Source organism: Manis javanica, chromosome 7 (genome assembly GCF_040802235.1).
Source record: "Manis javanica isolate MJ-LG chromosome 7, MJ_LKY, whole genome shotgun sequence".
In the NCBI taxonomy this organism is placed as follows: domain Eukaryota; kingdom Metazoa; phylum Chordata; class Mammalia; order Pholidota; family Manidae; genus Manis; species Manis javanica.
In genome coordinates, this window is record NC_133162.1 from 1765233 (window position 1) to 2051651 (window position 286419).

Here is a 286419-nt window from a genome sequence, read left to right on the forward strand (position 1 = left end):
AATAAAATTGATGAGTCTCTAGCTAGATTTTTTTTATTGATGTACAGTTAATACACAATATTGTATTGGTTTCAGGTATACAACATGGTGGTTTGACAATTATGTACATTAAGAAATGCCCACCAGGATAAGTGTGGTCACCATCTGTTGCCAAACCAAGATACTCAATATTACTGACTATTCCCCAAGCTGTGCTTTTCATCCCCCTGACTTATTTATTTTATAATGGGAAGTTTATACCTGCTCATCCCCTTCACCTACTTTGCCCATCCTCACAACCCCTCCTCTAGAGCAACCACCAGTTTGTTCTGTATATTATGAGTTTTGTTTTATTTTTTGTTTTGTTTGTTCATTTGTTTTATTTTCATAGATTCCACATATAAATGAACTCGTATGGTGTTTCTATTTTTCTATAGCTAGACTTATTTTTAAAAACAGAAAAAATACAAATTGCTGATGCCGGAAGTGAAAGGGGTGCCATCACTATAGACCCTACGGGCAGTAATAGGGTAATAAGGCGTCAATAGAAACAACCGGATTCCAGTAAACATAAAAATGTAAACTTGGCAAAGTCTTTGAAAAACTACAAGACATCAAAAATGATACAAAATAAATACTCTAATTTAGTAATATAATTGAATTCACATTTAAAATCTAATCACAAAGGAAACTGCAGACCCGGATGCCTTTAATGGTGAATTCTATCAAATGTAGAAAAGACATAACACCAATACTACATGGGCTCCCTCAAAATCTGAGGAAGGGGGACACGTCCCAACTCATTTTTTAAAAAATACTACAAGAAAAGAAAGCTACAGATCAATATTCTTCATGAATACAGTTGTAAAAATCCTTAGCTAAATATTAGCAATTCAAATCAAGCAATATATAAAAGAATAATACAGTGTTATCAAGTGACGATTCTCCGATTGCAAGAATGATTTTATGTTAAAAAGCAATCAATTCAATTTACAATTTTAAAAGAATTTTTTATAAAAAGTGAACTCAATATAGGTGGAAAATGCATTTGACAAAACCCAACATTCACCCTTAGGGAACAATACCACAAACTGTGACCGGGAGGGAATTCCCTCACTCTGCTTGTGGGTGTCTAAAATGAACTTTGACCTTGTACTCTCTGACCTTGCTAAATTCATTCATAAATACTCCAATTTTGTTCTTTTAAAAATTATTTTGGCTCTTCTAGCTATTTTTAATTTTCATATGATCATACTATCTGGTTTCAAGATTTACAATGAAGTTACCTTAATCAAGAAAATGTGCAATTTGCATAAAGATAGATCAATAGATCAAATGAACAGAATATAATGTCAAGGTTATTTAGTGGAGAATAAATAGTCTCTTCAGAAGCCACTTCCAGAATAGCGATGACCTCTGGAAATCAACTACTCCATAAAAGTAATGAATTGTTAACATCAATTTTTTTTCAGGACTCTGTAAATTAACCATAGCCTTGCAACCGTCTCAGGAGCATTTATTCAAGAAAAATGGCTGTATCTTGGGATTGTATCCAAAACATAAATAACTCATGCAATTCAATAAGAAGATAAACACTCCAATAAAAAATGCAACAAGGGTTTGGACAGACACCTCAACAAAGAAAGCAGTATGTTATGTACACTGAATTATACACTTTAAGCCAGTGTGTTTCAGCCTAGGTACATTAAATCTTAGTGGAATTGATTTCAAATTTTAATATAGAAATCATGGCAAACTATTTGAGGAGACACTCAACAAAACAATATATATGAACGACCACAAAGCACAGGAAGAGATGCTCAATATCATTAATAATCATTGAAAGTCAATTAAGCCCTAGTGAGACTGGACTACATACACACTGGCATGGATAAAATGTTAAAATCACAATTCTAGGTGAATATGAGAAGCAACTAGAACCTTCTACATTTATGGGGAGATTAGATATGGTACAACCACTTTGGAAAACAGTTTGGCAATTTATTATAAAGTAAAATATGCATATACTTTCACATAAACAGAAATTCCATTCACATATTTACTAAAAAAGAAATAAAAGCGTATGTCCATATAATGTCTTGTACACAAATACTCATAAACATTTTACTCATTATGCCTCAACTGGAAACAATTAAAATGCCTATCAATGAATGAATTGCTAACCAGTTCCGGGTCTAATTACACGGCAGGATACTCCCTATTCGTGAAAGCGAACGTACTTCTGGTCCTCAAAAAAATATGTATGAATCCCAGAGACATTATGCTGAGCAAAAGAATCAAGAAACAAATGTATGAATATTGCAAAAGTGCTTTTATATGAAATTCTTGGACAGACAAAACTAATTAATAGGACACAGAGCTGGTCAGTGGCTGCGTGGAGCTTGGGAAGCGTCTTGTGGGATGGAGTTCAAATAGCACTTTTTGGGGTGATGGACATGTTCCGTATCTTGATTGTGGTGGTGGTCACATTGGTGTTTACATTTGTAAAGACATTTAATATGGATGCATTTTATTGCATATGATGTCCATCTCATAAAATTTAAGAGGTTAAAAAAACAAATAAAATAAACAATAATAATTAGTGTTTCCCTCCCTATAACCAATTCAGCTATACAAGAACTTTAACAGGAGAAATAGCACATGTGTCCCCAAATTCTTAGAGAACCTACCACCGTTTGGAGAGCAAGGCACGGCCCTGTGACCAAAGAGCTCCCCGGTCTCTGAGTGGATGAACCGCGGGGCAAACCTTTGCAGGAAGGTTTGTGAAGGACTGTGGCCCACATGGACCAGAGAAGTCATCGAATGAAAGATCACTTCCCCAGATGAGTGACAGGAATGGGACGGTCTTGAGACAGCCGACCACCCACAGCCCTGGTGCCAGAGCCTCAGAGGTGGCTTCTGTCTGCTGCCTTCCCAGCACAAAGCTGACCTTCCTTCTCAGGCCCTGCATGGCCAGGGCGATGGTCTCCTGAACTTCAGTTTTGTTCTGTGTATGAGATAACAATAACAGCCCAGTTGAGGTACCTGTGCAGACAGAGCATGAATGCCTGCAGTGCGCCAGGCACACAGAGCTCCAGGACGCTGCTCACAGACATGGAGCTGATGAGGGCTGGAATCAGGGTGCAAATGCTGGCATTGGCTACCGCATGCAGTGTAGTATCGTCCAAGAGAGCCTTCTCGTGTCTTGGGTAGTCGGACATTTGTGTGTGATTGTCCGCAAGTCTGCTCTGAAACCATTGGCACAGCTTATTAGAGATTTGTATTTTTTGCTAAGTATAAATTCTCACAGGATATTCCCCATGGTTGAGGTTGCTAGTTGTCATCCAAAGGCCTTTTTCTTTCCTACAGAGTAACAGAAATTTCAGCTGGGACACCTGTCCCCCATGAGTCCAAGCATGGCATTTTCCAGAACCCTTTGCAAACAGGTGAGGCCGTGTGGCTCTCAGTGGATGCAGGAGCCTTTGAGACCTTCCTTGCAGAGCAGCCGGTGCACCTGCTGGCTTCTCCTCTCTCTCCTCACCCTATTGTCCTATAGCTGGGGCTCCGTGTGGGACCAGGGTGGACACACCAGCAGGGCTGTGCCCAAAGTTGCTGGAAGCACAGCCCTGGCCCCGATGGCTGTCCTCAGCATGTCTATGTGTGAGAGAGAAAACCCCAAATTTTAGTGCTTAAGCAAAGTAGATAGATACTGATTTTTTTTTTTTTTTAGCTGAACCTAATCTCAACCACTGGTAGAGTAGTACATGCAACATTATTTCTTAGGATTATCTTAACTTTGAAGTCTTTGTATCATGTGCACCTACAAACAAAATCATCTGTCCTATGTGTAAATGGAGTGGGGACAGAGAAGAAAAGAAGGGGGACCCTCAGATGCCAGTACAGAATGTGAAATGGGGCTCAGGCAGGATTCTCCACCAGATGTGAAAAGAACTTGTGCCGTGTCCACGGGGCTCTAGCGACCACAGGACCGGCCCACATGCTCCTGATAAGAGGATGCAAAGTCTCTCCTGAAGGGAGTCATTGTACCCTGGCTTTGCTGTGTCATGAGAACGTTGTAAGGTTGGTAACGAGGGCATCTGTTCTGCTTCCCAGGGGGCCGCAGGGGCCACGATGCCTTGCGCGGCGTCAGTCAGAGAGCGGCCCAACCAGGATTTTAACTCTGGCCATCAGACGTGGATGCCCATGTTGTCCAGCACGCCCTGTGCCTTTGGAGCTCATCTGCTCACTGAGGATGCAGGGGTGGATGACACAGCAAAAAGGGCTGAGAAGGCTCAGTAGATAGACAGGCCACATCATCACAGAACCGTCAGGGTGTCAAGAGCAGGAGCGACAGAGTGAAAAGCAACCCGAGAAACAGGAGAAAACATTTGTGAATCACATATCTGATAATCGGCTAATATCCAGAATTACATATACAGAACTCTTGCAATTCAATGACAAATAAAACCATACCTGTTTAAAAAATGGATGAAAGACTAGAATAGACATTTCTCCAAAGAAGACATACAAATGGCCAATAAGCACCTGAAAGGATGTTCCACATCACCGAAGATCAGGGAAATACAAATCCAAACGTCAGTGAGGTGCCGCCCCACATGCCCTAGGCTGGCTGCTGTGGGAAAAACAACTGTCGGTGAGGATGTGGAGAAACCGTGGCCCTGCAGAGGCTGGTGGGATGAGAAACGGTGCAGCTTGTGTGCACAGCAAAAGGCAGTTCCTCAAAAATTAAAAATAGGTTGCCATTCGATTCAGCCATTCTACTTGTGGGTGTACACGCAAAGGAACTGAAAGCAGGTTCTCAAAGAGACATTTCCACTATGGATGCTCGGATAAACAAAATTCACAAGGGAATATCATTCCACCTGAGAAAGGACAGAGATTCTGACACCTGCTACAACCCGGAAGACATTATGGGAAATGGAATAAGCCACAAAGAGACAAATGCTGTATGGGTCCCCTTCCATGGGGACGGAGGATGGGCACGGCTGCACACGTGGGTCAGCGCAGTGTCACTGGGCTGTACGCTCCAATGTGTCTGAGATGGTGTTACGTTTGTGTATTTTACCTGTTATTTTAAAAATTAAAATTGTTTTTTGAATGAGTAGAGATAAACAGAAGCACTGGGCCTGGCATCTTCCCTGCGGAAACGTGCAGGAAGAATGGAACAGAGCCGCCAACTGAAGAAGAAATGAGGGGGAGCGGCGGCTCGCTTCCGAAGTAGAGAGACTCGTATGCACGAGGTGGGGCTGGTCGCCGAGTGCGCAGGAGAGTTGCAAAAATGGTACAGAACACAGGACTCGTAACATTTCCCTGTGTCTTTCATCCTGCCATCCACCCCCATAAAATATCCTAAATAACTTGCAGTGATCCGTGTACGTGTGTCCTCTGATACTGAGGCACACCCTCCCCCGCTTGGCAGTTTGTGAGAAACGATGGGACGTGTGTGGCTGATGGTGATCAATGCCTCGGGGAAAGTCCATTCTTGGTGCGAACTGCGATTCCCTCACAGGCGGAGGCAGAGCAGGTCTTGCTCGGCGCTGGCAGCGCGGCTGGGTGGATGAGTCTCCGTTTCTTCCCGCCTTCCCGCCGGAGCCCTGGATACTGTTGGGCTTTCAAAGTGCCCATCTGGGGACTACATATTGTGGCAACAGACTTGACTTTTGTTTGCTAGAAAGGATTCTGTGTGCAGACCAACAGATTAAAAGAGGAACAGTGCCATTCGATACTCTTTATTTATTGAGGGTATTTATTTATTTTTTAAAGAGATTTGCATCCTCTTGTTTATTTGTGTATCATACTTGGGGGTGGCAAGGGTGCATATTTAACAAGTGAATGGCATCACTAGCTGTATACTACATGTGTTTGTTGACAGCAGAAAACGGTTTTGTTCATTTGTCCATCCATCCACCCACCCACTCATCCTCTAATCCATCCTCTCGCCCATGCCTGTTATATGCCAAGCACTGCACTGGGTCCTGGAGAAATCCAAGGCCTTCCAGTCTGGAGAGAAACAAGCAAGGCTCTGATATTTCATGGACACCTGTGCCAATGCTATGTGCACACGGAAAAGATGTGTGCCCTGCCTGGAAGTGCCAGGTCCACAAAAATGTGACTTTGAGATGGACGTGAGAAAGGGAGGAAGCTTCTCACACATGGAACAGCACATTCCAGGAAAGGGCAGCAGACACCAAAACCAGACCAAAGATTCTGCTGGAAGCGGCTGGAGGGCAGCCCAGGGCCAGGTTGGCTGACTGGAGACATCTCCTTTAGGGTGCCCCCTGGGACCTTGCCCTGCAGGATGCCCCCTGGGACCTTGCCCTGCAAGATGCCCCCTGGGAACTTACACTGCAGGATGCCCCCTGGGACCTGGCCCTGCAGGATGCCCCCTGGGACCTGCCCTGTAGGATACCCTCTGGGACCTGCCCTGTAGGATGCCCCCTGGGACCTGCCCTGTAGGATACCCCCTGGGACCTGCCCTGTAGGATGCCCCCTGGGACCTGCCCTGTAGGATACCCCCTGGGACCTGCCCTGTAGGATGCCCCCTGGGAACTTACACTGCAGGATGCCCCCTGGGACCTTGCCCTGTAGGATGCCCCCTGGGACCTTGCCCTGCAGGATGCCCCCTGGGACCTGCCCTGTAGGATGCCCCCTGGGACCTTGCCCTGCAGGATGCCCCCTGGGACCTGCCCTGTAGGATGCCCCCTGGGACCTGCCCTGCAGGATGCCCCCTGGGACCTTGCCTTGCAGGATGCCCCTGGGACCTTGCCCTGTAGGATGCCCCCTGGGACCTTACCCTGCAGGATGGGACCTTGCCTGAAGGATGCTCCTTGGGAACTTACCCTGCAGGATGCCCCTGGGACCTTGCCCAGCTCTACCCCACTCCCCCTCATTGGGCAGCACCACCCTCTCTTTCTCCTCTGACGTTTCACCACAAGGGGTGCATAGCCCACGTGTGATGAGACGGTCCTCTGCTTGTCTATCTTCATTCAAACGACAATGTCTGCTTGTGCGGGAAAGTCTGTGCCATGGAAGAGGGAAAGAGGCAGACACTCCAGCCTGGGGAACCTGAGTGGAACACACCACTGCTTGCAAAGCCACTTTTCTGCTCTGTGACTTCCAGGGCAGGCTTGTGCCCACATGTGGCCACACAGCCTGCTTCTCCGTAGCGTATTCCTGAGAATCTCATCACCCTTCAGGAATTCTGTCCGGTTGCTTCCCTGGCTCAGTCTGCTGGGAGGAATCTGGGAAAACACACCATTCACACCAGAATGACTCGGCCCCAAAGCAACCTTCCGTGCGCAGCGCGGGGCTGTTCTGGCCACCAGTAGGCCAGCAGGCACAGCTCTGGGCTTGAAGGGGCGGGTGGCCGCGTCGCTCCTGGCCTTGGGAAGATGCTCCACCTTCGTGCGGGGGCCCTACCACACCCCACCCCTCCCGCTTCCGCTGGCCTGGGAAAACGGGCAGCTTGTACATCCTTTATTCATAGGCTCTTCATGCAGCCAGTTCCCCGGGGACCCCCAGCAGCATGAGTGATGTTATTTAAAAGCATTTTGCCACTTGATAGTAAAAGTGGAATTATTCTTGTAGGGCATCCCATCGGTCTTGAAAGATGGCTTTTTAATATTTTTTCCCATGGAAGGTCAAGTTGGAATGACACAGCGCGTGAGTGGCGTCCCGGGGGCCGGCGGCTGCCGGCTTCGTGCTCTTCCTTAGGGAGTGTGGGGGAGGGCTTCTGCTCTCGGGGTCACTCAGGAGGGGGGGCCCTTCCACTGCGGCAAGGACGCAGCCTGCCGGCCCCGGGGGTGGGGGCGCCCCGTGCAGCCCCAGGAGGACGGCGCTGCGCCTCCTGCAGAGACACCCTGCCCCAGTGGTCCCGGGGGAAATGAACAGGAACAGTGGGTGGCCCTGGCCGCAGCACAGGTCATGTGACTTCATGCACTTCAATTTTTGCTAAAATCAACCACGGGAAGATTTAGGGACCTGTCTGCTAACCTCCGCGGGGTGCTTCACCGGGTGGACATGGAGAGACGGTGCGTCGGTCGGGGAGCGAGGAAGCCACCTTTCTAAGAGGAGGTCGCCAAAGGGGCCAAGCGGCTCCAGGCCACGGGAGGGCGGCCGGTGCGCCGGAGAGCGGGGCGCCTGCTGGGCCGTACCCCAGACTCTCCCCAGGACGCCTCTGCCTTGGCTCTCTGGACGGTGGGGTGCACTGATGTGGCCCCAGGTTCTCCTTTTCTGCTCTTTCCTTGTTCTAGGAAGTCGGATCTCCCTGTGGGGTCGGGGGGTCCTCTTACGGGAGATCTGACAGCGCTGGGAGACATTTTCTGGTCTTCATGACTCAGAGGGTTGCTGTGGGTGTCCCCGGGGAGAGGCTAGAGCCGTCGCTGGACCTTCTGCAGTGGCCAGGACAGCCTCACGACAGACGATGATCCAGCCCAAGGGATTTTTTTAACACCTTTAACGGCTTCACTGAGATATGCAACACATTACCATTAAAAGTATGTATTTCAGTGCTTTTTTGATGTATTTACAGATAGGTACAACTCTCACTCGAGCCAACTTTAGAACGTTTCCATCATCTTAAGAACAGACTCCCGACCATTTGCTGCCATTCCCCCTCCCCACATCCCCCCGCCCTCAGGTAACCACCAACACAGGCATTTTCTGCCTCTCTGTATTTGCCTGTTGTGGACATTTCATAAAAACTGAATCATATGGTATGTCATCTCGTGTGTCTGGCTTCTTTCACTTAGAATAATATTTTCAGGGCTCATTCATGCTGTGGCGTGTGTCAGCACTTCGTTCCTTGTTATGGTTAATATTCCCTTGTATGGACGTGCCATGGCTTGTTTATCCATTTGCCAGCCAGAGGGCATTTGGGATGTTTCCACCTACCTAATTTTTGACAAAGGTGCAAAAGCAATTCAAGGGAAGAAAGGTGCTCTTGTCAACAAATGGTGCAGGAGCACCTGCAATCTATGGGCAAAATAAGCAAACATGAACCCTGGCCCAAGGTTTAATTATTCAAAAATTAATTCAAAATAAAGCATGGATTTCATGTAAAATATAAACCACAACATCTTTGGGAAGGAAAGAAAAGGAAAGGAGTAAATATTTGGTCCCTAGCATCAGGCAAAGAGTTCCTAGACTTAGCACCAAAGTATGACCCACAATAGGGAAAAAACAATTGATTTATCACAATTCAACTATTTTGCTCTATACAAGACCTTGGTAGGAGGATGAATAGGCAAGGCAAACACAGTGAAAACGTTTGCCAATCACCTAACAAGGGATTGCTACCAAAAATATATGAAAAATACTCAAAGCTCAAGATTCAAAACAAACCCATGAGAAGATGGGCAGAGATCTGAAGAGACATTTGACTGAAGAACATACACAGATGGCAAGCAAGTTGCATGAAAAAAAAGTGAAACACTATTACCAATGAGGGAAATGCAACTTAGAACCAGCAACTACACACCTATCAGAATGGCTGATTGTTTTTAAGTAACAACACTAAATGCTGGCAAGGATGAGGGGAAACTGGAATTCTCATACAGAAATGTAAGATGGTAAAGCCACTCTGGAAAATAATTTGATAGTTTCTTAAAAATTCTAAACTGTCACAGGACCCCAAAATTGCATTTCTGGACATTTATGTCCATGAAATGCAAACATGTGTATACAAAAAACTGTGCATGAATGTTTATGGGTGCTTTATTCATAATAACAAAAATGTGAAACAGTCCAGATGGCCTTCAATGGATAAATGGTTAAACAAATTGTGGTATATCCATACCATGAAATATTACCTTTTTTTGTTATGAAATAACAATAAAAAGAGCAAACTGTTGATACAGGAAGCAACCTGGATAAATCTCCAGGGAACCATACTTCCAGTCAGTTTCCACTCTCACGCCAACCTCCTTCCCAATTTCTATCACTCAGATTATGTTTTGCCTGGTCTCAGGTTTTGCAAAAACTGGAATTATTAAGTACATATTTTCTTAAGTTTTGCATCTTCCACTCAACAATGTTTTTGATATTAAGCAATGTTGTAGGTATGAGCAACTCGCAGTATTTTATTGCCCAGTAGTAATCCATTGTTTGAATATGTTGAAATTTGTTTTTCTACCTTGCTGTTGATGGATGTTTGGGATGTTTGCAAATTGGGGCTGTTATGACTAAATCTGTTCACAGTCCAAGCTTCATCGCAGACATATGTTTTCATACATCTCAGGCACGTAGCTCCGAGTGAAATTGTGGGCTATGTGACAAATACGAGTTTGACATTAGAAGAAACTAGCAAACAAACTTCTGGGGTAGTGATATCTGGGACATGAACATTTTCCTCTGCAACATAGGGGTTCTGATTATCCACGGCCCCAGGTACTTGGTGTGCCCAGCTTTGTTTGCTTATGTGTTAATTTTAGCTATCCTGGGAAGGTGTGAAATGGTACCTCCTTTGGGGTTTAAGTTGCATTTTTCCTGGTATTAACTATGTTTAGCAACTTTCAGAAGCACATTAAGATTCAGCTGGGACCAGCTTTTTGTATAGACATTTTGTGAAAAGTCCAGTCAAGTCTTTTCTTACTGGGTTGCTACTATTTCTGCTGCTGATGTGTAGAGTTCTTTATATATGCTGGACATTCCTTATATATTATTGATACTTTGTCAGATATCTGCTATGATTTTTTCTCCCAGTTTGTGGATTGCTTTTTCATTTTCCTAGTGGTGTCTTCTGAAGAGCAAAAGCTTCATGTTTTGATGGAAACTTGCTTATCCATTGTCTCTTTTGTATTTCATGCTTTCTGTGCCTTGAGAAATATTCATCTGCCTACCCTGAAGTTGGGAAGATTTTCAAACATGTTTTCCTCTAAAGCCTTAATCAGTTTGGCGTTTAATTTTAGTTTTATGATATGTCTTGCATTAAATCTCATATGCAGTATAAGGTAGGATTCCAAGCTATGCTGCACCATGTCTCAGACTTTTATATGAGACTTTGACTAGTAGTTCCAACACTTTGGTTGCAAAGACTTTTAAAAGATTTGTGACATCTTGGCTATTCTTTGCACTTGTACGTGTATTTTATAATTAGCATATCAAGTTCTATATAAAATACTTTTTATTATTTTGATTGCATTAAAACAACATAAAATTGGAAAGGACTGACAGCTTCAAAATACTGGGGTAGTGATATCTGGGACATGAACATTTTCCTGGTTGCATTTTTCCTGGTATTAACTATGTTTAGCAACTTTCAGAAGCACATTAAGATTCAGCTGGGACCAGCTTTTTGTATAGACATTTTGTGAAAAGTCCAGTCAAGTCTTTTCTTACTGGGTTGCTACTATTTCTGCTACTGATGTGTAGAGTTCTTTATATATGCTGGACATTCCTTATATATTATTGATACTTTGTCAGATATCTGCTATGATTTTTTCTCCCAGTTTGTGGATTGCTTTTTCATTTTCCTAGTGGTGTCTTCTGAAGAGCAAAAGCTCTGTGTATATGATCTATCCATTTTTCAGTCTTTTTTTAATGTTTCAACAAATCATACAATTTTATGATGAATCTTTTCTTCAATCTATAATGAATTTACATACTTTTTGTTTGATTACTCTGAAGGACCTCATCATATCTGTTACTATTTTAAATATTAAATGTTTTTTAATTATATGTTCTACTTGCATGTATTGTGGAAATGCAAATAACTTTAATATATTGATTTTGAAAAACTTTCCAAACTCTATTTTTATTCTTTTAGTATTTGCTCTAGAAATTCCAACATGCATTTTTAATTGGACAAAGTTAAATTTTAATAAGTATCTTTAGTTCTTTCCAGATTTACAGGCGACTTTTGTCCAGTATGTCAGTTCTAACTTAATTTTTGACTCCACCGAGCATTCCCTTACTATTGTCGTGTGTCAGGTCAAAGCAGGAGTGTATGTCCCACATTTCCTGCTTCCTCCGCGGGCGCCTCTGAGCTTCCTCTGGGATCATTTTCCTTCCTTCTCTGTAATCTCATTGCAGCTCCCCTCAGTGAGAGTTTGATGGAGTAAATGCTCTCCGTTTTTATTAGCATTCACAAATCTCTTTTTTTTTGCCCTTGCCTTTGTGTTCTGAAGATGTTGGGTGCTGTGTCCCATATTTATCAAAAAATGAACTTTGTTATCATCTTGTTTATTTCTTCCAAACACTTGCTGGTTTCTGTAGTCATCTGGCTCTTCTATCAGTTAATAAGAGATGTGTCAAAATCTCCTACAATGATCATTAATTGTCTACTTAAAAAATTTATATGAACATTTATTTTATGTATCTTTAGGTTGTGTTGTTAGAAACACACATGTTTGGAACTGTTATATTGTTCTTTGCTGACCTCCCTTATCATGCTTCTTGTCTTAAAGTGTTGTTTGTATCGGTGTACTAACCCAGTTTTCTTTTGGGTAGTGTTTGTATGTAGGGCTGCTCCTGGTGTTTGTGGGACCCTGGGCAGGTATTGTATGTGGGGCTCTGTCCATAGAAATAATCTTGCTTAAAGGAGTCTTAGAAGATGCACAGTCCATTTGAGGTATCCTGATTCATCCGTAAAGACTGAGGACAGGGGCATGCGTGCTGTTTTTTTTCTCCGATCAGCATCGATGAAGATTCCGGGTAGTTTTGAGATGCCATCTCTTCCTGGTCTGGGAACCTTGCTCGTTGTCAAAGGGCATCATTCCTGGCTGACGTCCTATCTCCCAGCGCAAGGAAAAGCAGCAGTGCTGCAGTGACTCGCTTTTGGAGCCCGTGTGCCTGGACCCAGGTGCGTCCTGGCCTCCTCCGCTGTGCGATGCCAGGCCCATGAGCCTCTCAGAGCTTGCCCCCTGCCTTCCTTGAGGGCCGCCACACATCCCAGTCTCCTGCAGAGCCTGCAGGAGTGTGCTTGGGATCTGCCACACTTCCCGAAACCGGGGACCTGTATGCCATAGACTCTGGGCAATGGGTGGCCATTGTGTCTCTGAAGGCGCCTCTCTCCTGTCTTCCCTTCTTCCTTCCATCACTCCCTGGAGCTCTAGCTGGACACACACCAGCCCTTGTCACTCTAACCCGTACTTCCTCCCTTCACGCTCGCACTGGCACGTCCTGACCCCTCGCAGGCACTTAGCTCTTTTGTTGTGTCCAATCTGCGTTTCAATCCATGCATTGCTTTAAATCTCAAACACTGTGTTCATTTCTAAAAGGTTTATTAAATCAGGCTACAAAGTCACCTAGTTGTTTCTTATAATCTCATTCTTTAGCTATGACTTTGGCACATTTAAAAAATAGTTTTAAAAGAGTGCACTAAGATAATTAAATTGTACTTAAATGTATCAAGTGCACATATTTTATATCCCATGCCTGGTCACTCCAGCACTGTCTGTCTTTTGGGCTCTGATCTCTCTGTTCTAATTTTCTTTGCAAGCCTCAGTCATGATGACTTTTTTCCTCCTGCGCTTCTTGCTCTGGGATCCGTCCCTTTGATCTTCTACAGCATATCTCTGGGGACTGGATTTACCACGTCTTCCTCCGGAGGTTTATGTTCCTTACTGCCAGGTGCCTGGGGCCACCTCCCATCAGGGACCACTTCAAACATTTTTTTATTTTTTTAATGTCTCACAGGTGGTATGAATCCCAAACCTGGGAGGACAGTCTGTGGTTATGAATTTTCAGGAGAGACATCCTCTTCCTGTTACCTAGAATCAGGTGCAGAAAGGGCAAGTGTTCTGACTGCCTCCTTTCGCAGGACGCCCTTCCTGGCCCACACGGAGGATGCCAGCTCCCTGGGATCCCCACTGCGCGCGGGCATCTCTGGGACCCTCCGCCTGCTCCCACAGCGGCAGCACCGGGAGGCGGGGGCGCTTCATCGCCGTGCGAGCAGGCGTCCCGAAATCACAGCTTTGCCTGATCGTGCCCCCGTTCGGGGTTTCCTGGTCATTTTGGCCTTGCAGGATGTCCGCTAACCATTCATTCATTCATTCATTCATTCATTCATTTGCTAATTCAGCCCTATATTTTTTAAAGTTGTAATCGTAATTCTTTTTTTTAATGTTTCATACGAGAAACATTCTTGAAGACACAGATTATAAGCACCTCAATCAGCAAGGGTGTCTATGAGCGCTGGTCCAGTACGTGTCTGGTTCTGAGAACATGTGCCATTTACGCCGGACACTCTGCGTGCAGAAGGAAGGGGGTGTGCCGACGATTTGAGTGCCCAGCCAGTGCCGTCGCCCTGAGGTGCCTGTCTGGCTGCCCATGAGGAGAGCCAGCAGGGAGCAGTGATGGAAGGATGCTGCATCCCCCAAGCACGAGGACAGCAGCTCTGGCAAGGGCCCGTGTGAAATCTGCAGCATCTGCTTGGGTGCTGGGCAGAAGCCACAACAACCACAGGGAGCCTTGGCCCAGCCTCCTCACAGCCAGCCTTCCTGGCACGGCAGACTGGCACTTCATGTGAACATTAACTACCACAAATTCAAATAGTCGCCCTGGCCAGAGAGGGAGAACTCGGGAGAGGAGAGGAGGAGAGAGGGAGGGCACCCCACAGCCACTCAGCTGGCCCCTGGGAGTGCACCTGTGTGCCAGCTGGGCTGGTGCTGGCAGGCCTGGCACCCAGCACCTGGGAGCCCCGTGGCACCCTGTCTTCTCCAGAGGTCATCCATTCATCCATCTGTAATCGGTCTCTGTCTTGCTGATAGAGGAGGATGCGCCAGACTGGGCACCAAGGAGTCAGGATCCTGGTCCCAGCACGGCCACTGGGGTACCTCGGGTGCCCAGGGCCTGCCCGGGGGACAGCAGGGACTCAGTAAGGAGCAGATGGCCTCTTGGGCTCTGCAGCCCCACCATTAGTGGGTGGGCTTGGGAATCCCGTGGGTGGTGCCTCGTGTCCCATGGAGCCGAGGCCATGGCAGCCTCCAGCTGGCCCCAGTGGGGACTCCGTTCTAGGGCACACAGATCCCTGTCTGGTGGGTGAGAGGAGCTGTCCTCTTAAAACGAAGGACCCTGGATCCCGGGGGCTTTACTGCCTTCCCTCTTTCAGGGTCATTTTATTGTATGCTTTCTGCCTTTCTTCTGTGCTAAGGAAGGTGTCCCTCTTGAAGCACCGAGGCCCCAGAGGGGTGGTACGCTGGGCCTGCCCTGTATGTGGTCTGTGGGCCCCAAGCGGTGGGCGGGCCCCGTGCCAGGTGCCCAGGAGGGGATGAAGCTCTGAGCAGCCTCACTCGCTGTGGCACAGAAAGGTGGCTGCCCAGGCAGGAAGCCGCGCTGACAGCACTGCCCCTGGGCTCCCCACACACTCTGTGTTTTCGGGTGGAGTTCAGGAAGTTCACACAGGCATGCTTTAATAGTCTGAATGTCTGTGCCCCCGAAAGTCACACACTGAAATCCTTCCCCACAATGTGATAGCATTTGGAGAGGAGGCATTTGGGGGTTGATTAGGTTTAGATGAGGTCATGAGAGTGGAGCCCCACGGTGGGATCAGCACCCTTATAAGAGCTCCAGAGAGCTTGCCTTCTGTCTGCTCTCTGCCAGTTGAGGGCACAACCAGCAGGTGGTTGGCTGTGAACCAGGAGGCAGGACCTCACCAGACACCAGACCTGCCGGGCCTGGCCTTGGACCCCAATGTTCCCAGCAGGAAGGCTGCCGTTCAAGAAGCCCCGTCTGGTTCTGCAGTAGCAGATGGGAGGGGTAGCACATGTGCAAGGTCACTGAGCTCCTGGGCTCTGGGCACTGCTCCAGGTGGCGGGGACGCAGCCCTGACCCAGGAGCAGCGAGCGTGCAACCAAGCAGAGAACACATGACTTTCCCCCCCTCGCCGACACGGCCACCCCCTGCCTCCACGTGGGGCTGCTGGCACGCATCCTCACTTCCACAAGAGCCTCACTAAGTTGATGACTTGCCTCTGGTTCCATTTGGGGAAACTGGGGCTTTGGGAGTGGCAGGACTTGTCCAGATCACACAGCCACCCAGGGTGCTTGGGGCCCAGACTAGGCACATGAGCTGCCCACTCAGTGTAGAACCATTTTCTTGGTCCACACCTCTCACAAATGGCCGCTGAGGTCCATGTCAGGAACGTGGCCAGAGGATATCTGGGAGGGACAGGATCTTTATGACCCACCTGAGCAGACTTGGAGGTCAGACCCTGGGGCATCTGGCTCCTGACTGCTCATGACATCTAGGGGGAAGGCTGTCGTGGGGGAAGTCGTGTCTCTGCTGGGCCATCCCCACCCTGCCTGGTTCCGGGTCAGCCCCAGGGGCTCACGGAGCAGACGTTACCGCAGGGAGATGGCCCGGCTCTCCGTCCCCGAGACCCTGTGGAAACCTCACTCCTGGGCCCCACAGATTCATGTCTGCCCGTCTATTTTACCATTCAGCTCCTTAAATAATCAAAACTTTTTCCCTATCTAAATCTGAACATGGAAAAAGGTCAGAAGTCAGATGCCCTAGAGATTGGCCCCAAAGCAAGTATATTTCAATGTATTTATTAATGAGTTGGACAAGTAAGAGAAAAGGTTAAGTGGCAGAATTTGCTGAGCGCACAGAATTATTTAAGTTAACGGCTCAGGGAAGGAAAAACACAGACCGTCTTCCATGACATTTTACTTCTTTCCTTGTCCTGAGAAGAGTTTATCAAGGCGAAAATATTAAGACGATCAGTGGTGTGGAGGGCTCGTTTACTCATCTCCTTGCTTTTTTCTGTTGAAATATAATTTACTGTAAAAGAGTAAGGAATTTGGATGTAAAGGGTTATGACTGCTGAACACAGAGTCGTCACACCTCAGGAATTTGTGCTGCCAGGCAAAATAAGAGGGGAGCTGCCCGGTCCAGACTTTCCTGAAATAAAGGGATGGGGAATGCATGGGAAGAGGAGACCATGTGCAGAGGCCAAGGATGGACACACCAGCCTGGCCTGAGCTCCACCACTGGCCCACCCTGCAGGCTGGACCCTGGCACTTAGACACTCCGAGTCACTGAGCAGCAAGCCTGCGTGGTGGGCAGCCCATCCGGGCCACCTCGGGGCTGCTGACGGGGGGGGGGGGGGGGGGGGGAGGGCGTGCCGTTCACCTTTAGAATTCCGGTCAGCTCAGGCGCAGGCTGGCAGGGGCTGAGCCACTGGGAATGGTCCGGACCATCTGCTCCGCAGGAGTCTTGTTCCAATGACTCTAGAGAAATGTGCTCTGGGCTCTCCCACAAATTCAGCCCCTGTACTTTGGAGTTTGTGCTAATTTGAACCTGGTTGGATTCTACCGTGTAGCTGGTGTACAGAAGAGACAGATGAGCCTGCAGAGAAAGATGAATGCTTTCAGCTTGCTAACCGCCAAGGCTTCTCCCTGCTTGGAGGCTGCACGACGGGGCTTCCCCTTGACCTCACATCACCTTGCGTTTTGGCTGTGCCCCCAAACGGTACCATTGTGTTAAAAATGCCCTTAATAGTCTGCATCTTGCCCAGTTCTGACTGAACTGCTTCTCCTGAATTGTTTCCAGTTAGCTGGTACGCTGTAACACGTTTCCCAGCCGCAGCCCCTCTTATGTGTGAGCATGTGGCTCAGCACAGTGTCATTAAGCTGAGTGACGACCCAGTGCACCTCTCCGCAGGGACACGGACAGTGTCCCTCTCCTCTATTGCCCTAGCTAAGAAATATGGGTAAAGAGCTCTCTCCGCCTGGTAGACCGGAGCAGGATTAACGCTGTGGCTTCGTCCGACAGGAGAGCGACATGCCTTGATGGAACAAAATAAAACTGTTCGTAAGTACAGATGTTTGTGTCCGAATACAGAGTTTGGGTGTTTTCTGGCTGGCAAGTCTCCTTAGCACACCTCAGGATGGCTTTCTGGCTCTTTCGGTCAGTCTCTGTAGGGAAAGTGCAAACGATTTCATGTCTTCAAACCCCACAAGTCATGCCGTCTGACGTGTGTGCCTTGGGCCAGGCAGATAAACCCCACAGCCGGCGAGAGTGCGCCTGGCCTGCGCCTTCTCTTCCTCTGTGTCCTAAATGCCCCATTAATCCCATCCTGACAAGCTTAAGGACCCCCACCCGTTTCCCAGCAGCTGGGGAAGTTGGACAGCAGAGGGACAGCAAAGGGCACAGGAGGGCTGGGGTCAGGAGGCCGGGCAGGGGCAGTAGGGACCCACACTGCCCGAAGCCTGTCCTGGGGGCACCCCCTGGTTCCTCAGCCCCGTCCTCTCTGCTGCCTGGGTCATCCTCAGTCTAAAGAGTAGAATGCGTGGAATGGGTGGTGGAGTCCAGGGGGACACGCCCCAGTCCTGGTCCCACCTGTGCTTATGGACCCGGAGCCCAGAGGACCTCTTTCACTCCTTGAACAGGGCCCGCTGCTCTTAATGACCACTTTAGCGAGGCCTGCAGCCCCAGATTCTGAGCTTCCTGAAGGAGCTCTGTATCCCTGCCATTCCCAGAGCCTGGTGCCCAGGCCACCTTGATGTGGACCTTAGGAGGTGACCCCCCTGCGTGGACACATCCTGGTGCCTGGCGTGTGACTTGGCAAACAGCCCGGCTGGCTCCCAGCCCCTCTCCTCTCCTCGGCTGGCCCCCTTTGCAGAACATAACCGGCAAAGCCTTTGCTGCCTCACTGTCTGTCGGTCCCACTATAGATCTTGTTCGCACCCAGTGGGGGCTCAGTAATGGGCGCCCATTGGCTCTGAGCTGGGCCTTCAATCTGCACCAGGAGTCTGGGCCCTTGTTGCTGTGGGATAGAAGGAGGAGCAGGTGGTTCCTGCCATCCAGGGCTCTCAAACGAGCTGAACCAAGAGGTGCACCTGTGCAGTGACCAGAGGTCAGTGTGGACCCTGGGCAGTGCCTCGGGGTGAGCAGAGGGTGGAGGTCCTGCAAGAGTAACCCAGCTCCCACCCACAGCCTCTGCCTTGTGCTGCATATCTAGGGAGATTGCCTGGGATGTCTGCTTTTACAATGCTCCCTCTTGCCTCACACACTCCAGTATCTGCAACATTTGATAAATGTTTCAGATGAATATATAGACAGATATACAGGTAGGTAAGTAGGTAGGTAGTTTTCATAACTACACAATGTGTATCTGGATAAAATGAAAGTTCCTGCGGCCAGGATTCTCACCTGGCCCTGGTTGACTAGCTCACTGCACACCTGTGGGCAATACATGGCTGTTGACTCTGTTATATAAAGAGCTCCATCCAGTGTTCTGGGCACCACACGGTGGCAGGGCTGCAAGGCTACAGGAGAGCAGAGCAGAGGCTGGAGTGGTGGCAGCGCTGAGGACAGAGGCCCAGAGGATGGCTGTGCGGGCAGAGGGTCCCAGAGGCAGAGACCGGCTTGCTGCATGCAGACTTGCTCTGAGTGGATGGGATTTTAGTGATTGACCTGCCACCTGGAAATAAAGTTGGGTATAACCTTTTCACCCCAAGAACGTTCTACTGTCATTCCTTTGGTCACACTGAATCCATAGTGAGCTTGCCCAGGGCTGAAACCCACTGGCAGGACAGTGTGACAGGCTGATGAGCAGGGTGCCTCCATTGTCCTGCAGTTGGGCACACAATTCCCATGTGGGGCACATGGACCCCGACTCCTACTGTCCTCAGTAAGGGGTTTGCTTGGCTATTGTGGGCTTCCTTAAGAATTTTTAATAATTAGTGGAAATACTCATGCTGTGAATTGAGTGAAAAAAAATTAGATTTGAAGCTATATATGGTACAAGGTGAATTAAAAATGTTATAAAGTGCTATTTAATACAAAATGCAACATTATACTATGCACTATGTATAATATACATACAATATATATTATTGTGTGATGTGGAAACAGAGATGAGTAGAAAAGACTGCGGAGGGGAGGTCACCAGAGAGTTCACCTTCCTTTTCTCTGAGTGGATTTGAATCATGCTTTTCTGTGTTTTCCAGATATTCTACAGTAACACATTTAATGTAAAAATGATAATAATACCCTTCTCACACAAGCATGCTCCTGCACATCCAGGGTGGCTTCCTGGCCACTGCCTGCCTCAGTTTACCCCTCTTAAGTCCCCATCATGTGACCCCATGTGACCCGAGCTAGTGGCTTGCCTTTCCCGCTGTGCACTCTCCTGGGGTGACCCACCTACAGCGCTGATGTCAGTGACACTGGACAGCTGTCTCTCTACCTTAGATACACATTCCAGTTGCGTATCTCCCCGAGACCTGGCTTCTGAGCTCCAGAGTGAAGTTCCCGGCTGTGACAGAGATCTTCCCAGGTGTCCCGGGAGGCTTCAAAGCTGGTGTGTGTGAGGTCAGCCTCTCCTGTCCACACTCCTCCTCTCTGGGAAGGGATGCCCAGCTGCACAGACCGCCAGGGGCAGCGGAACTCTGGCGACTACCCACACCCTCTCCTCCTCCACGGACACCGAGTCCGGTGCTGGACTGCCCACTCGTCCTGGACGTGCCGGTCTCCCGCTGGGATGGCTCGCTTTTGTGGCTTCCGTCCAGGGCTTCATCATGTCACAGCTGGGGAGTTTTTAGTAGGGAAGGACTGGGTCTGATCAGAAGGGCGTTTGCTTTGGGGAGGTGCTCAGGTAGCAGGGTGCTGTTTGGTGACAGCTCAATCCTCCACCTGTGTCCTATACCCCTGTGGCTTATTTTAACTCTGCATTTAATTTTTTCAATTTTCCTCTTTCCTGTTTGTATGGATTGTACTGCATTTTATTTAGAAAAACAGGGTAAAATACCTTCAAAGAAAAAAAAAAACCGGACTGCAAAATCTTATTTCATTTCAAAATCTTATTTCATCTTTCCCTAACACCCAACATTATTTTTTCCTGAAACATAATAAACAATTCAGAACTCATCAGCACATGTTGCTAGTCACATGTCTCCTCATGGTGTGGATCTCTTTCCTGCTTAGGGCTGTTTCACCTTAGCTGGAAATTTCTGCTGTTTTTGCCTGAATGATATGGACAAACGTAAGGTTATTTTTATTGGTTTGGTGAACTTGAGACTAGATTGTGTATCAAACATTTTCTAAAGAAAATTTCTCACTAATTTTTATAGGCAGATAAAGGGCCTGAGTGTAAGCTGTGCCAGCCACGTGCCCTGGGGTGCTGACGGGTAAGTAGACCTACTCACCAGCAGGAGAGGTCTGCCTGACACGGAGCCTCTACTCACAGATGGGTGGTCCCCTGATTCCCAGTTCCCAAGGAAAACAGGGTGCCCTGCTTTAGAGAGTTCTCTTAAGTATCCATTGGAATGAGAGGATCTAGGAGGCAGGCTTCTGCTATCCATGGGGTATAGGATTGTTCCGGGTTCATTGGCATGTGGGGAAACCTTCAGATGAACCCAACTGAAACAAGTGCCAGGAACAGGGAATCCACCCGTCTCCTGGGGCCAGTGTCAGGTCAGTTACTTAATTAGTGGAAATCACTCTGCCTTTGTGTTGTCCTCAGCGACATACCTAGGAATTAGTGCACAGCATGGTACAGAAAAGGGGTTCAAACATTGTAATCAATGAATGCAGTTAAGCCTGTGGCAGGAAATGGCAGAGGAGTCTGGGCTACTTTGAGGGTCTTCGTGTGACCTGCTCCTTGTGATTTCCTCCCTCTTGTTCAGAGTCAAGCAGGTGCCCAAGGCACCATGTGGTCAGGGCACTGGAAAGCCAGGTGGAGAGTAACTGCACCTGCTGACAGATGCTGACTTTACCGAAACACTCCAGGGGCAGTGCTGCGGGAATGGGGTGAGGCTCTTCCCCTAAGTGCCTGCTAAGCACCCACAAATCGTGGCTGAACCCTGTCTTCCCGGGAGTCAGGATATGAAGCACTTCATTTTGCTGGAAGCAGCATGCAAGCCAGGCCGTCACCAGTGGTACCCCATCCTGAGCCTCCAAATGATGGAGAAGGATGAATAGCTCTTATTCAAACAGGGGGCCCCTTGAAGGGCTCCACACTAGCCTGCCTAAAGATGCCTGTCCCACAGCTTTGTCTAGCTGTGACAGGATCAAGACACTCCACCACAGGTGTGTATGCACATTCATATATATGTGCGCGATTAAGGGCTTAAGTGGAACAGTATCAGGCTTCTAATCTCAGGGCTTTCTGATTTTAGGTGAGAAGAAAACAAAACCTTGCCAGTACTTTTGCATCAAAGAGAGAGAGAAACTTGCTAATTGAAAACTGGTTTTCATGGAGGACTGGCTGGAGAAGCCAGCTTATGTAAATTAGCATATGCCCAGATCTAAAAGGAATCACGCCAGGCCACGAGAAAATTAAGCAAATTGGAGAATGAGGAAACAGCCTTAGAAAGCAAGGTGAAGCCACTCCGGTGCTTTACTTCATCTCAGGATGGTGGTGGTGGAACAGTTCGAGGGGATGAGAGTGCTGTTTGGAGAGTCCTGGCAGTGGCCGTGGGCGTAGGGGGCAGAGGGCATGCTCTCGTGCCAGGTCAGGGTAGGTTTCTCCTGACCACCGCCCTTGAATGCCCGCATCATAACCACCCCATCCCCCAACCCTCTTCTGCTTTAGGCAGCTGGAAGCCGCTCACAAAATGCTCCTGAGAAGCCCTGATCTGGCCCTGCCAAGCGTGGTTGGGCTTCTCCTTCGCGCCCTACGGAGTTTATTAGCACAGCGCTTGCCAGGGATGGGCTGGGTCTCAGAGCTGCTGTTGTGGGCCCGGATCGCAAGGAGGAGACATGCGCCCTGGACTGGGTCCGCGGCAGGCGGGAGGTCGGCTGGAGCGGCTGGGACGCGCGCCGCCTGGCGGTGGCTGCCTGTGACCGGCGCAGAGCTCAGGGCGAGCGAGGGTCCTGGGAGGAGGGGTCCGTCCTTGGCCCCGGGAAGCTCAGGACGCACAGCAGAAGCCGCGCGCGGTGGGTAGAGAAGGAGCCCAGTTATGTGCCTGGGGGAATTCAGGACCAGTTCACAGTCCGACAACGGGGACATCCTGTGCAAAGGCCCGGAGGCGACCTGCCTGGTGCCTCGCACCCGAGCTAGTGGGGCGTCGGAGGGCCGCTGAGGGCTAGGGAAGTGTTTGGCAGAGAGAAATCTACCAGTCCCCTATGGCAGTCGGCGCCCGCCTGGCCTCCGGCCCTGCGCCCTTGACCCGGTTCAGCCAGGAAGGGGACGGACGGCCTGCGCTGTTCCCGCGAGGCGGTGGGACACGTCCGGCTCGGGCGCTTCCACCCCGGCCTCCGATCGCCGCCGCGCGTGGACCACGGCTCCGGGGCTGCCCGAGCGCCCTCCCCGCCGTGCGCACCCTCAGCGAGAGCCGGCGGCCTCCAGCGGACGCCGGGGAACCCGGGGACGCGATCAGGGGCGGGCTCCCCGCCGAGCGCGCCCGCAGCGCGGCGCCCCGCGTGCCCCCGCCCAGCCGGCTGCCGCGGGTTCGGGGGTCCAGGGGCGCGGGCGGGAGGCGGGGAGGGCGCTCCGGCGGGCCGGGCCGGGGGCGGCGGCGGCGGCGCGGGCGGCCGCGCTTAGGGGCGGGCGGGGGAGGGGCTCCCCGCGCGGGGCAGGGGCGGAGCGAGCGGCCGCGCCGCGCAACCAAGTGAGTTGGCTCCGGAGCCCGCGCCGCCGCCGGCCCGCACTCGGGCGCCGCCGCCCGCCTCCGCCGCCCGCGCGGGGATGTAGGATGCTGGTGGGCGCCAGGCTCCAGCGGCGGCGGCGGCAGCCGCAGCCCCGGCGGCGGCAGCCTCTGCTCTGGCCGATGAACGCAGACCCGCCGCCGCCGCCCTGGGTCTGGATGGTCCCCGGCCCGGCCGGGCTGCTCCGCCTGGGCGCCGGGGTCGCGCCCCCGCCCGTGCTGCTCGCCACGGCCCAGCCGCCGGCCGCGCCGCTGCTCCCGGGGCCGCCCGGCTGGCCCGCGCCCGGCGAGCCCCTGCTGCCGTGGGCGCCGCCGCCCTCTGCGCCAGACCACGCCGCCGCCGCGCACCACCACCGCGTGCTCAGCGGGCAGGTAACGCGTCCCGGCCGGCCGCGCGTCGGGGCCCCGGCTTCCCCGCCGGGCCGGCTCCCTCCCCGGGGTCCTCGGCTCCCTAGATCGCAGGGCAGCCTGGCAGCCACGCCTGGGCAACAAAGTTCACGCTCCGACGTCCCGCTCTGGCCCCCGGCAGCCCTCGCAGGCTTCCTCCCGGGCCCCGCGGGGCGGTGGAGGCCGCGCCCCCCGCGGGCGCTGCGAGGCCCGGGCGCCACGGGCCGGGCCGGGGTCGCTGTCCAGAGCGCGGTGCTGAAGCCCCGGGGCCGGCGCGGCGGCCGCGGCCCTGGCGGACTGATCGCAGGAAGTTAATACTTTTACAGTCTCTGCCAGACTTGAAAAGCAAGCTGGGGATCAATAGCTATTTCTGATTCTGATCTGGATGCTTTTTTTCCCCCCATTTGAAAATAGACTCAGGACAATGCTTAGGAGAATCCAAACCAAAGGGAGCCGGCAAGGAAATCCTCCTGTATTTAGTCCTGAGACGTGTTCCCGGTGACTCCCCGCCGCCTAGGTCAGCCCGAGCCCACCAAATTAGCTAATGCCATATTGCACTTTAGAAGAGTTTAGGGCTTAAAACCTGGAATTAAACAGGAGAAGTGACTGTATCTTTGATTAATGGTGCAACAGAGAGGCAGGCTGGTTTTGGCAAGATCCATTGTTTGCTATCTAACTATGCAGATATATTTAAATCAGGGAATAACATGTATTTTATTCCAAGGATTGTTCTCATTAGCATATTCAATGAGTGGTATGTTAGAATACACCATTTAATTAATTTAATTCCAATATTATATTATGAGTTTTTCTGAAAGATGTTATTAAACTCCTTCTAAATTGGCCTTTAGACTTAATGATACTTCACATATGCAGAGCTGGATATCGCATTTTGATGTGTGATGCAGTTCATATTAGGTTTTATTGAATAAACGTTGGTAGTTTCTTCAGGATTTTGAAGGGGTTGTTATGTCGCAATGCTACCACTAGAGGTATATAATGTCAAGGAACTGTATACATATATATATATATTTTCTGTACAGAAAACTGCATTTATTCTTGTGTAAATTTAAAAAGAAAAACAAAAAACTTAACCTTTTACATATTTTCGTGCTGCATATTTTTTCTTAAACAATAATATTTAGAACCAAAGGAACATGTACACACAGGAGGAAAATAAAAAAGTGCTTTTATAATTTTAAAACAAATATGTATTGAAGAATTCCACATCATTGATCAACGATCTTATTAGCTCACCCCTGATGCAGATTCAGTCGTCTTCATCAGGGAGAGGGCCTCCTCGATGGCGCCCCTGTCAGTGTGTGGTGTTCCATCCTGTGCGTTGAGACCTTCCGTGTGTGATAAGCTCCCTTACATTTTCTGTGCCTTGAAGTCTCTCTGCATTTGTGAGCCCTGGGAAACTTTGGGTCTTAACCTTGTGGCTAGTTTTATTTTGAAAATATTAGTTGTGTTTGTTTTTCAAATGATAAATATAATTAATGCAAAGTGTTGTACTGGAAGGAATATCATAAAATTTAGCTCTCTGCTTGCTTATGAAAAGAATTCAAGAATTATAAAAAGAATGCCCAGCAGTTCACCTTCCCACTGTGGTGTCTCATTCTCTCAGGACATAAACCCATTTCTTCATGTTATGGTTTTTGCTTAAGAGGTTCTTACTCAGTGTAGAAGTGCAGCCAGTACTGGTCATGCTTTGTGATGACTCAGATATGAAAACTTTTATGAATTTTTAAAATTTGTGAATATTTATGGTTTTTCTTGTCTGGGGAAAGATAATTTTTTTCATAATCAAATACATGCATTTTTAAATCCCCTCGTTAAAGCAGTTCTCCAGCATCTTTTAGTTCAAAGTGGCTGACAGATGCAGGCTGACTGATGAGCGTTCCCTTCCCTTCTCTCGGCTTCCAGTGGCTGTTCGGCGGCCATTCGCCACCTCTAGGACTGTGCTCCCCTTCCGCTGTGGAGTTGGTGCCCATTTTCCCACAGGTCTGCCCGTCTGCTCTTCTGCCTCCTGTTGGGAAAAGTTGGATAGACAAAAGGATACCTACTTGTAAGGTAAAATGCCAAGTAATTTAATTGGATAAATGGGCTTTTAATTGTTAAGTTGTTGGGCATTTCCATTACAATAGGACACACGTGTATTTTCTCTTTTCTAATTGCAATGGAGTGACCATCTAGGTCTAGAGAGAAACCTTTTCAGAATAAGATAGGTCTGTTCAAAAGCACCAGTAGATTGTGTATGAGGGGGGTCATTTTTATTTTAGCTTGAAATACTGGGATTCCATGGGCCAATAGAAAATTTCTGCTTCTGAATCAGAACCTACTTTAAAATTTTCAGTTTTTAAATCTGTAACCATTAATCAAAATCCAGCCTAAAACATTTTACAATTCTAGTATAAATTTTAAAAGCAATTTTTTCTTACTGTAATTGCTTTGCATGTTCATCTTGCTGATGGCTTATCTTGGCTTTTGAATTCAAATTTATTGACTATACTGCATTTGCTTGAAAATGAAAAGAAAGGAATTTGGAGGCTTGTTCTCCAGCACATTACTTACCTTATTGGGGTGGCTCTGTAGTCTTCAAACTGGCAGCTGGGCTGAATTAACCAAGTCAGTAGTTGAAGACCAGCCCAGGACATTGTAACTAGAAGAGAGGTTGGTTGGGGCCCTGTGGGCCTTTAAGTTTTAGAATGATGCTTCTATAGAGTCCCCACTTCCAGAATCCTCAACTTTTGATCAACGTAAGAGAAATACTTTACAATTGTGTTTAGCTGTTATCATGTGTCTTGTCTTCAATGTTATGCTTGCTTTATTTTTGGACACAGATCTTTTTAAATAATTCCTTTGCTGTGGACTCAACGTGGATATATCCTGAGGAATCAAGATTGTTCCACGGGCATGAAAAGCCTCATGTGTTGGCAAATCAAGTAGCTATGTCTCTGTCCAGACCAGCTCCTGCCTCCAGGCCTCTGCCCACGGTGGTGTTGGCACCTCAGCCGGTACCAGGTGAGTGCCCAAGCGGTTGCAACAGTGTGTTTGGCTTTCTTCTTCTTATTTTGCTTTTAGTCATAGGTTAGTTTGAGGTATGAAAATTTTATTTGTTGTTTTAATGAAACAGTTCTCTCAAGTTCTTAAGGTAAAATATAATTTCTTTTTATGCGTGTGATTACGTTTCTCGGAGAAATTGAGTCTTGGGTATCTCATTCACTGTGGCTTAAAGTATGGGATCTGTTTTAAGATGAAGACATGGCTGAGGAGATTTGCACAGAATCATATTTTTGGTGCTCTGTTTTTAGAATTAGACTAAACCTTCTGCTTATAGCTCTTAATAGGACACTAATTGATCAGGTAACTTGTGTTTTATAAACGTGGCTTGTGTAGGGTGAGCTGCGTGCCGCAAAGCTCCCAGGTCTGCAGGACACAGGCCCATGGAAGACTTTTGTAAATTTTGCCTTCACATTAGGGGTGATATTGGGATGGGCTATAAAAACATACAGTTTGGAAGATGGATTTTTTCTATCTTTGGAGTCTAGTGACCTAAAAGAACATATGTCCTGAAACAAACTCTCATGAAATAATCCTTGGATGAAAGATTATATAATAAGCCTATGTAGTAACAGGAGAATAAAATCATCTTATGAATTTTTAAATTGATTTTAAAAAATCACCTTAACATAGATCATATTATAAAAGCAAATGTTGTTTGTGCCAAAATTATCTTATAACACCTTCCATTATGGAATATTTTATGACTTAAGAATTATATTGTTTTCCTGCAGTTTCCTACCTACCAAGCTTGTCTCAAAACGTGTCTCTAAAATTCAGTAGAGACATGTTCCTGTGGATAATGTAGTGCTGGTTTAGAAGGTATATTTGTTTTCATCTCTCTTTACCTACCACCTTGTGTATTGTAATTTGCTATGGTTCTTGTTTAGTAAATAAGTCAGGAAGAACAACTCAACTGTCTGTGTTTTTCAGAGGTTTTAATGATTCTCGATTGGAAGTTGCCGTCTGTCCTTGTAATTGTGCATTTCTGAGTTACTAAAAATTGGAACGCCATACTTACACAAACACATCTACAAACAGTTCACACTAAGATGACCAGAGAGCATGCACTGCACAAGGACTCGTGACTTCAGGCGGCTCTTTTTGTACACGAAGGAAGAATATTTTAGGTACCTTATGCCTTGGCAACAACTGTCACCAAAATAATCAGAAAATTTACTTTAAAAAATAGTGAAATCAGTTCAATTGTTCCAACGAAATCATTGCATGGCCTTGACCCCCTCAGCTCATTCTTCTTGATTATCATAGAGACATTTTGCAGTAACCTTTTTAGAAAACATACTGTGAATGTGCGAAATATCTTTTTAGTTCAAGAAGCTTATGGTAACTTATCCTAGTTTTTCTATTGTGTTGATATTGTTTACTTACTATTATGTGGTAAATATTTCATACTTTACGCAAAGCATATTAGTGTTAATTTTATCCTTGACTTTTTAACTCATATGTTTTAAAGGACAAAATAAAATAGTAGTTCTTACTAATATGGTCAGTAACAGAATAGCTGTCCATTCTAACTTGCTCCACCATTTGTCAAATCTCTGCTTTTGTCTCCCTTGGATTTTTTTTTTTTTGATTTATGAACCACAAGAATATAACAGTTAAAGTTTTGCATATCTTTTGGGGACACTGTATGTGGCCCCATAGGTTAATTTAATAACCTTCAAAGGCATTTAAAGTCAAATGCTTTGTTTTGAGGTGGGAGCTTCTGAACTGCAGCATGAAAGTTCTGATTTTTTTATAAATTTCAGAATTCTTAGGAATTACAATTCTGGTATTAAAAGCTCTTTAGTTTAGGGGATTATTTATATGATACTAACTGCTTAACAGAGAACATTGGAGGGGATGCAATAAAAGTGTTTAGTACGGTAATTCCCAGGCAGCAAAAAACTAAGCTACATCATTTCAACTTTACTATAATTAATGAGAAATGTAACTTCATTAAAACATTTTACATGTAAATTTTCAAAGATACTGTTAAAAGCCATTAAAATCACTATTAAATTTATATCCTATTATAAATTGATAAATTTAAGTGTTATAATTTATATTGCATAGTATACACTTCTAAATATAAAATGTGTATGTTATATACAATATATAATACATGATGTACAAATATATAATTGATACCTTCAATTGATCACTCTTGTTATAAATTATTTTATTCAGAAGTAAATGGCCCCAGAATCATAGATACATTTTATCAATCTTTTGACTAATTGCGGAAGCATGGTTACAACTCCAGGAAAGCTGGAAGCGTGAGTCAAACTCTCTCATTTTAAGCAAACCCAGTGAACAAAACTTTGTTTTCTTGGATGATAATGTAATATTCATTCCTGAAGTAGTGTTTTTTAGGCAGTATTGTTTTAAAGACAATGGAAATATATACCATGAGCTCAAGTGCTGTGACACAAGGGAGCAGTTTTGTCTGAAAGCACGTTGTTCACGGACTGAGTCAGAGGTTGCCAAGGACAGAGAGACCCAGGCAGGTGAGCTCTGAGATGCATATTAGTATTGCATCACCCCTGAGCTATTGTTGATTTAAGAATTAACAACAACAGCTACTATCATATAATGTTAGTACAGCTTGAATGAATTTAGATAAGTAATCTAAAACTTAACTGATAAATGTTTTATTAAAACATTATAAAGGATTTAACTTTATTTTTGATATATACTAGATTCAGTGTTGAGAATAATGACAATAAGGTTGATAATAATGTTGACAGTAAAGGTGTTCATCTGCCATTGTATGTAGATTTGAAAAAATGTCTTTTGACTACTTTCAGTTAGTGTCATATTCTTGGCCTCACTCATTAGATAAGCCAGTGTTGCTCACGTCCTCTGTGGGCCTGGGACAGGAGTCAGGGCCATGCAGGGCATCATTCGGGGTCAGGCTTCAGCGGGGACTGTGCGAGTCCACAGATAAGCACACAGCACTGTGATCATGTGCTCTCTGCAGGCATCCAAGGAGAGTCGTAGGAGGGGGTCACCAGGGAAGGACCCTTGGAACACGTCACCAGGGCTGAGCAGAACTTTGCTAGGGCAGGAAAAGGGGAATGGAATTCCAAGCAAAGACGACAGAATGTTTAAAGACACAAACATCGGAGAAATGTTGTTCCACCAGGTAACCACAAGTGGCTGAGTAAGGCTCGGCTACAGAAGTAGATGTGGGTGGCCCAGGCTCGGGGCACCTCTTCATGAAGCGGGAGTCCCACTGTTGCACTGGGCTGGTGTTGCGAGTCAGTCCAGGCTTTTTCCAGAGTGTAGTGAGATTTTCCGTCATTTCTTAGCTTGGGACCCACGGTTTGTTCAGGAAAGTGGATTCATCCTTAGGGAACCAGGCAGCCACAGAGAAGGCAGAGGCTTCTCACTCCAACATGATTCCAAGCTTACAAAAATATGCAACATTACCACTGCACTGGAAACTAAAGTCTCCAATGAATAATTCAGTGGCTTTTTAAGGAATTACCCCCTGATTACAGTGTGAATCAGTTGAACTGAGAAATAAGCCAGGACTCATTCATTCCCAAACCTCAGAAGTTGATTGGGGCCAGACTGTAGGAGAGCGAGGCAGCCTGTGGCTACTGTGGGTGCTCCTTCCTTTAGGAACTTATCTGCCCCGAGGACAGGAGCCTTGCTTTACCCTTCCATGTGGTGCTGGGAGTCCTTCTCCTTCCTCGGAAGGAAAAGAGGTTGCATTGCACCTTAGGGTATAGGGCTCATCACAACTAGAGGAGGAGACAGGGTCAGGATGGAAGTGGTGCTCGCTTAGGAGTCTCTGTACCCAAATTCTAAAAATAAGAGTAGCAGAGACCTTTAAGCTACTCAGAAATAAAACTACTTAAACTCAGAGTATCAAGCAAGGGGAGGAGAAAATTAATTCCTCCTCTATCTAGGAAAGACACATGAAATAATAGTTTGCTGGAACGTGGAGATTTGTCTAAAAGTTGTGTATATCACATTGCCGTTCTACTTAAGATCAAAAGCCTTGTTGGAAAAAAAGAGCTGGCTGTGCCTCACTCATTCAAAGATAGTTACAGGGAGAGAGAGAAAATGGAGGGTGAGGTGGGGGACCTGAAAATATTCTACTTTATAATAGATTCATTCACTCAAAAGATGCAGAACAAAAGAGCTGGAAAAGGCTTTTGCACAGGAGGTTGTAAACATCTTAGGTAAATTAAGTTTGGTTTACTTAATAAGAAAAAAAGAGCTTCATTGCAAAGCAGTAAAAGATCGAAGGGCATTGGGCGAAGTGCAAAGTAATGTAGAAAGGTTGAAGAAATGAGAAAAGAATGTAAGGAAACATAAAAACGGGCAATTAAAATCACTGAAGAGAAGAAAATATTCTGAATCTAATGGTAGAAGACAACAAAAAAATGCTTAAGCACATATGGGAAACAAGGGGAGATGAGAATAAAGAGAAGTGATAGGTAGAAGAGAAGACAAGCAATGATTCTATACTTGCCCTCCTTAAAAGTCGCATGGAGGGCACCAAAGGTTTAATGCAGCAACACCGGATGTTCTGTCACTCTTGCTGCTGAATTTTTGGGTTGGGAGAGGTGCTACCTGGAGGAGCCAGAAGGGGCCATTGCTTCAGATCTCTCCACAGTATGACATGTGGTTATTACTGATGGGGAAAACCTTAGAGGATAATGAGGAAAAACACCTGTGATCAAAGAAACGTATGCCTATCAAAAAAGTCATCCACTTGCATAAGCAAGGAAAAGACCTTAAATAAACAATGGACAAACCGTCACATCTTATGTTTTCACCCCAGATGTTATTTTGATTGAAGTAATGTTGTTATTACTCTATCACTCTATTTTATCTTTCTTATCAGTTTTGCCTTATCTTTTGTTATAGGCTCAGGTCAGTTGTTTAAAGGCACAGTCTCTGCCTTTGCCTTTGAAAAATGTAGTTTACCGTATTTATATTTGGTTGTGCTCACAATGATCCTATTTCCCAAACAATTACCACTAAGCCCTTAAAAAACAGATTTGAGTTTTGTTTCCTCTAATTTTCAAGTCATGACAACACTATCACCTTAGAATCATTTTATAGAATATGAGAAATTTGGGACAAGCTTATATCATAAAAATTTATGCTTTTCTCTTTAATTTTCTCCATTAATTGAGAAATTAATTTAAAGCAAGAACCAAAAATGTGAAGTCAGGTTTCAAGTATCCATAATTATCAACAATTCTTATCAGTCACACAGGATATATGTGAACATTTATTAATTCGCTTACAGGAATGAGAGAAAAATTCTACATAATTTTTTTGATGGAGAAGGGATTGTAATAATAATTATACCTGAATATGTAAACTCAAAATGTGCTGTTAAAATTGGGAAGAGAAGAAATGAGAAAGACGAGGGTACAAATTCTCAAAATCCCTTGAATTTGTTCAAAGAAACACTGGGAAATTTTTACACTCAAAGCCCAGATAATAACATTATCTAAGACTGAGTCTGGGGGTGAGGGCCATCCTGCCCAGGAGGCCAGTCTAGCAAGTACGGGGGAAGGCAGCACCATCTGCCACTGATGCAGGCAGAGCATGGAGAGGGACCCTTTCTGTGGTGCAGGAATATAGGAGTGGCTGAAAGCTGAGGGAAGGGAGCACAAATATTAAGAAAAGCTGTCAGACACCATGAAACTTAGTGTAAGCAAAAGGGATTGCTAGAGGATTTCAAAAATGGTGGGACAACAGTGGTAACAAAATTCAAATCCAGGTCAACTCCTTGGTACACTGATGCACCTGGCTCACTGACACCTAACAGGAGAAAGGGTGAGCCCATTTCCAGAAGTAAATCCTGTTTACCTCATTCTCGATTATTGTACTCATGATGTCTGGCATTCAATAAAAAGTTACAAGACATACAAACAAAGCCAGAGTGATAAACCATTGTTAAGAGATAAAGTAAGCAATGGAACCAGATCCTAAGATGACACACATATTGAAACTATGAGACACAGGCTTTGAAATAACTATGATACTATGTTAATGAGTCTATCAGAAAAGGAGGGCAACATGCATGAACAGAGAATCTTACCACACATATGGAAAATAGAGTCAAACTGAAGTACTAGGGAAAAACATGGTATAAGAAATGAAGAATTACTGTGATGGACTCATGAGATGTGATATAGCTGAGGAAAGAATAAGTGAACTTAAACATAGGTCAATGTAAACTACTATAATTGTAATACAAAGAGAAAATGTGAAAAAAATAGTTCCCTTTTCCAGAGCTATGAGATAATAGCAGATGGTCTAACATGCATATAACAAATCTCATGAGGAAAAAAAACATGGCAGAAAAAAAAATTTGAAGAGGTAATGATCAACAGTGGCCAAAAAATAATGAAAGTTATCAAAACATGGGTCCAAGGGACTCAGCAATCCCCAAGACTGAAACCTGGACAAATCATTTTCAAATTTCTGATTCAAAGATTAAGAGCATCTTGAAACTAGAGAATTCTTAAAGACACATTACACAGACAGGAACAAATATTAAATTTACAGCACTTTCATTGCCAGAATCTATAAAAGCCAAAAGGCAACAAAGTGACACACTTAAAGGACTGAAAGAAAAATCTCTCAGTCAAGAAATTTATACCAAGCAAAAACAATTTTCAAAACCTAAAGAGATAAGATTTTCCTCAAGGAAATTAAAGCTGAAAAGGATTCATTGGTCGTAGACTGACAGCTCAAGAAATTATAAAGAAGCTTATGTAGAAGTACTGTAATAACAGAATTTACATCTACACAGAGAAATAAAAAATGTAGAAATGGAATGAATACATTAAGGTAAAATACATTTTTTCATTGTTTTTAATTATTCCATCAGATGCTAACTGTATAAAGAAGAAACTATATAAGTTGTGCATTTAACCTTTGTAATATAATTTATATATGATTTATTAGCTTACATATAATTACTGAATTTATAAATAATTTATGTAGCTTATATGTAAGCTATGTAATTTGTGCATTTATCATATGTAAAATCAAAATATATGTTAACGATCGCAAAGGATGAAAGTGGGAAACTGAAGCATAGAAGGTTAGTATGCTGTACATTGAGATATGACGTTTGAAGGAGAGCTCTGATGAATTAAAATATATATTATAAAGTGTAGGCTAAGCACTTAAAATTATAAAAGAAGTCATAACTAATAAAAATTATGGAGATAAAATTGGAATTATGAAAATAACCTGAAAGCAGGCAGAAGAAGAAAAGTATCAAATAACAGAACAAATATTTAAAAAATAATAACTGAAAGATGACAGACTTAAATACAAGGGTGTAAACTACCTAATTAAAAGGCAGAATTTTCAGATTTTCATCCTCAAATATAAAATATCCACAAGAAACTCTTTTTTAATATAAAGACATAGAGTAGTAAAAAGTAAAAACATGCTACATCTTTTATAGCATGGAAATACAAATCAGAAGGCTAGAGTGGCTGTATTAATATTAAGCAAATAGGAATTCAGAAGAAGAAATAGTATCAAGGATAAAAAGGGACATTATATCACTAAAATACATAATTAAGAACATGCCAAGTAGGCACAACAATTGTAAATGTCACCATGTAATAAAAGAGCTTCAGTGTACAGGAGACAAAATGGACTGACTGAACAAAGAAATGGACACACTTGCACTTGAAGATTTCAGCATTCATCTTTCTGTCATTTATAGAGCAGAAAGGCAGAATATCAGGACTTAAAGAATTTACAGAATATTATCCACCAACTTGATTAGATTGACATTTATACAATACTGCCTGATACTTTTTGTGTGCATATGGGACATTCACCAATACAGACCATATTCTAGGCATTAAAACAAGTCAAAAAATTTTAAGTAAAATATAACAATTTGTTATCTGGCCACAATATAATTAAGTTAGAAATTACTAACAGAAAAAAATCCAGAAAATCTCCAAATATCTGGAAATAAAACAAATAATTCCCCAGTAATACATAGATCAAGGAGGAAATGACAGAGGAAACTGGAAAATATTTTGAATTGAAAGAAAATGAAAATATTAAAAAATTTTTATGAGACAAAGCTAAGGTAGTGTTTAGACAGAAATTTACAGCATTAAAATGCCTATGTTAATAAAGAAGAGATTTCCAATGAAGTATTGGCAAACTGAATTCAACAACAAATAAAGAGATCATACATCATGATCAAGTGGGATTTATCCCTGGAATGCAAGGATGGTTCAACGTATACAAATCAATGTGATACATCACATTAATAAATGAAAGAAAAAATCACATGATAATCTCAATAGATGCAGAAAAAGTATTTGACAAAATATAACATCCTTTCATGATACAAATCCTCAACAAATTGAGTGTAGAAGGAATATATTTCAGCATAACAAAGGCCATATGGAACAACCCACAGCTAACAGCACACTCAGTGTTGCAAGGTTGAAAAGATAAGAGCAAAAATCAATGAAACTAAAACAGAAAAATACAAAGAAAATCAATGAATAAGAAAGCTTTTTTTTTTTAAATAATCAATACAATTGAAAAACCCCTGACTATGGAGAATGAGAGAAAAAAGAAAGACAATACAGATGATTGATGTGTGGAATGAGTAAAAGGGCATCACCATGGGTATTAACATAAAAATGTGCTAGTGATGACAGAGTTCTTGTTCATGGAGTTGAAGAATGAGCTTTGCAAACACTCAAGGTAGGAGAGCAAGGTACAGGCTTTTATTTAGAGATAAAGTGAGAGGACAGAGCTCCCGGCTCAGGCCAGGAGGGGACAAGAGAGTCTGGGATGGTGTGTTGTCTAGGGGTTTTATGCATGGTTGAAGATTTTCAGGAATGGGGGCGAAGGGCTAGGGGTGCAGAGTTGTTGAGTTGTCCCTGAATGCTCATTTTTGATGAGTAACAAGAAATTTGCTGCTCTGATTCTTTCTCAGGATAGCAGTTCCCCTCTGGGAGCATGTCAGTTAAGACTGCCTGCCCTGCCCAAGTTGAGCTGCATTGTTGCCTGTTTACTAAAGTGTGTTAAGAATCTTACTTCTTAACTTCTTGGACTGTTTATAGTTGGGCTTGCTTACTAAATTAGTCTTTTTCCTAGGTTGCAGATTACTTGATTAGGATCAGAGAAGGCAACACAGCACATAGACACAGTTAAATAAGCTGGGCCTTTTAGTAGGCTAAGGTAGATTTAACAGTGTCACGATCTAAATTGATGCAGTGAAGTCGCGGGTTATGTTGAGACATTTCTCTTTATCTGTAGAACACTTAAACATCGCGGACCAAGTTGCTCCTGGCCTTTTGAGCTTTAACTGATTTCACTGAAGATGACTGTATTCCTAGTCTGTTATTTTTACCCTAGAGAATTAGTGTGACTCTGACTTTGCATAATGCTTAACACAGAGTTTCAGTAGGGACTTCTTTGCACATTGTTACATTGTTCTGACCGTAATTATCTTGCTTTGCTTTTTCTCCGGAGGAGGCCCTCACCCTACTCCGACTACACCCACGGTCCCTGTCTCATTAGGAGAGTATTATAAACCACTTCACAACAATGAATTTAATAGCTTAGGTGAAATAAGTTCTTTGTAAGTCACAAGCTACTTGTACTCACTCAAGAAGAAATAGAAATACCACTATATCTATTAAAACATTGAATTCATAATTTCATTCCTTTCCCCAGAGAACACTTCAGGCCCAGACCGCTTCACTGGAATTCTATCAGACATTTAAGAAAGAAAGAATGGCAAATTTAAGTAAACTTGTTTGGGAATAAAAGGAATGACATTTCCCAAGTTGTTGTTATTTTTTGAGATCAGCATCCTCTGATATAAAAACGAAATAGATATTGCACAGAGAGACAATTATAGACCAATACACTCCATAAACATAGATGCAAAAATCCTCAAAATAATACTTGCAATGTATAAAATTGATAATACATCTTGATCAAGTGGGAATTTTTCTAGGAACGTAGTGCTGGTTCAACATGAGCAAATCAATGCGTTCGCTTTATCAAAAGAACAAAGAAGAGCAATACAATCACTTCAGTAGATGCAGGAAGCACACACGTCAGACTCAGCATCCATTCAGGGTGAAAACCAACCAACTACCCCCAAGTCAGCCAGGAATCAGGCCACGCTTCCTCAGACCGACAAAGGGCAGCTTAGGGAGAGCAGCAGCTAACGTATTTCGTTGTGAATGCCTGGTGTTTTCTCTCGAAGATTCAGAAGAGGCAAGGGTTTGTATTCTCACTGTGCAGAACTGTGCTGCAAGTTCTAACCAGTGCATAAAGCAAAAAGAAAAAAAGAACAAAGATCATACAGATTGGAAAGGAAGAAACACACAGTCTCCACAGGCAGACAAAATGATTGGCACTCAGACCGTGTCAGAGAGCCCGCCAGCAGCTACAGTCCCACTGTCATTTTGACACGTTTGCAGGATTCCAGGCCAACGTGAACTTCAGCTGTATCCCTGACTCAGTGATGGTAAGGTGTCAGTTCTCTCCAGATCGATGTATAAAGTCCACGTAATCCCGAATAAAGTCCCCGATTCATAGGAATTGACAACCGAGTCTCTGGTCGGTATGGAAAGCCAAGGGCGGGAAGGTGGCCCCCAGGGCTCTGAGACATAAAAACGAGTGTGTGGGACACATACTTAGCTGATGAATGCTTATAATAAAGCTGTGAGAATGAGGGCTTTGTGGAATTGACAAAAGCATAAAAACAAAGATCCACAGATCACACAGTGATGGACCTTTCTGAAATAGACACATACATTTATAGTCAGTTGGCTTTCGATAAAGGCGCAAAGGCGTGTGATACAGAAAAGCTTGCCTTCCCAAGAAATGGTTTTGGAACAACTGAACACCATCTTTAAATAAACAAACAAAGCTGGACGAACACCTTATAAACAAAATTAAATAGATCATAGACCCAATTATAAAATTCCAAACCATAGAATTTCTGAAAGAAAGCATGGAAGAAAGTTCTGTGTCGGCCACGTGGCACTAACAGAATGAAGACAGGGGAACTGTGTCTACTTGTCCTGCGGAGATGCTTGATGTATTTCTTTAACGGCCGTCACACCCGGAGAGGAGCAGAGCCCCGCCTTCAGCTGGAAGACCTTGGGCAGAAGCTTCTCTTTTCCTTCTTGTGTGGATTCCTGGGGTCCCCCACCGTGGTGGCACCACTCTCCGTGAGAACCAGAGTCTCTGCAGAGCACCTGTCTGAGCACTTTGGGCTGTCACCTGTGCTGGTGTTGGGTGGCAGGGGAGCAGTAGGATGTAATCATCACCCCCAGTCAAGGCTCAGCCCAGCTTACCAGGAGGCAAAGTGATGACCTCTCAGCTGACCCTCTGCCTCAGCTCTCAGCCTGGGTTTCTGGAATAAAAGGATAAACAGATGAATCTTTCAGGATCCCCAATTTTACTTGGAGCGCTGGGGGAGATGCTCTGCTTTTATATCATGGAAAAACAGATATTTTAGCAAAAGATGCAGATGCATGTGGCTCGTAGAGATAGCAGGAAGCCCCCAGGGGCCTTTCAGGCCTGAGGAGGCCAGTCTAGGGCCTGTGCTTCACCCAGCTAGTACGCTCATGCTGCCGTCCAGTTGCACAGAAAACTGGGTGGAAATGCAACAAGTGCTATGAATTGTGCCATCTGGAAGAAGTCAGAACAGTACTTGCATGTGAGAAACATTTCTCCAAAGCCATCTCCCGTCAGTGGTTTAAAGTTCGGTGATGTCACAGCACACACTCTGATGCTGGTCTGCCTGGGTTCAGATGACCCCCACACTTGCTAGCTGTGTGACCTTGGAACATTGTTTAACCTCTCTGTGCCTCAGTTTTCCTATCTGAATTGGCATTATTTCAAGAATTAAATGCATTTATTTTGTAATATTAGCCATTGACATAAATGGCTAAAGTCCCCATGGCATCTTCGATGACAGCACTGTTCCTTTGGGTAGATATTCCCACATGATGGGTGTCCCGACAGGACGGAGGAGGGGATGGTGTATTCTTGAAAATGATCGTGTGAGCCAGCTACCCCTTCTGAGAGCTGATAAGTAACCCCTCTGATAGCAGCTGTCCCTTTATATTTTCTCTGTGTGCAGACTGGACTTCAAGCCTCCATTTGTATGAACATTGGTTGTGTTCCTAGACCCAGTGGTAAATTATTCAGATATCAATTAAAATTGAGAGACTGCCTAGATAATGAAAAAAATTAAATGAGATTTGTGTTTCCCAATATAACTCGTATCGTTTAAAGAACCAGGAATTTATTATCACTTTCTCACTGAATTTATAGGTGACATTCCCACAGAGTAATGTATTAATGTGTTGGGAAATGAGAGTTGTATGTTACAGATATGATGCTAAATCATTGTATTAGTGCTGAGATAATACTAAGAAAACAGCTAGGAAGTCTCAGAATTCCATGATAACTGTGGGCTTGAAATCTAAGTTAGACACGATTCCCTTTCTTCTTCTTGGAAGTTTCCAGAAGCTGGTACCTATTCCAGAGCAACAGTCTCCATGGGAAATAGAATGCAAACCATGTATGGAATTTGAAGTTTGTAGTACTCATATTTTTAAAAGTATATTGAACAGGTGAAATTAATTTTAGTAATTTCTTTTATTTAGCTGAATTTGATGTAAAAATTATTAATGAGATATTTGCTTTCACCTTTTTGTGTTGTCTTTGAAATCGAGTGTGTGTTTTACACTCACAGCGCATCTCAAAGCAGAGCAGCTACATTTCAAGTGCTCAATTGCCACACGTGGCTAGTGTCTCCTGTACAGGGCAGGGAGTGTGGGAAGATAATAACCACGTATTTTTTGTGAAGATGTCAAAAATCTATTTGTGAGTACACTTAGAGTGATTACTCAATAAGCTATTAGGATAGTATTTCACTTAATGCCCATTTCTGTGAACACCTTGAATTTAAATATGGTCTTTCTATGTCTATGATCTTATAAAAATAAAGATATATTTTTTCCAACATCTAAAATGTTTAAAAGGTATAAGCTTGTATGGTGTTTATATGCACAAATGGTTTACCCCTTAACACATTTCATTTTTCCCAGTTTAATATTCATCTGTATTTGTTAGATACAGAAAATTTGGAAACTATCGAAATGTAGAAGGAAGAAAAAAAAAGCCACCCACTACAGTAAATATTCACAGTGTCAGTGTATCGGTGCATTCCCATGCATGGGAAAGATTGTAACTAGTTTTATATTTTACTCTGACTTAATATTTTAATATATGTTTCTCTATGATAGTATAAGTTAGTAAATATCATTTTAATTGAGTCTTAAAAATTCAGCTAAAGAATCAGAGTTTACTCAACATAAATACACCAGAGGAAACTATTTCCAGATTTTCACTGTGCATAAATGCTTTTTAGGCATTTGGCCTCATTTCTTTACAACAGCTTTCAAGACATCTTACAAACCTCTTACTCCAAGTTGCTGAAGTCTTTCACTTACTTTGAAGGACACAAGACTGCCTTGGAAGAACTACACAGTGTTGATGCTCAGGAAAAGGATTTGTCTCTTCCTTTCCATTCTTGGGCTTTTAAATTTTACTTTTTAGCACTTTAGCTTTATCCTGGGCTGTCTAGAACTTTCAGCTCAATATCTGATGTAATAATGATAGTAGACAGGCACTCTGAGCAGCTCCCACTGTAAAGGGGATGCTTCTAATACTGTCAGTCAACAATGATATGCATTATTGAGTTTATTAAGGACGACTTATCAAGCTTAGGAAAGTTCCTTCCATCCCTAGTTTGCCAGTGATTATTTTTGTTATCATAACTCAGAGATGAAATCCTCTCAATGTTTTTTCTTTTTTCTAGTAAGATAATCCAGTTTTCTTCTTTTAATCTATTATTGTAGTGTATGATACTTTAAAATGTCATGTAAAATAATTTGCACTCCTTGGTGAGTTGCTGTTGCATGCCCAGCACTCTGCTCTGTGAGGTCATGGCCTGTGCCCCCGTGTGGCATTGGCCTGCCGTTCTCTCTTCTCTTACTCGACACATCTGGTGTTAGTGTGAATGGTGTGCTGACTTCATAGCGTAAATTCAGAAGTAACCCCTTCTTTTTTAATTCATTGCAAGAGTTTTACAATATTTGAATGGGGTACTCCTTAAAAAATAATTTGTAGGACTTGTCTGTTAAAATAGGATCTGTGGGGAGAATTGTAACTACTGATTTAATCCATTTGTTATATGACTATTCATGCTTTCTATTTCTTATTCCTGGTAGATTGATGAGCTATGTATATTTTTTTAGAACTCATACTTACATTTAAGTTTTCAAACTTAATTTTGCATGTACAGTTTTTCATGGTATTTAGTTATCTTTTTAATATCCTATGTTAGCATTCTCATTTTAATGTATAATATTGCTTATTTAAACTTCGTTATTTTAAAACATTTACTTCGACTTTTTTAGAGATTTTCCCCATTCTATTAGAGTTTCAAAGAAACCACTTTTGCCCTTGAAAAATACTTTTCTACAGGTATTTTCAGACTTGCTGAATTCTGTTCTTACCTCTATTTTCTTCCCTCTACTTTGGAGTTATTCATATATTTTTCTTTTCTTAAATTCTTAAGTTGTATATTGCAGGTTATCTTTCTGTCCTCTTTTCTAATGAAAGGTTTAAGGCTATATCTCTCTACATACCATTTTCACTGCTTCCCATAAATTTGTAAATGTAGTAATTTTGTTACCATACACTTTTGTGTTTTTAAAATTTTCATTATAATTTGGTTTGTCATAGGAATTTTTAAAGATTTTTTTCTGTTCACTTCTAATTCATGAGGATTTATAATTTTCTTTTTGTTACTCATTTATAATTGAAGTGAACTCTGGTCAAATATGTGGTCTATATAACAACAACTCTTTTGAAACTTGTGAGATTTGCTTTATGGCCTGGCAAATTACTAGTTTTCACAAATGTCCCATTTATTAAGGTTGATAAGAATATGTATCTGGTAATGTTGGATGCCAGGTTCTGTCAATGTGCATCTGAATAGACATGATAATTATGTTGTTTAATTATACTTTTTCTTTTGGAAATAGTTGAGAAAGACATGGTTAAATCTTGTACCAGGCTGGTGGATTTCTTAAATTCTAGTTCTATCAATTTTAACACTTTCACTAAGTTCATTCATCATCTCAAGTTACCATATTTTCATGGTGATTTTGCCTTTTCTCCATTATATAGTCATTTCATTACTGTCTCCATGCTGACAGCGCTTTGCTTCTCAGAGCCTTGTTGCTCACCACGGTTTTCACAATAGTGTAATAAGATTGCACTGCTTTTTTCTCTTGCCTATGTCTGTCCACATGTCTGTTGTTCAACTTTTCTGTGTGTCCTTACAATTTAAGGGCGTCTTTTCTAGGCATTAAATAGCTGTATTTTTCCCTACTAGCAATCTGTGATTTCAGTGGTCAGGCCATTTACATCTATTATGAATATTCATCTCGTAGGACTTACCTCTCCCCTCTTGGTTTAGTATTACTCTTTCTCTCAATATCTGGTCTCATATCTGGTCCTCTTTACTGTTAATTTAATTTTTTTGTTCATTTTAAAGTTCTATTTTCTTCTGTCATTTGAAATGTATACACTCTGTTTCTATTTAAAAATACCCTGAAAAATGTCATACCGTGACTAGTTCACTTAAAAAGTCCCAAGTTTAGAGGAAAAGAGCCCTGGCTGTCTCACTCACTGCTGGATTCGCAGGGCCTGGTGGAGGGTCCTGACGCTGACGCTTGGCAAACACTAAGCAGGAGTCAATATCACATCAATAGCAGATACAGATGGAGCGCTGCCAGGTGCCATCCTGGTGTATGTGCTGGGGATAGAATGGTAGACAGAACGTGAAAACTCTTCTTTCTTGGGTCTTCTGGTCCAGTTTATTTCGTGAATGTTTTAGTGTATCATTTATATTAAAAGATTAAAATACTCTGATTGGAAAGTTTACAGGTAGGGGGAATGAGTCTTTATGGTGCGACACCCAAGGCCACTTTCACTGGCTTCTGTAATGAAGAATCAGTTGTCTTCTGTTTATTTGGTATTACCAAGACTACGAATTAAGAAAAACAAAAAACTCTGTCAGGAATCCTAAAAAAAATAACATGTGCTCCTAAAGCTCTCACCAGATCGTGGATGTATTTCCTATAATTACATTGTTGAATTCATGCAAATGTGATTTCAATTGGAATTCTGAGAAACTTGAAAGCTTGAGATCTGAATGGCTATGTGTTACGTGTGCTTTGGAGGGGCGGACATGCCGGTGAACCCTTGTAAGCGGCTCTGTGGAAGAGGGGGCTTTCATTTGTGTTGCAGGTGGTAAACAGCGACAGACCAGGGGCTGGGGACCTGGACGTCCTTTTTAAGGAACAGAATAGAAACCTCACCAAGAGGAGTTAGGGACAGAGGCGTGGGAGGGATTGCATGAATGAATGCCCGGAGGTTAAGCCCCAGTGGTTTCCAGTCATCTGCCTTTGGAAAGGAAAGAAACGTGTTTCCCAGAGAAGGTGCCTGTGTTTCTCTGGTCATGATGGCTGATGGTCTCGAGTTTTACTTGCAGCTTCCTGTTCCTCTGGCATCAGTACAAATGCTTTTTATATAAACAATACATTATTCACTCCTTTAAGGAAGATAAGTATTCATTTCAGGTAGCATTATCTTCAATACAGTGGGTTTTTAAAATTGGAAATGAACCTTGAATCTCTTCTGATCTAATTAGCCTGTTTGCATTCATTCCTCACGGCAGGAGACAGACCTGCCTTGCAGACTACTTATGCAGGGGCTGGGGGTGGGGGCCTCAACAGGCCCTTGCACATAATGGACGCTCCAGAAAAGGCACTGACTCGGTGAGGGAAGAGCCAACGCAACCGAGGACGCAGGGAGTGGGGTTTTGCAGTTTGCCACAGAAGGGAAGTTAGTGACTGGTGGTGGCCGACTCGTGCCTTTGGGATCAGAGAAAGAGGCAGATATTGATGCAGGCTTGGATAGGAGGAGAGGAATCGCACAGATAGATGACCACACGGCTTTTGTACATGAAGTGTGATTTGCTCCAAAGGTCCAGGCCAGAAAACCGAGAAGAGTAAGGATGGGGCTGCAAGGTTTGCTTGGATTCTGTGGGTGGCAAGACCTCTCTCCTTTTTGCTGGTGGGGTGGAAAGACAAGGCCCAGGAGGCCTGATTCAAGGCGCCTCTGGTGGCGGGGCTCCCCACGCCTGCCCTGAGCCTGTCACAGGCACCTCTCCAAGGCTGCCCGCGGAATCCGTGCCTTGCAGCCAGAGCAGGTGGCTGTGTGAGTGTGTGCACTTGCAAACATATCCTCCTGGGTTCGGGGTTGTGCAGTCAGAGTTCCCGCGCCTGAGTTCTTGGGGACCACCAGGTGCTGGGGGGCAGAGAGGACCTGGGTGGCCATGGCCACGCCTTGCGTCCTGCAGCCTGGCTGCCCTGGCCCCGACTGCAGCATCCGGGAAGGTCCCCCAGCACTTGCTTCCTGAGCCTTGGCGAGTGACTGATGGGCCCACACATGGAGCAAAGTCCAAAGTTCACGATGCCCTCCTGGCCCCACCCCCACCCCACCGCACCCCCCATCCTGGCGGCAAGCCATCCGCCGCTGCCTTCAGCTCTCTGCTGAGACGTGACCTCAGAGGCTGGCCCCGGCCCCTGCCGTGGGAGAGTGCCCGCGTTTGCCCCCTTCTCTGTGCTGGCGCCTGCCCACTCTGTAAGCCCGTCTGTCCACCACTCCTCGGGACCGAGGCCCCGGGCCAGGGCCGTCTGCTCCTGAGCACAGCCCACACTTGGCAGGAGCTCAGGATACCCGCTGAGTGAGGGGGGGCCTGCACTTAGTTGCCAGCAAGCGGAGAGTGGCCCTTGTATGTGGCACAGGCCACCCCCTCACCTGCTTGCAGGAGGCTTTCCAGCAGTTCCTCTGTGGAGCTGTGGTGACCTGGGACTGCTGTCACGGCTCTGGGGTGGGCATCCACTGCCACATAAACCCCTTAGGGTTCAGGGGCTAGGGATCAAAATGAACCAAAATCTCCCTCCTATTATCCATTGTTTTCCATTGTCTCTGTAATGGGTCTGGGGATTTAAGCCCCTTTTGTCCTCAGTGGCCCATGCGTGGGGTGCAGGGCTGACTGGGGTGTGGTCCAGGCCCCCGGCCAGGCCTGTGTGCGAGAGGACGCCCCTGGGTCCTGCAGCTCCTGTACCGTCAAGGATGTGACTCTCCCTGGTCCCCGCCATGCCTGCGCTCCGTACAGTGGGCGCTCGTCCGCCTTAGGTTATCGGATCCACACGGACAGGCACAACGGTGCCATGGCCTGCCATAGCTGAACGTGATTTGGTCACCATGCTTCAGCAGCAGCTACATGTGATGAGAACATTTCTCTGAAAATTTCTTTCTTAAAGATTTTCATTCTTAAGCACCTGAGCATTCACTGGAGGAGGTAAGGAACCCTGGCCAGGGGCTGTTTCCTGGGAAAGCACGTGGGTTCAGAGGAGTGAAGTCGTCAGTGTGGACACGTCGATCCGGTGTGACCCCTTAAGCCCCCTCTGCTGCCCTGCACTGTCCTGCAGTTCACCTGGGGAGATTTGGGGACAGACCCAGCCTGGCAGCTGGTGCAGGGACAGGCGTGTTTGGTGTCTCCATTATGAGGCATTCGATCATCTTAATTTCATAGTGAGGATGGGCACAGCAAGGCAGAACATTCTTAGACATCGTCATTGGTTGATGACATTGCTGTCTAAATGTGTCTCTGAGAGAGAGACATAGGCTGAGAATGATTTCCTGTGCTTTATTACTGCCATAGGTTCTTGTGAGACAGGTAAGAGGTGAGCATGAATCATGTGTGCATCGAGCATAATGAAGTGGTTCCAGAACAGCTGCCTGGAGATTAGCAGCACAGTTCTGCTGAGCATGTCGCAGAGCCCCTTCACGCGACTTGTGTTGCTGAGGAAGCAAATAGGATTTTGTACTGTTTTCAAGGTCAGTGAAACCTCAGGCTGCCTCTTAGGGTGCCTCTCACAGCTTTTATAGGATAAGCACTTTATTTTAAGGCAAAAGGTTAGTCTTTTGCCAACACTGTTGCATCTGTAGAAAAAGACACTCCCTTTAGGGACAACTGTGCAATAGGACAGGCGTGGCTGGGTCCCCATGGGGAGCCCCACTCAAGAGAACGCTCAGAAGTTGAAGAATATTCATGGATGCATCAAGCCCACTAAGCAACTTACAGGATGGATCCTTCCTGGAAGGAAGGAGACAAATGTCCAGGAGCTGCCCAGTTGACACGGGTCTGTTCAGCACCCACTGTGTGCACAGGACCTAAGCATGTCCTGCTGTCAAGGAGTTTACAGGTGTGTAAGGTGGCGGTAGCTCCGGCTCAGGTGTCCTGGTGGGAAGTGAGTCCAGCAGAGGCAAGGGGCTCTTCTGAGCCAGCGCTCAGGTGCGGTGGGTGGCATGCATGCGCACTGCCACAGCCCACTCCCCATCCGGCACCTGAGCCCAGGGCCGCTGCCCTCCGTGCAGAAGCTGGCTTCTGTAGCTGGCTCGGCTGAGGGTGCTCAGGAGAAGTCATCATCAAACCGTCTGCTGTTTATCAGTGAAGTTGCTGTTTTGCTCCGTCTATTCCCTTCCTTCCCGGACTCAGTTCATTATGGCAATCAGGATATTTAGATTACCTGGTATTAGCAGCAATTTGTTCTTTGGGGTAGTGTAATTAATCTCTAGTTTTAATAAAATGAATATTCAAATTATGTATACCTAGTTACATGAAATAATAAAAATAACAATATATTAGTGTTTCTAAGCTGATGCACAAAGCTAAGTGCATCCGCCACCCTCTTAGCATTAAGTAATTGTCACATCCCCCACTGGGGCGCCGAGGTGGGGGAACTGATTCCACTCTCCTGTGCAGCACGTGCCAATCCCGGGTGGCCGCCCGGAGATCAAGTTCAGACTTCTGTCCAAATGGGGGCTGTGCTCATTCACGTCATGGTGGCGGGGCCCAGTGAACAGCTTGGGCTCACATCCTCAGGTGTCCCTGGTGGGGACCCACAGGCAAAGCACGCCTTTGGCTCTGTAGGTCTGTGGGAGAACGTCAGAGGGTCCCTGGAGCTGTGAGAAGGAGCTGGATCAACCCTGGCCGGGGTCAATGCCAGGAGCACCCTTCATCATAGTGTCTGGACAATAACTTGGAGGGATCGTCAATCACAGGGTGGGGGCAGGGCACCACTAAGAGGTCTCAGGTCTGTACCCACAGCCCCTGAGCCTGCCCAGCCCCACCCAAATAACAATTAAGGATGGGGTCCTAGGAGTACAGAAGGGCTCTGTGGTTCCCACACTCATCACAGATGCTTAGTGGCCATACAAAGGGATGAATGCCACCTGGCTCTGACTTAAAGCCTTTGGAAAGGCAGATGGGAGATGGGATATAGCAGGGGGTTGGCAGGGGTCCTTGGGGCCTGGGAGAGACTCCGTGTGACTTGAAATGTGTGTAGTTGTGGACGAAGTTAGCTTGAAATGAGTCAAATTACAGCAGTGCCTGGTGTCGGGAAGAGCTAGTTCCTAGCAAAGCCTTCGCTGAAAGGCAGGACTTGGTCCTGTTGGCAGAGGGCTTCTGTGCACAGAAGATCATGCCTGGACATCAGCAAACTCAAGGAAGGGACCCTGTGGACACAGTGCAAGGGTGTGTACAGGAAAGTCACCTTCCCAGTGCCATACAGAGGGGACGGAGAAATAAGCAGAGCATGTGGGAAGGGTGCTGGGCCAGCTCGCCACCAGCAAGCGTCGTCCCTGTGGGCAGCCCCTCCCTCGGCGTGCAGCCACACTGCCTCAGAGCCCGGACACAGAGAAGACAGATGTGGGGGCTCCCTGAGCAGCTGCAATGCAGAGGGACCCAGTCACGGAACAGGTAACTTGGCAAGTGAGGGCGACTGTCCGACCCATCTTACAGGCTTGCTTCATGGGCCCATGGCAGACTTTAACCATCCCCAGGATCCGATGCCTTTTTCAGAAAACAGCCAGAACTTACAGATACCAAGGAAAGCAAACAAAAGCGAAAGGCCACCTATTTCAGCAGTGGTTGAAAAACACATTCAGGAATTTTCTGTGGCTCATTCTTTAGATGCACAGACACACAAAACCTGTCACTAGTCTTCCTAAAAGGGATGGGTTGAATTCAGGTGAATTTCCCTATTCCTGGGAGCAGTGCATCAAGGCACCGGCGCACAGCGCTGTCAGGACAGGAGGGAAAAACAGCTCTGCTCTGGATGCTGGTCCCTGCAGGGCTGAGCCCACTGATTCTGGAGCCGAATGAATGCAGGGTGCCCACCTGTGGGTCCTCTGCCCTCTGCATGTCAAACCACATGTGCCCACTGCAGCCCCAGACCCGCCTTGCCGTGGAAGCACAGCACATGTGCCTCCTGCCTGAAGTCACCGCTCTGATCCAACAGCCGTTTTTGCAGAATACATTGCCAGTTGGAAGATACGTTGCCTGAAGGATTCCCACCATAGCGGAAACTGTTTGCTAAATATACACAATAAACTAATGATTGTTTATTCTTTAGAATGTGTGGCTCAGCACAGAGAACACAACAGCTGGTGTTTGCCAGGTGAGGGTCCTCCTCAGCAGAAGCCCTACCAGCATCCTGGGGTTTACTCGACACCCCGTGCCTCCTCTAAGGCCAAAGGGCTGGCCCTCTGCATTCTCACAGACACAACACTCCAAGGCCTTGGCCCTGTTCTTTGGTGATGACACAGAAGTTACATGTGGAGCATTTAACCCTTCTGCAGCCCACTGAGCCTTACAATTCCCAGCTTGGTACTTAGGGACACCCTGATGCCAGAGCGGTCCCTGCAGCAGAGCATCCGCGGCAGAGGCCAGGGGCTGCACCATGTGAGGGCCCCTCCAGCACTGCCCCCCCCAGCTTGCCTCTGCAGAGCAAAGGCTCTGACAGACCCCCTGGGTCGGGAGCTGGCTCTCCCAGCACCTGCCTGGTGGGGAAGAGAAAACCCCTGAGGGGCAAGAAGCCATAGCGCTGTGGGCCCTGGAGCGGCCCCCTGAGCCTGCCCAGGGCTGGGTTCCCATGCTCAGTAGTGCCAGTTCTTGCACCGCCAGCCTCCCCTCCCGCCCCTCCCCTCTGCTGGATTCTGGGAAAAGCAGGCAGCAGCTGGCTGGATTCCAGTTTGAGGGGAGGTTCTGGGCTGGGCGGTGCTGACAGCTAGGGGGCCTGGGAACAGAGCAGCTCGCGGGAGGCTGCCTGCCTGCCCTCCGGGTTGCTGAGAGTGAGTCTTAGTTAAGTCCTTGTGTCAGCTGTGCCCATTGGCCTCCTGTGGGTATGGGCTCAGCGTGGGCTCTGGCCGTGCAAAGGAGAAAGTCCTCCAGACACTCCAGTCCTCTTGGGGTCTTGGACAAGAGGTCCAGCACCAGCTCTGTGGGGGCCACCTGGCTGAGGGGTCTGCGGCCTCTGTCCTCCGGGGCCTGTGAGAAGGGTCTGAGCTCTAATTGAGTCCTGCTGTCTTTGGCCACAAACAGGGACACTGGAAGTTCCCCTTCACATGGCTGTGGGGGTTGCTCAGGATGAGCGCCCACAAAGCTCTTTTGCAAGTCTGGCTGCTGGAGATGGCGACACGTCACGAGGCAGCTCAGGGGTGAGAGCGTGGCAGGCCTGGCGTTTCCCCAGCAGCAGCGGGCCTGTGCTCTCTCCTCGGGCCTTCTGCAAGGGAAGCCCATGACTAATTACTGTTTTGTAAAACTGATTTTTTAAGTAACTCTTACGGCGTAGCATTTCTGGCTTACCTCCTAGCAGTCTTTGGCTGGACCTCTGATCCCACTGCCTGTCTATTCCATTGAGGGGTTCTCAGCAGTCCCCTGGGGAGAGCAACTTACGATGATTATTTATCAGTCCAGCCCATTTGCTGAGTGCCTGCTCCTCTTCTGGACTGGGCTCCAGAGGTGTCCCCCGGGAGAGCAGCTGGCACCCCCTGGCCACACTGGCTCCATGCACCTCTGGGCCGCCTGTCCTGCAGATCTTTATCAGTTGACAGGTGTCTGCTTTCCCATCCCCTTCCCAGTGCCAAGCTGTGCACAGTTTGGCATGTGGAGATGCCTGGTAGGTGCCTGAGCAAACGGTGCCGGGAAGGGACTTGGGGGAAGCACCACCTCCTGCCGTGACTCCCCGGGCTTTACGGTCGTGAGCCCGTCAGTAACAGTGCCTGTGCGCCAGCCCCCCAGCACTCACGTGTGCTCTTGGTGCGCTGGACGTTTGGAGCAAGGTTCTGCACACACATCAGGTATCTGGGTCAGACGTTGACACCCAGGGCCCCTCCCGGAGGCCGGGGGCCAGTGGCATCCTTGCCCTGAGAAGGCCTGGGCTCTTCCCGTCTCATCCAGCAGTTATGACAATGATTTTGTTAGTGTTGGTTACTACCTTTCTATGTCCACTGATACTATTCATTCAACTTTGTGAGCTAACTGGAGGGAGCTGCATTTTTATACGTAACCAAATGAATTCAAAGCAGGTTAAAAACTCTCTCTCCAAGTTTTTTTGGTTTTTTTTTTCCCAAGAGGCAGGTAAGCTTTATTCATGTATTTTTCTTTTCAGTTGACACATCATTTTTTCCCAGCTTTACTGAGAAATAATCGACAGACGTCACTGTGTGAGCGTGAGGCACACAGCGTCGTGGTTTCTTGTGCACATGCTGTGGAGTGATGGCCATGGTAGCTTCAGCTCGCACCCGTCTTCTCACTTAGATGCAATGGAAAGAAAAGGAGAGGCCCTCATGATGAGAACTGTTGGCGTCTCTGCTCACCAGCTGTCCTGTGTCTCACGGCAGTGTCAGCTCCAGTCCTCCTGTCGGGCCGTCCATCCCCAGTGCCTCCTTACTTATCCCATAACTGAAGGCTGCCCTTGTACCCCCCTTCCTCCTCTCCCCCTGCACCACCTCTGCCTCTGGTCACCAGAAGTCTAAGCTCTTTTTTCACCAATTTGTTTGTTCAGAGTCCACGTCCAAGTAAGATCCTACAGTACCCGTCTTACTTCACTGAGCATAATGCCTTCAAGGCCTGCCCGTTGGTCACAAATGCCAGTTCCCCACATGTTGTGGCTGAGTAATATTCCACTGTGCAGATGCACCGCATCTTCTGTACCCATTCATCCATCTGTGGGCACGGGCTGTTCCCAGGCGGTGGCTATTGTAAATAATGTTGCTCTGAAGGTGGGGGTGCAGGTATCTTTTCCAGTTAGTGTTTTCTTTACCTCTGGATAGATCCCCAGAAGTGGGATTGCTGGATCATATTGCAGTTCTATGTTTAATTTTTTGAAGATCCCCCGGACTGTCTTCCACTGTGGCTGCCCCAGGTGTAACCCCACCAGCAGTGTCCAGGCTCCCTTTCCCCCACAGCCTCATGGCATCGATTACCTCCCCTCCTTTTGATGACGGCCGTGCTGACCGCAGTGCGGTGGTATCTCACTGTGGTTCGGATATGCGTGTCTGATGGTCAGTGATGCTGAGGGCATCTCCTTCTGTACCTGTTGGCCTTTCATGTATCTTCTTTAGAAAATTGTTTATTCAGGTTCTTTGCCCATTTTTAATATAATTTTATTTTTTGCTAGGGACTTGTACAAGTTCTTTATATATCTTGGAATATTTACCCCTTATCAGATAAATGGTTTTTAAATATTTTTTCCCCTTCTGTAGGCTGTCTTTTCGTTTTGTGGATGGTTCATTTTTCTGGTTAGAAGCAGCAGTAGTCTTAGCCTATGATCCAGCAATCACACTCCTTGGTATTTACCCAAATGAATTGAGAACTCACTTCCAAACAGAATATGGAACATATGTTTATAGCTGTTTTATTCCAACCGCCAAAACCTGAAACTGCAAACTGCAAACTTTAGTCAATAAGAATGTGTCTGTGCTGTTTCATCGACAGTGACAAATGCAGCTCACCAACGCCAAGGGGTGATGAGAGAGGAAACGGGGTGCAGAATATACAGGATTGCTCTGTATTTTCTGCTCAGTTTTTCTGTAAACCTGAAGTTGCTCTACAAAAAATACCTAATTTTTAAAATCTGTCTATGCCCACAATAGAGAATTTGGAAAACAAGGAAAGACAGAAACAGAGAGAGACTAAATAGAATCAGGCAGAGCTCAGCCTGCCCCCCTCCTCCGCGTCCAGCAGAGCAGCCAGGACGAGCGCCTTAAAGCAAGTCAGAGCGGGTCCCTCTGCTCCACAGGCTGCGTGCGGGCCTCACTCAGAGGACGAGGCCCAGTCATCATCACTTGGCCCTCCTGACCTCCTTGCAGCTTCTGGAACATGCGGGGAGGCCTTTACACTTCCTTTCCCTGCCCCTGGCCCACCATGCCCTGCGTGACTCCCCTCCTTGCCTCCCAGGGGCTGTCACCTGACAACCCCGGTTAAGGCGGAAACCCACCTGCTAATTCTCAGTCCCCTTTTCCTGCTTTGCTTTTCTGCCATTAACCTGTAGCATCGAGCAAAGCCCCAGGAAGGGTGTGCACCGTGAGCCTTCCCTACCTGGGAGGGGTGGTCCCCGAGGGCCGCCTCCGTCTGTCTGACTCACTGCTCTGCCCCAGGAGCTGCAGTGTTCTTTGCATCCAGTCAGCCAAACACAGATCTGTTCACTGAATGACCATATCGTGTGGAAGTAAAGTGATTTTGTCATCTGCTTTATTTACTGAACATACTGGGAGCCATTCCCAACAGCCCTGAGCGTCCTTCCTGGATGAGTCTACTGGCTGTTTAACATCTCATTAAGTGGGCGCACTTGTTTATACACCCATGTGCCTTTTGCTGATAATTCTAGTTTCTCACTATAAGCCTTTATGTGCGGGCATTAGGCATGCGGCTGAATTATAGGAAGGGCAATGCCAGATCAAAAGTTGTGAGTTATATTAAGGTTTTTAAAACATATTTCCAAATTACTCTCCAGAACTGGAAAAACTTGACTTGCCCCATCACTGTAAGCTGGTAGCTACAAAATATTTCTTAGAAATCACAATTATTGGAGGAACTGAGGAGTCCATTAAAAAAAAAAACCTTTAAAGAAAAGGTGCAGACAGAAGCAAGCTTTCAAGTTCTTCAATGACAATGCTGAGAAAGACCAGCTGGGCTCCACGCCAGGGGCCTGCCTTCTCCCGGAAGTGTCCAGGCCGGGACGGGTGCCAGGATAGTCCCGTGGAGCGGCTGGCGAGGTGGCCGGCCACATCCTCTGGAAACCTTTCTCCACTTTGACCCGCAGCTGCCCCCTCCTCTGAGGCCACCTCCCACATCTTTCATGGGCCTGTCCCCGGCCACTGCCAGCTCTTGCTCTGAGTCATTGTTCACTGGTCACCATCATGTCTGAGTGTGTATCACATGTGCACCACAGCAGGTTCCTTCTCTTTGAGGCACTTACATCCCCTGCTGATGGTAAGCTCTGTGACTTCCTGGAATCTGTGACCCACATGGCAGTGTGGGTGTGCTGCATGCACAACCAGCATTCTGGCCATTTGAGAGCTCATCACACTTCCCCTGGGAGAGCAGCACACAGCCTGGGCCTCCAAGGAAGGAGGTCGACACCACTCATTTCCTGGGTGCGTGTAGGCTGCATCGCGAGGTGGCACCTGTCCCTATGAACACTGGTGTCCCCGTGCTGACCTTCCTGTCCCCCTTCTACAGGTGGTCGCCACAACAGCCTTAAGCCCATCAGCGGTAGCCCTGCCTTCGCCATCGCTGCAGCCGCTGCCACCGTGGTCTCCGTGGACCCTGAGCGACTGGGGGGCCCATCACCCTCCAGCGTGCAGCCTTGCCACTTCCTGACGTTGGCGCCCATCAAATTACCCCTGCGGACCACCTCCTTCCCTGGTAAGCACAGAGCATGGGCTCCCAAAGCCTTGCGCCAGCTGTTCCAGAACCCACCACACGCCCATGAGGCGAGAACCAGGCCACCTCGGGTTCTCAGGACCTGGATCCGTGGGAGGGGGAGGGGGCGTCGAGCCTGGCCGTGGGGGCATTCAGTAGGCGGTGTACAGGTTGCCTCATTTTCAGGTGGCACAAATGGGCCTTTGTTCCATTGGACAGTTTTGTTAAGTCACCCCAGACACTTTCTGCTGTAAAGCTAGGTTTAAATTTCTGTTTGGAGAAATAAGACTTCCCTTTACGAGCTCCTTAGCAGGAGTGATACAATACCAATAGGGAAAGGACACCAGAAGTCTGTCGAGTTCTTATGCAGAACATGGAAGAAGGCAAAGATTCCATGCAAGAGCATAGTTAATATCTAAGTTAATAAAACACAGAAAACACAGTGCTGACACTGGCATGGAGCTCTCCCTGAGCCATCCACGTGGGCTTGCCAGCTGGGCCCATTCTGAACACCCAGGGTGGGTTTTGCGGAAGTGGGTGGCCCCACCACCGTGGTGGGGCCTCTGTGGAAGCCCCCAAAGCCTGTGGCTTGGTACAGAGCCCCGGAGCTCTTTGTGCCCTTGATGCAGGGTGTGTCCTCTTATCCTGCAATGTCCTCAGGTGGACGCTCGGTGCCCTGAGCGGTGCCAGGATGCGTGATGAGGCATTTGGGGGAGACGGAGGTCCTGGGTCCCACACTGCTGCAGCCCTGGTGTCCACGTGGGCTCACGTGTTTGGCCACACGTGTGTATCTGTGAACCGTAACCAGCTTGCCACGTGTGGTGTAAGTTTAGGCCCTCCCCTTAAATGTAGCAAAGGCCACATTGATTGGATGACACCTGATAATCTCACATCTTGTGAACAAGCACTTTGACTTCAGTTTTAGTTTTTCATGTGATACAATAAGACTGGGATAGAAATTCTGTGGACTTTTCTACAGTTAATACTAGAATGCTAATTTTGGTATTAATATCATTAATTGCTAGGTTATTAGTAATAGGAAACACCGCTAGGTTATGAGATACATGCACATGCAAGTCTGTGGTAGAAAAAAATAACCTTTTTCTTTACTTTCCAGTTTGGGGAGCGTTTTTGTTGTGCTGACCTTGTTTCTGGCAAATCTAATGTGGTCTTTGAACCTGGGCCTGGGTTTCCGTGTTTCTCTATTGGGTTGATGAATTAGCTGGTCACTAGAACATGATATTCTCAAGAACAAAATCTTATTTCTATTTCAGCATGTTAGTGAGCATGCATTTAGGGTGTGATGGGGAAATAAATAAAAGACATAAATGGTCTCTTGTGTAGAACATAATTAACAGCTGTGTCGAGATTTTTGTTAAAACCCATCAGTCCATTGGCATTTATTAAGGATGACTTACTGTTTTCTGAGAAAATTAATCTCATAAAGGACCCAAACCTGTGTACCCCAGGGGTGACTTCGCATTCTATGTCTCTTACATGATTTATAAGGGGACATCATCATTGACTGTCTTTCTATGTTTGCATTTTGTAAGACCCTATAATCAAATTTGCTATAATGTGCACTCAGGAAAGGTAGGCATCAATGTTATCTGCCTTAGAATTAACTGTGGAAATGGGCTGTCAAAAGATGAAGGGGCAGAATTCAATAGATGGCTTCTAAACGCCTTTATAGGGTTGGCACTGATACATTTGGTCCGAAAACCCCATTCTGCAGCAGCGGGACCAGGCTGAGGTTGAAATAAAGGCAGGGGCTCAGTGTGCACGGGGGCCCCGCCTGGGGGTGCCTTTCGCCCCTTTGGCTCATCCTGGGCATGGGGTGGTGGAGTGGGTCTCCCTGCTGCCCCTGGTGAGTGGGGTCTGTGGGAGACATGTCCACCTAGTCCTGTAGTCCTGCTGTCTCCTGAGGATCTCAGCAGGAGGTGTTTCAGTGGGACTGGCCACACTCATGATGTGGACACGTATGGAATTGCCCTTGAGTACTTCCTGCAAAGGCTTGAAGGTAGAGTTTGCTGTCGGCTGATTTCCTGCCCCTCTCAGCGGCCCCAGAGAAGGAGAATCAGGGATGAGCGTTCTCAGTGGAGGCCCAGGTGGCCTGCTAATTCCTTGCACCCCTTAGAACAGGTGGCCTGAGCAGGCGCAGGGACAGAAGGAGGATGAAGCACCTGGCAGGGCCGAGGGGGGCAGGGGCAGGGGAGAGCCCACAGCACTGTCGGCGAGACAGACGCCGTGGCCGGGGCAGTGCGCCTCTCTGGGAAGCATCCTCCACGTTCAGACTGGGTTTGGGATTTATCTACAGATGAACCATCCTGTTTTATTCGGAAGATAGTATTTCCATTTTAGATAAAGGAGCTAGACTATTTGTACCCTTGGAATTGTCATAAAAGCAGATGACCTTGGAAGCTCCACAAGGGTCAGGCTCATGGTTCCCAGCTGGGGCGGTTTCTCCTGCTTCCCTGATGCTGGCAGCGTGGGCTGCTGAGGTGGGCTGGCGAGGGCCATGGGGGGCCGCTGGAGGATGACGGGGGGCCCTCCTGTCCTTCTTCAAGCGGGTTGCAGCAAATGCAGTTTGCCCCATTTCCACTGTACCTTGGAATCTTAGAGCTTCATGTCAAAGAAGGAACATGCTCAGAGGAAAATGTGTCTTGTGTCCTACTCGTTTCACAATTTGTAAGGAGAATGGGAGGTTTTTCAGGGAGAGCGGAAGACAGGCAGAGGGTTTGTGTGAGGAGCAGCCCACTTCCTGGCCTCTCGGGGCCGAGTCCTCCTGACCTGCCTCGGCCCCCTGTTCTCAAGCTTTCCGCCTCCACCAGGCGTGGGCACCCACATGTGGGGGGATAGAAACACAGCACACCTTGGTCCCTATTTGATGGAATAAACGAAAGGGTCCTTTTTAGGAAGGAGGCTAGTTATTTTTAAACCTCTGCCCAGCATTTTGTAAGCATTCAAATGGAAGAGGTAAAACATGAGTGATAGGCATGGTCTCTAGTAGAGCAAATGACTACTGAACACAACTATTAAAAACTACCATCTGCCTTGGAGACCGTTTACCACCTGTTCTTGTGCTTCCAGGACTATTTCATGGTTTAAATTTAACGTTTTGTCCTGCCGCAGAACAGCTATGAAGTGACTTGCTTTTGTCTAGCAGGAGCTCAGCAGCCAAGCCGCCTAACAAGGCAGCACCGTCCGCAGCCAGAACCGTGCCGGGCACCTTTCCTGTGCCTGCTGGCTCACCGCTTCAGCGAACCTGGCGGATGCTGAAACATTGTAGAGTGATAACCCAGCCATTTAGGGTTGAAACTTCTTTTTTCATCCAGGAATTGTTTCCTCCTCCACTACAGTCGAAAACGTTGTAACACATACTAACATTTTAGAGATTTCCAGAGACAGAAAATATCCTAACACTGTGACCCCAAAGTGCCTGAGACTCCGCCCGCCTCTGTGAGACAGCCAGATGTGTCTCTACTGGAGCGACTGAGCTGCTCTCAGGAGAAAAATTAGTGGATTTAAGCAAAGAAAGACTTTGCTGCCCATAAGTGAACTCTTATTAAGGATTGATGCTGCAGGCCGTCCAGTTGGCACTACACTGAGGTATGCAGGGTGCAGTTTTCTAAATGCCAGTTCCACTGCTAGAATCCAAAAGGGTCTGCCAGCGGCTGCCCCCACTGTGAATCCTTCCGGTAAGCAAACACGTCCAGAAGACGTCCCCTGCGCCCCGATCTTCCCTCTGGGTGTGAGTCACAGTGCAGTTTGTTTTCCCCAGAGGCATCCCTGCTGCCTCCCCTCTGCCCAGGTCCCAGCCCCATGCACAGCCTCACAGCTGCTCCGGGGGAAATGCGGGTGCTCTCACTCCCACCCTGAGCCACAGGAGGTGCCATCCCCCATTTGCTTGCTGCTGGAGAGAAAATGGCGATGCTCCTGAGCCACTCAACACAGAAGAGCTAAAGGTGCAGAACGGAGAAAGGCCAGGTGCTCATACCTTGTCTTGCACTGTGCACACCCAGGCTTACCTTTGAATAGAGTGGGGAGCCCGGTATCACCATGTACCAAATGTGGGCTGGGCATGATTGGCTAGCCAAGCACAAGGGAGGCGCCATCCCACTTGGAGAGGAGAAAGGGGGCCTCAGGGCAGTGCAGGGAGGGCAGAGCCTCCAGCCAGGGAGGCCTGTGGCCCAGGAGGCAGAGGCAAAGAGCTCAAGCCAGAGACCTTTGTTGTCTTCTAGAGGAGAGCCCGCAGGGTGGTGCAGGCCCACCATGCCCACCTGGGGAAGCTGTCTGCTCTCACCTCTGCTCAGCTTGGCAGGCAGTGCTGCAGGATATATAGGAAGTCTTTCCTGCTCTGGTTCTGTCCTGGGCAGCCCGTTGTCTCCTTCTGGGCCTCCTTGCAGGGCAGTGGGAAGGGATGTCCGCATGGCACAGGGCCCGAGGAAGTACCTGGGCGAGCCCACCTGGAGGGCCTCCTGCCATCTCAGCCCTGCACCTTAGAGCCCAGCTCCTTGTGCTGGACTCGACTCCCCAGCTGTCCATGTCAGGAACACGCCTCCATGGACAGCTTCTGAGTCTTTGTGTTTCTTGAGTGAGGCTGATATGCACTTACCATCACTGAGTCAAACCCTAGCAGTGTAACGCTAACCGTTAGCCATTTTGCAGCCTGTAGTTGGGCTGCTGTGCAGCCACCACCACCATCTAGTTCCAGAACAGTTTCATCGCCCAGAAGAGCCCAGGCCCCAGCACCTGCTCCTCAGGCCCTGCCGCTGGCCGTGCCCCACTCCCGGACAGCCTCCAGTCTGTTTTCTGTCTCTACGGACTTGCGCGTCTGATGTTTCGCACACATGGAGTCAGAAAAACATGCTAGCTTGTCCTGGCCTCAGAGAGCAAGTCAAACACTCTCTTTTATCTCTTCTTCTGGAATGATCTGGGTCTCGAAGGACGGGCAGAATCTTCCAAGAATCCATTGTGTTTTGTATTTTCTTATTTGTTGGAAGATCTTGGAGTAACAATTTAATATTTTTTCTAACCACATGATTATCTAAGTTTTATTTTCCTGAGTCAATTTTGGAAAATTTCTTCTTTCTAGGAACTTGTCCATCTCTTCTAAATGTTCACATTCACTAACGTAAAGATTAATGTAAAGATTTCCATAGGCTTCTCTTGCTGTTTAAATTTGTGTCGCCCCTGCGTAGATGTAGAATGATGCTAGTGTGATGCCCTTCTGTCCTCCGGGCGCCCCCAGCCAGTCTGCACTTCTGTCCTCTGGGCGCCCGATGCCGTCTCCCCGCCTCACCTGGCTGGGCCTGTTGAAGACAGAGGCTTTCCCTCATTCTTGTTTTCTCTCCACGGCTTCGCACAGACTCACCCAGAGGTTCTGAGCACATTGGGTGGAAGGAAGGGGAGGAAAGAGGCTGGCTCTGCGGTGGGCTGTGGCAGGGGAGGCATCACACAAGGTGGGGATGGGGCCCAGCCTCGTTCACGAAGGGGAGGAGACACTGGGGCAGGTGGCCTGTTGTGAGGTCAAAGGGCTGGAGACTGTGGCCCTGAGATGGGGACTGAGGTTAGTCAGGACCTGGGGAGATGCAGGAGGTCCCGGGAGCTCAGGCTGCGTCTGTGACTGCGGGCTCACATGGTGGGGAGCCCTGTGCTGGGGTCCCGCGTCATCGGTGTGTGTCAGGGTGGGAGCAGGGTGTGCCTTCCCCCCCTGCCGCCCATCACTCCGGGTGTGAGGGGAGCTGCCAAACGGACCCCCAGCATCGGGGAGAATGCACCAAAGGTTACCTCTGCTTCAAGCAGACTTGATGTGGATTCAATGCTGCTATGACGACAGAGTTATAGTATTTTTTTTCAGTAGTTCTAAGTTCAATAGTTCTACTTTGGGGGACAAAATAACTGATGTCTGAATGCCACCTTACAGTCCAAGGACTCAAACGCCCTGAGACAGAGCCTGGGGTTCTGTAGGTCTCTGGTTCTGTCAGTCTCTCCCTATCTGTGCCTGTCTGTCTGTCTGTCTGTCTCACTCACACACACACCCAACCTCCGAGCAGCGGCTGTAGGGGCCGGGCACTCAGCTGCGTGGCCATCCTGGGTGCTGCCTGCTCACCCCATGTGGGTCTTCACCTTCCTATTGTCCCCCACTTTGCCCTCATTCAACTCATGCTCCAGCCCTGACTTTTGATCCCACTTAGAGCAATAAATGCAGCCACAGTATCAAAACAGCTTTGGGGACAACTTGGATTGTCCCTTTACAGCTATGACAAAGTCCTGGTGACAGTGGCCTGATGTCCAGCCATTGGTGAACCATGGGTATCTTTTCTGGCTGTTGATTTTCTTCTATTGTATCATTCATAGATTTTCTCTAATTTTTAAAGTGATACATGCTCACTCAGAACTCTTAGGAAAAACTGAGAGGCATAAATGGGGGCATTAAAATTGCACATAACGGCTCCACGTCTGAAACCCTTTCAAGTGCTCCCTTTAGCAGGACTGTGCAGAGCCTTCCTGCTCAAGGCCACGCTGGGCTTGGGCACTTGCTGTCCCATTTGCTTCTTCACAGTCACTGACCACCCGGCTGCTGGGGGAGGCCCTGCCCTGACCGCAGGATTGGTGGTTTCGGTGGCCTGTCTCTGCAGGGTCACAAGGGGCCCCGAGGGCTCTGCCACATTCCCATTGGGTGTGGGTAGGGTGTTCTTGTTAGCCTCTCTGCTGACACAGCTGGGCCCCCCGGCCATGTTACCCCCATGGTCACCACATTGCTCTGTTCTGTGCTGTGAACCGAGGCAGCTCCCACCATAGCTGTGCCCATGCCAGGTGTGCATTCTGGGCCCTTGGGCAGCTGCTTCCCGCAAACAGCTGTCTTCTCGGGAAGAAGCTCAGGGTCCGCGCTCTGTTCTCAGGCCTTCGTGTGCCGGCTGGTGGGTCCCGCTCCCCAGCGATGATCTGTGAAGGAGGCAGATGTAGCTTTCACCGCCCACCCTAATGCAGCCACCAGTGTGAGCGTGAGGGTGCTTTCGGGAAGGCAGTGCAGAGCAGACCAAGATGGCTAGCGGGAGTTAATGCTTGTGCTTTTGACCGGGCATGCACAGAGTCTGGGAATTTACACAAGTGGGTTGAGGCTTTCCAAGAAAAAAATGAAATTATAATAGTAACAAGAGCAGAACATGTTTTTTTGTGCTGGATAGGATGGCTCTTGTCCAGGGAACCTCCAGACACTGGGCTCTAAGTGGGAGCCAGAGTGGGGCCAGCTCCCAGAGTCACTGAAGTCCCGGCGCTGCATGCACTGGAGCCAGCCTCCCAGGGGTCCTGTCCCCCTTCACTTTCTTAATTGGGATGTCGTGCCTGTGAAAATGGCAGGGACGACCTGCTCCCATTTGCTTGAGGGCCCTCCAGCACCACGGAGTGAGAGTAAATCTGAATTTTCTCTAATCAATTATTTTGTTCTATCCCCAACTTGATAATCAACCAGCCACCCAACTTTTCCTGAGCACCTACTGAATTCCCAGCACCAGGCTAGGTTCCGAGTATTCAGGAGTGAGCAGAAGACGTGGGGCCTCTTCCCTCAGGGTACTGAGGGACGGCCTCTGTGGACCAGGTCAGCTCCCCTCCATCTGCTCCTTCGCTGCTGGTCAGTCCTGCCAAGAGCCGGCCCCGGGCAGACCAGCTGGAGGGCTGTCTCAGGTTGGGCACTCAGAGGCAGATGCTGAGGTGGGGCTCGGTGTGAGCAGGGGTAGAGGAGCAGGGCATCATGGGAGGAGCAGCTCCTATGGGGCGTGCTCCCATGGCAAGGGGGTCCAGCCCTGCTAGGGACTGAGGTCTAGCACATTCTTCAGAGTTCCACTCAAGGATCAAAGAGGCCGGTTCTTTTCCATAGACTCTCGCCTGTGTTTGGTTGAGGGCGGCTCCTGGAGGCTCCGATTTCTTGGCATTCCTGCCTGCCCCACACCTGGGCTGAGACCACCCTCTTGGGACAGCTCCAAGGCAGAGAAGGTCTCTGTGGCCCACGAGGGGGGCCCTGGAGTGCACGGGAAGGTGAGTGCTGGGAGCGGGGCAGGGCACCGGGAGCAATGTGCATGCCCTGAGGGCCACGCTAGGATGATGTCATTAAGAGCGGACAAAGCACGGTTTGAATTGTGACCTGCAGCCCTAGAGGTTGTGATAAGGCCAGGGCATGCAGTGTAGCCCGTGTTCACACAAGGGCCCTTCTGAAACAGCAGCTCTGCAAAAGGAACAGGCTTGGTATGCAGTGAATTGAGACCTTGGCGGGGGAAGTCCAGCCTTCTTCGGGCCCCCCAGGCTTTGCTTGCCCTTGGATCAACCCCCTCACTGGGTGAGCTGGCCGTGGTGCTGGCCAGGCAGCACAGGACCAGGGTATGACTGTAGATGACAGCGATGCTGGGACCAAGATGCTGCAATGGGGAGTTGTCCCTTCACAGCTGCTCGGCCCACCAGACCACCCAGCACATGGTGGGCATTTAGCGGGTCTCTACTGAGCAGTGAGACAGCCTGTGGATGTAGGAATGAGACACCAGGACCACAGTAAAAGGGCTCTGGGGAGGTCCAGGAGCCAGGCCCAGAGAGGATCCGGGTGTGGGGGTAGCCAGGCATAGCCCTTGGGCCAGAAAACTCATGGTGACATCAAGGCTCATGGCAGAAAGGGGCCTCACGCAAGGGTCCAGTTCTAAAAGGTGCTGGGAACCTCAGTCACTGCAGGTGTCTCTCTGGAGTTGCTTTGCTCGGTGGTGAAATGAGACACCAGGGTGAGGTCTCCCCATCTCTAATGAGCGTGAGTCCACAAGCAGGGTCCACGTGAGCAGGGATGCAGGAGCTAGACAGCCCCCCGTTTGGGGTGGACCGCGGCCAAGACCGCCAGCTGCAGCCTCCAGCGGACACTCCCATGGCTTTGTTCTTGCCTGTGGGGTATTTGTAATACATGTACATAAAGGTCTAGTGCGTCTGTGTTAGGCGTGTTTACTTTGTTTGGGACACTCAAGCAGGCAAGGTGCCATCATAATGCGGGTGGGGAGCTGGAGGCTTGGATTGTGTGGGTGGTGGTGGGGTCTGGGGGGGGTTCCAATTTGGATCTGACCGGAATGTTCACTCAGCAGGCTTGTCAGCAGAATGTTTATGGGTGTGAGAGACAGATTCAAAGCGGGCATCAAAGATTCGTCCTGAGCAACTGAGTGAATGGAAACGCCACTCACCCGATGGGGGTCCCTGAGCAGCACAGACTGCGGGGGCACATCAGGAGTTTTCTCCAACCCTGCCCCTTCCTAGAGCATCTCTCTGTTTCTCTCTTTCCTTAATCAACATTCCTCAAAATAAGTTGCCCATGCTTGCTGGTTTCAATTCCTTTCCTCCTGTTTTCTTTTGAACTGGGTCCAAGTGGGCTGGGCTCCTTTACTCCACTGAGTGGCTCTTACTGAGATGGCCAACAACCTCCACCTCCTGCATCCTGACAGTACATCGCCGTCCCGGTTACTGACCTCGCAGCAGCATTTGACAGAGCTGATCACTTTTCCCTGAAACATCTCTGTTCCATTTGCCTCCAGATGGCCACACGTACGTACCTGGCTAACCCCTCCTTCCTGGATGCACCTGCTCCATCCCAACGCTCTTCCTGTCCCCTGCCCCCACCTCCAACAACCTTTTCAAATACCGAGCTGTCCTGGGCCCAGTCCTCAGTCCCCTCTGTCCTGATCCGCACTCCGCTTCTCCAGTACAACTGCCCGAGCTGACTGAACTTCTGCTAAACTCATCCAGTCTCATGGCTAGATTAACACCCCTATATTGTTGCTCCCAAATTTCTGTCCTCACCCAGGCCACTCCTCCAGTTCCTAATGTGCGTGTCCAAACGTCTATGTGACATTCCCAGTTGTATTGCACTGAACAGATCCCAGAGTGAGCCTGAATGGACTTACAATTTTATCAGTTAAGCTATCATTTTTACTGTGCTCATTCTTCTCAAGGCAGCATCTGGGGTAGAAAAACAAGTCAGAAGGGTATCTGAAGGATGGGGGATATGTTATGGACATGTTATGGGATATGTTATGGCAGGAGGGCCACTGTGGCTGTCGAGGCCTCCTTCTGTTTCAGTTTCACAGGCATGAGGATGCGTCCTTGCTCCTGGGAGAGGATGAGAGTGGAGCCTGTGTTTACTTTGGACTGCAGTTTGCGTTAGTTAAGTGTATGCAGCTGTCACAGTTCGTGTGTGGTATAACTGAAGTTTGTTAAAGGTTTGTTTTACCTGTAAAGATATATATGCAAGATAAGTTAATCAATGAACGAAGCCTCTGCACAGAGAATTCTCCAAAGGACGCATACAAATGGCCAACAAGCACATGAAAAGATGCTCAATGTCCTTAGTCATCAGGAAATGCAAATCAGACCCACGAGATGCCACTTCATGCCTGCTAGGTGGCTGAAATGAAAGAGACGGACAATGACAAGCACTGGTGAAAATGTGGAGAAACTGGAACCTCAAAAGCCGCGGCTGGGAGTGGAAAATGGGGCAGCCCTGTGGAAAGTGGCCCGGCAGTTCCTCGAGTAACGCAGGACTCAGAAATTCCACTTCTGGGTGTGCACCCGGGAGAAATGAAGACGCCGGGCACAGCGCTTGCGCACAAACGTTCACAGCGGTGTTGTTTTCAAGGGCCCCAGAGTGGAAGACGCCCGACATCCATCAGCCAATGAGCGGGAACCCCGAGCGCTGCGTATCTGCGGGTTTGCCGCAGTGGACGTCAGCGGCAGAGTAAGTGCGCACGCCACGCACGCCACGCACGCGCGCTCTGCACGCAGCACGCCACGCACGCGGCACGCCGCCCCCGCCGGCCGCCCGGCTCGCCGCAGTTGGTTGGGCTCTGCCCGCGCGGTGCCCGGAGGAGCCCGCGGGTTGCGGGAAGCACGCGGTGTGAGACTGCAGGTCTGCGAGCCGCCCGGCACAGGCAAGTCCCTGGGGACGGGGGTGGAGGGTGTGTGGGGCCGAGCGTGGGTGCGTGGGAGGAAAGGGAGGGCGAGCCGCTGGCACGGGGTTTCTTTTGGGGGTGAGAATATTCCGAATCAGCTGTGGTGATGGTTGCCCGAGGCTGTGACTGGCAAGAACGGCCGACTTGTTCAGGTCACATGGGTGGATGTTAGGCCATTGAATTATGTCCTAATAAAGCCGTTGTGGGAAAACAAATGCATGCCTGGCACGAGTTCACTTCCAGCCCACACCTCCTGGGCACACTCCGGACTGCTCTGGATTAAAGTGACGGGGAGGGGGTGGGGGAGTCCCTTGGGGTCCCGGCAGCAAAACTCCCCTCCTGACGGGCAGCAGGGGCATGACAGATCCGCCGATTTCAGTATGTTTTCAAATCGTTTTCACCTTTTCCTGGTAGATTTGTGTGACTGTGGCTGTCGTCACGCCAAGGCTGGGGCTGTTCATGCAGAGACCCGGGCCCTCCGAGGTGCGGTCTCCGGGGCTGCTCTGCTGCATTGGTCTGGCCATCGTGAGGTGCCAGCCCCTCCCAGGATCAGGCAGAGGGCTCCCTGGGCAGCAGGGTGGCGGGATGGGGGGCTCAGGATGCAGCTCTGTGGGTCTGCTGGGTGGGGTGCCAGCGGGGCTTCCCGCTGGTGCAGCTCCAGGCTGGGGGTCGGGAGGAGGAGGATGCTGTGTCTGTCGGAGGTGTCTGTTCTGGGCGGTAACACGGGGCAGGGACTGTGGCAGCACTTTTTCTCCTAGCCCGTCTCTTGGAAGGAATCATTCCCCCGTAAAGGTGAAACCAGGAATGCTACGGAGGGGCCCTTTTCATAACAGAGCATCTGTCACCTGGGCTTAATGTGTGTGCCCGTACACCAGGAAGTGCTTGGTACCTCTGTGCCTGCATTGCTTTCCCAGTGGCATGTACAGCCGTTTTAGTGCTTTCATGCTTGTTTACGGGCGCTGTTTTAAAATCCTGTCCTCGCAGGTGTAACACGGGAGGTGCACTGTGTTCTACATTTGTTTTTACTTAAGCGGTCAGGCGAAGCCCTCAGAAGGTGCCTCACACGTGAGGGAAGAGTTGAGGCAGGCTTTGCCTTGAGAGGGTGGCCTGAGGCTCCACACTTGCTGTTTGTTCCCCTCTGTGATCCGGAAAGCTGTTCCTTCTTGGGTCCTATAGCCGACTTCCTAGCTGGTGCATGCGCCTTCCCAGGGTGCGGCCATGGCGCTGGGCAGACACTCACTAGCTCACATCCCCTAGAAAACAAACTCCGCTTAACCAGGTCGAGTCCCACAACCAGAGAGAAGCTCCCGCCAAGACAGTTGGGGTCGTCCATTCCCAGTCGCCGCTTTGAGCTGGCCGACCCTGACAGGGCACCTCCAGGCATGGCGCTGCTGGCGCCAGGTCCCTGTGGGGCCTGGAAATGAGCCATCTCTCCGTCCATGGGCTGCATGTGGCTGACCCTGATGGCTGCAGGGAAGAGGAGCCCAAGATGCTCTGGGATGCTTCACGCCCCTGTCCCTGAGCCCCTCCCGGGCGGGCAGGCCCGAGCATCCCCATCCTCTGGGAGCTTGCAGCTCTGGGCCCATGGCCGTGGCTGTGCGTGGGAAGCCTCACGCTCATGAACCGTGTTTCCTGGAGCATGAGCCAGGACGAGGAGGCCTCTCAGCCTTCTCATTCTGTGGGAGGCCTCCAGGGCCCAGAGGACCTGGTGCCCTTACCCAGAATTCATGACCTTTCTGCCGTTCAGGCAGTGCTGGCCCTGGCGCATATCAGTGTCAGGGTGAGTGGGTGGTTTAGGGAGCCTGGGGCCAGGATGCCTTTTTTGGGGCAGGGGGGGGAATGGCCTTGAAAAGCAGGTTTGGGAGCAGGGAAGGGACCAGGCCTGTGGGTGTTTGGATACAGAGTACTGATGACTCAGACCCGGGATGTGGAACTAGGGGTGCCAACAAGATGGTGGCCCACCTGCCCTCCATGCTCAGAGCAGACAGTGCACTGGGGCGGGGAGGAGGCATCTCACCCCAGGGGCCCCACCAGGGGCAGAAGGTGTGCCCCAGTGTCTCCTCTGGGCCGAGGCCCTGCCTTTGCTACAATTTCTGCTGTATCCCCAGGTGGTCCCCGACTTGTGGCACAGGCAGGCATAGACCGCCATGTGGAGGGCCCCTCTGCAGGGGTGGTGGTGCGGGAGGAGGGGAGGGGAGCCTCAGACCGTGGGCCAGCATTTTATTGGAACATAGGATGTCACTATTAGCCAGAGTGGGTCAGTCCAGCTGCTTTGGAAGGCCCCTCCTCTGGTCTGGGCTGTCACCATTGAAGGTTGCTGGGGAAACCGGGTCTGAAAGGCACATGGCTTTCTGGGGAGGGTCATGAGCAGCTAGCTGCCTTTGCCCCCACGTGGGGAGAGCCGCGCCTTCAGTGGGGAGACAGTGCCTGGAAGGAAGCCGCTGCACTTGACAAGTGGAATTACTGTAGGCACTTAGGAGGCTAAAGCCAATGTAAACCCCCCACAGTTTTTAAAAAAATTTATTATTTTAAACCTATTAGCAAGTTACAATGTCGGCTGTTATTTCCAAAAATAATTAATCGCAGACGAACTCAAAGAATTCCGAGGAGGTTAAGCTGGCAGCGCTGCCTAACGGATTAAATGCTGTAATTAATGTCACTCCAGCATTCGCCCTGCACTTGACTCTGCAATTACGTTTTGCTGACACTTTTCCAGTGTGTGGTGGGTCATGGCGCCCGGCTCCACACACCAGAGGCAGGCATGCCGTGGGGCTCCCTCAGGAGCCCGAGGGCCTCCTGGCCCCTCAGCCACGCCCATCAGTCACCTGGAAGTTCTGAGGCTTTGATGGGGAAGATGCCGCTGAAGTCGGGCTCATTTCCAGTCAGTGTAGCTGAGACCCCTGTGGTTGACAGTGGGCCACCAGTGTGAGGTGCCAGCCCCTGCCAGGATTAGGCAGAGGGCTCCCTGGGCTTTCCCAGGTCCATCACCTGCCCTGGGTGGAGTTTCTCTCCTGCTCCCCCCATCAGCACAGCCCTCTGTGCCCCGAGGTCATGCCTGTTCCCAGACTTGCCACACCTCTCCTGCTCCGTGTGCCACTCCCCAAGCCCAGAGTGTCTCGGCAGGAAGGCACCTGTGCCCACCTGTGTCCATGGGAAGGGAGATGGGCCGGGGCTGCTGTGATTCCCTCCACCCAGGGGACAAGTGAGCATGGAGACTGGGCAGCTGCCAAGCGGGGCTGGGCACACCTGGGCCCGTATATCATGGCCCTGGGGAAGTCACCCCGGTGACTGGGTCCAGAGGGAATGCACGTTCAGATTTTGCCGAGGTTTCAATGGCCATCAGCTGAAGAAAGTGCTCCCCACCCGTCATCTTTGCCAGAGCCTATTGAGGACAGCCAGGCACGTTCTGGAGGCTGAAGTCCTGGTTGTGGCTGGTAGGGGCACCTCATGCGTGAGCTGGCTGCCGTCTACCGTTAGCCAAATTTTAACATACTACCCCTGCCTGCACTTAGTGAATTTTGGGGACACTGCATTTCTGCCTTAAATAGTCTCTTCAGGCTATGAAGCATGCCCCAAGCCACCTCCCACTTTGCACAGTTAACCCCCAGGGCCACTCGCTCTGAACTTAAACCTCCCTTGCTCATGGACATGTGTCTTGAACCCCCACATAAAGCTTGTGCCTGTTATGTAATGCCCCTGGCACCTCTGATCTGGCATGTCCCATGGCTCTAACTTCACACCTTTTCACATTTGCTTTTATTCATGTGCCAGGACACATGGGGACACAAGATGAAGAGTGACAGCCCCCTTCCCCGGGACCTGGTGCCGCCAGCCCAGAGCAGCCCCTTTGCACGGCTGCTCCTTTATTCTGTGGTTTGTGCTCCTGTTGGCTCACTCTCCCATGGACTGGACTTTATCAGTTTTAGACAGTGGCTATTACATCATATGAAACGTGAAGGTTACTTACGGCTCCAGAATGGAGAAGTGAGCTGCTGCTTACTAAGGAAACATCCCAGCGTGTGGTGGCTCAGAAGAACGACCATCTGTTTAACTCGGGCTAATTCAGGGCTAGCAATTCGGGCTGGGTTCAGGCAGGTTGTGGTTCTGCTGGTACAACTCTCTTAAACTGTGCTGATTTTCTGTGTTTTAGACTCAACAAAAGCCACACTCATGTGTTCAGCTCTCTCCCTTTCCAGTACGGCAGTTACAGGGTTTGGCTTCCATAGGACACACATCTGCGAGATTTCTCGGGAGCCTCTTGCCCCGCTGTTCCTGGGCCCCACCCCGAGCGCCTCAGGGGTCTTCCCGACGGACTTGTTTCCCTGGGTCTCTGGCCCAGGCTTCACCTCGCCTGGAGCCTGACCTCCCAGCGGGAGCCTGAGGACCACGAGCACTTCTCTTCCTCTTCCCGACCCAGCCAGGCTCGGCGCCCCTGGTTCCTCCTGCAGATGGAGTGGCTCCCCAGCTTACCTGGCTCCCCGGGCATCTCATCGCGGCTGAGGCTTCTGGGGCGCACAGCTTTCCGCCTGGAAGCCATGCCCCGAGCCCCAGGCCCTTGATGGCGTCCCCGCCTTGCAGGCCACCACAGGCTGTCCTGTTGCTGGTCATCTCACCACAGCCAGGTGGGGTCCAGCTTCCGCGCTCTGACTGTTCCTTCCTGAGCTCGCTGCCACACTTCTTAGCGTTTTGCTTCGGCATCACTTTCTGTACCAATTTCTGCTGCCACATGGCAAACTGCCCCAAGACTCTGGCCTACATCAGTCGCTACCTGTGTGGCTGTAAGGCTGAAGGCCTACACTGGGGATGGCTCAGTCAGGCAGCTCCGGTTGTTCCCGGCTCTGTCCCTCATCATCACTGGCAGCTGTCCCTTGGCCTTGTGGTTGACAGGCCTGGGTGGCATCCATCACATGCCTGATAGTTGGTAGGCTTTTCCCAGGAAGGTTACTGGCCGCCGGCCCTCCTCACTGAGACCATGTGTCTCACGTAGGGGTCGTGGGACTCTGGGGGCAGCGGGAGGGCAGACGTTGGCACAGCGCAGCTTTCGAGTGTCCATTCAAGGCGCGTGGGCAGCTGTCCCGTAGGTCAGCGCAGGTCTCCTGGTTGTACTGGGGCTCGTGTGGTATGGACGTCAGAGGGCAGGCGTGCAGGGAGGGTGAGTGGTCAGAGGCTTTCTGCCACAGCCACTTGAAGAATTTAGTTCACATACGCAACCCCACACAATGGTATTTACATCATTTCAGATGTTATGAACTATATACTCTTCAAATAAGTTGTAATTTAATGAAAGCACTTTAATCTCTAATTCTTCTTCCATAAAATAGTGAATTTCTTCCCTAAAATGGTGACTCTCTTTTTTTTTTTGTAACAGGAGGGTTGTTAGCATCAGTATTTCCCCCTTCATCTTCCCTGGTCCTAACCTCTGTCAGCTCTGCTTTTACATCAGGGGGATTAATAATTACATTCTGTCCTATAGGCACCCACAAGATTTTCCAGCTTTGTTCATAGACTGGTCCTACAAGTTAATAAGCAAGTAATATAAGTGAATAAAATTTCAGTATTATAATTGACTAGATGCTGGTGCCTGGAGAGTCCCCACCCCTAGGCTAATGCTTTAGCATCCAAGTCAAGAGATGCCTTTACTCGTCTCCAGTTGCTTAGAAATCGCACCAGATGAGCTCATGACTCTTGTGCATGCTCTGTTTGGTTACTGCCATTTCTCATCTCATGTAGGCTGCTTCCCTTACATACTGCCAGTGTCTTTTTCAAATTCCTCACTGTACTTTTCTGTGCCGTTCCTCTGCGCCTTCCTGGGGCCCTTTCGTCCTTGCAGCATCCTTTTTTCTGATACATTCGCTCTTGGCATTTCCCTCCAGGCGGAGATGCTGAAACCCCATGCCATCACTCGGCTGGCTTGGAGCCACCAGCCCTTGAATTTAGTGTCTTCTCCTCTCCTGGCTCACAACTGCACTTTCCCAGAGCATATCCTAAAATGATGCCCCAGTGAAAAATGTTTCTGATTTCTTTGATGTTTGAAGCTCTTATTTGCCTTCAAATGTGATTGATAGGTTGTCACACTCTACAGTGTTTGCTTGAATTGTTTTTCCCTTGTGATTTGAAAGAAATTGCTCTGTTATCTTCCAAGTCTGAGCTCCCAACAGGAAAGACGTATTTGGGTTTGTGCAACTTCAGAGGCAACCTGTGCTTGCATTTTGGGAAAACACATGGCAATGCTATCTCAATTTGCTCTGATGTTCAGGGATTTTCTAATGATGCCTAAACACTTGAAAATACTAATTCTGTGGAAAATACTAGGAGCCTCTTCAATGCAAAAATTTATGTCCTTTATTTTGGGGAATGTTCTCCTGTTTATACCAACGCATGCACATATTCACCATGTGCTGTTCATACATAGTCTGTCTTCTGTGTGTTACATGTAGCAGCACAGTGTGCTGTCATGCCTGTGGTGTAACGCGGAGCACAGAGCACACAGTGTGACAAAGGGCATCCCGTGTAGCTCTCCCCCAGGGCCGCATCATCCCTCGTCTCTCATGCTCATTTTCTGTCTCTGACTTTTTGCACGCTGACTTTTTGCACGTTCTGGAGACCACCTTATCTTTGTTTTCCAAACATACTGAACTTCTACAAACCTCTGCTAGCGCCCTGCAGAGCCCCTCCTTGCTCTTCTGCAGCCGCTTGCCGTATTCCATTCTTGGCTCCTGGACTCTGCCCACACCTGCTGAGGGCTCCGGTCACCTTAGTCTGTCTTTCCTTGCTGCTGGCCTCCTCACTCAGGCCTCCCCTGCTCGGCCACTCACTCCTTGTTAAGGGGGTGTGGGCGTGAGTAGTGTGGGCTTGGCGGCCCAGGGCAGGGCCAGAGCCTCTGGGTTCAGCGCATGACCCTGAGGGGCCCGGGCTCCTCTGCCCCCTCATATCACTGCCACTCCCCTCTGCTGCTCACCGTCCTGAGACCCGGGGACACGTCCCTCTGGTAGAGCCTCCCCGCAGCCCCTGCCTCTCCCTGGCTCTCAGTCCGCATTCAGGTGCTCCTGGGGTAGGGGCAGCAGAGCACCTTCTCCAAGGCCTTGAGGCCTGCAGCCAGTTGTTCCTTGAGGAAGTTTTATCAGTGTCCCTCCCCTGAGACTGAACGCCATCTGGGGTGGGGTCTGGCTTGCACTCGCTGTCACATCCCCAGACCTCTCACTGGGCCTGGCTCAGGAATACGCGTGCATGCACTCAGCAGACACTTACTGAGCGCTTACTGGGAGCCGGGGAGGGTGCCAAGTGAGAGCTGGTCAGTGTGTAGGGGAGCCAGAGTCCCTGCTCTCAAGAAGCTGGCAGGTCAGCAAGGGGGGGCAGGTGGTAAACACAACAAGTCAGCCCCATAAATGCATGAGGTGAGTGAATGGCTGGGAAGCATCGGAGTAGGAGGAACATCCTTAATCCCTGCGTGGGTAGCAGAGCTCCTGGGACCAGAGGGAGGACACAGGTGTCTGGCACCGTCCGGGCCCGCCTGCCAGGTGGCTGCTCCATGTGCATGGCCCATGCTCACTCCTGGGTGTGGCAAGGGACTGTGTCAGGGTGGGAATGTGTTCCTGGAGCAAGGCCACGAGTCAGCACACAGAACTGGAGACATGGGATGGCAGGGCGTTGTGGGACTTCCAGGGACAGGACACCTCCCGGTGTAGGGCCACGTCCATCACGGGCAGAGCAGCGAGAGTGGTCCAGGTGAGGGCTCTTTCCCACCCCCACGTACCATTTCCTGGTGTTGCCGGGCAGCTGGTCTGGGAGGTCTCTCACTGCCGCCAGGAGAAACCTCGGCCTGGGCGGGGGAGGTTCCTGGCCCTGAATGGGGAGCAGGTGGGAGGAGTGCAGGTGAGGAAGGAGGTCATTAAAGCGGCAGCGGGCACGGAAGCTGAAGTGGGACAGGGGGCGAAGACCTGTGCTGAAGTTTAGGAAATAGATGGAAATAACGAAGTACTGAGACGCTCACTGCTGGGAAAGTGCGGAGACGGAACACGGTAAGTTGAGCAGTGAAAAAGCTTTATTTTAAGGTACGCACTTCAAGAAAGAAAAAGTGCAGGTGTCCTCAGAGAGGAGACATGCTGAAAGGCTGGGGGGGGTTCCCTCTTTTAAGGATTTTTCAGGATTGTGACAAAGGGCCGAGGGTAGAGACGTGAAGCGCTCATTTCCAGAGACAGCATGTCTCCTCCCCTCTATTATCAGTCCTCCAGGTAATTCTAAAAATTAACACACAAAATTGGTTGGTTCTTCCCACCCTGCCCCCAAAGTAGGTTGAGTTATTGTTTGTTTACTAAAGATTATGTGAGGAACCTTACTCCCTAACTTCCTGGTTTTTCAAATGGAATGTTAGCCTTAAGATGGAATCTTTCCTGTTCTTAGTGTACTGTTTATAACTTGGCATTTTGGAAAATTAATCATGATGATTGTCTCCTGTCCCTGACACCACCTGATCTCTGCCATCTTTGGGATGGCTGTCCTCTGTATTCTGGGAAGCTTTATGAAGACCCCCCTCATTCTGGGGGCCCATGAGGAGCCCATGGGGGTCTTGGCCCTGATCCGAGGCTGATTCGGGGTCTCTAGATCAGGAAGAGACCCCAGGGCCCCTAAGCAGGAACCTGGATGGAAAGTCATATGGCAAGAATCCTGCAGTCACTGCCCACTGTGCCTGGCATTGAGGCCCTCAAGGTCAGGCCTGTACAGACCGCTCTGCTTGTGCCACTCTGCTGACCTCACATCATTTCTTCCTCAGTCTGTTGGGCTCTGAATAGCCGATGGGTTTGGCAGTCCCTGCAAATAGAGGTCATTGAGTGCCGTGTTTGGGGAGGATGTCTGATTATTGCCCAACTTGTTCCCAGTATTTGACTACTTGTCAAAATCTGCAAAAAGCTTTCTTTCGAGGTAATAAACAAACAGATAGCAAGGGAATGTATTCTTTGTTTGACGTGCCTTTATTTTAAGAAGATAAGCTGTATGTTGACATTTAATTCTCATTTTTATTCTGGGTGTTGCATAAGTATTTTCTGCAGCAGGCCCTTCCTATCTGCATATCTTTTGTTCCCATATCAGCAAACAATTTATGGATTTTTTTTTTAATGTCTGATAAGAGTTGCCTCCAAGTGAAGGCGTGGAGTTACACGTCAAACAGACAACTGCAGGTGTGGCTTCTGTTTCTGGGTCCTGCACTGTGCCCTGGCTTTGTGGGACTCGGCAGCCCTTACTGGGCTGTCCTTTGGTGAAAGTGCTTTGCTCAGTACACAGCAGATGGAAAAGTACCTGTGCTACTTGAGGCTTTAGCTCTTCTGTTCAGAGGGTGCATATTTGGTGAACAGGGGAGTCTGGGGAGCAGCTGGCACGCGCGGGTTTCCCCAGGGATGCCTCGTGACCAGGAATGGTGCCTCACCCGCTCCACATGCTGTCCCCCGGCTGCAGAGGGGCCTCAGGCCCGGCAGTGCTGCGCCAGGCTGCAGCCGGCCCCTCCTTCCTGTCAGCCCAGCCCTCCCGCTGGATAGCAAGAGCCTCGGACCATCTGGGGCGGCCTCCAGCCCTTCCAGAGCAAGCTTTACAGCCTCCCTGGGGTGTGCTGCCAATCAGGGCTCTTATTCCCTTGGCTGGTGCTGATGAAGTGTCCGTTCCTATTTCACACAGCATCTTGAGTGCCTCGGATGAACACCAGTTATTGAACACGGAGAAAAGCTCCAAGTAGGAGCACAGCTAACTTCCAGAAAGCCTCCATCTTGGGAGAGACTTTCATCCTTTATTTCACTGTGGCCACCCAAGAAAGAAAGCCCTGCTTGCTGCTCACCCACCGTCACTGGGGCTGTCCTGTGTGGACACAGCCTGGAAGCTGGCTCCTCAGTGGGCTTCGGGTAGTGGCTGAAGACAGCCCCTGCCCCGGAGGTGCACTCCTCCAGAATCCTGCCCTGCTCCGTGAGACCTTTCCCGTGAAAGCTTTTTATTTTCCACAGAAATGTTTCAAAGTCTCAGATCTAGAGGGATAACAATCATTATTTGTATGTTGGTGTCAGTTCTTCAGTGAGATGACCCTGCAAACTGGGACAGGGTGCTAGACCTGAGTCCCCAGGGTCAGTCATGGGCAGAGCCAGGCAGACCCCACGTGGGGCAGGAAGGGGCTGTGGCAGGGGGAGGGACCGAGGCTGGGAGGGTGGCAGGGAATCGGGCTGTGTCACTGATGGTTCCTTGAGTTGCCAAATGCCAAAAGAGTACTCTGATGAAAATAAAGCAATTTATTACACCATTCTTGAGTTAGGAATGCTGTAAATTAGGGCTGTGGGAGTGGGAGGCTTGTATAAAATACTCTGACTCCAAAATCCATAAAATAAAGAGTGCTGTGGACATATACAGATTGGGTTTCAGTAAATTTGGTAGGAGACCTTTCACACTTGCACACTGTCGGGTGTTAGTAGGCAGAGGAGAAGCAATCTGACCAGGTGAACAATGGAACTGACAGCTTCCTGCTCAGTTGACTCCTCGATCAAGCAGAGAGGTGTGTGCAGCTGTCCAAGTTACTGAGTGTGGAGAGCGCACATCGTGGCCACGAGGAATCACCTGGGCCACATTCTTCTCCAGACCTGCATGAAGTCGCTGGCATGTGTGTGTGTGTCTCAAGGCAAATCCATGAAATGGCCCTAACCCAGCGCCTCTTGCTTTATGGTTGTGAAGTATTTCTGCCCCTGGCGCTCCTCCTGTCTCTGAGTTTTCTCTGTATTGATGTGCCAGAGCCCCGCAGTTCTCCACTTGGCAGGCAGTCTCAGCCAAGCCAGGAGCAGCTCTTCTGGAAAACTTGAAGACCTTTCAAAAGTACTATATAAAATAGTGAAACTTTATGGGAGTCCCTCAAGTTGTCTACCTGCAATTTTATTTAATCTGGTACAAGGCAACTAAATATTAAATTAGTAGATGCACTAATTTAATATGCTTTGACTTATTTATTCACTTATCTCAATAAAAATTCATTAAGTACATACTGTATGCAAGGAACTGTTTTTTGTAATTGGAAAGCCTTGAGGAACATAAAAATCTCTATCTTTGGGGGGTTGTACACACTAGCAGGAGAAGCGAGCAATAAACAGAAGTTGTGGGATGTGAGCTGGAAGGTGATCAGCGTGATGGTGAGCAGCACAGCAGGCGAGGGCGGGAGGCGCGGCTGCAGAGGGGGCCGCCCTAGTGTCCGCTGGGCGAGGACGACCTTCTGGGCACAGCTGGAAGGAGGTTAGGGGTTCAGCTCGGGCTGTCTGGGGCAATATGGCCACAGAGGGGAGGGCCAATATGCAGACCCCAGTCAGGAGTCAGTCCTACACACTCAGAGGCCGGGGGCTACAGACGGTGGTGGGAAGGGGCCAGGCGCACAGCGGGGGCCTGGGCCAGGGAGGAATTTCCGAGACTGGTTTGTACTGCAATCGACATGGGGTTCCTTCAGAGTTTGGAGCAAAGAAGAGCCACTTCCTGTGGTTAGAAAGTGCCACTCTGACTGCTGAGAATGAGCCATCCACAGGGGCAAATGAAGCAAATGCCCGTATGAAATTTATAGGAACAGTGGCTTCTGAGTCCCATCAAGCCAGAGGGTTAGGTGACTGTTGGTTTGTGCCAGGAGCCTGTCTCCCTCATCTGCACTCTCCCTCAGGGTGTGGGCTCCCCGCAGATTCTGGTTAGAGGTGCGTTTGCCTCTGTTCAGGGTCCTCAGTCCTGGGTGGCCAACAGCTGTGCTCCAAGGTGGGCAGGGAGCTCATCAAAAGGTTTACAGCTTTTCGGCCAGTGGGGATGGCCATGATGAAAAAATGTAGCATGTTTTAGCTACAAACATGCTAACTGCTACCAAGTGGTGACTGAATGTGGGTCGCACCTTCAAGGCACTTCTGTGCATACGGTGACCCCCTGGCACTGTGACTCCATGTGCTCCACCTTCATTGCAAGGTTGCTTTTAATGAAATTGTTTGACCAAATAGTAGTACTGACCAACTCACGGAGAATCTTTGTGGTTTTTCTGGTTGGAAGCCGTCGGTTAGACTGAGGTGTGTGGTCCTCGTATGTGCAGGCACTGAGGGCCACTCCCTGCAGGGTATGGATAGAAAAACTCAGGTTGTCGTATAAGCAGGATGTTTTAAAAAGCTGTGGTTAGAACACAGTGTCTTGGGAGATGGGGAGTGACAGTCTCCTGGGATCCAGGATGTAACCAGGCACAGTGGTGACTCACCATGGGTGAGGCTCAGTGCTGCGAAGGGCCTCTTTCTCGCTCATACCGAGGGACACTGTGTCGCAATTGCACTCTATTTTCTGTGGTTCAGAAAAGCATTTTCTAGGGACACATTTGATACTTTAAGTAATAGATGAATGCATTTTCATTTTATAAGATTCATAGAGAACAGAGGTACTTAGAGCCACACAGGGCACTTGACCAGAAGCACCCCCTTAGCTTCACCATTTGCCCTTGGTGGCCCCTCCTGGACCTTCCAGACCTTATCCTGTGCCACAGACATTTACAAGTCTACCTGGTTGGCTTGCATAGACAGTAGAGTATGAACGTTATTCTGCAAGTAGATTTTTTAAAAAGCTGTGGTTAGAACACTTAGCATGAGGTCTACCCTCCAACGCGTTTCTAAGTGTAGGATGCAGTGCCGTTAGTTGTAGGCACTGTTGTGCAGCAGGGTTCTAGAGCTCATTCTCCTGTATCCTATTTTATATCCATTGAGCAGCTCCTTATTGCTGCACCTGCAACCCCTGACAACCAGCATTCTCCTCTCTGCTTCTGTGAATCTGATGAGAACAGACGCCTCACGTAAGTGGACTCCTGAAGTATCTGCCCTTCAGTGACCGGCTCACCCACGAGGCCTGGAGTGCCCCAGGCTGACCCATGTTGTCGCATGTGGCAGGGTTCCCTTCTTTTTTAAGGATGAATATCCATTGTGTTATATACCACGTTGTCTCAATCCAATCATCCACCAATGGACATTTAGACTGTTTCCGCATCTTGGCTCTTGTTACCAGTAATGAACATAGGAGGGAGCATGTCCCTTCCAGATCCTGATTTCAGTTCTCTTGGCTATATACCCAGAAGTGGGATTTCTGGGTAATGAGGTAATTTTACTTTTCACTTTTTGAGAAACCTCTATACTCTTTTTACATAGTGGCTGTACCATATTAAATTCCTACCAACAGGGTACAGGTGTTCTAATTTCCTGTCCTTGCCAACACTTGTTATACTTGTTTTTTTTGGTAATACTCATCCTCATAACAAGTATGAGATGGTATCTCATGGTTTTATTTTCCCTAATGATCAGCGATACGGAACATCTTATCATACGTAGGTTGGCCATTTGTATGTCTTCTTGGAGAAATGTCTGTTCAAGTCCTTTGCCTATTTTTAAAATTAGGCCAGTTATTTGTTTGTTTAGCTATTGAGTTATAGGAGTTTCTTAACATATTTTGGATATTAACCTCTTATAAGATATGTAATTTGCAAATATCTTCTCCTATTCCATAGGTTGCCTTTGTGTTCTGTTGATGGTTTCCTTTGCTGTGCAGAAGCTCTTCAGTGGGATGTGGTCTCACTTATCTATTTATGCTTTTGTTGCTTGTGCTTTTGGTGTCATATCCATGAAAGCATTGCCAAGACTAATCTCAATAAGGTTTTTCCCTATGTTTTCTTCTAGTCCTTCTATGGTTTTGAGTCTTGGCATTTAAATCCTTAGTTCACTTACAGCTGATTTTTGTGTATGATGTAAGATAAGGGTCTCATTTCACTTTTTGTGGATATCGAGTTTTCCCAATACTTTCTGTTGGAGGGACCACACTGAAAACTGTAAAACATTGATGAAACAATTAAAGAAGTCATAAATAAATGGAAATATATCTTATGAGCATGGATTGGAAGACTTATGTTGTTAGGATGTCCATACTACCCAAAGTAATCTATATATCAATGTTGTCCCTGTCAAAAACCCAATGACATTTTTTACAGAAATAGAAAAAAATACTCAAACTTACATAGGGCCACAAAAGACCCCTAATAACCAAGGCAATCTTGAGAAAGAACAAAGCTGGAGGCATCAGCTTCCTGTTTCAAAATATACTACAAAGCTGCAGTAATTGAAACAGTATGGTCCTGGCAGGAGACAGACTGTAGACCAATGGAAGGGGATCTAGAGCCCAGAATAACCTCACATGCACAGTCACCTGATCTTCAGCAAGGGAGCCGTGACTTCACAATGGGGAGGGATACTCTTTTCAACAATGACTTTCTTTACCATATTCATTTTTATTGGACGGTTTTCTACCTCACTACATACAGGTCTCCCTCATTATGTTAAAGCACACCAGAACATTCCATAACGATGGACTGCCATCGTTTCCTTAATTGCTTGCCTGTCAATATTGTTTTTAGCTTTTTATCATTACACGTAATGAACACATTTCTTTGTGCTCACTTGCATTATCTAAGTTCTAGAAATGGTATTATATTAGGCCAAAAATTAGGCATTTAAAAAGTTTTTAAAACATATAGATTTCTAGTATAGTCTCCTCCTACCTTTTCTGAGGCCAAATATCCACCTGTCAGTCATGGCCCTGTCGCTGATGTTCTCTTAGGAAACAAGCCTATTTGCTCACTCTGTAGGGGGAAACTGCAGTTGGCCTGGGGCTTTTGGTAGGTGCTGATTATAGGATTTAATTGACCTTGGCCCCCCCGCAGTGACCCTCCTGCCGGTGTGGGAGCCCACCTGTAGCATCTTGCTGGACGTCAGGCTGCTCCCGGCGCTGGCACTGATGGGAGGTCACCAGCTCATAAAGCAGTTTGCTTCCCCGTGTAGGACTGTGCACACACCCCAGAAGGCACGCTTCTCAGTGACGTTCTGCCAAGGGTGGTCGCTTTTTGCCCTTTAGACCAAGAAAGAATGAGCGCGCACTTTCTCCTGTGTGACGAGCCTGTGGCTTATCTCAGGTCAGCCCTCCGACCCCCTGGAGTCAGCCTGCTGTCAGTCAGCCTGCTGCCAACCAGGAGCCACTAGCTGCCTCTAAACATTCCCATACAGGGTTTAATAATTTTGCTGTATATAGCCTTTATGTTTCATTCTGCTATTCAACAGTTTGGTGTGCCTACCAGCTAGTGATGAATTACAAAAATATTTGTCATCATGATCATTCCTGAAATTATGTGAGTAAAATTAGTTTATCTTACTAGGAAGTGCATTTCTAACAGTTCACTTAAGAGGTACCTTGGGTCTCTTAGCTGCTCTGGACTGGGATTGACTGGAGCAGAAGTCATCGGAACAAACATACTTACAATCTGTTTCCAAGAAGTTTTAAAGAATTAAGTGTTTTCTTAAATGTTTAATGAAAATTAAAATGACAGATTCTCTTTCCACTGCAATACATATTTTATAGTTTCAAAATTAATGTTTTAATATGGCATTAAAATGGATTATAAAGTTACATATGGAAAACAGTGCTAATGAAGGAAAACATCTCGAGAGAAAGGACTAGTAAATTGTAGAAATGAAAGAATCACAAAAAACACAGAAATTTGAATGCATAATCTTAGAAGTTCTCTATGTATGTGTGTATGTGTATGTAGTAAACATTTGTCATACACACGTATATATGAACACTATATATTAAACACTAGCTTTTATTTATAAAAATACAATGCTATGAATAAAGGGGTGGAGAAAGAAATATGAGTTGATAAAAATACAGAATAAGTGTAACTTTGTTAATCAAGAAATGTGAATTATAACAATGAAATGTCAATGTTTTCCCACATAATTTCCTCCCTTCTTCCTTCCTCTCCCAGGTCTGTCTTGTGCGCTGGGGGAAGGCGTCTGTGTGAGGGTGCTGGGAGGGGAGGGGGTTACGGACACCCTCTTAGCAGAGCTGGCTGTTCATATTCTCCTGGGGATGCTGCGCGCTCAGAACACGATAGCTTTACTCTTGGGAATTTACACACTGCAGTTTTGAAGAGAAAGAACTATTCTAAAACTTTTTTCAGGATTCATCAGCCTCTCTTCCTCATTTTCTGTGTGAGTGTGAACAGAAATGGGCTATGTAGCAAAAGCACTTGATGCCTAGTTGCTTGCACGGGCCTCCTCAAGGCCTCTTCTCTGAGGGCCTTGCCTGCCCGCACTAGTGTCAGGCGTGCAAGGGTGTCAGGTGTGTTCTCCCAGTGGTGCTGTGGGACAAACAGGGCTGTGCTAGCAGGCAGCGGTGGGCCTCATTGGTCCTCCACCCAGGGCAGCTGCCCATCCGGGCCAGGCTCCTCCCAGTTTGCGGCCTCGGCTGTCGGTTAGCAGGGCCTGGATGGCCCGGTATGGAATGAAGGCCTTTCGGCAGCCGTGTTCTGTGGGGATGGCAGAGGTATGAGAGGGAGCACAACGTACCCCTGGTGGATCACGCCAGCTTATATGCCGTCGACCCCTGGCCACACAGCTGAGAGTGGACAGGGGGCAGGACCCACTGGGGGCCAAATTCTGAGCCCATCTCTTAAGGGGCCAAGGACGTTTGCTAACAGACAGTGCGGGCTGAACAAGGGAGGCTGCACGTCTGGCACACAGCAGGCATTTGGAATCCGTCACCATGACCAAACCGTTTCTCTTCATTTGCTGATGACATAGTTCTCTCGCCACAGATTGGGGCCGACCTGAGGAGCAGCTGAACTGACCGGTGGCTCATTGCTGTTCAGAACCGGTTCACGTCAGCCACACTAAACTCAGAGCTGTGCTCCATTGAGGCATGACCCCGCCAAGGGCTGCCACTTGGCATGTGGTGGTGCCTTGCCTGCTCACTTATCTTGGCCTGGTAGGCCCAGGAGGCCGCAGCTCACCTCCATATCTGATGGTCACGCTGAGCACGGTCCTCAGCATGACCTCGGCTGCACCTGCTTATGTGACTTTGAGGCAGGCACTTTAGGGCCTACTGGTGCGCATCCCCAGGTGACGGAAGAGCTCTGTTCTGCCCTGCGCACAGCCCCCACAGCAGCCCCTCCATGGTGGCAGGGGCACATTGGTTCCTTGAGGAATGACTGCCATGTGCCTGCTGGGTGCTGCCTTCCTGAGGCTGGTGAAGGCCTGGGGTCTCTCCCAGCAGTGCATGGTCTCCAGGCCTTGAGCTGCTCTGGGAGCTCCAGCTGTGACTGGGCTCTTGAGGTGGCTGGGCTTTGAGGGCAGCTGCAGTCCAGTGGACATGCTGATGACTGCTCCCTCCAAACTCTGCAGCACACCGGTGGCATGTCCTGGGCTGCATGCCCACAGCTCTCATCTTGCTCCAGGCATGAAGGGCTTAGCTGAGATGTAATTCACCACAGCCTCTTCCTCTGACGGGGGTCCACCAGGATCATCAGTTGGCAGTGTATTTCCAAGTCTTTTGCCAAATGGTTGCTTTCATGGCGTTCCTCCATCGGCTAGAGATTTGCTGCAGGTGAGAACTGCCCAGATCCCAAGGCAGCAGGTGAGAGAGGAGGTGGTCAGGGGCCTGACCCGGGTTGGTCTTGAGGTCGGGCAGGTGGCAGGGACGTAAAACAATGAAAGTGACACATGCTTATGTACTGAGCAGCAGAAATGTGCGTGGATAGAACATGAAAATGCGTCTGTATCCAGCCTGAACTCTCCCTGCGAGCTCTCCTGGTAAGGGCGTGGTGTGTTCTGGGCTTTCCTCCTTCCATTGATATGAACACATGCCACACACGCTCTCTCTCACACACGCGTGCACATGTGTGCACACACGTGTAAACACGTGCATGCATATGCTCTTGCCTTGCCTGCTCACTTATCTTGGCCTGGTAGGCCCAGGAGGCCGCAGCTCACCTCCATATCTGATGGTCACGCTGAGCACGGTCCTCAGCATGACCTCGGCTGCACCTGCTTATGTGACTTTGAGGCAGGCACTTTAGGGCCTACTGGTGCGCATCCCCACCAGTATTCCTACAAAAAAGAGCCTATTTTTTGTATGTCTGGTGTCCAGGTGTTCGTGGATGCCGTTGTCTCTGTTACTCCTCTCCTATGATTGATTACCTTGTAGCTATAATAAATGTGTTTATTAATTATTTATTCATGTCTGAACTAATGGCCTTGGGAATACTCCCAGGCCAAGAGCTGAACACATCTCAGGCCGCCTGCACACTGGGGACCTGGGATGCGAGGTCCTGTCCTTCAGGACCTGAGGTGGCTGTGCTGTGAATGGGCTGCAGGAGTGCAGCCTGGGGAGACGCTCTTATTACCGTGTGCATGACGCCCAGGTGTTTAGTTGGGCAGGTGTCGTCCCCTGGTGATGCTGGTGTCACTTTTATTATTGAGTGACTGTGGCTGCACCTACAGCTGGGCGTAGCTGATGGTTCCCAGTATGGCATCAGCGGGGCAGAGTGGTCCGGGAGCAGATAAGGGCACCCCCCCACCCAGAATAATCGTTGGTCAGATATCTGGACACCTCGTGGTCCAGTCAAGTCGACATAATAAAATTAACTATGAAATATGTAGACATGAAACTCGTAGTGTAGAAACTGCATAGTTATGTAAGAAAAGTCTTGTTGTCTTTGTAAAATGCTTTATGAAAGTATCTTTAAGTAGCAAAACTCCCAGGTGGTTTTAATAGGCTTGTCATCGTGGTTGCTAAACATGTGTGAACATGTGATGAAAGCAGGTGTGCCGGCCCTGACCCCCACAGGAGCTGGCCTCGCTGTGCAGTGCGGCAAGGGAGATGTGAGCCCTCAACCTCAGCCTTGCGAGCAGCTAGCACTTTAGGGCCAGCGCAATGCCTGCGGCCAGCAGTGGTCGGCAAAGTGTACATGTGAATCTGTGAGCATTGGGCAGCCACATCGGCCCATGGGGGGCATTTGTCTCCTGGCTGGGGCATGTCTCACGGCACATGTTCTCCTGGGGGTGCGACTTGCTGGAGCTGGAGCTGAGCACACGCTAGGGCAGCTGAGTCTGCCCTCTGACAGTGCTCACACTGGCGTGTGGCGAGGCGGTTTGCTGCGTTGAGGCGGTGAGAGCGGACCACCTGTGACTTGTGCTTCAGAGAAACTTCAGGGCTCAGGCCGTGTCATCCTTTGTAGGGAAGGCAGAAAACAGGTGACCTGTCCTCATAAAATGTAATGACCCAAAGGGAGTGGAAACCAGTAAAATGTAATCAGGTTCTTCCAAACTAGATTGGCACTCAGTTCTGGAGGTTATTTATGCCATCCTGTTGTGCTTGATCATTGACTTTCTATGAAGAATATTCCTGTATATCCTGGGTCATGCTGGGATTTCCTTCACCCCCTACAACCGGAAGCCGATGTGTGCCAGTCAACAGCTCGCGGTCAGTCTGGCCCAGGCTCCTGAGTGGCTGCTGCCCAGTGCGTGTGCTCGAGCAGGCAGTCTGGCAGTAGGACGTGAGGGTGGGAAGTGTCTGTGCCACTGACTGCCAGGCTGTTCTTGAAGAGCTTGACACTGTACGTGAGAGTATTTAACTCCCCCATCCATGCATTTGGAAAGAAAGAAAGCATCTGAATGGCATTCTGAAGGAAGTACCAGCCCCACGGGCTCAGCCTCTCAGTGTAGGTCTGGCCTCAGGCCGGGCCTCGTAACACGACAACCCAGAAGTTAAACTAGGAATAGAGACTTGCGGGGCTGTTGAGAAGTTGCTGCTCTGCACACGGAGGCATAAGGCAATAGTCCAGGTGCTATGGGATGCTACTAAGGGGGCAGAAGATGGTTGGGGACTGGGTGAGAGCAGGGGTGGCCGAGGCAGGAGGGGAGGGTGGTAGTCAGGCTTGGGGCCGGAGTGGGTTGGGATGGGGTGAATTTACAGGAGGAACAGTCCCGAGGAATGCGGGAGGGGAGGTCTCCACCTGACCCGTCTGAATTGTTTCGGATGTTGCCTTTAAAGGTAACCATGCTCAAATTAAAATTTAAATGCTACTCAGATGCCATGAGAAGAATTTCCCTTTTCTGTTTCAAAAATGAAAAATGAACATTTTGCATAAGTGACCGATGACTCTGCGGTAATCTATTTTGCAACGAGCCCAGTTTGTTCTCAGACTGAGAGCTCACGCCCGTGACCTTGTGCACTCACGCCTGGAACGGGCAAAGCAGTGGGACAGCCGGCTAGGCTGACAGGAAGCCTCCCGCCGGCGTGCTAGCTTGGCCGAGCTGCGGGTCGGCTGCTTGAGCACCGTGACCTCTGGGGCGCAGACGCGCACAAGCACTTCCGTTCTTCCCTTCCGAGCCTGTTTCCCGCCTCAGCTTTGCATCAGCTGTGTGGGGTAGGGTCGGGCGGAGTGGGGGCGAGCCCGGGACCAGGGGAGTCCCGAGGCCAGCATGTTGTGACCTCTGCCCACACCTTGTGGCCTACGAGGTACGTCGAGCTCTCCTAGCTTGCCAGCTCTGAGCCCAGCCGGGAGCATGAGAAGTGGGGGTGGTCTTTCCCAGGACCACCAGTACAGGCGCAGAGGTAGAGCGCTCTGTGGGGACAGGCACTGGGTTGGGCTTAGAGCAGCCGTTGCATTTCCGTCCTGGTGGTGAGCCTGTTATGGGAAGGCTCCATTCCCAAGGCTGGTGGCCACACCACTGACAGTTCGGAGAGCAGGCCTCCAGACCGGGCGTTGCTCTCTCATGGGGCCTGTGAGGGCAAAGCGCCAGGCCGCTTCCTGGCATTGCAGCAGTGAAGAAGCCAGAGGCAGGGCTACACCTGGGAGAGCAGGTGAGCAGCCGGGAGGCGGGTGAGGGGCAGGCGCATCCTTCCCGCCCAGAGCACACCTCGTCTTGCACAGTGGCCTCCCACTAGCTCCCAGGGCTGACAGGCCAGCAGGTGGAAGAACTCCCTGCATTCGGATTTTTGTTTTGTGTCTCTGCGTTTCCGCTGAAGCAGGAAACCTCATTTCCCTCCAAGTTTTATACAAACGTTGAAGTACAGCATTTTCTGTGTCCATCTGCCACTGGGCAAGAGCAGGCAGGATTCCTCTTTGTTCAGAGGAACCTAGTGTTCGTTGCCTGTGCTTTTAAACTTATAAACTGTAATCATTTTTGATTACATGTATTTGCTATGCGACTTATTCACCTTGAATGCCTGGAAATTGAATTTGTGGCGTGTGCTCCCTCCCTTTCACGCCAGCCGCCCCACTGATCACGTCTCACACCCTTTGGTCGTCGGCCCAGCCGGTCCCCTGGCTGCTGCCCCTCGATGCTGATTTTCACGGCTGTAGCCCAGGTTTTAGGTTTTTGAAGGAAAACTTGACAACCCAACCATCTCTGGATTTTCTCCCGTTCTAGACAGGTGGTCCCCTGTGTCTGACCCACTGGAATTCTGCAGTGCCGAGATGGGGGGCAGCTTAGGTGTTGGGGAATCACATCTGGGGTCCAGCGCGGCTGCCCTGCACTGCGTGCGCCCCAGCAGCATGGCAGTGACACACAGGCTCTCGGGGCCCCGTCGGCAACCCGAATGAGCAGAAGGGCCCAGACTCGTGCTTGTAAAGTACAGAGTGACGTGGGTTGTTATGATCATGGGCCACATTGGTGTCATCATCTCCAATAATTCTAAGATGTGTTCTGCATTATTACTGCATTCAGAATTCCTAAAGTCGAGATGCTTTAATTGGAGTAGAAGATGTGTTTTTATCAAGATCTGAACTTGCTGGAAGTTGCTATTTTCTGGTTGTTTCCACAGGTTATTGGTGTTAGGTTTTATCTGGCAGAGGTGGGAGCGGGGACGCAGGGATGGAGAGGCCTTGGGGCTCTGGGCGGTGCCCGGTGTTCTAAGGTGTGGTCTCCACTTGCCCCCCGTGGGCCCCTTGAGGTGGGCATTGATTCATGTCATGAACCCTGTAGCTGGGAGCTCCAGTGCCCCGGCCAGAGGCGCTCAGCCAAGCCCTGCCCTGAGGGTGGAGGCCATCCCGGTGGACTGCTTGCCAGCACGCACCCAGCTGAGCACCCGATGGCAGGTGGCGAGCATCCTGTACACCTGGGCTGTGTGGTGAGGAAGGCAAAGTGCTACCTTCCGGTATCTGAGAGGTCTGGGAAGACAGGATGAATAGCTCCCATAGCGGGCCCGTCCTGATGGGGTAGGGTGGCACCCTGGGACCACAGAGGCTGGAGAGGGCAGGAGGCATGGGAGAGCCCCGAGCACGGGCCCTTGAAACAGGTGGGCAAGGCAAGGGTGTTCTCGGGGACACAGGGTGCAGGGGCTTTGGGGAGACACATTCTGAGCGGTGAGAGGGGACCTACGAGGCTGGATGGGTCAGTGGGGCAGGGGTCTCCATGGGGTCTGGACACTGGCATCCGGGAACGTGGGCCGGCATTTCTGAGAGCCCAGCCTTAGCCAGGATGATGTGTTTAAGTGGGAAGGACCGTGGATTCCAGAGAGAAGGAGGCTGTCAGTCTGGGAACATCCTCTGTGATGGCAGGTGTCCGGCGTGAAGCCTGGGGGTGGGGGTGGGGTGAGGGGGCACCCTCACCTCCATGGTGACACAAGGAGGAGGGTTAGAAGAGGACGCCCAGGAGAGGTGCCATGCCCGCGCCCGGAATCAGGACCGTCACCTGGCTGGAGACAGCAGGCCTTGGGGAGCAGTGGATGCGGAGGACAGGCTTGGAGGGGCTCAGGGTGGGGGGCAGGAAGCAGGTTGACCCAGGGCATCAAGGGTGACCTGAGAGCCGAAAACAGAGGTGCGGGCCGACGTGTCCTAGAAGCTGCTTCCCCATGTGGGCCGAGCCCGGCATCCCCACGTGCTGAAGGCCATGGGGACCGAGCCGAGAAGGGCCTTGCCATCTGACTGTGAGCCCCCCAGCTGGTTTGCCCAGGAGTCAGTCAAGTGGTACCTGGGCCCCACCTGGCTCAAAACAAAGCGTGTTGAGTGCGTGAGTGCCCATGTGTGCCCTTGAGGGTGTGAGTGTATGCACACCTTATTTTGTTTCATTTTTGTAGCTGTGGGCTTTTAAGGTAAAAAGCAGTGGAATAAGTTTATAATCTGGGGAACGAGCCAGCAGTCAGAAAGACATCGAGGACTCAGGGAAGTGTGGATTTGAAGGGGTATTTGCCTAAATCACAACGGGGTGCCGCTTCGCCCTCCCTGGAGCTGAGCCCAAGCCCATCTGCAGTGACTGAAGGAGCCGTGGTGACGAAACCCCGCGGGGCAGGAGGCAGACGGTCCAGGAACTCTCATTTTATCCACAGCAGACAAATGCCACTTGGGGACAGTTTTGAAGCATTTGTCAGATTTGGGGCACTTGGGTGCCTGAGGGTGCATCGGTGACACATTGTTGATGAATTACCGTATTTGGCACTAACAGCAGCAGGCTGCAGGGGATGCCATCCTGACGGCCTGGAACCTGTGAGGCGGCCTCTCTTGACTGTGTGATGTTCCACAGCTGGCACACCGAGGACGGCCATTCCCACCTGCTGTGTGGTTGAGTGCAGACCAGCCCGGAGAACTGGAGGATTGGGTGTGTTCTGCATCCTCTGTGTCTGGGTTTAGTGACCCCTGAGTCACAGCAGGGGGACTTAGCCAGCCTTGAAAAATGGGACCAAAGAAGCTCTTTGTGAGAGAACTGTTCAAGAATAGCACATGTAATTTTCACCCGTGTTCGGCATATTTTTTAAATGTATCACGTCAAGTGTGACATCCGTGTTGCCCGCCTTTAGGGTTTTCTCATTTGGAGACATGCGCCTTGGTGAGAGCACGCCATCTTCTGTGGTCCGCCCTTTCCTTGCGTGGAGGAGGTGGGTCTGGGGAGACCATGCTGTGTCTTTCTCTGCCTCTCCCACCTTCTCTGGGGGGCTTCTTGGGGCACCTCTTGGCATTTGTTAACACAGCTGCAGCTGCCCCAAGTGTGAGCTCCCTGGGCACTGCCTGTGTGGCACAGGTGTTTCTCACCACCTTGCCACCACTAATGCTGAATGCAGGGTCTCATTCCAGTCGGGGCCCTGGTAACGTCTGTGGTTAATGCACTGGCGCGGCACTTCAGAAAAGGGCAGAGAGCCAAGCATGTCTGGACAGGGCTGGTGGGAACTGCACGGGGCCAGTGGGGAGACGGGAGGCCGAGGGTCCTCTCTCCAGAAAGGCCCTTTGGGCAGGATGTCTGTGCGTCAGAACAACGGGGTCCCCTGAGCCCCCGTCTAGCCTGCTCTTGTCACCTGGCACCCATGCCCCCATCAGGGCTGGGTTTCCTGTCTAAGGCCCCTCCAGCCAGAGGCCCCCTACCCACAGCCAGCAGGGAGGGGGCTGCCCCCTCCTCGGATCAGAGCAGGAAACGCTCCCCAGTTACCCCCATGGCCTGCAGGGAAATGGAGAGGGGGCAGACCCTTGAGGGGATTGTCTTGCGGACCGCACGGCAAGTCCCCATGCAGCACCCCCCGACCCATGCCCACCAGGCAGGGGCCGAGGGCACGGGCTGCAGGGCAGGGTGTACCTCAACAGTGGGCTCTAATTCCACCCCCCTGCTCTGTACATGGCACTGGTTTATCCTGACAACGCTGATCCAAATGGCTTTTCATGGAATGAATGAGAGCTTCAGGCCGTGTGTCCCATGGCCGTAGGGCGCCGGTGCGTTGTGACGCCCAGGGCCTGATCCCCTCCGCGATGGATGCTCCAGTGGGCTTTGTGCCCCAGCACACAAGAAGGAGGCTCCTGAGGGGAGGGGGCTAGCTGGGAAAGTTCTCCTGGGGGAGGGGGTCAGCGGAGCTGTGAGGAAGTCGCCCCAGGGACCTGAGTGCACACAGCGCCCCGCAGAGCTTAGGGTTGAGGCCTCGGCTGCAGAGGGCCAAGGGTCACTCAGCCTTCCACCTGCCGCTTGCTGAGCCCAGCTCCCTGCAGGGCACAGGCCCGTACCGGGGAGAGAGAAGTGCGCACACGGCCCAACGTGCATGCGCTCTGCTGCTGGCCAGGGGCTCCTGGGTGAGGAATCAGCCGACAAGCACACGTGTTTGCCTGCCCTGAGAGTGGCGTCTGACAGTGGCCATGGTCGCCCCAGAATGTGGCTGGAGCTCTGGGTGGGAAGGAGGCCGGGCGACACCAGGGAAGGTGGCATCAAAGTTAGGGTCTGCAGGATGGACCAAACCTGGCTAAGGGGACAGAGCTTTTGGGGTGAGGCAGGTTGAGCTGCCCTGGAGGAAGCCCCCAGTTAGGGCTGCGCTGCAGCATAGATGGCCAGGCCTGGGGCGGGCAGGCGGGTCCAGCCACCATGGACTTCGTGGACATGGGACAGGGTTCAGAGGTGTCCTCGCACTTCAGGACCAGCACGGACAGGCGCGAGATGGGCGAGGAGCTGGTTACAGCTGCCTGGGGACGAATGCCACTGGCCTGGGCTAAGGCATGGAGGGTGCAGGGGACCAGAGGGTGCATTGACCCATTTGGTGTCTGGAGGAGGGCTCTGGGGACACTCCCATGCCTCTGCCTGGGTGGGAGGGTCCGGCCATGGTGGGGCAGTGATAGTGTCTGCAGTCTCTGTTGCGCGGAGTGGGGAGGGTGCCCCTGTGGTCTGTTCCCAAGTCAGGAGCGGGACTGCTGCTCTCCTGTGAGACAATTGATGCGGGCGGCTCATGGCCTCGGCAGCTTTGACCCAAACCTCCTTCCCCACTCGAGTCACATCTCCGTAAGGAGCCCACGTGGCTGACCTGGCTGGCCATGGGCCTTCACCCAGCTCTGGGCTGACAGCCAGGCTGGCGGACACATGGATGTCTGGGTGGGTGGGTGGGAGGATGGGGGACGGTGGGTCAGTGGGCGGGAGGGTCCCTGGGACAACCATGCAGTCAGGCTAGAAATGGGAGAAAGAAGGTAGAGGGAGTGGGGCCTGGAGCGCGCAGAGCAGGCTGCCGGCAGGACGGGTAGAGCAGTGGTGAGGGGCAGGTGCGGAGCTCACCTTGTCTGGGCCCATGAATTGTTTCCGGGTCAACACTTGTAACAAATAACTAATCTCAGCCAAACCTCCATTTGTCCTGGCCATGAACATGAAGGAGGCGTTCCATTCAGTGTGAGGTTCTTTCTCCTTGACCTTCTGCCTAGAAAGGCCCCATGAGATGGGGAGCTTGTGGAAGCCCCTAGGCTGGCTGGGGGTCCTTGCCTCCAGCAACCTCCCCCTGTGCCTTTAGACTGCACCTTCCTGACGCTGCATCTTGCCATTTGGCAGGACTGGTGTGGGGCCATCCGTCCCCTGGCTCAGCCAGAGATTTCCTGAAATCCACATCTGCCGTGACTGCTGAGGGCCCCCCCACAGCTGACTGCAAAGCCCCCTGCTGCTTCCTCAGTGCCTGGGCACTGTGGGCATGGAGGAGATGCCATAGCAGGCTCCAGACGGCCCCCAGCTTGGGCCCACCCTTCCCGCCGATGCTCCAGCTGCGAATGGAGCATGGGATTGGGTGGGACTGCAGGCTGTTCCCTGCTTGACCGGCAACCTCCTGGGCCCACAGAGGGCAGAGGCGCCACCCGTGGGGCTGCTCAGCGGGGTCACTGAAGCCCGGGGTCCTGCTTCTGCTTCTCGGTCCAGCGCACGCCACCTCTGCATCTTTCCTCTGGGTACTTACCGCTCTGAGCCTTGGGCACCTGTCTCCAAAGGCTGAGGGCAGCATCCTCTCTGCAGGTGAGTGGTGAGGCCAGTGATGATCTGAGGAGGGCACTCAAAACACACGTGACCGTCAGCACACACAGGCAGGCAGGTCACCTCAAGAGTGAGGCCCCTGCGTGGCAGGAGCTCCCTGTCTGCAGCCGTATGGAGCAGCGAGCCCAGCACACAGGCAGGTGTACTGAGACACACGTGTGCGTGCGCGCACACACCCACCACGCACATGTACACAGGGCACACCCACCCGCCGCACACACACATGGAACAGTAAGGCCTAATCTAATGCCACCTTTTCATATGAAGCCACCTTTTCCAAGTGGGAGAAGCAGGCATTCAGAGCCTTCGGCAAAGCTTTCTGCGGGTCTGCTGAAGCCCCTCCTGGGTGCCTGCCCCTCCCAGCGGGGGCCGAGAGAGCGGGCCTTTCCAGCCCGTTGCCGCACTCCGTGTCGAGACCTTAGGCCTGGGGGACCACTGGACCAGCGTAAGGCACCGGCCAGAGGGTGTGGAGGCTGCCTAGCGCTGGCGGCACCTGTTGCTCTCACTGGAAGGGAGTCTGTGTGTTCCTAATCTTAAGCTTCTTCCTCTTGGAGCAACTCAGGTAACTTACTCCTGAAAGCTTGTCAAGGCCACTCTAACCCCTCCCCACATTCATACAATTGCGTTTCATTTTCTAGTGCCAGATGGTTTATTTAGCTGGTCACTCTTAATTTCCAGTGCTTCTGGGCTACATCAGGCCACAGAGGACGTGTGTCTGTCTGCAAAGGACAGCACAGGTGTTTAGAAGTTATTAGGGTACATCCAGAAGGCAGAACACACTAGCACGCTTGCTTTGCCCAAGTGTGCCCTGACACTGGCAGTCCTGCCAGCTGGGGGATTCCTAGGGGGCTTCCACATATTCCCAATGCCATTCCACCTTCCTGCCTATAAACAGGCAGTCAGCAGTGTGGGGACCAGGGGTGCTGTGTCTGCCAGGGCTCCGCATGCTGCCGGGCACGTGTGCGCACCACATGCTACTGCCCACAGTGGCATTAGGAGCACAGAATGGGCTTCAGGTTTCCCAGGATTCATCTTTGGAAATTTTATAAAAGGAGACATATGTGACATGTGATGATTAAGAAAGAAATATATTCTCAGAATGTACTCTAGAAAACCCATTGATGTTTATAAACCAGTGAAAACAGCTATAGTGGAAATTATGCCAATATTGATAAATAGATGCAATTATATATGTCTTTCCCACTATCTAAGGCTCATGAAAATGTCATAGGGCTCTGTCTGCCAGGGCTTGGGCAATGCCTCTCCCCATACCTGGTGCTTATGAGTAGCAAGGGACGGAGGGGATTCCCTATGGGCAGGTGCCTGATGTCCTGGCCTGGGCTGTCCTGACCAGAGCCCTCCAGGGGCAGGAAACGAGGGGTCACAGACTCCAGGGTACCACCTGTCTCCAGGAGGGCTGATGTGCCGTAGAACCACCTTAAAGTCTCCACACCCAGCCCCATGTCCTTGTGCGATGGCAGCTTGTCTTCGTGTGCTGCTTGGTACCCAGACAGGAAGTGGGTTCTAGATGGCATGTTGACTTTGTCTGCTGACGCCTTGACATTCCACACTCAGTGCCAGAAACCCACAGGTTGAGAAGTGTTTGTATCTTAATGGAAGGCAGAGACAATTACAAAGGCGAATTAAGTTTATGAATGCTGTCAGATCTGGACTTATTCAGAGTTTTCAAATGTAAGCTGCAGGTAACATGCAATGACATGGCACCTCCCAAACCAGAGAGGGCACCAGGATCTTTGCAGGGTATGGACACCGGGCTGCCCTCCCCTCCAGTGTGAGGCTGGACAGCTAGTGGGATTGCATGCTGTTTCCTCTTGCGGTTGTGTTTGTGTGTTGTAAACAGCATTTCTAGCAATTTCAATTATCTGTCAGATGTACTGGTGCTCTCTGGTACAACACTCATAGAACCTTTGTAGAAATACAAACAAGTCATGTACTGTTGAAACAAGGGAAATCGGTGCACCCAGGCATGCACTTGGGGAGCCACGAAGGGAGGGGGGCGTCTGCAAGAAGGAACGGCGAGTGGGGAAGAGGCAGCCTTCTCCACTCACCCAGCCAGCCTTGGCACCCCGCTCTGCTGAGGGTCACGCCTTGCAGGGCACGCACTGTTTCATCCTTGAATTAAAAAGCCAGCCATCGCCTGGGGTCAGCTTGGAGCCCAACTCGGTCTGGGGGTGCCATCCGCTTTTCACCTGGCTTTGCCGTGTGGCCACTGTCCTGGTCTCTGGACACGTGCCTGGCAGGGAGACTGGATGTGAGGGTTCTGTGCAGGACGCTGCAGCCCCAGGCGATGTCTGGGGTGCAGACTGCAGCGGACTGCAGGCCGGCCTCTGTCTCCTTAGCCGCCAGCCACAGTCTCTGGGAGAGAGCACCTTCCTCTTCCAGCTGTGGGGCAGTGAGGGGGGCACTTCCCTTCCGTGACTGTTGGGAGGATTTGAGATGCATGTTGCTCACCTCCCATGACTGGCCCGGGGTTGACATGAAATATGTCTTTTTATGGACACCATCATTTCTTGCCTGCATGGTCAGTGGAGGGAAAATCCAACGTCTTGGGCTGATTGCTGTGCCCCTTTCCTGTCTTCATTTCCCGTTCTGTTCCTGCTGGCCCCTGTTGGAGCCCCAGTAAAGGGGAGGGGACTTTGCCCCGGCCCCCTCTTCTGTCGTCTCGCGTCTGACCCTCTTGTGACTTCACGCATCTCCTCGGGCTTTGTATGGTCAGGACTGTTGTCCTGTTCTCCATATTCAGGGAAGGCGGAGTGAGCAGGAGCTGACCCGCTGATGGCACCTGGCTGGGTTCGGCCAGCGTGAAGCTGCCAAATTTACTTAAAGTGAATTGATTCTGTTCCCGTCCACATCTTCCATCAAGGCTGGTGCAGGGACAGAGCCGCCTGTTCTCTTGTCCTGCCACTGTGGCCTGTCAGGTTCTGAGTCTGTGCGAGGCCAGGCAGCACTCCGTCGAGCAGAGACCATGGCTGGCTCTCAGTCGCAGGCAGAGCTCGGCCCAGACTCCTGCTTCTGACCCTGGCAGATGGCTGTTGCTCTTTGAGCTCTACTTCAGTCTCTGTTTTTCTTGGGCATGCAGTTTTGCCATGGAAAGTACTTTTGCATTTCTTTGCAACATACTTAGCTTGTCCTTATCTGAGTGTAGTTTCTGCACTTCTGACCCGTGAGAGATTCCAGTGAATCCTCAGCCCATGGCCACCCTATTCCTTCACTTCTTCAGTTCTCGTCTCCACAGCCCCTCTCTGCCCATGGCTGATGCGCCCACCGGCCAGGCCCCTCCGAGCCTGTGTGTCCTCCGGGTGCCCCTCACAGCCCCTCACCTGACCCGCAAGGGGCTTGCCCGCCCCCATGCCCCAGGGCTCCTCCTGGTCGGACTCCTCATCTCCTTCATAGATGGAGACCCTCTGAAGAGCTGTGGACTTATGCTTTTACCATTTATGTTTGTTACATTTTAATCAAACTGGATTGCAGTTGAAATTCCCATTAATGTTTAATATGCATTTTAAGGTAATTTTCTGTCAGCAGTTGATCCCTCTATCCAGTGGTAAGTTCCCAGTTTAAAATACAGCTTAAAAACAGTCTTATCTGAGTAGCATTCATTCCTGGCTCCCCGTGGGTGATGTGGACGCAGTCCGGGAACCATGGGGATGCAGGGTGGCGGAGAACCCAGGCTGCCTTGCCGTCTAGAAGTTTCCAAATGATCAGAAGTTGTTAGCAGGTCAGGTACTTTTTAAATAAAGTAACACCAACTAGGAAAGATGTCATGAGGATGTGCCGCGCTTAGGGGTGGGGAGTCCTGGCTTAGGGGGGACGCTGGAAGGCGCTGGCCTGTCTGAATCGCCGCTTGGCTCACTCAGCAGCAGATCTTGGGCAAGCCGCTCAGCTATGAGTTGGGATAATCACCACGCTTACCTACAGGGCTGCCATGGCAGTTCTGTGAGATGCTCGGCAAGGGCTTGGGGGTGTGCTGGCACAGAGTGGACACCCACTTGGCACCCACACCATCTTCTAGCCTTTCCAGGGTTTCCAGATCCTTCTGTCGGCGGAGCTGAAGCCTGCCCCACACCCCCACTAGTGTTTGGCCCTTCCTGGAGCCAAAGCGGTGGGAGGCTTGGTGGGAGACTTGCATGAGGGAGGCTCTGGCTTTCCGTCCCAACATTCGCTGTTGTGCAGGTATAGACATGTTGGCCATGGTGGTAAGCCTGAGATAAGCAGCCTGGAAAGAGGGGCCTTGACTGGGAGGAGGGCACCTCTATACCGGAAGCTGGAGGCCAAGGTGTGAAGCGTGCTGTAGGCTGGCCATGCAGGGAACCGAGATGCCCCAGGTCAGCCCGATCCAGGCAGGGGGAAACGTATGGACGGCTGTAGGCCTGATCACATGGTGGGCAGCCAGCTGGTAGGGCTGGGTCAGTTAGCTTCCCATGGGAGTTCAGGCCCAGCTGGCCTCAGATGCAAGTCCCGCCCCTGCCCCTGGGCCCAGGCACCCCCACCCACCCCAGCCCTCACCCCTGAGCAGTGGCAGGAAGCTGGTGGGTCTCCAGGGAGCTGGGACTCGCATAGGACCCCCGGATCCGCGGTCAGCGGGGCCATCGTGCTGTGCTGGGCTGGGTCTGTTGTACATGAAAGGCGGCTCCGTGTCCTGTCCTCCGGCCCCTCCGCTGGGTTCAGTGGAGTCCGTGCCTCTGCACGGCTGCAGGCCATCCACGCTGCAGGACCAGCGCGCTGCTGGTAAGGCACACCGGGCCCTGGGAACCCGCCTCTCCCTGAGTTGCAGGCCTCCCGCTGGGCAGTGTTGTGTTTCCTTGTCCTCTTATCCCCAGGGCAGGAGCTGAGCTCACACACGTAGCCCCAAGCTGCTGCTGAGGCTGATTCCCACATTCTTGGGTAGATTGTCATTTCAGTTAGGCTGTTGTTCAGCAAACCAGCAGAGGGCCGGACACAGACTCCTGCCCACTCAGGGCTTACCTGGGCCAGGCGCCCCTCTCCTGCTCTGCATGCGCCAGCCCGCTGAGCCTTCAGGCAGCTGGAGGCAGCTCTGGCCATTGTCCCGTCCCATAGGTGGGCACCCCAGCCCAGCTGGCCGCCGGCCGGATGTCGGCCCGTGGAGCTGGAGTATGGGCGGGCTGCAGGGCTCCCACAGGCCGAACTCTCAGCTGCTCTCTGATAATTTACTAAGAATATGAAAACAAAGTCATGTTTAACACCTGATGGGAGCTTACAAATACCTGGTTCTAGTGAAGAATGATTTTATGATGTGAGCTATTTGTTCCAGTTATATCTGGTTTCTGTTTGAATTTGAGTAGAAATGTCTAATAAGTGGGTCACCTGGATTTCAAGCCCGCCCAGGGTCTTGGGTGCCAGAGACGGTGCAACCACTGAAGGGGCCCCACCTCGCCTCTGGGGGCCACGCCGGTCCTCAGCGCTGTGGACACCCCCTCATTGCAGCCACTGATTGAGGCCAGTTAGGGAATGGCTCTCTGGGCTGCTGTCTTGCCAATGGGTTTCAGCCCCCGGCAAGTTCGCTTTGGGTTCAGTGTGACCAAAGGAATTGATGCCGGGGTTCTTGTTTGCGGAGTCAAAGAAGGCGGGAGAGCCAGGGACGCATTTATTGAGAGATGCAGTGAGAGGACAGACAGAGCTCTCGGCTCGCGCCAGGAGGGGACGAGAGAGCCCGCAGTGGTGCGTTGTCTAAGAGTTTTATAGGCAGCTGAGGATTTTTGGGAACAAGATAAAAGGTTTAGGGGTGTGGACTTGTTAAGTGGTCCCTGAATATTAAAAATTAACTTAACACAAGAAATTTACTGCTTTGATTTCTCTCTGGGATACTGGCGTCTTGGTCTGGGAGCAGATCAAAAGGCCGCCTGCCCAGCCCCCAAGGTGGGCTGAGGTATTGTCTGTTTGCTAAAGAGTAAGTTAAGAATCTTACTTCTTAAACTTCCTGGATGTTAAAATGCAATCTTATCTTTAAGGTGGACTCATTCCTGCCTTTTACTGTGTTGTTTACGGCTGGGTCTGCTGCTAAAATAGTTGCCCAACTTGCAACATCACCTCATCAGGTCTGAAGGAGGAAAGACAGCACATAGGCCTGGGCCTTTTAGCATGTTAAAGTGAATCTTACACATGATTACAAATGATTAGCATAATAAAACATGTGCCACTCTTCTTTATCTGGCGAGTATTAACTGATCTCACTGAAGAATGACCCTAGAGCTTCATGTTTAACACAGTTTTGGTAGGGGGTTTCCTTGCATGTAGTTACACTGCTCTGACTGCAGATATCCTGCCTTGCTTCTCCCCAAGGCCCTCACCCTACTCTAAGTCCATGGCCCTGTCTCAAAATGACAGTAGAACATTCTTATGGTGAAAGGGTTTATTACCCGGCTTGTTCTCCCCGTGGTAGGTTGAGCACTGGGCAGAGCTCTCTATATAGTGCATTTATAGCCTATTGCCTACACGTGTGGAAGCAGTAGCCTAGCAACAAGCCAGTTACATCTTCAAGTGGTTTAAGTTCAGTGAGGATCCCGGCCATAGGAACCCCAACTTCCCCACACTTCATCCCTCCAGGATTCTCGCCTTACAATCTACATGCTCTCAATCTTCCACAGTCTTCCCTGTGCGAGAAAGCTGGAGCACTGTAACCAGATTCCACAGTGTCAACAGAGGGTAACAACAACTTAGAGATAATAGCAAAAATTGAGATACAACAAGATTTTGAGAAAAAATTATAATAATCCGTAAGCCAGAGGAGGTTCCCAGTACACAAAGACCTTAGGGGCAGTAAGACACATGTTTTAATGACACCAACATAGGCGAATCTTGTCCGTCAGGTAGGATGCATACAAGAGAGTGGTCCTGGGATAGGCCTGTAGCAGGAAGGGGGTCCCATCCAGGTCTAGTATACCATACTTTTACTTCTTTCCCCATGGGGGTTACTGAAGGGTCTATATATAGTGCTACTGGAGGTGCAGGCACTGACTGTAATGATAAAACAAAACTCCCCGGTAAGATGCTCCTACCTTCTGGCTGTTCAGGATATACTGCTGTGATATTTGGGGGCCACTCTGCTGTTAATCCAGGAATACACAGGAGGCCAGCTTCCAGGCCTTGTCCCCAAGGTGCCAGGAGAGCCAGCCATCGTTGGTCCATGTGTCGAAAGGTCCAAGGCCGCGTCCACGCAATGGAGTCTCTGGGGTTCAGTGCAGCTGGTGCTGGCAGCAGGATGTTATTCTGGTGGCTGAACCTCGGCTTCAGTGATCCTTCCTTGGTTTGTACTTGCAGTTTATAGGGAGGCAGCCACATGTGTTAACAAGTCTACGGGGCTCAGGGCTCCCTTTTGGGGTCTCTCATTCACATGCCATAGCACAGTCCATAAGTGGACTGACCATCCCCGCAGACTATTGGTATCCAACTTTTGTCCAGATTTTAACAAGCCATTGAGCCCCTCTGTCATGCCGGCTGCGGTGGGATCGTATGACACATGAAACATCCATTTGATTCCCAACTGTTGCACGTATTCTTGCAGTGCATGTCCAGTAAAATGTGTTCCCAGATCACTGTCAATTACCTGTGGTTGGCCATAGGTGGCAAAGATACTCCAGGCCTCTTGGTCGTCTGCTGGTCTGAATAACGGGTAGGAAAAGCAACCAGAAGTCCAGTAGCTGTGCCCATGCAAGTCATGACATACTGATATCCTTCTGATATAGGCAGAGGCCCAGTATAGTCTATCTGCCACCTGATGAGGGGTATAAGCCCCTTAGCTATTGCCCCATGTTGCTGTGGAACTCGGTGTAAGTCCCTTTTGGAGCACACGACACACTCCTGCTGGGCTCTACTAACTTCTTCGAAGGTCAAAGGCAAGCCCCACCGACAGGCTACAGCCCGCATTGTCTTTTGCCCCGCATGCAACAAATGCTGATGTAACCATTGAGCTACATCAGAGGCAGGCTTTCCTTCTAACCAATGTATCTGGGCCAGTTCATCTGCTTCTTCACTTTCTGGGGCTGCCAGTGGCAAATCACGTGTCACGTGGTATAATGTAATCATTTGAGTCTGCTCACAGGCCCATAAGCCTTGCCACAATTCTTGCCTCCAAAGGGGTTGGTGACCAACCAGCCAGTTGGCATGGTACCAAGTTGGTAGCCACAGGGTCAAGCCCCGATAGACAGCCCAGCTGTCGGTGCAGACAACTACAGGGGAGGCTCCTGGCTGGTCACAAGCCACACGGCCCACAGCTCTGCCCACTGGCTGCTCTTCCCCTCCCCATCCTCCATCCATATCGTCTCAGTCTTAGGATGGAAGGCTACGGCCCTCCACTTTGGGGTCTGCCCACGGCTGGAGCCGTCTGTGTACCATGCAGCTTCGGGTCTAGGGGCTCTTCCCTCCCGATAGGGACTCTCTGCTGCTAATGGTTCAAAAGCAAGTCCTTCCTGCTTTTCACTAGTATATGTCACCGGCCCCAACAAGTGCTGGAGTTCTTCACTCAAGGGCCTACTAGAAAGGGCACTACACTGCTGTAGGTAAGCACCCCACTTGGCCAGTGTGGGTATTTGTGCCACACCACTCCTTGGCTTTTGGGTCCAGTCTCGTACCCATCCCAAGATGGGATAGATGTTTATTACCTTTATCAGGGCCATTTCAGTGATGGGTTCTGTAGCCAGCAAGGCATGATACATGGCAGCTAGTTGTTTTTCTGTCAAAGTCTATCATATTTCTGCCCCTTTTCAGAGTTGTGACCAGAATCCAATAGGTTGGTGAGTTTGTTCAAGCTGCTGCCAGAGACCCCAGCCTTAACCGTCTTCAGTCACGTGAACATCCAGCTCACAGGGCCTTGATGGGTCTGTCACACTCAGGGCCTGCACAGCCTTGACTGCCCGTTTTGCTGTAGTAAAGGCAGATGCACATGTCTCATCCCAGTCCCACCTGATGCCCTTTCGTACCAACCGGTATAAGGGCTTCAGAATTTGTGCCAAGTGTGGGGTAAACACTCTCCAGTAGCATAGAAGATCCAGAAATTCCTGTAGAAATGTTATAGTTGTAGGGATAGGAAAGGCCTGGACTTTATCTATAACTGCTTCTGGTATAACTTTGGTCTTACCCGACCAGACGACCCTCAAGAATTTGACAGACAAACCAGGTCCCTGAACCTTGATACTGTTTACAGCCCGTCCTTTCTCCTGTAGATGTTGCAGCAGTCTAGGTGCTGCACCTTCTAGATCTGAAAGAGAATCGAACATGAGCATGACATCAGTATAATGGTACAGCCACACTGTTGGTGGTTTCTCCCATGTAGCCAAGTCCTGGGCAATGAGTCCATGACAGATGGTGGGGCTGTGGAGGGATCCCTGTGGGAGGGCGGTTAAAGTCCATTGCCGTCCTTCCCACCTGAAGGCAAACTGTTCCTGACTTTCCTGCTCAATGTCAATGGGAAAGCAGGCATTAGCAAGATCTGCCACATAATGGTACGTTCCTAGTTTGTGGCTGAGGGCATCCATCACGTCTGCAGTAAAGGGGACAGCAATATTCATAGTGGGGGGTATGACTTTATTCAATTCTCTGTAGTCCATGGTCATACACAGGAGCCATCTCACTTTTTTACTGGCTTTTTTACACAGGGGAATTGGAAGGACTATGGGTGGGCTTTATAGTACCCCCCTTTTCCAGTTCTAGGGTTTCTCCAGTATCTTTATGCCCTCCAGGCAGTTTGTATTGTTTGGTATTAGTCACCCGCTGGGGCACAGGCAAAGCTATGGGCAGGTGCCTAGCATGTCCCCTCAGCACTGCCTTCACCACACGTACTCTCAGTCTGAACTCACCTGCAGTGGTCTGCAGCCATAGACCCTGCAGGGTATCAATCCCCAAAATATACTCAGGGATTGGAGATATATACACAATATACTCTTTTGGGGGTGGATGCCCTATTCCCAAAGGGATTTGGGCTTGTTTCACTCTGATAGCCTTCCTCCCGTATCCATCTATGATAGTGGGGGTCCCACAGCCCCTGTGTCCACTAGAGCCAGGACACATTGTATGTTCACAGGGGACCAATGGATAGCTATTTCAACATGTGACCTCCGGTCCCCCCTCCAGTCCCTCCAGGCAGGTGCCTCGACCTTCCCCTCAGTCAAACTGTGTTCCCCAGTCGTCTTCCTGTGTGGGCTCGAGTGAGGTTGGCTCTCCAGCAGGAAGTCTTGCAAACACACATAGCTCTAATAAGATCCTATTTGGCTTCCCATCTAATTTCTTTCCATCTGCTCCTGCCCATATTAAATCAACCCACATCTGGGTCCTCATAACCTTCACGGGGCCCTTTAAATTCTTCTTGTGAGTAGCAGAGCTCATTTCTTTCCATGTTCTTATTGCTTCAACCTCTCCTAAGTCTGCTGCTGTCTATGTCACCTTGCTTTTGGGATGTCCTAAGTGAGGGGTAAAAAGGGCCACTAGAGACCCAAAGAGGGATGTGGGAGCCATTGGAAGCACAATATTTCTCATCCCTGTAGTGAAAGTCTCTTCATCTGTGCCATGATTCTCTGGACTATCGATGGCATCTCTCATGCCTAGCACTTGTAACACCTGTGGAGCCCAGCATATGTCTGCCATCTAGCAGGAGAGGATGGCAGGTCACCCTGATCGGGCCGCACAGTGGGAGGTGCAGCCATGAGCCAGTTGAGAATGAAGTGATTTCCTGGGGTCTGTTGTGTACTTTGTAACTGCTGCCTCAAGGCGGGCCGAACCATCTGGGAAGCCCCTCTGTCTGGCAAGCAGAACAAAAATACAGGGCCCCTTACAGGCTAAGGGACTTCTTATGGCCAGGCTTTTGGTGGGCTTTTAGAGGGGAGGAGTCAGGGGAAAGGTGGGCTTGTGGCCTGCTGGCGGGTCCTCTGGAGAACGCTTGTAGCCTCAGTAAGATGAAACCTAGATCTCTGAGATGGCAGGTGGGCTTTTTCAAAAAGGTGGTCCTCCTGCCCGGGCTCTGTCACTTTTGGTAGAGGGTGCCCCAGGGGTACATGCGGCCTGTCTCAGGACGAGTCCCCTGAGCCTGCACCAACAGCCTGCTTTAAGCCATTCTAATTACTCAGCCTTAGCTCTTCTCATCTCTTGTAAAATGAACTTTGTTTGCATCTGTGGTTGCTCATAGCATTCCCAAGTTAATTGGTTGTTTTATTAGCCACTGGTAAATAGGCCTAATTTGGTAGTTCCAGGTGTAATTAAGAATCTTGGAACAGCAGACTTGTGTATGTGTAAACTAGAGGGTGCCTGAGACCCCTTGAGGAACCGTCTACACGCATTTGATGAACCACCTGGAACTCCGGCTCTTTTGTTCACCGTTCACTTGGGAGGCTGAATTTAATTATGAGCTCATTAGGTAAGGCCGCATAATTCTGATCCTGCAGATGCCTGGTCTAAATGAATGACATTTCCCATCATGCACTGGGGTACTGACTGTCAGGTCATGGATGTGGACACTGGGAAGGACCTTTCAGTCTCTCTCATTAAGACCTTACAAAAGGAACGGCATGGGTCTGGGGATCCTGGGGGAGGTGGCGCCTTCCTGCCCAGTTTCTGAGTCTGCATGAAGGTGGTGTCGGCAGGCAGAGAGGGAACGAGACGCAGACACAGGCTGAGCTGGCCCTGACTGCACCTTTGTGCATTCCCCGGGGATGAGGTGGCTGGTCCCTCGGCCTCCCACCTGAGAGGTTAGGATGGTGTGCCTGCAGGGCGCAGCCACATCCCTGAGCATTTGGGCCTCATGTCTGTGCACTTTGCTGGGCAGAGGAGGACGCCGACAGTTACAGTCAGCTGGGAGGTTTCAGCTGTGGGGTACCCACCAGCATCATCTGGAAATGGGATTCTCCCTGGGCCAGCTCACAGTGCAGAGCTGCTCCCTGGTGTCATCTAGGTTTCCTTTGTGAAACTTCATATCCCGTCCAAGAACAGTGACAGCGTGACCAGTCCCTCCCACCCACCTTGGGGCAGGCAGGGTTTAAACACTCATCCAGCTCTCCTCGCAGCCTGTATTGCCTGAGAGTTCAGCCCCGGGCAAGTTCACTATGGATTCAGTGAGACCAAGAGATGACAGTGGAACATTCCTGGGGCTAAAGGGTTTGTGCCCTGCTTTACTCTCCAGGCGGCAGGCCGAGCACCAGAATCCCGCCTGCGTCCAGCGGTCTGCAGGTCCATCCTCCTCCCCCTTTCCTCCCCCCAGAGCCCTGGGCAGAGCTCTCTATGTGGTGGCTCAGCCAGTAACAGCTCATAGCCTGCGGGTGTGGGAGCAGGAGCCTGGCAGCAGCCCAGTTCCATCATCAAGTGCTTTAGGGTCAGCTGAGGATCCTGGCCGCAGGAACCTCCGTCTTCCCCACACAGCCCAACCGAGAAAGTGCTGTTAGGTGTTGATCATGATTCCTTCCAGACGAGGAGCTGAGGTGCAGAGAGATTGTGGTTCTGCAGCCATGCAGCCAGAGGGGCAGAGCAGCTCCTCTCTGGGGCCCCTCCCCGCCATGCTTCCCAGAGAGCATAGGCTCTCGGAATGCATGTGTGCCGTTGTGTTTGTGTGCTTGTCTGCCCAGAACCTCAGGGGTGCCGTGTTCTCTCAGCCACCGCTGCTCCGTAGCCTGGGGAAGAGGTAAGGGGAGGGTGAGGGATGGCTGTGTGCCTTCCCAGCAGCAGCAGGAGGAAGGGTTCACCTGGGACAAAGTCCGTGGACCTGTCTGCTCATGCACAGCCCCTGTGCAATGCCTCCCTGTCGCAGGAGTGGCTGCTGTGCCAGCCCTGAGTGGTCAGGGGGTGGCTGTGGTCCAGTGGCTGGGATGTGGGCCTCCCACTCTTCTTTGGGTGGAGCCCATGCTCAAGGTGAGGCCGCATCCTGCAGGCACCCCCCTCTGCCGTGTAGTCAGCTCTGAGTGTTAATAAGCACAGTGTATGCATGAAAGATGCCATTCACAGTATTTTTGGCAAATTTCCTCCTTTGGATGAAACTCAGGCCACAGCCTGGCTTTGCTCTCACTTGTCCTGGAGATAATGAATGAAGACATCACTGCGCAGTGGGGTGTGACTTGTCACAGCAGTTTACAAGATGTAAGAGGCCCTAACTGATCCAGCACCTGAGTTCTGTGCTTTTGAACTTCTCACCACCCAGGGATCCCCCATTATTCTACACCCCCTACACCTTGGACCCCTCTTTCAGAGGGTTTTGCAGTGTCACCTGCATTGAAGTCATTCCCCGTTCCCAAGCTGAGCTGGGCATGTGCCCGTCTGATTTGAACCAGAACGTCATTTTCACTGCTGAGCTGTCAGCTGAAGGCTGGCACCCAGGCTCCTTGCAGATGAGGCCAGGCTGTCTGGAACACAGGAGACAGGCCATGAGTGTCTTACCAGCCCTGGCGCCACCCTGGAGTGCACAAGACGCTGGGCAGCAGGGCCGATCAGCACTCCCAGCAGCCCTGGTGACACTGAGTTGAGGGGCCATTGGCAAGTCATAGCTGGCTCAGATTCCCCAAGAGTGGATTTTAACAGTTCTGTATCACTTTCATATTAGCTAATCTTTTCCTAAAAATGTTTCCCTTGGCTGCTGTCCTGACAGGTCATGGTGGAGGTGTCTGCCTCCCAGCCGTCTGCATGTTCCCTGTGTATGGAGTTCATAGGTGAGCAGGTGGAGTCTGGGGAGAGAGATACCCGGGGCTCGCTGGAGGGGGGAGGGGAAAGAAGGTGATGAGGAGAGAGAGACAGAGAGAGAGACACACAGAGAGAGAGACACACACAGAGAGAGAGAGAGACAGTGAGAGAGAGAGAGAGAGACCCGAGGCTGGCACAGTGGGTGCTCATGGGAGCCTGCCTTCTGTGTTGCCCAGGCCGCCATCCCCCACAGGCTGTGCACAGGGCTGGCCTCCAGGTCCTCCAGGCCCCTGATGGCCCTGACTCCTTGGCTGGGGCCTACCTGGGTCTGCTTCCACTTGCCTTCCCTTCTCTGGCCCTTGAATCCTCCCTGACTCTGTGGCTCCATGCTCAGTCCCTGGCCCCGGGGAACCACAGGGACCACCACATTGAGTGTGGTGGTCACACACACGTGGCAGAGCTCAGGGAGCCCTGGGAGACTCAGAGGAGAAGCAGGGGGAGGTAGGCAGGCACCTAGCGCCGGCTCTGCTCACCTGGCTCGTTCCCTTAGGGAAGTAGCCACTGTCTGGTGGGCTGTGACGCCTCTGGCTCGTTCCGGGATGCAGCAACATAGAGTGAGAGCTGAGGGTGCCCAGGAGTGGGACCTGGGTGGGAGTCGGGCCACAGGTGAGCGGGGGGCTGGGGGCGGCAGCCTCACTGTCCCAGGAATCGGGGCTGGCGCTAGAATAGAGACAGCTGGCCCAGAGACGGGGAGGATGGAAGCGTCAGCACTGGACAGCGCCAGGCCCCACGTAAGCGGTTTAGGGCTGAGAAGCTGTCGTCCTGGAGTCAGGTGTCCAACTTTATGTAACAGAATTTGTCTGATTTTAGCAAAGTTACATTGCCTCTCTATAGCTTGGTTTCTTCACTGCAGAAAGTGGATAGTTACAGTGCAGAGGGTAGATGGAAAAATGACATGAAACCGTGCGATGTGCCTGATGCAGGGCCTTGTAGAGTAAGGCGCCAAAGGTGTTTGTAGTTGTGGTAAGAATGGTGCTGGTGATGGTGGTGGTGGGTGAAATGTGGCCATGGTGGTGCAGTGTGGACAGCAGTGTCCCCAGCACAGCATGGATCCACACCAGGAAGAGAACTGTGGTAGGAAGCCCTCCACTATCCCTGGGGCACCGTGGGTGGGTAAAACATGGCTGCATGTTTAGTGCCTAGTCCCACCCCAGCCTCGCCAGACCCTGTCCTGACTTGGGGCATCCAGTCTAATCGCAGTCCTACTGCTGGGAGCTGAGAACCCAGGCTGGCCCTGGCCGCCCCAGGCTGGCCTGTTCTTGCACTTTGGGGTGGAGGGCTCTGGTACCTCTGGCAGGGAGGGCCAGGCCACACTGGGCTCCACTCCCCGGACAGCCTGTCTCCCCGTCTGCCCCCTTGACCCTTTGCTGCTGTCCCCAGAGCACAGATGCATCTGCCGCAGGCAGCGTCCTAGAGCCAGCATTCGGCAGGTCCCCAAGTGTGTCTGTCAGAAGGGGAGATTGAACAAACCATCTCTAGATGTTTTATTTTGATTAAAACATAAAAGTGCATGGCAGCTCCTTGTGGAAATTATAAATCTTCACTGGAGGAAAATGAGAAAATAGGAAACGATGTGAAGTAATGACTTGGTGTTTCAGTGGTTCGCCGTGCCTACTTGACTTTACATGAGAAACTGTGTTTTGTGGCTCCCAAATTAATTTTTGGAAGATGAGTTATTGACTGCAGATATAATTTATTACTAATAAGCAAAATATGTTTGTAATCTGGGCCTGACGGAGTAGTTAGCAGAGCCGGAAAAGGAAGAAGGAGGTGGAAGGGAGGGAAGGGAGGGCGCCCCAGTGGGGGGAGAGAAGAGGAGGGCGAGCCCCCCAGCGCAGGCCCTCGAGGCTCCTCCTGATGTGGACTTCCATCCTGCAACGCTCTGCAAGCCCAAGTGTGCTGAGTGCTCTTAGCTCGCAGTCCTCAGAGCTAAAGATCAGGCCAAACTACACCATTTGTAGGCGGCAGAGCCCAGACGCCCGCCAGTCGTGTTTTCCCAGGACGGTCGATGCCTCCCTCCAGCCCTCCCCTGGCTGCGGCCCACTGAGTCATGGCCATCTGGCTGTCTCCCTGCTGGAGAGCACTCAGGGAGGCCGTGGCCACAGGCCCCTGGTCACAGCCAGCCCCAGCCCGAGGCAGAGGACAGGCTCTCAGCCCGGCTTGGGGGGCAGTGGGGGTGGGGGCAGGCGGCGAGAGGCCTGCGGAGCCAGGACAGGGCTGGCGGGTGGCGGGGGTCCTCTTCTACTAAATGCACCTCAGGACAGCTCCTAATGGTTTTGAAATTATGGCAATAGTGGGAGAGAAAGATGGAGAAGGAGAGAGGGAGAGGCCGCGTTCAAGTGCTCAAACACCTACAGCATCATCCTGAAATTCAGGTCAGGCCTTTTTCCAGGCAACCTTTATCCGCTGATGTTCCTCGCTTAGCCAAAGATACACGTTTGAAAACCAGGGAAAGGAAAGTATCTTCCAGATGTTTGAGTTCTCAGTTTTGTTAGTATTGATTGGCCCAGTGACATTATGGTGCCTTCATTATACAGTCTAATCGATGCCCACAGTACTTGTAGGCGTGAGATCTGTTTGTAATCTTGCTGTTCGGGGTATCGTTGTAAAGGCTCTGATGCATTAAACAATAATGTTTAGAAAGCATTTATCTTTAAAAATTAATATTAAAAACTATGTTTTCTTTTAGCTTAAATTACTTAAATACTTATATTTCTTAGGTAATTACAAAATGGTTTATTTCATAATTTATTACAATGAGTAAGTAATTACAAACTGTAATTATGGTTAAGCTCTTCTATGGCATTGGTCACTATGGTGGGAGACAGACGGGGCCTTTGGCAGCCAGAACCTCAGGGTCAGAGTGGCTGCTTGGGGAAGGTTGTCCGGCTGCACAATGGCCAGGGTATGTATTTTATATATAAGTACCTTTATCTAGAACATTTACATCTGTGGTAATACAATTATTTTACTAGTCATGCCCTGTGCATATGAGATGTCTCGTTCCTCAGAGTTTATATAGTGATTCCCTAATGCTTTTTAAACAAACTCTTGTTTTCAATCATAATTAGAGGCTGCAAGCATTTGTCTTACTGTTGTGCTCGGCCTCTGTAAACTTAGCTCAAGTTCCACTTAAATGGTTCCAGGTTTTCCAGGTTTTCACACTTGCTGAGGCTGGGCTGAGAAAGAACGCTTTCCTAAAGGCAGAATGGGCTTCTTCTCCTGCCTTGCGATGGCCGGGCAGGAAACAGGTCACAGCGTCTGTGCCTCAGCCTGGCTCATGTTGGGCTGTGACTGGGCCTCTGTCCAGAGTGAGGAAAGGATGCCATGTGTGCCACTGAGAACTCTTGGCAGCTGTGGGGCCACGTCCCCTGTAGGCCCACTGCCTGGTGGGGGCTCACCTCTTTGGGGCTTGTGTCTGGGCATATCTGCCCCAGAGGCCGTGGAGGAGGGCCAGCCTTGCAGACCCTCCCGGGCATGATAGGGTGGCTCAGGCAGAAGGCCTTTCCAATGGAAGTAATCTGGAGGTCCCTCACTGAGGAGGGGTGCTGGGCTTGGGTGTCCCTCTTTGATGAGGGGTATTGGATGTGGGGACCCCTGTGGAGGAGGGGTCCCAGGTTGGGCCTCAGAGGAGATCAGAGGCGGCTGATGGTCAGTCCTGCCCTCTCTCGGACTTTGGGCTCCTGTCTCCTGGGGTGCCCATTGAGCTAGGTGGAGCTGGCCCACACTAGGGGTGGCCCTAGTGTCCCTGGGTCATTGAAATCATGCCAGGAATTTAATTTGTGAAATGGCTGAGTGACCACATGCGGAGGCCCCTGCTGTGAAGGCATCACTCCTCGTGTCCTGCCTGGAGGCTCAGCCCAGCACAGGGGCTCCATACGGGCATCAGGGGGTCAGGAGGCTGAAGCAGGAGCAGCAGAGCTGAGGCCGGAACCCTTGTCAAGGACTCTGAGGGAGACCGGGCGGGCTGGCAAGCAGCCTGAGGTCTGGATCCCAGGGGCTCTGGGCTGTGGGGCTTCCCAGGTGTCCGGTCTCTGGCTCTGGGGCAACTGTGGGCAGGGGCGATAGCAGCCGCTGTGAGAGGCTGGGTAAGGAGGTGGTCGGACGTGTAGACACCGGATTGGCTGGTGTGCACATGGCAGCCAGCGGACACCAGGAGAGGCAGCGCTGTGGCTGGTGGGTTGGCCCTATGATTAATGACAGGGGATGAACCAATGGAATCTAAGTAACACAGAACCCAGGAACACGGCTGGAGTGGCAGGGAGGTGAGCTCAGGCCCTCTGGGCTTCCCAGCGGCCCCACCTCCAACATCTGGCCCTGGGGCTCTCCTTTGGGGATGGCATGTCCCCGTGGCTGGCACTGCTTTCCTTCCAACACTGCCCAGTGTCCCAAACCCCAAGTGGGACAGTGGTGCAGAGCCCAGCAGAGCCGGGAGGTCGGGGCGGGACTCTGGCTGCTGGGCCACAGAGTCCTGGTGGAGGACGCTCACCCAGGCTGCTCTTCCTGCCATGGGAGCACTGCCAGCACAGGGCAGGGACGCCCTTTCCCAGGTCCCACGGCCCTTTTCTCCATTTGGGTTTTGTGCATCAGCGTTCCTAAGCCTGAGGCGCCTCTGTGGACCTCTAGTGGGAGCCAGGCCGGAACGAAGCCACCACGACCTCTGTGCTCATGCTGAAGATGCTCTAGGACGTGAGCCGGTCTCCTGGTGATGGAAGTGAGCTTGGCCCTGTACCCCCACCCCTCTGGTAGCCTTTGGGCAGCATGGCCTCGGCGACAGACCCCTTTCCACAAGGCCAGCACCAAAAGGTCAAGCAGCCCCCTGCCAGTTTGGAGCCAATTTGGAAAGCACAATGACATTACCATAGCTGCAACATAGAACTTGCCTCTGGAGAACTGGCACTGCCCTGCCTGGAGCCAGAGGTTAAGTGGGTCCCTAGTGTTGGGACCAGAAGGTGGAAGCCCCCTATGGGTAAACATGCCCCTGCCAACGGCCAGCATATGTGGCATGCCACTCCCATTTGCAAGCTGGGACAAAGCATACCTCCCGGAAAATTCCTGGGCCAGGTTTGAGTTTGGGCACTGATGGCGGTGCTGATGGGATGCCAGCACGGAGGCCTCGCTGGACTTAGAACAGGCTGGAGTTTGGAAGACCCTCTGCTCCCTGGGAGGGAACTGACCTCCCCAAACCCTTTCCTCCTGCCCCTTTGCTTGGCCACAAGGAAAACCTCGACCTTTCTGGGTACACCCAGCCCTCTGCCCATGTTCTTAATCCTCCATAGAGTGAACCCGGTCTCCCTCCAGGCCTGGCTGAGCTCAGCTTTGCCCTCCAGCCCCATGATGCTCTGGTTCTCATCACAGTCACTTGGGGACATGGCTGCTTCTCCCCTCCCACCCTGTCCACTAGCGGTGAGCTCAGGGATTGATTGAGGGGGGTCCCTGCCAAGTGGGTTTGGCATCTATCCCCTGGGCTCAGTCGGCCTCTGCAGATGCTGCCTTTTCTTGTGGCCGCCCGGCTCAGGAGCTGCCCTTCTCGCCGATGGCTTGTGGCTCCCCTTCGTGCCTCTCCAGGTCGACTGGGGCCCTGCAGCTGACTCCTGTCCTTCCTGGCCATCTGAGGGCCTGGAGGCGGTGCTGGAGCTCCCCAAGGCTGCCTGCCACCCCAGTGCCTGTGCCCAGGTGCACTGCGGCAGCGGCCCCCTGGAGGGCCCTCCGCTGCTCCTCGCCACCATCAGACTACTTGGTTGTCGGCCGAGGGATCATTGCTCCTGGTCACCAGCCTGGGCGGTTCTGGTGGGGACCCCTCAGCTTCCCTTGTGAGGATGCGCTTTGCTGACCCAGGCCAGACACCCAGGTCGGTGAGTCAGCTGGTGCCCAGGGCTTTGTTCCAGTGCTCTGTACTTTATATTCTAGAAAGCAGAGCCACCAGGCCAGGTCTCCAGATGGGAAGCTCAAGGGCCATGAGTGTTTGCAGCATCGGTCTCTGCCCCCTGCGGACCCTGGGAGGGTGGGGCACCGCAGCCCTCCGTCATCAGCCACATCTGGAGTATGCGCTCCCGGGCCCCTGTGTGCTCCAGCCGACTTGTGCACCATCTAGAAACTATCTCCGCAGCGTGGAGCCCGTAGGACCTGTGTGGACCTTACAAGGCCCACCTCTGGAAGCAGTTGCACAAGGCAGGCCACGGAAAGTGGTGCCGCAGCGGCCAGAGCTGCTTGGGAGGAGGTGGTTTTTCCCAAACAGAAGTTCAGCTCCTAAAGAGTTTCAGTGTGAGAGACAGCGGGATGAGGCGGAGAGGTCCCCAGGGAGGACTTACATCCAGGGCAGTGTCGTGGAAGGCACCGTTTCCAGAATCTAACTCCTCCCTTTTTCTCTCACTTTTTGATTTTATTGCCATTTTTTTTGACATTAGGAGGAATTGGAAACCAGTTTAGATTTCATAGCTTCACATTTTAGAAGTGAGAAGCCACAGGATGTGTCTAATTTATGCTGCACGGTGAGATCTTCCTTCCCATTCTAATTAGGCAGCATGCCCCTAAAGAGCTCTTTTGGGATGAAAGGATAAAGTAGAAGGATGAACATTTCCCTTCCCTTTTTAGGGGGACCGCTCATCAGGCACAGAAGGCAATATACCAGGTAAGATGCGGCTGGATGGTGAGAGAGGTTATGGAATGAGCCGTTTCATGCAACTCACCTGTGTGCCCAGGGTGGCCCAGAAAGAGTACCCAGAAAGGGCAGGGTGCAGCCAGTGGCCTCTGAGTGGATCACGGCTGCGGACAGGGCTGCGGCCTCAGCCTGTGGACATGACCCTGGGCTTGGAGTCCAGCCTGATTGAATCCCTTCCTCCCCCGCGGAGAAAGCCAGGAGGTGGGGGAGAGATTGTATCTGTTTTCCTGTGAACCCCTGATGGCTTCGGTTTGTACCAGCTTGAAAGCAGGAGCCATACTTTGTAGCATGTTCTTAAAATAAATCTATCTCAGAAGTATGCTGGGTGGAAGTATCCCCTCAAAATTCACATCTGCCTGGAACATGTGACTTGATTTGGAACTAGGGTCTTTGTAGGTATAATTAGTGAAGGGTGCGTAGGTTAGAGAAGAGTCCCTCGTCACGGATCGGGGGTGTCCTCCAAGGACAGCAGAGGACACAGACGCAGGGGGCAAAGCCATGCAATGGCAGGGCAGTGCTGGGGTGCTGTGGCCAGCTGGCGGTGCCAGAGGCCACCTGCAGCCCCCAGGAGCCAGGAGAGGCAGGCAGTTCCTCCCCTGCAGTGTCCGGGGAAGCACTGCTCAGCTGACACCTTGATTTAGGATTCCTGGCCTCCAGGACCATGAGGATAAATTTGTGTGGCTTTGAGTCAGTTTGTGGTAATTTATTCTGGCAACCCCAGGACGCTAGTACAAAAAGCAAAGTGAGTTGTCTTGGAAATATGGGGGAGGGGGTATGTATGAGGTATATGACACAGCACAGGACGTCACGACCACTGCTGTCGGGCCCTCCTATCTACTACACTCCCCCTCTGTGTGGCTTGGTCCCCAACCCCCCGCAGACCCTCTGCTGTCCTGGCTCTCACAGGGCTGAGCCCAGCCCACCCACTGACATTGGGTTCAGGCAGCCAAGGGTCAAAAGAAAAAGACCCTACATGGTGTCCTCTCCCCTGAGGGACGTCTTCTGCTCTGAAAGCAGATTTCCCTCATCGCCTCATGGCTTTGTGGGTTTTCTGTAGCCACCAGAGGAAGGAGGACAGATGTTCTTTGATTCAGGGACATATGCATTTGGTCTGCCCAGGCACCCCCCCGTGCTGCATATGGTGGCTGCCAGCTCAGCTAGAAGGCATTTGATGGAGCTCTGCCCTATAGAAGGATCCTGACAGGTGCTGTCTGGTCCCTGGGGGATCTAATCTTCTTGAGCCCCGTTTCCCAGCTGTGCGTATGGACGGTGAGAAGAGGGACTTGCCAGAGTTTTCAGAGCCTGCAGACACTGTGTCCCGGGCAAGACCAGCATTCTCTCCTGGGCGCTCCCCACCCTGGCTGCCTGCTTCACTCCCTTCCGGGCGGAGTCAGTCCACTTGCACAGGCCGCTGGGAAGGAGGAGCTTTCATAGAATTAGGGGGAGCAGGCCGCCCACTCAGGCTGATCCTGCTCCTCCCAGCCGCCCCCCGGGACAGAGGGACCCCGAGACACCTGCAGCCCAAGCACCTTTATTGAAGGCCTGGCAGCAGCCTGGACAGCCTGTGATGGTGCAACATCCTTCGCTGTGAGCACGGCCTCACGGAGAAGCCCATGTGGGCTGAACACGCTTAGCTACTTGACGCCCCCTGGCTACAGGCTTCTCGCTCCACCCCACTTACTCTGCGGCTCTTGGTGGCAGCTCGCCCAAAGGTAGGAGGACCCAATTAAAATGACCATATTTAAGAACAAACATTATAATTAATCGTCTCCTGAAAAAATACCCTCTTTATTGCTGGGCGAGCTGGCAGCCCACAGCGATGGGCCTCCTGCCCCTTAAAGCGACACTGAGGTGCGAGAGCACTCTGACGACGCCCAGTACCCTCATCCTGGTAGTTCAAGGAGAACCCCTTAAGGACCTGATGAGGGGTCCCCAAAGGGTTACTGGGGGGGCCAAGATCTGGGAGCCCTGATGGCCGGGGCTCCTGGCAGGTGCAGCCCGACATAGCAGCCCCTTTGGTCTGTGCCCTCCTGCACATCCCCAACTCAGCTGCACTGCAGCAGACACCCCGGCTGTCCACTCAGGGTTTATCACCCCTGGAGGTGTGGGGTCATGGCAGCGAAGTGGCTGCCGAGACAGGACTGTGTTTCCCTGTAGCCCGGAGGCAAGGTGGTCCAGTGGGTGGCACACGAGCAGACATGATGGGTGCTGCAGCCCAGCATGTGGTCAGGAGGACGTGCCTCTCCAGCGCTCACCACTGCTGCCCCCTGAGTGCAGCCAGCTGGAACCCAGGATGGCAGGACCCCAGAGAGGAAGGAGCTGGTTCTCAAACCACTGCCGTGGACCCTCGTAGTTCCTGCACGAGGCATGGAGCACCTCCACACCGGAGCAGGTCAGCCCACCGGAGTGTGGCTGTGCTCACAGGCCCCACACGTGCTGTCCTTAAAGTGGGGTCATCTTGGCTTGGGGCCAGTTTAGATTTCCTACGGGAAATGGTGTGTCCTTTGAGTCCTTGTCTGTCATCAGCCTCACTAAACACTCCCTCGGTCCCCTGACTGAGCTGGTCGTCCTGTGGTGACACAGAGAACGTAAAGGAGGTGGCCACCTGGCGTGAGGCTCTTGGGAAGCGCTCCACTGTCCAGGCCTGTGCTCGGGGCTCAGCACTGTCCCAGCACAGTCACTGCTCCACAGATGCCATCGCCACAGCTATCCAGAGCTCCTCGAGGGCTGCTGCTCATGGTGGCTCTTGAATTGACAAGCGGAGCTAGCAGCTCTGTGTGACACGTCAGGGCTGTTAGGCCAGCGTGGCTGCCCCACCTCCCGCCCACTGTGACCTGGAGGGAGCCTCTTCATGCCTGACTTCCACGCAGGGTGACGCTGGTGAACATAAGCCACAGGCATTCGAGACCGAGCTGTGTGCCCCTGTAGACCAGACACTTCATTCTCCAAGTGTTTATTTTTTGTAATTAAACTGTGAAATATGAATATATGCTATTTAAAAGATAGAAACAGTTTAGTACATAGGATCTACCGCTTCTCAACCCTATTCTCCAAGGAAATTTCACGTAGCAGTGTGATGTGATAAAGAGATGATTTCCAATGCATACATGTGCTCATAATGATGCAGAGGGTGCATTTGACTTTTTAACTTTGTGGGGTCATATTGTGAGTATTTCCGACTTCTTTACTTAGCAGCATACCTGGGAGACCAGAATGTGGTGATGTGGACAGGATTTCCAGCCTTGACTTTTCTCAGCAGTGTCCGTGGTGTGGGCATGAATGTATTTATTTGCTGTTGAACACAGGCTGTTTCCAGATCTCCCAGTCCCTAGTGAGTGTTTATCTACACACTTCTTCATGACAGTAAAGGGTCACACACAGATGGTGATAACATGATTTGGTACAATGTTTCTGGAAATACATGGGTTAATATAAATCATGATTCTTAAATTCTCCCTATCTTCAACCCAGCAGTTCCAGTCATGGTGTCCAATCCTAAGATGCCATCAGAGATCCGCTGTGCTGCGGCCCTGCAGACGGGCTGACGGTGGATGTGAGGCAAGGGACTGGATGTCCTTGGATTGCAAACGCGTGGTATCAGCTGAAAGCTTAGAGCATCGTTACAGGCCCACACAAAGGAGGGCATGACAGATCCCACAGAATATAGTTTAAAATAGGGAAATTAAAATTTAAATGTGTAAGTGCCAACAGCAGGGGCTGAGTAAATTGGAGTCTACTTTAAAAATCATGCTTATAAAGAGCTTCTGGTAGCATGGAGACCATGTATGATAAAACATTAAGTGAAGCAGCAATCTGGCTTTTCAGCAGTGGGTTTACAGAGACGTGAATGAAGCTGAAGCCCAGAGGCCCCTCGCCTTCAGGCTCCTTCCAAGACCCTGGTGAGCTCTGGGCATGGGGCTCACCGTTCAGACGATCGTGTGTGTGTGTAAAATCTGCAGAGGGGTGGACTGTGACCCATGAAGGCCACTGTGTGTGCCTCCCATCCGTGTCTCGCCGCGGCCGCCCCCTGCTGGGGTGGGGGTTCACGGGCACGCAGAATCCAGCCGGGCAAGCGCAGTTGGGGCTTGTTTAGTTCAGCAAGCACAGTGGGGCGCTTCTCCCTGCCCCCTTCCAGCAAGGAGAGGCAGTTGTGCCAGGGGGCATGACTATCACGTTGCCTCCCTCTGCTCACGGCCCATGTCATGAAATGAAGACGTGGGGCCAGAGGTGCTGTCCTGCAGCCCCGGCACCGGGAGAGCATGGGGGTGGGTGCTGGTCACCTGGGGACCAGCCTGGAAGCTGCTGGGGGGCAAATTCTTCCAGTCATTGGGTGTGTGAAACTGTAAGACGGATTCATTGCACAACAGCTAGTCAGACCCGAGTTCTCTCCCGTCCGAACACACTGCATCCACAGCACATATGATGACAGCGCGGCATGCGTGGCTGTGGCTTCCTGTGGTGATCCCGCAGGGCCACAGCCTGGTTCGCCGAAGTGCCTCTACCGCCGGGAGAGACCACGGCAGTGCCACACCCAGCGAGCGCGTGTGCAGACATCGTCGGGTGTGGCAGCTGGAAACACACAGAGCGGTCAGCAGCACCCCAGGAAAGCTGCAGCCTCTACCTGTGCTGTGAGCCATGCCCTGATGGCACTGAGTCCTCACACCCACAGGTGTGCGACGGGCAGCCGCCCAAAAATGTAGGAGCAGAAAAGGGCTTGAGAGAGAGGGGAGGCCACTGATGTGAACGCTGCATCATTCTTTTTCTGGGTTTTGTGATATTTGAAATTCTGTCTCAGTTTTCAGAATACATGCAGTTTCTTTCCTCATTCTGAGTTAAGGTTCACATTTGTGTCTAATTTCATTTTCGTGTTTTTCGGTCACTCTTCCTCATGAGGGTCCCTCGACTGTGTCAGCCCAGGTGTGGCGCTCGGCTGTCAGGCAGCCCTCTGCCCCAGCCCGTCGCAGTCGGGCAGACGAGGACCTAGGTGAGATGCCGCCTCGGCTTCACAGCCGTAGGCTCCAGGACCAGGCTTTGGAAATTTCTTTTCTGCCTCCCTTTGCATTTTATTCCCTCACAGACCTGCAGGTTGCCTCATTTAGGTCAGAGGGCACGGAGTCAGGTCCCTGACAGGCACCGCAGTGAGAAGTGCCTGTCCAGAAAGGGGCAGAGGTGAGGGGGAGTCTACCAGCTCGGCTGTGCCTCCTGTCGGCAGCCCCTCCTCTTGTGCTCCCCTGGAGCGGCCCCTCTTTTGCTGCCAGGTCCCCAGTCCTTCCTCCCTCTCTTTAGGACCAGGTCAGGGCCCCCTCTAAGTACCCCATTCCCTAAAAAGTTCTTTCTGTTCTCTTCATGGTGCTCGTATCAACAAATCCACCAGGAGGTGAATGGCTGCTAGCCTGCGGTAGTAGTCGACCCCTTACGCTTTTTGTGTTTAGAATGTTTATTGATTCCACTCAATTGCTTGATGGTGCCCTGCCTCTAAGTCTGTGGGGGTGAAAGCTCGGGACCTTCAGGAGCCTGGTCCTTCCCAGCCAGAAGCGCGGAGGTGACCCCTGCACACCCCAGCTGTCTCCAGGGAACCCACGGTCCCAGGTGTGGGCCCTCCAACCCAGGGCTTCCCAGGTAGGGCTTGTCATCCTCCTTGGAGGGGTGCATGCTTGCCCCCTCTGCAGTCACAGAGGATGATGCACAAACCCAGCCACTGCCTCTGGCTCAAGGAAGACAGTGATGGTAAGAGGCTTTGAGGGGTTGGTGACCAGAGGGTGCTCCCCCCCTAGGCTTCAGATGGCACAGGGCCTGTAAAGTCCCACTTCCTCTGGCTGAAGGCAGATCCCCACCTGCTATGGCAGATGGACACACTTTATACAGTGAGTGGAAATCACTTTTTCTCTAACACGGGACACCACGGCTGGGTGAGGGATGTAGCCCCCAAACGAGCGTCCAGTGGCTGGGCCATCGGGGCTGGAACCGCTGCACCCCAGGGATCCACCCGGGACTGGTCATGGACTTTGTTTATTATTAATTCATATTGTATCCTGAGCATCTCATCAATTTCGTCACATCCATTAATTTTATCCATTATTTTCCCCTTCATGTTTTCATCCCCTGCAATGTATGTGCCAGGAATGTTGGCACTTCACCAGTTGCTACCCCCATGGGGTGACAAAAATAGGGCATGCCTGGTGGTCAGAGTGGCAGTCTGCCAGTATGCCTTCATGCATGCTCCCTGAGTGCCAGTGTGCCAGGCTCTGGGGATGGGCTTGTGCCACGTGATGTGGTTCTCCAGGAAGCCCCTGGTGCTGAGACCATAGCCCAGGCAGGTGTGTCGCAGGAGCTGGAGAGCAGGGGGACAACGGAGGCATCCCGGGCTGAGAGAGGAGCCGAGCTGGCAGGGGGGCACGTGCGGGACTTGGCCTGGCGGGGGGAGCTGTCAGGACGGCCCTGGAGAGAGTGTCTAGAAAAAAGCCAGCATTCCCAGAAGGAATTCCTGGCATTAACCAACCTTGAAAATCAGGGATTTCCTTTTTTCAATTTCAGTTTGATTTCATGGTGAGGGGGCCTTTCCCGTCCCTGAGCCAAGATGTGTGTCCGAAGACAAGAGCGGACCGGCTGTGACTCGGGCTTACTGGTCACAACTCCGGGTCCTGGGCGTGTTTGCAAATGTGACAGATGAAAGTAGTCACCTCTGCTCCCTGTGTTTGCCAGAGCAAGTCCCAGGCGTGTTGGAACCTGAAACAGCCTGGGCCTTGGGACAAGGGCAGAGCCTGCAGACACCAGGGGTCGGCTCTCCAGGGTCCTGCCGCTGCCAGGGACCCCAGTAAGCAGACGGCGGAAACGTTGGAGGGTTGGACTTAGTAACACAGGTTATCAGCAGCAAATTTTACTGTCAGTTTCCATGTTTCCATTGTTCTTTGATCTGTGTGCACATACACATGCAGAAACATGGTCAACATGTAAATGTGTGCATGTATGTCCAGGCATAGACTCAAATCCCTACAGGCGCTTGGTGTATGATAAAGAAGGTATATCAAATCAAGGAGTAAAATGGATTTTTAGGGTGACAGTGTTGAGGAAAGAGGGAAGCCACCTGGTGAAATAGGGAGGTGTACCCATGCTCACACCTCGTCCTGGATAAAGTCCACAGTGACATGGGAAACGGAGCCGTGATGCTTCTGGGCGAACTCGGGGAGAGTTGTGAGGTACTTTCGGGGTGAGCTCTAAAAGAAGGGTGGAATTGACCCCTTACAAATACAAATTTGGGCATAGAAACCTTGATCACAATGCAGATCACAAGGACAGTAGCGTGTTGCCTGCCGTCCTCACCTAGCCAGAGGGGCCCTGGAAGGCCCGAAATTCCGGATCCAGAAGGAAAGTGAGCAAAGGCCGGAGTGTGTGGCTTCTGGGGGAGGGGACACAGCGCAGTTTTTTTCCGTCTGGGGAAAGGTGCTCTGATGTGACCATGATGAGTAATGTATTTGCCTTCTCCACACGTGGGCTCCAGCGGCAGGGAGCTCCATCTTGTGAACTTGTCCAGGCTGGTAACAGTGCCTGGCGCATAGTAGGTTCTTCATAAGCATTCCTTGAATGGAGGGACAAGTGGTGATGTGACCACTAAGACACACATTTTCACCTCTCAGTTTGGCACAGGCCAAGCTTGGTGCCTCACTGTGGGCCAGGATGCAGGAAGCCAGGCACCCCACGTCGAGAGGCGTGTTCAGTAATTAAAATAAAAAGAGGGGTTAGTTTGGCAGCATTACCACAGTCACAAAGATGCGCTGCCGCTGACCCAGCCACACCCCCATCGGTAGCCCCTTCCGGGGAGCCCCCTGGGCGCTGAGGGAACACGTGCAGGACTGCCTGCTGCAGGAGGTCCTGTAACAGCAAAAGCCCAGGAAAGCATCTGTGTCCACCCGTACTGGAGAGGGGCTTTTACAGAAGTACTGGTCACCCATACAGTGGATATTGTGAGTCATTAAAAAGGACGATGCGTTCTCTCTTTACCTGGATTTCAAAGACATATTATTAGATTTTTTTAAAAGGCACAAAGCAAATATATACTGTAGTTATTTTGTGTACAGAAAAATAGAAAGCATAGGTACTCATATATGTACCCATATTGCATAAAATATCAAAGGAATTCACAGAAGACAGTGGTACATTCATTAATCCCAAGGGGAGTCGTGTTTAGATTTGTGGAAGGAGTGTCTAAGAGTGGGGAGAAATGTTTGGCATTATATCCATCTGTATTTTTAAAAATTTGCTATTTTATCTATTAACAATAGCTGTATTATCTATTAACATTTAAATTGATGTAAAAAGAAATGTGTGGAGGCATGGCTCACATTTATGTTTAACTTAACATATGCAAAAAATACAAAACTATTGAAGCATTTATGTGAAAGTCTTTTAAATTTTCTATAACTGTCCTGAATTAATGTTAATTATGTGCCCATTATGAATGCAGGATTAATTGAAATATAGAAATACAGCTTTGTTTTTGCAAGACTTATTGGACGTTGGGGCTCTGTGCACGTAAAATTGTTTTTGTGTGTATTTGCCTTACATCTCAGTTCATTTCTGTCTGACCGTGGCCTGTGTATTTCCAGGGTGGATAAAGTAATTGTGCAGGCAAGAGGGATCTTTTATCTCCCTGTAAAAACTTTGAAACCCATTTTCTAGGTGCTCTGCCTGGAAGCCAGCAGTACACACTCATTTTTATTGTGTTCCATTGTATCAGGCAGTACTTTGATTCCCACTATTCCAACTCATAAACCTTGCCGTCGATGAAACTAATTGCATCAGAAACGGGCAGGGAACTTCACAAGCATTCACAACACATAAATAACACCACCAATTAAATGCCAGGACAGCGAAGCCCTCCATCTTCTTGTCAAAAGCCATGTGCTCGTGGCTGTAATTGCACCAGAGGCAGGCGATGGTGTGTCGGCCTGGCACCCACTTCCGAGTGTTCTGGGGACAGAATGAAGCAGAAGCTGTCTTTCAGGAGGGAAAGAGCATCTTAGGGTTCAGAGCGTGCATTTAACTCACTACCAAACCGATCCCATCCCTGTAGGAGAGGAAGTCGGGAAGCGGCGGGATCGGGGTTGTGGGAGCACTTAGTGCTGCGCAGGGTGCCCTGCTCCCAGGAGATGAGCTGATCCTTTCCTCCTGTTTGCCTGTTCACCCAGAGCGTCAGGACCGAGCACTTTGTGGGGGCACTCTGCGTGGGGGTCCCTCCCTCTTCAGGGCTGTTGTGTGGCTGGTGGGTAGTGGGGAGGCCTGCAGGACTGTGGGAAATTCAGGGCCTACTGGGGAGCAAGGAGGCGCCACTGCTTACGAAGAGCAGATGGTTTCAGCTTGGGTTTCCCACTGTGGTCTTAAGGCCCAAGGGCAAGAGAGACTGGCAGCTGCGTCCTTGCAGACCTGCCCTGCTAAAAGCGCAGGGCAGGAATAGAGTGGACCAGGATGGGTCAGTCCTGAACAAGGCCACCGGCTTGAGCGTCGGCAGAGCAGAGCACCAGCCTGGGTGCTCCTTTTGGGCTCCTTAATGAAGGGAGGGCCCGGGGAGCTCTGGACCAGCTGGGACCTGGGCTCGGGTCGCACGGTGCTAGCCAACACCAGCCATTCATGCAATCACTCCTGGGTTCTTCAGACCCTCCTGCAGTGGGAGCTGGGTGGGAGGGAGGGTGAGGGTGGCATTGACCGAGTCCCTTCTATCGCCAAGGGCACTGTCTTCTGTGTCTTCTGTGTCTGGAGACTGTCCTCCGTCTGGCCTTCGGCCTGTGCTTCTCTGTCGCCCCTGGAGCCATGGGTCAGCTCTGGCGGACTTGCCTGGTTGCAGCTGGCCAGAGCGGAGTGTTGGAGGGCAGTGAGGGGAGGACCACTGTAGGTGCAGGAGAGCTCACCGAGAGCTTGGTGGTGTGGCTGAGAGATCAGAGAGCAAGGCGCTGCGCCCCCAGATGCGGCTCTCATCCCCAGCCTCTGACTTTTCAAAGCCGTTGCATTGACACCACCTTGTGTTAGGCTGGCAGCCATTCCATGGGATAAACAGAGGCATCATCTTTACCCCTGTGAGACTGATGAGGAAAAGCAAAACCAGCTAGCAAGTAACAGAAGTGCTGAGGGTGGCTTAGTGGTGTGTGCATCGCCCAGTGCAGAGTGGCAGACCCGGTCTAGAACCTTCCACACCACAGCCCTTCTGCCCGTCATCAAACCAGTGCATGAGGACAGGGGTCTTCCTATCAGCCACACATAGTCGTTGCAGCCTGTCTTTATCCTTACGTGGGAAAGTCCACTTTCTTTTCCTTTTTGGAACTTTCTGGATCAATGCTCATTCCTGGAGCTCCAAAGTGTCTCCTTGAGGTGTCCACCCCTCTCTAGCCATGGAACCTGAAGCCCATGTGTCTGGAGCCTCAGAAATCCTCCCCTGTCGTTCTTGGTTCCTCTGAGCTTCCTGTTAGTTGGAGATTAAACTTCCTTGATTAATTCTCTCGGTGTTTCTTACCTTTTCTCGTTATTGCTGGGGTGAAATTCACATACCATAAAGCTAACCATCTTAGAATGAACAATTCAGCAGTATTTAGTGAGTTCTCAGTGCACTAAGAAAAGCCCTGCTGCTGTTCATCAGTCACTCCCTGTTCCTCCGCAGCCCCACGCCACCGCCAGTCTGTCGTGTCTCAGGGTTTACCTAAGCCGGATATACCACGTAAATGAAATCATGTAATAGGGGACCTTTGGGTCTCGCTTCTTTCCCTTACATACTGTTTTCAAGGTTCGTCCGTGTTGGAGCAGGTATCAGTACTTCATTCTTAGTTATGGCTGACTAGTGTTCCATCATGTGTGTATACCACATTTTGTTTATCCAACCACCACCGATAGACATCTGTGATGTTTCCACCTTTTGGTTATTACGAATAGCGCTGCTCTATTTGCCTGCACATTTTTATTGAGTACCTATTTTCCATTCTTTGAATAATACTTTTGAGTGGAATCACTAGGTCTTATGTTAATTCTGTATTTAACTTTTTGAGGAGCCACCAAACCATTTTCCACAGTAGCTGCACCATTTTACATTCCCACCAGCATTCCAGTTTCTCCACATCCTTGCCAACACTTATTTCCTGTTTTCTCTTTTATTGAAACCATCCTACTGGCATGAAGTGATCTCTAGTTGTGGCTTTGGTGTGATACCACCAAATGGAAAGTGAGGTCACTGAGCACTAAGTGTGGCTGATAGGAAAACCCCTGTCTTCATGCATATGGTTTGGTGACGGGATAAGGGCTGTGGTGCAGAAGGTGCTAGACCGGGTCCGCCACTCTGCACTGGGCACATCGCATGCAGCACTGAGCCACCCTCAGCATTTCTGTCGCTTGCTGTTTGGTTTTGCTTCTCCTCATCAGCCTCACAGGGGTAAAGACCTCTGTACCCCATGGAATGGCTGCTGGCCTAACACAAGGTGGTGTCATTTTCCCTGGTAACCAATGACGTTGAACATTTCTCCATTTACTTGTTGGCCATTTGTGTGTCTTCTTTGGAGAAATGCCTATTCAAGTCCTCTGCTCACCTTTTAATTGGGTTGTTTGTCTTTTTCTTGTTCATTTGTAAGAGTTCTTCATACATTCTGGAGACTGAACCCTGATCAGACACATGATCTGGAAATGTTTTCTCTCATCTTAGGTCATCTCTTCATTTTCTTGATGTTGCTTATTAAATGCCCAGAAGTTGTTAATTTTAGTGAAGTGCAGTATATTTTCTTTTGTTGCTCATGCTTTTGGCATCATATTTAAGAATCCACTGCCAAATCTGAGGTCATATCTCCCTCTTTTTAAAACTATATTACAGTCTTCTTTATTTAGAGGTATTTGATATTGTCTTTCAAGACTGTATTCATTTTTGTTTTTTTTTTTCTATTTGGATTACATATAGGTATAAATTAGGAAGAAAGAGTTGAGAAATATAAAAACATAAGTATGTATAAATATAATAGGGATATATATTTTTTCCTACAGCTTATTTTTGTTAACTAGTTGTTATTTTTTGGTAGTGCTTGTTCTTGTTTCACGGATATAGTGCCTTTGTAAACCCCCTTGAGGACACTATGTAGGACATGGACAGCCCCTGGCTGGAATGTTTTGTGCCTTCTTCCCTGTTATGTGAGGCCCGCTGTCACTCACTGACCCGTGTCCCCCATTTGACCTTGTTCTCTCCTTCTGTGGACTTGCTCAGGCACCTGGCAGGCCTGGACTGCCCATTCCCACTGTAGATCAGGCGGTGGGAGAGGAAGCTCTGACTGGTCTCTGTGTTTCCATGCAGAGCCTCAGAGACAGATTTTATCTGAGGTTGGATGCCCTGGGAACTAGCCATCCCACTGGTAGTGGGATCCTTAAATGACTGGCATGAGGGTTTTGCTCTGGAAAGGAAACCCCACACCAGCTGCCTTGGCTCCAGCCAAAAATAGTGACCAGCTTTGTGTTCATTGGCTGATTGGTTCCTCCCTTGTTTGATTGCTTTGCACATGGGAGGGGGAGATTGACAAGGCCACTATGTCTTCTAGTAGATAGCTGTTCATTCATTTGTGTATACATTCAGTCAGCCATCCAACATTCATTAAGCATCTATGTTGTGTCAGTCACACAGTTGATTTAAAGTAGATTTACAGCTGAAAAGGCATGGTTTCTGTTTTCAGGGAGCTCTCAGATATGAAATGAGTCATTTAAATGTGATAAGCTAGAATGGAAATATGAATAACGTGATCAAACACAGAGGACAATGAGGTCTCATCTCTGTGCAGCAGTCTGTGGGCAGCCTCTGCAGAGGAAGGGGGCATTGGCCATCTGTGTGAAGGGGAAGGACTTCGTCAGGCAGAAATAGAAGCCAATTCTAGGAGATAGAACTCCCCAGTGCAGAGAGACAAAGGAACAGAGAGTGTGGTGAGCTGGATAGAAGAGCCCACAGCTCAGCTGGACCAGATGCAGAGAGAAAGAACGGTCCACAAGGTGGGGAAGTGACTTTGGCCAAAAGGCTTAGTTGATCCCCGTTGGATGCCACTGCCTATGTAGGCCCATGATGGACAAAATGCTGAAGACATGGCTCTTGCCTCCAAGGAGTTCATCTGCCCAAAAGGAGAGAGGCACCAGCCAAAAATTTCGGTACCATCTGTAGAGAAGTGAGATACGGACAGGTGGAGGGCAGAGAGAGGGTACTCTGTCCGATGCGGAGAGTCATGGGCAGCGCCCCCGAGGGCATGAACCTGGGCTCCGTTTGAGGGAAGGGTGGGAGGCTGTTCCACGCAGGGCAGGTCCATAAAACCACCTCATGTGCTTGTTCTGGGGAGGGCGGCAGGGTTCAGGTGGTGGAGACCCCGAGGAGGAGGGGATGGGGTCGGTTCTGTCCTGCAGAGGGAGAGGCGGCACTGAAGGGCGTGAGGTCCGATTTCAGATTTGCAGTAGAAGTACTGGCTTATGGACCAGAAGTTCTGATTCCAGAGGGGACCCATGTGGTAATCAGCCTAATAGAACTGGGAAAAGGTGTTCCAGGACAAGAACCTTCATTTGAGTATTTATGAAATAAGGGTCTCTTAACCAGATGCTTCATGGAAAGTGTAGGATTGATTATCTTTAATTTTTCGTATCTTTCAAAGAAATTCAGGTTCCTTGGAAAACTAACCCAAAGCAAGCCTCCATCTCCAGTAGTAACAACCAGAGTACACAGAACACAGCTGCGTGGGGTGTCCTCGCCCTCCCTGTTTGAGAAAACGCGCCCGCCCTTACCATAAAAATGCATCCTGGTGTGCCGGGAAGGGCTGGCCTGCCTATGGCCTCAGAAGCGGGGTCGTTCTTTCTGGGGATGGGCCGTCTACTTTGATGCCAAACCAAATTGGATTGTGTGGGCTGGCATCCCAAACCAACACGTGAGCCGAGCACTGTTTTTTTTATCCCTTAGCGCACAGACCGGCAGCACCAAGCCTGTGTTTATTAAAGGTCATGATTGCCTTAAACCAATTAAAGCCATTTGTGTCCAGTGACTAGAGTAACCTCTCTTCGGAAAATGAAGAAAATAACTGAAAGAAGTTGGTTTAGAAAAAAAAAGTCTGAGTTAATTCCATCAGTCAAGATGAAAAAGAAGCTTACGATTAATTACATCTAAATGTAAAAGTCCACAAGGTGAGGACTGCATTTTCATATAGATTAGTCTGCAAAAAGTCGGAGCTAGAGAAAACTAACCTACTGATGCCACAGGGCAGGCACACGTCAGTCAAACACACACGGGTTGGTGTAGTTCTTTTAATCATGACTGTAAGAAACACAAGTACATGCATTGGGCATACACCCTGGTAAGTATCTGTTCATTTAAATCATGTAAATGGGTCCAGTTAGGATGAATTTATTACACAACGTGATTTATATCTAAGGGAATTTTTAATAACAGATGCTTATTCCTTTTAAATAATATCCCTAATGAGGCCCTACTGGTGCTAGGCCCCCAGCCGGGTGTAGGCGACAGAAAGACCCCAAACGAGGCTCCGGGCGTCTTGCATCTCTAGGCTGGTAACTCCCTGAATGTGCGTTTCCCTCTTTGCTTTACAAGGACAGACAATACAAGCTGCATTTTTTAAGAGGCACGAGAAAAATCTTGAGGCTTTTTTCTCCTGTGTTACTTGCATGGGAGACTCTGGGACCTGTGATGGGGTTTCGAATGCTCATCAGGGCGACTCAGTTTGGAGCATGGAAGCACACACATGTGCACAGAGGTGCCCTCAGATTCACTGCGGGTCGGACGGTTTTGACCTCTGCGTCCTCATGTGCAGCTGCATTTTAACGTGAGCAGTGATGCTTGAGAGGAACGAGTGGTCTTTCCCAAATATATCTGAAAGGAACTGTCAAATGTTTCCCTTACAATTTTCATGATAGAACAATTCCTACTACAATTTTTAGAAGACCCGGCTAGGTGAGCACCTGCATTTGGCAAAGGAAATCACTGGACCCGGGGGAGCCGAGTTTGCACATGTAGGAAGGGAAGCACAGGGAGCCCTTCTGCTCCTGACCCACTTCTGCCCCATCCTGGGCAGACCCCGCACAGCGGATGAGGCCACGGGGTGGTTTTGCCCCCATACCTGCTGGAATCCCCTGGCGTGGGCATCTGCCTTGGCAGACGCTGTATGCAGCGCTGTAAGCTGGGCGTCTTGTCCATGGCCGGAATCTCCATGTGCTGTGCCCATGTCCCTCCAGGAGTTGTCTGTGGAAACCCGCCTCAGTGTGATAGTGTCTGAGCCTTCGGGAGGCAGTTAGGTGTAGATGAGGTCCTGCGGGTGGCCCTGTGATGGGATGGGATCGGTGCCCCCACACTGAGAGGCACCCGAGTTCCCTCTCTGCTGCGCGGCTGCAGAAGACCCAGGAAGGGGGCTGTCGCCAGAGCCCCATGTGCCGGCACCTTGGTGTGGCACTTCGAGCCTCTGGCATCGTGAGGAACAGATGCTGCTGTGTAAGCCGCCTGGGCTCTCCTGCGGCAGCCTGAGCAGGGCAGCTGTTTCTCTCTTGTTCGGTTGGGAACGTCCAAACTGTGGCAAGCGCTTGTCCCAGCAGGAGAGGAAACCTGTCCCTGCTTCCTTTGAGCTGCTTTGGCTGGTATGATAATTAAGTTGACATAAGACAGATTAACAGGAGAAAAACATTTAATTTCATTCATACTGGAGCCCACAAAGACAGGACAGGCTCCGGCCAGCTGCGGAGTGGAGGCTTACGTGTCATCCTGAGCTCAGGAGACCTGGGGTTTCAAAGGGGAGGAAGACGCTTCTTGGAAAGGTGGGAAGAGTAGAGGTTTGGTAAAGAAATGTTTGCTGTGCTGTGTGGAGAAGTCCTTCTTACTAAAAAGACACTCTTCCTGACACAGGCTCCCTGCTTAAATTCTTTGGGGGTGATTAAGGGGGAGGGAAAACGTCTGCTTGAGTCTGTTGGGCCTTAATCATCTTACCCTGAAAATAGGCACATTCAGGGGCAGCCTACCCAAACCCCATCTTCCCCACACATCAAGGTGGTAAGTGGCCGAGCTGGGTTTTGATGCCCAGGCCTGTCTGATCCAAACCGCAGCCTCTGTGCTGAACCCCACGGGGTGGAGGCCATTGTCCCACCACCCCTGATGCCTCGTCTTCCAGACCAGGTGAAGGGAGAAGGCTGGTCCCTAAGGGAGCCCCTAAAGTTCCCAGGCCGTGGGCTCCACTCTGGGAAGTCCTGCCTGGCCGGAGAGCTGAGAGCATGTCCCCACCAGAAGGACCTAGGTGGTGGTGGGGGATCCCCGACTCTGGGCTGCTGGTTCAGTTCCATGCAGGCAGTGTCGGGGGGAGGCTGTGCCCTTCCTGGCCTGCACCCCAGGGTCCCATCATGAGTCACAGGAATGCTGCCCACGGGGACTCCTGAATACCGGAGACCCAGGCACACAACTGCCTTCAGGGCGGTGGGTGCCCCTCAACCGCGATCGCCCTTCCAGGCACAGGGGGCCCCTGCGCCTCCTTCTACATCACACACGCTTTAGTGTGGAATCCCGCTTTTAAAAAAATGTCCTAGTTGATAAAGTTTAATGATATAATTTGGAGTGTGAATATGCTTAATCATGTGTTTCTCTTCCATGTATAACTGAAAGGTACTTTGAGGATGTTTTAAAATCTGAAGCTATGGGTACTCATACTAAGATATCTAGTGTTAAACAGTGTTTGAACTCCAAGACAGCAACTGAATTTTAGCATTGTCAGTGCACCTAAGAATATTACAGGCCCATCTGGAGATTCCTTTTCTTCTGTGAAATAACAACAGTAACTGTAGATGGTGGTCTTGAAAAAAATCTCTAGTCTGAAAATAAAATGTCACTTTTATTATATATATAAACACCCTATAATATACTATATATGCGGTGTATGTATATCATGCATGACAGTAACATCTCATATGACATTTTTCCAGTTTCTGCTGTTCCCTGTAATTTCCAGACAGGGAACATGGGGGCGACTGGTCTTAGCTGGCCCTGAATGCCCTTGGCTTCTGTCTCTGGTCCCAACTTCCAGGACCTGTCCCTGGCACATGGGGTCAGAGGTCGCGGAGAGCTCAGCTCTGCGCCACAGCACCTGGTGTTCCCCGTCTCCGTGTGGCACTCCTGTCCCCTGGCCCCAGCCCCTTCCCATTCTGTGGGGTCTCGGTTGAATGTCCCGCGGCCTCTCCGCATACCCACTGTGCGTGCGAGTCGCCTCCCGGCTGCAGAGGGCCTGTCTGTCCTCACCCAGACACGGCGTGGCCTGGCCCCTCACTGCCCGCGAGACTGAAGCCCACGCTGGCCTCAGACGCACCTTCCTGTTCCCTCTGGTCCTGTTGCGTCTCGCACGGGCTCGGAGGAGGGCGGTGCTTGGCAGATACTTTTGAACAAAAAATGAAGAATCGGTTGTAGCCTCTTGTCTTTGGGGAGGACTGTCGTCACCAGGCACAGGGCCAAGAATGCAGGTTTTCCGAACCTGCTGGTCCCTGCCTGTCGCCGGGCCGGAAGCAGCTGCCGGGGAGCCAAGGTGCGTGGGCCTCAAGTCCCCCCAGAAGGACGGCGCAGCTGGCGATTGACAGAGACAGTCAGCAATGCGTGCAAAGTTTCTGTGACGTGAAGCCTTATTTCAGGTTCTGTGTTCTTGATATTGATGACAGATGAACAAAATTTTCATGAATGTCAACACCAAAATCAAATAAGTTGTGGCCCTTTGGAGTGTACAGGGGAGTTCTGTCTGCTGATTCTGTTATTTGACTTGATAGAAGAGATGGCTGTCAAGTGGGAACCTGATCATGGAGCTGGGGGCCTGTGAACTGAGGGGGACGCTTCAGGCGGGTCTTGGTGTCCAGGACACAGTGTGGGCAGGTGCAGAGGCTGCCTGTGCCGTGAGCTTTCCCCAGAGTCCCTCAGTGCCCCCAGATGAAGGTGCCTGTGCACCGGGGGTCCTGCCCCAGGGGTTAAGGAGTCCGCCTTCTCAAGTAAGGCCCCGAAGCCCATCAGCCTTTAGGTGGCTCTTTTCCTGCCCTCTGACGACCACTCTGATGTCATGAGATGCTCATTATCACATTTATTGAAGCCAGCTGATGGGAACAGGAGACCATCCAACTGCATTACCCTTTTTCAGAACCACTTCAGGGGCCCAGGCCAACCAGCTTCCCCATTCCTGCATCTTCCTAGGAAAAACTCCGCTGAGCTGCTGGGACCCTCTCCCCAGCCACCACCCTGTTTTAAATTCATAATCCTCCTAAAGGAAGACGGTGGTTCATGGTGCAAAGCCCAAGCAGCTTCCTCAGGAGCCTCCTCTGGGGAGACACCAGCTACCAGGCAGAGTTTTCAGGGGCCCAAGGACAGACCAACCCCTCATGCAAGGTCTGCACCCGGGGCAGAGGCTCAGGCTGAGAGCTCCTAGGGCTTTGCACTTGACCCTGCCAAGTAAGACCCCCAGTCCTCGTGACTTCAGGCTGTTGTGGAAGCAGCTGTTAAAGCCATGAGGGGGTACAGGCAGAGGGCTGGGTGGCTAGCTTTTGGGGGTACAAGCATCATTAAAGACTAAAAAGAATGGGTGTGTGTGTCCTGAAGTCAGAGTTTACATAGGTCATGTAGGCTGGCATCAGTGTGGAATTATGTTCCCAGAGCTTTCCCTGCAGCCATTCACCTGTCTGTTGCCTGACGTTTGCCCAGAGCCCCAGGAGCAAATGCCAGCTGTGGCCTCAGAGGGTTTGCAGAAAGCTGGGGCTGCGCACACCCTGCTCCCTGACATGGCACAGAAGTGACGGTCTGAGCCAGAGGAGATGACAAAGTGCCTTTGGTCTCAGAAGAGGGTGGCCTACCACTGGGTGAGAGAAGATGACACGCTTTGGGGCAGTTGTCAAAGATGCTGTCCGTGTTTTGAAAGCAGTGCTAGTATATATAGTTTTGATAATAGAGACTTCATTTTTATGTCACCTTTAGGAAACTTCACAATACTGACATTTTGCGTGTTCAGTTTTACTTATGTATTTCAGCTTTTAGTCCATTCTTTGCTGAAATGTGTGGACCAGAGAGTGAACTGAGCAGTGGCTCTGTGGGCAGCGACCTTATCTTCTCTGACTGCCAAGAGACCATCATCATAGCACTGGTGTCTGTGTTGCGGGGGGAGGAGCCACGTCCTGCCCCCCTCCTGGTGGGTGGGCACTGGAGCCCCTGATGCCAGCTTGAGTCACCAGGGTAACTGCCATGACAAGCTGGGCCAGGACTCCCACAACAGCCAGGTTGGTGAGACAAGCATGAGCGCTGAGCCCCGAGCAGGGTGGTGGGCTTGCTCTGCCACGCTCGCTGCCCTGGGAGGCGGCTGCTGCCTAGGTGACAGCGTGGGCCTGGGAGATGGAGGCAAGCTTGCTGGAAAAGAAGGAATGCTGCGTTTTTGCAGCTCATTCTGCCCAAGCCAGAGGGCAGCGTCCTGAATGATGGTCTGCGCGTTTATAGGCTCTCTCTCCCTCCTCCCTGCCTGTCTCCACCTCCACCCACACCTCCGTGTCCATCTCCATCTCCATCTGTGTGCCTCCCTTTTCCTGGTCCAGGATTGAGGGGAAGTTCTACCTAGTTCACCACACAACAGTGCTCAGAATAGTTCACATTTCTTGTGGGAACTGTGTCTCTTTTGCCTTTAATGCCCCTACTTTTGGATAGTAATTAAAACTTGGACATATTTTTTGAAATTGCATGGTACTCATCTGTAGCTCATTCATTCATTCATTGGACATGTTTCCTGAGATCAGACAGATGGACTGGGGAGCCGGCCCTACTGATGACCCTAGACACATGCCCTGCATAGTGGCCGACTCCTCTGGGCACGGCCCAGGGTGGGCCGCGGTGCCCTGATGACTTTGGAGCAGCTCCTGGGCAGGGCAGTGCTGGAGCCAGGTTCCAGCAGACCCAGACTGCCTACTGCACTGGACGCCACATCAGGCAGGGCAGCACTGTGTCCTCTTCTCTGCGTCTGCGGAGAAGGAGGGGTGGGCACCGTTGCCATGGTGCTCAGACCCCACTGCGCGCCACATGATTTCCTGCATCTCCACCCTGATGCTGTCACTCCTCAGAAGCCAGTCTTTGTCTCTTCATCAAAGAACTGGAGAGCTTCACTTCTAGAGCCATCCAGGAACATGAGCCATCATCTCCACAGGCCATCTGTCCAATGGTGACATCAGATCCCTGTGAAGTCAAACAGGACAGCTGCATGATCAGAGGATCTTGCATGGGACGGGGGATGGAGACACGCTCATGTGGTGTAGGCACCTGGTGGGGTGGAGTGGCTTTGTAGGCATGGAGCCGTGTTACGGGTGGGGCCACACTTTGGGGTGGGTGAGCCTAGTACAGAGCTGTGACTTGTGAAGGAGGCCGAGCCCACGTCCCCTAATATGAGTGCTCTAAAACTCTTTGTACCTGCAAGGAGAAATCCAGCATGTTACAAATGGGCAGAAAATGAATTTTCTCTGCATCTTGGCAACTCTGTGAAACCACTACCCATGAGACATTCAAGAGGACTTGGGAATAAATGCTTTGCCGTTTATGTGGAAATCATCCTCAGTTATAGTGGGTTCACAAAGGCCTTAGATCTCACTGGCCAGCCTAGCAGGAGGTGGGTGAGGGCTGAGGGCAAGGCGGGCCTGAGCTTCAGGATCTGGTTCTGGAGCCCCAGGCCCCATCACGGGACCCTTGTGACCTCAGACCCCCTGCGACACACGAGGTCCTGGCCCCAGATGCTCTGCTGGCCCACTGGGCAGGGCTGGAAAATGTGGACACCACTGCCAGGCGATCATCTTGTCTTCTGAAGCCCATGAGGGCCTCCTGAGAAAATGGGCAAAGGCCGCTGCCGCCAGGATTCCTGCCTTTCTTGCTTGTTTGATCTAATGTGGTTCTCAGCTGATGACAGGCAGCTCTGTAACTGGGTGGGGGGTGGGAGTGGCTGCGTCCTGTAACTGGGGGGGGGGGGGGTGGCGGCTCTGTTCTGTAACTATGGGGGTGGGGGTAGGGGGTGGCTCCGTCCTGTACCTGGGGGGCAGGAGGGAGGCTGCATCCTGTACCTGGGGCGGGGGGGGGGGGTGGTGGTGGTTGCATGCTGTAACTTGGAGGGGGGTGGGGAGGGTGACTCCACCCTGTAACTGGATGGGGGAGGGGACAGCTCTTTCCTGTAACTGTAGAGGGGGGCAACTCTGTCCTGTAACGGGGGATGGGGGGTGGGGAGCCGCTCTGTCCTGTACCTGGGGCTGGGGGTGGGGTGGGGGTGGGGGGCGGCTCCGCCCTGTACCTGCTGGGGTGGTCCATCATCGCCCCCTGCAGCCGGAGGTCACAGTCCCAGGTGTCTGGTTACTTGGGCTCGCAGCCTTGCATTCCCGGCTGTGTCAGCCACTGCCTGGTAACGTGCAGGGAGACCCCAGCCTCCGGGTCCCCTGGTGAGAGGAGGGGATGGGAGAACCTAATCCCAGTGGCTGCCCACCTCTGCTGCCTCCGTGCCAGGCCGTCTTACTGCCTGGTTTCCCTGTATCTGGGGGAAGTCTGCACCAGGAAGGGAGGTTTTTTAGGATTTGCCTCCCCCTCCCCCCGCAGGCCTTGAGCTGGGCATCGAGCACCCAGGGCAGCTGTTCAGCATTGCCCGTTTTCTGCAGAATCCTCACCAGCAGGACCTTGTGGGTGGTGGTGAGCTGTCACAGGGTGGCTGTGGAGTCTGAGCTCCCGGGAGGACGACTTGAAGGAAAGCGATTAAAGGCACATCCTTCCTGGCTGCAGCCGCGCCTCCCGAGCACTGCCGGCTCAAGGCCTCCTTGCCCAGGGTTCTCCTGTCCCCTTGTCTCCGGCTGCAGGCCCTGCATCTCTCCTGCTTCTGTCGGTTCCCTGGGCCGGCAGCTCCTGTTCACTTACTGCTTGGCTGGCTGTGGATCTGGACTCCGGCCACTTTCCAAGGGACCACGTCTCCTTGTTGATCTCTAGTTCTGTCCGGCGAGGCCGACTGCGAAGGTCAGTGTCCTCTCCAAGCCTCGCTCGGAGTCCTGCACAAGGCCCAAGTGCGTCATCTTTATTATCTTAAACATACATTGCATTTCCCCCTTATTTTATTATCAAATCTTTCAAGCAATCCAGCGCTGCTTAAAGTGACAAATAATTCCAGCCCTGCCTAGTGGTTTATTTTGTAGCCTAGGAAGCGCCCCACCTTGTCTTCTTCTTACGTGTGCAGTGAGGTGATTGTTCCTGCTTTTCCTGAGCATCAGAATCATTTTACAATGGTGCTTATGGGGAGACAGTATGTGAGATTAAAATACATTTATTATTCTCCTCAAGACATTTCTGTAAGTGGAGGATACATTATTTGTTCTTGGAGGAGGTGGAAACATGTATATATGGAAATGGAGCCACAAGATTGTGGCAAGCACAGAAAATGGAGCCCCTGACACCTGGGGGTGCCCTCTACCACCCACATGTCCCACATGCGCCACTCCAGGAAGGATGGTCACTGGGGAGAGACATCTGTTTTCAGGCATGGTTCTCCTGCAGTGACCTGTCGAGCTGGTCTCACTGTTTCCATCTGGCTGGCTGAGGGCAGTGTGCACATGTCCGGTGGTCCATAACAGCCAGAGAACTCAAGTTGTCCCTGCTCGCCTCCAACCTCACAGGCACCCCGGGAAGTCATTGTCGGGGCCATGTAGTAGGTGCTGTGGCTCAGGCTCCCTTCAGTTCACAAGGAGGTTTCCCACCTAATTACAAATTCATAGGAGCAGGTTCGTCCCAAAGGAACAATCCATCAGAAGTTCCTGTTGTCTTCCAGAACAGACGAGGCTAAGCATCTGTGGATAAAGTGAAGGTTCCTGTGCCCGGGATTCTCACCTGGCCCTGGTTGACTAGCTCACTACACAGGTGTGGGCAATACATCATTAATGACTATATAAAAGAGCTCCACCCGGTGCTCTGGGCGACCCATGGCTGCACGGCTGCAGGAGAGCAGAGGCTGGAGTGGTGGCAGCGCCAAGGACAGGGACTGAGAGGCCTGGAGGCCGAGACGGGCTTGCTGCGTGCGGACTCGCTCTGAGTGGGCGAGACTCTCGTGCCTCACCTGCCACCATGGGAGTAAACTTGGGAATGACCCTTTCACCCCACTAATATCCTGCTGTCATTTCTTTGGTCACATTGAATCCATAGTGAGCTTGTCCGGGGCTGACACCCACTGGCAGGACAGCATCTCTCTTCAGCTCTCCTCCGCGGGGCTGATCCATTTCCAGTTAGACCTTCCTCCCAACAGCAAATGAGAAGGCACCCTCACGGCTCTCCTGGACCGCTGCCTTCTCTTTCCCTGGGATATACCCCAGTTCCAGGTGGCCTGTTAACTTTCAGAATCCCAGGCCTGGAAGAAACTTAGGAGCCTATTTTGTTGTATAAATGAGGAAACCAAGAACAAGAAAGGCCAGTATTTATTGCATTAAAATTAGATTGACTGTCAGAATCACCCTTTGAATTAGGAGATGTGGACATACTTCTCATGACTTTTTGATGAGTTGGGCAGTTTCAACTTGTCTGCAGTTCTTCATTTTAATAATTTAAAAACAATTTGTTGAATGTTTAAAAAAAAACACCTCCTGGTACTTTATTCAATATAAGTAGCCTTTGCTAAAGCTAGGGTGCATGATTCCTGCAAGACCTTGCTGTCCCTGGCTGTCCCTTGCTGTTGTATTCAGCTGTCTTTGATCTGTGCCCTGATACCAGATAATGAAAGATACCTTTGAATCTCCATGTTTCCGGGACTCTAAGGGAACAGGTGGCTTAGATTTGAACTAACGACCAAGAAGAAATGTGCCGGGAAGCTGGCCAGGGACCTAACCTCTGATTGGTAGGAACAAGCCAACCTCTCGTCTTTCAGGGATGGACACAAGGTGGATTGATTGCTAAGCTGTAAGAGCCAAGTCTTGCCAACAGAAGGTGCGTGGTTTTCTTTCCCCACTTCTTTTGAGGGGATAAGTTATCACCTCTGTTCACCTTCTGAGGGCTTTTGCTGTGTATCTCCCTGGTCACCCTCGCCAATTCCTGCAGCATTTTGAGAGAAGCAGCTACCCAGCTGCCCACATCACTCTCCCCCAGTAAGTAAATGCACGTCCGCTGGGGACGCAGATGCGGCGATTTTCCACCCAGATGCCTTTCCTCCTTCCAGACTTCTCTGAGACTATTCCAGCCCCCCCAGTCGCTCAGCCCTGCCAGGGGGGAATCAAACCAAGGCCCTTTGAGAGCACTTCAGATCGCAGAGTCGGACTTGATCAATAGATGAATTACACTGAAAGATGATGCCATTCTGCCTTTCTCAGAGGTGGATGTAGATCACAAGTGGCCAGAAGTGCTTAGCGCCGGTAGTCTTATAACTTGTTGATTCTCCTCCATAAACTAGTTCTCTTTGATACTCAAGGGAATATTTTACAACAACATCATTGGAGTTTGTGGAGAGGCCCAAAGCAAAGAGCACTTAAGCACATCAGAGTGGCCCCCAGAAGTGGTCCACAGACAGCCATAGAGTAAGCACTTCCGTGGCCGAACGGCTGAGAGACGGACCCCCAGACAGGAGCCAGAGCCGAAGGTGCACCCGCACGGCCACCCCCCGCCAAGGTGGCTGCAGGGCGGGTGCCAGCTGGCGAGGAGTCTGTGTAGGGCGCCAGGCACAGACTCTTGTCAGAGGTTCTGCGGGAGGCACATCTGTGCTGAGGCGCTTCAGCGTGATCATTGGAAGCATCTCGAAGCACACAAGCAATGCAAAGCCATTTATCTCAAAGCCAGATTTGAAGGGCTAGTTTTTACAAAGATCAACTGCTTACCATTAAAGATTTTAATATGTTTTCTCAAGATAACAAGGGAATAACACTCTGCTCTCATTTGATAGTAACTGTGAGCACGCGGCTTGCTGCAGTTTTCCTAACACATTTTTTTAACAACCAATGTTATTTGCACACGCTGAGCAGAGGGCAGTTCGCATTTCTGTCAGTGGTTGCTGAGTATTTTGCATGGAGCCACTGTGCTGAAATGGGGTTTTTTCATGTGGAGGCACAGCACAGCCTCGCTCTTTCCCTGTACAGCCCACTGAGCCCCAGATGGGACCTGCGCTAAACAGCTTTAGCTCACATGTGCACAGGAAAAGCCATCCGGGCATTTTTAGCCACATGATGCGTCTTAGTTCAGTACTTAAATATGTGGAGTGCAGGGTCATAACCAAAATGTCCAATTTTGTTCAAAGTTGAAATTTTTCTGCCCCCTTTCCCTGGGCCTGCTCTGGGCTCAGTCTCTACAGGGAGACAGAGAGGGCGGTCTTGGTGCACTTTCATTCTCTGGCCTTCCCCCTCCTTCAGCAGGGGAACAGGGACCCACCAAGGCCCTGCCTGGCAGCTCTGGGACCCTCCCTCACTGCAGTCCCCAGACGGAGGTGGCTGCTGTAGTGGCCTCTGCAGACACCCACCTCTGTCTCCTTCGGGGTCCCCATGACACCTTGGCCCTGAGGCCCACACATCCCTCTGGGTGTCCTGCTGCCCACACAGACTTCATGCCAAGCCTGCTCCAAGCACTGTGGCCTCTCCGCATCTTTCTCCCAGGGTGGCAGCTGGGAGAAGGGCTGGTGGCCCCGGGGCCGCTTCCCAGATGCCCCCTGGGCGGACCTGCTCCCGTCCCCCACATTTTTGGTGGGGGGCTGGATCTCTGGGCTGGGTGAAGCCGGGCAGAGCTCCTCGGGTCCAGCACCCTGTTACTCACATGGGCTCCCTGGGATGCATGGCCTCGGGGCAGAGCCACTGAAAGTCTGTCACTGGCCCCATCTCTCACTTGCTGTTGGTTTGTTTCACCAGGGGAAGAAAATGCCATTACTGAGGCTACTGGGTGTTCGGACCATGGGGTCTCCACCTCACAGAGGGTCTCTGTGGAGTAAAGGGGAGTGAGCATGGTCAGGGGTGGCTTTGATGCTGATGTCACTGAGCTGGGCGTTGTTAACTGGGGACAGGCTCCCAGGTAGCACGAGACACCGAGGGCAGTGGTCATGTGTTCTCAGGAGAGCCCGCACGGGACACCTGGTGACCGAGCCACATGGCCACTTCTCCATCTGTTCGAGCAGTGCTTCTGTTTCTCCTTGTGTCATGAGGCAAAGGGCCGTTTTCCTAGATCATTTCCTGCTACAAGCTGCTCTCTGACAGGGCTGCACTGACCGCTAACCCAGCGTGCAGGGTGAGAAATGCCAGTGGGTGGACGGTCCTACATGGACCAGTGCAGAGAACTTGGGGTCTGCTTTTTACTCTTGCCAAGAAATGGGCTCTGAGAGCAGTTCTCTCAGGGCTCTAGGGACGTGGTCGCAGCTGCTCAGCTCAGCGCCGTGAGCAGTGGTAGAATGTCGTGTGCCCTGGAGGTCAGAATTTGGCTTTATGACTTGGGCTTGGTTATACAGTTCAGTGAAAAGTTGATGGCCTGTCCCCTGGCTGATCTGGAAATAGACCTGCATCTGGCCTGGCCAGGCCCCAGGCATGTCTCTCAGTGGTGGTCTACACTGGCTGGCCTTGGGGGCAGGGACCATGCTTGGTCTGTGCCATCAGCCTGAACTAAGGGCTCCTCCAACTGCCTGGAGCCGGCAGACCAGGATGCCCTTGAGAGTGACAGGGAGTGGCCAGTGCACCCCACTGTGGTCACAGCAACCTCTGTCCATCTATCCATGCACATGACAGATGTAGGGGAGGGGTGGAAGCTGGTGGCCATGCCCTTCTGCCTCATGCAGGCACAGCACCTGTGAGGATGGCATGCCTGGTCCCCAAGGTGGTGCTCCCCTGTCAAGTGCAGTTGTTGACCAGGCATCTCCGAGTGAGGTGCATCCCCACGGGGCCTCTGAGGTGGGCTGCCCTGTGGGCTCGACCCAGCTCTGCAGCCACAGGGTTCCAGCTGCAGGTACACACACACATGTAAAGCTGTACTAATCGCTCCCCCTTCCTCCCTTCCGCTTGGAAGGATCTACCCCAGGGCCTTCCTAAACTGCCAGGCAGATGGGACCCCCGGGTCAAGCAGTTCTGCTTTCTTTCAGAGGGTCCTGACCTTCACGCCTGAGACCAATTCCAGGGTGAATCTCCCTGTTTGTCAGGCTGGTGTGTAGTTAGATTGCTTAAGGCTTCTTTTCATTCTTTGTAGTAAGACTGGTGAATCTTGCTGTCTTTCACTGCACCTGTTTACTATTTGAACGTTTGAGAGCAATGTGGACATTTTAAAATGTGGACCTGAGCTTTGTTTGCCTATCAGGAATCCACATTTCTGACATTCCACCTCCCTCCTCCCAAACAGCCACCTTCCCAAATGCTGCCTAGACTGGCCCATGGCAAAGCCAGCGCCCACTTTAGTGGTGAGTGACCAGTGGAAACCGAAGGTCTCATCAGCTTGGACCCCAGCTGTCCCCCTGTCAGGATCAGGGCCAAGGGTGGCCCATCACGGCCACCAGCCATCGAAGCCCAAGGACACCTGGTTCTGCTGGCCCATGTGCTTGTCAGAAAGTCTGGGTCCCATCACCCACAGCCCCGTGGCCTGGCCCACGAGGCATGGCCACTGGTGCTGTGGATGCCGCTGTGCTCAGTCATGGAGGGCTGGCCAGGGGAGGCCTGTCACTGGAGGGACTTTGTCATGAGACCACAGTCAGCGAGCTTGACACAGCCTTTCCTCAGCTGCACAGCTCGTGCCAGACACTCGAATTTTCAAGGCCACTTTTTGTCCTTGTTTACATTTTTCCAAACTGATGTGACAAATGGAGTGCTAATGACAACTGTTTTGGTCCAACAGATAAAAGCAGAGAGCGTAGCCGAGCGCCCTGCCCTCCATCCCTGATGTTACACGCGGAGAGGAAGAGCCCGGCCGGGGCTGGAGAAGACAAGGTCGGTCCGGCACTCGCAGCCTGTGTTTTAAAGATGCGAAACCCCAGGTTGGGAGGACTAGGAGCCCCCGTGACCCTTGCAGCCATTTCCCATGCGGCTCCTTGGTAGCCCTTTGTGGTCCGTTCTGTGAAACACCCCAGTCTGGCAAGGTGGTTGCAGACCACTGGGAAGAAGGTGTCAGGGGCCTTGATCAGCACAGCCAGCCTTCCCTTGGGCTCTGTCCAGAGGCACGTGGGTGGTGACCCTGGCCCCCACACTTGAGAAGGACAGAGTGCACGCAGGGCAGCCAGGCTGCAGGCAGACCCCCCGAGGCAAGGCCAGCCCCTCATGGGGATTTCTCCACCATGCCTAGGCTTTTTCCTAACGCCTTCTAATCTGAGGCTCTTCTCTGCCTGTTTGCCAAATGGCATTTTAAGGACCAACCATTAATGTTTGGCACACTTACCTACTATGAATAACCCAAGGGCGTAGCTTTTATTGCTACATTTGAAAGTCCCAAGGACCCTTAATCTGCTCTGATCTGCAGGCCTCGGGTGGGCGGCCCAGTGCCCCGTTGGCGCTCCCCTCACCTCACTCCCGTGCGTCTGCAGAATGCCACGTGCCCACTGGTTTTTGTACCAGCCTCCATCAGCCACAGTCCCCAGGGCCCTCAGGGGTGGGTCGCCCTCTTCCTCACCATTGCTGAATGCGTACAGACGACACACGACTGTGCAAATTGAGCTTGTGCTCATGGATGCAGTATTTCTCTGTAAGGGATTCACACCCGCGCCAGAATCACAGTTATTAAACAGATTCTTTTGAGTGCCTCAGCCACTTTCTTCATCACTGAACTCCGTGAGTCTAATTCACTTTTATTACTTTAGCGTGAAAGGGAAGCTTTATGCCATGATTAGCCATTTTTACCGCCAACAGGAAATCATAAGCTGCGTGTGCCACATGGAGATGACACTGGTAATTAGCCGCAGAGAAACCCAGCCCCGCCAACTTAAATGTCGGTCCCCATCACAGGTCCCGTCCTGCCGTATCTACTTGAGTAATTAGCTGGGGTGATCTGTTCCTCGCAGGCCCCTCGTTGGGTATCTGTTGTTCAATTAGCTTTGTAATGAAAACCTCCCTCATTTTTCTAATTGGATTAGTAATATAAACTCTGGTCTCAGTATTTTTTAGTACAACTGTTTCCCAATACTCCATTATGCTAATTATTTATCCTGACCTTTTATTCACACAGGAAGGAAATTTTCTAATTCCCAGAAATTCTAAAACAGATTATTCTTAAACTTAATAACTTATGGATGATTATATATAAATTACATAGCATTTACTTAATGTAATTATCTGTCACAGAGAAGACGGGCCTCAGGAAAACCCCCGTAAAACTGCACCATGAGCCCGCGTGAATGAGGTGACCCCTTACTTCCCGCAGGACCATCTGCTGGTCGCCAGGTGCGGCCCCCACCTGCGCTCACGCAGGACCACACAGGGACCATCCCAGCTGAGGGCGTCCACGCCAGGGCACCTCCTCTCCCTCTGGGCCCTGCATTCCTGACAGCACAGCCCTGCCGGAGCCTCGGCTCGTGGAATGGCGGGGTCACAGGCAGCCACCTGCGGTTGGTAACAGTCTCACCAGAGCACAGCATTTCTTCTTAGGGGATTTATTTCCCCCTCAGCTCTTCCAGACTCCTGGGGTTCTTTTAGCCTTTGTTGGGGTATTGTTTCCAGAGCTCCTGTGATTCAGGATGTCCCTTCCTAACCACTCTGAAATGGCACAGCAGACATGAGTACCAGCCCCCGGGGGCCACGGGGGTGGGGCAGGGGCTTCGGCCGCCTGCTGCGTCCTTGTGTGGCTGACTGAGTCCGGTGCTCCTGCCACGTGTAGGAGCATTGACTCATTCGGTCCTGATTATTCAAAGGAATGGTTAACTATTCACACCTACATACCCCATAAAGTACTGGCATCAGTGATGGTGGAAATGGAGAGGCTAACGTTCAGGATGACATTTTAGTGAATCTCACGCTTTAATTGCACCTGACGGTCCCAGCTCAGTGCCTGGTTGCTGCTTGGAAAATGCATGGGTATCATTTCATCTCACCTGACTTTCTGAGAGAAAGAGTGCAGCGTTATGTTAGTCTAAGTGAGGGAAACCACAGAACCAGCAGGCAGAGGGAAAGTGAATGTTCCTCACAACTCGAATTCACTGGGTTTTATTTCTTTCTTGTAGCTGCTCTGAAGTTGAGATGACACTTTTGTAAAAATTCCTTGTGATTTTGCTGTTCTGCCTGTAGGAATTCGGTGCTGTTTTCTGTCCGTCTAACAAAGTGCTGACGTCTGATAGACACGATGCAGCTAAATAAGCTTGCCTGGATCTTGGGTCTGAGCTCATGCTGGCACTGGCGGTGCCCACATTTTCTAATTGAAAGCAGTTCGTTGTTTCTCTTGGAATTCTGTCCGTCATGAACAAGAATCAAGTGTCCCAGCCACAGATTTTTTTCTTTTTAATTTTAGAGACCAAATCTTCATTTCTTCTGGGTGATGGAATACTACAACATCCTTCATTTTCTAAACAGAGACCCACGGTGATTCTCAAGCCCGACTGTGCGGAGAATCACCTGCGCTCCGTGAGCAGCCGCAGGATTCTGCCCCCAGCTAGATGCTCCGCAGGGGGCTCTGCCCTGAGGCAGCCAGACGCGGCTAGGTCAGCGCCCATCACTTCCTGCTGCCTTCAAGGGCCTGGGGTGAGCCAGCTCCAGTTGCACCCGGGCCCCGCACAGCTTCAAGGTGCTCCACCCCAAAGCGGTGTTCCGGTGGCACAGGGCCTCCAGCCACTAGGTCAGCTCATTTCTCGAGATGAATCCAATGGGATTTCCCGCTGAGAGTTGCAGCATCTGGAAACAGTCTCTTGGCTGGCGCTGCGCTCTGTGTGTTGCCAAAGAAGATAGGTTAACCAGTCTGCGATAGTTAGGGGGCGCCTCTGTGTGAGCTCCTCGGCACAGCGTGCTGTCCCGTAGTTCTGTGTCCTTGGCATGACCACTCAGGCCCTGTGCTTGCTGTGCTGAGCAGGTCAAAACCGCCCGGCTGCTGCAGGTGGGTCTGTCTGCAGGAGGTTGCTATCCTGTCCTTGGTTGCCTGTAACTGGAGAGGAGGGTTTACATTTTTTAAAAAGTGCTCTCCTCTGCTTTCTGTTGAAAGGACCCTCCATCGATACTTGTGGCAGGAGAGAGCAGTGCAGCCAAAGGCAACAGACCGGTGGCCTCTACGCCTGTGCCTGGATCCCCCTGGTAAGAAGCCCAAGGACCGTGAGCCAGGACAGCCGGCCTTGTCTTGTCCCCGCATTTGCTCACTGTTGCCAAATGCATGCTCCTTAGGTAATACTGTGTTTTAAAAACTAATTTGCAACTTGTGGCAGATATAGTTCTATACCATTGTCACATTCTGCAGAAAGAAAAGTACCATTTAAGTGATAAGTTATCTGCTCCAGTACATTTGCGAATATGTATTAAAGCAATGCTGTTGTGTATATGTCGGTGGAGGACGGTGTCTGAAGAAAATGTAGTTTGCCTGAAGCCTCAGAGGACTTTCTCCCCCTGCTCCGAGGAAATGGTAACTAGATGGCTCTTAATTACCGACGCTCTGGACCCTCTCCTCTCGCCCAATGAGGATTCTCCATCTGTGAGTGAGCCGTATGCACCGTGCCCCCCATGAGGGAGCACAGACTTTGCTTTTTTAAAGACATCCATCTGTAATGGAGTAATTTGGAGGCAGAATAAAAAGGTTATTATAGTAAAAATGAGTTTTAAAACCTGAAGATCAGAGTGCAGGTTACGGCTGGGAGGAACAGCTCATTTCCACACGGAAACAGCAGCTGCCGGCACCCGCTTCACGCGCCATGTGGGTAGGACAGCAGCCTCCCCTGGTGTCCCTGGCGACTGGTGCCCACCCTGGCCAGGCCTCGGAGCTCCTTTCAGCACCCTCACCTCCCCGGGACTGGGGTGGGTGTGCGAGAAGAGAAACCTGTGATGGCGGGTCCCCCTGGGGCCAGCCCTGCACCCAGGGGGTGCCTTGCCAGCAGGAGCCCGTGCAGGGGCAGCAGGCTACTTGGGAATAAATGATGCTCCCATTACTCGGCAGAGTCCATGGGTGTTAAGAGCCTGGTGCCCGGAATCAAATGGGGGGCAAAGGTCGAGTGCATGTTTTTTATCCTGCCACAGTGCTGCTGGGGTCTTCTAGATCCAGACTCTCTCAGATATGTTTTTAAGGCAGTTTTCTATGCCACAGTGTGTCTGGGGGATCAGGATAAATTCAGCTCGGGTGTGTGGCCCTGTCATCCTGCGTTAGCCGCCCTGCCCTCGAGGGACTATATAGGTAGAAGACACGACCTTGAGCACTAGAATGTTCTAATTGTGGAAGCTGTTATTTCCTTCCCTAATAACACCCAGTTAGGATGCAAAATGCAGAAGGCTAAATGGACGCAGGAAAGCACGGTGTCCCCCGGCTGCTGCTACGGCTCCCAGTGTGGGCCCTTTGCTGACAAATTAGTGCGAGCCCGGGCCTCCGGCCCCAGTGGAGGCTGAGCAGCAGCCTGCTCCCAGCGTCTTCTCTCGGACTCGGGGCAGGGTGGGGAAGGCGGACCCTTGGGAGCCCCAGTGGGGCCGCAGGAGGACAGGGGACGCCTGCACTGCCCGGTCCAGTCCATCCCATGGGGTGCGCCTGCTGAGTCGCGTGCGGCATCTCCCAGGTGACTGACCTGCCCTCGCTCCCCGTTCCTGCCTTGCTGACTCAGGGCCAAGTGAAGGAGAGGTTCTGGCTTGCTGGGCCCCTGTTGGGCTGGAGCCATGAGTGCTGAGAGACCCCCACTCCCCCATAGAGGCTGAGTTCGCCCTTCCCGAAGAGCAGAAGGGGTGCCCTGGCCTTGCAGTGAAGGGGGCGCCTCCAGGCCCCAGCTGCTCCGGGACCTCACCCTCTGACCGAGAAGTGACCCCACGTGCGGCGGCTCTGGCGTCCTCATTAGTCCCGGCACGGCGTAAGGGAACCTCGGCAGCCATGCGCCGTGCTGCCCTGCAGCCTGCCACCAGGAAGAGCTCCTCTGTTGTGCTGAGCCAGGCCTTTCCCACTGCCCCGACTCACAGCCCCCACCACTGGGCCTTTCCTGGGCTAGGCAGCAGCCTTTACTCAGAGCCCTGCGGGTTCTCGGGGAGACGAGGGGCAGGGACCCACAGCAGGTGCAGGAAGGCCAGACCCACTGGCCCACGCCCTGCCGGGCAGCACCCTTGAACCAGGCGGGTGGTGCCTTGGCGAGGCAGGTGAAGTTGCAGGGCGTGGCTGCCTCACCTCCAAGCAGGGGTCAGTGGGGAGGCCCTCTCCCTGGAAGGGCAGTGGGAGGCAGCAGAGTGACGGGGGGCGGGGTGACCCGGGGGGGCCTGTGGGTCCCACGGGCCCTGTCACTGCCGTGGCGACAGCGGAAGGGCCGGGAGGCCAGGGGCTTGGGCTCTTTCAGAGTGAGCCTCTGCTTCCCGCGGCCAAGCGCCTGGGGCTCCTGTCCCAGTTTGGGAGTCTGTTCTTGCTCTTCCCGGGTGGTGTGCCGCTTGCCACGCAGCCGCAGGCCCCGGCCGCCTCGGGAGCGGGCCCGCGGGAGGGAAGGTGCGGGCCCAGGCTTCCAGCCTCCAGGACTCAGCCTGACCTCACAGCGACACTCTCGCGAGGGAACAGGCTCTCTCGTGGTTCTGGCGATTCCACGCAGGCGGGGCGGCCAACCTGCCGGGCTCCCGAAGGCTCGGGAAGGACCCTCTTGGTCATCGCAGGGCTGTGGGGCAGCTGGCATCACAGCGAGGGGGAAGCACCGTGCTTTGGGGTCTACTCACAACCTGTGAACCGGAAAAGAAAGTGTGCTCACTCCTGAGTGCTTCATTGCGGTGCTATTTTTACTAAACCAGAGCTGAGAAATGGCAGGTTTGGTGGACAGCAGGTTAAGCTGAGGCCCCAAATTGTGGACGTGGAGTTGTGAGGACGACACTGGCTTTCACGGGGGGGGGAAGGCCGGCCCCTTAGAAAATACTCTGGAGGGTGAGATGGGAAAGTATGAGGTGGTTCCGAAGTGATGAGAGAGGAAGATGCTTCCCCTTGTTCTCGGCAGGCGCTGTTCTGAGCGGGCAGCTGGGTGACGCACGAGGGATGTGAAAGCCGGCAAGGAGTGCCCTTAATCATTCTTAACTGTGTGGTGCTCCCTGCTGTTCTGATAGCCAAGAGATGGGCAGATGTACACCTCCTAGAAAACGTCATGTCCCACTAAGCACTTCAGAAATGCAGAACGAAGGCCTCGACAGCGACTGAGCCAGAGAGAGAGCCGCCTGCTTCTGTGCTCGCAGCTGCATCGGCCCGGCCAGCGGTGGGGCTTCAGAGCCCGGGGGGCACTCAAGGGCAGCTCTGCTCACAGAGCCGTCCAGCCCGCTGCACTGCAAGTTTGAAGGGTGCGATCATCTGAGGCACCACATTTTAGGAAGAAAAGGGAAGTGAAGACTAGGTATGGACCTACATAAAAAGGGATGCCTTATCCACCTCTAACTGGAAGGCTGAGCATGTATGTGGCTTAGCTTAGTTCAGTGTTATTTGAACTATTTTTTCAAATCTTCTCCTGTTTTCAGTGATGTTAATACAAGAAGAGCAGAGCTTAGTCTCTTTTGGAATGTGTGTTTCTCTTCCAACTCCTCTTTCTTCTTTATAGGTTTTGACTTTTGAGTGAAATGGGAATTTTGGGAAAGTTAAACTGGTGTGTTATTAAGAAGTAATTAAAATGCTTTTCCTTGAAGATGGGAGAAAACATTGAAAGTAAGTGTTAAAAAAAAGCTTCAAGTCAGTGAGCTTCTGGCTTAAATGGCAATAAATGGCAGTACCAATGATTAATTAACATTTTTAGATTCTTTCAAAGGCTGTAGACTTCCAAATGATTAACTATTTTTGTGAAGTCAAAAAAATGAACATTGGTTTCAAATAACATCATTTTCTAAAAAAATCAAGATTGATGTAGTACAGGTTTTAGGTCAGTGGTATTAATAGCAAAACCCCAGTCTTCTTTTAAAATGACTTCAGAAGAGGTAAAGTGTGCATTAAGAAAACAGGAGAAATGCCATGTCAGTCAGAAAGCTGACGCCTTCTGATTGCTGTTCTTACTACAGGAAGGAAAGGGGTAACAGTTACCCATTATCAGAGTGACCTGGTGAGCTCATGATGTTAGTGAATGATTTGTGTCGTCATGGAGCAGCCAGTGGCTGACTTTACACCCCTGCCTTAGAGGTAGGAAGGTGGCCATAGATAAATCAAGCCAATAAGAAGTGTGCTTTTGTAGAGCCGTTGTACGTGCTAAGCATGGGGGACAAGCCTTTGAACAGTGTATTCGTGTTTCAAGATCCCAGGTACGCTCTTTGGTCTTCTTGCTTTTATGTTAAAAAAACATGTCTTTACTGACTTTGTTCAGTGTTATTTGAACTATTTGTCACCTATTGATGACATCTCCATGATTAATTTCTTAGGTGTCATATTTTGAGATAGGTTCTCTAGGTGTTTCTAACTATGGATATGGCTATGCCTGGCTTTAGAAGAATTAGTATCAAAAATATGTTATTCTGGGATCAAGTTAGATGAAGTTGTTTGCAGAGAAAGGAAGATCCCCCAAACATCATGCATATGGGTGACATTTGACAAGAGATGTTTGACATGGGTTTCTAAGAGATGCTGCACGGGTCACATCGGAGCACGTCTGCTTTCGCCTGCCATTTCCTCACACACAGTTGCATTGTGCCCACTGAACTTCTAGCACACCCTCAGAATACGTGCCACTGAAAAGCCAGATGTCACTCTGTTCCCTTGGCACTTGAGTCTTTCACTATTTTAAAGAAGGGACAGGTGAGACATTACTTGTTGGGGAGGGTCCCTAATGTTCAATTAAATGTCAGAGGGGCTCGGTCAAGGCGGCAGTGGGTGTTTGCATGATGAAGTGCCGCCTACAACCACCTGGGAGCCCAAGACAGCGATGGGCTTCCGGGAGCCGCTGTTGCCCTGGCTTATGCTGGGCAGGTTGGTGACTCGGGCCACCTTCGTCTGGGCGGGGAAACCAGCGGGCAGGGCTTGGCTGCAAGGGAGGCCCGTGTGTGGTTTAAGCTGCAGCCCCAGTGGATGAAACAGACAGGAGCTGCACTCTGATCTCCAGGGACCGACTTTCCTGGCAGCTGGCCGCCGTGGTCCACACGGACTCGCCTCGAAGCTTTGTTCTCTGGAGACAGCCTGGGGTCCTGGGCTGTCTTCTGATGCTGGGGACAGGCTTTCTGTGGTCTGTGTCTTCTTCCTGCCAGGCTGGAGCCCCCAGCACGTGCCCATATGGCCTGGCATTTCTGTGCTGTTCGTTTGAAAATGGGAAAGGCGATTACGTGCAGTAACTGAGGACTGATAGGTAAAATCTTTCAAGAGTTATGCAAGGAAGCTGAAGTGATGGTCTTCGGGAACACAGACGCGTAGACACAGGTGTCCTTGAATCTTGGCCGTCAGCGGCACTGCCCACGTCGGGGGAGCGCAGCTGAGACGCAGTGGAAGACAGCTGCCTCCCCACTGTTACTCTTTCTCCCTGCCATCGGCACGTGGCACTCGCACAGGAGGAGGACGGGGGGCCGCTTCTCCCCTCAGCAGCACAACAGAGTGAATGGTGCTGAGCTTTGCTTTGAGGGTTCTAGGGGCCACGCACCTCGGCTGTCCTGACTTTGCTAGGCAGCACCCACACTTCCCAGCATCTAGGGGAGCTGCTCTGCAGATGGCATGTCACTGTCACCGGCCTGAGACGGAGATGGCAAGACCCCAGTCCCAGAGCGGAGAGCTGTGAAACCACACGAGGCATCCCCAGGGCGGGGCCTGCTGCCCCTCCCTGGGGTCCAGGCAGAGCGTCTGGTCCTCGCGTCTTCCTCACTAAGCGGTGGTGGGCGCTCTGGCAAGAGCTTGTGGACCGAGGACAGGCTTGGGGGTGTGCAGAAAATACACCTGCTCTCGGGACTCCGTGGCAGCCTGACTTCACTCTGACGCCAGGTACCGAGCCCCCACATGGAGCGGTCCTGCAGCACCTGCCGGGTGCCCTGCTTACCTGGAGATGGTTCAGACCCAAAGGTGACTGGCTCAGTCCCACGAGATCGCTCCCGCTTCAGACCTTAATCAGAAACCCCGGCTGTTACCCATGCTTCTGACCTACCGGCCAAAGAGGTTCCCATGGCCCCTACTTGGGTTTAATTCATTTAGTGGAGCTACTCACAAACTCAGGAAAACTGTTTACTTACTGGAGCGCTTATTATAAAAGGATATCATAAAAGGATATGGCTTCAGAACAGCCAGTCAAAAGACGCGTAGGGCAGGGTGTGGGGAAGGGGCCGGAGCGTCCATGCCCTCTCCGGGCGCAGTGCTCTCTCCGAAGCCCCGCGTGCTGACCGGTCCAGAGGCGCTCTGGACCTCCTTGGGTTTCTGTGGAGGCTTCATCGCACGGGTGTAACTGATTAAACCTTTGGCCCTTGGATCAATTCAGCTTCCAGCTTCTCTCTCCTCCCCGGAGCTCAGGGGGCAGGACCGGAAGTCCAGCCCTCTCACCACTCACTGGTCAGCCCCCCGGGCAGCTGGCCCCTGCCCTGAGGGGCTCTCCCACGGTCGGCTTGTCCACGTGAGTGAGGCGCGGCGGAAGGGCCCTGTGAGGTGACGGGCTCCCCTGCACCTTTCTCTCTCTCCTCCCATCCCTCAGGAGATGCCGAGGGTTTGAGGAGCTCTGTGCGAGGAGTAGGCACGAGACCCAGTTCCTGCTGCTCATTATGAACCCCATGTGACAAGGGGGAGGCCGAAGGGAGGCCCCGCTCTCCCCACCCTTTGTGGCCCCACAGCCCCTCACACAGCTGCCCTGTAGACACACCAGCGCTACTGGGTCCTGTCCGGGCAGCTCCTTCCTGGACACGGGTGCAAAGAGGGAGCTGAGGGAGGGAGCAGAGGGCGCAGATGCTGCCTCCTCAGTTCTGAGACCTCGGCCCTCGGGATGCACCCAGCGAGCAGCAGCCTTGTCCTCTGTGGGGCACAAAAACAGGTGGAGAGAGGAACCCAAAGTGTGTGGGGCGGGAGGAGGGCAAGGCAGGCACCCCTCTCCCTGCGGGCTGAGCGGCGCTTGGAGAGAGCGGCAGAGGCGTCCTGCACCCCTTGAGCTTACAAATGCTGGGGCTTGCTACTTGAGGGCGGCTGCGGCAACCCTTCTGTACGAGAGTAGCACAAGCCCAATTTTCATTTGACAAGATCCCGATCTTCATCTATTAGGGCTGCTGAGTTCGGATGTTCTGCACCAGACTTAAATAATGCTGATGCACTAATTATATCCTCAGGGACCTGAGGACAGTTAAAGCGAAGGAAAGTGGCAGCCGTCCAGAAGTGACACAGCAATTCAAGAAGGGGAGCGTTTACATGTGACTTAAAGTGTGCATAAAATGATACATAAAATTAATTTTGCATGTTACCACTCACTCCGTCTAGTTGAAACCAACTGTAACAAGTGGATAGGCAGATTTCTCCTGGTGAATCACATTTATTTACCCTGCCACTATCTGTTTGGTTCAATTCTACACGTGTCCCCCCTGCACAGGAATGGGGCTCTTTGCAGCCTGGATGGAAATGTGTACCCTGGCGCTCCTCTGGTAATAATCCCCTGTCGAGTCCAAAATGAGCTCCGCTTTCCCCTTCCTTTGGGAGCTCTGCAGTCGGCATGAGGGAGTCCCTACCATCTGGGGCTGCTCAGGGCCTGGGTGTCTCGACGTTAGGGTGTCACGTGGGCGCCTCCAGCCCAGTGCTGGGAGCTTAGGGTCAGTGTCACCAAAGAGGCACATTCACAACAGAGACTGACCAGGGGTTGGGGGAGGATTGGGCCAAATAAATCCTTGGATGTAAAGCCTCGTTCTAAAGTTAGCAACAATGCTTAGAGTCAGAGAGGAAAACTGCTCAGGAATTTAGTGAAAAACTGACCTGTGTCCACCTGATGAGGACCCCCCGGGGCTTCTCTGCATGCGGCCTCTGGGGGGCATGTCTTCTAGCATCTTAGTATATCTGCCCCCTCTGGGGGAGCAGAGGGAGCATAGCAAGGCCTCCGGATGCCAGGCTAGCAGCCTCCGCAGAGGCTCGTGGGAGAAGCAAGCTCCTTGAGCTCATCTGTGGTCAAGGGTTGTTTGGTTTTCTTTGGGAAATTAGGACACTGGGAGGAATTCAGGTGTGCTCTCAGGTGCTGCCAGGGCCACCCTAACCTGGGCAGTCCCCTCCTCCCTCCAGCAGAGGAGGCCTGTGCTCACTGTCTCTCTCACCATCCAGCTTGGCCTGGAGGGTGCTTCAGCATCCCGACCTCTCTGCTGCACAGCTGCCCATACACCACCTGCCCAGACCCACCTGCTTGGCCCTATCTGCCCAGAACCGCTGGCCTGCCTTCAGCCCAGTGTCAGGTCAATATGAGGTCTGTGGGTGGCAGCCTGGGGCCCAGAGTTGAAGTCCCGCCTCTCCTAAACCCTGCAGTACCACACAACAGGGCCCTGGCTTGTCCCAAGCTGAGCGGTGTGTATCTTCACTCACCTATTTTCAGCTGCTTCTTACTCCCACATCTCTGGCCCTTCCACTGACCAGAACCTTCTCAGGACCCAGCACCCTGCCCCAGGTTCTTAGGAAAACTAATGATTCCTGTAAACCACCTAGCAGCCGGTCTGCTCCAGAGTAGGACAGCCTCCCAGAGCGAGATGGGGGGTCCTTGGCTGAGCTGAGCTGGTCCGACTTCATGCCTCTGGGGCTGACCCAGAGCTGTCTCCGCTCTGTCTCTGCACCACAGCCACCTTGCATCTGCGTCTCTGAGGCTGCCAGCTTCTTAATAATTCTCCCATGAAATACTGTGTCTGCTGTGGGATGAATTTACACGCCCCAGGACATTTCCACATCGGTGGGTGACTTAACTGCCTGCTTCTCTGTGAGCTCTGAGCATTGTTGCCGCTGTGACAGTGTCTGTTTGGTGAGATCAGGTCCTGGCTTTGAAATTCCCAAGTGCAGGTCTTTTAGGGAAGAGGGAGACAGTGGGAACAGGTGGTCCCGGCACAGACACCACCAGCCGCCTCGACTGCTGGACAGTGTCTGGGAAAACTCCCCTTTGGGACTTCTGATCAGCTTCCCGGAAGCAGTGCCCACAGCAGGGATCCAGATCCTGTGAGTTACTAAGGAGTGAATTCCAGGAGGGGAGCGGCAGCAGTAGGGCAGGTGCCCTCTCAGCTGGAGCTGAGCCTTGTGGTGGCTGGGACCGTGACCCATCCCACCCTCCTCACCCCAAGTCAGGCAGGTCGGGGCTGCAGGCTGCCCCCGGTGAGACAGTGACTGGCTGAGCATGATTGGCTGGAGCAGGTGTGCCCAGGGCAGCCACGCCCGGGGAGCTGGGGTGGGTGCACCTGCTGGTGAGGGCGGTCCATGGGAAGGCACCGCAGGGGCTGTGATGGGGGCCAGCACCGCACGGGGAAATCAGGATGGAGAAGAGACGCGAATGAAACTCAGAGGGACTAACGAGATCATCTGGGACCGCACCCTAGTCCCCCCATCTTCCTTTAAAATGAGGCCCTGGTTTCCTGGGCAACGGGTTCACTGCTGAAGGCCCTGCATAGGCAGGGAGGCCAGTCTCCAGGCCCCTGCACACCCAGCTGGCTTCCTCCCTTCATGCTTCCAGAGGAGGGGACATCGGGCAGCGCAGGGGGGATGCTGCAGGTGGCTGTGCCATCCCAGATCACGGTGGTGGGGCGGGGGGCCTGGGCAGCACGATTTCCTGCCTGGGAAGCTGTTGGCCCATCAGCAGCCGACCAACCTGTGTGCGCACACAGCCGGACGGCAGGAGTCTGCTCAGGACCTGCTTCCCCTGCACTGCTAGTGGTCAGCTGCCTCTTCTCTGACATACACCGCAGCCCTGGTCCGTCAGAGCCGGAAGCAGAGCCTGCCTTCCTGACAGGAGCCATCCCCCACTCCCAGCCCCCCAGGGGCAAGGCCCGCTGAGTGGGTGCTGAGAATAAGTGCCAAGTGTTGCCAGGGAGCCATCCTCATACAGACCAGGAAGCTCTCTATCCCAGAGCCATGGGTAGGAGGGAGGGGCCGGGTCTTCTGGAGGGGCTTGGGGTCCCTGCTGACCCGGATTCTGTCAGGAGGCCTCATGCAGTGCAGAGCTGCGCATGATTTACAGCAGGACGCAATTACCTTCAGCTTTGTACTCAGTAAAATTCCTCGTGCCAGCCGAGCCTGGCTCTGTAAGAGCACGCAGCCTCCTGCCAGGCTCACCGAGGCTAGGCATCTCCTGCCTGGGCTCACTAGGGGCAGGGAAGGGGCCAACCGTTGTGCCAGGTTGCCAGTCTTCCCCTGTACTCCCTGGGCAGCCCCCTGCTGTCCTGCCTCTCACACATGCCTTGCTTCTATTTCTGTGAGGCATGGGGGATGCTAGAGGAAAGATTTCCATTCCAGCTCCACCTGCACAGGGATGGAGCTGAGGCCACTAAGCATGAGGGCAAGCTCTCAAGGTCACTTGAAGGCCAGGGGGCAGATCTAGCCCTGGAGAGGATGTCCTCCAAGAGGGAAGGTCACAGTCCTCTTCCACCTGTGATGAGCAGGCCAGCAGCGGCCAATGCCCAGGGGCCCAGTGCTCGGGGTGTGGGTCGCGGCTGGCTGGATGCTGGGTCCTCATGCTGCCACCCAGGACTGGAAGAGACAGGGTGAACCCCACTGACTACCCAGACGCAGAGCTTCGGCTCTGCAAAGTGACCGTCTCATGGTCTTGGAAGCCAGGAGTCCCACAGGGACCTCACCGGACTGAAATCCAGGTGTGGGCAGGGCTGCACCCCTTCTGAGGCTCGGAGAGTCTCCTCAACTCTGGGACTCTGGCGCTTGGAGAGGCGCCTGTGTTCCGCGACTCCCTTGGCTCCGAGGCTGGCGGTGCACCCCCTTCCAGCCCCTCTGCCTCTCCGGGCCCCGTGTGTGTGCGTGTGTGTGGTCACTGCTTCTGTCTGAACTTCTGCCCTGATTCTGACCCTCTTGCCACCCTCTTCCTGTTCTTAGGACGCTCGTGATCACAGGGGACCTGCAGAGGCAATCCAGGAAAATCCCATCTTAAGATATTAGCTGACTCGTTTGTAAAGGCCCCTCTGCCATATAAGGTCACAAATTCACAGGTTCCGAGGATTAAGATGTGGACATTTTTAAGGGACATCATTCTGCTGACCACCCCCATGAGCCTGGCCTGGCCAGGGTAGTAAATCTGAAGACCGTCTCAATGTCATTTCTGGGATGGGTCCTGGTCCACCCAGAATTCTCAGAACATGGGGTTCAGCCCCCAAGCCCTTTGCGTGGCCTGTGGGGAGTGGCGCGCTGGGTGGAGTGGGGAATTTGCGGGCAGGAGTGATTATCCCTGTGCAAAGCAGAGTGACCTGTGCTGGCCGGGACCCATCCTGGAGACCGACAGCCTGTGTGTCTGGCTATCAGGGCCAGGGCAGGGTCCAGCAGGTGCACTCCGGCCTGGTCAGAGGTCCTCCCCCGAGAAGAGCCGGTACCCAGCGGGTTCCAGCACGATCAGGCTTTCTGGCTGTTCCCCTGGCACCTGAGGAGCCCCAGGAGGCCCCGGGGCTGTCAGGGCCTCGGAAGCTGCCGCGGGAGGCGGAGGGCCGGGCGGGCGAGAGTCCTGGCCTGGGGGAGGCGTCCGGGCCTCGGTGCCCGCACGCGACTCATGCTTCGCGCAAGCTCAGTGCCCGCCTGGCGGCCTTGATCGGCTGTGCTCTCTGGGGCGCTGTGTGGCCAGGCGTACAGTCTGCGCGCGTCTCCACGCCGCTGAGCCCTGACGCCCTTGGAGGGGTCTTTTCCTTCCTCCTTTTGCTTTTCTTTTCTTCACTCATCAATCTTTTCTCTGTTCTGATAAACTTCCATGGATAAAGGCTCTTACGATTGCATGTCATGCCTTTCAGAGACATGAGGTTCCTACATACGAAGCCACCAAGCTGAATTCTTTTGCTCTTCTCTAAATGAACCGGGGCGCAGGGGTCGGCCTGGCTCACCAGAGCTGCCAGTCAGTGTCTCTGCTGCTGGGGAGCAGCGCGCCGCGGAGCAGGCCCCCTCCAGGGCTGTGGAGCCCCCACCACCAGGGCGCTGCTCATCCGGGCACGTGTGCTGAGGGCCCCGCTCCCGGGCACTGGCCCCTGATGGGCCCCTGGGCACACAGGGTCTGAGGGACTGAAGCCCATGCGGTGTTCCAGGGGGGCTATGACCTCTTCTCACCCTGCCAAGCTGTGTGCTTTGCTGAACTTTGGTGTCCTTTTTGGCAAAAAGACGGCCAAGATATTATCTGCCTGTTAATCAGATGACAATAAATGATAAAGATCTGTAAAGTATCCTAAAAAGTCAGACATGGTCATTATTATTTATACTTCACATAAATAACCTTTGCAAACATGCAGATTTCAGTCACGAAAGGCTTTTTGAGTGAGGGCACACGCCAACTAGTTTTTTAACTAAATGTGTTTGAAGGTAACTCAGATGAGTTTCTCAACTCAAACAGGTGTGTTGTCTGGACGGGCGATGACCGGGTTTTCTTCTTCAACCCGACGATGCAGCTGTCTGTCTGGGAGAAGCCCATGGACCTGAAAAACCGCGGGGACCTCAACAGGATCCTGGAAGACCCGCCCCACAAACGCAAGCTGCAGGCATCACCAAGGAGTAAGAGCTCTGCTCTTTGCATCCTCTAAGTGTTCAAGCTCCATATTCCTAAGGAGTGTGAAAAGAAAGCATGTTTTTACTGGTTATGGTGGCAATTGACTTAAGGATTGCATTCACTATTTCAGAATTTAGTAATTAGGTTTCTGTGGCATTTTCAGCAGAGACATCGATCCTTCCAAGGGTCACCTCTGGCCTTCCTCCCCGTTGCGTTAAGTCGTTAGCTCAGGGAAAGCCTCGCATGCCTTCTCGGAATTCCCTGCCCAGCATCGTCATCGCCCAGCAGTTACTTTTGGTTCCAAATGCCTAATGAACTTCCCTTGAGAGACCAGATCCGCACGAACCAGGTGCGTCTCCTGTCCCACTTGGCACATCCGTTTTAGAGCTTTGGAGGACATCCATCCATTGTTCACTTGAGTAGATGCTTGAATTCGAGGCGACCCACGCGTGACGCCAGAGAGGGCTCTGAGCCATGGAGGGATGGGGCGCTCAGCAGGGACGCAGCTGTTCTCACGACGCCTATAAATCATACTTCCCCAGAGTCAGGCCAGAGGGTTTTTTTTGCAGAAAGGATTCTTTCTGATTAGGGGTAATACACTTTTTATTAGCTCCCTGAATCCTGTGGGGTGAACAGTGGTGGCCACGCTGGGGAAACAAGATCAGGAGCTCTCTCGGCGTGAGATGCATGTGCTCGGCCGGAAGCCCAGGAAACGGAATCTTGGCCCCTTCAGAGGGAGTCTTTCTTTTATTTTTATGGGGTGTTTTATTGGGTTTGCAGTGATATTTCTGATTCCATGTCATGTAGGGCCATCAGAAGACAACAGCGACTGTGCTTTAGTGGGATCCACAGGCATCTGACCAGAGGGTCAGAACATGGCATTGCACGTTTTCTTGACATATTTAGCAGTGCTAAGAGACATGGAAAACATGTTCTTGCAAAACTGATAGTAGTTTTTTAAGATTGAGAGATGACATGTTTGATATGTTTATTTCACTTAGGCTAACAGGGATATTCTCCAGAGAGCTTGAATCCACTGAAACTTGGAAGAGAAAAGAGATCTTGGCCCATACCGGACTGAATCTAAGCGTGTGGCTACACTCGGGCACAGGGAGGGCCGGGGCTGTGATTTTGTGTCCTCTGATTGAAAGGCGTCCCTTGTTAACGGGTATTTTGGGTGCTGCAAGGAGGCTTGAAAATGCCTGTCTCCCACGGTCCCCACCCGTGGACAGGAAAGGTGCCCAGTGTCGTGAGGACAATGGACCTTGTGAGAAACATCACTGCACGGCTTATCACAGCAGCAATTTTATCTGATTAGTAAAAGGTAAAGGATGCAGAGCCCTTGTTCCTTTCTTCCCCTTGGCTCTCCCATAGGTAACTGGGTGCTGCTGCTTTCCTTTTTCCCCCAGAGCACGGGTAGGAATGAGAAAGAAAGGGCCTCATTAGCACTCAGGTATGGTTGCCCTCGTGTTTCTCTCACTTGGACCAAAGCAAGCGAGATGGAAGATAAACAGAGAGGTGTCCGCGCAAGTCCCCGCTGAGCCGTCTGTCAGTTCCAGGCTTGTGCGGAGTGTAGCTGAAGGACAGGACTGAAGATGAACTGAGGGATGGGAAACATTCCAATAGTTCGTTTGAGCAAAGACTGGTTGGACTTTGCAGTGAAGTGGTTAAGGGTGCTCTGCTGCTGGGAGCCAGGGAAGACGTACTGAGAAGGTGTGCAAGCAAAGAAAGCAATTACTTGACTGGCTACAGCTTAGCTGGCTGGCTGTGATTGGTTGTCCTGAGTGTTTCGATTGGTTGCATAACCTTGAGGTATTTCCTGGCTTCAGTTTCTGTCCGCTTACCTGGAGCTGCAGGGCATTAGAGCACCTCCATCCACTACTTCCTTGTGGAATTAATTCAGCAACAGGGATCTGAATTAACTGGGTCATAGATCAGTATTCCATTTCGGTCCCTGATCGTGAATCTCATTTCATCCTTAAAAGGTAAAGAATTGAGCCTTAAACCTAAAAAACACAACCAGAAGTATTTGAAGACTTTAGCTTTAATATATCCAAGTGTCTCATTCTCCATCAGTGCAGCATGGCAGCCCTAACTGCCCTGCCTGGGCAGACATGTGATGATAAAATTACAAGCAGTCACAGAACAAGTTTTAACCTGCTTTCTGTTACAAAAAGAGGGGGGGATTTTCTTAAACCCATATTTTAAAGACCTGAATTTTAAAGATACGCAGATGACCTCCTTTTCCCATCCCCTGTTGCAGGGTGGAGCGGACGTTTAGTGCATTGCTCCTCGTTTCCCAGAGCTGCCCACCTGAATTGTTCTGTTTATAGCAGAAGAACTGGGACCAGGATGTTTCTGGAAGATTAATTAGAGATTAGTGGGCAGAGTTGATGATGTCCAGCCATCAGCAAGTGGCATTTTCCCTGGCCTCTCATCTATCATGATTCATTGAATGATATGACCCTAATTATTTTAAGAACTAGCTCTAGAGAGATTGTTCTTGGTGGAGAATTTTGTTTTTTACATTTTGTTCACCTATGAGTCATAAAGGATTTGAATATATTAATACCTGTTTCCAGTCTGAAATGGAGCGATTAAGCATTCTAGTGGATAGCCATTATTTTTTAAGAGGCAAACAAAATAAATGAATTTTGTAAAATAGCTGCCACATTTAACTGTTAGGTTTAGAGGTGTGTGTGTGTGTGTGTGTGTGTGTGTGTGTGTGTGTCTATATGTCCATGCGGTGCATGTGCATGTGTGTACGTGCATGTAGTATCTGTGTGTCTATATGTCCATGTGGTGTATGTGCATGTGTGTCTGTACGTGCATGTAGTATCTGTGTGTGTGTGTTTGCATGTCTGCCTGTGTCTGTGTTGGAGTCAGGGTGCAGGAGTGGAGGTGCAGCCGATAGCATCAGGCAGCTCTGGGGGGCAGGAGTCAGAACTGCCAGAAGTGCTGAGCCACTCATCACTCAGCAGATAAGGAAAAGTCCCGTTTTCAATTCTGTCAGCACTGCTGAGAGACTCAGACGAAGGCCTGAATGATTTCCTAATTACCTTGCAGCGCGTCCAGGTTTGTTACGGCTCTAGCAGCTATGCTATTAGCTGAGAATAAATGCCTGTTGAACTGCAGTGACTGAGAAGCGCCAGCCTCACCCCCGCCGCTGCTCACTGGCTGTTCCGGGCCCCCCGAGCTCCTTTCAGCCCACACTCACATGTGTTCCTCACACCCAGCAGACGCCAGGTCCTTTCATGCAGCCACTGTAGCACCGAGGTCCTGCCTTCCGGCAACTGGGCAGAGACCTCCTCGCAGCCAGGCTGTCGCAGCAGCTGCTCCCTTGGGGAGCCCTGTGCCTGCAGGACAGTGGTGCCTCCTGTGGGAAGTGACAGTGGTGAGGTGATGAGATGGGCCTGCGGGCGGGTGAGGGTAAGGGAGGCAGGGGACAGATGGGGAAGGAACCCCGGCCTCTCCTGCCTTGTGGTCTCCATGGCGCCTCCCAAGGCCAAGGACAAGCAGCCTGGGGTGGGGGAGGTAAGAAGGCAGAGGGGGCGTCCTGGGGACCCGGGGAAATCGGGGAGTATGCAGAATGCTCACCACAGCCCCTGAGGTAGGTGCTGCCTGTGTGAGTTGCTTGTGACAAATTATCACAGTTACCACAAATCTATGACAACTCGTTTGTTGTCAGTCAGTCCGGAGGTCGGCTGGCCAGACGCTGTCTGCCTGGGCCTGGTGGAGCTGGGGGCTGGGTCCGCCCTGGAGGCTCTGGGGAAGGAGCTGCTTCCCCACCTCGTCCAGCGTCCAGAGGCTGCCCGGCTGCCCGGGCTCTGCCCTGCTCTTTCTGCAAACCCAGCCACAAAGCGTCTGCTCACCGCTCTCCTGCTTCCCCCTGCGCTTTCAGGGGTCCTGGGCCCACAGAGACCCATGATGCCCTCCCCAGTTAGGGGCCAGCTGGCCAGCAGCCTGCGCCACGCGGCCTCACACAGCCCCGGGGCCTCTCTGGGGGACGTTATTCTGCAACCCACTGTGCACCCATTTTACAAGAGGGAACTAAAGAAAGGAGACTCATTAACTTGCCCAAGGCCATGCTTCTGTCAAGTGGGGGGACCGGGATTTGCTCCCCTGTGGGTCGGACTCCAGAGCAGAGGCGGGGCGGCCTCGCCGGGCCTCCTGGGAGCTGTGAGCATCCAACAGGAATCAGTTCCTGGAGAGCGTGTCCTCACTGGTGCCTGACGCAGTACAGTCAGGGGCAGGCAGCCACGCACTTTGACCTCTTTTGTCCCCACCCTGTAATAGGCACGGCATGAAGTTCCCTTGGCTTCCATTGCTCTGTAAATATTTTCATCATTTATATTCAAGACCATTATCAATATCACTGTACATTAATGATGACGTTCATCTCACCAAGTAGGGCATAAAGCCCCCATGAGTAAACACAGCTGTGACTCATGAAAGGGTAGCTTCCCCAAGCTCTGTTTGCCCAGGGGCTGAGTACACAGATGCCCAGGTCACAATGGGACCAGGTGGCCAGGCACTCAGCAGGGTTGTTTTCCAAAATGGGGTGGGCACCATCTGTCCAGAGACTCAGGCTGAGGAGAGGCCCTTCCTAGGCAGAGTTCCCCTGCCTGGCTCTCTGGGACGGATCCTGGCCTCCCCTGACCCTGTGTCCCATGTCCGAGCACCACCTGGCGGCCCGGCCTGCATCTCCTCTTGGCACACTTGTCTCCTAAGCTGCCCCTTCGCACTCTATAACATGACCCCACATGAGACAGGTGAGGGCAGGCAGGTCTTCTTCCAGGGCATCCCTTACCACCCATCCCAGGAAGCAGGGTGCCTGTTGAGCACTTGTGGGATTGGCCGGGCAGCTCTGCTGGGGAGGAGGGAGCAGGTGTGCGGGCCCTGGGTGGCTCTACGATGCTCTGTGGCAGTCAGTTTACAGTGGCCTCCCTGGGAGCCTGGGCACCCTTCGGGGGTGTTTTGTGTTGCTCATTACTCCCAATTTGTGACTCAGAAAACTGATCTTAAACAGAGCAAACAACTTTAAAGTGAATGGCCTGTCTGCTGCATATCTCATGGTTTCTGCAAGCACAGAGATTGCTGTTTGCATGGCACATTATAGAGGTCAGATCCGAGGTGGAGGCTGCCGCCGGGTGCTTAGCTCTGACCAAGCAGAGCTGGCGGCCTGCTGAGGGCTGCGTTTTGTGCCAGCACCACAGTTCCGTGGCAGGGTCTGGGTGGCCCAGCCGGCCTCTGCCCCTGGATGATTTTTGCCCAGGGATCTCCTGCAGAGCACATGGGGCTCTCTGTGCAGTTCCTAAGACCTGAGGATGGCTTGGCTCACACTGCCCCAGTGGACAGACGCCCTGCAACTGACTAAGGACTTGAGGAGCCCTGGTGAAGCATGTTTCCCAGCTCGCTGTGTTAGTAGACACTGAAGTCAGAGAACTCCGCTCTTCCCAGAGGCAGCCTCCGCCTAGCCTTCTGAAAGCGCCTTCCCAGGCCGGCTCCCCGCTGTGCAGTTTAGGGTCACCAGGTTGGAGGGGTGTCTTGGAGAGGCTCTGATGTCTTGTTCTAGCGAGTAGCTTGCACCTTCTGTGCGGGATGAAAGTCTCTTGCCCCGCCCTGGTTCTTCTCAGCCAGATGTTTGCAGACACCCTGAACTTTCAGATGATCTCAGGCCATCCGGTTTGCACGCATCCCCACAAAGCTCATGTTAAGCATGTTGCTCCCAGAGAAGCAGAGGGCAGAGGTGGAAAATGGGATGGGAGAATCTGAGTGCCCATTAGCAAGACCCCCTGGGAGAGGAGCAGGACCTCTTCCCCTGGACACCAGCACTGCCTTACGGTGACATCACGGTATCACAGTGGGCGTGCTGCTGTCCTCGGGCGCCTCTGCCTTCTGCCTCAGGACTCAGGTGCGTGCCACATCCCATGGTCTCCTCTGAACGCAAACACCTTCCCCACCAAACTCCACTCCCCAACTTCTCCAGCAAGTTTTGCCCAGAGAGTGCACCTTCCCTTCATAAGAGGGCTGCACGTAGTAGGTCCAACTGCTTCAATCAGGCAGACAGACATTTGGTTCACAGACAGACACAGACCTTAAACTAGCTGCCCACCTGCCCTGCTGCCTTGCTTTGTAATATATACATGCCTTTCCTGGCAAGTGTGTGAAACAACACCTTTTGGAGACTTGCAGCTTTTGTGTGTGTCCGAAGGTAGGTAGGTCGATAAAACACCTGAGGAGCTGAAGTGCCGCACTTCTGTCCTGCGCCTGCTCGTGCACACCCGGGCTAGCTTTCCATCCTGGCGTGTGCTGAGCCTCTCACGGTCTCTCTCTCTCTCTCTCTCTGGCTTGGCTACACCGTGACTTCATGAGATCCTTCCTGTCCGGAACTTCAAGGTCATTTGTTTGTTCGTGCTAACACATGTGATGCGACAAGAACGTCTTTGTACACATATGTTTATGTTAGGAGTGCCTTGACAATTGTTTCTATTGTGTAAACTCATATTATTGGAACTACCTGTTCAAAAGGTACACATTTTAAATTTCTCTCTAAAAAGATTGACTAGTTTACCCTCATAAGCACCACAGATTATCAAAATTTTATTTTTTAAACATTCTTTTAATTTTGGGTGAAATCAAACATTTTCCCAAGTTGGATGGCCATTTGTTTTGTTTCGGATTCCTGCAAAGTGCTATAAGTATTTCTGTCTTTCTTACTGAATTCCATGGACTCTTGTAAGTGAAGGATGTCACATGTTGGCCATAGCATGAGTCCAGCATTTCTCTCAGTGTTCCGATTCATTTTTTCCATACAACAAATTGATCTTGATTTTTTTTTCTCTTAGTAAAATATACAGAACATGAAATTTGACATTTTAACCATTTTCAGTGCACAATTCAGTGGCATTAAGTGCCTTCACAATGATGTACGACCTTCACCGCTATTTCCAATACTTTGCATCACCCCCGAGAGAGACTCTGTGGGCGCTGCCAACTCCATGGGACCCCCCCTGCCCCTGCCCTGCCTCCCACCTCTGTGGGCCTCCTCCCGATGCTGGAGGGAGGCAGCTGTGGGTCTCCCTTCGCTGAATGGCTGCAGGGCTGTGCATTCTAGTGGCACATGGTCCCATGCACAGGCTTCCTTCCTTCTCAGAGATGAGTGACATCCCATTGTGTGGATGGGCCGCAGTTGGTCATATTATTGATGCACACTTTGGTCACCTCCACTTTTTGGCTATTTTTACGAATGCCAGCATACAGGGACCTGTTTGAGTCCATTTAAATTATTTTGTGTGTGTGCCTAGGAGTAGAATTTCTGTCTCATGTGGTAATTCTGTGTTAGGCTCTTTGAGGAGGGGCCAAGCCTTTTCCACAGCAGCCACACCATGTTCCCCCCAACCCCACCCGCCGTGCAGAGGGCTCCACACCCTCCGCGGTGCCTGTGCTTCCCCAGGATCATCGTAGCTGCCACCGCAGTGTCTGCGCCGGCACCGCCTCGCGGGCTTTGTTTCCATTCCCCTGGTGACTCAGGTGCTGAGCGCCTTTCATGCCCTTTTGGCTGTTTGTGTGTCTTCTGTGGAGAAATGTTCATTCAAGTCCTTTGCCCCAATTTTAACAGGGTTGTTTTTGCTTCAGTTGTTGCACAGTAGGAGTTTTATATGTATTCTGGATACTAACCCTGAACAGATATGGGATTTTCAAATATTTTTACCTTCTGTGTTTTTCACTCTATTGATAGTATCCTTTGATGCGGAGAAGTTTTTAATTTTTACGAAGTCCAATTAATCTGGGATTTTTTTCCTTTTATTGCCTGCATGTTTAGTGTCATAATTAAGATGCCACGCCCAAGGCCAGCGTCAGGAAGATTACCCCTGTGTTTCTGCCTCAGAGTTTTAGCTCTGAAGTGTAGCTGCGCCCCGCATTTTGAGTTAATTGTTGTGGGCTTCCTCAGTGATGGTTACTGTCAAATTCCTTTTTTCTTGCGAAATGGGCAAACTCTCCTATTGCTTCGTAATTTTCTTGTTGAAAACTGAATTTTCTGAGTATTTCAACATTATAATAATGATTCTCGCTCCAAAGGGATTCCTGATTCCTGCTTGTTGAGGACTGGAGCCACCCCTTGTGACTTTCTCAAACTAATTTTAAAAGTGTGTGTACCTCGTCGCGCATGGCCACTGAGGTCTGTGTCCCGTCACCCGTCGTGGGTGAGGAAGCAGCCACTCCCTGCAGCTGTCTGTCCCCTGGCTGCTCTGAGCGCCGGCAGCCTTCCTGAGTTCCGAGACAGTGGATTCCCCTCCCTGTCCCGCTCAGGGGTTGTTGTGGTGTTGGGACTGACCCTGAGGGCCCCCTCCCTCTTCCACCATTTTGCCTGATGGTCCTCTGGATTCACATTATTAAAGGCAGTTAAATTTGTAAATATTTCCTTTATGGCTTCTGAATTTTGTATCTTGATTAGGAAGGCAATATGCATGATGAGATTATTCAAAAACAAACAAAAATGTATTTTAAAAAACCTATTTATAATAGAATGAACTAATTTTTTTTTAATCATTATTATTTTTCACACCTACCCTTGAGTTCCCTGCTCTGTGCTCTGGGGGACGCGGGAAGGGTCCTTCTTTCGGTGCCTTGGTTGTACGTCTACTGCTCCGTGTCACACCCCCATCTTCTCTGCCTAAAAGACAAGCAGGTGACAAACAGCCCACTTCTACCCACGTAGCTTGGGCATCAGCCCTTCAGCACGCTGGTGAGGATCACGCCTGGGGAGACTTCTCACAGCCCGAGGTGCGGGCAGGAAGGGGGACAGCTGGTGTGCGGGAGCCGAAGCAGAGCCTGTGTGCGGAGGAGTGGGGACCAGGGGGCCCTGACAGCAAGTCCCTTACTCTCACGGAGAGGGATGCCGGTGGGCGTGGAGGCAGAACGGCCAGCGCTGATCCAGGCCGCTCGTGCTGAGCAGGGTGCCTGTGAGACCTGGGGTGGAGAGGCCGGGAGGTGGGGAGGCAGGCAGGGGACGGCAGTGCGCCTTCTAGGGTGACCAGCACAGAAGGGACGTTGGCACTCTGCAGGGGCATGCGTGGGAAGAGTGGGGAGTGCAGATGAACCCCACTCCCACATCAGCTCGGCAGTCACACACGGTCTTTTCTCAAGACATCTGGTTCTGCCTCTGGGGATATTTGGCAATTTCTGGAGACATCTGTGGTGTCACAGCTGTAACGGGGCTCTGCTCAGGGCGTCTGGTGGGTGGAGAGGAGGGAGGTGGTGGGCAGGACAGCCCGCAGACAGCCCACCCGTCCTCAGTGTCCCAGTGGAGGCAGCCTGTCCCAGAGCCCCGACAGCTGGCCGGCTCCTCGGTCTTCCTCTGGGGCATCCTAGACCTCCCCTCCCCCTGCGCACCCTAAGGCATTCCTGATGGGGCTGGTCTCTGTGCCTCTTCCCACACATGGCGGGCATGCCAAGGGCATGGGGGCTGGCTGGCCTGCTCCCGGTCTGGCTCAGGAGGCCTCGATGCCCCTGCTGGTGTGCTGGACAGGCCGTGCTGGGAGGATGAGGCTGTGAGAGCCAGGGTGAAGGGGTCCGGGGCCAGCCGGGACCTTCCGGCCTCTGACCACCTCAGAGCCCAGGCCCCGCTCCTCCCCCACACGGCATGTGATCGTGAGGAAGAGGTTTCCAGGTGGGGTGGACGTGGTGGGGGACACAGGGTGAGAACAGGCGAGAAGGCCACTGCAGGCTTGGGCGCGTTGAGGCTGCCAGGACCGAAGCGATGATGCTCCAAAGCCGGCTTTCTAGCCACTTCTCCACTTTCCATTTCAGAGACAAAAGTGAGACACCAAAGCACCTTTTTACTTTCTCGTTCCAAAGGTTTTTCAAACATTTACAGGGCCGACCTCTTCAGGACAGAAGGGGGGCCTGTCTTCAAGGTGAATTTGGCATTTTGAAGTAGACGTGGTCGCTGTGAGTGTGGGCTGTGTGCAGGGGACATGGGGGTACCTGGTCTTTCGTTTCGCACACACGAGTGCAGAGGCGGGTGTGAAGTAGGGGGCTGGCCCTGGGCCTGGCTTCCGGGTGGAGGGGGTCAGGTGACGGCCGCCTTTGGTTCCCCACCCTCCAGCCCCCTGGAAGACCTGGCAGCTTCTGAAGGGACAGTGGCTAGCTGTGGCTTCTCTGCCCAAAAGAAAATCAGATTTCTCTCCTGCCAAAACATAAAAGGAGTGAACCAAGAGAAAGCCGGGTGTACGGTTTGGTATCATCTCTCAGGGCATCTGTGTCCTTAGTCTCCAGATGAGGCTGCTTGCAACCGAGTGCTTGCTGCTGGCGTTCCAAAGCGGCGAGCGTTGACTCTCCAACATGCTAACTCCATCTTCTTTCAGCTGAGCTCAGCGATGGATCAAGTTCTGAAGACGGCAGGGGGGACCAAACCATGAAAACCAAGAGGAATAGGTAGGTGGCGATGTCCTGTCCTCACGCGTTTTCCCTGGTGGGCAACTGGGCGGGGTAGAAGGAAAGGGGATTGTTTTGACTATTCACTGAGCAAATAGCTGGTTCAACCCCTGAACAGAGGATGGGAGGGAGGTCTTGGGCTCCCGCTTGTGACTGCTCTGCGTGCCTGCGTCTCAGTAGGCAGGTGTCTCAGTGGCTCTGGGTGCCTCTGACACTGGACAGAGTGCACCCTCGTGACCCTGGCCCCCGCAGCCCTGCAGAGCTGACAGAGCCTGGCAGTCACCGGGTTGTGCTGCACGGAATAAGCAGGTGGGCTTGTGGTCTGCAGCTCCAGATGGGAGTTCCAGTTCTGTCCTTGCTTTGTGACTTTGGGCAGAGTAACTCAACCCTGACCTCACCTTCTCACCTGCCAAAGAAATTGCAGAAGTTTCCCCTTGCAGCTGGAGTAAAAACTGAATGGGATGGGGCGGATGCAAAGCTCTCTACCACAAGTGCTTGTCACCCACCGTCTGGCTATGGCTGGCTGCACGCCTGGATGGGAAGCCCACCCTTTCATCCCAGCCAGCGAACGACTCCCTCCCGTTTGGCACCCCCACCCCTCTCACAGGCCTGCTCTGTGGTCCCTGTCTTCCTCAGTTCTACACAAGGGCACCTCGTGGGTCTGTGTCAAAGCTCCCCGGAAGGGGAGGCGGGAGGCGGGACGTGGCTGGCAGGGGAGGGTTGGGGGAGCTGCCCAGGCTGCTACCTGAACTCGGGTGGTGCCCAACGTCCCGGCAGAACCAGCCTCACCCAGGTGGGCAGTGACTCCCTCCTGTGCCAGCTGCCCCTTACTGGTGCCTCTGTGGGACACCTGGGCCTGCAGCACGCATGGTCAAGAAGGTGTGCTTGTTCCCCTAAGCCGACGGGCCCTGGAGGAAGGGAGGCTTTGCAGTGATGAATGTTCCCAGTGATGCAGGAGCTGCCGTGGTGCTCAGAGCCTGTGTCCATGCCTCCCCTGCAGCCCTCACCGCATGACTCCCGGCAGTGGGAGGGGTGAAGGGGCGAGGTGGGGAGCAAGGGCCTGGCCAGTAAGTGCCTGACAGCGGGGGTCAGAGTGGGCCCCCATCTCTGGCAGCTGCCAGAGAGCCACAGACCTGCGGGGCTGGCACCGGGCGGCTCCTTGTCTTGTCATTTTAACACCTTTGGGGCTTTCCCGTGATGCAGTCCCTCAAGAGGTTATTTTGCTCACCAGGCATATTTGCTCAGCGGCAAATATTCTCTTTAGGGAGTCACTTTGGGGCATCAGAGGACACTGGGCGGGGCCACCGAGGGCGGACGCGGAGTGCCACCGGTGGAGGGCTCAGGTCCTGGGTGCCGGGAAAGGGATGAAGTGGTGCCTCTCCATTCTTATGTTCCCACCGTGGAGGTCAGCTAAGCCCATCTCTGTTGGTCCCCAGATACATACAAACTTAAAAGGCAGACAGGCTTCCTGAGGAAGGAGAAGAAATGGAAATCTAGCCAGGATGTGGTGAATTTTGGATTTGTGTGGGAGGAAAACCTCGAGGGGATACAGAGCAGCTGGGACATCTGCCCACCTCGGCCCATTTCATTTGCTTTCCTGTGGGACCAGCCTTGAATTCTGAACAGTTGGCGTTTAAGGAACGTCAACACATTAATTTCGTTTTTAATCACCTGAATGACTTTCATGACTGAACACTAATGTGGGAACAGACATGGAGGTTTTGCACGACGCTGCTAGCGTTTTGGCGATTGTACGTTTCCAATCCCTTCCCACCCTGCAGATGCCGTGTGCAGGGAAGGCTCTGCACCCCGGGCATCCCTCCACATTCCGGCACAGCTGTCATGCGTGGCCCCATTCTCCCGCTGGGGTCCGGGAGGAGAGTGCCTCAGATGGACTGTGTAGCTGGACTCAGGGTCTAAAATACTCCCCCAGTCCTGCTCAGTCATTTGTGAGCCAGTTTACATACTCTGGGCCTGTTCTGTGTGAAAGCCCTACCCTGAGCAGGCCCTGAGCTCCGCCCAGACTCGTCTGCGGCACCCACCACATGTCCCTGGCGCAAGCGATGCCCCCAGGCTGGTCAGACCGCCAGCAGCATCTTGGCGTTTTTGTCTGTCTTTGGGAAGGCCACTGTCAGTAAGCCCAAGGGCTCCTTGAGGTCCTAACTGCTTCTGTGAACTTTTATTTAGTGGACTTTTATTTAGTGGATTCTGACTTACCTAGTAAGAGAGCAGGCCTCTGAGAACATGCTGAAATCAGTCCATTTTGACCTACATTTTTTATGTAAATAATTTTTCTTCATCAAGAAGCTGTTAAAATCTTCCTGTGATCAGCAGCAGCCATATTAATCCATTTAAGAAATAAGGGAATATTTGTGATATTGCTCCCCACTTCTCCCATTTCTTATGTATTTTGCACATTTTTACACAGATGGGATTAAATCAGTTGTGCAAATTGTTCAGGTCTGTAGGAAGACGAATATGTCATAGTGACACGTTTTTAGATTACTAAATATTTTTAATGACCTGGTGAGTGTGGTCTCAAATAGCTTGTTATTTAGTATTTAATGGAATGCTTTTGTGTGTGATGCATGACCACATGTCTTTCCTGAGACCAGAAATTGGCAGTTTGCTGTACCCGTTTGTGTGACGCCGATTCTGCCAGTTCCTGATGTGTAAGGCTTTTATAGCTTAGACCTGCTTTTCCAATGTGCTATTTTAAGAATGTAAGATTGATTTCAAATGACTGAATTGAATTATTTTAAGGATTCAGCAGAAGTGTGTGTGCTATTTCGTTTAAAAAATCAGAATGACATTGTCCACAAAACACATCAGAGAAGGTGCTGCTGGTGTGTGCCTTCCAGCTCCTTCACAAGGTGCCCGCTTTTGCCAGTGGAAAAGCCTAGGATTCCTGTAACTGAACGGCTTTCGCAGCAGGAATGAGTAAAATTGCTCTGCTGCGTTTTCGGTTATCAATGGCCTCACAGCTTTGGACATGTTCATGTTTCCGTGATATTTGGTATACATTTCTTGTACTGTGGGTGACCCAAAGAAATCTCTTGGCTTGGAATATTGTTTATTTATAAGTTTACAGATTTAGGGACTACCCAATTGATGGCTTTGAATGTAAGTTATATATAAAGGTGACCTTGTACCCTAAAACCTTAATGCCAAGCAGAGTGTTTCTGGGGCATGTTCAGCTTTGGCTGGAGACCCAAGAGCTTAGAATCAGCAACCAGTGCCCTTTGGGTCATTTTTCTGCTTTCCCCAGACACGCCCTGCATCATTCTCCTGGCGGTAAATGGAGGCGGCCAACACACATCCAGGGCATGCTCCTGGCACAGCCTGGGGCTCTCAGGACTCCGGGGTCACTGAGGAGGGCGCACTCATCCCTGCCCTGTACATACATGGCTCGGAGGTGCCTTCTGCAGAGCCATGAGGCAGTGATCTGTCTACGTGCCCTCTGCACCCCACCAGGGCAACCTAGGGCAGGGAGCACCCATCTGGAGCCAGGGAAGACCACCACCATCCAAAAGACAAAACAGAAAACCAATTTAATGCCTGGAGGCTTTGCAGCCGCTACCCCAGAGGCTGTCCCCAGGCCAAGGCCTCCCCTGGACAGAGCCGGCTGTGGACGAGGGAAGGAGACTCTCCTCACAGTCAGAAAGCCATGGGCCCCGGTGCCAAGGCCAACCAGGGGCAGTGAGTGCGTGTGGCAAGTAGCAGCCAGCACGCCCTGCCACTGTCCCACATGGAATATGGGAGGGACTCCTTTTTAGAATCCCCCAAAATTGGCTATGGGGAAAGAAAAAGAGCATCGCTTTTTGAAAGTGCTATAAAGGAGTGCTGTAGAGTATAGGGGCTCTGACTTGAGGTCGCCCTCAACTCCCATCTTTGATTTGTCCCTAGATAGCGAGGAAACAGGCTGCAGTCCAGGGTCAGGCTCCGCCTCTCCTCGGGGCTCCATTGGCAAGGACGGCACATCGCCTCATGGTCTCTGATATGCCTGAAAACCAAACTATTAACATCTGCACATCTTTGAGGTCATTCTTTGCACGTGATTCCTGTTGTGGCTGCTCAGCAGGTTTTCTGCAGAGGCCTGTCGTTTTGTAAATGGTCCTGGGTCTGGGCCGTATGCTGTCAGGGCCCCTATAGGATGCCTGGTGGCACCTGCCTGTGAGGAGGCTGGTGCACGGGCACCAGTGTGTCATGGGCTCCGCCTGTCTTTGACACTGAAATCTGGATACGCCTGGACATTGATTTTCTCTTCAAAAAGGATTACAAACATGTTTCCTGAGGGGAGACCAGAAATGGGCATTCCTAAGGAGACCCACACGTCCCCCCAAGCTGCCCGCAGGCATGGCGGGCACTGTCTGTGAGTCTGGGTGAGCGGGCAGGGTCAGTCCCCAGCTGCCATGAAGTTCTCACTCCTGCTGAAATCCGGCCTCTGGGAGGCCAGCCTAGACTTGGTCCTGGGGCGCTTGGCCTCAGCGTTTTCCCCACTGGTTTCTTTTTCGACCGTTCAGCCGGTTACTTCACTCCATTTTTGGTAAACATGTGGCACTCAGCTGCCGCTTCACACAGCCAGTGCGAGGGGGCTGGCAGGCAGCCCTGGGGGCCTCTGTGCTGGCAGCAGGCGTGTGAACTCTGAGCTGAAACCACGATGTCCAAGGTGGGTCTGTCCCCCCTGCATGAGGGGAGGGGCCTGTTGCAGAATCTTCTGGCATGAGAGGCCCTTTAATGCAGTGGTTTGTGGGGAGCCTGGGGACCATCTCAGCTCCAAAGGACCATGTGCACCTCCCTCCCATCAGGGGCTGAAAACCAAACTATTAACATCTGTGCCCTGCCTGTGCTCTGAAGAAGTGAAAGCCAAACTCTCCTCAGAGATGGTCTTTGGTGTCAAAATGCAGTTTTACTTCCAACTCTTCTTTGAAACTCTGACTTGGGTTTAACCCTTTTAGAGGGAACCGGAGAGTTTCCCCTCTGCAGAGCCCTTTCCTTCCCACTGACAGTGGGCCCAAGGAGGCTGCCCTTTGGAGAGTCCTCACCCCAGCGCCTCCCCAGCTGCAGCGACGGACCCTCAGTAACCTGGAGGTGGCAACTCAAACTGCAGAGCCCTGGGTCAGGGCAGCTTTCCAAGGAGGAATGTGCTTTCTGAGTCTCCAGACTTCTGTGCAGGTCCGCCTGAGAGCAAATGAGGTGGACAGTGTGCGCCCACTGGCGGGGCCTGCCTGCCCCTGTGCAGAGAGCAGCCCTGTCCTCTGCAATCTTCCATTTATTCACGTTAGTCTTTCTTTATTCATGATTATCATTTGCCAGAGGTTTGATGCATGTCACCCTGGGAGACAGGGAGACATAGCTGAGTGGGCAGCACATCTCACACCGACCCACCACCGCCTTCAGCAGACTCATTCTCGAGACGTGGGCTCCCCCTGTAGCCCCTCGGAGGTGTGTGTGTCAGCACTCGGGATCGCCTGTCTCCCAAGGAGAAGACCGTGCCTGGGAGAACTAACGGTCAACGCTGGTCAGTCTCTTCACTCCTCGTAAAGAAAGCTCGGCTTGAACCAGGAGGTGGACAGAGTTCCAGGGACCGAAGGGTGACATCTGCGTCTACAGTGATGGGGGGACAGAGGTGCTTGTGCTGAAGAGGAGGGACCAGGGCAGAGATTTGCTGTCTGGACGGGGGAAGCCCATGGGAACGGGTTGCGGAGGGAAAAGCGAAGTCCTAAGTTCCAAGTTGGGATGAATTCCAGGAAGCGAGAAGTCCTACCAGGATAGGAGGGAAGACAGCATTCATGGCCCCGACTGCGTGCCTCCAGCTGTCACAGTGCTGAGAAAGTCCCCGCCAGTGAAAAGGACCCTGTATTCCACCAAAGCCATAGTTCGTTTACCTGCTGTTAACTTCCTAATGTAAGAAAGCTCAGTGTAAAACTGGCACCGCATGCTTAGCCCCTGGCACGTTGCCCGGCTCTAGCGGTTAGCTCAAGGCCACAACCATCCATCTCTGGCCCGTGCCCCAACCCGCACTCAGATTATTTTGAAACAGACCCCAAATATCCCAGAAAATTCATTTGTAAATATTTCAGGATACATGACTAAAATATTAGGATTTAAAAAAATAACCACACATACCACACCAAAAAAAAGTTATTTTTGTTTAATTATTGTTTAATTTATTCCTTGATGTTATCAAATAGCCTCCCAGACATTGTTCCAATTTCCTGTTTTAGTACGGTCTATTTCCTCTTACAATTTTATTTTTCAAATTGCTGTCCACATTCAGTTGGCATACTCTGTGAAATGTTATTTCAGTCTATGGATTTCTCTTCTCCCATCCCAGGTTCTTTTTTCACTTGTTTTTTTAAAAAAGTCAGAATCTCCTCCCAAAGTCTGGCTGTGTGTCATGGAGTCCTGTGGTGTCCGGAATCCTCTGCCTCTGTCCCCTGTGCTCCTGTAAATCCTCAGTCCCATCGACAGGTTGCGTCCCATTCAGGTTTCGCTTGGCATTTTGGCAAGAAAACTTCACAGTGGGTTTGCATCCCTGCCAGGGAGAGGCATATCGTGTCTCGTCTTGTCTTGTGATATGAGCAGGTGATTTGCTTAGACCCATTACTTTTCTTTAAGCACTCTTAAATGCTAACATTTTAATTCTATTATTCTATTTGCATTTATTAGCTTGACTACTTCTGTAAAGAGAAACGTCCTCCGAGACTGTTTGGTTCCCTGGAGGTACAGGTCAAGCAGAAAACACAGGGCCTGCAACCTGATTCTTTCCCTTTCACACTGATTCTCAAAATGATGTGTCAGTTCTCTAGGATTTTCCAAAGATGATGCCTTCCTTAAATTCCTGGATTTAAACATCGTGGATGTGTTTTGGTCCTTTTCAGGCCAAGCGTGTATGTGGTCTTGGGTAAAGCGTGGTTAACTATCCCGGGTATGAGGTGTACCTTTTCAAAATATAGGTGAACATCTTTTTTTATGTAAGGATATTTTCCTTGAATTATTTTGTAGTATTTATTCCATTTCATCGCGTCGTGTCCCCGGGCCGGCCCTCTGCCCCCTGCGGCGCCCTTCCCTTACGCCTCCCTTTATGCCCTCCCCGCTGCCCTTTGATTTCTCCTCCTCCTCCCGCCTTCTCTTAGCCTTCAGGTGTGATCTGTATTATTCTGTTCACGTTTGCCCACTTCTGGGTTTATTTCTCATTTCTAAAGTTTTTTTCCTGGGTTTCCAATTTCCTGGATCACTCAGATGTCTTCTCTAATCTTTCTTTGGCCCAACATCCTTTTACCCTTCTTGAATTTGTTCGGATATACACGGTTACTTGTAGCATGTGACATTTTCTTTGAAAGCTTTAGCTCATTTTCAAGTAGTGGGTTAACGTTTTCATCAGAATCTCAGGCTGTCCTTTGCTCGCTGTAGGGGACCCTTACTCTGTGCACTGTTCCCATCATTCTGATGGACTGTGCATGGGATTCAGCTGTGACCGTCTTCTGTAGTTTGAGTTTAAATGATGTGCTGATAAGGGTGGTGGCCCAGTGTGGCCCCTGGCTTCTTGGCTCCACTATAGCTCATGGGCCCAGCCACCCGCCTGTGTAACCCCTGGGCCACCTTGACTCCTCTGATGTTTGGAGCCCAGAAGGCCTGTTCAGCTTCAGCAGACGCCCACAGCCAGCCTGCTCAGAAGCTGTGCCCGGCGGCGGCCACCTCTCAGCCCAGGCTTCCCGGGCTCAGGGCCCTGGCACATGCCCCAGCTGTGTCTCTGCTTCCTCGGGTGGTTGCCGCTGCCCCAGGGGCCCACTGGTACCCGCGGGCTGCCTGTAGGCATTCACAGCATGAGTTCTTAGAGACGCACCCCTTTTAGCCTGCGAAGACCGGGCTTTGTGCTCTGTTAGCCTAGCAGCTCCGTCTGCTTCTGTGTGAGGATTTGGGGAGACTAAGAAACTTACCTCAGCCTTTGGTTTTTTTAACATCATGAGGTTGGTTTTGCCTCAAGTCAGAATGTCTTATGTCCTAAGATGCATGTGACTGAGCCAGACCTTTCCTCCATGTCCCCTGAAGTGGCACCTGGAGCAGCAAGTAGAGGCAGCTGGGTGGTTTGGGTTCCGGGTTAGGATACAAGTGACTCGGCAGCGTCTGTGAGCCGCATGGGGCCGCAGGGCCACCCCAGCCAGGTCCTCACTCCCTTGCACACTCGGGACTGTGCACAGGGTGACCTCACGAACACAGCTGGGGAGCTGCCTGCAGAGAGCGGTGCAACTAGCTGCTGGCACGGCTGCCGGCTCCCCTGACGCTCTGTGGGCAATGGGACCCACTGGGAGGCAGCCCGCGTGCACACAGATGGGACTGCATCGTTACCGGTATGGAAATACAGGTGCTCAGGGGCCACCTGAGTGCTGGAGTTGCTTCACACCCGGCCAAGGTGAGGCAGCACCTCCCGGAGCTGTGGCGTGAGGCGGGTGCTCCCGTGCGTGCTGCCCTTTCACAGCCACGATGGGCTCCTTCTGGAAACTTCCAGAGTCCGAGCTCCGGGCCCACTGAGTGCCACGATGGCCCAGATGAGGCCATCACTGTTCACAGCAAATCAGCTTTCAGCAGGTACATCACTGCTGAAGGAACGGTGGCCTCCTGTGATGCCAGGGTGGCCCTCTGTGCCACCAGGGTGGCCTCTGGCCTGACAGATAAATCTGCAGCTGGCAGACCCTTCAATCCCTCCAAAGGCCCTGCTAGCTAGGCCACCAGCATGGTCCAAGGTCCAGGACAGTGTATTCCTGACCCCACGGTCCAGCTGCTTCCTGTTCTGTCCCTTCCACCCAGACAGTTCCTGGCACATAGCTGGCATGCCATGACTGTGGGGACAGAAAGGAAGGATGAATGTGATCACCCTGCCACAGAGGGGTTCTGCACGGCCCAGTGGAGCTGCAGGTGGCTTTGGTAATCTCCAGGCCCTCTCCTTGGCAGGTGGCTTCAGAGGGCAGTTTCAGGGCAAAACTAGCAGGGATAAGGAGGGCAGGGCAGCAGCGGGCATGAGGAGGTGGGCCAGGTGGTCAGCGGTCAGTCAGGGCGAGGGAGCAGCAAGGCCAGGGGACGGGCAGCCGAGATTCCAGGGCTCAGGTCCCGCTCTTCCGGGCAGACATCACAGCCCTTCCCGTCCTGCAGCCGCGTCTCTGCACACTGGGCTGCGGTGCTGCTGCATCAGGCGGGGGGCAGCTGTTCCTACACGTCCCCGTGGCTCCTTGGCCTCTCCTGCTTGGGGCCAGTGCCAAGGCCCCGCAGCCGGCATCCTGCCCGTGGCTGTGACTCCATCTTGGGTAGGCCACCGCAGGAGAAGGGCAGTGCTTGGCCCTTGGGCCCCCGGGACATGGTGGACGGGCCCATCTGACAGCAGCCAGAGGCACCCTTCTGTACTGTAGTGTTGATGCTAAAAACCAGAGTATACAGATCTTTCAAAGTCGGCCTCATCTGATGACCATTTGTTACAAACATAAGAAAGAATGTCTGAGGCCCCACCAGACAGAGAGTCACAGAAACTTTGATTTTTGATTTTTGCAGAATTTCATATTGTGTCTAACACTCGTGTTATGGGCTGGCAGTATTCTGATGACGAATCCCAGAGGAAAGAACAGGTTTTCCCAATCCACTAAATTGAATGAAAGGTGAAACATCACCCAACCAATCAGAGAGGGCTAGAACCCAGCCTGGTGAGAGTTGCTGTGGATGGTCAGAACGTGTCTCCAGGGAAATCACGAGGAGCAAATACAACCACAAAACCTACGTCAGCCAACATTTATTCACTGCCTCACGGGCCCCAAGCACACTGCTTGGGACCAGCAATGACAAGCCCCGACACTGCCCTGGGGACCAACCCGGAGCAGGCTCAGAAGTGGCTCTGACAGAAGCGCCTGCCCGCCGCAGGGACACTGCTCTGTGAGCACGTGGGAGGAAACAGCTCCATCCCACAGTGTGGGCCCATCCCCCAGGAGGATGGCCAGGTGGCCATATGACCAGATAGGAGCCCACCTGGGGCTTGGGAGTGGACAAGGGCCATGACGGGGAAGTGTGGAGACACAGAGGTGTGACAGCGATGATGCGTAGGCGGAAGATGGAGACCTGGTGATGCACGTGGTCCTTCTCCCAGGACTGTCCCTGCAGGAAGGGCTGTGTCCCGAAGACCCGGCTGACCGTGGCCTGGGGCTACCAGCCCATGGGCCTGGCCTGGACTGCTGGGCATGCCGGCCCTACAGTGTTGCCTATACAGAGAGATGCAGGTGACACCCAGCGCGGGTGGTGGGCTAATGGAGACATGTCCTGAGATTTCTGTGCACGAGTTAAATGTGAATGTTCCAGAAAAAGACCTGCCATCCTGGGCATGTGGGAGTGTGAAGCAGGTGACAGTGCCTCTGGGGTTGGGCGGGAAATGCGGTCCTGCACTCCCCCCAGGAGCCTCAGCCTCCTGATTTGCAGCCCAGCACCCACTGCCTCTCATACTGACAAAATCTGGGGACAGTCCTGGGGGACGTGGCACTCTTCCAGTGAGGATGGATCTTGTTAGGGGCTTAATTGTGACCCCCTGAAACCCACATGTTGAAGTCCTAGCCCCCAGAACCTCAGAAAGGGACCTTACATTCATTGAGATGAGGTGGTGAGGTGGGCCCTGCTCCATCCAGTAGGACTGGTGTCCTCGTAGGGGGAGTTTGGACACAGGCGTGCACACGGAGACCCCCACGGGAAGAGGAAGGTGAGGTCTGGGTGATGTGTCCACAGCCAGGGAAACCAAAGCTGGCTGTGAGCCCCCAGCAGCTGGGGCAGACGCCTGGACAGCTTCTCCCTCGTAGCCTCGAAGGAACCCACCCTGCTGACGCCAGAAACTGAGACGCCCTGGAGCACTGGCTCGCATGCTGGGTCTGTGGCCTAGAGTCGGAGGGCACAGCTCCGCACCTGGCGCATGAAAGGCTCGTGGACGAGGGGGCATGGCTGCGACTTTCTGATGTCCGAGTCTGTGTGACCTTGGACAGGGACCTGGCCTCTCGGGTCACAAGGAAGGTGAATAACAAACTCCTGGAGGTTAGTGAGAATTGGATCTGAGAAGTGTCGCCCTGCATCCATCAGCTCTGGCGATGGTTCCCCAGGCGCTGCCCTGCTGGCCGCACCCAGGAGCCCACGAGGAGCGTGGGAGGACCTGTGGGGTGGCCAGCCTGCAGTGGGCACCGGGGAGGCCTGCAGTGGGCACTGGGGACGGTGGCCTGAGCTGCATCTGTGAAGATGGGAGGGAGGCTCCCCACTCCATAGACATACCTCCCGTCTCCCCAGAGTCTGGCAGCGCGATCCCCTGACTGCAGCCTAGAAATAAGTCCGAGGTCAAGCTCCCCAGCGGGATGCCGCCGCAGCACAGCAACAGACTCCGGTTGCCGTCGCCCTGGAAGGCCCACTGAGGGCACACTACCCTTTCGCAGTTGCTGCACGTGTCACCATACCCTTCCCTGCAGGCATATCTGTCCCCTCATGCCCACCTGGGACAGTGATTCCCTTTGAAAACACATCAAGGAAATAGGCACTCAGGAGCCGTTTCATGTCCAGGAAAACATTTCTGAAGCATGTTTAGGAAGACGTGGGCCAGTGGGCCTCAGCTCCGTGGGGTCCTGACAGTAAGTCGCCATGTGCTCCAGACGGGCCCAGTGCGGGTTCCCCAGGAGTACAGCCGAGGGCTGTCCCTGGACCCCGTGTCTTGGGGAGCCCAGGCCAAGGGGACAGAGAGCTGAGTAATGAGTCTGGGGTCCGGGCAGCAGGAACCACTCTGAGCCCTCTCTGACCCCCGTTCTGCTGGAGTGACCAGCCGTGTCCCTCTCTTGGCCCAGGAGACTCCGGGGACCTGCCCTCTCATTCTCTGTGCTCCAGCCACACCAGCTTCTTTGTGAGGCTCTGGAACATTCTAGAGGCTCCCCACTCAGGGCCTCCACACGGCAGAGCCCTGGGCCTGCAATGCTCTTCTCCGAGATCTGCCTGGCTTCCCGCTCCCCTCTGGGGCTGGTGGGTGTGGCGCTGAGTGGTCACTGGGCACCGGCAGTCTGGCATAAAGAGAGATGCTGTCCGCACTGCCCTCCACCTGGAAGCAGACCACAGGGCAGCAGGGAGAGAGCAGTGGGTTCAAACAAAGCCGAAGTCACTCAGCCGTTCTACGGCGCGGCGCAGCCTCAGAAGCCACCTGAGCCTGCCAGCAGCAGGGGCCCCAGGTGGTGGCCGTGGCTTGTGCAGACAGACTCTGCGGGAGGCAGGCTGGGCTGCCAGGGCATCTCTGCCATCCCCAGCGTGGGAGAGGGTGGCGGCGGCAGCAGGGCCGGGCGGTGGGACCGGCAGAGGCGGCGGCCTTTGGCATTTCCTGCAGGGCATTGTCCTGATGGCGGAGCCTGGTTATGGAATCATAGGCCCTGCAAACGTGGGGCGCGGAGCTAGCAAGTTGGTGGCAGAATCAGGATGTTTAACTGTTTCACCAGGACTGAGTGAGGAGCGTGTTTACATCGCCGGCCATGGCTCTTTGAGGTATTTCAGCATCACTGTGTCCAGACTAGGTATTTTCCCAAACAGCGTCCAGAGAGCTTCCACAGTAGCCCACCCTCCTCACCTGGAGGCTCAGGAGCATGGTGAGCCCCGGGCATCACACTTGGTTTCCTCCCCAGACCCAGGAGCTCGCTCACGGCCGGCATTTCTGTGCACAAGCTGGGGCCCCCATGGCTGCCCTCGCCCCGCCCAGCCTGGGTCAGTGTTGATTTCTCTTCCCTCTTCTGTTCTGCATTCAGGAAATGGTCAAACCAAATGTCCTCTTTCCTGCCGAGCCTCTCAAGTGACAGTGTTCGGAGGGAGGAGGGACAGAGGGAGGAGCAGCCCCAGGGCCGGTTGTCACCCTGAGGGCCTCAGCAAGGCGCCCACACGCAGACACAGCGGGCCTGCATCTGCCCGGGCCGAGGGTCAGGCCTTGACCCATCAGCTCCACAGCCTGATCCCCCGTCTGGGTGGGAATGGGGACGCACTTGTGTGCTGAGACGCGAGTCAGTGGGCAGGTGCCTGGACTTGCTCAGACCCCCGTGCAGTGTGCACACTAGGAAGCGTACGTCACGTACCCTCCTTCCCTCTCCCCCCTCCCCCCTCCTCCCCTCTCCCTCCTACCCCCACCCACTCCCCCTTCTGCCCCCACCCACCAGTAGAAAGCACTTTGCTTTGAATTGAACAGGCTGCTGCCCTGTGGTTGTAATTTCTTTGCGGGGTGACTGTTCCAACCTCAGAATGGCCCCACTGAGAGGCTCGGGAGTGGGGCAGGGGCGGGTCTGCTGAGTCCGAGGGGGGCCCCTGGACACACAGCAGATGTGCAAAGTCCAGTTCCTGAGCCGCCTCAGCCCCAGATAAAATAGTTTGTCACCCATAAAGGGGAACAAGGACCAGACTTGCTGTTAAATCCAGTTCTGTCTGGGCATTGAGTGCATTTGACCAGATAAGCTGCTGCCCGGTGCACATGGGCAACACCAGAAACTCACTGACATGGGATGGACACACGCATGTGATTAGTGGGTCCACTGGACAAGCTCAGAGCAGCCAGAGGGCTGAGGCAAGAGGCAGATGGGGGAAGAGCCCTGGGGAGCGGATGGCCACCATACTGTCTCCAAAAGGTGGGGGATGGGAGGCAGGGAGTTGGCCCTTGGGGTGAAGAGACCCCAGTTCCATGGTTCCAGGCTTGGGGGCGCCTTCCCTGAGGTACCGGCTGGACAAGACCCAGGCCCTTTGAGCCTGTGCACTTGACCTGGAAAACTAGCCAAGGCAGGGCGGTGCCCTGGTGAGGCCGCTGTGCAGCGGACTGGTTCCAGGCGAGAGGCCTTTCCTCGTGGCCAGCAAGGCCGGGGCCCCAGTCACCATGCGCTTGGGTAGCTGCCTCTCTGCCTTGATGTAATTTAAGCCCTAGCTAATTTTATTAAAAGTTTTAGTGCCCACTTTTCTGTAAAAGGAACCAAAATCATTCAGCCATAAGAATATTTGCTTTTGACCAATTCTAATTGAGCTTAGAGCTGCCCAGTCTGGAAGGTATCCAGTGGTTCCGAGCAAAATATTTTGTTGAATGAACTATCGTCATTGAGTTCGCACCATTCCTATTAATCTTATTTCCAGTTACAATACAAGGCTTGTTTCCACACTTCTATTTTTAAGTAATGAAAATTTATTACAAAGGAATCCTAATTATACCCTTTGGAATACAATACAATTGCAAATCCACTGGTAATTTTCTTTTTTAAAAATTCCACATAATCACATGGAAGCAAAGTAGGTTCTCCTGAAATAGTCGGTCTATAAATAAGATTCCCTAGTGGGCTGAGCGAACATCGTTTTTTCTTTGCACATTTATTCAGGCTGGATCAATCCATGCTACAATCCCGGTGAGTGACAGACCTTGTCAGACACAGAGCATCGTTATTCCCAGCACGTGCCCAGAATGGTAATGAACATATTCCACAGACGCTGACAGAGAAGCCACGCCCTTGGCTGGTATCGGGGCAGGGCCTGGCCTCAGCCTGGCCACCGAGTGGGCGACCTTGACTTGTGTGCCTCTTCCTTCCCAGGTGTGGAGTTGTGCAGACGTGCCCCGTCATTCTGGGCACTTGAGGGTATTTAACAGCATCCCTGCCTCTACTCCTCGCCGTGGCCCCTCTCCAGGGGGTCGACCACAGGCGTCTTCAGACACTGCCAGGTGGCCCCCAGGAGCGGTCACCCTGCGTGCCAGCTCTGTGCTAGAGCTGTGTCAGAAAGCCAGGAAGTGTAACGGCGGGGGCAACTTAGCCACCCAGCTCCTAGGCTGAGGCTGGTTTCGCAAAGAAGCGGAGCAGCGCCGTGCTTTTTAAGTGCATTTCGCTGCTGTTCTTGCCTTCAGGGACTTAGGGTGCTGCCCAGTCCATGGGGGCCACTCGGTCCCAGCACTCCCCAGCAGACCTTTCTTCACAATTGGAGGCCCAACCTGAACTAAGTGCCATCAGCAATCGAAGCTTGTCTTAAACCACAGTCTGACGATGGGCTGACTTGCACCCGTCACTGTTACAGCCCCTGGTGGGGGGCCTGGGGATGGGCAGGGCCAGGCTCGGGCAAGGCCCCGCCGGGGGTTCTGTGCTGCAGGCCCATGTAGGTCCAGTCTGCGTGTCCGGGCCGAGAACAGCTGCCTCAGAGGGGACAGGAGTGGCGCCCCCTTTTCCCAGGGAGGCCAGGTTGGGGAGGGTGGGGGCGGCATGAGGGTAACCGTCTGCTTTTGGCCAAATGCTTTCTTTAGCAGCAATCGTCGAGAGATTTCAGAAGGAGGTTTCCAGGCTCTTCTGGAATAAGGTTTAGAGCCACAAAGAGGTTAAATAAAATAATGCAAGGTGACAAACTGGTTTAACAACGGTGGGCCTCCCCTCCGTGCAGCCCGGCGACCTGGCAGAGGGGCGTCTCTATGGTTCCCCAGGCAGGTGCCCAGCATAGCCACCGGGCTCCCTGCGCACCGAGCTCAGCTTAGCCCCAGGACAGAGTTTTCTGTACCCTGAGCACTGCATGCTTCCTGTAAACTGTCTTCCATGCATTTGTCTGAAACAAAAGCTTCTCTTAAATAAAATGAAAAAGTAAAAACAGAACCAGGTATGAGCACCTATCATTTATCCAAACAAAAAGGCTTTGCTCCTTTACGTTGAGTGACAACCACAACTGGCCAGTGAAACAGGGGCTCTCGGCTTCCTTCCCAGTGGGCCTCACACCCGCCCACCGCTACCTCCTCCTCGGCCAGTGCCCTTCTGCTTGGGGCTTCAGTCTCCATTCTGCCCCAAACGCAGCAAAGCAGTTTGCACCCCAAGAGCAAAAACCTCCACCCTCGCTGGGCTGACTGCACAGGTCTTAGTCTGTCCACAGAGAATGTCTGCTTCTTCAAGGGGACCCTGGAGGGCTTTTAAAGGTTGCGGGGAAATGCAGGTGGTCTGAGGAAGCATTTAACTGTGTCCTCTGCTCCACAGGACGGAGGGCCGCACCAGTCCTGGGCTGGAAGAGGCAGGGAGAGAGGACCAAGGCACCAAGTTGCTGCCGCCCCAGATCCTCCTGCCCCTGGAGGAGCGGGTGACCCACTTCCGAGACATGCTCCTGGAGAGAGGGGTAAGGGCCTGCGGGGGTGGGGGGGGATGGCTGTCCTGGAGGCCTTGCTGAGGCCATGGACCAGCCTGCGGGGAACTCAGGGCCAAATGATTGGAGGCCAGAGCGCCATGACAGGGAGGGGAAAGGAGGCCGTGACGGGGGCGCAGGAGGCGAGCAGGCATGGGTGTCCTGGAAGGACCGTCGTGGAGCATGTTGTTGACATTCCTCCTGGAGCTCAGCCAGGTTTGGGGCCCTCGCCTTCCAGGGGGACGTCCGTCTGGCTGTCGGATTCAACCAGGGGGTTCCACACTGGTAGATGAGTTCAACTATTTTTAATAAAATCAGGATGCCTTAATTGTAGTTGGCTTTCGAACTTCACTTTGAATCTAGGGGAGAAACAACACAATGTTGGAATTGAGCCTCCTTCCAATGTCTCTGTTTCCTGCTCCGGCCTTGGGGTCTGACACAGCAGCTGAGCCCAGTTGGGTTTCCTCACAAAATAAGACCGAAAGCAGGGCAGTAATGGAGCCTGCATGCGGTGGGAACTGTAAAGAGCTCTGTAAACGGTACCTCACAGGCAGATGCCGCGGCTCCCGCGCTGCCTCGGGGCCAGCCCTCCCCAGCAGCCGCACTGGGCTGGGAAGAGGGCACGGGGCCCCTCCCCGCGGGGCTCCTGACTGGGCTGGGGTGCTGGCCTGCGGCAGGTGAGGCCCGGAGCAGAGGGAGAGCTGGGATAGCCCAGCTCTTAAGCTCTGTTCCCAGGAAGATGACCCCTGCCCAGCTGGCCCCTCGGAGACCGCTCTTCCTGCACAGAATGAATTTTAATGCACACACAGTTTTATCTGTGTAGCTCCTCAGTCAAACCTAAACTACAGCCCTTGGCCACAGGAGACCAGACCGGGAAGAGGACGTGTGGACCCCGAGCTGCAGGCTGATGCGCTAGGCCTTAAGTAGCACATGTGCCAAGTAACATGAGGGCCTCTTGGCCTGCAGGCTCGTCCCCAGTGTCGCCGCCGGTCTCCACCTCTGCGGCCACCCTGCCCTGACTCTCCTGCCACCCTGGCCCCCGCCCACATGTGAGGCCACATGACTGTTCTGTGTCCCTTCCACGTTGTCTGGATCACCGTGCAAGGTCACAGCTCCTGGAGGGCCTCCTGACGCTCCCATGGGGGCCCTGACCTGGCCCGTGCTGACCCCCAAGGAGCCTGAAGAGCCCGCGACGAAGGGACCGTCTGAGCAGCTGCAGCTGCTTCCCCTTCCCCCGCCCGCGGCGCCACAGGCGCTTCCAGGACGGGTCTTGAGGCGTCGTTCACAGGATGGCGATAGAGCAGAGTCTGCCCCCTGCAGGGTCGCCAGGAATGGAATCATGTCCTGGGGAAACCCATGGGGCCGGGCACCCTGATGGACATGCAGGAGGTGCCCCGACCTCACCTCTCACGAGAGGCCCGGCCGGTCTGTTCGGCTGCGTCACCGGGGAGAGGGGTGGCCCATCTTCCCTGAGGCGTGATGGCATTACGAACACCTGGGATATTTCAGCCATATCCAGCTCATCTCACTGATGTCTACATCTTCCATCTCTGTTTTGGGAACCCGCGGGGCCCAGTTTACCAGCACGGCCTTACACTACCCTGGGATACTGGCCCAGGTTTATGTGGTCTCTTGAAGTTATCCCAGTGGCCTGGGTGAACAGTCTCACTAATGGGATTTTCAGTGCATTTTTGCCTCATTGGGGTGAGGGATTCCACTCAGTCTGTGATTCTTAAATTCTCATGTGTGGGAACTGGAGAAAGTACATGGAAATGTGAAGCGCCAGCCCCAGTGTCCTGTGTTTGCCTTGGAAGAATCTGGGGTGAAGCCAGAACCCCTGTCTTTTGAGGGTTTCAGAAGAAGCCCACACCCAGCTCTGAACAGAGGCCAGACTGGATTTACTGCTGGTGTCATAAAGCAATGCTAGCATTTATAACTTTTTGACTTTATAAAATATGCCAGCAGATCTTATAAGTTACTCATGCTCAAGAGAATTTAATGGCTAAGCCCATAAGATTTCCAGTTGCTTAACAATGAGGCACAGAAAGGTCACTTTTTTCATGGACTGAGTGATTAATAAGGCTTTTTATTGCGTTTGTTCAGTGCTTCAGTGCGGAAATTCATGTACTTAGGGAGCCATGTGGCTCAGTCCTGTGGATTTCTGGTAGCCGAGGAAGGGCCGGTTCAGGGTTTGCTGTGGGAGTTATGGATGGGGAAGGACCTTCAGTTTTGTGGTCTGTGGGAAGAAAGTGATGGCTCCTGGAAGGTTTGTGCTTCTATTTTATTTTACTGTGCAAACCACTACAGAGCTTTCTGTTGACTTCAGTCTACAGAGGGGCAATTTTAATTGGACAGCAGACTGCAGTGCGATTGCCCGTCAGGTGATGCGCTAGAGGCCTCCCACTGAGAACCCGTGCCTTCGGAAGTGGGAACGGCTCTCCCGGGCTGGGGAAGGAGGACCTTCAGAGACCACTAGGTCTTGACTCAGGGACCCCGAGGTCTACACCTGCCATCCTCTCAGGATCCCTGTGGGTGGCCCTCAGCCAGGTTCCCGGCAGTGGGCGGCCCCGGGACTCTGGCTGATGCTGTGGGGTCAGTCTGGGGTTCGGGCATGACTGTGTCAGAATGAGGGGCTTAGGGACAATGCGCCCGTGCTAGCCCAGCCTCAGCCTCCACTGTGCCCAGGCGGGGCCCACTATGAGGTCACTGGCATTAAGACGGTACGAATGCAGCAGAGGCTCCTTGCCAGTGTCTTCCTCCAAGTGGGGCAGTGGGGGTGCCTCCCCACAAGGGCGGGGGCAGCCGGCTGGTGCCCCACTTCTGAGGACCCCCCAGAAGATTACTCCTTGAGCCTGTTTCTTGGCAATATAAAGGGCATTACATCTCTAGAGTGGAGAGTGGGCAGCCTGTGCCGAGGGTGGAGTGTCACCATGGCCACATTACTCTCTGTCCCATATGACTGATCTCATGTAGAGGTTCTGCTGGCTTAAAGGAACAACCGCCCAGCTCTGGAGGGGTCTGGCAGGGAGCCGTGGCAGCCGTGATGCTAAGAGCAGCTCCCCTCTGACGCCCACAAGCAAGGGGGTTCCTCGGCCCCACCCGACAGGGCAGGCTCAGTGCAGAGGGACTGTGGGGACGGGGGCTTGGGCCCTGATGAGAGGCGGTGCACACAATTGATTGTGGCTGTGGTTTGGCGTGCTTCCTGGGGGCAGCCCTGTCTCCCGTGCCAGGCTGTGCCCACGTGTTCCACATGCTCCGTCCAGCCTCTGCTCTAACCTCTGTCCTGGGCACCACGCCCAGGCTGCCACCCCTCTTTGAACTTCAAGGGCCATTAGCATGGGTCTCAGGAGATACGACATCTGTTCGATCGTTTGTAGATGACAGTCAGGTACAGGGGGCTTATCTTGTCTGATACACAGATGGTCAGTTCCTGTGGGCAGGACTGATATAATACTAATTTTTTTTAAGTTTATTTTATACATCTAAAACTTGAGAAATTCTCAAACACTTGTAGAGTCAGTTACATGATAACCTCGTGCCAGAGCTGTCCCTGTGGGTGTGCATGTGTCCCTGGAGCTGGACAGGTGCCCATCCAGCTGGGCCGCATTGCAGCCACACAGCCTTCATACCTGCCTAATGCTCCTGTGGCTGAGTGTCCACCCTCGGGATCCTCCCCAGAGACCCCCATCTCCAGCTCCCGCGAGGGAGCCACACTCAGCATCCTCTCAGTCCCTGGGTGGGGCCTGGGTCCTCCTGCCCAGTAACACAGCTCAGGGATGGTAGGAAAGGGCTTTGGTTTATATTATTGAAGGTAGAAACCATCCATTTAAAAATTCCATATGCTATGATGTACCAGGACAAGCATGTGTTTGTCAAAATAGTGTCTCTGCCAGGAATACTTTTAGTGTGTTGGAAAATAAGCTCGTGAGTGGGGTTTTGGTTTTGTGAGCAGCAGTGAGCCCCCCTCCCCTGTGCCCCCCGAGCGGTCCCCCTGACACGCACAGCATGCCTGACCCACCTCCCAGAGCTCTCAAGACCCAGGTCCCCTGGTGCACCGTGCACCGCCTGCACGTCCACTCTGTCTTTCCTGTCTCTCCTGCCTCCTCACAGGCTTCTTCTCCCAGCCAGGCTGAACCCCTGCAGTTCACAGTCCCCCAGAGCTCGGGACCCGGCCTTCGTACCAGACAGCCGCCCCCAGAACGTCCTCCCAGCCCTGTCGCTGGCCTGATGAACAGTCCTGTCCCAGGGCATGCAGTGCTCCGGAAGCCTCTCCCCCTGCTGGGGCAGGTGCCGCCGTCCTGTGGCCCCTCAGTGTCTCGGCATGTCCCTGGTACAGTGCTAATGTCACTTAGAATCTGCTCTCCCCTAGACCGTGGGCTTTAAGACATAGTCAATATTCGGTCAATGCTTTTAAATGGATAAAGTGCTCTTGAAATGATGTAAACTGTCCCTGGCTGTCGGCTGAGAGGCTGGAAGCAGCCACACCCTGGTAGCCATGAGCAGAGCCAGCACCCAGACGGCGGCTTCTGCTTCTGTGCCCCGGCCCAGGGAGGCAGGCTGCTGGGAGAAGGGGCTGATTCTGGGGCTGGGGCAGGGGGTGCACAAGATGAGCCAGGAGCACCTTGAAGTGGCAGAAAGTAAGGAAGTGCCCATAAACCCGGAAGGAGGGAGGCTGCAGAGACCCGGGAGCTGCCGGAAGCCTCCCGCTGGCCGGAGCGGGGCCGGCCGAGCAGGCAAAACAGAGCTGCGGAGGGTCATGGCCAGAGGATGACATGAATGTCCCCGAGGCCACGGCAGTACTACAAGTGACTGAACCAAAGGGTACATGTGGAGAACGGAGGAGTATCCCTCCCAGGAGAGTTCCAGACCACGCGTGGGGATGCTCCCCTGCCGGCAGGGGCAGGGTGACCCCGGGAGGGCGGGCTGCACAGCGACTTCCCTCCCAGGAGACGGCGTGGAGAAGGGGGGAGAAGGAGACGTGCAGAGGAAAGGCCTGGCGGCCGTGGCCTCAGCAGGTGATCGAGGTCCACACCCAGAGTCCTGGGCCACGGCGGAAGTGTGGACGTGGGTCTAAGTGCGGAGGGCATCTGCTCTGTGTTCTTCCTCCAGACCCACAGCCCAGTCTGACCCTGGGACAAACCGAGACAGCCAAGTGTGGGCATCTTTCAGACCCCCGAGCAGCCCTGCTCAAAGCCGTTGGGGTCCTGGCAGCAGGGAGAGCCCGGGACACTCCCAGCCCAGAGGATCCTGGGGAGGCGGGAGACTAAACCTCCCGTGGCCTCCTGGGTGGGCTCCTAGGGCAGAAAAGACAATCAGGTGTAAACTAAAGAAATCTGAATAAAGTGTGGTCTTTGTCAGTGATCACCTGAAGTCCAGCCTACCTGCTGAGGTAGGACGCTAACGACGGGGGAAAATGGGCAGGGCTTTGTGGTGACGTGTGATATTCCTGTAGTCTTTCCGTGAATCTGCTGCTGTTGTGAAGGGAGAGAGTTTGTTTTTAAAAAATGACCTACCTGAAAAAGGTTTAAATGTTGATTAAAAATCAACCAAGGTGTGGTAAATTCAGAGTATTTGTAAGAAATGGCCCCGTTGTGGCCTGCGGCATTCTGAAAACTTTTAGAAATACCATTTCTCCTTTGAGATGTGACATTCCCGAATACCGCAGCCCCACAGGTGTGACTGGGGCTCCAGATCCGAGGCATGTGGCCCTGGAAGATGCCCAGGGAAGAAACAGTGTCATGAGTGTAGAAGTTTAATTTTCTAATGCCCTAAGTACCGATTTACCTAGCAAGTATGACTTGTCTAACGCTTTTACACAACGCTCCGTCACTGAACCCGCACCACCACATGCTGTGCTCTCGCCGCTGATCATTTCTGCACGACCCCGGGCTCTGCATTACGTGCTGAAGTGACTCTGTTGAATATCTTTCTTCAGGTGTCAGCGTTTTCTACCTGGGAGAAAGAATTACATAAAATCGTGTTTGATCCCCGCTATCTCCTGCTAAACTCTGAGGAACGGAAGCAGGTAACATGGGCGAGGGGCGCTGGTGACACAGAGGCCAAGTGCCGCCTGGTCCTGTCAGCAGACAGCCGCCTGTCGTGGTCACTGTCTGCGGGGAAGGGTCGTGGGTGGAGGCATCTCACGTGTGAGCCTGCAAACCAAGGCCGTCCTCGTTACTGCGGTCCACTGGCCAGCCGGTCCTTACCTGGAAGACAGACACATTCGAAGATGAAAATGCAAATTCGGAGACTGTTGACCACATCCCGGCTGACTGTGTGAAAAGGACCCGATAGTGAAATAGAGGAGGGTTCCTGGAGCAATGACAGCATGAGTAAAGGATGGAAGTTCCAGAAAGCAGGTCCCCAGAAAGAAATACTGGGGGCCTTGAAAAAATCGTGCTGTGGCTCGTTTGCAAATCAGGTCATGGAGGCGACACTATTTCCCTAGTTAAACAGGCAGAGGTAGGGTCATGCTGGGCTGCCTGGCCAGGGGAGGCACTGGTGATGTGGGGCATCTGCCTGCCTTGCCCAGCAGGGACAGGCTGTCCCGGGAGCACGTGCCAGGAGGGCCTAAGATAAGTCCCGGAGGGTCCGGATCGTCAATCCCACCCTCTGTCATTTGGGGTGCAGAAATGATGCCCCTGGGAAATGTGTCATCAAGAGCCTCAGAAGCCAGAAGAACTGTGCCAGAGACAGGACCCCGGGCCCAAGGGCCTGCATGTGCCCACTTGGTCCCTCAGACAGCAGAGCCTGGGAAGCCTGGCGAGGAGGGTGGAAGGTGAGATGTGATTTTCAATCCGGCACGAGCTCACAAAGGTCCTTTAAGAACATGCCAAGATGGCTCAGTGACACACCAACCCAGCAGGGCCTCCGTCGTGTGGACCCCTGTCCGTTTCCATGCCACTGGCTGGTGAGGTCTGAGGTGGCATGGGGTCCTAGATCTGGGCACATTAGATTAAAGAGCTTGGACCTTTCAAGAACCTAGAATTAATGATCTTTTTGTTGCCTGACAGCTGAGTTGCATTTTCCAGAAAGAAACACATGAAAGTATGTGAAATTTGGTAACAGTGGCTCTAAAAAAAAAAAGGCACAGCAGAGTAAGATGAGTCTGGCCAATGCCTGTTTGTCTGTTGCTGGGGAACCTGTAGACCTCATCCCTGGCGATACCTCACCCTTGTTGCCATATGGAATCAGTGAGTCCAGCTAGTCAGCTATGAAAACACATGCTGAGGGGCCTGCTTATTGTTGTCACAGAGCCCCTCCCTGCTGCGGAGTTGGCGAGCTGGCCGTGCCCCCTCGGGGCGAGAGCACCTGCAGACTGTGCCCCCGGCCCACCAGTCGCGGTCTGCACCGCGCTCTCACCGGGGCACAGGTGCCGTCACAGGCGATGGCCCCTGTAGAGGAAGTTGAAGAAGTAGGACCCTCCCACCCTCAAGGACGAAGCCAATGACGTGGTGCTTGAGCCCCATCTCGGGGTGACTGGAGACACAGGGGCTCGGCTTGCAGGCTGGAGTGAATGGCTCCCTGGTGTCTGGGGCATGGTCGTGGGCCCAGGGTGCACCCATGGGAGCTCGGAGTGCCCTCCCTCTGCCACCAAGGTCAGGGGGCAGGCACTGGGGTGGGGGGCCGTGCCCTCCACACACAGATCCGACTGGGACGTCAGTGCCCATAAGGAGCCCACTGTCTGGGGAAAGCCTTAAACCTCCGCACGGAGCCACCAGGGGCAAATGGAGGCCTGTCCTTCCAGGTGGCAGCTTGGCCCCGAGCCTGACAAGGAAGAGCCAGAAGCCCCTCAGCATCATCCCAGGGCAGGGACAGAATCTGGGCACCAGCCAGCAAGCACAGTCCTGCCCACAAACAGTCGAGGGAGCAAACTCCCGCAGGATGTGGGTGGGACCTGCTGCCGTGCTCTCACCAGGAAAGCTAGGCTCCTGGTGTGCAGATGGCTGCGGCCCCCTGACTGGGGGCTGCGAAGGAGAGGGGAAGAGCCTCAGCTGGGGGTCAGGGAACCCGAATTAGGCCCGTTGCTATGGCAACACACGATGCTTCTTTCATTTCACTAGAGCCGTGAGGAGATCATGGGCAGTGGTAACAGGTCATGTCCCACTTTACATAAAACTGGTGTAATTCATTAAAGAGAGGGGACATCCTGCTACATCAAACTATGACGACATAAAGCAGCGGAGCAGGGAGAGGAAGAGAAGAATAAGGTCAGATGGGTAAACGGTTCTGGGCACACAGAGAAGCAGATCTTGCTCATGAGCTCCGACCCCAGAGCAGCCAGGGTTTCCGTCAGATTTAAAATTAATAGAACAAAAACTCTGACTAATGATGGAGCTGCATGCTTTATTTGGACAATAACTCCGCACTCACCTTTTTTATTAAATTATAAGACAGCTGGAGAGCTTGCATTACCATTTGCCTTGAAGGTGAAATAAGCCAGTCTTACTCTTACTTGAATCCCTGTGCGTGAGTTCTCCGTTTAGGTCCTAGTCGTGAGTATTTCGCTCCACCGCTGAGTCTTCAGGAGGCAAGTAGCATTTTGTATTTAATCCTGTAAAGACTTGCTGTTGCCAGAACGGATTCTAAACGGGTCTCAGGGAGAAGCACATCTGCAGCAGGGCGGGGATGGAGGCTCTCCCCGGCCCGTCTGCACGTGCCCACCTCCCAGAATGGCCGTGGCAGGAATGCAGGAGACCCCCGGGGTCATATTGTAGTATTTGCATCGGCCACTGATCGGGTGGGTGCAGGATTGCTATTTATGGCCTTACAGGGTCACGTGAGAGTGGGGGTCATTGATCTTTTTTTAATGCTTGTATGCACACCTAACTTATCTCCCATTTATTTTCTTTTACATGTTGAGGCTTGGATAGCTTAGGAACAAAACAGCTGTCTCTGCCTCCTTTTTGCTTTCATCCATAAATGATGATTTTCTGATATTAGAAAGATGATCAGTCTTAGTCTAACCAAGAGGGGGTCATTCTGTGGACTGCTGCAGAGAGGCTGCCCGGTGTGGTTGTCATGCCAGCTGCCAGTTCCTCAGGGAAACCACCCTGGTGCTGGGGCTGGATCTGCCCTCCAGACAACATCCACATGCCTTAGACTAAGGAAGGGGGTTTCCTGTTGGGTTAATCGTTGGCGGTGCCTGAGGGTCAGGTCTCCTTGTTTGTGTTCCCACCTGGATGCTCCATGACACCCCCCCCCCAGGGGAGGCTTGCCCTGGTTGCACCCCAGCCCCCAGGGAAACTGGACCACCACATTCGCAGTAGAGCTTCCCAGAGTGCAGTGTATGAAGTCAGGGAGGCTGGGCTGATTTTCTTTGCAGAAGTTGAAGTCAGTTTTGGAGACTTGAATGCCGTAGGAATTGACCAGAGCAAATCGCACACCCTCGTGCATCACTGGCCCTCCCCGCGGTGATGTGGGCCTCGGCTGGTCAGTGCACGGCTCTCAGCACCGCCTCTGGATGTCCCAGACACGGAACAAGCAGCACGGGAGGCACCGCGTCCACCCATCGGCTTCTACGGTGCCCCTGGGAGGGGTCTCAGATGGGGACCGTGTTTTGGACCCTGCCGTGGTGCCTGTGCACAGAGGAGCTCGTAGGAGACCGTTTTTGTGGCCACTCGGCTTCCTGGAGAGAGCCCAGTAAGGGCCAGTGCTTGGGGTTCCGGCAGCCCCCATAGCTCTGCCTCGGGGACCCCTGAGCTGTTGCGCCATCACACGAGGCTCCATCTCTCACGTGCTTTTCTTTTATGTGTGTTTTTTAAGATATTTGAGCAGTTTGTCAAGACCAGGATAAAAGAAGAGTACAAGGAGAGGAGAAGGAAACTGCTGCTAGCCAAAGAAGAGTTCAGGAAACTTCTAGAGGAATCCAAGGTGTCACCCAGGTATGGACAGACACTCTTCAGGCTAGAAGTTTACCACCTCCTGAAAGAGGGCTTGGAGTCAGCTTTGGTTAGACCCTGTGGCCTGACATGCCACACGCATCAGAAGAGTCCTCGCCAAGGCCCGCGGGAAGGAGGCCGGCCACTCCCTGTTGTCAGGCAGTGAGCCTCCCGCCGCCTCCTCTCTCGTCCAGCGTAGGGTGCTGTCTGCTGACCAGACATGCCACAGTCATTCCTTTTTTCCACCCCTCATGATTTCCAAAATGCCATCAGCCCTAACGCCCTGGCCTAACTGATCAGTAGGTGAGCCCTCGTGAGATGGCGTCGAATCTCCGATCTAACGATCACAGAGTAAGAATACAAACAAACTAGACCAACCACAGCAACAGCGAAGTAAGCCCCGCCCGTGCCCGAGTGCAGACGCCTTAGCACGCGGTCCACCACCAGGCAAGCGGGCCAGGCGAGTTTGGCTGCCAGTCCCAGCTGGAATGATCAGGCATGATTTCCGTGAGGTGGAACGAGCTAATAGGAAAGTAGACATTAGAAATTAGAAAAATATGTAAGCTTAACTCTTCTTTAACATTAGTTTTGATTGACATATACTACTTTCAGAATTACAAAATCATAACTCTTAAAAGTAAAAAAAGATAGATTTTGATGTATTTTTACTTTGAGTGGGATATTATTTTTGAATGGACATGTATGCACTATTTCTAATGATAAGGTAGGTATTTATGCATGTGATAAATACATAAATATATTTGTTCAAATGAACATTAATCGATGTTTGCTTTCTATGAAGACATAGGCTTCCATATTTTGATCAATAACTGGTTCATTCACTTGGTCAGTAATTGGATAATGTAATGGTTATGTGGTCCTTATAAACCTAATTATTTAAAGGACAGATACTTTCTGAATGGGAACAACAGTATACGTGCGTTATCCCCCTCACAAAATGTAAGCTAACCTAGAAAAGCAAGTGTATGTGTGACGATCTGTAAGCTGTGATTCTCCGTGGTTAAAGCGGCCGTCACGGGGACACTGGGTGCCAGCCACGTCCCCCCGTGTTCCCCACAAGGCGGCCCTGCAAGGGAGGAGGTCCCCCCCGCAGCCCAGGCCCTAGGCTGAGGCACGGCACCTGCCTGAATTCTGGTGCCACATCCTAATGGGGGCAGCGCGCTGGCCTCACCAGGTGGTCCAGAGGGTGCCGGGAGGCCCTGCACGCAGGGCCACAACTAGGGCCTGGGGTGGGAGAGGCTGGGTGGGGCGGGCAGGCCTTTCACAGTCTGGCTGGTCCTGCTGCCATTAAAGACATTCAGCTTTTAATGATACCTGACATTAGAAAAGCTATTTCGTAGTCTCTGCCTATTGGTAACATGCTAATAAGCCACCACATTCCCCTTCTATGAAGATATTAGGAAGGCAAAGGAGAAAATATTCAGATGTATCAAGAAATTTGGAAAACGATTCCACACACACAGAAGAAAATGAGTGAGAAAAATTAGAAGGAAGTGAGACGTACTCTTCTTTAAAATTAGATTTAATTGCCTGCTATTTTTAAAAAATACACACCGGGCATATATTTCTTTTATGATTGTAAAACTATTTGTTATTTCCAAAGTAGCTAATTCTGAAGCATTTCCTAAAACATTTTGAGCTCTCCTGTATGTTGTCTCCCCCCATCTCACAGGCAGCGACCGCTGTGCCAGGTGGCCGGGGGGCTCCGTGCAGGCCACCCTGAGCCTCCGCAGGGGTGGCCTCCTCAGCTCCACTGCACGCTAGTTATCTCAGGCTCTGGTGCCCGTCACTGGCCTCAGCTCCCTCCTGGGAAGGCCGTGGGAACAGGGCCCACAGGGCCAGGCCAGCCCGGCCCCCAGCCCTGCCCAGGTCTTGGGGTCGGGGCTGAGGAGAGGGGCCATGGGGACCCCCCACCAGGCTTCCGCTCAGGCTCCTCCCAAAGGCCAAGTGAGCCCCTCCTTCAGCTGCAGGTGGACATTCAGGAGCACACAGTGCCGCTGGCTCAGGTGACCTCCCCAGGCCCACTTGACCGTCCGGCTGGGCCCTCATGGCGAGGGGGCCGCGGAGCTCATTTCCCCCTCCTTTCCGGGGACGCGCCCTTTCAGAGGTGCCCTTGACGGTACACCCGCCAGCTGCAGCTGGAAATGGGTGGCTCCCATCTGGAAGTGGAGACAGGCAGTGTCTCTGAGGGACAGAAGGAAAGGGTGGGAGGAGAGAAGGAAGGTCCTGGCCTTCAGGCTGCTAGCAAGTCGCCCACACAGGCACGAGCAGCAGGGATTCATTTCTCACAGTCCTGAGCCTAGACGTCCGAGGTCAGGACGCCGGCAGGTTCGGTGTCTGTGGGAACTCCCTGGCCCCCAGGCGGTTCTGCTGGGCCTTCCCGTGGTTAGGGCCCGCCCCAGGGTGTCTTCCTGAAAGGGGACTCATTCCCATGCAGGGGGCTCACCTCCCAGAGGCCCCACCTGCAAACACCATCGCCTTGGGGTTAGGTTCTAACATACGAATTCAGGGGACACAGACCTTCAGTCCCTAGCAGTGAGGGAGGAGGGAAGGGGGAGCAGCAGAGAGGAGGTGAGCAGGCAGGACCCCTGTCACAGGGGGAGGCGCAGGCGCTGTCGGGAGACAGCCGTGAGGACAAGCGCGATTGTTCGCCTTGTCTCCTCACAGCCACGTCAGTGTGATCCTGCTGTTAAGTTATAATAATTTTATCAACTGTCCGCAATGAAGTATAAAATCCTCTGTGAAGAGAATTGGGAGGAATGAGGCTCCTCTGGACATGGCTGGGCGCCTCCATGCAGCAGGCCCCGTCCTGCAGCGTAGCCCGCAGCTCCCCCGGGAGGGCTGCGGGGCGGGGCGGGTGGGGGTGGGGGGCAGGCAGGAAATTCCCGTGGCTGCAGCTCCCCGGGGCCTGGCCCTGCTGCACCTGACGCTGTTCCTGGCTTCAAGTTCAGTCAGGCTTGGGAGAAGAGAAAGCTGTGGGGACCCAGTGCTCACGAAGGCTCCCTCTGTCCCTGCAAAGGACATCCACCCTTTCTCCTTGAACTGCTCAGGCCTGTGAGACTGGACCCCGGGCTGGGCTGGTTTCCCCGGAGTAATCTCCTGTGGGCCCCGGGCCTGCCCACCGTGGGTTCACGCAGCCAGTGTCGGGTGCTTACAGCTCACCAGCTGCCAGGCTAGCCGTTCAGGACGTCAGTGAAGAGCAGAGTGCAGGGTGGGGTTTCCACAGAGGAGGGAAGGGTCGAGTGAAACTGTGCAGTTCAGTCTTACTGAGACCACAAGTGTGCTGCAGCCCCGACAGCAGTGCGAGCCCCCGGGCCCTCTCAGAGGGGAGCTTCCCTGAAGGAGACGTGCCAGTCCTGACTTATGATGAGGGGTGAGTGAAGGGAGAAGGGAAGGGTGTGCCAGGCAGAGGGAACAGTGTATGCGAAGACCCATGGCAGGTAGGAGATAGGTGAGAGCAGGGGACAGGAAGGCCTGTGTGGCGGAAGCAGTGAGGGTAGGGGGTCGTGATGAGCTCAGTGCATCAGGGCTGAAGAGGCAGGTGAGGGCAAGCCCGCTTCCAGAAGCCGAGGTGCAGAGATGAGGGGGTGCAGGTGGGCCAGTGCAGAGGCCCAGAGCTGTTCCCTTGGGCCAGTCACCCTGCGGCAGCCCTGGGTCTGATGTCCAGACCCCACCATCTGGAGCAGTGCCGGCCTCCAGGGGAACCAGGGCCTGCCCTCTGGGGAAGGAGTCTCGGCAACCTTTCTGTGTTTCAGGACCACATTTAAGGAGTTTGCTGACAAGTATGGCCAGGATCAGAGGTTTCGACTTGTTCAGAAACGGAAGGACCAGGAGCATTTTTTCAACCAGTTCATACTTATTCTTAAGAAACGGGACAAGGAGAACAGAATCAGGCTCCGGAAAATGAGATGAGTATGTAAAAATGTGCAATAAAACGGTTCAGAGCGAAGGGGCGGCACGGTGGTGGAAGCCGGGGTGAGTGTGGGGCTCTGCACAGCCGCTGCGGCGCTCCCGGGCTCGCTCTCAGAGGATTCCTGTTTCATATTGAAGCTCTCTTTTGTACAACATTCAGATTTTGATGCATTTCTAATCGCCATGATACGTTGATCCCTTAATTGTTTTAATTATGCAAATTACTTGTAATATATACAAATTATAAACCCACAGCAGGTTTGTGACGAAGCAGACACAGGCACCATCTGTAACCATCTCAAGGTTTTCATGAGCTGATGATCTGAAAGTTCCCTGAAAACCTCTGGGAGTTCCATGAAGTTGGGGACCCCCTACTGAAGTGTCCCTGTGTCCCTGCCTCGCCTTCTGAGTGGTGGCAATAGGCCATTCATCATTCACCACAGCGTCAACTGTGGCCGTCCTGACGCCTGGGCAGTCATCACCCACAGGTGTCTCAGGGAACTGCCTCATTGCCCGATGGGGCCTCGCGCCTGGAGCAGGGGGCTGCCCTGTCTGAGGCCCTACTTACAAAATAATTATTTTGTACAAAATCATCATATTAATATTTGAGTTATTTTTATTGTATGCCCAGAGTTTGCATGAGATTTTTCTCATCATCTTTGTATAAAAAGATTTTAAATTTTTTTTTAATTAATAAATATTTTAAACCAGTGTGATTTTTGTGGCTAAGACTTCCAACACGAGCAGCAGAACTGAGTTTCCACTAACGATGCTCTGTTTCAAGAGGTATAAATACCTTCATGATGGCACAGAAGCTCTGGGTGAGCATGCCGACTGAAAGCTCACTTTTCCACTTACCAGTTCTGGGTGGAACAATGTTTGATTAAGACCCCAGTTAATTAAATTATGAGCTTCAGGGCTAATGGAGTCTCATGCAGACACACCGTTACTGCGCTCAGCGCACAGGAACACGGCCTCCGCACCTCCTCAGTCGGTTCCAGAAATGTATTCAGACAAATGCGGGCAGGAGCAATTCCCCCTCGCTGGGGAGGCCCTGGTCCTACCACCACTACTAACAGGCCATCCATGGTGCAGGGACCTGCCCGGGCTCCTGGGCCTCTGCGGTGGGGCCGAGGAGGCCGACCCTGGAGAAGCCAGTGCCGGCTCTGGTCAGTGAGGGTCCCACCGCTGAAAGGAACCCACCTTACAGTTTGAACAGACATTTCTTGGGGAGGATCAGTGAGGTCACTCAGGGGAGTCCATCCAAGAACCTTGGGGTGGCAGATGTGGGAGCAGCGCCACCCCAGGGCTCGGAGCCCACGCCCTCTAGGGAGCAGGGCCTCCTCGGTGCATCTGCCCCAAACCCCCAGAGACGTGGGGCAGGGAAGTCAGGAGCAGGTCCTTGGGCTACAGGCGGGGAGGGAGCCTTGCTGGGCAGCTGGGCAGGGTGCTTCTGGCGACCCCTGGGGTTTGCACAGAGCAGGTGCCCCTCCCACCACTGGCCCAGCAGGCTCATGTCTGGTGCTGCTGGAGGCTGACCACCTGACCCTAGAAAACCCAGTGACTGCCACCTGAGTGGCCCACCAGAAGCCGATCCACCCAGGAGAGCAGACACTCTCGCAGCCTTTAACTTGAAATGAAATGCCACAGGCAGGACCGGACCGAGCAGCTCGGGAGGCACAAGTAGACTAGTGTCCCCTTGGGACGGTCCCCTTGGGGACAGGCTCCGTCTCCGGGGCCATTGCTCAGCCTGACCCCCTGCCATGCTTCCTCTCCAGCAGCCGAGGGGGAGGCGCCGGCTGGGGTACCGTCTGGGTAAATGTGCCGACTCCGCGCCCCCGCACTGCGCCTGTGTCCCTGATCACCTGCTGCCGACTCGGCGCCATCACGCCCACTGAGGGTCATCTGTTTACTGTCTGGACGACGTCACCACCGCCATCTTTACCAGCATCATGCCAAAGAGTAGCAGCTACCCAGGGCTCACAAGGACAGCCTCACACCAGGAGTAGTAGCGGGAGGACACTGGGATGGAGCAGCCCTAGCCCGGTACGAGACGAAATGTGCAAAAATAGCCACTCTCGGTGCTTGGGACACATGGACGGTGTTGGCCTGTAGGAAAATTTCTAAACATTTGTGCTTTACACTCAGATGTTTGGGAACTTACATTTCAGTTAATGTAATTGTGATTTTGAATCTAAGAAAATTAAATTATTTAAAGTTGTAGGTAGGTAACGGATAGACAGTCTATACCTATGTCTGTATTCATTTGTACATTTCACTTTCATTTTAAATGCACCCAGCATGACTCAAGTTAACTCAGTAGTGACCGCTGAGCTGTTAAAATTTAGCAGAAAACTGAGAATGTGTCAGCATGGAATCCAATCAAAGGGCAAATAAGAGTGTTGGAGGGAGAGAAGGGTCGTCCTGTCACTGACCCTTGCTCTATACACTTTACTGCCGCAGCAGCCGGAGCTCCAGCACATGGCCCTGTGGTCTGGGTCCCGCCTGTCACCTGGCCTCCAGGGCACCTGCCTTGGCTAACCCCTCCCTCGTCTTGTCCCCAGTGCCACCCAGCCAATACCCGGTCCCCTGGGCCATGCCCTTCTTCCAGCTCTCCAGTGCATCCGCGTGCCAGGTCCGCTGCCCGCTGTCGCCTCCTCCTCTCTGCCTGACAGTTTTCAGCGCCATGGCGATGCCATGCCCATCACTCCCTCCCTGGCTCAGAGCCACCTGCCCAGGGCAGACGGCCCTCCGAGAGCTCCGCCTTTGCTCTGCCTGGGCACCCCGGCCTGCAGGGTGTCCTCAGGAGGGGCCGGGGCCCTGACCGGGCCTGCCAGTCTTGGGTGATCACAAAGGCATAGGAAGAAACCCATGGGCATCCGTGCCCAGCACCCCCGCTTGGTGCCTGTGATGAAGCTCTTGTCCTGCACTTGCTGTGGCCATTCTCCTGGGTTCAGCCCCTGCTCGTTTTCCCTTCTCTCACAGGGTCTGCTTCGAATGCCCATCAGCGGGCGCAGGCCGCTTGTTCATTTGTCTTACTCTCCACACAGACTTTGCTTTGTTAATGTTTTTCCCATAAGATATTTAGAGTGTGAACCGGGTTCAATCTCCCGATTATTCACCAAAGGCCTTCGGGATTAATGAAGCCTTGCCCGTGCTGGGGACCATGGGTGAGAGGAGAGCAGCATCCCTCAGATGCCTGCGGGCCTCCAGAGGGCAGGCGTGGGGGTGGCCACGTGGCGGGAGAGCAGTGGTCAGGCTGGGGCATGGCACGGGGAGGGGTTCAGACAGCTGCTCGGGAGGGCAGGACTGGGGCAGAGAATTGTTTAAAGGGAATTTTAGAGATATTTGACATGGGGTGTTACCCCCTCCACTTCCTTTTTCCAAGAAACAATCTTTAACAATTGCAGTACACCTTAAAATAATGTATGTTTTCTTTAATGACCATCAAAACAATCCATGCTCATCGTAGAAAAGCAGGAGACTGTGTAGATCTGATACGACCTCTTAGACCTCTGTGAGCCCTCCCCAGCTTGGGGCAAGGCGATGTCCACTCCTCTCGGTACACGTTTTTGGCAGGTTGTATTTTCCAAAAATTCTCCCCCTGCCAACACATAATGCGTGCACACACATGTGTGCAAACATGCACGCACGTATGCACATGCATGCACTGCGCACATGCACACACACACCCCACATCCCACATGCTCTTCCCACCATGTGGCTGGCACTCCTGCCACAGGCTGGCATTGGCGGGGCCTGTGACTTCCTCCAGTAACAGTGTGATGGAAACAGGGCTGTGAGACTGGGCCAGGCTGGGACCTCGGGAGGGCACAGCCTGTCCTCACATCTTCATGTGGGACGCCCTCCCCTGGGAGCCGTGCTGTGGGGAAGCCCAGACCACTTGGAAAGACTGGGTGTGGCTGTGGTCATTAGCCCCAGCTGGGGTCTCAGGTGACAAGCAGCAGCCCTGGAGGGGCAGTAGCTGACCCCAACGGGAACACACGCCACCTCCCCCCGCCAAGCCCCACGCCAACTGCAGACTCATGAGCAAAAGTATCGTTGCTCTTGGCTGCCGTGTTTTGGGTGACTGGTGCACAGCCTTTGAGACCAGAACCAGCCCTTCCCAGAAGACCCTGCCACTATACCTACTGAGTACAGGGGTTAGTCACAGCAGATAACTTAACAAACACCTCCCCTGTGCCCGGCATTGAAATGACGGCCTTTGTCCTTGGGGGTGAATTCTGTTACTATCCTCGGGTCACAGAAGATTCTGAAGTTTGGAAGCAAAAGCATTTTACTCAAAGACACCCAGGCAGTGATGCAACCAGGACCTGCCCAGAAGTCTGTTGACATCGGAGTCTGTGCTCCACACCTCCGCTGTGATGGGCAGGAAGGCTGGTTGGTGGACTGTCTCCCTGTTGACTCCGCCCGCAGTCTGGTCAGGAGGGCTGCGGCTCTGTGGCGCTGGCGAGGCCATCCTGAGATGATGAATCGCCTGCAGCCCCGGCGCCTCACCAAGATGCTCCCAGCCTGTCGTGACCTCTGTCTGCAAACTGCACGTGAGAGCAGCTGCTCCCCACTGCGGGCACCTCTCCTCCGCCATAAAAGGTGGTGATCAAATGACTGCCGACTCATTCACCCCACTTTGCTCTGGGCCCTGCAAGAATCACCCACAACAGGGACCGTGCAGACACAGAGCTCTCGGCTGATCTCTGTTCCACCCATGCCGTCAGGTCAGCCGCCCAAACAGCGGGAAGAGCCCAGGCACGTCCCCCCAGTGGACTCCCAGCAGCCGCTCTGAAGCTGTGACACGGGCATCTGGGAGCAGCCCACATCGCTGGTGTGGGCAGGGGTGACGTGATAGTTTCTGCATTAGCAGGTTGCGCCTAAACCAGAGGGGCGTTACTTTCCACTTTGCCAATGTCCCCTGATCCTAGATTTGCCCCAGGCTGGCAAATCCATGGCCCAGGAAATCCATGGTGGCCCAAGAACGGCTGAGGTTTGCTCTGCAGAGACCATCCTGACAGGTACATTTCTCCCCGTTGAGCCCACCAGCCTCCCACTAGTCGCGGCGATCCTTCTCGGGCCACAGCCCTCCCCGCCAACACCCTAAAGTCCCATCAGCGAGCCCCAGGCTCCCCTGTCAGGATGCTGCCCCAGCCAGCACAGCCCCGCGCCAGCAGAGCTGGGCCACACAGGCGGGCCCCCAGCCAGCCACACGCTCCCCTTCAGCTCTGGGCTGGGCCTCCTGCACCTGCCCCACGCACAGCTGGACAGCCTCCAGGGGACTCTGGGGACATGGGCACTCCGGAGTTCCCGACACCCTCAGGTCTGGAGACCCCAGCAGAGGCCCTCCTTGCCCACCTGGTGGGGTCCCGGCCTGCCAGCTTTGGCAGGTCACACTGGCACAAACCAGCCTGCCAGGGGACCTGTGGCAGGACTTGCTTGTGACCAGTGGCCCTGCATGACCCTTTGCTTGCTGTCACCTAGGACCCTGGGCTCCAGGCCCTGTCTGCATGGTAAGCCTCACGCTGGCTCCTGCCAAGGCAGGTGCCCAGGGGAGAGGGTGCATGTGGGGTCAAGGGGGGTCCATGGCCCTCCAGTGCTTGTGCGACACCTGCTCATGGCCACGGGCCAGAAGGGACTGTTTCCCCACGTCCCCCCTGCCCGAATCTCTTCCTCCCAATCCTCCCACCGATCCCTCCAGGCTTTCCAAGACCCCACCTGGGCGAGGACAGTGCGAGCCCCTCCTTGCCCTGTTCTCATTCGCTGCTCAGCAGACGATCCTCAGATCCTGGGCCTCTGCGGCGGCTAACGCGCCCCTTGCTTGAGTCCCAGACGCGGGGTGCAGAGCAGGTTTCCCGCGGTGGCGTGAGCCCTCCCAGCCAGTGTCCACATGCCAGGTGCAGGCCGGCTGGTGCAAAGCTTCCCGGAAGGGACCCTGGTCTTTAGCTTTTGGCTTTGTTTTCTTGGCTTCAGCAACCTGCCACCTTCTGTAATGCAGTCATCTACAGGCCAGGGCCCAGAGAGGACTTTCCTGCCACCTGCTGCCATGTCTGCCCCCTCCCTGGGATGGGGTCCAGCCCATTTGTGCTGCCCCCTGGCCCCCGACCCCTACCCTGTGGGACACTATCGCCTAAGAGGAGACGGAGTCGGGTCCCATGGCCAGCTGCAGGGAGAAGACAATCTAAGCACCTCCACTTCAGGAGAGTCACGTTGGATCACCAAGGAAAATATCTCTTGGCATCATTGCTTGAGGGGAGCGGCTGGGATCAAGCCCTTTGTGCACCCCATGCCCAATGGTGGGGTTCCTGAAGCTGATTGGCCCTGAGCAAATGATGATGAGCCGGCAGGGCTGCGCTGCCCCCCACTCAGCCCCCACAGACGCCCCCGCTGACGTTCGCAGTGTTTGCACACCCATGTGTGAGCAGCCCCGCGGCATGCCTGCTGCAGCTGCATAGTGTGGCCCCAAGATAAGTCCCTGTCTACGCCTGCCACCCACTCAGCCCTCCTCCGACAGTCCCTCCCCCAAGGCTGCGTGTCTGGGGAGCATCTGGATTCCTGGGCTCCCTGAGCCCTCCCAGGACCTCTCTGTTCTGTGATCTCCCTTCCGTAAGGCGTCCTCCCGGGACCCAGTCTCTGCCCTTTGTGGACTGTCATTTGGATCATAGCCCCCACCTCGAGTGGGCACATGGCAGGGACCCGAACACAAACAGCGTGACCATTCCCAGGAGAGGAAAAAGTCACTTCTCCGCACTTCCAGAAGCGCGGGGTGTTGGCGTCAGAGGGTCTTGTTACATGATTCATCTCTGCGTCTGTCCACAGCGGATCTCTCCATTTAGTCCTCTAATTCTGCCCACGAAGTCTCGAAATGTGGGCGTCCCAGATGCTTCTCACAATAAATCACCTTCTGGCAAAGTGTGTCGAGGAATGAATCATTTTTACTACCCTCCCACCTCCTGCACTTCTCCACTGCACACATTTAATCCCAGAGTCAGAGATCTTCATCCTGTTTTTTCTAGCTCAGGCTAACAGAAGTGAAATGCTCTTTGGATCCAAACGTATTTGCAAACACACTGCCCCCGCCCACCTTGTCTTTTAGGCAGTGCACCGCCCTCGAAGATATGCAAAGAGGGAAGGAAGCTGAGCTACACGTGGGCTGGAAATGCAGCAACCCACATCGTGCACCGTGTCCACACCGCTGTTTTGAGAAGCTGCTCCTCTGTTCCTGCCCAGTAGGTTTCCGTCCGCGTGGGGCTTCCTTCAGGACAGAGGCGATGGAACACACTCTTGGCACCGTGTGCTGACAACTGCCCAAGGCTGATAGAGCCATTGTGCTCACTGCCACTAAATTTTGGCCAAATCACAGGACCAGGGCCATAATGGGAAGACATAAAAGAGGCCCACAAAACACTCAGGATTTTTACGTTTTATTTAGGATATAAAAGAAATATTTATTACAATCCAATACCAAATAAATATTTCTTGCCACATGCCTCATCACTTGGCTGCTTACACCATATTTTAGAAATGGAAATGGCCCATAAAGGCCCCAGCAGTTCGGCTGTGAACACGTCAACGGCCCAGTGCTTTGGAAGCAGAGTGAGGTCTGCTTGGCCCTGCTTGGCAGCCTCAGGCACAGGCAGCCAGCAGGAAATGGTTCCCGCCCTGATTCGTTAGGGCTGCTCTTCAGCCAGCCTGCATTCTGGTGTTTCCCTGGAGGCCAGGACTGCAGCCCCGGGGACTGACTTGGGAGCCACTGGCTGCCGAGTACCCTGCCACGGTCCGTCATCTCTGCCTGGGAACAGCAGGACAACCGTGTCACACACAGCAACTTGGCACAGTGAATTCTGAGTGCCAGAGCCTGTTACGTCTGGGGACAGACACAGCCCCTGCCCTCCAGGGGCACATGGGGAGAGCAGGCAGGCCCAGAAAGCTGGCCGTGCTGGGCTGGCACAGCGTCCTGGGGGCATGGTGCCCAAGGCCAGAACGACAGCCCAGACGCGCAGACCCCCGGCCCGCTGTTTGTCTGCACACTCCAAGCTGCTAATGCAGGTGGTCCTCTCACGGGCCCATGAGTCAGTCAAGATGGCCCCCATTTACAGGTGGACAAACTGAGTCTGAGAGAGGAAGGGAGCACGTGGCCTGGGACTGGGCGGCCTCGAGGACCCAGGGGTCTAGCCGCTGCTCTCCATGACCTCCCCAGTAAGACCAGGGAGGCAAAATCCACCACCGGCTGTGAGCTGAGGCTCCTGACCACACCGCTGTTCCCTGCGGTGCATATGGCCCTCAGGACGTCCTGTTCTTACGCCTTTTGAGGCTCATGCAGAAGTTGCTTGACCTCAGTTTTCTTCCAAGGCTGTGGATAGTCAGTGTTGTTTAAAAATAGAGCCTGTCTGTAAGATCAGAGACGCTGGTGGATAGCGGGTGAACTCGGACTAGCCACTTAAACTCTCAGAAGCTCAGACTCTGCTGCTTCCAAACAACACTTGCATCCTGCAGGGGCTGCAGGGTGAGGGGGTTACATGTGCAGACAGCTAACACAGAACGGGCTCCATCTATGCCGTGTGCACGACAAGGAAGCGCCTGTTTCCCTACGACAGCCTTATCGCCAGGAGGGCAGCCTGGGGTCTGGGCTGCCTAGGCGGGGAGGGCGGGAGGGTCCCCGGCCAGCTGGAGCTGGGAGGAGACCAGCTTTGCACCAGGGCTGCTGCATGTAATCACCCCTGCAGAGGTATTATTATAATCCCATTTTCTTATTATTCAGGCTGAGATAGGATAGAGAAAATGTAACCTGATTATGCACCATATAATGTATTAAGCCAGGAAGGTCTTAAAATTAAAACATTTAAAAAGAACTATCTGGAGAGGTAGTTAAAATCCATTTAAATCCTTATCAAATAATGAAAATATCTTCAGGAAAAAAGTCAGCGTCTTAGCCATGTGCTCACTTCCATGATGGTTTATGTTTTCAGCATAAACCCGAAGAGAAATTTACACGAAAATATTTAGGATTTCAAAGTCCCTTTCGGGCACTGGCTGAGAAAGCAGGCCCTGACTGCGTGGGCTCCTTAAGGGGGCTTTCTCCTGCAGGGGTCTGGTGGCCACAGACAAAGCAGGGGTCCTCGGCCTGTGCCCAGCATGCCAGTGGCCACACGGCCTCCTCTGTGCGGGCAGCATCGGGCAGCGTCCAGCCAACCCCACCTCCATCCGTTGGCGAGTATTTGCTTCCTCATTTCTCTGTCTCCTCTGCTCCGATTCCAGGAATCTCCTGCTGAGGCCCAGCAGGTGCCATGGGCTGCCCTGTGGCTGCAGAGCCCAGCTGGAACTGCCTTCCTGGGTCCCCGAAGAGAAGGTGTCCAGGTGTGGGCAGCTGGCTGGCTCGCACACCTGCTGGCCCACCCTGTGGTTCCATCCTGGGGTGAGGGCACCAGTGTATACACGGCTCTCTGGCAACGGCAGGTGGGAGGCTGGGAGGTGGAGACAGCCAGTCCTGCGGGTCCCTCACCTCCTCTGGCCTCCCTGCTGTAGCCCCGTGCCCACTGACCCAGCCCCTAGAGCTGCAGGGGCCGAGTTCCTGCCATAAGTGCCCCTCCAGGGAACACAGCACCTCCCCTGGCACTGCGCCTGGGCTGAGCCCTGACTCCCGCCACCTGCCCCAGGGTCAGAGGGGGGCGGCGGTAGGGCGGATACCGGCTCCTTTGGCTCTGTGCACACGGCCATCCCGCCGCCACTCCAGACTGGTCGCTGATGGTGCCATCCCAGCCATGTGACAGCTGGTCCCCCTTGAGCCCCCCTAGGCCTAGATGGGGAGGGCCAGAGGCAGGACCCCCACCCATCCGCCCTGACCTGTCTGCCACCACCTGCACCCGTGTCAGCTCCTAAAGCTGGAACTCTGGGTCAGCCCTGGGGCTGCCCGCGTCGAACCTCACCTTCTCGGCAGTCTTGGCACCCTAGAGAGGGTGCCTGGGACACAGTGGGTGGGAGGGGACCTACCAGCCCAGCCCTGTGGTTTATGGGCCTGGGCAGAGAGGTCTGTGTCCCTGCCAGCTGCCCACCTCCAGGCTGCCGGATGCAGGAGCCGGATGTGGGTCCCAGTCAGGAGACGGGAGTCCCCAGGAGGTGAGGTCGCTGGCAAGGCGCTAGCTAAGGCTTCACAGGCTGCCGGCCTTGACCTTCGTTCTCTGAACAAGGCTGTAGTGTGCTTGGTGACGGGCTGACCTGGCAGAAATTGGGGCCTTTGAACGCTTTTTGGATGGATTTTTTCAAACATGGGGAAGAGTGGGGAGAGAATACCAGCCTCAAGCACCCAGCCTCACACAGGAGCCACTGGACTCTACAGCGGGTCCCATGGGCACCCCTGCTCCTACCCAGACCTCAGACCTGCACAGGAGCCAGCACGCCGAGGTCCCTGCTGACAGGCACCGCGGTCTCAGGGTGGAGAGGCCGCGGCCCTGAGGGGTATGACAAAGGGGCAGAGTCCCATGGCCAAGCAGAGCCACGTGCAGCCTTGGGACCCCGGGAGCACCCCAAGCCCAGATTTCATCTTTGCTCAAAGATGCAGGGTGCTACTCTCAGTAAAGCCACGCCCTCGGATGCCTCACCTGCACTTGGGTCCTAAAGAGCTCGTCTCCATAGGTCAGCTGAGACCCAGGCAGCGGGCTGGCGGGTCCTCCGGGTTCTGCAGCCCATCCCTGTCATTTTCCAGCAGATTGTCAGGTATGGACTGGGCCATTGTGTGGTGTAGACGGTGTCCCCACATCGAGGTGAAGCCTGGGTGGGGACCCACAGCCTGGCCTGTGCCCGGGAAGATGCGGCGCGTGCAGACCTGCCCGTCCACGGGAGTCCAGCCCTTTTTGGGTGTAGCCGGGCCTACGAGCTCAGAGTCCTGGCCCCCCTACTGTGCAAGGCCGGCTGGGTTTCGGTCATTTTCTTGGTTCTAGAATTGGCTACTCAAAATATAAATTTGTGATGAGGTTCCGTTAATGAGATTAGGGCAAAATTTCCATTGTTAGAAACATGTATTGATAGCCTCAGCAGAGTGGTTACACAGTATGGATTAATAGAAAGATCTTCCACTTTCAGGAGGAGAAACACATCTGCTCCCTTGGTCAGACTGAAGTCAGGGCACAGGTGAGAGAAGGCATGGGCCTCGGAGGGCAAAGCCTTGTGCAGCGGGGCCTGGACAAGACCCCTCCCAGCTACCGTTTATGACCAGCCCTCCAGGGAGCCCGGCGCCCTGCCCCCACCCAGGGATGGAAGCGAGGCTGGCTGCAGGGTCCCCACGTCCCCCATGCCAGCTTGGGGCTGGGGCTGGGGGGAGGGCAGTGGGACAGCATCCAGCTCCAGCCCTCCACAGCCCTCAGGGTCCGGGTAAGGGAGGACGCTGCCCAGTGACGGAGGCTCCTGCGCATCAGGGCCCAGGCAGGATTCTGGAGGGAGGAGCTACGGGTCAGATGAGGAGGGGGGCAGAGCTGCAGGGAGTGGCCCGAGGATGGGGGTCCCGTGCATGGGCGTGCGCAGCGCAGGCTGCCCTGGCCCCACCACGTTAGAGCCACCCAGGTGCCACATGGAAGCTTCCATGTCTCTGGGCAATTTCTTCCCGTGTGCTAGACCACCTGGGTCCAGTCCCCCCAGGGCCACCGCAGTCCCTTTTGCTTTGCAGGGACACGTGCTGCACCCTTTCCCTCCCAACACGGTCACCAGGGGCAAAGTCCACAGCCAAGGCAGCTGCTCAGGGGATCTAAGGCGCATCTCCCCAAAACTTCACGCATGGGTCTCTCCACGGCTCAGGGACGTTTCTGTTCTTGGTCACCTGTCACTCTTGGGCACTGATGACTGTTGCCTTGAGCCTAGACCTGCGATTTTCTTCTTCTCCCCTCACTTGGCTGCATGACGTCACTGAGTAAAGCTGGACACATGGGCAGCAGCGGAGGCTGGCAGTCTGGGCAGGTGGCAGTAGCCCAGATGCCCTAGGGGCGCACCCTGTGGTCCGAGCTCCATGCGTTAAACGTGGGATGTGTAATGGGGATGCCCAGACAGCAAGGATGCAGCGTGTGTGTGCATGTGCGTGCGGGAGAGCGGAAGGGGGCAGGGGGTGGGCGATCTGTCCGTGACGGGATTGCAGGACGCGATTCAGGCCCTGGTGTGGCAGGGCCGGTGCTTCCTGACCAGGAGGCGCACGCCCCTGTTCGTCCAACAGGAGGCCCGGGGCGCCCTGCTTCTGCTCACTCCCACCCGCTGGGAAATGAATGGGTGACATGTTTCTGGGCACCGAAATAATTAAATGCATAATCTCCTTTTGAAATATTAATTTTATTTTGCTATAAAAATTGTTTTAATGAGCACATAAACATTGAACATCGTGTAACTGTTGAATAAATGGAATCACCAGTTCGTGGGTTCATGCTGAACAATATTACAATCATATTTTAGAGGAGATGGCATCGGGAAGGGACTGTTTCTGAAGAACCTGTGATTGGACTTTGAAGACAAGCTACACAGCCCCCGGGAAGAGGGCGGGTGATGGGAGCCGGGGTGGGCGGCCCAGGAGGCCCTGCCTGAGGCTGAGGACTGCGCAGCCCCCGGGCGCCCAAGGAGCCCTTGGCTTCCATGTCCCAGAGGAGCCGGCGGCAGGTCCGGGTGTCGGCCTTTGCCTCGGACACCTGCTCTCCCGAGGGATTGCTTCTCTTCCAGCCAGAAGCAGCGGGCTCGCCTGCCACGTCAGGACTGAGGAGTCAGACAGCTGTGCACATGTACAACCGTTCTTTGTGACCCAGTTTTTTTTTTTAATTTTGAATCGAAAAATTCAAATCAAATTTTGAATCAAAAAGCTATAAAATGAACACACCTTCCAAATTTTTAGGTTTTCAATGACTTGTCGCATCTGTGCTCTCTCTACAACCTGTGACACATGTACAGTCACAGAAGCACATACATCTTTCCCTAGGTCACCTGACAGCAGGCTGACGCCACCAGGGCATCCACCCCCATGCACATGGCTGGCATCCCGGGGAGCGGAGACCCTGCCCACCAGCCAGAACACTGTTCTCACACACAGGACATTTTAAGAGGGACACAATTTCGTCGTCTGATGGTCCACAGTCAAGTTTTGCCTACTTTAAACAGAGACTTTGGTGCTTTCTTGCCCCGGGATCCAATCAGATTCACTCACTAGGTGGGCAGTTGGGTCTCTTTGGATGTTTTAAAATCCCGAGCTCCCACCCACACCCGCTTTTCACTGATGACCTTTAGCTTTATGACCTCGGTCCTCCGGGGATAGCCCGACGGTCTCAGAGCGAGTGACTTCGGGTCCAGCCTGTCTGCCCAGAATGCCAGGATGCCGTCTTCTCACGCGCTGTTGGGAGGTGCACGGTGCCACGTGAGCAATCCCTGGTCCCATGGGCGGCGCGTCCCTGGGAAGGCCCTCCGTCTGCCCTCTGCAGAGCCGTGGGCCAGGGCGCTGCCGCGAGCCTGGATGGGCACTGTCCCCAGCACCCCGCCCCCAGCACTGCTGTCCTTCGCCTAACAACCCCTTACTCACGGGGGCAAACGGAGGCATACATGCCGCATGAGGAAAGCACAGCTTTCCCTTCTTGCTCCTTGTCTCTTTCATGGTCATTTGTAAAACTATTTTTTTCAATGTGTTATAACCCATTACCAACGGTATTCTATTGAGTGCTCACGCTGTCTTAGATGTGGCCAGTGGAAGGCGCTCGAGGAGGGCATCTGTGTCCTTCTGCCAGGCACTCACCCCTCTTTGGGCACGTCCTATTTCTGGAACCATGAGGTGCCCCAGGCTCACGGAGGGCCCCTCCTCAGCCAGGCTTGGAATCTTCTGCAGGGAAGCTGGCTGCCTTTAATGTGCAGCTACGGGAGATTATACATACATGCATGTGTGAATAGGTTCATATGTACATATATGATTACATGAGGGAAATAGGGAATTTTGTATTTTTAATTTAAAAAGTGCACCTTTAAAGTCGTGGCTTCATACTGGTATTACCATTTCACAGCCAGCATCCCAGCTTTCTCACTCTTGCCTTTCAGTATTTTCCCTCCCTTTCCCTGCAGTGAGAGCCTCCAGTTCCCGTGTCATCAAACAAGACACTTACTCACTTGGTTTCTCCCAGGACACACACAAAGTTATTTCCCAATTACTACATCATTGCCACTGACAACAATAAACTCATTAATGTTCAACAGTTTCATTGTTCTCAGAATATATCCCTCTAAGGGTAGACGGTTGGAACACGCTATTTGAAAAGTATTTGAATGATTTTCTGTGAGATTTTGTTATATTTGATGTACATTTGGGTCTGTATAATTCTGTTTGAATTCAATTTTATGGCCTGCTTTCTTTTTCAGCCTTTCTTAATTAATTTGGTTGAATATGTAAAATATTTACACGGCTCAAAACTGAAGTCATGCAGCAGATGAATCCAGGGAGCCCCACTACTCTTCCAGGTCTCCACCCCGTGTGCACCTGCACCCTACGGTTTATTCTCCCTGCACTTCTTTGGTGGAAATAAGCATCCCCGGGCCACGCACGGTCTTTGGCACTTTGCTGTCTTTGCCGTAAAAGTGAAGCAGGCTGTCACTCACACTGGTGCAGGGAGGCCCCTGTCCAGCTGGCTTCCTGGTGGATGTCCACTGGGAGGGTCCTGGATTCCAAGCAGCCACCCCACTGGGGTGCTTCCAGGATTCTGAAAATACGCGAGGCTGCAGGATAAACCTGTTCAAATGCCAGCCCACAGTTGAGGCCATTCCCTTTGAGGCGAATTCCTAGCAGTGCAGCCCAGGCCACAGTGTGTGATGCCCTAACACAGGGAAAGGGCACTCTGCACCCCAGCCAGCAACGTGGGGTGGTCTGCCTCCCCAGTCTCGCCAATGGGATGATTGTCTAGTTTACCAATTCATGTTCATCTGAGAGGTGAGAAATCAGACCAACATATGGTTTTCATATGTTTTTCTCCATTATGATTAAGTCGTAAAAATTTTTCGCAGTTTGCCCTATTTATCTTGAGTTCATTTACGGCGATGCGCCCCACACCACTTAAAACGTGTGCCACTGCGTGTAACGATCTTTCATTTTGTCGCTTCTGTATGTTGACTTTCAAGTAGAAAAGCTTCTCTCACCTCCAGGCCAGAGGCGTTCACCCCCACTTCCTCCTAACACTGGCATGTATCTGATTCTAGCTTCACATTTGCTGAAATGGGTCCCAGTGGACACTGGGAGCCATGGTCCAGTTTTCCAAGTGGCTGTCAAGTTCCCAGTAGCACTAAAAGACACAATTTCCCCTGGGATTTGAGAGGCACTCTCTTTAACACATGCTCAGTTTCTACGTGTAATTGGGCTTATTTATGGATTTCTATTTTCCTCTCTTGGTCTGTTGATTCATGTCCCAATATAATACTGTCTTAATCACAGAGGCTTTATCACATTTTTAATATCTAATAAGTCTCCTCCCTTCATTGCTCTTCTTTCATTTTTTGAAGATATTTTGCATTAGTTTCTGTATGAAATTTAGAATCTACTTTTTGGTTTCAGAAAAAAATGAACTCATTAGCATTTTTATCGACACCGCAGGAAATTCATACATTAACCTGAGGAAACCCAGCATCTTCATAATTCTGGAGAAGTCCTGCCTAGAGCAGAGCTGCCTCTCCACTCAGGCAAGTGCAAATCTATTTTTTTGAAAGGAGTATTTACAGGTTTTCCTCACGTAAGTTCACAGTCTTGTTACATTTGTTCACGTTTTCTAAATTTCTATTGCTCTTCAAGCGGTGTTCCTGGCCCCCGTTCCTCCGAGGCACACAGTGCGTGGGAGGCCGCGCGTCCACTGCTTCCCCGGGTTCCTCCGTCTGTCACTCTTGTGCGTTTAGGTTTTGGTGTTGTTCGGTGCATTAGTTCGGTCCTTGATTCTCTCGAGCCGCCACGGAGAGGGTTTGTTTCTTCCTGTCCCACTGGTTCTGTCTGGGTGGCACTGGCTGATGCCCACCTGGAGCTGGGGGGCACCCCGGTGGGCACGAGTGTGGCTCTGGGACCAAGGGATCCTTCGTCGTGTCAAAACACCACCACCAAGGCCTTAAATGGAGCATTTTTTAAAGTCATTTTCCGTGGGGAACTGGTCCTGGGTCTGCAGGCGTCAGGACCGAAGGAAGCATCGTGGGCGGGTCCGACTGGGGGAGCGATTCCCTGGAAGAGCAGGGCAGGGGGCCTGGAGGGGCCGCGCCTGCTGCCCTCGCTGTGACGCTTGGAAACGGGGGTCTTTCCCGGGCTCGGGGGCTGAGGGCTGGCACCGGGGCCTGGGTTCCACCTGGCAGAGGGGAATCATAAGTCTGGGAACTGAGGTGCAGCCCCCCGGGCCTGTCTGTGGACACACAGTGGGGGCACCAGCCCTGGCAAAGAGGGAGTTCCCCATGAAGCTCCTGCAGAGCCCAGCGCATGGGTGTTAGATGGGCACCCACTGTGCCCAGCAAGCTGGGTGCAGTTCTTCAGCAACACTACATGTGGTTTCTAGGTGTAGTGCCAATGCTGGTGTCATTTCCCAGCAAGCTCTTCTCCCGTTTGGATCCCAGTGTTCTGGAAGTGTGCTTGCAGTGAGCACGGCTTAGGGTGGGATGGAGAGGTCCCCCCATGCCCCACTCCTGAGCCTGCTGCACACCTCCTGGGTACTCTCAGGGGCACTGCGCCGTCTGGCCACCATCCCTGCCCTGGGAGCCTTCCTGGGGGCCGGCGCTAAGCCTGTGCACTGACGTGGTCCCCAGCATTTGTGACTTTGCTGTGAAGGGCAGGACACTTGTCAGGGACTCACCTTGCTGGAGTCTCAAGGTCGGCTCCGAGGGTCCCCAGAGTTGCAGCCAGAACTCCAGGCTCTGGGGACGCCTCTTCCTAAGTGAGCCTACAGAGCCGACCACAGCCCCGACTCCATTTCCTGGGCATCATCAGGGAACAGGCCCCCCACAACCCAGAGCGCCTCGTCCTTGGGGAGGATGCCGGAGACCTAAGCACACTGCTGGATGCCCTCTTGGTGGGTGTGGGTGACAGAGGCCGCGGGTCCTTGGGTGGCTGCCTGCCCTGCCACCGGTGCCGAAAGCAAGCGCCCCGTGTCACTGCGGGAGAACCCCACGAGGTAACACAGCCGTCCTTAGTAAACGGTGGCGTCCGAATCAACGAGGACTCCGCTTCTGTAACTCACCGAGCACTTGCCGAGCACAGACCACATGCCAGGAACTGGGGACAACAGTCTGAACCAGCGCTGCCGTCCTCACCGCATGGGGTTCAAAACCTAGTCTTGTTCCGTTTTCAGTTGTTTACACACGAGAGCAGAGAACCACTCTTACTTACTGCTGTGTTTCTCTCAAAATGTTTGCATTCAAAATTCTCAACATGTGTTCATTGAATTATCACTGGTCAATCGCAAATTTCATTTTGTGATTTAAATTAAGTATGTACGCAGAAGATAGATTCTCTCCTATTTTTTTTGACAGCCATTTTTTTCTTGTATTTCCAATAGTCATCGATCTTATGTTAGCGGTATTACCCAAGCCGGTACACAGGGGAAGTGTGTTTTTCACTGCTGACTTCCTAAAAGTGAGCCTGGGTGTCCTGATGGGAATCCACACACCGAGGTTCCTTGCACGTTATTTCCTCTTCTGCTCATGTTCACTCCTGTTTCCTGCCCTACCAGAAACGACGTTTCCCAGCCTTATTTCCTTACCCGACTCCTGCAGTTCCTTGTCTGGATTAAGAAAGATGCTTGACTGTGGTCTGGCCCTTGGGAGCCGCCGCCCAGGGTTCACTTGCTGAGCGGTCCGAGAGGCAGAGGATTTCCCAGCAGCAGGGTTCCCGAGCCTGCAGAGCCCCCACGCTGTGTGTGGTGCTCCCATCTTGGCTCCACAGGCCCAGAGACACGTCCCTACAGAGGCTCCCTGCGGCTCTGCAGGGCTCACGTCCAGGTGTGGGGGGAAGCCCAGGGGGGAACCCAGTCAGTGTGAGGGCTGCCCATACGGGGCCCTCACAGGGAGGGGCAGAGGCTCAGCTGGTGGGCGGCAATGTGTGGACCACAGGGCCTTCCTATCCCATGTGTCCCCCACATTCTACCCCATGTGGCAGCCACTCGGTAGTAAAATGCAGAAGCAGTTAAGGGGGGGTCGGCGATGCTCATTCCGCGTTGGCCCCAGGACAGTTACTTAGCTGTGGCTGTTGGAGAATCTGAATTTCATTAACCAACAGGTGGGAACAGCTGCGGCTGTTTTGAAGAGGCCTAGAGGTGTCATGACCCTACGGTGATGGAAGAGTGTGATACTTTTGAAAAAGATCAGTGAGATGGGTAAGCTGGTACAGATCAGAGCCACCTGCACCGAGCTACCATTCACCCGGGAACCCCCGCCGTCGCTCAGGAGGGGTGCATCGGCCCATGCATGCCACCCCTCACATTAGAAAAAAAAGAAAGGAACCTCTGGATTTCCACACCCCAGGATGGTGCCACCATAAGAGCCACATGGGGCTGAATGCAGAAGCCAGCGCAGAGGAGGAAAGAGAAGGGGCTGCAGGAGATTCTTACCTGGCGTCTGCAAGGGAGGAATTCTCTGTGGTTTGCTTGCTGGAAGTAAATAAACAATAAAAGACCCACAAGAAGATTATATTCCTCTGTAAATGACTAAATATATATTTAAAACATTATTTAAAAGCATGTTCAATGATTTACAACCCCAAGGGCAGGACTTCTACAGATATGCCCCACAAAGGGTCCATTTCTTAAGTGACAAAAACTCAAGAGAAATTGATAAAATCTTTCATTTTCTTTAACTGAGAAGTGGTTGAAGGAAATGAGTAGATTATTTACAAGGAGATCACTGATAAGCAAACATAAAAGTCACTCAGTTCGATGGTAGAGAGAATTCCTGATAATAATGAGGTATTTGTTATGAAATTTAAAAAGTCCAAAATTACGTCCATAGTCATTGCGTGTTGCAGAGGAATGAAGCGGGCTTGCCCCTGCTCTGTGAGGGTTAACCGGAGCACACTTCCTTGACTTGCGCAGTTCGATTTGCTGATCCCTCTTTTTGGTACCTATTCCCGAGAAACAGTCCCAGTCACCATCCAAGACTTCTTTGCAAAGGTGCTCATCACAATATTATCCACAGCAGTGAACAAATGCAAAAATCTTATGTCTAACAATAGAGGAATAATTAAATTGTGATAGATCATACTGTAGATAATTACATAACCATTAAAATACTTGTTGAAATTGTCAATGACTTGTAAAAAATTTTACAACAAAATAGTAAGTGAAAAAATTGGGATATAAAATTGCACATGCAGTATGATCTCAATTAAGTAAATATATGTGCATAAGATTAGAAGAAAATGCAGATAAAGTTAACAGTACTTACCCTGGGTTATGGCTTTATAGGTCTTTAAAAATATGTGTCTTCTTTATACTCTCTCATGAGTATGTATCAGTTTCCAAAAATAATAGTAATAACAGAGAGAAAAACCTATTATAGTCCTTTACATAAAGAGCTGTATTGGGCTCTACAGCCGAGGTAGGGTGCCTGAGTCTCAAAACACCAGAGCTGACCTGTAAATCATGTTCTCCAGAGCAGCAGCCTCCGTCAGCCTCCTGCAAAATTCAAATATTTCAATTCTGCTCTCTATCGACTAAAGGAGCATCTCATCATACATCATTACACATTTATAGATCTTAATTTTCCACTCTGTTTTTTCCTTCCCTTGGTTTATTGTTATTCAGTTTATGTTTATCATCTAAACACAATTTTGGTTATTTTTTTCCCTTAGAAAGCAAGTGTTATCTGTCTCTGGACAGATGCAGCTCATGGAATCTTGCAAGGGAAGTTCCTGAGGGAAGGAGACACTCCCTCCTGGCCTCTGCTAGGCTTGCAAAGAGCCCAGGGGCACCTGGGGGCCTTAGGAGGGGGGGATGGCCCTGAGCTTCCCCGCAGCCACCCCCCCCCCCCCCGGCACCCGGGCAGAGGAGGGAGTCAGAACAGCACCTCCCGATGGTGCCGGAGGTGGGGCTGGGCCCGGAGCAGGTCAGCCTGTGCAGAGATGACCACAGGCAGGAAACAGGGACGTGTTTTGTAACACCTAGGATGCTGCTGGGGCCCCAGATGGTGGTCGTGGGATTCCAGTGGAGAGAAAATGAGGCTGCTCTGATCTTGTTCTCGAGAACGGAATGGAACCTGCGCGTTTACTGCCACGGGTGACACTCCTGGAATGAGGCCAACACACAGGCGGCAGGTCTTTGGGTCTGGAGGCCCCGCATGGAACCAGGAGAGGGACGCCTCTCAGGAGAAGGTGCTGGCTTCCGAAAGGCCCCCCTTGTGGTCAAGCCAGTGGGCCCTGTAAACAGGTCCTGTGAGAAGGCCTGGCCGTCGGGGGAGCAGAGAGGGGGACTCGCCTGCCACCCGTCTGGAAGGTCAGAAGCTAAAGGTTCACCCTTCGGCTGGACCCTGTATCTGTGCACCCCAGTCCCCTCCTGCCTGGGTGCCATGGGCCCCCCCACAGCCCTCTGCTCTGCTCAGGAGGAGGGGTCTGGGGCCAGCCCGAGGGGCCAGGACTTTCCCCAGCTGTGGTGCCCCCTGTGGCCCTGGGAGCAAGAGGTCATCCCCCGTCTGAACAATGAACAGCACCCTCCAGCTCGGGATGCCTCCAGCTGCTAGGCACAGACCCCCGTCCACAGCCCAGGTGGCACTGACTTGGTGGCCACAGTTGCTCTGGGTTTGGCACCCATGACCTGGACAGGGGCCACTAGACACATTCCTCCTTCCTTCCTTCAGAGAACTCTGCAAGGCCCTCCTGTGTAGGGCCAGGCCCACCTTCTGGGGACCCTCACCTGGAGGCCCTCACCTGGAGGCCCTCACCTGGAGATCCTCACCTGGAGGCCCTCACCTGGAGATCCTCACCTGGAGGCCCTCTCCTGGAGGCCCTCACCTGGAGGCCCTCTCCTGGAGACTCTCACTGGGAGACCCACACCTAGAGACTCTCACTTGGAGGCCCTCACCTGGAGGCCCTCACCTGGAGACCCTCACCTGGAGGCCCTCACCTGGAGACCCACACCTAGAGACCCTCACCTGGAGACCTTCACCTGGAGGCCCTCACCTGGAGGCCCTCACCTGTAGACCCTTACCTGTAGACCCTCACCTGGAGGCCCTCACCTGGAGGCCCTCACCTGGAGACCCTCACCTGGAGATCCTCACCTGGAGGCCCTCACCTGGAGGCCCTCACCTGGAGGCCCTCACCTGGAGATCCTCACCTGGAGGCCCTCTCCTGGAGGCCCTCTCCTGGAGGCCCTCACCTGGAGGCCCTCTCCTGGAGACTCTCACTGGGAGACCCACACCTAGAGACTCTCACTTGGAGGCCCTCACCTGGAGGCCCTCACCTGGAGACCCTCACCTGGAGGCCCTCACCTGGAGACCCACACCTAGAGACCCTCACCTGGAGACCTTCACCTGGAGGCCCTCACCTGGAGGCCCTCACCTGGAGATCCTCACCTGGAGGCCCTCTCCTGGAGGCCCTCACCTGGAGGCCCTCACCTGTAGACCCTTACCTGTAGACCCTCACCTGGAGGCCCTCACCTGGAGGCCCTCACCTGGAGACCCTCACCTGGAGATCCTCACCTGGAGGCCCTCTCCTGGAGGCCCTCTCCTGGAGGCCCTCACCTGGAGGCCCTCTCCTGGAGACTCTCACTGGGAGACCCACACCTAGAGACTCTCACTTGGAGGCCCTCACCTGGAGGCCCTCTCCTGGAGACTCTCACCGGGAGACCCACACCTAGAGACCCTCACTTGGAGGCCATCACCTGGAGGCCCTCACCTGGAGGCCCTCACCTGGAGACCCTCACCTGGAGGCCCTCTCCTGGAGATCCTCACCTGGAGGCCCTCTCCTGGAGGCCCTCTTACTCACAGTTATGTGTCTTCAAGGACACTGTGTTGGGGCGAGGGAATGAGCACAATGCCCGGCAGTGCAGAGGACACAGGCAGATGCTGGAGAAATCGGGACAGGCTTTCTGAGTAAGACTAGGTTTGAGCCGGGTCTTAGGTGCCCGTCAGTTTTTCAGATGGGCAGGAAGCAGGCCAGAGAGTGGCAGGCAGAGGGAGCAGCAGAGGCAGAGAAATAGGTCGTTTTGGACTGGGCCACGTGAGGGGCACAGGGCTCAGAAAGAGGCCCTGAGATAGTGGAGGAGAGGGTGCCCCACACCGGGGGGTGCGCTGGGTGAAAGCGAGGGGCTCCGTGGAGCTGGATGTGGGACTGTCAGTGGGGCAGGGGCACAGCCCCATGGGGAAATGGGACATCTGTGTGCAAGCACAGCGGGCTCCGTGCTTCAGTGGGAGCCCCTGTGACAGGCAGAGGGTTCCTGCCCCGGCCTGGAAGAGCATGACCCCTGTCCCTGGCTGGTGGCATCCATGGACTTGCCAGCACCTAGGAGATGGAGCATCATTTTCCCATGCCAAGCTCCCCTCCTTATGCTGTGAGCTGCAGATGCCCAGCCCACTCCTCAGCACTCAGCGTCCAGAGATGGCCACAGTCGCCATGCCCAGGGGCCCAGACGTGGGGCAGGAGGAGGCTTTAAGCCTGTTCAGACGTGATCATGCAGCACCAGCACGTGGGGGGCCTCAGGCACAATCGTGCCGCCCCGTCTCATGGCCAAGGAGACCAAGGCCCTTCTCCGCACACTCCAGGGATGGACGCTGTCACCGGAGTGGAAGCTTTTATGTTCTGGCATTTCATAGCTAGACCATGTTAAACAGAACTAATGTCAGTTTTCCTGGACAGCCAAGTGTGCTGCCAGACAATGTGATAGGGACGCAGGGCAGTGCGGGCTGAGTGACACTTTTAATCAAGAACGCCTGGGCCGTGGTGTGTGTGTTTGCCCCAAACTTCATGCGTCTCTTTCCTGTTTAATCAGGACACCTGGGTCTTTTTGTTTTAAGTACATATTATTTAGATAGTTTAAAATATGTCTGCAAATAATTCCTTTTGGAAAATTCAATAATGTAAGTTATGCAAGTCTAGAAGTTCAGAGTTCTTCATGATTTTTAAGTCATGGATCCCTGTGATTCCAGTCAAAGCTCTAGTCTTCTGACTCATGTGCATAGCAATTTGCCTGCAACTGTGCTCTGTTTTATTGGAAATGGATAGCTTTAATAAAGACAAATGGCTACATTTTGTAGGAAATATCCTTTAGCTTTCATTTTCTCATGCAAAAATTGATTTCCAGTTCATGTGAAATTATTGATGCAAACCGTAGTTGAGACAATAAAGCAAAAAAAGGGAACATTAATAATGCACACAGAAAAGGTCGATGAGAAGTCCACACCACAGGGCTCCAGTGACCTGAGAGTGAGGCGATCATTTGGACTCGGCAACCTGTCATCTTTGACACTCGGCTGATGTCGACTTTCAGTCTGATGACAGTAAAGGCTGAAAATGCTGATCTTTCAAAAATGTCCATTTGCAATAGACTTGGAGCTTCTTGGGTTTAATTTGCCAGGGAGGGTCTGTTTTTGTCAGGGAGCCAGAGGGTTCTTTGAGTCTGGGGAGGACAGATGGTCCCAGCTGTCCTCAGGTCGGCGAGGTGGTCTCTGATGAGCTTTCCCCTCTCTGACGGGCTGCCGCGGACCACAGGCCCAGAAGCACACTCAGCGTTGGTTATGGGCGCAAGCTGACCGTCACAGGAACTCGGTAGAATTCCCATCTACAAACTCCATTTTTCTTTAAATCAAACTTTCCATTTTCAAACAGGTGTAGATGGATTGCACAGCCTGTTTCTCCCAAAGGTAACATCTTGTGCTATTATAATTGCTGTCACAACCCGGGTGTCAGTATTGACAAAGTCGAGATCGGCACAAAGATATAGCTCATGTGGCCCTTTCCTAGCCACGGACAGCCCCGCACCCCTACCCCTCCTTAGCCTCTGAAAACCAGGAATCTACAATTTTGCCATTTCAAGTATTTCTTGCAGATGGAATCTCACAGCATGCACTGCTGTGGATGGGCTTTTCTCCCAGTAAGCACAGCTTTCTGGAGTTTTATGCAGGTTGCCATGCACACCAGCAGTTCACTGCTTTTCTTCACTGAGTGGGACCCTGTGGTTGGGAGTGACCTGCTGAAGACCACCCGGGTGGTTTCTGGTTTGGGGCCATTATGAATACAGTTTCTATGAATGTTCAGGTACAGGTATTTGTGTGAACATAAGTCTTCATTTCTCTGGGATAAGTGCCCAAGGGTGGAATTTGTGGGTCAGTTGTGGTTACATACTTTGTTCTTTTTTAACTGCCAAGTAGCCTGTTGTATGCACCTGTTTTCTTCCCTACCGTGTTGTGACTACTTTCTTGGTCTCCCAAAGTTCCCTCTTTATTGTTTATTTTCTGTTTAGAGAACTTTTGCCATTCATTCTTTAAAGTGGATCTACTGGTAGCAAATTCTCCATTTTCCATCATCTGTGATGGAAATGACCTCATTTCCCTTCATTCCTGGAGAGCTTTTTTGCTGATACAGGGTTATAGATTGACAGTTTTTCCTGTCCATATTTGAAAATGGAAGAGCCGTTTCCTTATGGCCTCTCTGGTTTCTGATAAAAAGTCTACTCTTATTCTGATATTCTGATTCTTTTTCTCCTATAGGTAAAGTATCCATTTTCTCTTTCTGCTTTCGAAATATTTTCTTTGACTTTAGTTTTCTAAGTTTGACTCTAATGTATCCTGATGCAAATTTCTTTCATCAAGGATTTGCTCAGCTTCTTAAATCTATAGTTTTGTCTTTTGACAAATTTGGGAAGTTTCAGCCCATATTTCTTTGAGTACCTTTCCAGCCCACCCTCTCTTTCCTCCCCTTCAAGACTCCACTGAAACAAATGTTCATGTTTTGTTATTGTACAAATAACAGCCTTCCTGGGGCTGCCTGCATTTTTCAAGTCTATCTTCTCACTCTTGTTCTGACTGGATAATGATAATTCTGTTCTACATCCAAGTTGTACATGATCTTCTAGGTACAATATAATCTGATCCTTGCCTCTACCCCCTCCATTCTGCTCTGGACTGTCTCATTTACTGTGTTTTCAGTACTAAAATTCCCTTTTGTTTCTGCTATGTCATCTTTCTTTGCTGAGGTTTTCTATTTTTCCATTTGTTTCAAGTGTGTTCATAATTACTCTTTAAAGCATGTTTGTGATGCTGATTTCAAGGTCAAACAATGCTGCCATCACTGCTCTCTCAATCTCAGCATCTATTGTTTTGTGTTTTAATGCAGTTTGAGATATCCCAGGTTTTAGGTATAATAAGTGGTTTTCTACTGAGACTTGGCCATTTAAGGTATTTCGGTATAAGATTCTATATACTATCTAAATCTTCTGCTTTGGCTGGTTCCCACTGGCATCACTCCTGCAGCAGAAGGGGAAGTGCCAACTAGTTACTTCCAGGTGGGGCAGAAGTCCGTTCTCCCACTGGGGTGCCCCTGATACACAGGGTGGGGTCCTTATTACAGCCTGGGGGAGGGGGGAGTCCCGGCTCCCCAGCAGGTCCCCACTGTACCTCCATGCCTGGGCAAGGTAGGGGGTCCATTGTTACTGCTCCCTGGGTGACCTCCAGGACAACACAGGGGGTGGAGGTGGCCTGTCTCCTCTCCTGACTCCCCACTAACCTCCACTCGCACCACCCCAGTGGGAAGGAGGTGTACGTCCACGCATGGTCTCTGCTGAGGAGGGGCAGCCTTCGTTACAGCCCAGAGATGAAGGTCTGGCCCTGGCCTGGCTTTTCCAGGAGAACACCTGGTAGGGGGCTGGGCACCCGGTTGCAGCTCTGCGACTGTGGACGTCCCGGCTTCACACCTGGCCCTGGGCACAGGGCGGGTGCTGGCTTCTTCAGTTCCAAGTCCGGTGAGTTTGAGGCCAAAAGAAACCTGGAGGGCTCCCTCCTGGCTGCGGGTCAGGTCCCCAGGGGCCCTGAGAATCCCCCTTCTTCTCTTTCCTTGGGGGTCTTCTTGTGTGTGTAATGTGCACAGGGCCTCTGGATTCATTTTACTTAGTGGGCTCACAGAGAAAAGCACGTCTACTCCACCTCCTGCAAGAAGCTCCAGCTTCTTTTTTAAAAAGAAATGCAAGGACCTCTTCACCCTCTGCCCCTGGACCACTGCCTGCAGGCAGGTGTGCCGCAGCCCTGGTGTCTCCGCGGCGGCCGAGCCCCTCTCCTACCGAGTGCCTTTCTGGACGCACTCCACACAGTGGCGGCAGGGCTTTTAGTCACACCGCTTGCCTCGCCCGAATGCTGGCAAAACTCGCCCAGGGAGCCATGCCGTGAGTTACATCTCCCGTCGAGGGCTCCCCAAGCCAGCTCCCCATCTCCCCTTCCTAAGCAGAGTGCATGTGAGAAGCTCAGGCAAGCACTTAAGAGCAGATTCTCTGAAAAGCAAAAGGATTTCTGTGGAGAAAAATCGTACATCCTTTTTGACAAAAATATCTTGAAAGACAGTAATTCAAGGCTGCCTCTTATGAATTTGATAAATTCCGTGGCCGTGGGTGAGACATTTTTCCAGCTTATTGATGGTGCTGGAGTGTAATCCGATATGAAAACATGGTGGCTCCTGAAGCCTTGCACACCCAGAGCAGCAAAGCCAGGCAGGCGCCAGAGGCTGGGGGTGCGGGGGTGGGGGGGGGTGCTCCCTGTGGGGGCGGAATGCTAAGTTTTCTTACAGCCAGAGTTACTCTTGGAAAAGGAACTCTTCACAATTTACAAGCTGTTACATCTTTTGAAGTTTAAAAAAAGAAGCAGGAGAAGGAAGCCAAGGACAGAAAGCTTACAAACCCTGTGACGGCTAAAGTGGGTGTCACGGGATCGGATGCCGGCTGCACAAGTAGATTCGTCTGGGTGCTCGGAGGGGTCCCTGCTTGGTGTGTCCCCAAAATGGCAGTGATTCTGGAAAGGGCGGCCTCACTGAGCAGAGGAAGCTCCCCTCTTACCCTCCTCCTTCCAAGCCACAAGCCCACTGCTCCTTCCCAGGACCCTAGGTTTTGCGGTGGTTTCCCACTTTACATGGTTTTTCCCGCTCGACGTGAGATGGGCAGCCTTGCAGGACGTTTCAAGGCACAGCTTTTGCCTTAGGGGACGGATTTGAGTTTTGTTTAAATTATAGTCTTTTTAAAAAGCACAATGGCCCTCCAAAAGGGTCCGTATTTTCCAGTTACTTATAAAAATGCACAGAAGTGAATTGTCACCTAATGTGTCAGCCATCAACAACCTGAAGAGAAGGCCCCGTGCCCTCTGACTCCCATGACCCTCAGGGTCAAAAGTACCTCAACTCTGCTTTCCTTTCAATCATGCCGAAAGGAGGGCCGTAGGGAAACACCAATAATGGCAAAGTTGGGCTCATAATTCCTACCACTGGACATGAAGGGCATTAGAAGCCATAACAACAGTAAAGACGCCATTGTACCCCTTTCTGTGCATTAGCATCCCGTGCTTAGAAATGAAGCCGTACATTGATGAGAGCGTCTGACACTGCAATTCGTACAAATCACAAGTAAGGTGTATGCACCCCAACAGCCCTTTACAGGAGAGCTCCTGTTTTTCTCTTTTGAATGATACTAATACACCCAGAAAAAAAATCCATTAAGATGGAAGCCAGGTCAACTGGAGCCTCAGGAAAGGGACTTAAATATTTTCACTCAAAAGCAAAAGTTTTAAATAGACAGGGGCTATGTCACAGGAGCTGAAAACCTAGGGTTTTGCCCTGGAAATGGTTTGACGAAGCCTTAGGACAAAAATAAAGGAGGTTCTGGAGGTGCTTTGAAAGACATGTCACATTAATTATAATCAAGAGTCATCGGGTTTGAAATTTCCTCCTTGCAAGAAAGCCTCCAGGTTATAGAATTTTCTTGATTCAACTTTCCATCCTAACAGAAAAATAAGACTCTAAACTGTGGTAATTCTCGAGCTTTCCACCACTGCACACTTCTGTACAGATTCTTTCCTCCTTTGCATTTCTTGTGATGCGGCCACAGTGAAATAACAGTAACAGGAACCAGGGGAGACCTGTCCTCATACCCACTGATTTATGGGGATACAGTCGTATTCGCCTGTGGTGTGGCTGCCTACTCGCCATATGCTGAGTTAGGCAATTCGGAAACAAATTATTGTCTTTAGGCTCCAGAATATATATCCATTGACAGAATTTTCTATAACAGATTAACTGTGTTTTGTGTTTTAAACATACACGTGTGGGAATTCCAGCCTTTTCCTTGTCCTCTGCATAAAGCGTGGAACATTCTCTCCCGTTGCTTTATGGGAGCTGTACTTCCCCAAAACTTTGGGAATATCACTCTTAATATATATAAAATATGGTGCCTGTTGTAAAACTTCTATTTCATAACTTTATGGAGAACTAAGAACTTAATGATTCTTATTTTATTAGAAATGACAGTGAACAATAACTCAATTTCCAATGCATTTTGAATAACTAACTCTTGTATAATAAATAACGTCTTTATCCCCAGGTCCTAGGAGGGAGATTCCAACCCTCTGGGTTTCCTGAGCAATGCCACCTGGGACCACATCAGTGAGCTCATGCTAACTAGATGACGCACAGGGGAACCCTAGACCATCTCAAAGTGGGGGCTGGGCACGTTGGAAACGCCAGTCACGGGACCAGACGGCTGGGTTGAGAAGCCAGGGATGGCGGCAGACCTGAAGGGAGAGGTCCTGGGAACTGCGCTCAGTCATGTGGCTGGCGATTCACTCAGTCATGCCTCTGGGATGACACCCAGTGCAGACTGGACACTGAGGCTCGGGTGAGGCTCCCAGTTGGTGAGCGCGTCAGCAGGCTGAGGGGCCGACCTGGCTGAGTCCATGGGATGAGGGCACAGGCCGTCTGTGTTTGGGGCCTTCCCAGACTTTGTCCTGCATGTCTCTTCATGTGGCTGGTCCTGACTTATATCCTTTATAATGAAACTGAATCGTATGCATGGCACTTTCTTGAGTTCTTCGATTCAGTCTAGGGAATTATTGGAATGAGAGGGTCATGAAGCCCTCAAATCTGCAGGCAGTTGGTTGAAAGTGCAGGTGGCCTGGGGACCCCTGAGCTTGCAGTTGGCGTCTGCAGAGAGACATGCCCTGAACCCGTACCGGCTGCCTAACTCCAGAGAGTTAACACTGGGACTTAGTGCTAAAGGATTATTGTAACTTTTACTTGTGTTTCCAACGATGCACGTGCTCGATGACGGCTAAGAGGCTGGCTTCAGGAGGTCTCTCCCAACAGTACCTATTTAGAAGCACCATCACACCAAGCCCTGCAGGCCTCATCTGCTCAACCATCCAGTAATTGATGCCATGGCATCTGCTGGAGTCCTTGAAACACGTGGGAGGCGGCAGCCCTCCACAGATGCCTTGTTTAACGGGCAAAAGCAGTTAAATATAAGGTGGTGAGATCCCATGAACAAACCTCAGAGCAATTCAGAGGAGGATCTTTTTGATGTGATGTCATAGTGAACTGAATGAGAAGGTCGTAAGAGACCCTGAGAAATATGGTGAGAGAACAGTCATGGGAGGGCAGGGGACAGAGCGTAGAGGGACTGAGTTGATAGAGAATGAGACCAGTAGGTGGGAGAGGCTGCGGGGGTGCAGTAGTAGTGCCAGAGGTGCTGATGGTGGGTGGATTGGGGACAGAGGGGGCTCTGTCCTTGGGTCCCTGCTGCCAGATGTGTCACACACGGTGGCTGCTGTGAGAAAGCCTCCCTACAGCTTGCCCAGTGGGCTTGGGGGGCACTCACTCAAAGCTCTCCAGAGGACAAGCCTGTGTGGTCACAGGGCCAACTGCATGTCCAGGTGGGTGGGTTGCCATGGCAAAGCGCTCAAGAGACTTAAGGGAACTCCGTCTGAGACTCCGTGTGAGGCATGAGGGTTTATGGGACTTAGTACAGGAGGTCCACATGCAGGAGTGGCTGGCTGGACGTGGCTGCGCACCACTACCGAGGACAGGGAGGGAACTGCTTCTATGGGGCGAGGGGACGGAGACCACAGTGTGTGCCAGAGCAGGCGCACCATACGGTCATAAATCATGCGGGTTCCTCCGCACCAGGATGTTCACGTGGGTAAAGCAGGTCCAAGCCGTTAGCATACCGTAACTGGGCAGGGCACCTGCAGGGGGTCACGCGGGCACGTGGTCACCACAGGACAGAAGGTCCCGAGCGAGCAGCACCTGTCCTCAGAAGCACCGCGACGCTTCAGGTCCATGGAGGAGATACTAGTTTGTATTACTTCTGTGGATGAGGAAGCCAAGCCTTGGGGATGCCACGCGACTTGCTCAAGGTCACCCATTTCTGAAGGGAGGGCGGGATTCGATCCCAGGCTGATGTGGCTTTGCAGCCCACTGCCTGAACCCCCGAGGAGGCCATAATGAGGCAGTGAAGGTCTCGAGCAAGAAGAATGTGAATTCTGCACTAGGCCCCGAGGCTGCAGATCCCTGAAATGGGGCAGAGCAGCTGAGATGAGCTGGGTCTTGAAATGTACACGGGACTTCTAAGACCTCGTATGAGAAAGATGGAAAGTATTTCATTAATAATTTTATATTGATTACATGTCTTAATGATAGTATCTTGGGTACATCAGATTAAATTAAGTATTACTGAAATTAGTTTCACTTATTTCTTTTTACTTTTTCTTAATGCGGCTGTTAGAAAATGTTACAGAACGGTGGGTGTGGCCTGGGTCATTGTATCGAAATACGGCTGCTTGGCGTGCCGTTTCCCTTGTGGCTGATCTCTGCTGTTCAATCTGGTGCTGCTCTGAAGAATCAGACTGGAGAGAGTTCAGGGCCGAGCCAGAGGAGGGGCCGGGGAGGGGAGGCAGCCCCCCAGTCCCTCGGGCAGCGCCCACAGGGGTGTCTCACGCTGAGTTAGCCAAGCACAGGAATACTTGCAGGACGTTGTCCCCCTCAGCCCTGCAGGGCCTGTTGGCATGTGCAGACCTGTCCTGGCACTGCAATTAGCTGGGCTCAGCGGCGCAGCCCGGAGGAGCCCGTGTCCTACTGTTCATGTCCTAAAGGCCTGCTGAGTCAGCGCCTGTGGAGTGGGGCGGGCGGGGAGCACTCTCCTTAGTGGGGGGGCAAAGAGCAGAGGAAAAGCAAGCTCTCAGAGAAGAGGATTTACCTCCAGCTGAAACGGTCCTGCCTTTCTCCAAGGTGGACACGCGGCTTAACTGCTGGGCCCGTGTAGGTGGGAGCTGGGCCAGCAGCCCCTGCTGTGCCTGTCCTCACTGACTGGCCTTCTCTCCAACTTGTCGCATGTCCACAGTGCACGATTTCCACCTTTTCTCACACGTGGGGCAGTTCCAAAGTGCAGGACCCTGTGGATGTGTTAGAAGTGCCCGACAGCCCGGGCCTGCACTGTCGGGGTGAGCTGCCCTGCTATCCCTTTGATGAGCAAGCCTGGGCTCCCAGACCACCCCGGTGCTCAGGGGACGCTGAGGGCGAGCGGCTGGAGCAGCGAGCCTCTAGCTGTCAGCATCCCTGTGCGCTCGTGGCGCCGCCCACCACTGCAGGGCAGAACTCGGGACGGGTTGAGAGCATGCGACTTGGACGCCAAACACGTCTCTCTGGTCCTTGGCGCTGCTCCAGGCTCCCAGGAGGAAAGGACCACGCGTTCACTGGCAGAAAATGCTCCATCTCTCCTCACATAACAACGAAACGCCACTTCCCTTCAGAACCTCGTGCTCTCTTCTGGCGTGTCACCCGTCCTCATCTGCCGTCACTCTTCCTGGGCCGCTGGTGACCCAGGAATTTGGCCAGCACTGTTCTTCTTGGCCGTGGTTCCCACCTGTATCCAAGGTGGTCTGGGTGCCTGCGAACGAGCCGCCCTAAGCCTGGCCCTTGAGCCTGGTCGTCCTCACCTGCACCTCCACACTGCAGCCACCCACAGCCTGGCTCCTCCGGGAACGGCAGCATCTCTGACATCCTGAACCGCTGGCTGTCATGCCAGATCTGCACGTCCTTGTCTCCTGCCGCATCTTTGGGATCTCCCTGGAGCCCGCAGTCCCCCTCTGTATTCCAGTCCTTATTCTCCCATCATCCCCACCCGGTTTGGACCAGCCGCGTATCACGTGTCTTCCACTCCCCAGGAAAATCTGCGTCCTTTCGCAGCTGCTACATCACCTGCCAGACGCAGCTAGAGGGGAGTCGAAAGAAAACCCTTGGAGAAAGAAAACAAAACCACAAATGTAAATCAGGTGCTGCCGTGCACATGTACAATGACCAGAGAAATCACAGCAAAGGACAAACGTCACAACTGCCCCCCAGAACTCCCACCTCCTACGTACTAGCTGCCTGACACCCATGTCATCCTTTTCATTTTTCCTACATTTTCGGCTGTACACTCCTTGAGGACTCTCCATTTAACATGGTCTTGCGAAGCATCTCCTGCACGGAATAGAGAAATGAACCAATAGCCTGGTGCTTCTCACTTGCTCATTCTTTTTCTTTATTAATCTATAGTTCAGGAAGGTTTCTGTCAGCTTCCCACGTTCTTGGGAAAGCCGTGTACCCTGTGAGGAGGGTGGTCACACTTGGAGAAACCTCAAGAGGGTTTTCACACGTGAGCTTTGGTGTTTCAGGGCACACGTGCCGCGTGCAGCCCTTGGTAAGCAGTTCATGCCAAATAAGCAGAGAATGGAAATATTTTCCCAGGAGTTGACGTGACTATAAGATAGCAATGTATTGGGGGTGATGAAGGACTTTATACATGTAGTCTATAGTCCTGTTGATTTTGTGACCTATGGAGTGGGAATTTGAATTTATTCCAGTCCAAGCAATTATACATACCTCCCCAGATATACATAGATATTTCTTTATGTTCTTTGTAATTATGAAATAGACTATATAGTGAGAGTACATCTATCTACCTATCACCTGGCTAAATATCCACCCACTCATCTGTTTGTAGAGAGTGAATACATATCTATGGCACATTTGTAGCTGGCACACATTCAATCGCATGTGCTCAGTCGCTGAGAATCCTGATGAGGAAGAACTTCCTCCCTGGCTAGGTGTCGATGAAAGCCGATGCTCCGCTTAGAGTTTCGCCCTCGGGGTGGTGGGGAGCTTCCCCCGGACCTGCTTTGCATGCTCCCGCCCTTTGATCCCGTCCACTATCTGGGTTCCTCCATGGCTGTGTGCCATGAGCCAGTCACAGCGCCCGGGACCCTGGCCCGGCTCCTCGGTGTCCCCATGCCTGAGGAGTCGCCCCAGAAGGCAGGTGTGCTTCCTCAGAGCCACTCTGCACCGAGACAAGGGCTAAGTGCAGATCCACAAATATGCCTCATTAAGCCAGTGATTTCCATTAAACTTTCCTTGGTCGGATCCTAAAACTCTCTACGTCACCACACATGAAGGGAAGAATAGCAGAGCTTTTACACATTTTATTCTAAAAAACCATGAATGTGTGAACACATGGCCAGGGGCCTTCCCAGGGCTTTGGGATGAGAGGCGCGCTGGGGACCTAGAGTCTGGTGGCCTGGCAGGGCTCCCTCCAGGGACCCTCCAGCGTCCTGGCATCACTCCTGCCGGCCCTCCCCCTCCTGGGCCTGTCCTCGGCTCCCCGCACCCCCTGGACTCCGGGGGCAGCCTCCTGGGTCTGTGCCTCCTGCCCTCCTGGGGCCCTGTCTGTGCACCCATCCTGTATTTGTGCCACATCCGCCCGGCAGCTGTCTCCCTGACATCCATGTCCAGACCTCGGTCTCCTGCCACCCTTCTCTGTGCCTTGGAAAACAAGCACCGTGAAAGACAGCTCTTGCTTTGGGCCCTCACCTCTTCAGCGCCCATACTGCCCTCCGCGTGCTGCAGACTGACACCCGGGAGAGGGCCTGGCCCTGGTCCGCCCAGGTCCAGAGCCACTGGGTGGCCCCCTTCCTCTCCCTCTTCGGGATGAACCCGCACTGTTGCCATGTGGCTGCAGCCCCACACTCCCCATTTCTTCTGCTTCACCTCTGGCCGGTTCCTCTCGCCCTCCTGCCCGTGTGTCTCCTCGGCTGCCCTAACGGGCTTCTCCCCAGCAGGCTGTCCTGGCACCGCCAAGCTCTGCAAGCAGCCTTGTCCACGCACTCGGCTCCGGCTGCCATCCTTCTGCCCCCCCATGCAGCGTTCCCACTCGGTCCTTCTTCTCTGCTCTCAGCCCTCATTTCTGATGGTTGACCTGGTGGTTTCACATACAGCCTGTCCGACTCAGGCGTTGAAAAGGCTCCCATCTTTTTCCTGTTGCCACCTCTCCTGCCCTCCACTAAACTAACTGTGGCTTCCGGGCTCCCCCTTTCCTGACCCAGAGACCTGGCTCCCCCCTTCCTCTCCCTTAAGTCCAACATCTGAGCAGCTCCCCAGAGCCCAGGTTGCACGTCTGTGTTAGACGGGGCTCAAGGCCCAGCCCACCACCCTCTCTGGAGACCCTGCCCACAGGTGAAGCCTCACCTGCCCCTTCAGTCCTTCAGCTGATTTTGTTTGCCATATATTTGAGATCATATTGCATGCCTGGTTTTTAATCTTTTTTTCTCTTACTATAATAAACTGTTTCATATCACCAAGAACCCTAAAGCATCATTTCGATGACATTCCTTCATCTATGTAGAAAACACACTGAATCATTTCCTTATTGCTGAACATTCGGATTAATTTTCATTTTCCAACCTTTAAATAACCCCAATTAAACATCGTCCTTGAAGCTACTGGGTCAAGTCTGTGCACATTTTTATCCCAGGACAGACTATATTGCTTGCTTACAATGATCACATCATCCTGGGGGTGGGGGTGTTCCCCTTGCTCCTTTTATTATTTTGTTCCTTTGTTTTCACAGACTTTCTCTGTACTGACTTCATTTGTAACTCACTTCAAAATAACTTGTGGATGTGGAGAAAGGGTGAAGTATCTACAAGGCCCACAGACCACCCTCTGCAGGGTGAGGACACCCCCTGCAACACATACACCCCCCTACTGAGGGCGGGACCTCCTCCTTCCTTCCTCTTCTTGGATGAGTCCTGTTTACGTGGGTCAACATTCCTAAAAATCACCGAGAGGAAGAACAAAACGGCAGTGGGAAGTGGGCAGATGGCAGTTACGATCAAAATAAGAAACCAATTGGAAATGCTCTTAAATATATTGAGTCACTCTTTTGTTTGTTTCTTAATTAATAGACTTTTTCTTAAAACTAGTTTTGTGTTGCAGGAATACTGAGCAGGAAGTAGGGGTCCCTCATGCCCCACACCCCATCGGCTCTCGGCCTCCCCGCCAGCACGCCCTTGATGAGCCCCAGGCTGTCGCCATTTACCACCCGCTTTGCAGTGAGTTTCCTGTTCTCGCGTCTGTCTTGTCACCTAAGCACCTTCATGTAGGGACCGTCCTGGACTCTCCCGAGTCCCACATGTTGTAGAGCCCCTGCCCAGGGTGGTACCCGCACACACGGACGAGGGGCAGGAGACAGACGCTTGCCTCCGCTCTGCCGGCTTTCTTACCAAAAACAGGCAGTTTCTGGCACGTCATGGCCCTCCCTGTCTCCCACCTCGTCTGTGCAAGGCCCTGGGGCCCACCCAGCTCTGCACGACCCCTTGTTTGTAAGCCAGTGGCAGTGCTTCTGAGGTGGGCCCTCCCAGCGTAAGAAAGCCGGTCTTCTTGCCACTTAAATGATACCCATTGTGTTGGTCAAACTAACCCATCAGGACCTGATCTGTCTCCTGTGCTGCTCTATCCCCAGCACCTACTGGCGTGTTTGTCCTTTACCGGGATCTCGGTAACTAAGTGCTGAATAGAGATGCTGACAAGATAAGGCTGCGTCCACACTGAAGTAGCATGTATGCAGGCCATCTGGCTTAGGACAGGAGGGTCCATCACAACTGAAGGGCTACTCAGCAAGCCTTGCCCCCAACCCCAGGGAGCTCCTGCATTTGGAATGTCTGACAGTCCTCTAGGTGTGGAAGACAGGGCAGGCTGAGACGATGCTTGCTCTCCGCTGTGCCGTCAAGTACAGATCTGGTGCCTGGCTGCTGTGGGTGGATGAAACAGCACGTTGATTCACTAATACACGAGCTCCCCTCCCCTCTAGGCCCCAGTGAATGGGTGTGGAGGGCGAACACCCACACACACACAGATGCACGGAGAAGAAGGCAGCGGGGTGACAGGTGGCGGCACTTGCTCGCTGCCGTTCCGTGTGGTGAGGGGTGCTGGGACTCTGTGCCCTCTGCGCTGGGAACCGGGGCCCTCCGAGCCAGAGGCCGCTTCCTGCAGGCACAGCCCTGGTCCCCTGGGTCTCCTCCTGGTTGCCTCCATGTCCCCGTCTCTTCCCCACCAGAAGTCTCACCCAGGCCCTGCTGCTCAGTCTGGAAGTGGTGGCTCTGTCTGGACCAGGCTGCTGAGCCGGGGGTGGTCAGATGCAGAGTCCAGGACACGGTGAGAGTGCCCACTGCATAGCTGCTGCCCCTGGCCTGGGCAACAGGCTTCAGGGGAGCCAGGCACGTGGAGTCCACCCATCTAGGAGACACCCTGGAAGCCCGTCTCACCAGTACTGTCCCCACTCAGGGGTGGTGGCTCTGCAAAGTGTCCCGCTGAGCTAGCTTCTGTGTCTCCCGCCATGAGACGCTGGGGTGGGGATGGAGGTCCCTGTGATCACAGCGGGGGCGGAGCTCTTGCTCACGGTGGCAGCCGGCAAGGCCGGGGAGGAGCCAGGGAGGCCGCTAGGGTTTAGAGGCACTTTTGTGAAAGGGGCTTTGAGGCACCTGCCCATCTTGTCGGGATTGTGGGGGGATCAGTGCTGCAGGGGCCTGGGGACGTTGCGCTGTGTATCACTAGCATGATTTCCCCTCCCGGCCCCCAGAAGGAAGCCTACCCTGAGTAGGTATTTTACCCTTTAAGGCTCTGGAGTCAGGTCTTCCTTTCAGATGTGTAACCAGACCGAGATGGGCCTTAAAGCAGGTGGGAGGAAAACAGACTTACTTGGGTTTCTTGATAACTTGGAACTGATCTATGCCTGATCTTGGTGCTGAACAGGAAAAAACCGAATACGAAAAATTTACAGTGAATCTGCATCTATTTGCTTAATTCTATCAGATTACAAATTAGTTGAGTGCGTATTTTATGGCTCAAGTTTGTCTCTAGCTAGAATTTAAATACAAAGTTGGAGGAATTTCCAGTAGAATCCTGTCCTTTTTGTTCATGTTCATCTCCAGTGAGTCCACACATGCCAGGCAGAAAGCAGATGTTGCGTGTACATTTGTTTAATAAATTAGGAAATTTGTTCTCTTTTCCTCATCACATGTTAAGGTATGAATCTCACTGGTTTCCCTTTTCAGACAGTTGTTTTAGTAGAGTTTTCAGTAGCAGAAGTTCTCATTCATACCCCGAGGAGGGCACCCAGGCACTGCAGGGCGGCGGGCGCAAAGGCGGCTCTCCCATCTCCCCGTCCTCCTGTTCCCTTCCCTCCGTCTTGTCTCTCCATGTCTCTCCTTCTCTCTCTGTGTCTCTGTCTCTGTGTCCCTCTAGTGAGACACCGGAGGATGGACGTGGTGGCCCATCCCTGCACTGTGGGGCCTTGTGGCTGAGGAGGCCCTGGGCTGGTAGCATGACCGGGGCTGGAGGAAGCCTTACCCAGCGTGGGGGGCCCTCCTGCCTTCCCCACCCCAGGGCCTGGCTGGCCCGGGCTCAGGCAGGCTGCCCGTGGGCACTCTGAGGTCTTGTCACCAGGCGTGGGGCAGACCCGCGTCGTGGATCTGGGGGCGGCAGGAAACGCCTTTCCGGAGCCCGGTTGCCTGGCGCAGATCCAAGAACATGGCCGGTCACCATCCGGGGGGCAGGCCTGGCCCACCGTGGGCTCAGCAGGCATTGGTTTTCTTCCTCCTGATGCCGTGACCCCCTCTGTGATGAAGATCAGTGATGAAAAGGCGTTGAGCCGTGCCACCGGGCGCTCTGGCAGGGGCGCGGGAGCGGGGAGCCCAGCTGCCATCACTGCCGTGGGCCTGAGAACGAGAGAGCGGAGCAAACACGTGAGCGCTTTGTGTCCCGTCAGTGCCTCTGGGCATGGAGCAGCCGCGCTTCCGGGTGCCCCTCACCTGTGTGAACAGCCACCTGAGGGCAGGGGAGGGGGCTGCGCCCGGGAGCCGCTTCCCTGTCACATGGCCACAGGGGGAGTCTGAGGCCCTTCCTTCTGTATCTTTCTGCAGAAGTGTGACCCAGGGATGCCCAGGTCCTTGGGAAGGGTCCTGGCAGCCAGCTTTGTCTGCCTCGTAAGGCAAGTGTACCCAACAGTTACAGGCTGAAATAGGCGATGAGCAGAGACACACAGTGCCTTGCACACGCTGGGGTCCCCCACGCTGCCTGGCCTTGCCCCCCAAGTTCAGGGCAGCATATTAGGGTGGGGACAGGAAGCTTCCACTGAGCCTTGCAGCCCAGCTCCTGCAAAGGAGAAGCACCGAGGTGACGGGCCTTCTGAGTGCCAAGTGCCCTTCCTCAGGAAGTGGGTCCTGGATTCCCAGCAGCATCCAGCATGGTTGAGTCCTCCCTCCCGTGGCCATGAGCCCAGCGGACAGGCAGAGTGGGGCGGGGCGTTCCTGAGGGTCCCCCGCTTGCATCTAGCGATGGAATCCACGGTCCCGCCCACGCACAACCATCCAGAAAGGAGAAGCCGAGTGGGCGAGGAGACTGGTTTGCACGCTTCCTGAAGGCCTTTCTCCGCTTCAGAATCAGCCTCCGCTCACCTGGGCCACGCAGCAGGCCACAGATTAACACCTCCGATGGATGCCTCCTGCCCACCGGAGGCAGGAGCGCCAACCACAGCAGGCCCCGACCCAGGGCACAGCCCACTGCCTCTCTGTCACTACAACTGTGGCGCCAGCTCATTTCCTCACCTTTTCACGGTTATGAGGCCACAGACGAAGCCGTGACCTTGGCCCTGCGCCCAGGCTCCTTGATCTCCCCTGTCAGTTAGTCTGACTGTGTCACTTAGACTATTCCTCTAATCAAAACTCTTCAGTAGCCTCCCGTGGGCTGGATTAGCCAACACAGAGCGATCCGGATTCACCTGCCCGCCCCGAGTGACGGGCGGACGCTTCCTGAGGCCCATAGACACCCTGTCCAGGGTGGTCGGCCAGGACAGGTGCTGCGGCCCATGGCGGAGCTTCCCCGGGGCTAGACGAGTGTGTCCAGGGTCCCCCGGCCCTGACCTGGTGCCTGAAATGTGACCTCAAGCCCAGTCTCTATGGTTTCCACATTCAGACTTGACTCTCTGCTAGGCCCTCACCTGCACATGTGCAGTGCTTCTCGTGTGTCTCTATGACATCCCCTGCTTCCTTCCTCCAGCGATGCCATCCCGACCCCCACATCCCTCAAGCCCTCCTCAGGGCATGAGACGGAGGCATGCTTCCAGGGCTACAAGTCACCACTGGATAGATGAGTGGGTGGAGGGATGGGGGGATGGAGGGAGGGGTGGTAGGGAGACGGGGGAGAAAGTTCTTTTCCATCTCTTTCCTGATCTGAAAGAGGCTTCCCAGAGCTGAGCGGGACAGGGGCTATCGAAAGCTGGGCAGCTGCCCGGGAGGAGGTCGCAGGTCTCCTGGGAGGTGAAACAGATCTCTCCTCAGAAGACCTTTCATTCTCCCAATTCAAAAAAAGGTTCACAATCTTTCATATGTCACTCCCACCACTTGCCATTTCTCAATACTCTGCCAACTGGCTCCCCTTCCAACCTCTCCCTGAAGCGAATATGCTAAGAAGACATTCCCAGCACTGCCGTGTTCCCAGCATGGCCGAAGGCTGGTTCTTGTTAGCCCCTGTAGCAGCCCAGAGCCCGCGGTGGGGATGGGGAGATTAGGTGACCCTCAGGAGAGCCTAGGAGAACCTGCTTACCCAGTACCTCCTTCACGGCAAGGTCAGCACCCATGCCCGGCAGGGCCCTGGTACCCCAGAGCTCAGAGCCCTCAGGAAGAGGGTCAGCGGCCCCAGGAAGCAAGCCACCAGGAGGAGGACAGCCAAGGAAAGAGGGACGCAGCTGGGCAGGGCACAGAGATGAGCTGGCGCCACGATGGCCGTGGGCCAGACGCAGCCACACAGCTGCTCCCAAGCAAGCCTCCCTGAATCGTGACTGGTGGGAATCCTAGAAAAGACGTTCCTGGACCACATGAGTGGAATGTGAGAAGCAAGTGGACAGGAGCCGGGCAGCTGCGGGCTCCGGGGCACGTTCCAGGCGCTGCCCGGGCAGGTGTGCCCACACCAGCTGCTGCGAGGGCTCTCTCGTATGAAGCTCGTCTCCAGCTGAGACCAGTCCTGTTTACTTGGTCCCCTGCCCCATCCTTCTTCCCTCTGACCCCATCTCTTGAAAGTGATGCTCCCAATACATCAAGTGATCTCGAGTCCTCATCCCCAGTGCTGCCTCTAAGGAAGCTATGAAAATTTTACAGACTCTGCATTTAAGGGATTTCTTAGAATGCATTTTGAGGGTTTGAGAATCTCACATCTCAATGCTCCTACAAAGCTCTCCTGATGCCAGAAAGGTGAACAGCTGAGCTATTAGCCCCCCACTATGCAGTAGCTGTAGACACTCTCAGCCTGTTCTCCCACTACTGGGTCTAAAATTAGGACCGTGGAGTATGATTATGAACCTTTGACACTATTAGCATTAATATTCAAAATGTATTTCCATCCAATCTGCAAAGTGATCTGAATTGCCCTGTGAAAGTAGAGCCTGTCATTCTTGGAAGATGGCTATGTGCAGCTAATGTCCCCAGGGCATAAACCCGGGCAGCTTTGCTATTTACATAAATATTGGCATATGTCCACCACTTTCCTGTTAGCCACAATTAACCACATGGTGAACTCAGATCAGTGTCTCTGGAGCTGCATCCTGGTTTACAAAAACAGCACTCACATCGGGCCCTTTCCAAACCCATTATAAACATACTCACGGAAAATGCAGGCAGAGTTCCAGCAGCAGCGTCCTGGAAGGTCTATGTTGTCCCATGGGGCTTCTATCCAGTGGGACACCAAAATGACCCAGCGTTGGCCACAATCCTGGTCCCAGGAAGGGCTGGTGAGGAATTCAGACCTGAGGTTTCATTACAGAGCCCAACCAGGTAGAGCTGACTTCAGTTGTGCCAAGGAGCAGCCCTCCCCGGGGACCACCCTGGCTCTCAGTTTGTCATTAGAGAGATGCTGTCCTCCGTGGCAGCACAGGCCTCTTGCATATCTCCATTCCTTGGTGCAGCTGTCATTTTCCTTTGAAGGTTGGGGATCAGGCCCATAATAGATTGTTATGGCCTCAGAAGCCCCTTTCTTCATTCATTTGCCATCATTCAGTCAAACACAGCTGGGTTTTGTTGGGACAGGTGTGAAAAAGGTTTCCCCCACTTTCTGTTGGGCTTATGAATGCAGACTTTTGGACTGAAAGGTCATGACTAATCCACGTATACAAGTACTTCATTGACCAGGATAGAGCATCTATTGGGATACACTAATCTACAAGTAAAAGAAAACCCAAATAATGTCTTAAATGATAGGGGCATTTGCTTAAAAAGAAACCAGGAGTTATCAGACCCCAAGCTAGGTTTGGTGACTTTCTGTTCCTTTACTTCACTTCTTGTCATGTTATTTCTTTTCCTGAAGCATTTCACTTCGTGATCCCCCAAATGGCTGCCAAAGCTCCTGCCATCACATCTCCATAATAATATCCAAAAAAAAAGAAGGGAAGTGGTAAAGGACCAACTAATGGTAGCTATTTAATATAGCAAGAAGGTACATAAAAATTAATTCAAAATGGATCATAGATCTATGGAAAATGAAAAACTATAAAACTTCTAGAAGAAAATATGAGATAAAATCTTGATCTAGTCTTAGGCAAAGACTTATTAGGCATGATAACAAAGACACAGTCATTAAAAATTTAATAAACTAAGCTTCATCAAAAATAAAAACCTTAGCTCTGTGAAGAGAATGAAAAGTAAAACCACTGTGAACAGACACTGTCAAGAGAATGAAAAAATGAGCCACAGACTGGGAGAAAATATTTTCAGATCATATATCTGAGAAGACTTCTATGTAGAATATATGGAGAATTCTCTGAACACAATACTCCTCCAATTAGAAGATTGGCAAAGACTCAACAGACAATCCACCAGAGACTGATGCTTGACCTTTCTTCAGAGAATTAGATGTTGAGTAAACAAGTGAAAAGATGTTTAGAATCATTAATCATGAATAATAGGCAAATTAGACCTAGGCTGGACTAACCTACACATCTATTAAGATGGAGAAAATAAAACAGTATTGATGGCTCGTAGAAAAACCTGTTTGCAATTGTTCACAGTGGTTTTTATCTGTAATTGCCCCATATCAGAAACAACACAAGCATTCTTCAAGAGGTGAATATGGACACATGAACTGAGGTACATTCATGTTCTGGAAAACTGTTCAGCAATAAAAAACACATGGACTGCAGATGCATGCGGAAGCTTAGGAGGACCACAGGGGCATCATGCTGAGTGTCGAACAAAAGCCAGTCTCCAATGCTTGCAGACTGTAAGCACCACTTTTAAAATATTCTACAAGTGGCAAAGTCACAGTGGTGGAGAACAGACTATGGGGGCTAGGGGTCAGCGTGAGGGGGGATGTGACGACTCGGGGAGCAAAGAGGTGTCTCTGTGGTGCTGGGATAGCTCTGCACCCTGTTACATTGATGGCAACTCGAATCTGTATAAATGGTAAGCTTTCATAGGACCGTGTGCCAAACATTTTAAAAAAGAGAGAGTCCATGAAAAACTAGTAAAATCCAAACAGTGGCTGTATCGGGTTGATTGTAAAATACCAATGCCGATATGGGGTGTGTGTGTGTGTGTGTGTATTATATTGATGCCGACCTGGTACATGTGTATGTATATTATATCGATGCCAACTTGGTGTGTGTGCATATATATATATATATACCAATGCCAAACTGGTGTGTATGTATACATATTATATCAATGCTGACCTGGCACGTGTGTATATATATATTATTTTGATGCCCACCTGGTGTGTGTGTATATATATTATACCAATGCCAACCTGGTGTGTATATATATTATACCAATGCCCATCTTGTGTGTGTGTGTATATTACACCAATACCCACTTGGTGTGCGTGTATATCTAGTGATGCCCACCTCCTGGCTTTGCCAACACCACATAATCATGTAATGCTCTGGCTAGGGCAAGCTGGGGGATTGGCATGTGGGAACTCGCCAATAATCTTGGCAATTTCGTGTCAGTCTTGAGCTATTGCAAAATTTAAAGCCATGTATTTAAAAATAACACTCAAAAGACTTGTACTTTTCATTTGCCAGAACTGGGGGCAAATGCCATCTTTGCCCCCCCCCCTGGTCGAAAGGAAGCAGTTCCTAAGGTCAGTGTGGACAGGTCCTGATATGCCCACTCAGGGTTGTGTGACAAGAAAGAGGGGCCTAGGGCCGAAAGCCACAGAATGTGCGCAGCGGGGCCTCACGCTCTGGCTGCGGGGCCCCCGGCACAGGGACTCCCCACCCGGAGAGCTCCGAGGGGCCTGCTCTGGGTTTGTTAAGGCCCCCTGGGCAGATCGGGTCATGCCGAGCCCCATGAGGCCCACCTGAGCCACCTTATGCCTCGCTCAACATCGACCCAACACCGTCTCGTCTGGGCAGGCATCATTCCGGGCTGACGGTGGAGCGGTGAGTGGGGCAGACAGGAAGAGGCTGTGGTGCCCACCTCCATGAAGCCCACCTTCGACGAGAAGGCGGGCTGTGAGCGAGCCGGCCATCCTCCGACGGTCGGTGAGAGTGACAGCTGTCGGGAGACAGAGCAGGGGTGCGGCTGTGAAGTGTTAGGAAGGGTGAGGGGAGGCATCCCTGGGCAGGGCCACCTGGGAGAGACACCACAGAACGGGGCCTCCCCGAGGCAAGGAAAGCGGATCCGACCACGGCTGCCATGACCACCGAAAGCCTGGGATTGGCTCGGTGCTGATGGGTGAGGAACACCAACTGATGCCAGGAGAGGTGACCTTGGAGATACCCAAAGCCGGAGTCGTGGCTACATCAGACTTTACCTTTGAAGATGAAGCCAAAATTGAGCCCAGAGTTACCTGTTCTGCCCCATTCTGGCCTTCCTGAGCTCAGGTGTGACAGAAAACAAGACTTCCCAATAGGAAAAGACTACAGTGCATTTTGAGAACTGTCGGGAAAATGCAGTAGGCCGGGCAGAGTGCTTGCCCAGGAGGACCTGGCACCTGCAAGCTAGCCTCGTCTGCCACACAGTGTGGGGCCACCCTGGGGGCGAGCACAGAGCTGGCAGGGGGGTCCTCGCCTGTGTGACATCCGTGGGCTCAATGCACAGACACCACTTAGCCCACAAACGAGTGTCTACAGTGATGCAAGCGCTCGAGTGTGGGACCGAGCAGGACTTCAGAGGCCAGGGCAGCGGTGGAAAGGCGCCTGCTGGGGAGCCACAGTGGGCGCGGGCGGGGGATGGGCCCCCTGCTCAGCGTCCCCCCTGCCTGCCCTTGAGCCCTGGGAGCTTTATTTTTAGAGAAGGGGCTGCTGGGAACTGAAGGGGGAACAGACACAGGGAGTCTCACCCTCACCGAGTTCTCAGCAAGAGAAAGGTCGAGGCTGCAGAGAGCTGAGCCCCTGAACACGCGTGCGCACGTGCAGGAAATGAGCCACATCCGCAGATGTTGAAGTGCTTCTGCTGATCTTACGGATGAGCTCAGAGGCCAGGGACACTCCAGCCGTAGATAAAAGCCTCCTCGCTGAGTCAGGGGAGCCCTCTTATCCTCACCCACCTCCCACGCTGGGTACAGGGCAGCTGCCAGCCCCTTAGATCAGAGGTGGGCTTGCACAGAGGGTCTACCAGCAAACGATTCTGGGCACTCCATTAGCTCCCAGGGCAGATCAATGATAGAACATAAAGAAAGGAGCCAGGAAAGCATCACTAGGTTCAAAAATAATTTCAACATACTCCTAAGTTTCAGAAACAGAACAGAAACAGAGATGTAATGGACAGATTTTTTAAAAGGGTTTAGAAGAATTTTTGGAAGGACTATTTCATTGTGGGGTAGGGAAAGATTTCTGAAAAAAAAAGGCATACAGAGCAAAAATCACAGAAGGAATAGTCTGGGAAGTGTGGTAACATTCAAGTTTTACACTTTGGACACAGACGGTTCCATGAACAGAATGGAAATACAAGACACAGAGAAGGTATTTGCAATGCATGTAATCAACGTCTCAGAGAAACAAAGATCCACAAATCAATTTTTTAAAAGGCAAAACCTGAAAGACAGACAGATAACTTACCGATGAGGAGCCACAGAAGCCGTGGAGCCTCACAGTAGTGGGGTGCTGTGTGCTGGAGTGAGAAGCCACCAGTTCACTCAGTCAGAATGAATATTTGATGAGAAAGCGCTGTGACAGAGGCCGTCATCCACTGATGGAGGACAGCAAATTGTGCAACCACATTCTAGAGCAATTTAGCAAAAACTAGTAAAGTTGAACATGACCCAGAAATTGTATTTCTGAGCAAATATCCTTTAGAAAGAAACTCTTTCATATAGGCACATGGTGATACCTATCAGAATGTGTATTGTGATGTGAAAAACTGAAAACACGATGCACTGACACACAACAGTTTAAAAAGGCAACCTGGGGCCTCAAATGCCAACATGGCTGAATCTTCAAAACAAAGCAGGGTGCTGAGGGTACAGCGTGGTGCTTACATACAATTTTAGATGTAAAAGTTGCCTGTGGGTTTACATCTAAATCACGAGGCTCCCCGGACACACCCAGCTCATGGTGCCATTATGAGGCTCCCCCTCCAGGGGACACACGGGAGGAAGCCACTTCTCCTGGGGAGCACTGGCCCTGGAGGGACCCGCAGGTGGGGTTCTCAGGCACAGCCTGGTGGGCACCCTCATGCACACCTCATAGGAGCCTAAGAGTATGCAGGGAAAGAAATGACAAACCCAGGACCCCAGGTGCCTCTGGGAGTGGCCCTGGGGCCCTAATTATATCCACATATCCTCAATTATATAAAATCTGAAGAAATTATGCCAAGTCATAGATTTGGTGAAGCCAGGGAAAGCGGCCTGTGTTTTCATTCTGACATTTCCCGTGCTCCTTTCTCATTTCTAGAGGACTGCATAGCTTAGAAACATTCAGGCCTCAGGGCAGAGAGCTGGCAGTGGGGTGCTCTCCCTTCCCCCTGCCCCTGCCCTCAAGGCCGTGCCTGCCTGCCTGCCTGCCCAGCTCTGCCTCCCGGAGAGCCCCCTCCCTCAGGCACTGAGAGAGAGAGAGAGAGCCCCCCGGCCTCAGAAACCACAGGGTGGCCCCTCACCCTGCCAGATGACACAGACCAGAGGGACCCCTGCAGCATCGGGTGGGCCAGGCTGGAGGAGGACCCGCACGCTGCCCTCAAGGGGCCAGAGTCCTGATTGCTTTTAGACTGGAGAGGCTGGGTGCAGGTGGCAGAGCTGCCCTCATGCAGCAGCTGCCTGGGCACAGGCTGCAGGGTGGCCTCGGCCTCCACGCACCTCACCGCACCTCCGGTCACTGCAGCTCCTGATGTCACGTGTCAGGTGGACATGGAGCCCGATCAGGATCAAGACAGAAAGCAAGTAGCTTATGTGCAGGAGAGAAGAAAAACAAAAGTTTGGCTACAACAAATACCTGATCCATTGAATAAGAACTAAATTAAAACATCAATCTTCAAGTGTTATAACTTTTTAAATCAGAGAATTATAGGTAAGGCAGAAGTCCAAGTTAGAGCAGAGGAAGCTGCCCTCTGTCACAGCAGGTTGAGGCCCCTCCCCGCTGGGAGCCGAGCAGGGGAACCCGGAGGGCGGGGGAGGGGGGCACGAGCACCTCGTCATTCCCCTGCCCCCTCCCTGCCCTGGCTCCCAGGCTCCCACTCCACCTGGGCTGCGTGCCCTGCCCGCCTGTTTGGTCGGGTATGAGCCAGACTCAAAAGATAGAGGCATTGCGGGCACCACGGGTGCAGCCAGGATGCCGGAAACTGCTGCCCGAATCTGGGAGGCTTACAGAGAAAACAGGAAGAGGGTGTTTGGGTTTCTTGAAGGAGGTATTGGCTCAAACAACCCACAGGGCTGACTAGGCAGTTACAGCTGCTCCTTAGAGTGAAGCAAATCAGTATTTGCACCGAGGCTTCATTGATCTTTATTTTAAAAGTCATGTAAATGTTTTTATACCTTTTATCACTATCATTTCAGGTGTGACATAAAATTGGAGCAACATTAAAAGAAACCCAGATGCTAAGCAGAGGTTGGCCCCTTCGTGGGAATCCCGTTGGAAACTATACTGATGATAACCTTGAGTTCCCACTCATGGACTAATGAAAGTGGAGGGTCTAATCTGTATTTATTGTGGGGTCAGTTTAGAGCTAGTGTGTGTGTCTGTGTGGGGTGGGGGGTCTGTATTTCTGGCCACATACCTGCCTGTATCCCGCCCTCTCTCCCGGGCTGTCCCACTGACACGTGTATCTCCCTGGCCTACCCACCTGGGCCTCTCAGGGGAGGGAGAGGGCGGCTGTATCAGTTAGTATGGCTACAACATGCTGTGTAACAAACGGCCACAAGAGCTCAGTGACACACAGCAGTTGGATTGATTCGGCTCTTGGGTGGCTGTGTGGCTGGGGTCTGGCTGGTCTAGTGGGGCTCAGGTGGGGCATCTGGAGTGGCTCCAGAAGTCTCTCACCCCTGGGACCAGTATGCTAGCCTGGGCATGCTGTGTTCAGGCGGAGGTGAGAGAGGCCAGGCTCCTCCCTTACGGGCCCCAGGCCGTGTAAGCTCTGTGCAAGCCTCAGCTCGTTTCCACATCTGCCCTCACAGTGCTGGCAGCGCCAGCAGCCTGGGGTGGGGGGAGAGAACTCCCACCCGCCGTGGGAAATGCTGGATGGTGGAGGCAGGGGTGAAGAATTGCAGAAATAGCTTTTCTTCTCCGAACAAGCTTCTGCCGCTCGGTGTGAAGCAGGGGTGTACACGAGCAGGGCGGGGCAGGGGCAGGGGCTCTTTTATTTTACCTCTCAGTTCCCGTGTAGCTCCTGCATTTGACACCAGCCCGATTATCACTCCAGACTCAACATCTGCCCCAGAGCGACTGGGTATCAGTCACCTTTCAAGAGTTATGGGCTGACTTCTGCTGAGCCCATCTGACCTGGAGGTGCTTCCTAAATGACCAAATCCTTCTGTAAGGAAAATTTATTTAAAATAACAAAATAAAATACAATGCCATTTCAACAAGCAACTGTACAATGGTTCTTCCGCATGCACATTCACGTAGGGCACATGCCATCCTATCAGCAGCTTTGTCTGACACTGAAGGGTGTGCTGGCTGGCTGCCCCCCCACCCCCTGACGGCTGGAATAGCATCACTCAGGGGGTGTCTGCTGCGGGCCCAGGAGAGGCCCTGGAGGAAGGCCCTGGGCAGCGCACATAGCCTGGCTCAGCAGCCAGGCTCCAGCAGAAACATTCACTGGCCCCATTTCGAAAACTTACCAGGTGCTCCTTCTGCCAGGTTTGAGGACCCTTCCCCATCCATTTCCTCCCTAAAGCAGCTGAAGGGCTCTGTTTCCCTTTAGCACCTGCCCCTGGAGGTCTAATGGACTCTTCTGGACATAGGACACCAAAGTCATCTGTGCAAACCAGTCCTTCCCCAAGCCTGGCCCTTTCCATGGATGCCCTACAGGTTCCCATGCTTTCCAATGACCCATTATTTCAGTCAGCACATTCTAGAAAGTGCACCTGACTTCATATTCTACCTGCAGCAAGTCCCAAAGCACTTACTGCCTTTTAAATAAAATGGATCCAGATCTAGTTCCCTGGAATTTACATATTTAAAAGTGTGTCACAACAGTGGGGGCCCTCAGGCTGGCACAATCCAATGACCGAAAAGCCATAATTAGGGCTGCCAGGCAGAGTGGCTTGTTCTCCAAAGGGGCCCAGGTTTCCCACCTCAGCGTCTGGGCTCCGAGGTCCCTGTCACCCCAGATGCCAAAGTTCCCCTGTAGCCGGGTGGGGCACGCTCCCCATCTGTGGGCCCAGCCCCTTGGCCCTCCCAGGGGGCCCTCGCCTCTCTCCCAGGGGCGCCCCCACCATGCACTTCCTGGCCCTGTTTCTCCCTCCCATGCTGACAAACGTCGTCTTAAGTGCGGGCATCAACGCCTTCCAGAAAATCAATGCCAAGGTGCTCCTTCCCCACATGGCTTCACGTGAACGTGTTGGCGCCCTGACGAGGAAAGAAGGGTCGCGTGTGCAGTGGCTCTAAGTGGCTCTGTCATCTCCAGCTGTGTCCTGGTATGGCTCAGGCCTCCTGGGCCTGATGGCAGGCCCCCGTGGGAGGAACCTGGTGAGGGGGACATGTGGCCTCTGAGCTTCACTTCCTCCAGGGACCGGGAGCCTGAAGGAGGCGAGTGGCCGCTGCTCCCACGGAGGGTTGGCAGTCCGGCTCAGGAAAGACCCCCTTGCGGAATACGCATCACATGGTCTTGGGCTTTGTCATTCAAACCAGGGCCCTGCGGAGGGAGGGCGGGACAGAGGCCCCCAAACGGGAGCACCCATGGGGACGAGGATGGATGGTGACTCTACACAAAACCTCAGTCCATGCGCCAGCCCCATGTATTTAGGGGTCTGGAGTGGGCAGTGACAAATGTGGGGTCCCTGCAATCCAGGATCTTGAAGCGTCCCCAGAAACAATGCACATGGCAGCCAGAGACAAAGTAGCCAGAAAGGTCTCGGGAACTTGCCTTCACCCCGCCAGCCCATAAAGCCCGAGTCCTATGCAGCACAGGCGGCCCTGTGGGGCGCGCGGCGGGCAGCCTGGAGCCCAGCCAGACGCGTTGCTATGGAGCACTCTCACCGAGATCATCTTCATTACAGTTTATTGCCCTTAAAATGTGGATGGGGAAATCCCTTAAAATTGGAGCTATTGATAGCTCCAATTTGCTGTCCTTACCTACATAAAATCCTGATTTTGATGCACTTGACTCAGATCAGTTTATACGGTGCATCTCTCCATGAGGACAACAGTCAGACTGTGACTACCCTGTCCATGCAACCAATCAAGGCTGTACCACGGCCAAGCATGGTCCCTGCCCTGGGGTCTCCCCAGGGCACCCCTGCTACCTTCCCCGAGCCTCTCCATGCAGAGCAGTGGCTGTCTGCAGAGAGAGGTTCTTGGCTGGCAGGCATCCCGAGCACTGTGTGGGGCCAGGCTCTGTGTCAGACTGGCACGCACACTCCTGGTGAGGCCAGTCCTGTCTCTGTGGGCATATCAGCCCTCCCAGCTTCTTCTCCAGGACAAGTGACACCTACCTGGGGCTGCATCTGGACCACCCGGTTCCTGTTCCAGGACCTTGGGGCAACGGAGCAGCCCTCCTTACCATGCAGGGGGCTGCGACATCTCCGCCCCACCAGCCCTCCCACCTCCCACCCCTCTGGGAGGCAGGCCGCATCTCGGGGGTGTGGCTTCATCCTCCGGCGCTGCTTCCCCGCTGCGGGCACATGTACTTGGGCGCTGTTAGGCTTGCACTGGAACATTACACGGACGTGAGTAGGTGCCTGAATCCCATGCTTTCCCTGCAAAGCTCTTTCATCATAGGTGAGGCGGTGCAAGGCGGGAGGCTGGCATCTTGGGCCATGCGTAGGACCTTGGCATTTGGAGGATTAGATGCCAGGCTTTACATACACCGCCGAGTCTCTGGGCAGCAGCCGGTGCATGTGGTACCACCTTGGCACAGAAGAGGTAAGAGGCTTGAAGCCACAGAATGAGCCACGGCACAGATGAGGGGTCCGCTGCAGCTTGTCGCCCTGCTGTGCCTGGGGCCCAGGACCCGATGCCCAAACTCATTGCACAGGTACAGGGCGGCTGCGTAGGGAAGGAGCCACATGTGGAAGGATCGTGGCACACTCTGCCTTCCCCATTCGGTCCCCTGTGGTGGCTCCATTCACTGGTCTGATCTTCTGGGGTGTGTTTCAGGGTCCCTGCTGTCTAATCACCTCCTGGAGAACAAATTCTCATCTGCCACCAGGTCTTGGGGCTGAAAGCAGCAGGAAGTCCAGAGCAGAGCTGCCTGCTGGGCCTCCCACTCGCTGCCAGTGAGCGTGTCAGGTCCCGCGTGCAAAGATGTTGGCACCCTGGGCACTGCCCTTGATCTTCCAGGACACTGGTCTCACTCTGCTTTGTCCCGGGAGTCATGACCCCCTCAGCCCCACCCTGTGTGTCTGGGAGGCACTGACTCAGGTCACGTGGCCCCTTGGTGGCCACACCTGGGTGGGTCCCTCCTGTCCAGGCCACTGAGTGATAGGCAGGTGGGGATCTGGGCCACCGCCTCCACCTCCTAGGGCGCCTCTGTCCAGCGTTATCTTTGGCCACCCCCCAGGCTAGCAGCCCCAATTGGGTCCTGAGGACCTGGTCCTCCCCTCAAGCTGCCTCTGCAGGCTGCCTGGAGACGTGGGGGGGTGGCTGGCCGCAAGCCGTCTGCGGGATCCAGGCCTGGCTGGGTATCCACGGGGTGCTGGGACAATCTCAGGAATAGGTACCTGGATGCTTCCATGATGGCCTTTTCGTGTCAGTCTTAGAAAGACGCTCCCCAGGCAGGTGCTCCAGTGCAGGGCCAGCCCGAGGGCAGCTCCGGCTGTGGGGCGGCTCGGGATGCAGGGCTCCCTCAGACCGCCCTGGGCAGGCCCTGGGGACTCAGGTGTGGGGCCCGCCGTGGCCCCAGACAGGGAGGTGAGTGGGGCCCTGGGGACGTGCGCCCTGCCTCCCACAGCAGATGAGCGGAGCTCCTCACTCTGGACAGGGCCCCTGAAGGGGCAGCAGGGGCTCCGGGCCTCTCCCACCTCCCGGGGGTTGCGGCAGGGCCCTGCTCTGAGGGTCACTTACAGACACAGCTGGCCTCGGGTCACCTTCTGCCAATGTCCCCCCGAGGGTGCCGGTGCCGCCAGCATGCCAGCGTCTCAGTGAAGCAGGGTGTGCGTGGGGCCTCAGGACGCAGGGCCTGGCTGGCGGACAGGCCAAGAGGCAGGCTTGCAGCCTGGGAGCCGCCTGAGGGCTGCCTCGCTCCCTGTTGGTGCAGCGCCGCCCCCAGTGCAGCACAGGCTGCTCGTTTCCTGAGCGTCACTCAGACGAAAATTCAATGCTCGCTTCTGAGCCCTGGTCCCAGGCTCTCGGGGAACCCCAGGATGGCACAGTGAGTACGCATCTCCCTTGTGCGATGAACATGGAGCTGCCGCTGGGCGAGAAATGACACAGCAAAAATTCAGGGCCCCTTTCCGGGGTGCAGCAAGCCTGGGGTGGAACACTGTGGAGAAATGACGTGGCCTCGGCCGGCTGGCCTGCCCCCATGCAGCCACAGCTCACGGCTGTGGGGAGCAGAGGACGGTCTCTTTCTCAGCATCCCTAACGTCCTTGGACCGCAGCCTCGCAAGGGCCAGTGCCAGGTTAGGGGACCCACTGCCATCTGCTCGCCCAGCCTTGGTCCCTCCCTGGGGAGCACCGAGGTCAGACACAGGCACTCCAGCGAGGGAAGGGGGTGACCTGGGACGTCAGCCCTCCAGCTCAGGGGGCTTCTGCCCAAAGCGGCTACTTACCCCAAAGCCGGGGACCCCTACTTACTCATCTGCTCATTTTAACTGATGGGAACTTCTTACACACTAACTGCAATTCACACTCTGGAGACCAAAAAACAAAGAAATTACAGAGCAGAACAGTGAAGCCAGAGCCAGCTGTGGGCCAGGAAGCAGGATTCTGGCGTGACCTTCACGGTTGGGGCTCAGGCCCCCAGGCAGCTCCCGCGGGAGGCAGGGAAGAGCAGCCGAGGACCAGCTCGAGGGCTTCCTGGGGCCCTCTTTCTGAGGCCCGCTTCTTTTCTTCACTGAGTGCAACCAACTGGTCGACCGAGCGGCTCACAAGAGAGATGCTGCTAAACTTGGCCCATGTAAGTGACCTTACACTTGTGCTACCAGACAAATGTTTCATCTGGAGGGTTTGGGCTTGTTTGCTGCTATTATGTTGGTAATTGTTTCTTCCATAGAAATCTGAGCTTCAGTTGGAGCTGGCCAACAGAGACTGGCCCAGAAGCCTTACCAGGAGTGAGGTCATTGTGATCTATTTGGTAAAAGTCAAATACCCCAGAGCCTCAGCTCCTTGATGAGATGCCTTTCGTGGGCCGGCTGGACACTGCACACCTGAGCCACAGACCTAAAGCCACTGACGGGACAGGAAAGAGCCGGCGGTCAGTCACCTTCCTGGGGGAGGAGTGTCACTGCGCCCCACGTCCAGCCTGCAGGGTGCCTGCAGGGCCTCCTGGAGTTCCAAGCCAGGTCCCAGTCTGCGGCAGACGCTGCCGGCTCCCTCACTTCTTGCTCAGAAATGTCATCTTGCTCCGCGCTGTCAGAGCTCATCTCTGCACTGCAAACAAGACGCCCTCCTGAGAGCGCTGGGCACGGGCACATGGACACTGACCCTGCGGGCTCTGGCCACTTCCCGCAGCCTGAACGCCATGAGATCTGTGACTCAGGATCACGTGCGTCAACACTCCTGGCTCCGTGGCTGGAAACAGCAGCACTGAAATGGGAGAGGAGCTTGTTTACTTACTGATTCATCAGCCACAGGAGCCACTACTGCCGTCTGACACCGGTTGGTGCCTGGAAGGATTCACTTTGCGAATAGTCACAGCCCCCAAGTTCTGACCCCTGGCTGAATTACGAAGATGCCAACTACTCCTTAGCCATTCATTTTTTCTAATTTTTGCTGAAGAAATGTGTCTGTAGCATATGTATTGCACGACGTGTACAAACTAGAGGTAGTGCTGAGTTGGCAGTTCTGGGCACCATTTTACATAAAGAGCCAGTAATGGCCTCTATTTTTCAACCAGGACAGAGGGTGTTGCACCACTAATATCTGTAGCTAATTTTGCTGAAGTACATGTATTCCAGTGTTTTGTGCTTTTTTCCTGTGTAGGTCTCCGGGCATTGCTCTGAGCTGGGTGTGCCGGCCAACCTCCTCTGCTGGGCACGCCTCCGCAGCCCCTCCAACCTGCCAGCTGGGCCACAGTCAGTCTGGAAGTCAGAGAGGCTGGTAGATAGATGGTAGGGAGGTAGACAGACAAACGTATAAATAGATATAAATATGTAAAAAAAACTCACCCCAATCCTATGCATCTGGGAAGACACCAAGAAAATGCCTATCAGGCGAATAAGCTGAATATTTAGATGCAAGAAGAACTCTACTCAGAGACTCTTTTTAGGTACCTTTTTACAAAATTTATCTCCCACCTCCTAAACACTGTGGTGAGTCTTTCTGCAATTTGTCTTCTAATCCCATAAATGTCAGATTACCCAAGAGTCAGTCTGGTGATGAATATGAGGACCCAAACTAAGAAAATTATGAAACAACTAAAAATCGCACCACCCTAAGTGATTTTTATGACTATATTTTTGTGATTATGCCAAGCATATATGTTTTTATAATACAAATGTGTGAACACAATATCTCTTATACTCTGAATGTGTGAAAGGATGATTCATCTGTGTCCTAACTTGTTACAGGTCATTGATCCGAAATGGACGACGGGCCTGAGCCTCAGGGCTAGACTGGGGCCACTTTCTCCTCACACTGACACATCTGCCTTCACTGGAACGTGTCGGCTGTGCCTGCCTGGGTCCCCTGCCCTTCACCCTCTGGTCGAGCTTCTCCTTTTCTTCTGTGGAGCTGAGCCACGTGTTCTCTGAAGTCCTGGTGAGACTGCTGGTGGGACTACAGCCCTGGGTAGGATGGGTCCCCACCAGCAGGGTGACAGGCCAGCCACCTCCTCCCCTGGAAGTGACGGCAGAGAAATGAGTCGGCCTGAGCAGGCACTGCCACCTGGGTCTCAGCCCTGCTCTCACCCCTGTCCTTCCAGGGCCCCGGGGTCAGTCCACCTCCAGGGCAGTGAGCCGCCAGACTGCTCCATGCATTTCCTTTTCTCTTAAGCTTCCTGCAGAAAGTCTCCATCGCTTCACTCAAAGAAACGTCCCCTGGCCATCATGCGTTCTCCATCGCCTGCATCACCCCGGACCAACGCCGAACGAGCCCTTGCTCAACAGTCCTTTGTTAAATCTTGGATGGTAAAAACCTTAAAATAAAATATGAAAACCATGTTCATAGGCCATGTCCCTAAACACTTGTGAAACATGAACTTTAAAAAGGTTCATTCGTACCACTGATGAGTAATTTTTAAAAATTTGTATCATTTTAGAATATTTCCTGATGTTTTTGTATAAGTAATGGCTACATTTATAAAATCAATCAGTTAGCAGCATTTAAGTGATTCTACGATTTAAAGATATGAAATTACTTTTGTAGATGAAAAGAAAGCTGAACCGGAATAATCGCCCTCCGCCTCGCTGAAGGCAGCTCCCGAGTCCAGGTCGCCGCGCAGCGACGGCCACTCATAGGACGGGGACCCTTGGAGAGCTGCGGGGGACTTCTGGGCTCCGTGCGGGCTGCAGGCCTCTGGGACCCGGCCTATCCCCACCTCAGAAGGGGAAATGATAGCGCACAGAGCCCTCAGCAGCCTCCTCGGGGGAGCAGAGGCCATGGCCCCAGGGCATGGAGGTGGGCAGGGGTGGGCAGCCCAGGACAGCAGTCCTGCTTGGGGGAGGCGTGCGCTCCAGCGGCCGGGGCAGCAGGGCGACGCAGGGGCAGCGAGGTGGAGATGCCAGGGAGCTGCGGCATGGCGGCGTCTCTGCCTGTTCTGGGGGCTCTGACAAAATACCGTGGGCCGGGGGGCTTCCAGATGGCGAGCATTTACTTTCACGACTCTGGGGGCTGGAATCCAAGAGGAAGGCCACTGCCCTGTTCACAGCTGGCACCTCCGTGCTGAGTCCTGCTTGGAGGAAGGATGAGGGTCCTTCCGGGGCCTCGTTTATAAGGGCTCCCATCCCATCGTGGGGGCTCCGCCCTCGTCTCATCGCTCCCCACAGGCCCCACCTCCTCCCGCCATCACCTCTTGGGACAGGGTTTCCACCTGGGGATTTTGAGGAGACACAGACATTCAGCCCAAAGCAGCTATGTTTGCTGTGACTCACCCAGACTGGGAGCCAGCCGGGCAGGCCCCCTGGCAGGTCCGTGGGAGGGCGGCCAGCTCAGCCTCAGGTCGGGGGCCGGGGGCCGGGTCCTGTCACTGGGTGGAGGTACTCGGGGAGGCTCACGTTGGAGGCCCTGTGGCTGGGGGCAGACACCCAGCCTGGGGAAGCAAGATGAGCTGGTCCCAAAATAGGATGGAAACGTGTGCTGGGCTGAAAGCATCCCGCTGAGAATGAGGTCAGGACGAGGAAGGCCAGGCGCAGGCTCAGCCGCTTCCATTCTTCCTGCCTTGTGTCAGGCCTGCCCCTGGCATTTGGTTGCTTCCTCTCACCCGTGGGGATGGAGGGATCCCCAGGGATCCCCACCCCAGGTTATAGGGATGCCTGGTGCTGGTGGGATGAGGTCAGACGCACTCACAGCAGTGGGAGGAGGTCGCTGCTCGCCACACAGGGTCATACGGTGGTGACACTTGGGAGCGGGTGAACCAGCAGTGGTGGGGTGGGGGGCAGGCAGGTTTTGTACAAACCAGGGTGGGTGGCCCTGGTCCTGCCGAGACTCTGCTGGGCTTGTCCGAGTGATTCCCAGGCTGGCAGGGACCTGACACTTGGAACCCAGGTGTAGGCCACCACTGCATTTGATCTCTTTGGCAGGAGGCTGCTTGGACACGGGGCCTTATCTGGGGAGTGGAAGGGCAGTTAGGTCTCCCAGCTTCACAAGTCAAGGCACACGACAGCGAGCCTTAATTCTGGCCCTACACTGCAGGGGTGCCCAGTGTGGGCAGAGGCTGGGGGTGAGCCTCATGACAGCGCCACCGCCCACTGGATCTCACCTTTGGTTTCCCGTGGGTCCCGGCTTTGTGGGCAAACCCACTTTGCCTTTGGTTCCACCAGGCCTGGCAGCTCCCAGCTTCTCAAGTTCTTACTCAGTGCCCCAACCCCTGCCCTGCCCAGGGAGGTGAATTCTGCTCCTACCCCCTCTCCACAAACAGGTCCATGAAGCTAGTGGGTTCCTGGATGCTGCCTCCCGCCAGGTCTCTGCCTGCCGGTTGCTTTAGGGCCCCCAGCACAGTGACATTCATAGAAGCGCAGCCTCTAGATTAGGCAGGGGTCACCATGCTCCGTCCACGCAGGGAGGACCCTGTAAAGGTGCCCACTGAGCTCCTGGCACCACGCACATGGAGCAATGCTTGAGAAGGATCTGGCCCCATGGCATCCGGCCAGTGGAGGGACAGCGGACGGGGCCGTGCATCTGGCAGAACGGGTGTAGGCCCAGGGGCGTCTGGAGGAGAGGCAGCCCTTGCCCGGGGCCTGCAGGGAGGGCGGCTGGGCCCCCAGGCTCACGGGGACTCTGTGAGGGCTCTGCAGGGTGGGACTGGGTCTTCTGTCTGTGCTTCAGGACCTCTGCCTCTCGTTCAGCTCTGACTCCTCCCTCCAGCCTGGCCCCCTCGGGCACTGCCCTCTGCTGGCTCCTTGCGCCTTGGTGAGGCTGGACCATCCCCAAAGCCCTTCCCTTCAAAGTGACGGAAGAAATTCACAAACGGCTCTGAGCACAATATTGCTGCAGCTCTTGATGTCTGAGCTGCCAAACAGCAAAGGTGAACCACGCGGGCTGGTTGTCACCCTCTGGCCAGGCTGTGGGCCCTCAGATGAGGATCCCCTGTGGGGGGTGTGAGCTGGCCTCTCGGCCTCCTGCCTGGTCCCAGGTCCTGGGAGAGGTGGGCCCTCTGTCCCTGGTCCTGCTTGCCCACTGGTGCCCCCTCAGTCTCCGACTCGTGGCTCTGCCTGGCCACTCAGGCCTGCTCCAGTGGCCACAGCCGCTGACCATCACCGCCGTTTGCAAAGGAAGCCCCGGTCGCGCTGGGACACCTGCGGCGTGCGCCAGAGGCAGGATCTTCCTGGGGTCCAGCTGCCTCCCAGCCCTGATAATTTTACTCGAAGGGCAAAGAAGGCAGGACCTCGGAACCAAATGACGACGTGACCGGCAGACGTGATTCAAGTAAAAGACACAGTAGGACTGAGTATGGGGACTTGTTGACAGGATCATGTTGAAAATCTCCAAAACAAATTGATTTATGGTAAGTGAGGTACTTAGAATTCAAATTTACATGCCTTTTCCATCCCCCAGAGCTTATTTAATCTCAGTAACAACACTCTAAGATATTATTAATGCTATGCTCCTTTTACCAAAGAGTGTGCTCTCACATGTATAAAACTGCCACAGATGGTCTCCTGCTGATCAAAGATGAGAACACAAGCTCTGACCGGAGGAAGCATCTCAGAAACGCAGGTGCGTTTTATCTGCAGTCAGTGCGGTCTACGGGCTCAAACACAGAAACCACTCTATATGCACATTGCTCCATTTCTTTCCCCCCAAGCTAAGACTCCCCGAATCCTCCAATTTCCGAATCACTTGCATTGACAGCTTGATAGATGATGAAGTAAATATTTCTAGGGAGAAACTTAATTTTGAAAATAATTAAAGATTATTTGCTCCAGGTTGAATAGAAAAGAGGTTTACTTTCCCCAGAATGTCATCCTGAGGATTTGAAATACCTCTTCAGGGTCCAAAAAACTGAAGAAGATTTATTCTAATTATAGAAATGAGAAACGACAACAACAACGCCGTCTCAGAGCTGCTGAGGATGGCCCGTGAGACGGCGCTGACAGGTCAGGTCTCTGTCCTCAGCATGGACGATTCTGATGGAAGGAAGGGAAGAAAGCCTCGTTCTTGAGGTTTTTAAACCCTTAGAAACGCACTCCGTTCTCCGGGACAGTGGTGACCAGCCCGGAAGTGAGGTCGGGGCTCGGGCTGGGCATATTCAGGCGGAGAACAGAACCCAGACCACAGTTTTTCCCTGGAAAGAGGTCTCTTCCAGGTTCCTCCAGCAGGGTTTGAGCACAGGAAATTTTCCTAGTTTTATTCTCCTAAAAACACCTATTTCAAAGCGGTTCTTCAAAACAATGAATCTGCTGCTGTGTCTACAATTTAAAATCAATGGGATTTTTTTCTTAACGCTCTGCAGAGATTTCCCACTGCCTTACGGATTCCATTTTTGCTCTTGTGACACCTGCTGCCAATCTTATTGCTGCTCCTGTAAAGTCTCTCTGGCACCTTTAAGATGTTCTCTTTCATTAGTATGCTGTGGTTTCACTGAGCTGTGACTTGATAGAAATATATATATATACACACACAAACATAGCAGTTATATGTATGAAAGAGTAGTCATCCTGTTTGGAAGGCATTGGTGATTTCCATGATTTTGTACCACTTTGGAAAAAAATAATAGCTCTTATCTAATTAAAGTAGAGAATATTATCTCCACTGAAGTTCTTCCCCATCCCCTCCATTTTTTTCCTCTGGATCTCTGACCGTATACACGATACCTACACACGCATACATACCATAGAACGTCTCACCCCAGCTTCTGTGTTTCCTTGCATTTTTTCACTTTCCAGTTCTTTGTCTCATGTACATTCTGCATAATTTCTTACATGTTTTCTAGTTTATAACATTTTCTCTTCAGTTGTTTCCATTTTGCTGTTTAATTCGCCTGCTGAGCTTTTAACACCAAGTATGTTTAAAATCACTTGAAGTTCTATTTAGTTAGCTTTAAAATGTACCCACTTCTAATTTAAAAAACTGGCTACTCCTATATGCGGATCCCTCCCTGCTTCTAGGCGCTTTCAACACATCAGACACGTTTCACAGTCTGCGTTCAATCACTCCATTACCCGCCAGCTTTGCGTATCCAGTTCTCTGTGTACACTTGTGAGCTCTCACTTCTGACGTGTGGTTTGTAGTTCTTCTCTATAATGTTTCATTTTGCTATTATAAGCCTGGGTTTGATGAAGCCCTGCTCTGGGGCTTCCCACTGAGGGCGCGTTGTCCAGACGTCGCGTGGCTGTTGTCAGCAGGCACTCCGGACCACCCCTCACCTGCAGCTGCTGGTGAGTAAGTCCTCAAGAGGAGCTGTTTGGACACCCACAGAGCATCGATTCAGGCCAGTAACCCATGCGGGTAATGTGGTGGCTTCAGGTTTCTTGTATTCTTTCCTGTACAGGCGGATTTCTTTCTCATTAATTCTTTCACTGGACTGGGACCAACCACCCCCCACCCTGCCCCCGGCTCCCTGAGGAGGCTTGTGTCACATGGGGCCTGTGGGTTGCGCCATGGGTTTTGACTGCTGTCTCCTGTGCTGAAGGTCACCTGGTCCGGGGGATGGTGCCAGGGCATCCATGGCCTCAAAGCTGACTGACTTCTCTGCTTTCCTGCTTCTCGCGTATTTGCCTCTGAGGGTTTTCTGACTCTCTGCCAGCTCAGTGATGAGCCCGGGAGGGTCTGTGTATCTGCCTTTGGCCCCCGTGTTTAGCCATTCCAAAGGGGAGGGGCTACGTGGCACCCAGTCTGCTCTGGTGCAGAGACTGGCGGTGCACAGCTGTCCTTGTTTCTGCCGGACGCCACAGAGCCCAAGGAGTCTCCCTCTGCAGCCGTGTGTCCTCGGCCCTGGGGCCAGCCCTGCAGTCCTGCTGCTGCTGCAGATGGTGCTGAGGACCTCACGCAGAGGCATCTGCATTTGTTTCTTATTCGCCCACGTACACGACGCCTGCACACAGAGTGGAGCCACAGTCCAGGGAGACCAGGCAGAGCCGATTGTCACAGTCTGGTCCTGTGGTCGCTGAAGGTATGGACTGAGTGCTGGGGAGCAAGCAAGACAAAGAGAAAAGCTTCCCTGGGAGGCAACCTCTGTCCCGTTGTCTTCGTGCCCCAGAATCAGGAGAAGGCCCATTGCTCCTCCTCACAGAGGTTCTTACACCCACTGGCCCCACTATTAGCTTTTCCCTGATGGGGAATGACAGGGGATGAAGGTCCCCATGTAACCCTAGAGGCAAAGTGCTGTAGTGGACAAAGCTGTCAGCTCTTGGGCTGGACTTCCTGGGTTCAAGTCCCAGCTCTCCCAGTTAGTAGGTGCCAGACTTTAGAGAACTTAGTCAGCCTCCCTTTACCTGCAATTTGAATCCAGTACAAGCTCCTCCCCAGACTCATTCAGCCTCGTATGTGGTTGGACTCACCCCAAACTGAACCTACAAACCAAAGCCAGCTGTGCCCTCCTGCCTGGCTGAGGCCAGAGGGTAGTGACCCCGCTGCGGGCTGCTTGTCCTCCACTTTACCTCCCTCTCGCTGTCCTGAGATCACAGCCTCGACCGTAGGCGAGCATGTGCACCCCCTCGGGCTCCGTGTCCCAGGCAGCCTGGGGGCAAGAGGTGCCTTGTTCAGACTGTTTCACTTTATAAGGAAATCATGTTATTAAATAAATTTGTTCTTAAAATACTGCCTTATACATATTAGGAGTGCTCCGTGAGAGTTAGCTTTTATTAGAACATGTACCCCTCTCTAATTTTATTTTTATTTAGTTGTGTTTGTAATACTATGAGCACCTGTAAACCTACTATTCAAAACAAAAAATAGGATCTCGACCAAAAAAGTCTACCCCTGACCTACAGTGGCTCTGCCCCTCTCCGGCCTCCTTCCACCAACGGAAATACCCTCAGTTCCACACTGCTCACTCCTTTGTGTGCTAATTCACATATTTCCCCTAAAATGATATGTTTCATGTGCATTATTTTGAACTTTGCAAAAGTGGTATTTTTCTGCATATACCCTTTTGGGATTTAACTGTTCACTCAACACTGCATTGCTAAGATTAAGCTGCATCAGGGGTTATGGCTGCATTTGCTCACTTGGGTGGTAGGAAATGCCCTGTTCGCCTGCGCCACAGTTTATCCACCCATCTCACTACCGACGGGCTTCTGGCGTATTTCCAGGGTTTTGCTATTGCCAGCAGCGCTCCTGCTAAGAGCGTACTCAGGTGTGCATCCAGAGGTTCCCAGGAGAGAATCCCCCTGGGAGGGAAACATGTAGGAGGAGAGCGTTTGAACGTTTGACTTTAGGAGATAATGTCAAATTGCTTTCCAAAGTAATTATACTAATTAATACCCCACCAGCAACGGGCAGGAACTCATGCGCTCACCTCCTCTGTGCACCTGGTATTGAGCATCACCTCATGAGCTGTCAGGCAGGGAGCCTTTCCCATCTAAGAAGGCAGGCGGGGATCCTTTCCTAAAGGGTCGCACTTTCTGCCCCTCTGGAGGCAAAACGGCTCCGATGACTTTCCAGATGCCCCGGAACACATGCAAATGATGCAAACGTGGAGGGCTTTCAACATGATTGTGAGCAGCACACAGAATGGATGTGGCATATAGGATTTTGCACTAAGTCCTGTTTTAGGGCCTAGCTTTCAGAAATGAACTAAATAGCTCCCATCCCTCAGGAACTCACAGTCTAGTACAAACTCTCACCGTGTTTAAGCAATGACTTCATTCCCAAGATTCGATGAAAACCCACCGGCATTGTCTGCACAATCTGGGACTAGCGGAGTAGAGGTGCAGATTCTAGCCCCAGCACCCTGAGGTCCTGAGCAAACCTGGGCCCGTCTCTCCTTGCTGATACGTCGTATCCACCCTTCCTGCTGCCAGGAGGACCAGGTGAGATCGTGGAGAACAACGTGCTTTGTGAACTGTAACTCTCACCTTCAACAGCCTTACTTCTTTGATGTCAGCTGAACAGAACGGTGCACAGGGCACAGCCCGGCACTGGTTTATGAGTGGTTTGTGAGCACCGGCTTTGGGGAGCGAAATGAGGACAGCTGGGCCAGGTTGCTGCTGTCCCTTCCCTGGCCCCAGGTGCCCCGAGCTCCAGAGACGGGTGCTCCTCTGAGGTGGGGTCCTGGGAAGGGCTCTGTCCCACTGCACCTGCCCATGCTCCTGACCCAGCGAGACAGCAGGTGCCTTCCAGGCCTCCACGGGCACTCACCTCGTTCTCTCTGGTGCATAAATCAGTTTCCCTCCTCACGGCTGACAGCACAAAACAGACCCATAATAGCTATAAATATCAAATTAATTTTGTTCTATTCATTTATCATGAAACTTTTGACTTAGATGTGCTACTCTGTAGTCTCCGTGTGTCTCACTTCCAGTGTACGTAAATGCACCCACATTTGAGCACTCAATGTCAGTGTTCAGGTAATTTAGCTTCATTGCTAAGTAACATATCGATTAATGCAAAGAAAACTATCTTTCTCAGAACAGGTTCCTATTTCATCTGGTATGGGCGGCCAGTGCCCATGGAATTACCTGTTAGGCTGGCAGAGAATGGGTCTGGAAGGAGGCACTGGGGAAAAGGTATTAGTAAATAGATCTTTCATCACAAATTTCCCAGCCACGGATAACTCAAGATGAATGGCAGATCCACAAAATCCCTTTAGCAGCCCTGGGAACTCACACAGTGCTGAGGGTCCCCGGGCTTCCATCGGAACACAGGTCCATTGTCTTTACCTCGTCATCCTCCAAACCAGGGCACATTGATGTGGTGAGGTTGGAGGACCATTGTAAAAACTGGGGCTGAAGCTCTGAGAAGGTGCTACAAGGCCACCACAGGAGTGACATGAACCCACATCCTTCAGGCCAAGAAGGCAAGAAAGAGGGGCTCTGTGAAGTGCATTCTGACCCTTTTTACTCAGCTCCTTCCCCTCCCCACCCGAGGACAGCTCTAAGTCCCTAATAATTCTTAACTAGCAGCAAACAGGGCTGGGGAGACCCCAATACCCCCCGAGGACGGCCAGCAGGTGGGGGCAGCAGCGGTATGCTCCTCTTCCGGCGGGTGCCCACAGCACCACAGGTGCGCGCTGGCTGGGCTATTCGGACAAAAGAGACCTGCAGTTCAATATGCCGCCTTCAGTTGACTGTGAGCCCAGACTGAGTTTTGTGCAGAGCCAGGATGCGAATGGCTGCTCTGTGGCCAGGCTGGCACGATTCAAAGGTGCTCGTGCAAGAGGAAGAAGTCATGGCTATAAATCTCTTGGACTTAAATAGCTTGCCTGTGAGACCTGCATTTCCTCCAAATGCTTTGCCAGAATCCACTCCTCCTGGTGTCTTTCTTGTGCCTAATCAGTGAAAACACGAATGCATGGATTCCTTTTTTCTTGTCCTTACACAGCCGATGAGGATACGGCTTTACATGCTGAATCCTGAGTAAGGGCCTCGTGCTGGGCGCAGGGCGCACCCAGGAGCACACAGAGCGGGGCCCTCCGAGGAGACAGAGCCCCCCCTCCCACGGCTGTCCTCCAGCTCCCACTGGGGCGTGTCCCAGGCAGGAGCAGCTTGTGCTGCACTCAGAGAGGACGCCCCCCAAGCCCACACAGACACTTCCAGGGGTGCTGGTCTCAGTCTTGGAGCCCCAGGAGTGACTGTGAGGGTTCAAGCAGAGGGACCACTGCGGGCAACAGGAATCAGAGCCTTCCAAAGGCTCAATCAATCGGCAGCGCGCTTTCAGCCTCACCAGCAGGGGATGAAGGGAGCATGTCCCCTGCAGGCAGGACACTGTTGTGACCGTTTAGGAGCTGACAGTTTCTAATCGGGGGGCCTGTGCTGCTGTGTATGGAATAGAGGAGGTTACCTTCCCCTAAAGGCAGAGAGCCGCAGGAATGGGTCTGACGGTGCCCAGGGGCTCTTAGGAATGATCAAGCGTCTAGAGGCTCTGCAGTGGAATCAGGAGAATGGGACAAGAATAGGCCACATCACCTGGGGAGCCACAGAAACACTCCAGAGGCTGTGCCCCAGACCATTTGCATCAGAAACACTGGTGTAGGTCTGGGTATCAGCATTTGTGACGTCCTGGGGTGGTTACAATGTGCCGAGACCCCGAAGCAGTAGATTCAATGCTGAGTTCCTGTTTTAGGGGTCAGCCAGCCGGGTAAGGGCGTCCACCTGAGCCGTGGCATAGACAGGGGCCTCAGGGAGCAGACAGCCTGGAAGAGCCACGTAGAAAACATACAGAGGTTCCAAAAATAAAAACAGAGCCGCCATAGGATCTAGCAGTCCTGCTTCTGGGTACACAGACCAAGGAAAGAAAACCGGAATCTGGAAGAGACTCCGCCCTGCTGTGCCAGCAGCTCTGTTCACAGTGGCCAAGGTATGGGAGCAGCCAGGTGTCTGCCAACGGACGCGTGGGCAAAGGTGACGGCTCGTATCCATAACGGAGAGCTGATCAGCCACGGGAGAGGAGGAGGTTCCCCCATTCGCGACAATGTGGATGGACCTCGAGGACATTATGCCAAGTGAAACTGGCCCAAGGAAAGGACAAATCCTGTGTGATCTCACTTCTATGTGGAATCTAAAAGGAAAAGCAAACTCAGAAGCAGAGGGTAGAACGGTCATTGCCAGGTGAAACCAGCTGACAACTTTGTGACGTGAGGTTTGGGTGGGCCTGTCACTAGTGGCCAGACCTCTCAGTCTCTTGGGCATCTGACTGCCCCTTGGCAAAGCTTAGATTAGGAAAGCATCCCGTTACCAATGACCTGGTCATGTGAGATGCGCGCTTCTCCCGCAGGGCACGGTAAGGACCCTGGGCAGGGAGGGAGCATTCCTGAATAAACGGGGACCCACTGGCTCACTTGTGTCCCTCCAGGTAGGGAGGGCAGCCCCTCAGGGGCCCCCCACTCTGCCCTGCACCTTGCCTTTTCTGGTGGGTCCCAGCCTATGTGTCTGACCCTGGCTCTGAACGAGATAGGGAGCCTCCCAGCAGCTAGTTGGCAGCCCCGGCAGGTGAGGACCTGGGCCCACGCTAGTCTGAGCCACAGGTGAGCCAGCAGGAGTGACAGCACCAGGCCAGGCCTCGGGCCTGCGGGGCCACGTCTGAAATGGGCGCAAGCAGAGGGGTGTGGAGCCCCAGAGGCTGAGCGGACTCAGAGCCTGGGAGGGAACCTGACCCTGACGTGTGGCTGAGGGGCCATGGGTGAGGCCAGTAGTGGGGTGGAGGCCTGTCCCCAGAGGTCCAGCGGCCTGGCCGGCTTGCGTCCGGTCTGTCTCCCGCAGCCCCGGCCCCGCCCTGGAGAAGGTTGGCTGCACAGAGAGCTCCCGGTGCCCCACTGCCTCTCAGTGCCCTTCGGGGCTCCCTGGAGAGCGTATCACGCCTCTACTGAGATGTCACCCCTCAGCAAGAGGGGAGGGAAACGTTTATTTCAGTCCCTGTGATCACAATGTCTCTTTAGATAATTTAGGAAAAGACTCAGTGTGCCATTTTTAGAAAGGTGAGCAAATGAGGCTTATGGAAGGGGTGGTTTAAGCAACAGGGAGGGGATCATGCCCGTCAAGGTTTTAGACATCCATCAGCTTTGGGGGCTGACAGCCGGGAGTCTGAGTGCCCAGAAGTGCTGAGCTCAGAGGCCAGAGGACTTTGGGGACATGGCTGCTTTGGAAGGGATGGTGCGGGGCTCTTCCCTGGACAGCCGGACAGCTGTGGTCATTGTGGCTGTGCGTGGGTCATGGGAACAGATCCCTTTGAGAGAAGCCCCTGGGCCCTGGGGGGGCCCTTCTCACGGGAGTCCGCCTGGTGACACTGGGGCAGGTGGACTCCATGTGGGGTGGGCTGCCGAGATTCTGGGTGCGAGCGAGGGTGAGCCGAGAGATCAGAGCATCTGCCGTGTCAGTCTCCATGCCAGGGATTCCCAGCCAGTTCCCAGGGGTTATGAGCAGCGTGGCCCAGACTGAGCAGGATCTGAGCTCCAGGAGGATCCTCACGTTCCCCCAGTGGCTGCAGACTGGTGTCCACGGCTGTCATTCATCCTGGACATCCCGAGTGGACACAACACGAGGCTGTTCACTGATGGAATGTACAGGGAACTTAGTTTTGTGACAGCCTGGATTTTCTCTCCTTTAGCTCCACTGACCTTTCACATTGGATCTCCAGAGGGCATCTCACTGCACCCAGGTACCCCCAATCCTGGACAGCAGGGGCCAGGACAGAGAAGCCTCAACAGCCACCATTCAGCAGCCCTCTCTGCCCACCTAGAACTGTGTCTTTGCCACGAGAAAATGTTCCGTGCCTGGAAACACAGCGTCGCCAGGCATCGACAGCTCTGAAGACATGTGTGACCCATGCAGAGAAGGCCACAGGCAGGGTCAGCATGGTGGGGCTGGGGGCTGGGTCCCAGGGCTGGGTCCCAGCCCAGCTGGCGTCTCACTCGGGACCTTTCTCACGATTCTCTATTTAATTTCTGCTTCCTGTTCCCAAAATAAAATGCTGGACAGGTTGATATCTAATTTTGCAGAATCAAAATGCTTTTTATTTCTTGTGACCTGGCCAGGGATGAACTGTGTGCCTTGCTCTCTGACTAAAACGTGCAGACAGTAGGGGGTCACAATTTGCAACTGTTGTCTGAACAACTAACAAAGCAGGGAGATGTCCTCTTTACCTTCCATGTGAAAACTGGAGCTGCTCATCACACGCGAGGTGAGAACCTATTTCTGACCTGTTAACCATCTCTGCATCTGCCCCGCATCTCTCACTCCTTTTGAAACGGAGCAAAGCCACCCACCCCCTCAGGGATCATCCCTCCATCCAAGCTCTGAAGCCCATCCCCCCAAGCCCCTTCCCAGATCCTGTTCCAATATTTGCTAGGCCTGTTCCTGTCACTAAATGCTGTCTTTTCATTTCCTTTTCCTCAGCACACAAAGCAGTATCTTTCCCATCTCTGAAAGGATACAAAAAGTAAACATATGAGTTAGCAAAACCACAAATCCCCCCACCGCGACTCCCCGACGCTGCTTGTGGTACAAATTTCTCAGGGCCACCGAGGTGGAACCCTACCTCCCCAGCCAGGTATGCGACCTGCTCATCCTGACACTGAGCCCAGCTTTAACGTCAGATACCTGCCCCCATGTGGGCTATCGGTCCATAAATGGAGGGCGCTTGTTGCCCTAAGTTCTGTGTTCTCAGGAGACTGCCTTTAGCTACTCACAGTTTGGGGTCACCCTGGCATTCATGAAGAAAGCATCTGGAACCCTAGGAGCAATCGACTATCTCACTGGGTAGCGTTTATCAAGGAGCACAAGCACCAAACTAATTGACAGAATGGCCTGTGACACAGCTGGAGTGAAACCCCAGGGAACTGCACAAAACCCTTAGCAACCCTCCTCTGTGGGCACTATAATTATACTCTGATTTTAGTACCTCTTAATTTAGCCACAGGGTGATTTTTCAAAGCTGACATGTGGAGGTAAATGATTAAGGCTATCATCACCATTACATTGAGTTTCTAGCTTTTGTCTAAAACACAGTCTTTTAAACATTCTTTCTTAAGAATCTGGAATCAGTGTTACTTAACTAGATCTTTAGCAAAAGTCCATTAGAGTTGAATGACAGATTAGCTCAGCCACACTAACTTGCTTACAGAAAATAACCCCAAAATGTGGACTAGAAATATTTTTTGAAGACTAACTCTTTGTAGGCCCTGGAGGAAGACCCGAAGCAAGCAGAGACTGGGGGAGCATCTACGAGTGAGCACAGGACTGCAAGGGTGACGTTTGCACGTTTACAGGTTTTTGAGTGAGGATGCTGAGCCACTGGTGGCAGCTGGGGTGGTAGAAGGGCCACACAAGCCAGTGAGAGCATGAACGCGAGCCGGCAGTGCAGCCACAAAGTCCATGGGGATCCGGTCAGGCAGGTCGTCTCAGACAGGTGTGGGGCCAGCAAACAGCACGGAAGGCCTGGCGAGGCCCTGGTGTCCCGCGGAGCTAAACTCGCCTGTCACAGAGCAGGGACTGGTAGAAAAGAAGAGTTAAAAATGGAAACAGCTGAGCTGAGATTTCAGCTCTTTTCTACCACGGAAGAAACAGAGATTGTGGGTTGATTCCAGGTAAATTAATTATCTTCTAAAACAAAAATCACCCTTCAGAGTAACATAAAAAAAAAAAGCCAAATCACCCATAATGGCCAGCATTTAATCATCATCATGACAACTAAAAGAAGAAAAATGTGCCCCAAACTGAAGAAAGATAAGCCATCAATAGAAATTGACATTGAGTGATTGAGTGACCATTATGCTGTGATTAACAGACAATGACTTTGAGCAAATATTGTTGACATGTTTAAGGGTGTGAAGAAAAATCTACACACAATGTGTACACGGAGAATTTCAGCAGAGGTGTAGACACACAAGAAGGAACCAAGTAAAAACTGAGAGCTAGGAGGGCAGAGCCAAACGCTGGGGAAGAAACAAGCAGCAGACTTGAGGATCAATCCACAGAAATGATCCGATCTGAAGAATAAAGTGGAAGAAAAGAGATTAAAAATACAGACCCGCATCTCACAGGCATGTGCAGGTATACTAAGCCTACTAGCGTATGTATTATTGAAGTTCCAAAAGGAGGGGGAGGAGAGAATGGGGCAGAAAAACTATTTGAAGAAATAATACCCAAACATTTGCCAAAAGTCAGTGAAGAACTTCGATTTCTAGACACATGAAGGTCCAGATGCTAAGAGAGATGCCAACAAAAAGACAAATAATGTACCTGAGCACATCATATTCAAATTACTTCAAGCCAAAGATAAAGAGAAAATCTTAAATGCATCTGAAGAACTACAACACACTGGATATAAGGGAGAAAAGTGCAAACGGAGACAGACTTCCCACCAGAAGTAATGAAGGTCTGAAGACAGTGGAATGCTGAATGGAATCAAAGACAAACCTGAATTCCACGCTCAAAATCAAAGGTGAAATAAAGACATTTTTGCAAGTAAAAATTAAGAGAGTTTGTCAGCAGCACACTGCCAAAGAAAGTCTTTAGGATGAAAGAAAATAAGGGCAGGTCATAACAAAGAAAGGCAGATGTGGTGATTTTATGTGAGCAAATAGGACTCGTGAAAGCAAACAAAATGAACACATTATAATGAATTTTAATGTGCGTAAAAGAGCACAGAGGAAAGCAGGCAGATGAATGGAGCTGTATCACTCCAGCTTCTTGTATTTTACATGAAGCAGTACATTTTAATTACAGTCATAAATTAGAGACATATTACAATCTGAAGAGCAACCATTGAACAATAATGCAAAATAGCATCCTAATACTAAGTCAACGGCAGAATGGAAATGGAATACTGAAATGTACTTAGTTAACCCCAAAGCAGGCAGGACAAGAGAAACAGGAATAAAAATAGATGAGATGACTAGAGAGCAAGTAGCACGCTGGCATGCTGAGATCTAACATGCCAACCGTTACAAGCTACACATACCACCAGGAGTCAGACTATCAGACTGATTTAAAAGAGCAGGGTTCTCTTGGCAAAAATATGCATTTAAAAAACAAAGACAACATTAGGATAAAAGCAAAGGAAGGTAAAGTATATTCCATGCAGTCCTTTCTGTGGCTGAATAATATTTCCTTGTATGGATACACCACAATCTGTTTACCCAGCCACCTGTTGGCAGGCACCTGGGCTGTTCCCACCCTTCAGCTCTTGTGAATAATGCTGCAGTGAACATGGGTGTGCAAGGATGTCTCTGAGTCCCTGTTTTCCATTCCTTTGGGTACATCCCAGTATTCCATTTATATGAAGTATCTAAAATAGATGAATTCAGAGTCAGGGAGTAGATTCTAGGTTATCAGGGCTGGAGGGGAAGATTCTGCTTAGTGGGTTCAGAGTTTCTGTTTAGGTGATGAAATTTAGTGGAAATAGTGGCAATTATTGTACAACACTGCGGATGTAATTAATACTATAGAATTGTATACTTAAAAATGGTTAAACAGGGTAGTTTTATGTTATATATATTTTACAACAATAGAGTACATTCATATGTAAATATATATGTGTGTGTACATCATGTGTGTATGTGAGTTACATATGTATAAATTATAAATTACATATATGCAAACACTAATCATGAAACATGAGTGGCTACATTGTTAATAGCAAATAGATCTTAGAACTAAGGGCCAAATAACATTTCATTAAAACATCAATACATCAGGAAGACGGGACAGTCATACATGTGCCCAAAATACATGAAGCGAAAACAGAGCTGGAGAGAGAAGCCGACCGGCCGCGCGCTGCCGGCTGCAGAAGGAAATGTGAGAGCAGGTTCCGGGCGGACACAGTGCCACGGCTGCCTCGGGACCGACGCGCGGGAGGCTGTCCGCCCATATTCACTGCTGGTTCTCTGACTGTGATGAAAAACACATTTCCCAGGAGCACCTGGGTCTCTCGTGAGCTCCTGGGCGTGCTGTCCCCAGAGTGGGGTCCTTGTGCAGGGCCGCTGCAGCTCGGCCGCCAGAGGCTGCGGCCACGTCCTGACTCAGTGTCCTCGGCCGGCTGGGGCGGCTTCACAGTAGCACCTGTGCGCGCCCCCAGAACGCTGCACTTCCAATATTCTAGGTCAGTTTTCCTAACAGATGCTTGATTCTGAGCCTTCTAACCTGACCGTGTTTTCCGATCTTTCGGCAGAATAGCATGTTCTACGTTGTGATATGAGGTGGCACAGAGGGATGCAAATCTGTTATTGGGGAAATTGTTTCATTTCTGGCATTTTGCTCTCATTTTAAAATTTAACGATTGGAACACCGAGTGGAATACTAAACCCTCGGAGTATAAATTATTGACGCGATTCATTTATTTAGCTGTTCATTCCTGGGAAGAACGTCGTTGCGTTCCAGAGCTGGGCGGGGCGCCGCGGAGCTAACCTGAAGGGGGGCGGTTCCTGGGGCGCAGGGTCCGCGCCGGTGCCCTCTGCCTGGCCTGCCTCTGCCCACACCGGCTATGCTGCTGCGCCGGCCCTCTGAGGAGCCCCTCCTGCACCCAGCCCCCAGCCCACCTGCCCCTCGCTGGCCTCGGGGCTCATTCCAGCCTCAGCAGGGTCAGAACCTCCCTGTCCTTCCCTCGGCTGGCCTCTCTCCAAGTCCAGCTTGTGTCCTCTGCCCGGGCCTCTGGGCTGTGGAGCAGTCTCCCCTACGCCCCCAGTATCATCCCCGGACAGCAGAGTGTGGGGGTGGGCTGAACGGTTCCCCGGAAAAGGTGCCCATCCACCCCGGATCTGTGAATGTCACCGCGTTTGGAAGTAGAGTCTCTGCAGATGCGAGTAAGGGACTGGGGATGAAGTCAGCCTGGGGTCAGGGTGGGCCCTCAGCCCATAGCCTGGTGTGGTCATGAGAGGGGAGGGACATTGGAGACGGTGAAGTGGGGGAGAGCCCGTGTGAGGGGCAGGGGAGCCCGAGGGACCCATCTACGACCCGAGGGACGCCAAGGACAGCCAGAGTCCCCAGAGCTCGCGGGGGGTGTGGCGCGGGCTCTCCTCGGCGCCCGCGGACCCATCAGAGCCCTGGCCTCCAGGGCCAGGGGAGGGTGCACTGCGGGCTGAGCCCCAGTGTGCGTGCCCCGTGGAAGCCCCGGGAGGCTGACACAGCCCCCGCTGTGCAAGGGCTTCTGCCCGTTGGCCCCCGCAGGACAGCCGTCCACTGCGGCCCTCACACCACAGGCAACTCGGATTGGAGGCGCAGGCCACCCTCCAGGGCCGCCTGTCCTCTGCGGAGATCATGCGTGCCCAGCATCATCTGCCCAGGGTCTCAATGCTCACGATGGTGGAGAGGGCCACAGTGGGGGTTAGAGAAAGCGGAGAGTTGTGGGCAGGGCCTTTTGGGTGGGCTCCCTTAGGGAACAGGATGTCTCGCTGGGGACCTGTGACCTGCTGTGGCCTTCCTGCCACCCATTCCATTTCCAGCAGTGATGGGGAATTCCCAGGGAGGGTGTGCGTCCAGGACGAGGTCAGACCCACTGTTTGAGTTTCTGTCTAGAGAGGGTGTCTGCCTTGGTTTCCACACCAGTGAGCTGCTCTGACGTGTCTGCAGGTGTCTGACATCACCAGCCTTCTGAAGGTGCTTCTGAGGGTGGGGAAGGCATCTGTAGTTCAGCAAATATCTCTGCTTTGAACCTTCCAGGAGAAGGTAGGATCAGAGCCTTGGAGACATGAAGCAGGACCTTGAGCTTGCTTTGACCAATGAGGTGTGGGCAGAAGTGACATGTGTCTCCTCTGGGCACAAATGGTAAGAGCCAGTGGCCAATCTGTCATGTTCTCCTCTTCCTGCCTGAACAGTTAGGAGGTAGGGCCTCTCTGGGCCTGTGTCTCTGAGCCAAGATGACAGACAGAGAGCAGAGGCCCATCAGATCACTCACGGGCACAGGGCGAAGGGCATGCAGACACTGTTTTGTGCCAACAAGATCTTTGGAGGGCTTCACACAATGGGACGCTCACAAATGCCAATTCTAGAAAAGTTGTCATACAGGGACATGAAAGCGGGGAAATTTTGACAAGGTTGTTGTAGCTGATGTGAAATATCAGATTAGTTTTTGATTAAAAGAGATCAAGTTTTAAGTGAGAGCCTTGATTAGTTTGCATTTCGAAGGAATAAAATGTATTTCTTGGTACTTCCTGGAATTGGCACGAAGAAGCCCTTTCTGGAATTTTGTGCATGGCTAGCAACCTTTGGAGCATTTTGCAGATGTATTTCTGACATGGGTATGTTTAATGGGGAGGAACCCCCTTCAGTAACTTGGTGAGCAGCTGAACTTGAATGCCCCCTATTTACAAGGCCATTAAGTCTAGGAATAGAATTGACAAAATTATAAAACTGTTGGCTTGGGTCATCTGAATGAACATCATTTTCTAAAATTGCAGCTACCCGCTGTGGAAGCACATCTCTGAACCTGGCCGACCTCAGGGCTGTGGCAGTTTCTACTGCATTTTCCTTGGCCAATGGAAACATTAACAGAAAGCAACTGGGGTAAACTGTTTAAACACAAAGTCCCCTCTAATGTCACTCATGCCCTCTACCCAGATGCCATCCATTTCATTAAAAGGAAAGATAATTTGCGATCACAGGAAGGACATTACAGGGGTTTCCTGTCGTTCCCACCATCCATGTCTGCTGACAACCGGAGGGAAGGTTTGTGTGTGGCCACACCTCACCCCACGCTGTGCACCGCACACACCTGAACGCTCTGCTCTGTGAGCCACCGACGAGGGTTTAGAAACCACCCGCCTGAACTGGAGGGTGCAGATCGCACTGTGCTGTGGCCCCTCCAGCCTTCCTGTTGGCAGAGCATGTGTGTGCGTGAGTGTGTGTGTGTGTGTGTGTGTGTGTGTGTGTGTGTGTGTGTCATGATGTTCTTTATGCATCCAAAATGCATTAATGTTTGTGAATGTCTATACAGCATATACATGTATACTAACCGTGCTCTACACATATATGCATTTGCTAACACATGCACCTATGTAGCTGTATATATATATATATATACATAAAACATACAATCACACAATGTTTCATCTAAATATACAAGGAAGAGGAATTGTGGCTGGAGCCGGTCCTAACTCGTGGGATCTGGTCTTCCTGGTGCAGGTTTATTTCCACCCAAGGCAGATGAGGCAGCAGGAGCACAGATAAGAGTGTTGAATGCATCTGTGATTTCAGTTTCTATGGCTCTGCTGAGGCCTCCCCACGGAGCTCTAGACAGTCCTGGGATTTACATTCTTAGTCTGTATCAAGAGAACCATTCCTCTTATGCAACCCTGTATCCTTTCTGACCAAGACTGGCGACCCCTCTGGGTGAGTCTGATTGATGCTAGAATATACCTTGGTCTTTTTCAGGTGTAATTGACTTAGGAGCAACTAGTATTGACGACCCGAGTCCTCATCTGTGTCTAAATGACAGAAATCTTTACCCTTCCCAGTGAATGTTGAATAAAAAGATCAGCTTTGTGAGATTTTGCAAGTGGGGGCGAATTAATCAAGTGCCGTTTCTAAAGACTGGGACTTCAGCATCGCTGTGCCTTCTGCCATACACGGCTCGTGCCATACGGGGATTTGTTTTCTCCTTAAAGAGCTTTTGATTCTGATGTATTATTTTTTTTACAGCAAATGTCTTTCTCTTCACCAAAAGGAAGTGAGTCTGGAAGTTTCTCCCAAACTGGCAAAGCTTTAAAGCAAGCAATTGCTTAATGTTGACAGGCAGGAGCGAGCAGCCTGTCTGGGGACCACGCTGGCCCGGAAGGATAATTAGCTGGCCTTGCTCTGCGCTGTGCAGAAACTTGGAGATGCCTTGCCCACCTGTTTATAAACCAATGAAATGGCATGAAGCTGTCACCAGAAAACAGGTGGTCAGCTGGTATTTGTGTTTTAAATGTGTCTGGAATTAATTGGCTTATGTATGTGTTGGCACTGGGTCCCGACTAGACGCTGGAAGACACAGCATTGAAAAACAACTCCCCGCTGTGCCTTGTGAGCACAGAAGGCAAATATTTGCATATTCACAGGATGACACGGCCCGTGATCTTCTATTAAACGGCACAGCCCATTCCCATCTGGAAAGTTTAAAAGAAAACTATTTCCCAATCATATGTGGAGTGGTTTGTTCTTGTTCTTATTGTTTCATAGATGAGACTTTGGTGACAATCATCGGCTTGTTTACAAATGTTTTTAATTAAAGCTGAGAGAGGCTGGGGATTGGGCCTTTGGAGGAGCAGCCTGCCATTTCAAAGGATATTCCCTAAATGTTGGACAGTCCAGGAGTCCTTTTGGTAAAATCTGTCCTGGGAGGAGTGGGGAGGGGAGGAAAGAGGGCAGGACAAAGCAGGGAAGGCACTGTGAGGTTAGAGAGACCAGGCCGGGGCAGGGGGCGGAGGCAGCATGCTGGGGGCTGGCAGGGGGCGGGGGCAGCATTCTGGGGGGCTGGCAGGCCCGCTCCAAGCTCCCTGAGTCCTGCTCTGGCCACCCCGGATACCAGGCCAGTACGAACCCCACTTGTGGCCAGGTGCGGCTCAGGATCTGGGGGAGGCAGGTGCCCAGCTTCCCTACCTGGTAAACAGCTTGCTCCAGGTTTAACTGGCCCAGGGCCCAGACTGTGAGGGGGAAGCTCTGGAGGGATGAGGACCAAGCAGCATCAGGGCCCCTGAAGGCACGGTCTTGATCAAGACATTGAGTTTACTCTTTGCTTGGCCAGGCCATTGACAAGATGACCCGGTGTCTGCCCTGGCATCCATCCTGCTCGTGCATGGAGCCTTGGCCAGCCAACTGCTCCATCCGCCAGCCTGCTGACCCTGGTCTGCCAGGCATTCGATCAACTAGTTCTCTGCTGGGAGGCAGGGGTTAGTAGTGCTTTAAATGTCACGGGCTTGGCCCCAGATGCAGCTAATGGCTCCTCCGAGCACTGGCCCCAGGTAGACTGAGGTCCAGCCCTGCTCTCCGGCCTCCCAGGGAGGGAGGAGGGCCCAAAGTCTGCAGAATGCCAGCCTTGAATGACAGGTCAGCTGAGAAGTAGGGACACAGGCAGGGCTACCCCGTGGTCTGTCCGTGGGCTGGGCCTGCCCTCCCCTGCCACTTGGTGAGCTCCTGGCCCCGGACACCCCCTCCCTTACCATGCCCCAGCACCTCAGCAGGCATGCCACCAGGAAAGCATCCAGAAACCTGGTTCTTGGATGGGGCTGGAGGTGCAACTCTGCCCCCAACATCAGAGCTTCTCAGAGGCACCAGCAACTCCCACGGGCCTCTGTGCCTGGACGGTGGAGCCCAGCACGGACGGTGAGACGGCGCCCTTCCTCCTGGTGTGTCTGTGCCAGAGGCCAAGCTAGGGCTGTGCGGGAGAGCATCTCTGCTCCATGCTGCCCTGCCACCTTGGCTCCCTTTGTGGTGTGGGTATATTAGATGCTTTTTACTGATTTCAGTAAAAACTCATTTTTACTGAGTTCAGTGTAACTCATGCATCTTACATAAACTTCAGATGTAAGAGAAATACATGGAAAGGACTACAGAGTATGTAAAGCCCTACCGCAGTGTCAGCATGTCAGGGCGCCCCTCTCTAAAGCCCCCACGCGTGCTCTCACACGCACACTTTCATCTTCATATGCTCCACAGTTGGCTTTGCACTTCGTCGGCAGAGACTGGTGTCCCGGGCTGCCTCTCTCTGGGAAGCATTCCCAGCTGCCCTGGGAGGTGTGCCGACCCCACCCTCTGAGCTCAGGCCCCATGTGGGTGGGATGGGCCTGTGTCCTGTGTGCCCTCCTCACCTGGAGAGGTGAGCCCCCGGAGTGGAAAGGGGCAGCTGCTTGGGGTCAGAAGGGTGAGCGGATGGCGTGCAGCCTGGATGGTGAGGGTGGCGGGTCCCAGGGCAGGGAACTGGAGGTAGCACCGCTCTGGGCCCGAGCAGGCCGGCTGCCACGCTGGCCAGGAAGCCTGGGCGTCCAGGACCACAGCCAGCAGGGCCGCTAGAGGACGGGACTTGAGGAGCCAGACACTGGGGTCCGAGAAGAGCCCCTGTCCCAGGAAAGCAAGGGTGTTGGAGTGTATGTAGCTCATTCAGAGAAGCACGTGGTAGGGCTCTGCCCTGGGGAGCCTGTTCTGGACACAGGACACCACCTTGCCAAGCCCCCCGAGAAGGGACCAGTGCGTGGGGGTGTCCTGGCTCTGCGCCCTGCTGTCTGGGAAGGAGAGCCTGCCTCGGACCCACCCTCGGAAGCTTCCCTGAGGGAGACTTCACGACGGGGCTGCTCAGCAGCCGGGGCCTGCAGCAGGGCCAGTGGGGAGCTGAGGGTGGGCGGGCAGAGCGGGGTCCCCGGGGGCCAGGGCCCACAGAGGGAGCAGAGCTAGGGGCCATGGGGGTGAGCCCAAAGGGACACCCCTGGCTGGGGCACCAGAGGAGCCCACAGGTGGGAAGAAAGGGCGAGTAGCTCAGAGGCAAGTCTGCGGTCACCCAGCAAGCCAGAGCCACCTTGCCACACGGGCACCAAAACGACGAGAATCGTGAGCAGACGCGAGTCACGGCAGAGATCCTCTGACGTGGTGGCACCGTGGGGCCAGGTTCTCACCCCGAGAGCTAACCTGTGAGCCGGGGAAAGCGCGATGCCGCGTCCGAGCTCACAGCTGGGCACGGGCAGCTGGCCACGTGGGGCAGGGGAGGGGGCGGGTGGCGCCCCTTGGGTCGTGCAAGCGTTTCAGGGCTCCTTCAGCCTAGATGGACATCAGCCCCCAGTGGGTGACCGAGGCAAGCCCACAGTATCTCTTCCTTTCCACAGCAACTGGAGCAGTTCAGAGTGGAAACAGGAAAGGCTGGAAAGATAGATGAACAAAAGACCCAAAAGCCGCAGCTGTGGGCATCCCTGTAATGTCCTAAATATGCCCCCACCCCGTTCTGACGCGTCTGTTCACTCAGAGGCGGCCCCAGCGCCAGCCCCGGGGATGGGCCCAGGCTCCTGAGAGCTGCCCCTGACCCCGGCATCCGATGATCTAACTGCTGGCTCGGAAGTGCCCCAGTGCAGCACCGGTAACTCCTAGGATGTCAGGTCATTTCCGCATGGACCGTGTATCAATGCTCTCACCCTGAGAACTGGGCCAGAAGCAGGAGACCCGGCGAAGAAATAAGGAGAGAGAAAGGTAGTTCGTGGGTGGAGCACATTTCCAAGTGAAATGGAGTTGGAGAGGCCGGGAGAGGGTGGCGCAGCCGGGAGGGAGGGAGGTGAGGCACTGTGGATGTGGCATGGACCCCGCAAATGGCCCCTGAACCCTCAGCATCATTACGGGTGTCCTTAGCAGGTGTCCTCGGCCTTGACTGCAGCCGCCTGCCCCTGCTCGGCTGCTCTGGGCTAGAGAGCTGGGATTCATTTAAATGAAGATGAACACAGCTCAAAAGTCATAAAGTGCTTTACTGACTTCTAAAGGGCACAAAGAAAGTGCTCAAAGTCTGTGTCAGAGAGCAGATCCTTGCCGACAGAAGACAGGGCATTGATTAGCAGGGAGAAGAGCTTTCCTCAGGATTGGGGGGCAGGCCTGGAACCCATCCTTGCCCCAAGGCTGGGCAGTCGGTTCGGGGAAGGTTCAGGAGATCCCACGTGGGACTCAGAGGTTATTTTCCACCCGGTCCTCAGAGGGGGTGGTGTTTTACCATCATAAGGCCTGAGGCGACCCTGCCAATTCCAGCACTTGATCGATCCAACCTTGCCAGTGAGATAGGTACTGGTCTCATCTCTCCTGGTCCAGTTGGAAACCACCTGAAGGCAGGTTCTGACTCACCGTCATGTCCTCACAGCAGCACAGACCCAGGCAGGGGCATCCCAAGCCCTGAAGTGTCCAGTGGATCAGACATCCCTGCCCTGATAGGGTCCGGCCAGGAAAGGGGGGACACGTTTGTTACAGACCCACAAAAGCGGGCAGGCGCACAGGAAGCCAGAGGACCAGCCTGATTCAGGGATGTGCTGCACACACCATCACCCACCGGCTCACGGGCACCGTTCTCCCTAATCATTTGCCAGGGGAGGGGAGGAGAGACCTTGCTACACGGAAAGCACACTGTAGATTTTTTACTGAGCAATCTTCTGCTTCTCAGAATATCACAGGCCTGAGGACAGCTAAAAAGTGATGTTCAGGAGCAGCTGAAATAATAAATTGATTTTTTTACCCTGCTTGATTCCATACCACTGTGAATCATATTTTCTCCAGGTACCTTATAAGTGACAAAATATGATCGCCCGTTCTCCCCAGTGGATGGCTAACACAGCCCATCCGTCACTGGGATGAAGGGTGGAACAGCATCATAAACTCATCTCCCGGCTCCTCCCGCGCCACTCTGATGGTCCACGGGGCCGGAACGGCTGGGAAGCCCCTCTCCAAGATGAGGTGATGCAGCTGAGAATGCTAACAGCCAGTCCATCATCTCATGAGAGAGAATCAGTCAGGCGATTGCCGTCTTCACTTCTAATCTAGACTCCTCGGTGTGTTATAGACCAACAAGCAGGTGGGGGGCAGATCCAGATTTCTGGGAATGCTGGTGAACCCAGATGGCTGGGCTGGCACAGGTGCTCAGCGGGGCGGCTGCAAAGCACCTGTGCCACGGGTACAGGGGGAGCTAATGCAGGGTGCAGCACAGTGCTCCCTAAATGCATCTAGTCTGAGCATGGGGACCCCAAGCTGCCTGGGACAACTGCCTTTCTGGAGAAACACCCCAATGCCTCAGGTGCTCCATCAGTTTTATTCACTCCGTTCTCTCTAAATTTCTTCAGGACATATTACCCTTGAAGTGCAATTAAAAGCTTCTGAAGTAACGGATATGGAATGAGAAGAGGCTGGAATCCTTAGGGAGCAGGCCCCCCAAAGAGGCCACAGAATGGGTGCCCTGAGCAGGATGGGGGGTGTGCCCCTCTGTGAATCACCAGTCCCTGATTGTTCCCGAAGAGGGAAGTGGGGACTTGCAGGGAGGAGAAGGGAAGAGCCTGCCTGGGCCTCAGCACAGCCCCCTGGAGCTGGCTTCTGCTCCTGCCCCGGGTGTCTCCCCGCACACACGCTGAGCCTCCCGTCACCCTGCTTCACTCCGCGAACTGCCCATCCAGCGCCGGGCCCCTGAGAAGGCAGAGGAGGAGCCGTCTTCTGCTTCCCAGTACTGAGAGCTCTGCGGGCAGATGTTCTGAGCACCTGCTGTTTGCGAGCACTGAGCAAGGGGCAGGGACCCCCCAGCAAATAAAAGCACAAGTCTCTGCCCTCTTTTTGTGGTCAGAGAGGCCTGGCAGCCTGATAAAGTGACCCAAGGGCAGTGGCAGGGGCCAGAGGACAGAGGGAGCAGCTGGCCAGAGGCGGGGAGAGCCACTCCTGTGGGGACCCCACCATGGCGGAGCTCTGGGGTGGGCAGGAGACGGCAGTGGTCCGGGAGGTGGGCAAAGACACTGGGAGGCCAGTAGGAGGGCGAGCAGCAGTGTGTTCTTCTCGAGGTCACTGCAAGGGGCCTGTGCTCTGCCGCACACGCCTTGTAGGGGGGACTCCACGATTCAGCAGCAGCAGAGCCGAGGAAGCCGGGGTGGCCTCCAGGCAATTCTCTGTGGGGCACATTTACAAGGATTCAGAGGGGCTGGCGTGGGGGCTCAGAGGCTCAGAGGGAAAGCTTAGGGAACCCAAGCGGGACTCCGGAGTCTTTATTTAGAGGAAAATGTAGGAGCCTCTGGCGGGGTTTGTGCAGCCAGACACCTGCGTTGTGCTCAGAAGACTGAGCTCCAGACCCTGCTCATTCCACCCCTAAATTACAGACACCCCCACACTCCCCATCCTCCAAAATGCCCACCTCCCCCTGCCCTCTTTCTCTAGGGAACTCCACATCATTTTTCAGACCCAGTTAAATGGTCATCTTTTCCATTCACTTTCATTTGATTCTACATCTACGCTGGCCCTCCCTCTTACCCACACCAGAGGGGTTATTGCTCCATTTTTCCAATTTCCACCTCAGCAAAACTTTGGAAAGGGTTGTATATGGCTGCTGCCTCCACTTCATGTCCCCCATCCTCTCCCCAAATAACTGTGATCCACATTCATGTCTACCCTCCACACGACATGCCAGGGCTACCAGCTAACTGGTGCTCCCCAGCTTGCTCAGCATCTCAACATAGTCTTCAAAGTTGACCTCTTCTCCCTTGAAGTACTTTCTTCTCTTGGCTTCTGGAACATTACATATACCAAAGTTTAATCTCACTTCTTGTCTCAACCGACTAGAATGGAAAATCTTCATGATTTACGAAGCGGCAGGTAAATACTCAGAAGAGTAATGGGAATAATTAGCCTCAGGCTAAACACTGCTCTGGCCCAGCTCAGAAAGCTTAAAAGCTAGCTGTGCAAGGATCAAAATATTTCTAAGGAACTAATTACATCCCAAAACTAAGCTCACAAACAGCAGCGCCCAGCGTGGTCAGCCTGACACCATCTAGCATCTGCAAAACTTGGGAGGCATGCAAAGAAAAAGGAAAATACAACTCACAATAGAGAAAATTAGTCACCCAGAACTGACCCACACTGATACAGGAGAACAAACAGACAAAAAATAAGCAGTTATTATAATTGTGTCCATTTGTTTGGAAAGCTAGAAGAGAGATTGAACATGTTATGTAGAAGCATTGAAAGTAGAATATGATCCAAATCGAATTTAGAGATGAAGACTGTAAAGGGTGATGTTCAGAATATGCTCGATGAGAGAAATGGCAGATTAGACACTGCAGAAGAAAAGAGTAGTTAGCTTGAACACATAGAAATAGCATCTACCCAGAACCAGGCCCACAGAGAAAAAATAAAGCAAAAACTTGAAAAGAGCATTAGTAGCTAGAGGACAACTTCTAGGAGTTCGTATACTTGTAATTTGATACCCTGAAGGGGAGCAGTGAGGGGAGGAGGGAAGATACCATTTAAAAATAATGGTCCAAAACTTTATAAACTTGATGTAAAGTACAAACCCATAGATCCAAGAAGCTGAACAAACCCCAAGTGGGATAAATATGAAGAAACCTACACAAATGCACTTCAAACTCCTCAGAATCAGTCATTAAGAAAAAAATTCTAAGAACAGAAAATAAGATGCATTACATACAACAGAACAAAGATAACAGTGAAGCAAGCTTCCTTTTGGAAACAGTGTAAACTGGAAGACAGTGGGATATCATCCTTCAAGGCCCATCAAGGGATGGAGGGAGGGAAACCTGCCAGCTCAATTCTGTACCCACGGGAGTCATGGCTGGGTAACAAAGGTCCTTCCAGAGACGCTGCAGTTCAGGTCTATCTGTCCTCTATCTGCCTAGTGTGTTGCTATTTTTCAGGAACCCATTAAAAGCTTTAAAATAAGGGACTGATTTATGATTTATGTTAGTTCAGGTCTGTGGTGCTGAATTATTTCAGCTTTTAGATGTCGGAAAATGTATTCATTTCTTCTTCATTTTTGAAATTTATATTTGGTAGTCATTCTTCATAAAAAGGAGTCAGGCAACCAAATAAATTTTGGGGAAATGCATTCTATACACTTTTCTTCAATCTCAATATGCTCTATAGCTCTGTGAAATACTACAGTACAGAAAATTATCATCTTCATCTTTAATTTTCATTTGATGTACTTTTCAATAGGAATTTACATACCTAGTGAGGAAAACCACCCTAGCCCTCAGGCCCCATTGTATTCAGACACTTCACCGTGCCCCTGTGCAATATTTGGTTTCAGGCAAGTCCACCCAGAGCAGATACTGTGGCTCATTTATCCTCCCAACTACCAGCCTGAGAATTGGAGCATATTTCACACTTTAAGAATATTTATGGATCTAGAAGAACCTTATCTGTGCCTGTTTTTACAACACTATATTGCTCAGAAGTAACTACCTTACAAAATCCTTAGACTCATTTTTTAAAAACAGAATGTCACCTGAATATATTTTGTCTTCTACCGAGCTGACCTCATGCTTCCTGCTGATATAATACTATGATGCAATAAAGGACAATATTGACTAATTCTAGTTCTCTTGGGAGAATCTAATAGTCTACATAGTGTTGCACAATAATTCACATTTTCATTAAGTGGCCAGGAGGTGGCAAGACTTTTTTATTATCTAGAAATATAGTAGCAAATGGGCAAAGTTCCTAATAAACTTACACTATAGTTGGGGAAGACAGATAATAAACAGAAAACCAACAAATAAAATTTTAGAACAGTGATAAATTATATAAAATAAACATAATAGGGGATGGGGAATGAATGGGGGTTGGTGGCCATAATAGTTACACCTAAAACCATTTAAAAAATGAAATTTTAAGTAAAAAACTCAACAAAAGTCTCTTTTGTTCTCCACTATCACTTATCACTAAAGACAACTTTGCCAGGCCCTTGCAGTATTACATAAAAGTTCTATTCAAACTTCAGAAACAAAAAATAATCCATATCTTATCTAACTGGACTCATAGTCTAAAAAATAAACTAATAAAACAGGAGAACACATCAAACCCATATTTTTATGCTGGTAGAGATAAGAAATTAAATTGGAGAAAGATGAAACGAAAAAAAAGAACATTAGTACAGTCTCATTTGTGAGCGAGTGTAGAGCTAGAATTTCTATAAAATATTTTGCAAACCCAAATCATTAATCTACATAGCAAAAAAAGTAATTCCTATCTAGGTAGAGTTTATCCAATATATCCAAATTTGAGATACCACTAAATTTTTTAAATGAAATCCCTTGCAATGTCAGACTAAATCGATCAATCGCTGTAGGAAAAGTATTTAATGAAATTTTATATTCATCTTAAAAACTCAGGATATTAGAAGAGGGTACATACTAATGACAGTGGACAGAGAGGTGCCCTGCATGGGAGGTGCCCTGGTCCCTTTTCCACAAGGTGAGCTCCTGCCCAGCTCCAAGATCAGAGCCAGTGCTGAGCCCCCTGCAGTCTGATCCGCAGAGGGGCCTTTCCCTGAAGTTATGCCATTCTGGGGAAAATCTCATCGGGTGCCTGGGCCGGGAGGGGAGATAAAGTCGTGGCCATTCTGGCCCAATGTGGGAGACCTGCGGTGGGCGGTTCTCACCCTAGAGTTTCCCCACCAGACTGGCCAAGCTTTGTGGGTCCCGATCACAGTCCAGCACCTCCCTCCCCCCAGCCATTCTCCCCTCTCCTTCACAGGCTGTGATCCTTCATAAAGGTGCTTCACCCCAAATCCCTCTCAGCACCTACTTCTAGAGAACCTATCCTGTGACACTGTGCATAATACATAGCATTACCAAAAATTATACCAAAATATTAAAGTATAATATTTTAAAATTAAAAGTATTGTTTTTTTTTTAGTCAGGAATAGCTAAGAATGTTTATCATCACTCAATGCTATTCAACCTTACAACATTATACTAGAGTTTCTAGAGAGAAAAGAGAAATAAGAAAAATCAGTTGTGAGGCATGAAAAGGATGAAATACATTTGTCAACACAGCAGATGTAAGTGATTCCACAGACGAAGTTTTCAAATGAGTAGGGGAGTTCACCAAGGTTGCTGGATACGAGATAAAACACGAAGATCAAAAGTTCTCTTAGATACAGCAACATCAATCAGAAGGCAAAATTCAAGGGTGATCTTCCCACATAGCAACACAGAAAATAAAGTAACTGATAATAAGCCTAACAAAAAAGGACTTTATGTGGGGAAAAAAAAGCTCTTTTTCAAAATCATAAAAAGCCAACTTAAATCAGCAGAGCCACAGATTTAGACAAATTAAGGCTAAAAATTCATATGCAAGTACATAGGGGAAAAATTTCCAAGACAACTTAAAATAATAAATGGAGGGTTAGAACATCACTCTAGTATAAATCAAGACTTATTATAAAGTAATAGCAATTTAAATCACACGATAATGGTACAGGTAATAGACAAATAGACCACAAGGGCATCTCTGAGGTCCAAACACAGGTTCTTTCCTGTCTGGCCAAGAAGGCTTTGAAAATTAGTTAGAAAAGATTGTGCTGTGTGGTTAATGATACAGAAACAGTTGGTAAAATGCATTCCAGATAAATTAAAGACTAAATGTGAAAAGTGAAACGTTAAAACTTTTGCTAGAAAATGTAAAATTCCAATATGATTTGGGAATAGGGAAGAATTTTTTAAAAATAAGAAATAAAGAACAAAGACCTTTGAAAATAATCTAATTCCATCAAAATCTTTAAAAATATTGCATTGGAAGAAATGGTATGTGAACGAAAGAGGCGTGTTACAGACTGAGATGAAGATATTCATAAGCATTTCATAACATAGAATCCAGGAAAAGTAACTTCTACAAATTAATGATTTTTTAAAAAAAGAAAACCAACCCAACAGATAAATGGGCAAATACGATGTACAGAAAATTAATGTGAAAGGAAATACAAAGATCCAAAAACATCAAATAATCCACGATCTCATTAACAATTTGAAAAAAATAAAACTGAGACCAAAAGAAGATCGGCCTCAGATCGACAAGCCCTAAGGTCTGGCTGTATCGAGAGCTGATGGAATTGTAGCTGAACTGGTGTAAGCAGTCAGGCAATAGCTAATAAAACTGACAGTCCAAAACCCCAGCACCCCGCGATTTCATCCATAGGTCTGTATTCAAAAGGAATTCAGATGTATACCAGACACTCACATGAAGGAACACTTACATTATTGTATAGAGGAAAAAGGGATAAAATCTCGGTGTTTACAAACAAGGTACAATATATATATTTCATATGTTGTAATACTAAACCATATTTAAATAAATGAGCTGCATGTGTCAAAATGGATCAGTTTCAGGATATAATGCTGATAGGAGTCTGACTTATATCCTGATGCAAGGTGACGCATGCGGTTTCCTCTCCTTCATCAAACAGCCAAAATCATCTAAGACCAAAAACCAAAGCAAACCAAACAACAACAAAACTTTTAAAGCCTGGAAACTGTCCTATGAGTATATAGCAAATGGAGAAACATCTGTTCCAGAAAATCCAGTAAGTCCCAGCAGGAGTGAGAGTCGGTGACATTCGAGCCGCACTCAATGGCTCGGATGGCAACTTGGATGAAACCCATTTCTACAAAGGTGCAAACTTCTGAAACAGACTGAGAAAGGGAGAGAAAATCCGAACAGACCTGGAGCAGCCAAGTGACTGAGTCAGGAGCTGACTTTGATCAATTTTATTTTATCTAGAAACAAATATATGAATGTAATACTGTCACTTTATCTTTGGATGAACGTTTTGGCAGGATTCTATCTGCACAGATGTCTGTGCCAGAAGCCCTGGCGGGGACGCGTGGCACCCGCGTCTCTGTGGGCTGGGCCACGGGCAGTCCACACGGCAGGAGCCCCTCTCCTCGGGCTGGAAGTGGACCCGCTCTGTTTTGGGCCTCAGAACCGCGTCCACCTGCTCCTGCGCATCCAACACGGGAGGCACGTGCCACCTGCTCACGCAGCCCTGTGCCTTCTGTCTCATTTCAGGAAAAGATGAAACGCAAAGCTCAGGTCTCCTGAAAACACATGCCCAGGGGCTAGGTGGCTAGAGAATGGATGTTCTGTCGTACAGAGAACTAATTTTATGGGTAAATTGTTTCTATATTTTACCACTCTTGTGTTCAACAGCATTTGGGTGGGAGATGTCCAAGTAGACATGGTGGCTTGCTGTCTCTTTCTGAGCGGCTGCATACATATGGCTCAGTAAATTATTTTTATAGGGAGGCTCTTTTTATTTCACCCCTTTTTGTTATTCACACATGTCCCAGCTGCAGACCGAGGGTCCATAAAGCCCCCCTTCTGCCTCTGGGTAGCTCTGCCTCCCCCACCTACCACTCTCAGTGCGCATTTAAGGAACTCATCTGGACCCTGATTTGATGTGCCTTCTCTGCAAACACAAACACAAGATGGGGTGCGTTTCCTCAGCACAACCCCAAAGGACACAAGGGCAGCTGAGAGGAGCAGGTGGGCCTCCTGCCAGCTCCGGCCTGAGGGCGGCCTCCAGGGGGCACGCTACAGCCTCTCCCTGGTATGGAGGGGCCGTGGGGACTGCTCCCTGGGGGCTGCGCTGTGTGGACCCCAGCCTGTCTGCTGCGGGAACTCCGTGAGATGCTCCCTCTGCCCCCAGGCACCATCGGGGGCCACAGGCCACTTGCCGAGTCTGCTACAGGTGCAGGCCATCCAAGGAGGGCAAAGGAGGGTGGGGCTGTTCTCTGCAAAGCCCAGCACTGGTCCGGCCGGCCGGAATGCCCATTTGGGAGGTGCATAGAAGCTTATGCCTCACGCCTGCTTGGAGAATCCTGTGAGGACGGAGCCATGGAACCTGTCATTGCCAGGTACGTGGGGCAATGAGCGGGACCTACCAGGAATCACTCTGGGAAACAAGGGTCAGCTGGGCTGGAACCGTCCGGGGCGCCCTTCCTGCAAGGGGCCGGGGTTCCTCTGCACCAGCTGTGTCCCAACAAGTGTCTGCAGGAGGCTGTGCTGGGTGAGGGGACACACAATGCCTTCCTGGCCCAGTTGAGCATCACTGTGACCCTGGCCGCCCTCAGAGCGCATGGCTGAAAGCACTGAGCCTTGTGTCATAGCACACAGTTCTGAGGCCAGGAGGCAGGCGGGCCCAATTTGGGCAGGGCTGTTTGTTGCTATGGCAACCAGAGGTCCCCAGTGGCACTCACTTATGTCACGTGCCCAGCACTCTGCAGGCCCGGGAGCTGAGGGCCACACCTGAGGGCAGCAGGCTTGCTCTGTGGGCACCGCACAGTTCCCAGACAGAATGATCTGAGACAGAAAGCAGAAGAGGCCGACTCCTGAGGCCTGGTGGGGAGCCAGCACCAGCTCCTCCCATCCTATGGCCAGGGACACATTAGCCGTGCCCAGGCCCTAGGGAGCCCACGGCCCACGCTGCTGGAGAGGCAGGGTCTGCAGGAGAGCCGCCCATCCGCCAGCTTCTGTGTCCACCCTGCTAGTCCACCGAGCGTGCTCCCGCCTCGCCTCGTTTTTGTCCACTGTCTAACTTCACTCTTCCAAGGGGCTAGGAATAGTCACAGAAGCTGTGACTTAGCAGCGGCTGCCCTGCTGCAGGAGTTTTCCCTGCGACAGTGTCCCAGGGCAGGGGTTCTATCAGCGACTAAGGCCCCCCAGGAGATATACCTTCTTGGGGTCAGAATGGAACATGGGGGCCAGCGTGCAGAGTAGCCTAGGGACCAAGGCCACGCTCTGCACAGCACTGGACTAGGTCCCTGTCATGGGGGCCTCTCTGTATCTCTGTCCCACAGGCACACAGGATCCGCAGGTCTCTGATGCACTTATATGCACCAGGGCATTCTATTTCTAAAGCCATGTTTATTGAGGCTACTTTACATACACTAAAATTTACTCTTTCGAAATGCTCAGTTTGATGAGTTAGGACAATGTACACAATCATGCAGCTGCCACCACCACAAACAAGATGCCGAGCGTCCGCCTCATCCCCAAGCCCTGTGCACCCCTTTGTGCCCACACTCTGCCCCAGCTCCAGCCACCCCTGACATCTCTCCATAAGGCAGTGTCTTCTCCAGAATGTCTCACTGGCGCCATGCACTGTGTATCCTTTGTGACTCAGTTCTTCATTTAGAACATCTTTGAGATTTAATCATATGGTGGCATGTGTCACTCATGTGTTCTTTCACTTGCAGCATTCCATTGGGTGGCTGTATATGTTCATCTGTTTACCAGCCAGCCAGGGACATTTGGGTTGTCTCCCATGTGGGCCTACTGTGAATAAAACTGCTCTAAACACCTACAAATGGGCTGAATCTGTCCCCCATGGATGGACAGTGGGACTGGTTCCAGTCAGGGCTCTTGTGCATAACGCCGCTTCTAACCATCACTTACATGTCTTAACATGGACAAGTGTTTTCATTTTTCTGCAGTAAATTCTGAAGAGTGGAAGAGTTGTATGGTAAGCCTGTGTTTAATTTGTATAATTTCTTTAAGAACTTCTTTTGAACAGGATACAAAATTAATACATAGAAATCTGGTGCATTCCTATATGCTAACAATGAATTAGCAGAAAGAGAAATCAGGAAAAACCTTGATTTACAACTGCATCAAAAAGAATAAAATACCTAGGAATAAACCTAACCAAGGAGATGAAAGACCTATACTCTGAAAACTATAAGACACTCATGAGAGAAATTAAAGAAGACATGAATAAATGGAAATACATCCCATGCTCTTGGGTAGGAAGAATTAATATTGTCAAAATAGCCATCCTACCTAAAGCAATCTATAGATTCAGTGCAATCCCTGTCAAAATACCAACCAAACTCTTCAATAAACTAGGACAAATAATTCTAAAATTCATAAGGAACCACAAAAGATCCCGAATAACCAAAGCAGTCTTGAGAAGGAAGAACAAAGCTAAGAGGATTATGCTACCCAACTTCAAGCTCTATGACAAAGCTAAAGTAATGAAAGCAATCTGGTACTGGCACAAGAACACACCCATAGATTAATGGAACAGAATAGAGAGCTCAGATATAAATCTACACATATATGGTCAATTAATATATGACAAAGGAGCCATGAATATACAATGGGGAAATGACAGCCTCTTCAACAACTGGTGTTGAGAAACCTGGGCAGCTACATGTAAGAGAATGAAACTGGATTATTGTCTAATCCCATACACAAAAGTAAACTTGAAATGGATCAAAGACCTGAATATAAGTCATGAAACTATGAAACTCATAGAAGAAAACATAGGCAAAAATCTCTTGAATATAAACATGAACTACTTTTTCCTGAATGCATCTCCTTGGGCAAGGGAAACAAAAGCAAAAATGAACAAGTTAGACTACATCAAACTAAAAAGCTTCTGTACAGCAAAGGACACCATCAGCAGAACAAAAAGGCATCCTACAGTGTGGGACAACATATTTGTAAACAACATATCTGATAAGGGGTTAACATCCAAAATATATAAAGAACTCACATGCTTCAATCCAAAAAAACAAATAACCTGATTAAGAAATGAGCGAAGGATCTGAACAGACACTTCTCCAAAGAAGAAATTCAGATGGCGAACAGGCACATGAAAAGATGCTCCACATCACTAATCATCAGGGAAATGCAGATTAAAACCACAATGAGATATCACCTCACACCAGTTAGGATGGCCAGCATCCAAAAGACAAGAAACAACAAATGCTGGTGAGGATGCAGAGAAAGGGGAAACCCTCCTACACTGCTGGTGGGAATGTAAATTAGTTCAACCATTG

General features: G+C 52.1%; 1 protein-coding gene across 1 annotated transcript; it reads left to right on the forward strand.

Annotated features, from left to right (window-relative positions):
• Window positions 1-23547: 23547 nt before the first annotated feature.
• TCERG1L (transcription elongation regulator 1 like) lies at window positions 23548-196578 on the forward strand. The gene is made up of 13 exons (XM_037010956.2): window positions 23548-23906; window positions 25848-25994; window positions 26765-26945; window positions 53728-53913; window positions 139636-139727; window positions 142915-143003; window positions 155321-155478; window positions 165844-165913; window positions 181918-182053; window positions 187995-188084; window positions 191825-191943; window positions 195717-195873; window positions 196129-196578. The coding sequence occupies exons 1-12, from the start codon at window positions 23583-23585 to the stop codon at window positions 195871-195873; spliced, it is 1749 nt and encodes a 582-aa protein (XP_036866851.2). The 5' UTR covers window positions 23548-23582; the 3' UTR covers window positions 196129-196578.
• The last annotated feature ends 89841 nt before the right edge of the window (window positions 196579-286419 follow it).

Excerpts from the sequence above, each read along its gene's own strand:
- TCERG1L (XM_037010956.2), top strand. The coding sequence starts at position 23,583 with ATGCTGGTGGGCGCCAGGCTCCAGCGGCGGCGGCGGCAGCCGCAGCCC. Across the intron at positions 25,995-26,764 it reads AAAGGATACCTACTTGTAAG|ATCTTTTTAAATAATTCCTT; the intron begins GTAAAATGCCAA and ends TTTTGGACACAG. Across the intron at positions 155,479-165,843 it reads GCTGCAGGCATCACCAAGGA|CTGAGCTCAGCGATGGATCA; the intron begins GTAAGAGCTCTG and ends ATCTTCTTTCAG.